The sequence below is a fragment of the Dermacentor andersoni genome, chromosome 1 (assembly GCF_023375885.2).
Source record: "Dermacentor andersoni chromosome 1, qqDerAnde1_hic_scaffold, whole genome shotgun sequence".
NCBI classification, from domain to species: Eukaryota; Metazoa; Arthropoda; class Arachnida; order Ixodida; family Ixodidae; genus Dermacentor; species Dermacentor andersoni.
In genome coordinates, this window is record NC_092814.1 from 38,579,361 (window position 1) to 38,833,182 (window position 253,822).

The 253,822-nt window shown below is 43.9% G+C and overlaps 3 protein-coding genes across 7 annotated transcripts in view; 2 read left to right on the forward strand and 1 right to left on the reverse strand.

Annotated features, from left to right (window-relative positions):
• Positions 1–30,263: 30,263 nt before the first annotated feature.
• Positions 30,264–38,311, forward strand: LOC126545288 (uncharacterized). 2 transcript variants are annotated; one of them, XM_055061330.2, is made up of 3 exons: positions 33,469–34,446; positions 34,697–37,400; positions 37,666–38,311. In XM_055061330.2, exon 3 carries the CDS (start codon positions 37,675–37,677, stop codon positions 38,308–38,310), a length of 636 nt encoding a protein of 211 aa, XP_054917305.1. In that variant the 5' UTR covers positions 33,469–34,446; positions 34,697–37,400; positions 37,666–37,674; the 3' UTR covers position 38,311. The 2 variants fall into 2 exon arrangements, with proteins under 2 accessions (XP_050049047.1, XP_054917305.1); XM_050193090.3 differs by lacking the exons at positions 33,469–34,446; positions 34,697–37,400 and adding an exon at positions 30,264–30,341.
• A 59,064-nt stretch (positions 38,312–97,375) lies between these two features.
• On the forward strand, positions 97,376–239,462 carry LOC126545252 (coiled-coil domain-containing protein 186-like). Of its 4 annotated transcripts, none has more exons than XM_055061332.2 (19): positions 97,376–97,449; positions 100,274–101,127; positions 110,344–110,512; positions 111,930–112,142; positions 126,225–126,344; positions 130,361–130,564; positions 138,853–138,939; positions 146,492–146,634; positions 155,995–156,175; positions 163,328–163,402; positions 167,530–167,614; positions 173,232–173,311; positions 175,491–175,706; positions 178,915–178,980; positions 190,624–190,826; positions 215,687–215,756; positions 215,856–215,876; positions 215,941–216,090; positions 237,873–239,462. In XM_055061332.2, the coding sequence occupies exons 2-19, from the start codon at positions 100,304–100,306 to the stop codon at positions 237,957–237,959; spliced, it is 2,994 nt and encodes a 997-aa protein (XP_054917307.1). In that variant the 5' UTR covers positions 97,376–97,449; positions 100,274–100,303; the 3' UTR covers positions 237,960–239,462. The 4 variants fall into 4 exon arrangements, with proteins under 4 accessions (XP_054917307.1, XP_054917306.1, XP_054917308.1 ...); XM_055061331.2 differs by having other exon boundaries at positions 97,411–97,552; XM_055061333.2 differs by lacking the exon at positions 178,915–178,980 and having other exon boundaries at positions 97,411–97,552.
• An 11,490-nt stretch (positions 239,463–250,952) lies between these two features.
• Positions 250,953–253,822, reverse strand: part of Oseg6 (intraflagellar transport protein Oseg6) — a 13,338-nt gene continuing 10,468 nt past the window's right edge. The window contains exon 2 of the mRNA XM_050193006.3: positions 250,953–253,822. This exon is cut by the window's right edge and continues 985 nt beyond it. The gene's annotated coding sequence lies outside the window, so the exon portion shown is untranslated.

Sequence of the window (253,822 nt, forward strand, 5' to 3'; positions counted from 1 at the left end):
TATAACACACTATTGACGTGTGGGAGACCATTGATTACTCAAGGGGAAATGCAGATGCTGACAGTAAGAAACAGATAACACTGCGTGCATTGTGAACCGAAGTCGGCAAAATGACAAATGAAGGACCATTGAAGGACTTTAAGGCAAGAGGATCGGTCATTTCATTTAAATGCCTGCAGCTCATTTGCAGCTATATTTTTATCTTCACCTATCCTAATCATTATTCAGGTAATCGAGAAATCAGCAGAGTACAATCAGCTTCTCTATATGGCTTTCATAGATTAACAAAAGGCATTTGATTCAGTAGAGATACCAGCAGTCATAGAGGCATTACGTAATTAAAGAGTACAGGCCGCTTACGTAAATATCGTAGAAAATATCTACAGAGATTCCACAGCTACCTTAATTCTATAGAAGAAAAGTAGGAAGATACCTATAAAGAAAGGGATCAGGCAAGGAGACGCAATCTCTCTAATGCTATTCACTGCGGGCTTGGAAGCAGTATTCAAGCTATTAATGGGAAGGCTTAGGAGTAAGGATCAACGGCGAATATCTCAGCAACCTTCGGTTCAGATTACCTTTTCCTGTTCAGCAACACCGGAGACGAGTTAAAACAAATGATTGAGGACCTTAACAGAGAGAGTGTAAGAGTGTGGTTGAAGATTAATATGCAAAGAGACAAAGATAATGATAAAGAGCCGGGCAAGGCGCCAAGAGTTCAGGATCGACAGTCAACCTCTAGAGTCTGTGAAGGAGCACGTTATGGTAATTACTCACTGGGAACCCTGATCATGAGAAGGAAATTCACAGAATAATAAATATGGGTTGGAGCTCATACGCCAGACATTTTCGGCTCCTGACTGGAAGCTTACCATTATCATTGAAAAGGAAGGTATACAATCAGTGCATTTTACCGGTGCTGACATATGGGGCAGAAACCTGGAGACTGACAAAGAAGCTTTAGAACAAGTTAAGGACCGTGCAAAGAGTGATTTGAACGAAGAATGCTAGGCACCACGTTAAGAGAGAGAAAGAGAGCGGTTTGGATCAGAGAGCAAACAGGTATACCCATTATTCTCATTGGCATTAAGAGAAAAAAATGTAGCTGGGCAGGTCATGTAATGCGTAGGTTAGATGACCGGTGGACCATTATGGTTACAGAAGGGATGACAAGAGAAGGGAAGCGCAGTCGAGGACGGCAGAAAACTGGGTGGGCGATGAAATTGGGAAATTTGCGGGCGCTAGTTGGAATCAGTTGGCGCCGGACAGGGGTAATTGGAGATCGTGGGGTGAGGCCTTCCTCCTGCAGTGGACATCAAATAGGATGATGATGATGATATTTTATTGGAGGTGTCACCCTGTTTATATATGTATCGCCGACACACTTTTCGTCGCTCTTTACAAATAAATTTCAAAAAGCTTTTTGCGTAAATGCGAAGGCTTCGGCGCGCATTCGTAATGCCGTATACTCCTTTGGGTTGATACCCAATATAATTTCCTCAAGTTGATTCAAAATTTGTTATGCCCCTCGCAAACGTCGTAACTTCTACGTCCACCTCATTTGGTTCTGTAGTTAAACATAACTGTACTTGTTTTTACGTGTATCCAACCAACAATATGCGACCAATACATATACACGAGAAGATAGGGGGTTAACCGAGGGTCCCGATTTTTATTAAGCATATCATTGGAAGCCAACAAACACTGACACCAAGGACAACATAAGAAAAATTACTTGTGCTGACTAAGTGTATTAAAGAAATGATAAATTAATGGAAATCAAAGTGGATGAAAAAACAACGCTTACGATGCTCTACCAATTGAGCTACCGCGGCGCCGTTTCCCCATCCACTTTCTTGGGTATTTATGTTTCCTACTAGAACCCTGGGAGTGTTAGCCAGCGCAACCACTCACAAACCTTAGCGGCAGATGTTGAACATCCTTTCTGCCGCAGGCGTCACGAGTACGTGATCTTTTTGGGTGAACGCAAACCCGCGCATGCTGCCTGAAGGCACCAGCGTTGCCGGATTCGAGACCCTCGTTATGTAATCAACGGGAAGAAAGCGGGTTAACCGAAGGGCCCAATTTTTTTTATGCGTATCACAGGAAGCCAACAAACAATGACACCAATATATACACAGTATCATGCGTATTATCAGGGTCTATGGCAAATCAGTTCTGCGGAATCCCGCAAGGTGGAGGAAGTATCATGAAAGGAAAAAATTGTCATCCACCCGAACGTAGCATGAGACTACAAAGGAGAGAGAAAGAGAGAGAAAACATTTATTTCTAATAAGGTGGCAAGACTACAAAGGAAACTCACATGGATTTCTCAGAAAGAAGGATTCGCAGTTGAGGAAAAATTCATCCTGGTCCGGGATTCGAACCCGCGACCAACGCCTTTCCGGGTTGGTCGCTCTACCATCTGTAATTGTATTGAAAGGTATTCGAGGCAGATATTTAATGCTACAGGAAAAATACCTTTCGTTGTTGCAGCAAGAAATACATGGGCAATATGGTATTTCTTGTGACGTCATTAATGTAAACAGGAAAACGTACAGTTATCTGCGGGACACCGTTAGGTATTTCCATTTTACCCCATAAGCAGTACTTGCACACAAGTATTTGTAACGATTCGTGTGGCATGATTCCATTAGAGCTAATGACCCTACTGCGCGTGCCACAGGGTAACCATTCCTCAAATATTTACGGTTTTGAGCCTCCTGTGAGCCAAATTGTTTCATATGTATTTAACTATCTTCACATTTACCTTACAGCTCGACGTTACGGACAATAAGCGTCTGATCGTCTCACAGAAGTGGGTACTCTCACACATTTTGTCCGCGATGAGCAACATCATATGCACAAATGAAGCCAATGTTCACAGAAGCGCACAGGTAAATTTGCATAATGAACACGATTGGAGTGACTATAATGCACACTGGGTAAATCACAGTCGGCTTCAGTACCAGTGGCCGTTCAATGTGCGGTTCGGAATTTACGCCGGTGCTATAATCGCTACCATCTTCTTCGATCACACGCTGACTGGACAGCGTTACGTGAACAAAATCTTTGAAGGAGTGGTGGATGTGTTTCTCAGCGAAGTCCCGCTGTCACGTCTTGCACTTCTGTGGCATCAGCAAGATGGAGCACCAGCACACAGCAGCAGACGAGCACGGAACTGGCTAGATGCGACTTTTCATGCGCAACAGATTCGAAGGCACGGGTCTGTAAATTGGTCGGCTAGGTCACCTCACCTCTCTCCATTCGATTTCTTTCTTAATATTTATGTGAAAGATCGTGCTTACATGATCTAGGTGGACGTCAGGTTAGTTCAAGGCCAGGATAACAGCTAGATGTCTGCCGTAGAATTCTGGCGTCGGTCATCAAGAAAGCCACTGAAGATGTGACAAAGCGGACTCAGTACTGCGTAACTGCGGAAGGAGACCTATTCGAACTCGTCCTCTAGGCAGCGGCTGGTGTTCAACGGCGCTTACGAATTCATAGATAGTAAGGGCACACTGAAATCGGACGTTTTTTTTTTTTCTTTTTTGTGCAGGCGTCCCGATTCCCAATTCGGCTGATTTAGAAGTGGTTACTTACTTTCGTGAACGCGTCGGTTCTGCCATCTTCCAACACGTGGGTCGCTTCGCGGTCTGTTAATTTCGCTGTTATTTTATACCACGAACCTGTTTTTGCTGCACATATACACTCTTACGAAAACTAAATCCGTCACATTAATTTGGCTTTGGTCCGAAGCAAGCTTATGGCACGAAATATAGCTGCGCGCGCACTCTGCCTATGCGGTGCGAGCAAAGCCGGGATTTTGAAACATGCTATGCCTATTACATTGATTTTCGTGTTTCGTGCGTATTCAGAGCTGCGCTTCGGCCGCGTTATCAAGGGGCTTTCTGTTATCGATGTGATCAGTCGGCCTTGAGAGATGGATAATAAGTGTGACGTAGAGAGGAAGGAATAGCTGCAAAGCCGTGAAACCTGCTGTTGGTGCTCCTTCCAAACCATTATCAAGGTAATGCGCTGTCTCTTCGGGTTTTCGACAGGCAATGCAGTTGCTTTCAATCAGCTTACTTGAGGGCGCTGCTTTATGATACGGGTAGGAGCGCAGTCAAGTGGTGTTTTTCATTTTTCGTGAGGTTTGTTTGCCAGTCGGAAAAAATTGCACGCAATTAGTACGTCCCTGAAAACACAGCAGTTGTCATTTGCGGGCACGTCAGCGCTATCGCGAGACGGCACTCTCCGTTCTGGTCGTCACATCGGAGACGGCCGTTTCCGGCAGCGCTTGAGGCCATTCAGACATTCAGCGCATCATCCCTCCTAAAAAAAAAAATCGTATTCCTCATAACTCCTATATCCAACAACATCATATGACATATAGGAAAAACGAGTTTTTCTATGGGATAGTATGTGTTTCATATCGGATTATTGTATATGGGAGTTAAGGGGCATGGGGATTTTTCGATATGGATGTGTGTTAAAAGCGAGCCGATGATGGGGCTAATCTGTAAAAAGTGTTCCAGATTGGTAGAATGTGAATGTGTGAATGGGGGTGGGCTGATATGAAACGCAGACGAGGCCTGTAACTGCGGTGTAGACATAGGGCGCACACCAAGTCACCTCAAATGTAACGAAAGAAACGTCAAGTGAAAGTCGACGAGTGTTTTGACCAACGGCAAAAACGACCTGCACTTGGAAAATTAACTTTAATTGAATTCCTTAGTAATGTTCTAATTTCGTGCGCAATAAAGAAAACCACAAAAACAAGATCAAGACTAAAGTAAATTGAAGTGAGATGAGAAATTCAGTACTATATATGTTGAAACACAGATAAATTATACGAAAATATCAGCATTCTCATTTACGGTAATAAATATAAAGTGTAATCGAGTTATATATGGGGCCCGGATTACAATCGTTATCAACTCTAAAGATATTGTTACGGGAGTAAAAAAAGCAAGAAATAAAATAAGTATTAAGAGTACAGAAACTGTCACAATAGGATTCCGCCGAAGTCGGCGTTCTAGAAAACAAATAGAGTGAAGCAATACCAAACATGCTGCCGTTTTATTATTCAACGGAAAAGATTTATAGAAGAACCCTTCCAAAAGCTTGGACTGAATTTGACTCTTTCTGCAATTCTTTCCTTTAGCGTTACTGTACTATATGTTACAGCCACAGGAACGCTTGTGAAGCCCTCTACATATTTCTGCTAGAGACAAAGCGAATCGCATGCTAGAATTCTTGTAAATACTCATTATGCTCACAAAATTCTCAAATTACCTAGATAATTTATTATTCATATCTGTAACAGTATACACTTTCATTCCCATCTGCAAGGTACTTATTTCATTTCACCCTAATTTACATTTTTTTTAATTTCCAAGAGTTCCTTCACCACCCGATTCATGGCTGATCCCCCAGAGTTGGTTGCGCCATTTCACTAGAGAACAAGAAAACCAGACATTCACAACAGTGGAGCTCCTCTACAACGAATGCCTCACAACCTAGTGACTTGTATTGCGAAGGAATATTTCTGTCCCGGTTCTACTGTTAGCTGTGCGGTGCGCACCTTTTATAACGAAGTGATTTGTATACCGAATAATTTCAGAGGCCCCATGGACTTTGTTATAAAGGCTTTGGACTGTATACCTGTGAACACACTTATTCAAGAATGACATGTGCCGCACTTTACGTCGCCAGTTGAACGTTTTCACCTGTTAAGGAGTCGCATGAAACTGTAATACTATGGAGTTCTCACGCACCTATCGAAAAGTATATTGACAAGATGTTTTACAAGGCCAGCTTTGGTTTCTTGGTACATCATGTCGGAACAATAAATCAAGCTTGAGACAGGGACAGAGGAGGCAAGACAACGCAAGCACTTGTGTTGTCTTGTCTCCTCTGTGCGCGTCTCAATTTTTCGCTCTTGTTCCAACGTGATGCTCTTCAAGTCATTCAAAGACTGCAGTCTTTTTAACCGATGACTGCGACCTAAACCAACTTGAAGAGGTGCCGAATACATAGCTGCTGACTATTGAGGCCACCAATGTGGACGTCATACTGTCAAGACGATAACATGAAAAAAAAAACACAGTGGAGGTTCCAAGCATATAATTTGGTAGAGGGAACTATTTGCCAGCTGTTTAAGTACGCTGCTCTTCGTAGATGTAGGCCTTTTGTCTTGGAAACAACTTCTGGATTCTCAAACCATCATGAAGGTCAGTTTTTATTGTGGATTTGGTGTATATAACAAACTCTCACTGGGCTTCTAATTGCTACCATTACATTCTATTAAAAATGCTTGACGCGTATATCTGCTTAGAACATTAAAAAAAGCATATTCTTCATTCTGGGTGTTACAGAATATTACTACACCAGCATCATTATTATTATTAGCATTACGCTTGATATAAATTCTCGAAATTTATTTCTCATTTGAAAATATCATTATTAAATAAGTTAATGGCATGCCTAAAGCACTTATTCGATCTTCGAACACTTATTCGAGTCCCATGATGATGACGATGATGATGATCATGACGACGATGATTTATCAAACTATGCGAGATAAATGGATTGGCCAAGCATAGGGTGGTTCATTTAAAATTAAATAACTTTAATTGAATAACTAAATTTGCTACGAAAGAGTTAAAGAAAAAGAATTCATCCAAAATTGCTCGAACGTGAATCAGAAATAACACAAAATCAGCATGATAATTACCATGGAGATGAAGGATAATGTCTAATTTGCGCAGTAATCACATTGTTATGCAAATGAAATACAACGTTGCAAGAAGAAAATCCCTATGTCTGAGGCCCAGGCTGAAGTCTCCATAGAAAGGATAATTGGGGACGTTAATGCAAGTCTTAAGTTACTCAAACGGAGCCTCGAGAACGTTTTCTTTTTTTATTTCTAGCGAGAATCGACGACAGAACATACGGTGACTGAACGGTCACAAAGCCACGTTTTGTTCTAAAAATCTTAGTCTTACACTTTCTGTATTTAAGAGTCGAGAATGTACACCAAGCTTCCAAAAGTCTGAGTCTGAGAGGGAGAGAGAGAGAGAGATTTATTGAAAAGAGACGGCAACTTAGGGAGTGGGGGAGGGGTGGGCCAGAGGAGTGCCACAGTCTGCAATGATCCAGTAGGAAAGGTTTATCAATAAATGTTAAAGTGGACAACAGTGCATGACCGCCTAAGACGAAATCTCTAAGCCGCGAGTGCACTTCACGTACCGCGAACCAGCACGCCAGTCCTTGCAGTCAGAGCAGACTAATCGGAAGCTCACGAAAATGAGGCTGTCGACGGCAATTGACTTCGCCTGCTCGACGCGGAACATCGCTGCTTGGCCTTTCGTCAAGGCGGCCACGGACCAGACGAGGACGTCGCAGGGAGGCGGCAGGGCGCTTATCTCGTCTTCGCTGCGCCGAGAAGGTAGGTGGGCTTCCTTCCCGCAGCCTGCCTGCAGCTGGCCAGTCCTCCGGACGCCGGGAGCTGCCAAGGAAGACTTCGGCTGTGACTACGCCGCCACAACGACCGCCACATGCGTTCCGGGGGTTCTGACGGCAGAATCCTGGTACCTCCCGTGCGGACCGGCATACGACGCGGCTCCGGGGCCCACCATGGCGTACCAACTATTGCTCGAGAAAGACCGGACTATATATAAAGGGTGTCCCGACTATCATGCACCAAGATTTAAAAATATGCAGATATAATGTAGCTGGACAGAACCGAGGTAATGTTGTTTGCCGTCGCTTGGATATACTTAGACTATTTCTTGCATTCCGCCTAATTACAATACGCCCATGCGTGTACGACGCTTTCTATACATTCAAGTAGTTTTTTTACGCTACAGCATCACGTTATTGACTCTCAGAGTTCAGATATCCCACAAGAACACACAATCTCAACGTTCGTCACACTTCGCTATCCTAGATGTCAGCAGTGACCAGGATAAAAGAACAGCGAAGACGAAGACTCGACGCAGCGGCCGCAATTCACGCGCCGCGAGCCAGTGCGCGGGACCGTGCTCTCAAGCGGCTGAGGAATCGGAACCAGAAGCGAGCCAGCACGGCTACGTCAGGTCAGCGCCCAGGCATGGAGCGGGGCATCAGCGCGTCATCTCGAGTCAAGAGGGCTAGAGACGAGGCAAGCACGTCGTGCGGAGGTGACGGGTGGCCTTGCCGATCGCCGGTTCGCCGAGGAGGGGCGGTGTCTTCCCTGCACCTGGCCTGGGACTGGCCAGTCCTCCGGACGCCGGGAGAGGCCCAGGAAGCTCTCGACTGCGACTACGCCGCCACAACGACCACCGCGTGCGGTACAGGTGTTCTGACGGCTGCATCCTGGGGCTTCCCTCGCGAACCGGCGTGCGATGCGGCCCGGGCACCATGAGGGCACGGGCGGTGCTGCCGCCGCAACCTCGCCGTGGACAACGTGACAAGGCCCGTGCCCACAGACGATGCGATGGCAGCTTTTGGCGGCCCTCAAATCCGCAACCAACCAGACATCCGAAGTCTGGTTGCGGACCGGCCAAAGTCGGCCCCAGTGCCACGCATCACGCAGCGCGACCTCCATAGCCGCGTACGCTATGACGGCATCCAAGTGCCGGCTACACCGACGCTCTTGTAAAATATGTAAATACAGATCGTACATACGTGCCCGGTCGCCTTGTTTCACTCGTCACTCACTGTGGCGATAAGTAGCTGTGATCCTATAGCGTTCCTTTTCTTTCTTTCTTTTTTCCTACCGAACGTGTTGCACCATCGGTCGCGTCAGCAGTCATGAGACATCGCTTCGAGCTCTGTTATATGCGAGCAGCTGGTAGGATCTAACAAAAAAAAGTCGCAGTTTCGCGCGCAACGCGAAGCATCAATTGCCAATACGAAGTAATGATAGTAGTTTTATCTGCCGTATAAGCTTGGAAACATTCGCGTATAAGTGAATTAACAAGCATGGTGTCCGCGCGCATGAGCAAACATGAACAGATCACACTTGATGAGCGCGAACAGCCGCTATCAAAACGCTGGTATCAGCCAGCGTGGTAGCAGCGGCAAAGTGACCTTAGTGCGGTCTATCGCTTCAACGCAAGAGCGGCGAGAACACTGCGCACTCAAAAGTATGAGCCGTCAGCGGACCACTTTTATGATAAGGCAGGCGCGACTGGGCGCGCCCGTGCAAAGTACGCACTTTATTGTGATTACAAGAAGGGGAAAAGACGCTATATTCTGCAGCCCATTAGGGAGCACGGCGCAACGTCGTAGGGGAGGGGAGAGGGGGAGGTAAAGATGGTGGAGAGATGCAGCAGTTGGAGTTCGTCCGCACAAGGAGGGTCCGCAGCTGGCAAGGGCAGGCCGCTGATGCTCAGTTGTTATGCTGTAATCCCGCTGATCTCCACGAACTCCAGCAGGCTGTGTAGTGCGGGAAGGTCGCGGGACGGGAACAGCAGGTCCGTGAGATGGGCCGCAGGGAGGCCCTGGTGTCCATATGCAGCGGTGACACTCGAACGATTCTGTGCAAGGGCTGGGCAGGTGCAGAGGAGATGTTCGAGGGTCTCAGGGTTCCCCGCATCGTCTCCAAGCAGGTGAAGCGATGAGGCATTTGGCGTTGCGTCCATACGCTGTCCATACGCTGCCAGTTCGCAGGCGAAGTAGCATGGCCCGATCCCGCCTCGAGAGGCCGGTTTCCGGCAGCAGCATTGGGGACCTGCCGTTCGCCACCCTTGTATCGGGGTGGATTGCGACGAGGAGCTGCTTCATTCTCGCTCTGATGTAGTCAGATGCCGCTACTGCTTGGGTGTATGGAACGCCCGGTTGGTGAGCGGCTTTAGCAAGAGTGTCCACCTCCTCATTGCCAGCTATGCCCACATGGGAGGGCAGCCAGTGGAAGGAGTCGAAGCCGCCGCACCCCCCTCCCTCCCTCCTTCCTTGCCTCCATATATGACGCGTGAGATTGAGCCGCGATCGTCAGTTCCCCTTGCGCCCGGTCGCGAAATGCGCAGTTGCTGCCGGATGGCTCCCTGGGGGACACATAGCGTGTTCCAATGCGTAATTTCTCTTGGTTTATGCCTACTATGGTCGCTAAACTGAAATTTATCCCACAGGTAGCGATTTGAAGTACTCGAAAACTATTCGAAAAATGTTCGTATTAAACAATTGTGACTATTCAATTCCTCTTTCGCATAGAATACGGCAGCATTTGATTCCTTATTCGAAAACTTGGAGTATTCGCACACCCCTAGATGCTGCCCGCAGATCTGATAGATATGGTGGCCATGTTAATATCTGGAATGTTACGTGCCAAAACCGCGACCTGATTATGAGGCACGCCATAGTGGGGACTCCGAATTAATGGTGACCATCTCAGATTATTTCAAATGCCCCTAATTCACGGGACACCGGGCATTTTTTGCATTTTGCCGCCATCGACAAGTGGTCGCCGCGGCCAGTATTCGATCCCGCGACCTTGTGCTTAGGAGCGAAACGCCATAAGGTTGTTTCACATGGCGCGATTGGGGCGAAAAAAATCGTTCTGCCGCGCACGTCGCAGAGCGATTTTCGCTCACAGCTTTCACATGCGTTTGCGGCATCGCGATATCCGTCGCAGCGATGCGCAAGGTTGCCTCCTGCTCACAAAGTATCCATGCCTGCATCGTTAAATAAAAACTACATGGAAACTAGTCAAATATTCGAATTTTCCTATTTTTATTCGATAATAGAATAGGTACACCATTTTTTAACGTTTAAAAGCGTTGAGACTTTACGACAGCTTGCAGATACGGTGAGTGAGGTGCTGCACAACACAGCAAGTATGAGCGTGCGGCTTACGCGGCGTCGGTGGGGTGGTTCCGTTTAGTACACTCTAGTTTCGTTGTTACTATGGAAGCCGCAACTTTTTTTACTGGATGAGTATTTGCTTTTGCAGAAAAACAAACTACTGTTGAGTGTGCATGCATATAAGCAGCTGGCGCAGTTTGTAGGGATGAAGAGGTTGACGACGGCGGCGATCAAGTGGGTACGTGCCTTATGTTGAAGCGGCGTCCTTCTCCCGACCTGGATAGCGTGCAGCTTCTCCTTTCAAACGAATTGTGTAAGCGAAAGAAAAAAATGTATGAAGCTCCTAAGCCGCAAACGCTGGTGGGTACGCCCTAAACATAGCTAGAACTGACGCGCGACATTGCTCCACAGAGCTACTAGCGCGCGGTGAAACACACGTGTGGAGAGCCCACGACGTCGCGGCGGTCGCTGAGCGACGGAATTCGCTGTGTCGCTGACTGAAAATCGCGCCATGTGAAACAGCCTATAGCCGCTAAGCCACCGCGGCAGGTGTGGTGCTCTGCTCAAGGCTCATTGTGATGAATACGCAGAGAGTGAGAGTCTGCGCTTCTCGGTTGAGCTATGAGTCAGCACGTGGAAAGAGGTTTGAAGGAGTTGGTAAAAGGAATTCGGGACGCTACATGCCACGGTGTCTTGCTGATAAGCACGAGGCGAGGGATTCGACCACTGATCTCTACTTTAGGTGGCAGGTTATAGTGCAGATCAGTGGGTTGGACTCACACCTAAAGCAGCCTCATGCCTATGGCGCCGAATACATAAACGCTCGTCTACTTAAACATACGTGCAGGTCAAAGAACCCTATGTTCTCAAAATTGATCTGCTCGAGCGTTATACAAAAACAGACATTCTCTTACATTGGCAGCGTTCATCCCATTTTGCAATCCTAGATGTCAGCACCGACAAGGGTTGCCAACGGCAGGGCTGGCTTCTTGGCCAATCTCCTGTGGTGGGTAAGCGCCATGGTATAAATAAGGAGCAAGCAGGCAAACACCTCACGGCCTCAGCTCTGGGCTACAACTACAGGGATGTCAGCGTTGTCATATGCAATTTGATCGGTAACAGAAACATATTGGCGCGATAATCTAATGTTATCCTTCTTCCCCTTTCTGAAACTTTCTTATGTAGATTCCGAGTTTCATTTCATTTATTTTCAATCAATCCTGTACGATTCTTCTTCTCTTTTTTATTCTTTAACGCCTATATTTCCTTGTATTTATTCGTTTCGTCTTACTTATGTTATATGTATCGCCCGATCCTTGTCCAGTTCCCTATTTGGAGGATAATGGCATATTAAACATGAAGAAATCATCATCATCATCACCATCGCTTCACGCGCCGCGAGCAAGCGTGCGAAACGTGCGTTCGAAGCCGCTGAGGAATCGTAACCAGAAGAAAGCCAGCATGTCTACGGCAGGTCAGTGTCCAAGCTCGACGCGGAACACCAGTGTGTCACCTCGGCTCAACACAGCCAGCGACCAGGCAAGGCCGTCGTGCGTAGGCGACGGAATGCCTTGCCGATCGCCAGTTAATCAAGGTGGACCGGCGCTTTCCCTGCAGCTGGCCTGGAGCTGGCCAGTGCTCCGCACGCCGGAAGTGGACCAGGAAGCACTCGACTACGACTACGCCGCCACAATCACAACCGCGAGTGGTCCGTTGGTTCCGACGGCTTCATCCTGGGGCCCCCCGTTCTGTCTGTGGGTTCCAACAGCTGCATACTGGGGCCTCCCATGTGATCTGTGGGTTCCGTCGGATGCATCCTGGGGTCTCCCGTGCAGTCCATGGGTTTCCATGGTTGCACCCAGGGGGTTCCCGTGCTGTCCGTGGATTCTGACGGCTGCACCCTGGGACATACCTTGCGTTATGTGGGTTCTGATCGCTGTATCCTGGGGCCTGCCGTGTGGTCCGTGGGATCCGACGACGCAATTTTTGGGATGCCCATGTGGCTCGTGGGTTCCGACGGCTCCATTCTGGGGTCTTCCGTGCGGCTCGTTGGTTCTGGCGGCTGCATCTTGGGGTCCTCCCTGCGGACCGGCCTACGACGGGGCTCCCGTGGCCACGGAGGACACGGCGATCGAAGTTGGCGGAGACTCAAATCCGTAAACAGCCAGACTCCATAAGTCTGATTGCGGATCGGCTAAATTCGACGCCACCGCCACGCATCCCGTTGCATGAGCTACGCAGCCGCAAAACGCCACGGTTTCCAAGTGCCGGCTATATCGACGCTCTTGTAAAATATTCAAATACAAGTTGTACCGCGCACGTGCAAGGTCGCCTTGTTTCACTCCTCACTTGCTGTGTCGACATGTAACTGTGACCCTATAGTGTTCCTTTTTTTTTTCAACGCAACGTAGTACACCATCTGTCGCGACAGCGGCGTCATCGGTTCCAGCTCTCTTACATGAGAGCAGCTGGTAGAATCTAACAAAAAAAAGTTATCGCTGTATGGGCGCTCTTCGTGTTATACCTTTGTGCCAGTCGCGTGACGGCAAAGCTGAACGTTAATACTTAACAGGTAATTCCGAATAGGAAAATGAATAGTCCAGAATATCCTTTAGCCATTTTTGGGTAATAAGCTGCTAATTTCGATGGAGCATCATCTGCTTTGCAAATTTTGATAATTCACCAAATAATAAGTGCAATTAATCCCAGAAAATTCATGAGCAAACATCTTCCTTAATATTTTTTTCATCCGCTTGTATCAATCTGCCTTAAACGTTATCTATGACAGCCGTCTTTCTTATTTACTAGTTATTAAATTACAATAATTTATTATGTGTCGTTTTTGTTTATGTATAAAGTATCAATCTCTAACCACTTGATAGTCTTTCAAAGCGAGATATTTGCCCATACTTCTAAGTTTTCTTGTTTAGTTAGAATAAAGATGTGTCCGGCATGTTGGCGTGAATGTGAAGATACATGTCCCATATTATGTATGTAAACAAGAGAGCGAGCAGAATAATTAAATTGAACTCTGGCCGACAACATAATGTTAGTTTCGTTGTTTTACTGGATGGGGTAATTCTTTTACAAGAGCACTGGTAACTGTTTGTGAGGTACGATAACGTTAATGCTAAAGGCACTCCGCGTATGCCACACATGCATAGTTTCTTATTACGGAGTTGAACCTAATGCGAGCAACGTTCGTTCTTCATTTTCACAAGCGGCCGTGCTCACAAGGAGAAGCCGCGGCTGCCCTTGAAGGCCAGAAGTCGTCTGGTTTTATTTCATTAAAAACAACCACACAGCAAGCAAGCTGTCATGGATAGGGCACTGCATTTTCGGAATAATCCAATAAAGTCTGTAATAGATTCGCCAATTTAAAAAAATCGCGGTTTAAATTTATCCGAAAAACTCCGAATTTCAGAGAACTCAGCTGTGATCACGTGACATTCGCCGTGACACACAAGTTCAAATTAGAACTTGAAGGCGTTTGTCGTGGTAACTAACTCCTCGCAAAACCTGATTATCAAAGTGAAGTTCCCGATCAAAAATTCAATGATTAAAGGACTATAGAAGCTGAGTCTATTTCACGACGTGTACTGTATACTTGCCATGTGCCTGCACGCGCCGGAAGTTTGATGAATTGGCGTGACAACCAGACGTCGCCTTCACGATAGACGCTGTATACTAGGAAAATCGCTATGAAACCATTGGCAGATTCTGAGAGCACTACTTTACTGTTGCAGAACAAGTTGAGCCACGCCGAGCACCGAAACCATTCCTCGCGACTTGCACTATACCGCAGTCGCTCATCCCGCTACCGCTCGTCGATCGTGAACTAAAACGTAAAGGCGGAACTGCCAACAATGTTCCACACTTATGGGAAGTTCTTCTCTTCTGATTCAACACTGAAACAAGACGCTGCTTTGCTGGCAAGGTATTGTCATCAGACGTGCGACGATGAAACCATCGAGTCCCTAGTTATGTGACGGATGCAAGCCCGAGCCTGGCCCTCTTTTAATGAACGGTGATGGATACAGTGGCTTTTATTGTATCCATTGTGAACATTGAAAATGTATTTGCTCCGTAAATCCGAAATCTGAAAGAAAGCGCCTTGATGATCTATTCCTACATTGGTTAAGATACGCGTAGATATTACTGTCAATTCTATAGGGGATAGACGCCTATGCTATTGTAAATAAAAAAACACTCCTCAAGATCGAAAAGCACCGCATTTTATTGCATCGTAAAAAAAACAGAAGGAAAGATAGAAGATCGAAGAAAAACTTCGATAGAACCGGGAAAAATAAAATCCGAAACACCCTTCTATTTTGCTAAAACAACATAAACTTGGAAAACGCAGAAGCCTTTTTTCAAACAAGTTGACGTTTGACGCGCCAGCTGTATATGCCCCATTCTACATATTCAAATACCTTTTGCGCTACAGCATGAAATTATGGACATATCCGTCGATCCCACAAAAACACATATTCTCTCACATTCTCAACCTTCGTCTCACTTCTTTATTCTAGGTGTCACCAGTGACCAGGATTACGAACAGCGAAGACTCGACGTCACGGCCGCACTTGACGCGCCACGAGCCCGCGCGCGGGACCGTGCATTCGAAGCGGCTCGCAAGCAGAAGAAAGCCAGCATGCGGCAACTCGGCGTCCAAGTCGGAACGCCGGTGCATCGCTTCACGTCGAGACCGCCGGATACTATGCCAGGAAGTCGTGCGGAGGTGACGGGAGGCCTTCCCTGGTAGAATCCATCGTTGACAGCTTGACCGACAGTGGGCGTGTGTGTATGCGCGCGTAGATGGGAAGAAATCAGTGCGCATGGAGGGCACTTCAGGAGGGACAGAAACAAATCTCGGAATCGTTTGCTTGCTTAATAACTGCACACCGATGAGAAGGTGAATGTCGATGAGGAGTGCTGGAGGTTCGAAGCAACTGACTAGCTGCTTTCGCTTTTTTAAGGGGAGTACAGATCCACTACTCGATATCAGTATATTGAAGCAGTAGACCTCGGGAGCCAGCTACAACATACTGTCAAGTACTTTTTTCCAGGAGCAATAGCTAGAAATAGATATAAGCGGAGGTTTCCGGAAACGCTTATCGCCACTAAGCTTTCTAGATAGTTTCCGCGTACGTATCCCCAGGCACATGGGAAGTTCTTGCAGCGATAGCTGTTATGAGACTCATGTACTCCCCTGGTAATTTTGATGTCCGCCGGCGTTGTCACTGGAATTGCGAAATTGTTGGCAAAAATATTACAACGAAAGAAAAGAACGAGAATTTATCACTGTGCAGTGAGGATTGTAACTTACTAATAGGCATATTGATTCCCAGGAAATTGCGTTTGATAACATTTTTCCAAACCACACGAAACTATTACCTCACGGCATCCTAAGCGGCTTATTGTAAGATCATCTAAACACACTGGCAACAAACATTGTGATTGCGAATGACGGAATCGCAGTGCGACGAAAGGGCTAGCGTGGGAATATCTTGCCCTGCTCTCGACTGGTCTTTTTCATTAAGGTTGCTTGATTTTGTGCCTATTTTTCCGGCTGAGTTCATGGCAGTGATCCTAACTTTATGTAAATAAAACCATTCAACTACAATAGCTTATATTATTACTGACTCACTATCTGTGTGCTCTTCCCTTACCGAGTCTAGTTCCTGCCCATCTGTATTTGATTTGGGCACCAGGTCACAGAGGTTTGTTTTTAAACGAAACTTCTGATTCAATAGCAAAGACGTTACTTTTCGGCGCTGTCCTTGCTGTTCTACGACCGACAGCACACATCACGCCGGCTAGATTTCGGATGCGTGAAATTATACAGCTTGTCCAGATTATAAGGAGCTGCTATTTTCCTGGCGTAGCGAATGCTGCGACACAAGGATGATTGAGGTCACCTTCGCAAAATTTCATTGCCATATTCCCTCCCTGAAATTCTACTTACACAGGTCTGGTTTGGTGCCCTCCACTCTCTGCTCTCTTTGTTATGAGGACGAAACAATTCACCACATCCTTCTATCTCGACGCAGCTTTCCTGTAGCAAGAAAAATAACGTTGGAACTACCTCTTTGAAGACTTGGCGTAGACTTGACAGAACCTGTTATTCTTTCGTTTGGGGCCTCCATTCTGATATTCAGCCACAGGGATGTTGGTCCCGTGTCCAAGAATTTCTTACGGAATCCAGCTGAATACGACGTTAAAATTGCATACTTTCTACTTTTTCTTTGTGTACCTCTTAATTATTGATTATTCATTCGGCCTGCTGTTGCTGATTTTGTTTGAATAGATAATTTCGCCTTCTACAGCATAATTAGGAATTCTGAAATGTTATTCTTCATTAGGAATTAGAATAATCCACCTATTCATTGGCCAGTAACCCATAGTGGCCAGGAGCCGCATGTTCGACGGGAAACAACATGAACAACTTACGACCAATTGATTGGCAGTCCATCATTCAACTTCTCAGCCACTGCCGATTCTACAGCACTGAAGAATACTGATCCTGGACAGCACAATCACGCTAGCAGCAGCCATGATTGATAGACGCCCGCTCAACATCTGTGCAATGGATAGGGCTTGCATCAGAACCTTTTTTGTGTTCTTACACGTCGCCTTGCCAGTTGCGGAGGTGGCCCTAATTATGTTACCTTCTTCTATATGTAACAAAAATGACTGAGCGCATCTGCGCCGTCTTCATTAGTTAAGTAAATTATTGGGTTTTATGTGCCAAAACTGCGATATAGTTGTGAGGCACGCCGTAGAGGGGGACTCCGGATTAATTTTGACAACCTGGGGTTCTTCAACATGCACCGAAATCTGAGTACACGAGTCTTTTAGGATTTCGCCCCCATCAAAATGCGGCAGCCGTGGCCAGGATTTGATCCCGCCACCTCGTGCTTAGCAGAGCAGCATCAAAGCCACTAATCAATCACGCCGGGTCGTCTTCATTAGTCTTATTCTTCTAGTGATCGGCTTATTCTCATGTTTTCAGAATGGCGCTGACGTCGTGTCTTTTTATGTGCTCCATCACCAGAAGGTGGTTGCACAAGATGAGCATCAGCTTTAGTTAGTATGCGGGCAGGGCTGGGCAAAGATACTTTGCAAATGTATCATGATACGCGACAAGATACTCGGGCAACAAGTATTTGAGATACGGACGCAAGATGCTACCGCAATTATTGTATCCGATACGATACCTTCTATTTGTATGTCAAGATACTTGGATACATTGGCAAATGTCTTATTATAGATCTATATAATGTAGCAGCAAACGCGTATGGACAAAAATGTTTGCTTGGAAATTTCTTAACTCCGACCAACGTTGTTTCCATTTGAATGTAATGCCTGTAAGTACCGCAATTTTTTTTCTATTTTGCTCAAGGTATAATATTTTCATTACGAAACAATTTATTGGAGTTGTTATAGCTGCTGGAAATCCCTTACATGCTGCGCTGTCAGCAGTTCTTGCTTGTCGCTATTGTAATTTATGGGAGTCAGTGCTCTGCTTGTCGACCAGCTAGCGGGCAGCCATCTAATTACAAGAACGTCAATAAGAAGCCTCTATAAAGATGGCGCAAATACCGCTGTGGAGTTTTACCTTGTCAGGAAACGTATTGCCGTTTATGCAATACCGGACCACCGGACAGCTAGCTGTACAGCAGCAACAACGCTAGTAGTGACATTTTTGTGACGCATCGTGTATACAGAGAGCACATAAAACTGAAATGACCTCTCATACTCTACTTAACTGCTGGCGTAAAGCGTTCGTTAGCGACATATTCATTAACGTGCAATCCTTTCACGGTTTTTCTTCTACGAGAAAACTTGCGCAACCCAAAAAACGCTTAATACGCATTCTAGTGTGTTATGATCGACCTGTCAAGTGTGAGAAACGTTCATGCGTGCGTTCCCATGACGAGATTATTTGCCTTGTCCCAGAAAAGGCTATTAGGATAAGTCTGGATATCAACCTGTCAAGTGTGAGAAGCATTCAAGCGTGCGTTCCCATGACGAGATTATTTGCCTTGTCCCAGAAAAGGCTGTTAGGATAAGTCTGGATATCGACCTGTCAAGTGTGAGAAGCATTCAAGCGTGCGTTCCCATGACGAGATTATTTGCCTTGTCCCAGAAAAGGCTGTTAGGATAAGTCTGGACATCGACCTGTCAAGTGTGAGAAGCATTCAAGCGTGCGTTCCCATGACGAGATTATTTGCCTTGTCCCAGAAAAGGCTGTTAGGATAAGTCTGGACATCGACCTGTCAAGTGTGAGAAGCATTCAAGCGTGCGTTCCCATGATAAGATTATTTGCCTTGTCCCAGAAAAGGCAGTTAGGATAAGTCTGGACATCGACCTGTCAAGTGTGAGAAGCATTCAAGCGTGCGTTCCCATGATAAGATTATTTGCCTTGTCCCAGAAAAGGCAGTTAGGATAAGTCTGGACATCGACCTGTCAAGTGTGAGAAGCATTCAAGCGTGCGTTCCCATGACGAGATTATTTGCCTTGTCCCAGAAAAGGCTGTTAGGTTAAGTCTGGACATCGACCTGAGAGCCTGAGGACAACAAAGCGAGCACTTTCAGCAGCCGCATCAACCGGGTGCTTGATAAATTTAGCCTTGACGGTGGCCACAGTGTCAAGCAGCTGCTTCTTGGTCATGGCGGCATGGCACGGGATGGCTGCCTTCCACCATGTCAGCGACGGGATTTCCTCCACGCGACTGGAGTAGTAGGACGCATTGTCCATGAAGGTGTCGTGGTGCACGGCAGCCTATCGACGAGCTGAACCACGTCTGGAAACGGTTGCCGTCCATTTCCTCGTGGTAGTCACATGTTTTCTTTCCCATGAACAGATCCAGGCAACCACCAACAAATCAGTAAAAACAACGTACTGCGCCAAGGACAAGGACTGCGAATGACGACAAACACAGCGCAGTGTTTGTCGTCTCTCGCAGTCCTTGTCCTTCTGAGCGCCCTGCAGAGTGGATTCCCACTGCTGTTTCTCTTGAACAACTGGCTCGGTGTCGTCGGAGTAGCCTGGCACGCCGGAGGCGTACCTGATGACGGCGCAGTGGATGAAGGCGAGCTCGATGAAGCAGAAATGACAGATGCATAATCGTTCTCAGCGAGAAACGCTTTCGCTGGAGAGACGTCCATGTTGGAAACTGGGGTATGTTTAAGCCCCGATTCTTTTTGTGCAGACAATTTTTTATAACACAGTAGATGATAATAGTAATTACTGGGTATAAACGTTTATTGTAAAGCGTTACAGTATTTCTAATCTTGTACCAAAATGTGACAAATCGTGGATTTTGCTTCTTGTGAGTATGTGTGGCGCACGTCCCGTTTTGACGCTGCAAGTGTTTTATTTCAGTTCAATAAAAAATTAAGATTTCACCGTTCCACTGAAATAGACGAGTTAAAACGGGTGAAATTGCGTGATTATGATTTCATTTTTGTTGTTACCGCCTTATTTAGGTAGCAGGAAAAGTTTGAAGTACGACTATTTGCAGCCTCGCGGAGGAACAGTGGCTGGCCGTTGTGAGGGTGTGGGCGGGGCTTCACTTCAAAATTAAGTTGTATCCGACTATAGGTGACTGTTTGCCAGTCCCGTTTTTAAAGAAATGTCATTAAATCATCATCATCACGATAAGCATCGCATCGTGCCATTTGTCACGCGATGTGACATGCACGCCGCGTAGCTTCTACACGTGCAAACTTTGCATTGCAGTTGCGTTATCTTCCATTAGGTGTCCCAACATGTAGCAGCTGCATATCGCAATCGCATGCTGCACCTAGCTGGACCTAGTTAATTCACGCAGGCTAGGTGACTATTTGTCACCACCGCGTTTCGAAGGGGATGCCAACAAACCATCATCATCAACAACAACAGTATCGTATCGTGCCACAAGTCAAGGGAAGTGACATGTGCGCCACGTAGTGTGGATACCTCTCTTTACGCTTCGGTACACGTTATGGTGCCTCCTCACGAGATAAGAACCGCTGCTGTAGAAGCGAATCGTATAGAGCTACACGCGCGGCTGCAACCAGGCAACGTCGGGCTCAACAGACCGCTGTGCAGCGAGCAGCACAAGCCGCGGCCCGCCATCGACGGCGCCGGGCGGACAGCTCAGATCCTTCTCGTGAAAACTACACGAAGAGACTTCGCCGCGAAGTGCGAAGTCTCTAGTGCGTGCTGCCGAAAATGAAGCTCCTATGGAGCCGCTCCTCCAGCTTACGTTGTGACTGTGCTGCGTGTGCCGCGCAGGCCTGTGACTTTTTTTTTTCTAGGGAGCCAGCTGCTTGGCCAACAACCTGCATTCGTTAGAGGAGGAAACAGATGCGATACGTTTATACGGTCCCTATCGTTGACGCATAGATGTGAATAGGGCCCATGGTGGAAGAAGGAAACAAAACAGGGAATAGAACATTGTTAAAAAGTTAAAAAATAAAGATTTTTTCCTGGGCATACTTCGCACCATAAAGAAAATAAACCCGAGCCTGCCATTAGTATACAGACCTCCTCTATTTCGCGTATTTAACGTGAACGCGGCAATGTACAAAAACAGCTGGCGGCCTGCTGCCTCATGAGCAGCAACGAGGAACATCGCGCTTGCAATACACAAGCAAGCCTGAGTCACTCATCGCACAGCACATCGAGCAGAGTGAGTACATGAGCGCAGTTTGACAATACCCGCCGACGGACAGGAGTGCTAAATCCGACGTAATATTTTATCTCTGATCTGTAAAATAATTGAACTGTAGTCTAATTAAGTGCGCTGTCCACAATCTGCTATTTCCACAAAGAAAGCATTCTGTAACGCTGCTTCACACACAGTGTTCTACGATGCATTCATCTATAGAGGCCCAATACGTAATGTGCATAGGGACCATGTGCATAGGGACTGGTATAGGGGTTTTTTGAAAAAGGGGGACCCAAAGTTCGGGCACACTATGGCCTAAGTGTGCAAAAGAACCCCAAGAGAGTACAAAAGAACGCAAAAAGCGCACAAAGGAGTTTGGGTTTTTCAGTACGCAAAGCCGCGTGGGGACGCTACTTCAAAAACTCTCTATTGTGGCGGCTCTTACGAAGACTTGATACCTTAAAGGGACACTAAAGCAAAACAATAAATCAGCTTAGACGGATAAAGCATTCTTATAAAACTCCGTTGCCACGAATTTCAAAATAATACGTTGAATATTTGAAGAGAAAATGAAGTGTACTTAGATTGAGGTGCACGTTAAAGAACCCCAGGTTGTCAAAATTTTCGGAGTCATCCACTACGGCGTGCCTCATAATCAGAAAGTGGTTTTGGCACGTAAAACCCCATATTTAAAAAAAGGAGAAAAAAGAGAAAATGAAGGACAAGGTTTCAGTTTTTGAATTTCACGCCAAATTCCCAAAGCCGGGACGCCACTGTGATGTCATGGATTTCAAAGTATTATTGCCTTTTTAGGCCGCGTTGGCTCAACAAAAGTTTCCGTAACTTGCTACGTTCCATCGTTGGCTCCTATAGAACACAACGCACTCCATTTTTTACAGCTAAAGAATTGCCTAGGCTAGCCTAGAAGACGCTGCCAAAATTCATGACGTTCCATCGAGCTGGACTTCTTGAAGGCGTTGCCACCCGTCAATAGACGGGCGTTGCCACCTGTCTTCTTATATCGCGCTTTTTCTAGCTTACCGAGCGTCTTATCGTGGTAAGAGTGGTGTTTTTTGCAGATATACATCGCAGAAGGGTAATTTACTGATACAGAATAAATAATTCTTCTTTTCAGTGTCCCTTTATGTGCAACCTTTCCGGCCTCTAGATTTTGCGTCTCAGTAGAAAACCACGTACGCGAGAGGCATCTGAGTGGGCGTTCGCCACAGGCAGTTTAGGGGACATGAAACCGGCTTTAGAACGCGGCTGGAACAGCGAGTTACGCGAGTTTGTCGAAGCTTTTCTGCTCCATGGTAGTGATCGCTACGGAATCTAGACGACGCGACGATGTACTGGCGAATACCCTTACGACCAGCCGCAGTGGCTGGATGGCTATGGCGTGGCGCGCTATAGGCAGGAGGTTGCTGGTTCGATTCCTGGCTGCGGCGACCGCATTTCAGTGGGGGCGAGACACAAGAAGCACTCGTGTACCGTGGATTGGGCGCACGCGGAAAAAACTTCGGGTGGCCAAAATTAATTCCTAGTTCCCCACTACGGAGTGCCTCATAGTCAGATCACGGTTTTGGCACGTAACACCCTATAATTTAATCTAATAGCATCGCATGCGCCAGAGCACATTAAATTTTCCGACGCTTGTCGCCGCCGCCAAACGGCTTCCTCGATTCTATGCTACTCGCATCACTCACCGTGGCTTATCCCATTGATAACGCGGCTCTGATTACTGCCGAAGTGCGAGAAACGCGAAAAAGAATAGCATCGAAAAAGGCATCGCTACGAAATTGCGGCCCAGGACCTATGGTTACAGCTTTTTATGAATTAGCTTCCGAGCTTAAGCAGCCCATTCGTGATCCTATTCATTCTCTGCACGAGTATAGTTTTTGCGCGTCGCCTCATCCACAGAATTTCCCACTAAATCCACCAGAGGGCACTCTGGCACTGCGATCGTTCATACCATGGGAATAATTGTTACTACTTGGATTTGTGTAATCTTTCTGCTTGAGGCTTGAGACGTTTTTGTGGCTTTGTTTACGACGTTGTATTTGCTTTCATTAGCCCAAATTAGTAAACAATGTTATCTTTCTAAATGCAGAAAGGCAACAAGACTATGTGAATGTGCATAATAGATGCGAATACTTGCATTTATACACAATATCCTGTTGGAAATGATCAGTTTGCGAAATCGCGAAGCTGTTCAAAGCCGACGAAGTTTAGGCAAATTCATGCGAACTTACAGCCATCATTCCCATGGTCCCTGAACCGCCCTGCTTGCAGCTCCCATAGTCACTAGCACCAGAGTACCATCTAGCAAAGTTTTCTTTTTTTTTGGGGGGGGGGGGGGGGGCGGAGGTAACTTTGGCCTCATCCAAATGCGGCTTATCACACGACCGGAACCGAATGCTATCGACGCCCTGAATGCTATCAGATTACCTCGGCTTCTTAGCAGCGCCTATGGGAAGGGGTTGAAAGGCCGTTTCAGCGGTTGAACAATCAGGTTGAACGCCCGAGTTCAAGCGCTCATCCCAATAGACAAGAAAAATTCAGCAACACAACAGCGCAAACAAGAGGACGATAATCACTTCAGTATCGTGTAATAGCGAAAATGAAACGGTGTTGTGCCGCCTCTGTGGAGGCAGAGGTAGACAGGGGAAACATCGGGCAAACATTTCATCTATGGTCGTGCTCGAGCTCATTAGAGAGCGAGATAAATACACCGATGGATTGTCATTTCCAAAAAATCCTGTACCTGCGCTCTGTGCGCGCGAAAATTGTAGTGCAGCCTGAGCGTAAGAGAGTAAATGGTGACCTTCACCACGGAAGGTATGTCACATCCTCGTCAGGTGCATACTGCAATCGCGAGCATCTGCATACTCAGCCAAGCTTCGCTTCCGAGAGCCATATTAAGAAACCACGTAGTGATTGGGAAAACGAATATCAGAACAAGAAAAATCCCCTCCTTTTCCTTCTCTTATATTTCATATTTCGGTACCTTTATTATTATGTGTGTGTGTGTGTGCGTGTGTGTGTGTGTGTGTGTGCGTGCGTGCGTGTGTGTGTGTGTGTGCGTCTGCGTGTGCGTCTGCGTGTGCGTCTGCGTGTGCGTCTGCGTGTGCGTCTGCGTGTGCGTGTGCGTGTGCGTGTGCGTGTGCGTGTGCGTGTGCGTGTGTGTGTGTGTGTGTGTGTGTGTGTGTGTGTGTGTGTGTGTGTGTGTGTGTGTGTGTGTGTGTGTGTGTGTGTGTGTGTGTGTGTGTGTGTGTGTGTGTGTGTGTGTGTGTGTGTGTGTGAAAATTAGAAGTTTGGCCTGAAGGAAGGCTCAGCTTCTGCTGTGGCCGAAAAAAAAAACAGAGAACAAGCGCGGATGTGATAATTCCAGACCAGCACTTGTAATTTCCTTCTACTTCAAATGCAGCGTGGCTCCTGTTTATCTAGGACAGGTCAATTGTGAATTCTAACGTACAGTGTTGACCGTATACATGGGCACGAGGACAAGGAGTCGGATTCCTGATTAATAAGGATATAGCTGGTAACATACAGGAATTCTATAGCATTAACGAGAGGGTGGCAGTTCTTGCTGTGAAACTTAATAAGAGGTACACATTGAAGGTCCTACAGGTCTACGGTCTATATCCAGTCATGATGACCAGAAAGTCGAATGCTTCTATGAAGACGTGGAATCGGCGATGGGTAAAGTCAAAACACAATACACTGTACTGATGGGCGACTTCAATGCCACGGTAGGCAAGAAGCAGGCTGGAGACAAGTCAGTGGTGGAAGATGGCATAGGCTCTAGGAATAGCAGGGGAGAGTTATTAGTAGAGTTTGCAGAACAGAATAATATGCGGATAATGAATACCTTCTTCCGCAAGCGGGATAGCCGAAAGTGGACCTGGAGGAGCCCGAATGGCGAGGCGAGAAATGAAATAGACCTTATACTCTGCGCTAACCCTGGCATCATACAAGATGTGGATGTGCTCCGCAAGGTGCGCTGCAGTAACCATAGGATGGTAAGAACTCGTATTAGCCTAGACTTGAGGAGGGAACGGAAGAAACTGGTACATAAGAAGCCGATGAATGAGTTAGCGGTAAGAGTGAAAATAGAGGAATTCCGGATCAAGCTACATAACAGGTATTCGGCTTTAACTCAGGAAGAGGACCTTAGTGTTGAAGATATTAACGACAATCTTATAGGCATCATTAAGGAATGTGCAATAGAAGTCGGTGGTAACTACCGTTAGACAGGATGCCCGTAAGCTATCGCAGGAGACGAAAGATCTGATCAAGAAACGCCAATGTATGAAAGCCTCTAACCCTACAGCTAGAATAGAATTGGCAGAACTATCCAAGTTAATCAGCAAGCGTAAGAGAGCAGACATAAGGAAGTATAATATGGATAGAATGGAACATGATCTCAGGAACGGAGGAAGCTTAAAAGCAGTGAAGAAGAAACTAGGAATAGGCAAGAATCAGATGTATGCGTTAAGAGACAAAGCCGGCAATATCGTTACTAATATGGATGAGATAGTTCAAGTGGCTGAGGAGTTCTATAGAGATTTATACAGTACCAGTAGCGCCCACGACGATAATGTGAGAGAGAATAGTCTAGAGGAATTTTAAATCCCACAAGTAACGCCGGAGAAGTAAAGAACGCCTTGGGAGCTATGCAAAGGGGGAAGGCAGCTGGGGAGGATCAGGTAACAGCAGATTTGTTGAAGGATGGTGGGCAGATTGTTATAGAAAAACTGACCACCCTGTATACGCAATGCCTCATCACTTCGAGCGTACCGAATCTTGGAAGAACGCTAACATAATCCTAATCGATAAGAAAGGGGATGCCAAAGACTAGAAAAATTATAGACCGATCAGCTTACTGTCCGTTGCCTACAAAGTATTTACTAAGGTAATCGCAAACAGAATGAGGAACACCTTAGACTTCTGTCAACCAAAGGACCAGGCAGGATTCCGTAAAGGCTACTCAACAATAGACCATATTCACACTATCAATCAGGTTATAGAGAAATGTGCGGAATATAACCAACCCTTATATATAGCTTTCGTTGATTACGAGAAAGCGTTTGATTCAGTGGAAACCTCAGCAGTCATGGAGGCATTACGGTATCAGGGTGTAGACTAGCCGTATATAAAAATACTGAAAGATATCTATAGCGGCTACACAGCCACCGTATTCCTCCATAAAGAAAGCAACAAAACCCCAATAAAGAAAGGCGTCAGGCAGGGAGATACGGTCTCTCCAATGCTATTCACAGCGTGCTTACAGGAGGTATTCAGAGACCTGGATTGGGAAGAATTGGGGGATAGGAGTTAATGGAGAATACCTTAGTAACTTGCGATTAGCTGATGATATTGCCTTGCTTAGTGACTCACGGGACCAGTTGCAATGCATGCTCACTGACCTGGAGAGGCAAAACAGAAGGGTGGGTCTAAAATTAACCTGCAGAAAACTAAATTAATGTTTAACAGTCTCGGGAAGAGAACAGTAGTTTACGATAGTTAGCGAGGCACTGGAAGTGGTAAGGGAATACATCTACTTAGGACAGCTAGTGACCGCGGATCCGGATCATGAGACGGAAATAATCAGAAGAATAATAATGGGATGTGGTGCGTTTGGCAAGCATTCTCAGATTATGCACAGCAGGTTGCCATTATCCCTCAAGAGAAAAGTGTATAACAGCTGTGTCTTACCAGTGCTCACGTACGGGGCAGAAACCTGGAGGCTTACGAAAAGGGTTCTACTTAAATTGAGGACGACGCAACGAGCTATGGAAAGAAGAATGATGGGTGTAACGTTAAGGGATAAGAAAAGAGCAGATTGGGTGAGGGAACAAACTCGAGTTAATGACATCTTAGTTGAAATCAAGAAAAAGAAGTGGGCATGTGCAGGACATGTAATGAGGAGGGAAGATAACCGATGGTCATTAAGGGTTACATACTGGATACCAAGGGAAGGGAAGCGTAGCAGGGGGCGGCAGAAAGTTAGGTGGGCGGATGAGATTAAGAAGTTTGCAGGGACAATATGGCCACAATTAGTACATGACCGGGGTAGTTGGAGAAGTATGGGAGAGGCCTTTGCCTTGCAGTGGGCGTAACCAGGTTGATCATGATGATTTCATGGGCTACGAGTTCCGAGAGACTGCTGGTTTGTACGTGCGCTCGCACACCCTAAAAAAGAAAATTTATTCCACATTCATTCTGCGATGGGATTCGCCGACATTGCTGTCTGTGAAAGTGTATACATACATAACAGACATTCGCTGACATTGCTGTCTGCATAAGTGTACAGTGCTCACGGAATGAAACGCGTCAATTTAGGGCTAAGTAATGCACATACTTTCGTTTCAACTGGCTGCAGTTCGTGTCACATCGACGTAATTGTGGCGCGTACACTTACATCGGAGTCCTCTTCACCTTTGGTGACCAAATTCCTAGCGACATGACATGGTGCTCTCGCGTACTTTGCACATATGTAGGGTTCTACAAAATGCTTCGTGTCCTATTTCATTCCGTGAGCACTGTACATGGTTTGTCCTAAATGTAATGTCAGTGATTATACTGTGAAACGACTATACGTCGCAGTACGCTAGGACCGGTTGGGATTGGTGGCGGAGGAAATTAGCTTATGCATGCGCGGTCGCTCTGTCGTCTGCTACCCTCTGGAGAGTAAGGACAGGCTTTTCCGTAAAACTCGTTTTCATTTCGCGTGCAAGCCGTAATGCAGCGCTCGTTGGAACAAAGGATTGCCATCAAGTTTTGTGGGAAACTCGGCAATTCCGCAGTGGAAACATTTCTCATGATAAGGACGGCCTTTAGTGATAATTGTTTGTCAGAACGTCAAGTCTACAGGTGGCATAATGCTTTTTTAGAAGGTCGTGAAGAGGTAAGCGCTGAACACCGCGCTGGATGGCCGTCAACGACCATCACCAATAAATATGTGACGCCTGTGAGAGATCTTTTGAACTGAGACCATCGTTTGAGTGTCCGTTTAGTGACGCAGACAGTAAACATTCCAAAAAGTACCATTCACGAGATTTTGACGAATAATTTGCCCACGCGAAAAGTGAGCGCCAAGATTGTGCCCAAAGTGTTACCAGACGACCAAAAATCGCGCCGAGTTGAGCTTGTGTGAAAGTGACCCCACTTTTTATACAATGTCACCGCAGGTGACGAGACTTGGGTGTTTGAATACGACGCCAAAACAAAAAGGCAAAGTACCGAGTGGCATGCCTCAGCATCCCGTCGCCCCAAGAAGTCCAGAGTGAGTAAATCAGTGGCCAAGACCATGCTAATTGTGTTCTTTGGCATTAGGAGGCTCGTCCATCATGAGTTTGTACTACATCGTACAACTGTCAACGCTTAATTCTACGTGAAGTGCTCAAGAGACTCAAACGAAGGGTTCGTCACGTCCGACCTGACATCGCGGGAGACTGGAAACTTTACCATGACAACGTGCCAGCCCAGACCACCTTCCTCGTGACCCGCTTCCTAGTCAACTCAAAGGTGCCAACAGTTTCACAGTCGCCTTACAGTCCTGACGTGGCTCCCCCAGACCACTTTTTGTTTGGATGCTTGCAAACTCCCCTGAAAGGACATCGTTTCGGGACAGTTGACAATGTCAAAGAGTCTTGCACCAAGGCTCTAGAGGATAATTCGGAGGAGGCCTACCGTGACGCCTACGATGCATAGAAATTTCGATGGAAGCGATGTATCGATGCAGGATGAGCCTATTTTGAAACGTTTTAACGTATTTAATGATTTGATCAATGTTTTTTTAATCGACTCATTTACATTACTATCGGACATACCGTGTATGCATACCTACCAGATATGCTCAACAATGCGCCATTGCCGAAGTTCCCCCGTTAGTGTAAGCGCGACTTTCACTATTCCACGCATTCCTAAGGCGTGAGCACTTGGCAATGCTTGAGTAGGTGAGAAATGTATGTCGTTAATTAAAATCTCAGGTGCGAAGGGGACGTTAACTGCAGTTATCTCAATTTCAGCAGACGAGGACAAACCGATACTATCGACACAGCCGTATAACCACAGCTATCTCACCTATTACGTACTATAACCACAGCCTATATATAACCACCTGCTTTTATATGCAACTGCCCCAAATGCTTTAGGTCAGACTGTACGCGAACCCACCTTCTACCCACCTTCTTTATAAATAATAAGAAAGGGAGCTGCATGTCTACATGACGGTTAAGCGGTAGAATATCGCAGATAATCAGCAGTTCCGGATGACGACGAAATATTTATTTATTTATTTATTTATTTATTTATTTATTTATTTATTTATTTATTTATTTATGGATACTGGGAAGCCATGATATGATTCCGCCATATATGCTGTATTACAGGGGCATGCAGGATTTCGTTACTTCCTTATATTGTTTTGTGAATAATTGCGAGATATCGGACTCTTGCACTGAATGACTACGCGGCTCTGCAATGACGTCAGAGAAGATATCTGGCTGTATTCTGCCTACATGTATTGATCAAATCGGACAGCCATTCACCACAGTTTTAGTGACATCGTCTGAGATATCTGGTGCTATTTATGCTCTTGTTGGCACCCACAAAATCCCTTCTCACCAGCGCCGTCAGTGACTGCGGGGCTTATCATGCTCGCGGCGAAACGCTGTCTGGCCATTTGTACGCCTACTCTCGCGTCCTTACACCCGTTGTCCCTCAACCGCATTTATCTCCCGTCCACACTGATATGACATGCGTGTAAAGAACGACCTATCTGCATGCCTGCTGCCAAGTTATATGGGGAGTGTGTCGCAGTTGACCAGGTGAGTATGTCGACTCCTGCTTAACGCGGACATCGAGAAGCAGTTTTTCACCAAAGGTAAATACGTGCCACGACGTTGCGCACTCCTTCATTAGTATTATTTATTTATTTATTTATTTATTTATTTATTTATTTACGTTGCGAATGGTGAGTTCACGCTGCTGCCGTCGAGCGGAAATCCTTGGAAAAGAGACTTGCAGGGCATTTGGCGCTAACATTTTGCAATAGAACGTATACCACCGAACAAGGCGTGTTTATGCAGCTTCAGAGGAACATCGATCTAGTTGCTATGCGCGGTCTAGTAGGAACTTGCAAAGGAGTGAAGCTTGTGCTTTCTCACGTTCCCCACTGCCTGGTTCCACACGGCCCGTGAGCCACTCTGTCGCACGGGCCGTGGCGCTTTGCTGTTAAATAAGAGCAATGCCGCGAGTTTCATTCTAGGCTGCGGCGCCATGCACTGCAATGGCGGCGGAATGCAAAGCTGCTTGTGTGCTTATGCACATGTTCACGAAACCTTGGCTGTCGAAATTAAACCTGTGCGCCACACATGCGGTGTCTCCTATAAGCCCAAGTGTAGCTTTGGGTACTCGTTGACCCTCGTGAATCAATCACCATTTCAACCCTGTCATTACCTGCGGTTTCCCATTTCCACGCTTTGCTGTACGAAAATTCAGAATACGTATATATTCGCTGCGTAATCAGCCCAAATTCAGCTCACGACTTCCGAATGCTGCTTGCAGTAGGCCATCAATGTCTCTGGCAATATACCTTGAACAGTCGCTGAACATCTTGTCCGTACATGTACCGTTTTTATGACGAAGCAATTTCGCAAATCGACGCAGCTTAGCGTTCACTCACTATATCGCTGATATTGTGAACGACTGCAAAGTTTACCGGAGTCCCACTCCCAACAGTGATTCAACAGCTGAGGCGTTCCGCTTCTGAATGCATTTTCGCAGGTTCGACTCCGGGCTGCGGAGGCAGAATTTAAAATATATATATATCATGCAGAAGCTTCTGTGGGAGTTGTCTAAGTATGCCTAAGCATTGTGCCACTTGCTCATTCTCCACGTAGCTCGGTGTCATCACAAATGATATGAAACTTGATCTGGCAATTATAAACGACAGCGCTGCGGCGACAAGAACTGCTGCGGACTGGTGACGCAAGGTGGATTGATAACGCAACCAAATGCACCGTAGGTGGCGGCGGCAGGTGCGCTGATGAATTTCCGGCAATTACCGGCCGTTATCGCTCTTTAGCGCCTTTTCCAACCGCGTCGAACCATTATCAAACGTGATCAACCGTACTCCGGCGGCGGCTGCGTACGGCGTGGCCGTGCAAAGCAGGAAAGCGGGGAGGTAGAGCGCGGTCTTTCTCCATCGCGTTCAAGGCTCCGGGGGGGGGGGGGGGAGGGAGGGGGAGGGCGTCCCACTAAGGCGGCGGCTGCGTATGGCCCGGCCGCGCGGGCCTTATCTTGATTTTGATCTGCGATAGGGGCATAGTGCAGCGAGTGCTGATAGCCTCGTGAGCGCTGTGTTCTCGCCGCTTAGTTCGGGTTCAAACAGCGCGAAGGTGAATTCGCTCGCTGCTGCGGGCCATATCTTGAAAGCGGTCGCTTTACGGGACGGACGGTAGGACGGAAGAAATGCATAGAAATGCATTTAAAACTCTTCCATCCGTTGACGCGGAATGCACGCAGGCTGAGCCAAAAATGTTCGCGTTTCATTTCAAGGGGGCGTAATCGTGCTCTGCTATATGCCACTTTGTGCGTGTATACGTGTACGGAGCCCCGACTGCTGCTCTGTACGCCATCGAAGCCCAAAGCACATGATTTACCAATACGCCGGGATTGGGTGGCAGCCATTTGTTGATGTCATCTCCGATTTGAATAATATATACCCTCCGAGATCCGCGAGAAACGACGCGTTGCTGCTGAGAAATATACGGAGCCACATGACCAACATGCTATTGTTATATTATCTCCCAGAAGACGAAATTACTACACTTGAATCAGTGGGACTGAAACATCCTCAAATGTTGGCCCTGTTAACGAACGTGTTTCCTAAGGAACTAAATTTTACTTGAGGCATACAACACGTATTTGGAGAAACTGGAGGGTGCGCGACTGCACCAAGCACAGCATTCGATAATGTGTCCAAGAGCAAAGACTACACGAGAGAAAGGGCCGAGATACAGACAGGCCAACCTGGAAAAAATTAAATTAAGGGTTTTTACGTGCCAAAACTACGATCTGATTATGAAGCACGCTGTATAGTAGGGGACTCCGGAAATTTGGACCACCTGGGGTTCTTTAACGTGCACCTGAATCTAAGTACACGGGTGTTCTCGCACCCATCGAAATGCGGCCGCTGTGGCCGGGATTCGATCCCGCGGCCTCGTGCTTAGCAGCCCAACGACGTAGCCACTAAGCAACAACAGCGGGTACAGACTAACGTGGACTATCTGTGTTATTCATGTACAGCTAGTTCTAAAAGTAACCTGAAGTTTCGGCAAGAACGAGGCCTGCATATAACCACTATTTTTTTTTTTTTTTGGGGGGGGGGGGCTAACCGTGCAAAAGAAGAAAAAGGGAATTAATCATTTTAACTCAACTTATTGAGCGGGCCTTAACGGTATACCATTAAGACTGCATTGCTCCATAAATTACCTGCCACGGCGGCCGCATACCGATGGGTTCGAAATGCAAAAATACACGTGTACTTAGATTTAGGGTCAGGTTTGACCACCTGACCCCAGGTCAGGTGGTCAAAATTATTCCGGAGTCCGCCACTACGGCTTCCCTCATAATCAGATCGTGGTTTTGGAACGTAAATCCCCATAATTTAATTTAATTGCTCTATAAATTCGTTCCAGACAATGAGCTATTCGATATCTTTCATTTTGCGCGCTGTGCATTCTGTGCACCCTCCCGTCGTCTTTGAATGCGCCCATTAGCCGACCGCGTTGAAATCGTTACCGAGTTAGCAGCTGTCCTGCGACATAAGCCCCCGCCGCGGTGGCTCTGCTAAGAACGAGGTCGCGGGATCAACTCCCGGCCGCGTCGGCCGCATTTCGATGGGGACAAAATGCAAAAATGCCTGCATCCCGTGCATTGGGGGCACATTAAAGCTTTCCTGGTGGTCAAAATTATTTAGAAGTTCCCCACTACGGCGCGCCTCATAATCAAATTGTGGTTTTGGCATGTAAAACACCAGAATTCAAGCCTGTGTCATAAGCTTCCCTGTATTTGTTTTCTTGAGAGCACCAAACAGCTATAGCTCAGAAACGCGTAATCTTAAACTATCAGTGCCATGAAGGTTTAAATCAGAAGATCACTTTTTATTATTTCACAAAATGCTTTACAGAAAGAGGTTCACAGAAGGAGGTCCCATAGTAAAAACTGAATTAGGACCTCCTGTTCATGCATGGTTAACATAAAAGTTACAATGGCAAGGACAGCCGTTGAATCAGTATAATTGCAAAAATAATAATTACTGAGATACAGCTAGATGTAAGTAAATCAAGATATTAATAGACAACAATGTATTGGCAGTAAGTAATATAGTGAAACAAGGTAAAACTAACCTAGAAGAGGAGGAAGAAGGGGGAAAAGAGCAAAAGGAAAGAAATAACGTAAGCAACACGTTGAAGTACGTAAGAACAGCAGTCCTTAAACGAAAGTCGGGTTGTACAGTACACTGTCTCTCATACATATCACAACAAAAAAAATTTCCAATTCATGACAAAATCTATGGGCTTTCTGGAGTTTTATGACAAATGGTAATGTAGAAGAGTTGTGATCTGGGTCAGTTAGAACATATTCTTGAGATTTAAACAAGTCAAATGCTAATGTATTCCATGATGATATGGCTGCAAAGTGAACGGTGTGTTTGCCATAATTAGTGCGTATTTTGGCTGGAATGAAGTTATTATGCAGCGTGAAACGTGTTGGGTTAGTATTCTTTAAAGATGATATAGGAATTAGCCACAATAAGATTTTGTCATTTATTAGTTTTAAAAGAAAAGTGACAAGGTTGTACTTGACAAGGGCGGCAACGTCCAGAATGTTGTTTGTAGTAACTGTTTAGCATTGGGGGCGGTGTGTCGACTCGACGTGATTATGCTAATTGCCTCGTTTCGGATAGTTTGTAGTGGTTTGAGGTGAAAAAAAAATTATGGGGTTTTACGTGCCAAAACCACTTTCTGATTATGAGGCACGCCGTAGTGGAGGACTCCGGAAATTTCGACCACCTGGGGTTCTTTAACGTGCACCTAAATATAAGTACACGGGGGTTTTCGCATTTCGCCCCCATCGAAATGCGGCCGCCGTGGCCGGGATTCGATCCCGCGACCTCGTGCTCAGCAGCCTAACACCATAGCCACTGAGCAACCACGGCGGGTAAGGATTGAGGTGAGTAGTGTACGTGTTACCCCAGGATGCTATGCAGTACTTGACGTGAGAGTGTATAAACGCGAAATAGAGCTAAAGCAACACCAGTCGTAAATAGGATGGACGTGCCCTAATGAGAATGAGTATCCCATGTGATAACATCTTTTTGATGTGAGTTATATGGCGTTGAAATTTTAGGTTACCGTCAATAATAACATCCAAGTATGTGCATTCTTCATTTGCTGATAATAAATGGTTTCCCATGGAAATGGGTGGGGTGCATAGTGCTGATTTATTTTGGGATGAGAATAAAAGAAATATAGTTTTAGTGGGATTAAGGGTAAGTCGATTCATTCTGCACCATTCTAACAAGTTATGAAGATCCTGGTTACTACCATTGACAGACATTCACCAGAATTATTAATTGCTGTGCTATCAACATACAGCATACACTTAGAAGATGTGAGGTAGTTAGATAGATCAGTAATATAAAGGAAAAAGAGTAACGAATCGAGAATGGAGCCCAGAATGGTTTAAAATAAACATCTGAAACACTAACAACCTGATATTTGTCTCGTTGGTAGTTGCGTAATAGTACTAAAGGAGGACCTGTTATACCTATTGATGCTTGTTTAACATTGAGAATCTCGTGGTCAATGCTATAAAATTCTTTTGAAATGTCTACAAATAAGGATCCTGCGAATTTACTATCATCGATGGCTTTCTTTAATTGGTCAGTAAGAGATACAAGTGCTAGGTAACCGGATCGAAATCCAAATTGGTCAGGTGAAAGAATATTAAATTTGTTTAAGTATTTATATTTTTATGATTTTTTAGTATTTTATCAATTGTTTTTCGATTATTTTCTCGATTACCTTGCTACAGAAGGGTAAAACACAGATTGGTCTTTAATTAGACATTAATGAGCAATCGCCTTTCTTAAAAACTGGAATAACCCTGCCGCGTTTAAGCTCGCTAGGAAAGGTGACTGTTTTAAACGTGAGCTTGATCATTTAAGACAGAACAAATGATTCAGAAATTAATTTAACATGACCAGGACGAATGCTCACAAGCCCAGCGCTAGCTACATTGAAATTGTTAATTAATGGTACCACCATCAGGAGTGGTTGCAAACATATAAAATGACTGTGGAAGGTGCTTTGGTGCATATAAGTTCTGTTCTGCTTGAGTGGAAATATTAGGAAAGAAAAGATCGCTGAAAGCATCCACAATCATATGGCTCTAAATAATATTACCATCGTGGGATATTTTGGCTATGTTATCAGCTCATTGTTTCCTATCCAAAACTGAATTCACTATTTGCCATATTTTTCTTTACATCAGAACCACATTTAAGTATTTTTATTCGTAATATTTGATTTTAGCTTTATGTGAGTTGCAAGATTTCTTGTACCGCGCACGTGGGTTTATATTGAATGGTTGTTGTTCTTTTTTTTTTATAAAGGTTTCCTCGTGTGCGCATGGCTTTTAGCAAACTATCGGTGACCCATGGGTTTTTAGGTGACGCCACTTTCTTTTTGCATTTGCGCATCTCAGAGTAGGAACGATAGTGTGATAACAACTTCGTTAGAAATAGCGAGAAGGCTACCTGCAAATGATTGTTGTCAAGAACGAAAGACCAGTCAGTATGGGATACAGCTTCTGAGAATACTTTTTTTCTCGAAAACAAGTTTGGTGTAAGAGTTGGAATAAAAATAGCGTGCAGATGTGGTGCGCAGAAAGACGGAGATATGGTGAGTATTGTCAGTTTCAAGTACTCCTGCATCAGGTGGATTCAGAAGATTAGACAATGCATGATCGTTTAGAGTGCTAGAACCCGAAGGACTGAACGAGTAGGGATAAGACTTTCGTAAGCAAAACCATGAAAACAAGACGAATAACTGACGGAGCACGTGGATGACTCCATTAAGTTTATATTCATCTCATAATTATGACATTTTTGTTCTCCGTGGATAACTTTGACATTGCTTTTTCGCGAGAAATACAAAAATCTGGAGCTGAGGAAGAAGGTGAACGGTAAACGCAACTAAAGATGAAATTTCTATTATCGGTGTTGAGAAAATTAGGATTGAATTCCAACCAAACTGATTCGCAGTTTTGAATATTTAACGTGAGGTCGAGTCTCCGTTTCTACGGGATTCCGTAATGCACTTAAGGTTAGAGTCCAAGTAAACCATTACACAGAAGCTTTGTCCACCGGATGGTGCCCGGAAGGATGATTCGCTTGAAGATTAATTCAGTTGCCGTCGATATATGGCTGGCCATTTACTTTTCGTTCGCTGCGAGGCACACCCCCCTACTGAAGGACGTTACCCGACGGTGGCGCCCGTCTTTCACCGTTGTCCGTCGAGCTTCCCCCCGGAGGTGCGAAAAACAAGCGCGCACCCGGTAGTCACTTTCTTGGTAGCCAGCACACCTTCTTCGCTCGCGTGAGCCGCCGTGATTGAAAAGAGGAAGAAGGGAGCACGCTCGTCGGGGGTACGCGGCCACCTAGCACGTCGGCTTGTTTTCCCCCGCCGCTATCTCCCTCGTCATCGTTGTGCGCAAGCGCGTGCGGAGAGGAACGAGTCTGCCGCCGCGCGGTGGACGAGCGGTCCAAACAGGTTGCACTGCAGAAGGCTGACCACGGGGCGCCGTCTTCCGCCCCACGCAGTGGTGACGGAGCGGTCGACAAGTGGCGAAAAGTCGGCGGCGGTAGCGCCAGGTAAGTGCACCTCCGAAGACGCATCGCGCGCGGCGGCGCGACTCGAAGAGCACGCGCTGTGTCCAGTGGCTGCATGCCCAATGATTGCGCGCCGTGTTTCCCCGACTAACAAACGACCTTGGTCGCCGCTTCTCGGGCGGCGAGAGGAGGAGCGTGTCTTGTTTTTTCTACCGGCCAGCCTTCGCCGCAGCTGGCTCGGGCAGTAGCTCGGCGCGCGCGATCGAGTGCGGAGCGCGCTCAGGCAGCGAACGATGCTCCATTCCAGGTGGCGGCGATGAGCGGCACGACCAGGCTGCTCGCACTGTGCCTCCTGTCGAGCGCCGTGCGCGGCGCGCCCAAGCCGCAGCAGACAGCTCTGGAAGGCCTGGTCGCTGCACGGGACGTCCTGTCCACCCTCGAGACGACGACGCTGCAGAATGTGGGACTCCAAGACCGCGCATTCCGTGTCGGCCTCGGCGCGTTCAGTGGCGAAGCCACTCTCTCCAACGGCACTCTGCGCAGTGTCTCCGGTGTGCGGGCCGTCAACCTGACGCCAGCCGATGGTGCCGAGCCTTCGGTCATCCGTGCCGACTTGCCCCTGAGCAAGATGGCCATTCACTACAACGCCAACGTTACGTTCAACTCGCGCAGCGAACTGGCCGGAATGGACGTCGAGGTCGACTCCCTCGAGCTCGTCGTGGAGCTGAGCCACGAGGGCAAGGGCCAGCTGGAGCTGCAGTCCGTCGAGGCCCGCGACATGGCCGAGATGCGTGTGCGGTTCAGCGGACTCCGCGTGTTCCAGGCACAGAGCGACCTGCTTTCGTTGCTCTTCCGCGGTGCGTTTCGCTTCGACATCGAGGACGAGGTGGTGGCCATCTTCGAGGACATTTTGCGCGAGCTCGTCGACACCCATAACGTCAACAACCTGTGATACACGTACATTGCTGCTCTTGGCGAAGGTCAGTTGGGCGGTGAAACCTTCTTCCCAGACAATGTCGCGTTCCTACCGCAATGCTGGTCATGTGCTGATTGCAGCTTCGGTCATAATCGCAACTATTAAGGCGATTCTCATTGGTCTCTTTCATGCGAGACGCCCCGTTCATAAAAGCGGATATACCTGGCTAATCAATGTTGTTTACCTTCACTTCATATTTCGCATATACTAATGAGCATACTATCAGGCAGTTTATGCCTGATAATATGCTGCTAGCGTGAAACTTGTTCTTTGGTTAACAAACGTGACTTCGTACCTGTCATATACCTAGTGCAATCCTTTGCACTTTTGCGTCCTGAAAAGAAACGTCTGTGCGTGTGGTACAAGGCGTACTGTAAGACAAAGCGGGCTCGCTTTCTTCGCTGTTCTCTCATACAGATGCACCCAGCGCACTTTTGGGTCCGCACAGGATCAGTCGCTGTCGTACAGCTGTGATTTACGACTTGTTAGTCGTAATTGCCCCCGTTTCCACTACATGAGCTTACTTTCACGTGTCTGTGCAGCTATCAATAAGTCTTCTGTTGCAATATTTTCAGTCTGACTTTGAGTTAGCATGACAGCACGCTACTGTTAAAGCGGTGATTGCCACAAGGTTAGAGCATTTGTAAAAGGAATGATTTCGTGCAAACTTTTTTTCTTCTGTCAGCGTAACCTTTCCGGCGTTTAACCTGCCCAAACCAAGACATTGCCAGTCCGTCTTCTTGCAGTTCGCGTGACGTTACAGGAATGAGTTAATTTGCACATAGAGTATCGGGCAGTAAAAAATTTGGGTAGTTTCTCCCGATGGATGAAGCATTAAAAGCGGTCGCAACGGTTAGCGTTGCACTGAAGCTCAACAGAATGTGTCCACGGGGCGACATGGCTTCTGCGCTGCAGAAACAGCGCCCTTGCAGCTGTCAGGCGTCTCATTACGTTGGCGCGAAAAATTGAGACGAGGTCTAAGAGACGTGGGCGGTATTGTAAAACGCAATCTTCATATGGCGCCAGCAAACCATTGAAGGTAAAATAACTTAGCCACCATTTTATAGTATAAAGTAATGCCCGTGCCCTGGTTATCCCTGGCAGAATTTATTTAGCCCTGACTCAATAACGAAACTACTAGTTCACTCTAACGTAACATTCAGTGGCATTGCTCGTGCATCCGTCGCTGGTACAAGACGGATGTCGTCGCATGTCCAACATGCGATGTCACTGCCCGGCTCACATGAGTGAGAGATTTACTAGTGTGCTAGCTATTTCTTCGTTCGTTACCCTTTCCTTTCTGCGAGAACCCGTGTAATATTATGTTATGCCCATTCAAGAAACTGTTATGAACAATTTGTTACTGTTACGTGACAGAAATGTTTTTTTAACGAGCGCTTCTAGTCGCTCATTTCGTTCGGTACCTTGCGAATCTTTCGCACGCAACCAATATAAGCTCATGTTGTCGTTGACAATGCAGCACGATTATTCATACGAAAGGTGTATTTCTATTGGAACATAAAGCACCCTCCAGAAAACTATAATCTGTGGTAATGCTGAAACCTGCATAAGAAAACTATAATCTGTGGTAATACTGAAACCTGCATCTTGAGAACGATATGTACAGTTTGTTTCATATTACAAAGGAATTCAAAACAGTGACCCAAAAAATGTGTTTAAAGGTATTTTGGATTGAAAAGTTTCAAAAAGCGAAACTCGTCAGTGCAGCTTTTGTTTTTTCATTCATACTCTGCCATATACCTGCCCTCAGTAGACAGGTATTTAATCTATTTATCGCGTACCAGTCGTTGTTGAGATCTCTGCATTCATTCTAATAAACATTACAAATACATCGACGTTGTTCATTCAAAATTCCGTCGCTTGCAAACATCACAGCATTAGCGCTGGATGCAAATTTGCTTCTTGTCTAAATGGACATTACCTCTTCAAGCCATTCTTTCCTCGTGCACTTTATCCCGTTGTTTTTCCAGCTGCGCAACCTAAGCACCGAATGCGGTTCCTGTACGCGGAAAATGTATATGTAGACTGTGACTGCAGCTCAACAAAGCACAAGGCTTTGGTGTCGGCGGCACGGTCTTCGCATGTCTGAAAAAACGTCCCCAGTGGCAGCGATGCGCGAGGTGGTAGCTGGCTAAGACGTTGCGCATGTCACCAAGTGCTACGCAGTAGAGCAAGGCGCTTTTTGCCAAGCTTCTTTTGAAGCCACTGGCAACAATGATGTCACGTGTTGAGACTTTTTTTGTTGTTGTTGTTGTTGTTGTTGTTGTTTCTCTGTATGTGTGTGTGGTCGCGAAAGTGCCGAATCAACTTTTAGTGATAGAATTTTTTTTAAGTGTGTGCATGGTGATTGGGTGTTTATTTATCAAATGTTAATATAAGGTACGCATACGCTGTTTCTACCCCATATCTCCAAACATTTTTTTTTCTTTGCATATATCAAGCGTATCAAATAAAGACTGCCCTGTGATATTTATATCGAATCGTGAGCTTGTCTTTCTTTTCTTCATTTCTCTATTTAGCTTCTGATGTTGCTGTTTTAGGCCAGTCGGCTGTGCGTCCGGAGCCTAACAAGCGGCAAGACTCGTTTTTCTGCGAGGCTTCTTTCATCCATGCGCGTAAAACCAGATTTCGCTTCTTCGCATGGGGAGAACCCTCCAGAATCCGGTGTCTGGCTAGGCGATCGACATTCATTTACATAAACTCTCTACAAGAAGTTGCAAGGGGGGGAGAAATTTGGAGGACGCTTTAGCTTCGCCTTTAAGAGTGGAACGCGATAGCATTCAAATATCCCTGACTGCTTCTCACGCCTCCCGGCAACTGCAGCTTATGTAACCGTAATGTTTACCGGAAAACACTGGCGGCGAATGCTATATGCACGAGGGCGAGCTTTCTGGTAGAAACGCGGCCTCTTGCGTGGGCAGCGATGGATGGATGGATGCCATGAGCGACCCCTTTGAAATGGAGTGGTGGGTTGCGCCACCAAGCGCTTGTTATTGCCTGATGTCCGACAGCGGAGCCCTGGACTAGGGGAACCGACCCTGAAGAGAAGATGGAAGACTCCATCTGAAGCCGCAAAAACCACTGTAAAATAGAGCAAATAAACGTTTTTCACCACCACCACCTACACTCTTAGGCAAAGTTACACCCTTTGGCTTGCCCCTTCTGCCACACAACAATAATCGTTATCTGCCTTGATGCGTTTCCTTTCTTTAACGCTGCGAGCCCGGTACTTTCCAGTAACGAACTGCACGCCCGTTATCAGCATAGAACAGTTTACACCCTTTGGAGTGCCCCTTCTGATAACGCGCGTGCCGTTCGTTACTGGAAAATTCCGGGCTCACAGCGTTAAAGAAAGGAAACGCATGAAGGCAGATAACGATTATTGTTGTGTGGCAGAAGGGGCAAGCCAAAGGGTGTAACTTTGCCTAAGAGTGTACGTTAAAAAAAACGCGATGAAATCTCATAACCAAACTTTCTGAACCCCCATGTGAACTTTGTTTTGGTACGTGTGCCTCAGTTGTTTGTCGTCACCCTACTTTTCTTCTACCAATCTTCCAATTGCCTCTTACTAATCTCTATTGCGGACATGTTTACTTTCCCCCTGCTCTCGCTGAACCCAGGGGCTTCAAAGAGGTCAGAGTTTCCTAAATCGACCGCTGCGCAGATAGCTTCCCATTCTAATAAAATATGCTCCATCGTTTCCCTAGCTCTGCCGCAGCAAGCACATGCTTCTTCCTTGCTGTATCTCGCTTTATAAGTGCGCGATCCGGTGGAGGCATGCGCCATCTGGAAGTGTTGCAAGGAACCGGACGCATCGCTCCGTGGCCTCCGAGATTTGCGCTCTCTGGCGCACGCAAATCTCGGACGCCGTGGCCGGTCTATGTACGGCAAGTACGCTGGAAAAGGGGTTTGAGTTTCCGCGTAACAGAATTATGTTTCCTCGTATATTCAAATTACAATCCGACTCTATCACGTCTGTAAGTTGTGTGTAAGCGTACTTTACGATTTTTCTGGCGCATTTCACTTTGAGAAGTTCCATTAGTTCAGTGACTTCTTTGCGCTACACGGAGGGCCTGCGTGGTTCGGAATTACCTTTGCCGAAACGACGGCCGACGCGGGACGCCGGCGCAGGATTTTCTGCGACACAGGGCCCTTAATGTTATCGCGTTAAAAGCGCATGCCCTGTCTTTCGTGGTTCATTGGAACAGTAATCAATCTTCGGCTCAAGGCACAGACGAAAAAGACGCACAAAGTTGTAAATGTTTTGAATGGCTCGAGAGCGCGAGAATAATACGGCAAAGAGAGCGCTAAATACCTGTGTCCCTTGTCTGTGTCACGTCTTGCGTGCATGTCGTTCGACGTCTTCCTTTGTGATATATATTCAATGTCATTATTATTATTATTATTATTATTATTATTATTTGTTGTTGTTGTTTGTTTGTTTTGAAAACATATATACATGTGGCAGGAAAGGGAAAGCGAGGAGCAGGCTGGCAACGGCCACCGGAAGAGGCACAACGCCTGCCTACTTTTCAGAAAGGAGGAGGATAGAACCGTAGAAATGGAAGACAAGAAGAAAGGGAGGAAAGAGGTCAGTGTTTTTACCGGTTATTAAAAATAAGACACCTTCATTTCCGTGTTTTCTAGTCATTGTTAATGTGAATGTCAGTGTAATTCTGTGCTATAGATTTTAATGTATGACAGATGCACTATAGGGGAAAGAGCCAGGCAAAACATAAATCTCGTTTCGGGACTTAATCTTCCTTGCAGTTATAGTGAACGCACTTCCGCCCGGTATAGACAGCAGTCGCACTATCTGTCTTCTGCTGCAGTCATCGCATTTCCCAAGAGCGAAACGACTGTATAAGCCAAAGACTGTTGTCCAGGGATTGCTGCCAGTACACTGTGACGGAGCCTTTTGTGAGATAAGTGAACGTCCTCGGTCACGCCTGTCTATTCGTAAAAAGGAATACGGCAATGCGTTCCTCAAACCTGCTCAGGATTTCTGAAACGTTTCGATAGACTCGCGAAATTGTCATAGGTGTTGCACATGACAGTGAAGCATCACGCCTTGGTGATCTGTGCACTAAACTGTTCCCAAGTCAAAGTTTTCACCGACTTGGTCGTGATCCCACATGCGCATTTTACTGGTGATGTAAGCTTTTCTGCATTCGTGGGATTCGAACCGCGTCCGCTGGAAGTCGAAGCCAGAGCGCCTTAGAAATAAACGCTACCACTTTGTCGTATATCGTACACATTTGCGCCGCATTCTGTCGCATCAACTCCACTTTGTGTGAAGCATAATAAACTTCAAATTAGATTATGCGCTTACTGTTTATTGTGGGCGTTGTGTGTAAGGATGGCTTGGTGCGTCGAGGAATTGAACTGTGCACGGCACGCGGCTACGATCGCTGTCCACTATCAAAATTTCGCTCGGCTAAGTGTTGTCCCCCACTCTGAATGTGACTTTCTCGGAACACGGCGCTTTCCCTGTGGCGCGGTACACGTCAACGCGGTGAGGCTGCAGCGTCTTTCGCGCCCGGTGTGCACGCTCAGCGCAAATCTTATTCGTGCCAACTTGCAGCTTCCTCAAACAAGCTCAGTGCCAACTGCTCGCGTCGATATTACTCCCCCCCTTCAGGTACTAAGGGCATCAACGTGCAGCGTTGCGCAACAGGGAACGTTACGCAACAGCACAGCGCGGTAAACAAGGCGGAATCGGAAGCACCCGGGGCGAGTCAATGAAAATAGAGCTTCTCATAGAGACGAGAGATATGCGAAGCCCTTCGACCTGATTCACTTTGGGCGCGTTTGTCAGGTCGCCTGTCAACACCTTTAGGGCATGTCGGCCGTTCCAAGCAGTGATTCGGCGCGTTTCTCAGCGTGGCGGCGACTGTCGGTTCCGCGAGCTCCGCAGGAGTGCACGAATGTCTGAGTTAAGCTTAAAAAATATCTGGAGACCAATTCGAAAAGCTCTTCGTTCTCAAAAACCTCGTCATTGGCGGGTCGCCTTCGCTAGTATCGTGTTGTCCCAATTTGCCGGCGCCTGCTCTTACGAGCCGTATGCACTCCTTTGTGACTGAGGGGCGATCTGTTTTTGGGCTGGTTAGTGAACGAATGCCATAGCACGACCACAAACAGGAGTGGCGGCTCGATCGATAAAGCGGCTCACTGATGCTCTGCCAATTCCAACTTGGCGGAGCAGCACTTATGGAACGCTGACGTCCGAGACACAAGAACTCAAAATCAGTACAAAATAACGCGAGTTAGATTGGGGTCTCTTGGTATAACCGAATCAGCTCGGGGGCGCTATTTCTAAAGCTTCCTAGTACGGCAACCTATCAGCGCAGCAATGGGCTTATATCGCGCCTTCCAGCCGCATACAGATAATGATCGAACGCACTTTGTTGACACGCGATCGCCACCATGTTTGCCGCGTTTCATGGGCTGATTGGTCATCGAATGTCACAATTCGTTCTCGCCCGGCTCGTCTTCTCTACTTGCCCTATACATTTAGCGCGAACAGATATAACGGTGAAAGAAACGGCGCAAAGCATGCACGTCACAAAGGCGCGGAGAGGAGGTGAGGAGAGAGAAAGAGAGATCGCAGGAAAATTAGGGGGGCACTCCAAACGAATTGCGTTACAGGCGAGTCGGGGCTCCTGCCTTCCTTCGTGGCCATGACTCCTGGGACACGCGAACCGAGCAATCAGCCCGGGGAGTGGCAGAAGAGGCGCCATCTGCCGCCCGGCTTTCGCCGGCCAGCAGCGCCGGGAATGAGATGGACTAAAGGTGACGTGACTAAGCAAAATCAGTGTAACGCTGCCACGCAGGAGGTCGTGGGTTTGAATCCTGTGGGTGTCCCATATGTTTTGTAACCCACTGAGATGGCCTTAAGGTAGAGCACCGTCCTCCGTGGGCAAGATGTACTGGATTCAAATCCTAGTATGGAGAGCCCCCCTACTTTTTTCCTAATGTCAATCAATCAATCAATCAAAAAGTGAGCTTTATTTATACAAATCAAGTAATGTGTACAAAATAGTTGGACCAATAGCCTATGTGGCTAGTAGCTGGTCCAATACACAAAAGTACATATCAGCTCAATGAGTAAGAACATTTTTTACATGAACAAGTACTTTTCTCTTTTTTTTAAAGGAAGAGCTGTTACATTTGGCTAGACAAGAAGAAGCGTTTACATACAAGATCAAAATTTCTGGTTACTTTTATTTCCACAGGCACAGTGTTCCAAGTTATAGCGCCAGACTACTCTATTAATCGTTCACCGTATACATTGCTGCAATAAGGAAGGTTTAAGTTAAAGTTAGTTGCTTGCCTGGTGTTTGCACGTGCGAAGTTAAATATGGTGTTGGCTAAGGAAAAGTTGGTGTTGAGTATTTTGTGAACTAAACAAGTGACCTTATAATTTCTTAATGCCGTGAAAGAAAGAATACGAAGGTCAGTAAACAGAACGCTACTTGGGTGATGAACAGAGGAAAATGTTATTATTCTTAGGGCGCGTTTTTGCAACTGCACTATAGGTGTTAAGTAAGTTGTGGAAAGTAAGTTGTGTTAAGTAAGCATGTGGAAGAATGTGGCGCTTGGCTGCTTGTGCGAGTCCCCGTGTTGGAAGGTGGTCCTACAGAGAATTTGTAACTATGGCCTCCTGGCACCCTTTGTCCATGTATGCAACCGCAGACATCGTTGAAAGCATATATATACGCCGCCGCTAGCCGGCTAGAGCTGCCACCGGGAACCGAAAGGTAAAATATGTAGAACCACGCTCCGGGCCATATGCTCGGCAGCTATACGGTACCCTATAAGGCTCGGAAACGGAGCCTTCCCAACTTCCCGGTCATCCCCGACTGTCAGCCACGCAATCAAGCGGCCCCTAACCCCCAGCTTCTTGAATGTTTTTGCAGAGGATTTCTACGGAAGTCTCAATGGTGCAGGCTCCTTTCCCTAACGATCCAACGCAAAAGAAAGTCGAGTCAGAGGTCGTCTTTACCCATTTTTATTAGTGGATGGCCAGCGTTAGCGGGTTTAGATCGAACTCGCCATCACCGTCATCCGAGGTGTGCATGCTCGACCACAGCGCAACGTGCTTGAGTGCGTTTTAAGAACACGCGATGTGAAAAAAAAAAGACACAAGAAGAAATTTGGGGGTTTAGGCGTGAAAAACTACAATTTTATTTTGAGGCGCGCCCTTAGTGGGGGAATCCCAAATAAATTTTACTACCTGCAATTCACTGACCATTTTTGCATTTCACCCATTTCTAAATGCGGCCGCCGTGGCCGGGATTTGATCTCGCGACCTCAAACTTAGAAGCGCCACGGCACAGCCACTAAGCCACCATGGCAGGTACGTAACGGACAAACACCTTGCTTCGCTATGCTGCTTAGGACACAGTATGCGTGAACAGTTTCATGTGGAAAGAATTAACCCGGAGTCGCTTCTTAAACTGACAGTCTGGAGGAGTAACTGGAATAAACTGACGCATTAAACAAAAATGTGAAGTCCCCGAAAGTGTAGAGCATGAAAGTCTGAAAACGTCTGTTTTATATACACGCACGGAGTTACGCCACAGACCATGCGTAATGAAGACGCCGGCAAACTGCCAAAACTCTCATACTTTCGTCGGTGGTGTGGATCTTCCCAGCATCGGCAGTGGTCCTGCGAGTTGCTCAGTAAAGGGGTTTTATTCCTCAGTAGTGCATGTTGATTCCCCAGCGGGAAACTGGTTTTCTCTTTCGGGGTCGAGAACGTCTCATTGGCCTTTGCCTTTTGTCTCCTTCCAGCAGTTCCAGCCGGGTTGGGGTCTCATTGGAACGACACAAGAGGAACGCGCAACAACCGTAGACGACACGCACGTATACGTACGTCAACGGTAGTGCTTCGAACTTTGCACAAACACATACATCAGCACACAGTATACCAAGGTCTTCAACTCTGACTCCTGAGTGACACATTCACTGCAGTAGAGGCGGACGATAAGTTTATACGATTCGACGTCTGTTCTTAGGCGACATTCATTGTTACAGAACTGTAAGCAGAAGCCACATCACATGTCGGAATTATAGCGACTTGTTTTGTGGCAGTAGTACCTTCATGCAGAAGACTGCATGATGAAGACTACTGCAAAGATTTGTTGTTTAGTTTAGTGAGAAATGCTGCACTCTACAATACATAAAGCAATGTGCGTGTCTTGAAGCGTTTTACACGCAGTGTTTGTCACTATGGAAAAAGAAAATAAAACGGCTGGTAGGGGAGCTCGTCGTGCAGTCTTGCTTGTCACAATGATTGAATGCATGGTAGTCTAGTGTGTCTGCGTGCGTGCGTGCGTGCGTGCGTGCGTGCGTGCGCGCATTAAAGCACGCGTGATCAGCGTCATCACGGTACGTCTAAATTCAGCCAGTACGTGCCATATCCAGTTACCCCTTTCCTGTACATATTGTGCGACGGTGCAAAAACACGAGCACGCAGCAGGGTCAACAGAAACTCGACTCATGCTCTTTGCAGCTTCTGCAATCCAAACCTGCATGCGGTGGTGGAAATAGTACTCTGATTGAAATTGAATAGAAAGTTTTCTTCCTTTTCCCTTTAAGGACATATTACATCAGTGGCGTTTTCCTGCGGACACGCATTATGTTGTAGTGAAAACAGAAACGAACTTCCTAATTGCTCATTAAGCTGCAAGGTCATGTCGAAATGATCAGTTACAGTTCTCGGCATGAAGTGGATTCCAGAATCGTCTCGCACCCTATGTCGCTTCTCCAAAAAGCCCTCCCATAGGTGAGCACTTGCTATAATGGTTCGTTGACATCCTGCCGAGCTAAAGTGGAACGTGCTGCCAATCCGGTCCTTTTTTTCTGTTCTTATTTTATAGTAGCTGCGCTGTGGAACGAGTAATAAATGCACGGTATAAGTCCAACGTCTATCTTGTATTATGTTTTGAACGGTGGACATTAATCGGATACGTTTCTTCCCTGGCGCCTCATGTTTCGGGCAGTAAAATCCAACCAAGCAAGCTCGGCCGCCATAAACTGCAATCACAAGTGCTGTTTTTCGGAGCTCACGGCGCCGTTCTTGTCAAGCGCGTTTTTTTTTTTTTTTTTCTGCGATGTCTTTTTTTCCGTCTCCTTTAAAGCGTATTCTGTCGCAACGTAAGGGTTGCGGCCATTACGACCACGTATGTAGTCGGTCTGCAACGGGAGCCCGGTCAGCCCAGCTTTAAAATCAGACGGGCAGGGCGAGCAGGGTTTGTCATCGAAGCCTTCCTGTTCAATGCGTCCGCATTGCGGAGGCTGTCCGCGGGAGATATCTGCGCGGGGATTCCCGGTCAGTGACTTTCACGTCGATTTTGCACGCGCATGTCCTCACATTCACTTCCGCAAGGAAGTGGCGCTGACTCACTTCGCTTTTCTTGCCTCGGGAGCTGCGCTGCAAGCCATGAGCTGCGCGAGCCTGAGCTTTCCACTTTCAGTGTTTGATGCGCGTGAAACCTTGATTGAGGTTGTCGGCGTGTGACTTAGCCTGGACAATGCGCGAGGAGCAAATCTGTGTATACCCAGTCATAAAGGCGATGATGATAATGAGAACGAGCCGAAGAGAGGTCAATGCAAATTATCTGAGCTCGTTTTGATCGGCTGCGTACAGCGTGGCGAAACGCTCGCCCGCCTGTGCGCGCGATGCAACCTTACATCTGCGATCTGCCTCCGTCACATGTGAACTCGACATTTCGAAATCCGCCTTTGTCAAGCGAATCGTATCCACAATCAAAATTCAAACAGCTTCGCAAAAGACCGCGCCAATTGTATGGATATTATTATTTATTTATTTTTCACAGTGAACGAACGTGTTCTCGTTCCTCATCGGCAGCAGATATGATTACTGCAAGGTCGCGCGGCATGGGTGACGTTCTGCACATGTAGGATGATTCGATTCACCTGGACTTGGGTTGCTGCACTTCGCTGCTCGTTTCACCAGCACGACATGTCATCGTCTACACGCCACCATTCGTTTCACAAAAGTGTAGACCTCGTGTGGACCGAGTTCACAGTTCCTTGCACTTACGGGTGCACGAGTTGATGCAGGGCTCGTGCAGGAGGCCTGTTCCGCACGAGCACGGAGCTGGCACTGAACCACAATGAAATGCAGGGCGAATCTAATGGGCCTGTCCGCTCCGTGTCTGCACTTCATTTCGCGCCTGCTTTTTCTCGCTGCAGGGCGACGTCATGGTAACGCCCCTGTGATGAACAACTTCTAACTAAGGGCTTAATGTCACATTTCATTGACATTAGCAGAACAAAAATGCCATCATGTGGTGCTTCCTACAATGCTGGGAAATCGTACCTTCTTTATTATTATTTATTCTGTCGGCATGCATGGATGAGAGGTATGTCTTTTCTCTCGTTCGACCGGAATGCGAACGGGAATAAACGAAGAGCGCCTCTTGTTACTTCAAGATGAGACGCGTAGCCGAGTGCTGAGTGCGGTCTCGCCCCAAAACTAAGCCTCTGCGAATTAATTCCCGCAGTGTCATATATAGCGGCGACGGCGGAAAGAATTCGCCTTCGAGCTCAATTTCTCGCGTTGCCGTTCAATTTCGGTGCGACATGCTCTCGCCCACCGACGGCAGTGGCTAAATTCTTTAAACTGTACACACGCGCTCCGGAATATTTATAAAATAGTGCGCACGCGGTCGCAGCAGCTGGGATCGAACCCGTCAGCTCAGCAGCGCAGTGCCATATAGCCACTGGGCTACCGCGGCGGGTGGGTATACACAGGTCGTTCCGCTGCGGAACACGAAGTCGCCGGTTCGATCCCAGCCGCTGCAACCGCATCTCCTACGGAGGAGTACTGCAAAAGTCCTGCATCGTATACATTTACGTGTACCTAGAGATTTCAAGAGCACCGGGTGGTCACTGCATATACGGAGCCCTTAACACGACAATGTATACAGGTAAACAGGGGGCTCTGCGCGAGTCCTTCGGCGCGGTTTACTTTCCTCGCCCCAATATGTAAGTCTAGCGCAAATGACTCTGCGGTTTAGGTTGTACCGCCTTGTACGCACGAAATAACAAGTTTCATTATCTAATTTGCTAATTTTATTAAAAAAAGAAATGTTGCGCGCACCCGCCGTGGTTGCTCAGTGGTTACGTTTGTTGGGCTGCTCAGCACGAGGTCGCGGCATCGAATCCCAGCCACGGCGGCCGCATTTCGATGGGGGCGAAATGCCGAAAAACACCCGTGTACTTAGATTTAAGCAAACTTTAAAGAACTCCAGGTGGTTCAAATTAATCTGGAGTCTTCACCCACTACGGCGTGCCTCAATCAGCTGGTGGTTTTGACACGTAAAACCTCATAATTTATTTTTTCTTTTTTTATTATTGCGCGCCCATGCGTGCATGGTGGTGAGACGGAGAATATAGTGTTCATCGCGTATTCCAGAAGTTAATGTCAATCGCTCGGTGACGCACATTGAAATGAGTTGGCCCTTCTTTTTCGCCGAATAAGTGGCTACGCTTGATCTTTTCGATGCTATATACACGTCATTTCTATCTACAATTGTGTCGATACATTAAATGAGCAATCTCCTAAGTCAGGGAGAGGACTGGCTCAAGACAAAAAAACCAAGGCTGACTTGTGCGGCCTCCACGGTTACGTGGTAACAAGCCTATACTATAGCGTCTTCTTTGCGCGTATAGGTAAGGTTAAAGATTAAGTGTATTTCTCCTCTCTCTTCTCATATATTCCGGACGCAGATAACAGCTGAGCAGTGAACGGAAGCCTTTATTTTTTTTTTTGGGGGGGGGGGGGGGCGATTCCTTTCATTCTTCAATCTTCTTGTCCTTGCTCGTTTCGCCGGCTCTTGCCAGCATCAGCTGCTCGGCGGAACGTATGATAAAATGAAGTGAATCGAGAGAAAAGAATCCTTACAAGATACGCCCCAAGCATCAACCAGGATATACTCGTAGGCCTGCGGTCCGAAATCAATTGCTGCCTAGAAGCCTCGTAGCCAGGGTACCGAAACGGAACTGTACCAAACCCGAAAAAGGAAACGTTATTTTTGGGCTAGCTGCAACTGAACCGGAACGTTACGAGTCCTTTTCACTCCGGAGTGAAACAGGAAATAATGGTTGTTTTCGGTTCAAGTTGGCCACGTTCTCTAGAGATGTTAATACATGCATTGCCTGCACTTAGGGCTCAGCCATGCTACTTTGTTCGTAAATGCACAAGAGCTTGCTGGCATTTTATGAGTGGCAGCACCGTTATTTCTGTTTTCAACGTGGCGCGTTCGGGGGCGGGCGTATTAGTAAACACACGTGATGCGTTTGAAATTTGTCACCGTCAGATAGTTATCCAGAGGTGGGAGACATAAAGGAAAAGCGGGAGGAACGGGACAGTTTTCACGTTTGAATTTACTGCTTATAGTTCATTCGTCGCATGTATACAAGATAAACTGCCCTAAATTTACACCATATACTTCCCTACATTAACACAGGAGCTGTTCCTTCGAGTACCTTGGGCAAGCTTTAGAGAGAAGAAGTATTGCGAACTAAATGTGTCCCACTCCACATTAAATGTGGTTCTAAGAATTTTTCTGCTCGACATTATACGGGACCAGGTCGACATCTTTTGATGCCCATGCTGCTTTTGCCTCTTGCAGGTTTGATATAATGTCTTTGCTCGACACTGCACATACGTCTGGATGGCTAACGTTAGCCAAAATGTTCAACGAAAAATAAAAGATTTAAAATGAAACACTGCAAGATACAATTATAAAACTAGGGATGGATGATTAATTTTTTTATTCGATTAACGATTAATCATTCATCATTTTAGCCTTTAATCGGTTTCGGTCAAGGCTTTTCATCGATTAATTGATTAATCGAAATTTTTTGCCAGGCACTTTCAGAAAGCTTGAAACACAGTCATCTACTTTTGTAGGACCCTAGTTTAATGTTATAGAGGTAGAACCAAGCTTTAAACACATGTGTAAAGCTTTTGATAAAGGAGAAAACTTGTTTAAAACTAAATATAGTTGGCACTAGTGCCTTTTGAAAAGATAGGGAAAACACGGGGAAGGCGGGAGATGGAAATTGAAGACGATGAGCAAAACGAGACAAGTGGACTCGTCTTTTTCAAGGCGGCATATGCTTTCCTCGGCACAGTAGGCTTCTTCTAAAGGGGAGGAAGGTAAGCCGGGTGGGCGAGGCAACGACCGACGGTGTGTTAGCAGCGAGGGTGTAGAGTTCAAAAGAAAGGTGTCCTATTCAACATCGGTGGAGGACTTTGAAGTAGCGCCCTGTGTCAGCCGGTTGACGTGTCACTGTTCCTTTATTCGTGGAAGGAGCCTGGACAAAGGCCGGGGGGGGGGGGGGGGGGGATTACCCTGCTCCTCTGCTGAAGGTCAGTGAACTATCGTCTCTGTGAAAGGGAGAATAAAAGAAGCGACAGAAAATGGTGCTCGTGGAAAAAAAATGGAATAAATATACAAATAAAGGGGGAAAAACACTAAGCAACCCAATGAAAAATAACTAAGTGCTGTTGCCTACAGCTTGAAACTTAGCATAGCGAATCTAAAGCTCCCTTTGAAACGTTTATGCCTATTGGTTACAATGTCTTGAACTTATGGATGAGGTCTGATTCGCTGTATTTTCTGTCTCGCGCCGAATGGAAATTTGACTTTAGGATGTAGAGATTAAAGTTCATAAAAGTTATGACCTGGTTGGTTGAAATGCTCGGCGACAGCTTTGGGAAGTCTTTTAGCTGTGTAAGCGCGATGTCCGCTTAACCTGACATTCATGGATTGTGCCATTTCACCGATATATTGTTTCTTACAGAAAGAACATTCAAACATACAAATTACATTGAAACTAGTGCAAGTAAAGCTAGTTTTCACTTCGTGTGTATAACTATTTGCGGTGCTTTTAATTTTAACGTCACTTAGAAAGTGCTTGCAGGTTTTGCACCTAGGAAGCGAAAATGCTTTTAATATTGGGGAATGGTGCTGGCTGACTTTCGTATGCACTAACATGTCTTCAAACTTTCTGTTGTGGCGATAGTTAACCCTTGATACATCCGGGAACGCTTTTCTTAGACACTCGTTACTTGATAATATTGAGTGGTATTTTCGGAGGATGTTGTTCATGTTTGGGAGGGCATTAGAAAGGCTCGCGGTCTCTCAGATTCTGGTGTAGGTTGTTTCTTTGCTAATTCCGACTGCCTCTCTAATCTTGATGCGACATCATAAGCTCGGTCGAACATAATTTGTGGATAGTTTCTTTCTATATATGTTTTAAAATGGCACTTAGTGCAGAATTAAATAAGTTACGTGGCACTAGGAAATCCCCGTACCGGACAGTTAAACAAGAAATAAGGAAAATGGCAAAAGTGGCAGGTGAAGTCCAACTGAAATACGCAAGAAAGTGCAATATGCACAGCGAAAAGAAAGTTACTGGTTTAGAACTTTAAACGGCATGCTCTTTTCTGCCTCGCTGTGCGTGTCACTTGACGCGTTTCCACATTTCCTGGACGCGACCCGATGTGATGGTTGGGCGCCAGGAAGATCCTCGAGGGCTTCTTCATCCATTGCCGCAACAAGGGAGCGGCAGCTCCCAGATTTTGGAGATAAACAAAGCGGAACAAGGGTACAAGCGTTCTATAAAAGAAACACTTCGTCGTCGTCTCCACCTTTTCTGCAGAGCGAAGGAATGCCAATTGGCTGGGACGTTTGGGTTACGCGGACACCTTCTTTGAATGGCCACACAACCAGCATGCGAGAATAGATGCTCGGCAGCTATATAGATTTGCTGGACCCGACATGAACTCCATCGCTATGTCAACACACGTGCTTCAAGCCGGCGCGCAAGCTGCGCCACGTCGTTAGCGCACTAGGAGACGATCAACGACTGGGTTCGCTGCAGTATGCCCTGAATTGCGACGGCATGGTGTTAGTGGGGAACAGAGGGCAAGCGCTCGGCTGGGCATTACGCGGGACTCGCAAAAAGAGTCGACAATCGCTCTACCACAGCTGCACAGCCACTGCTCGTGTGCCGCCGTTTCAGTGCGATTTCAAAATTTTCGCGCCTCTACTGTCAAACTTTCGAAAACGATTAATTGATCAGCACTAATCGATTAGGTCGGTTAAAAGAAAGGTGGACATCGAGGGAGATTAATTGTTTTGCGGGATATAATTAATCGATTAATCATTCATTGATGTTACCAAACCTATATGAGACCTAGGGTGTTCGGTCGTCAAAGGTCTAGCGACCGAATACGGTAGCTCTTCAGATTGTATCTTGCACCGTCTTTCTTAAATCATTTTTTCCGTTAAGCAGCTTGGCTAACGTTACCTGGGACCCCCGATAGAGAGTAACTATACTATATATACGCCATTAAAATAACGAGAAAAGCATGCAGTACAGTTAGGGGGGAGTGGAACAACGTCCCACTTCTCCCTCCGTCGTGTCCCACTCCTCCCAGGAGCTCAGAACTGAGCAAAATCACTTTTCAAGTGGAACATTCATTGATTGATTAATCTCAAGGGCACAGTAGCAGAAAACGCTCCATAAATGCATGTCTAGATTTTTTTAGTACATCTGCCCTTCTATTTTGGTTTCACAATGGTAACAACAAAACACCTGGTTACTTACTTTTCGAAGAAAAAAAAAAGAACAGTTAATCTTGCACTTGCAACATCTCCACGACGAATCAGCCACAGATTACAATGAAACTATACAGGGTGTTTCAGCCGCAGCTGAATGAAACCAACGGCATATGGTTTGCCATCATGTGACGCTCCTTGGAGTAATTATCTTATATTCTGTTAATTTGTTAATCAACTAAGACAAATTATGCCAAAGTTTTACTATTCACTGTAAGGCCAAGTGCGTTTCGTTGCGTTGTAGAGGGGGTTCAGAAACGACCGATCCAATTTTTCTGTGACAACGTTCATGCTGCGTGGCGATATTTTTTTTTTTCGGCTTTTAAAGAATGCCTGCGAAATATGCAACAAAACCACGTGTCTGCGCTCGTGCGTTATCGTGCTATCGTATTGCAGTGCTCTCAACCGCGCTTCGTGCGAAAGAACCGTGTGCGCGGATCGCGGCGAAGTGAGCGGCCGCGGCTCTCGGCATCGGCTTCACAGTGCGTCAGCATCTTCGGCGATGGCACACGGAAAGGAAGCACCGTCGTCCCTGATAAGCGATAGGCTCGACGCACAGTTGAGAGCGCTGCACTACGATAGCGCATATGCGCAGTCACGTGGTTGTATTTCTTATTTTGCGGGCTTTTACACGCCGAAAAAAATCGCCACGCACCATGTACACTCGCCCACAACATATTACGGGGAGCGCGAGCGCGCGGCGAAGCGGCCCTCTTCCCCTTCTAGCGGCGCAGCCGGCGCAGCCCTGTTGTCGAGACCGACGCCTGCGCGCATGCGCGTCCCTCCGAGACTGCAAGCGTGCATGTTTCCGCGCTTCCTCCTTGCGCGCCGGCGATATCCGAATGTTGTCGCGAGGTGCCCCTCATGCGATTTGCGCTGTGGCGGCTTCGACGGGCAAAACTTCGTTTATACAACGGAAATCGAGAGTTCATTTTCGTCTTGCCTGTCTCCTTCTGTAGATCGCGTTTTCTGCCACGCTCTTCTGCGGGAGAACGCCCCGTTCGTAAAAAGAAATAAACAACGAATATTGACCACGACAAGGTGTAGCGCAGAAAAAAAAATTGGAGGACGCTTAAGCTTCACCTTCAAGAGTGGAACGCGATAGCGTTATCGCACCTCGTTCGCACCGCCCACTCATTCGCTCGGCATACTTTTGATGAGACGAAAGGAAGAAGCGGGCGAGTGGCGCGCCACCCGTGGGGGCAGCGCCGTACATTGCGAGGAAGGGGTCGTCTGTGTTTGCCACAAGATGGCTCTGCGTGTACGCCAAGCGCAGAAGAAATGTAGCGGAAACGTACTTCGCGACTCGTTTAACTGCGTCTTCTGTAATTTACATGCTCATAATTACCGATATACACCGCAGTATAAGTTTCTACGGCACGTTTCTAAGGCAACACCGCATCCACTAGAGGCGCTTTTGTCTCGCTTTGAACCATCGAACTCATGACTGAGTGGTAGCATCTCCGTCTCACACTCCGGAGACCCTGGCTCGATTCCCACCCAGCCCATCTTGCAAGTTGTTTTTACTTATGAATTGCCTTCAGGAATTTTTCGCTCACGGCCAACGCCGACGACACCGGCTTTTCTGCGACACGAGCTCCTTAACGCGGTCGCGTTAAAAAGTGTCTTGTTGCGTTCGCCACCGGGCCCTATGCGTCAGCGCTCGTGACTCGACAAAAAGCGGCCGCTGCGGCGCGCGCAGGCACACGCTTCACATAGGTTTGCCCGTCGAAGCCGCCACAGCGCAAATCGCAAGAGGGGCACCTCGCGACTACATTCGGATATCGCCGGCGCGCAAGGAGGAAGTGCGGAAACATACACGCTTGCAGTCTCGGAGGGACGCGCATGCGCGCAGGCGTCGGTCTCGACACCAGGGGTGCGCCGCTAGAAGGGGAGGAGGGCCGCTTCACCACGCGCTCCCCGTAATCTTTTGTGGGCGAGTGTACGTTGGCACAAAAAATTGGATCGGTTGTTTCTGAACCCCCTGTACGACGCAACGAAACGCACTTGGCCCTAAAGGGAATATTAATTTTTTTCATAATTCATTTAGTTAACTAATTAAGCGGCATATCAAAAATACTCTAAGGAGCGCCAAATGACGGCCAACCATATGTCATTGGTTTCACCAAGCTGGAGTTACAACTTTTTTTTAAATCCTTGGCACAAGTTAGGCGAAACACCCTGTATATGTACAGCGGCGCTATTTGTGGCGGATTTTGTCAACTGCGTAGCACACGCTCTACGCATGTCCCACTCCTCCAACCTCTCCTCCCATTTTCCCCTGTAATCGCTGGAATGAAAAAAAAAAAAGCAGTGATCGGATCACACTGACACGTAAACTGAAGCAGGTGATAAAGAAATAAACGTGTTGCTTGTATAAGATATGATTTTACAGAGTGATTCTTTTTTGCAACTGTATTTGCTGCATGAAAACAGCACGCGTATAGCACGCCTATCTTTTTCTCAAAAGTCTTCCCGTGCAGCTCTGGAACACCTTCGATGTTTTGTACAAAATAAATGTATGCTATTTTCCTGTAATTATATTCAAGGTTATGCAAACCATGAACCGGGTTAAACAGGTTTGTACCGCTACTTTATCGCTCCGGAGTTGAACCGAATCTAAAAGATGTTTAGCTTCGACACTCCGTTCCCAGTTCGGAGTGTGAATGAAATACATGTAGGATTGCTTGCGTTGTGCGTGGTCAGTGAATGCTCCTGAAAGTTGTCCATGCGGCGTCTATAATGTCCAGCAGTTCTGACGAAGGGGTTCATATTGCGTTATTGGCTAGACCTTGAGTTTTTCGTATATGCTACGAAGCGCCGGAGCTCACTTTCCCTATTTGTTCTCACGCATATTTACGAAAGCGGTACGAAAGATAGAAACATGAATTCAAGAAGCCTTTTTCCCACTATTGAAATATAAAGTAATGTATTGAGAATACGAGAAAGGTTTCTGTTGGGCTAGTTTTTACATGCTATTTATATGGAAACCGTGCAAAAGAGTGGACACAAAAGAGAGACGCACACACGGTGTCTGTCTTTTTTGTGCCCACTCTTCTGCACTGTTCCCGTTGGGAGAGTGCAGCTCGTGCGTACATTACATTTATTATGCAAAAAAGAAAAGCATGGCTCTTCGCATGCGGTATACCGCACCGTGACCCCATTTAGTGAAGAAGAACGAAGCACCAGCGTTGAAAAGGCTCCAGGCGTAGTGTTGGTTTATACCTCTACGGTTTATACGTACATACGTCCACAGCCTCGCTCCAGCATATGCCTAACAGCCTGGTCAATGAATTCTGCCGGGTAAAGACTTGATCAAAATGGCTGCTAGCGGCAGCCAGTCACTTGGGAGAGAATTTCTGTTCTGCGCATGCTATAGGCCTCCCACTGCATCCATGTCGTTTTGTAGTGGATTACAAGACGCACCTAACAGCGTAACCATTCGATTCCCCAGCCTGCCATTGTTCCTCCTGGGCGATTTCAATTACCCTGCCATTATGTGGAGCGATCCATTATGTGTAGTGATTTTAATCTGACCCAACTTGTTCTTCAACCAACTCGAACCACTGTATCAGTCAGTCTCCAACATTCTTGATCTTGTGTTGACCAACACGCCTGACGTAGTTAACCCTCTTACTTGCCTCCCTTGCATAATTAAGTGATCATTCTTTGATTCACTTTACAGTCAGAGCAAGAACCTCATCCGACAAAACGCGTAAAATGGTTCGCAATTACGGTCGGGCAGATGTAACGTCGATAGTGGCCGAAAAGCAAACGTTCCTTCTTGATTTTATGTGCGATTTGTCTAGGCGCACAGTTGTGGAAAACTGGTGCCTCTATAAAAATAAACTGGGTTCTTCAGTCCAGCGCTTCATTAACCCATGGTCAACCTGGTTCACTGCTGCTCTAAAACGGCTTCCGAACAAAAAGAAACGTCTTTTTCGTCGTGCTAAGCGAACCAATCACCCCGATCATTTGGCTGCCTATTTTCAAGTAAACATGCAGTAGAATAACAGCATCGAGCATGGCAAGGATTTGTTTTTCAAAATTACTTTACCTGAAATGTTGCAAACTACCCCGCGCAAGTTCTGGAATATTGTCAGTGGCTCGGAGAATCGTCTTATCCAACTGGCACGCGATGATAACACTTCAGTCCCTCCTCCACAGTGCTGCTCAATGTTTAACGATGCGTTTGTTTCTTTTTTCTGTAAAACCACACCTGTTTCTTTTCCGTGCTTTTACGACCAAGAGAAGGGAAGCGTAGTGGAGGACGGCAGCAGACTAAGTGGTGCCATGAAATTAGGAAATTCGCGGGCGCTAGTTGGAATCGGTTGGCGCAAGACAGGGTTAATTGGAGATCGCCGGGAGAGGCCTTCGTCCTGGCAGTGGACATAAAATAGGATGATGACGATGGTGATGGTGAAGATGATGATGATAAACTTTCCTCCTATGAATCCCATAATTATTGATTCTGTAGGCATTGCAAAATTCATTAGCAATTTTAAGATTTCATCGTCGTATGGCTGATTCAATTACGTCAAAAATATTGAGAAGGACTGAAGTATACTCCTTTGTTATCTTGTCCAACATTTTTGCTTAATCTTTAGTGATCCACAATTCCCGGTGATTGCAAGGTATGGAAGGGGATTCCTGTTCATAAGTCAGGTAATGTACATCTTCACGATAATTACAGACACATACCACTTACAAACATCCCATGTAAGTTTCTTGAGCACGTTATTTATCCTCATTTAATGAAATTTCTAGAAGAAAATTCTTTCTTCACTAACTCCCAGCATGGTTTCAGGAAAATGTTTTCCTGTGAAACACAGCTATTATCTTTTGCTAATGATCTCTTTATAAATAACGACATCAGCTCTGCATTGATTGCATATTTTTGGATTTCGATAAACCTTTCGATGGGATGGCGCATAACTTACTTCTTAAATTAAGCGAACGTAACTTAGACAACAAGGTATTCCACTGGATTAAATATTTTCTTTCTGGCCGCACCCAATTTGTGACGGCTAACAACTGTTCGTCTACTCTTTCGCCTGTCTCAACCGGTGTCCCCCAAGGATCGGCGTTGGGACCCTTACTCTTTCTCATTTACATTAACGACCTCCCTGACTGTATCACGTTTTCATCAACAAAACTTTTCGCCGACGATTGCGTTGTCTATAAAAAATTAGTCCAACCCTCTTATCAGCATGAACTTCAAGAAGATCTTAACCACTTATCCTCATGGCGCAATAAATGGATGATGCGGCTCAACATCAAGAAGTGTAAAAGCATGTGAATATATCGACGAGGCCTCACTGTTAGCAGCGCGTATTTTCTTGACGGCGTCCTACTAGATCCTGTGACTACTAGATCCTGTGATACAAGTACTTCGGCATGCACATCAGTTGTGATCTTTCTTGGGCATACATGTTAACTATGCTACTAACAACGCAAACCGCATGCTGGGATACTTACGACGCAATTTTTCCCGAGCACCTTCGTCAGTAAAACTACAGGTATATAAAATTCTTGTTCGCCCTAAATTAGATTACGCATGCGCTATCTGGGACCTCAAAAACACTACACTTTCAGAAATTATTAAAACCGTCCAGAATCGCGCAGCTCGTTTCATTCTATCAAATTACTGTCAGCATGCCAGCGTATCATCAGTGAAAGCAGCACATGCCTTACCTGAACTGTCTTTGCGCCGTAAATGGTCTCGCCTTTCATTGTTCCACAAAATCTATCATTATAATCCGATTCTAAAAGACATTCGTTTTTCCATCCCCGTCTATATGTCATCGCGTTCAGATCATAACTATAAAGTTGGTGTGCCATCTTGTCGGACCTACAGCGAATCTTTCATTCCTAAGGCTAGCAAAGAATGGAACCACCTTCCCGCTTCCATCGCCGCCATCACCGACATCGACAGCTTCAAGACTGCCATTCATGAAGCCTTTTGCTAACATGTTTTCCTTTACTTGTTATAATTCTATTTTTCTCCCTCTTTTACTGTGCAAATATTTGTTATTTACCCCTCCTTCCTGTAATGCCCTCGGGCCTTGGACGTATGTTAATTAAATAAATAAATAAATAAATAAATAAATAAATAAATAAATAAATGTGCACGCTTGAAGCGGAAGGGTTGAATGGCATTGTTATAGGACGTGAGGAGTGAGTAACAACTTTATTAATCGAAAGGGTTAGGGACAAGGGAGGCTAAGCTACGCAGGCTACCGGGCTGAGCTTCTCCATGACGTCTTCAGCTCGTGTCAGGACCCGTGTCTGGATGTCTCGGTCGGTGCTGGAGAGAAGGGCCTCCCATTGTTCCTCGGTGGGCGGTTGGCGTGACGAGGTCGGCGCGCGGTGGATCCTCCGGGCAGCCCCAGAGAACGCGAGGAGTGCTGAGGCATAAAAGTCACAGTGATCGCAAGGAGGGCCTGCGTGAGAGCCGGTCAGGAGGTGAACACGGGCCGGGGTATGTGCCTGTCTGACGAGGACTCCGTGAGTTCACGCGCAATGGAATGGCGTGCACCGAGACTGTGCAGTCGAGGGTGAATAGAAGACTTCTTGAGGAATACGCTCGCCCCAACAGCCGTTGTCCCCGATTCGAGGCACGCGCGTTCGTCCAGCATCCGGCCCGATATCGCCGGCATGTCGTCGACCACGTTGCCACCGCGCGTCGCAATCGAAGACCCCCTCGGCGGCGGCTGGCACGGCCTCCTCGCTCGGCCTCGTTGTTGTGCTGCTGGCGGCGCAAGCGGCAGAGCGGGGCGCGTCAACGAATTTCCTCCGGCCACCCCACCGCCTGCGGAGTGCACGCCGCGGCTCTTCGGCGGTTTGCTTGGGTTACGAGCGCATGGAGTATATTATTCTAGTATACATACGGGCCATACATTGTCATTTATTTCCCACCCCATCGTTCGCGGGGTGACGGTAGATTCGCAGAGCTATGGAAGTACCAGCTCTTGCGCAGTTATCTTAAAACCATTAGGAGCGAAATGTGTTGTTGCCCTTCGATCGGATGCTGAATATGTACTACGAAGGTGGCGCAGGCGGTGCTTTATTTTCCTGTTTAACGATTGCCTTATTCGTTCATAAGTGATCTAGACACACAGAAGAAAGGATGTTGACCGAGGGACCCGATTTTTATTAGTCATATCATAAGAAGCCAACAGACACTGATGCCAAGGACAACATAGGGGATATTACTTGTGCTTAATAAATGAAATAATGAAACGATAAATTAATGGAAATTAAAGTGGATGAAGAAACAACTTGCCGCAGGTGGGAACCGAACCCACAACCTTCGCATTTCGCGTGCGATGCTCTACCAATTGAGCTACCGCGGTGCTGTTTCCCCATCGACTTTCTTGGGTATTTATGTGTCCTAGTAGAACCCTGGGAGTGTTTAGCCAGCGCCACCACTCACAGACCTTGGCGGCGGACGTGGAACGTCCTTTTTGCCGCAGGCGTCACGAGAACGTGATCTTTTTGGGTGAGAGCAACTGGTCAATAAACCCACATATGCTACCTGAAGGCATCAATGTAGCCGGATTCGAGACCCTCGTTATGTAATAAACGAGAAGAAAGGGGGTTAACCGAGGGGCCCGATTTTTATTAGTCATATCATAAGAAGCCAACAAACACTGACACGAAGGACAACATAGGGGAAATTACTTGTGCTTAATAAATGAAATAATGAAACGATAAATTATTGGAAATTAAAGTGGATGAAGAAACAACTTGCCGCAGGTGGGAACCGAACCCACAACCTTCGCATCCGGCTAAATTGATGCCTTCAGGTAGCATATGTGGGTTTATTGATCAGTTGCTTTCACCCAAAAAGATCACGTTCTCGTGACGCCTGCGGCAAAAAGGACGTTCCACGTCCGCCGCCAAGGTCTGTGAGTGGTGGCGCTGGCTAAACACTCCCAGGGTTCTACTAGGACACATAAATACCCAAGAAAGTCGATGGGGAAACAGCGCCGCGGTAGCTCAATTGGTAGAGCATCGCACGCGAAATGCGAAGGTTGTGGGTTCGGTTCCCACCTGCGGCAAGTTGTTTCTTCATCCACTTTAATTTCCATTAATTTATCGTTTCACTATTTCATTTATTAAGCACAAGTAATTTCCCCTTTGTTGTCGTTGGTGTCAGTGTTTGTTGGCTTCTTATGATATGACTAATAAAAATCGGGCCCCTCGGTTAACCCCCTTTCATCTCGTTTATTACATAACGAGGGTCTCGAATCCGGCTACATTGATGCCTTCAGGTAGCATATGTGGGTTTATTGACCAGTTGCTTTCACCCAAAAAGATCACGTTCTCGTGACGCCTGCGGCAAAAAGGACGTACCACGCCCGTCGCCAAGGTCTGTGAGTGGTGGCGCTGGCTAAACACTCCCAGGGTTCTACTAGGACACATAAATACCCAAGAAAGTGGATGGGGAAACAGCGCCGCGGTAGCTCAATTGGTAGAGCATCGCACGCGAAATGCGAAGGTTTTGGGTTCGGTTCCCACCTCCGGCAAGTTGTTTCTTCATCCACTTTAATTTCCATTAATTTATCGTTTCATTATTTCATTTATTAAGCACAAGTAATTTCCCCTATGTTGTCCTTGGTGGGAAACGGCCACAAGTTCCTTAGTAATTGCAGAGGCTCGTCATCCTCCATTTCTTATTATGAGGATGGTTGAAATCTGTCGACGCTACTTTGCGTTTCAGTGCAGCACAAAAGGCACCTAATAGAAAGTGAAGTAATTGAGAGAGACAGGGCGAACATCCAATCGGTGATTCAGGCGCATAAAGATCTACTATACACATCACGAATTTTGGTTCTCAGATATCTCTTACCTTCCATGGCGACTCGTAGCTCCAAAAATTGAACTTTCGGTTGAGGGAATTATTCCCAAACGAGATATGTTTATGCTAGCAGCACAACAACTGGCTTTATACCAAATATAGTTTCGATACCCTGGCTATATTCAAGCGCGTATAGATGGTTCTTGCCAGAGAAATTCTTCTACAGCTGGCTTTGTCATTCCAGGATGGAACCAAATACAAACGTTTAAACTATCTTACACGACGCCATCAACAACAGCAGAGCTTTTTGCAATATTGTCTTTGTTACGCTACACAAATTCGATGCAAAAAGGGGAACAATGGGTCATCCTGTGTGACTCGCAGGCAGTATTGCCTTCACTTCATAGTGACATCAGCAATTCGCAGAAGATGGTGTTAGTTAACGAGAGGCAACTCACAAAAGCAAGTGAAGAAAATCGCACAGTAATGTTCCAATGGATACTCGGCTACTGCAATTTCCCAGGGAATGTTGCAGCAGATAAGGCAGCTGGACAAGCGCATGTTAATAACGCCACACATGGTCTCCCTCTAACGCAAAGCGAATTGCGCCGCATACTAAGGCAGATATCAGCCCGTGGTTGCAAAGGGACAAGTTTTGATCAGAACTCGAAATCTTCAGATTTATTTCACATTGATGCATCACTTCAATTTAAAATTCCGTGCACATTAAATACAACCAGAGTCTTTGAAACGCTGATTAACCGTCTGCGGCTCGGTGCCGAGTACACAAAAGACTTTCTACATAAAATTTCAAGTGCTGATAGTCCGGAATGCTGTTGTGACCACGCAGATGCGGATGTACGGCATCGCCTGGCGGAATGTCCGCGACACGCCACACACAGACAGCGCTTAGCACGTGATTTAGTGGCATTAATAGATCGCAGGCCTTTCAGCTTCAGGAATATCTTAGGTCCTTGGCCAACATACTCATTGCAAAGACGAGCGTTACTGGCCCTTCAAAGATTTCTACAAGTGAGCAATAATCTAAGAAAGTAATTAGTAGACTATTTAAGTGTGACAGCGCATTCTATATTTTTCTTTTGCCCGAGTTTGGCCAATCCGATGCCTGGTTTTTTGTACATTTATAAGAACTTAATCCGTGATTTATTATGTGCCCTTATTTTATTATCGCTAAGTGACCGAACTTTGTGTTGCTGTGTACCTTAGTTGACTTTCAGTTTTAGTGTAGCATTAGTTTACTTACGTGACTGTACTTTGTGTTTTTATGATTTGGAATTGCCTTTCAGTTACAGTATGACATTAGTGTACTTATGTTACCGGAATTTATATTGTTAGGATTTCATTATTTTTATACTGATTTATTCTTTCTTTAAATCCTTATGTGAAAAGCAGTAGCCGGCGCCAATTAAAGGTGGTGACATCTCATAAATACCATATAATAATAATAACCCACGTCTTCGCATTACGCGTGCGATACTCTAACCAACTGAGCTACCGCGGCGCCGTTTTCCTATCCACTTTCTTGGGTATTTATGTTTTACTACGATAACTAACCTTGGGCTAGAGCATCGCACGCGTAGTGTGAAGATGTGGGATCGTTCCCCACCTGCGGCAAGCAGCTTTTTTCATCTACTTTCATGGCAATTTATTTGTAATCTCGTTAACTCGCACGACGCGAATGGTGTAGAACTTTCTTGAAGACACGCGGGCCCCAACGATTACTCTGGAACGTTCGAAGGCTCATGCATAAAAGCCGACGCGCTTGACCCGCTGATCAGATTTTTGAGGATCGCTGACTGCGTTCGCCGCTGTCGCCATTCTTTGAGTGTAGCCTGTTTTTGAGGGCACAAGTTCGCCCAATAAAACGCTAGTTTCGTCATTCCCAGTTTTGCTGCTTTCTTCAACGTCACTACTACGTGAATATATATATATATATATATATATATATATATATATATATATATATATATATATATATATATATATATATATAGAGAGAGAGAGAGAGAGAGAGAGAGAGAGAGGGGTGAGGGAGAGCAAATATATTGGCAGCTTTCTTGGCACATTACGCACAATGCTGACGCTCTCGCATGGTTGTAATACCCATCAGGAGCTCTTCGAGGCGGAAGGGTTGAATGGCATTGCTAGAGAACGGGAGAACTGAGTGAGTAACAACTTTATTAATCGAAGGGTTAGGTGCAAGGGAGCTGCGTAGGCTGCCAGGCTGTGCGAAGAGTCGAGAAGCAACTAACAACCGACAAAAAAAAATCACACTACCACCTCATCTGTCCATCTCTCTCTCTCTCTCTCTCTCTCTCTCTATATATATATATATATATATATATATATTCATTCATTCATTCATTCGGTACGCTTAGTGTTTTCCTCTGTAGCGTACAGAGTATCGTGTTTAACTAATGTACGTGCTGGTACACTATTGACCTTGAGGACATACCATGGCGCCATCTGCCGAAATCTCTCCGTGGCGTAGAAAACGACATCGCGTGATACCGGCTGCGAAGTGTCAACCTCGGAAACGTTCAGAATTAACCGCGTTAAAGCCGCGGTTAATTCCGAGCGTTTGCATGTTTTCAGCGTTGTATGTGTGGCGTCTTAGGTGCAAAACAACGAAGGGCAGCAACGGTTTTTAGCGAGAGAGCAAGCTGCGGCATCGCCGCATCGCCCACTCTCGCGGGAGCGTGTGCACGCGGTGCCATATGGACGACAAACTGTGTAAGCCAATCATCTCGCTGCCGCACGACCATGCTGTAAAAGTGGGCAACTAAATTGCTGTCTTGGGAATGAAACACATTATCTTCAGTCGTACGATCAAGGCTTCAATCGCCCAACCAACGAGTTGCGTTGGCTACAGCAAAGGCGCGAAGGCGAGTCACGTGATGTCACTTCCTGTGTCATAGCGATAGCAGCGCCGCGGTCTCTTCAGTGGCGGCCCTCGAGGCCAATACCCAGTGTGGGACGTATTTCAGAACATATTTCTATCGGCCATTGACGTTCCTATTTCGTCTAGGCGTCTAACCTTCTCCTAACCAACCCCTTTGTCACCTATGTAGTACATTTGTTCTAGGGCAACAGCTAAATCCTGTCGGACAGAGGAACGCATGCAGACTTAGTGCACGCATGTATGCTGTCCACAGTCACTTAGAGATCGCCACTTTTCCGGAATGTAACGCAGTTCTTTGTTTTCGTAGTCAGAGGAGACCCCATAACAAGTACTGCGGTAATGTCACCTGTGGTAAAGAGAAAGAAGCGTTTCCATAAACCAGGCGTCATTCAGGCGGCTGAGTTCCTCCAGCAGGCGGAGACCGTCGTCAGTGCCGACCATGGAAAACTAACGGAGACCATTTCGAAGCAACTCCGCGCTCTGAGTGTAAAAGAAGTCAGGGTTTTTGTGAAGAAAGATGTTAGGGACCTGACACATTTCCTTCCTCCCGCATGCCTGTGCAACCCAAGAGTGGCTGCATGTTTGTGAACCTTTCCTGTCACTTTCAATGTGACGTCCAAGTTTCCAAGACTTAAACCTGCTACATCCCCCTTGTGACGTATGGGACACTTTCGCAAACAAAAGGCAAAAGAAAAAATCCGTAATATGCGACGCGTAATAGCATTTTTTTTCTCAGCTATTTGTGGCGCCATTTTAATCATGAAGCGTCCTTTATCACTACTGAATTATGTTTGTATTTTTGTAGAATGCGAATCATCATTCACCTGTGCTCGTCGTAATGTTTCTTGGTTGTACGAACACACACAATTTCTAATATAACGCTTTATTGTTACGCACTTTCACTCCGAGCAAAGGTAGTGTAATGAACGCGAGAGTCGACCAATATTAATAAGAAAGCTCGCAGTATACGGTTACGAGAATGTAACGCGAATGTTTAAGCGTTAGCTAGCTGTGGTGTGGGCTAGGCGCTTTCGCTCCCGATCTCGAACTCGCCGAATCGATTGGTGGTCTGCTGGTCCCACTTCTTCCATGACATCTCAGTGTACAGGATGTTTTATGGCGTTCTCGTTTAAACTACTTTGCTCCTCTCCGATGCTCGAGTACTCGCCGGCTTCCTAAGCATACACTGGCGCAGCCGAAGGCGCTGTGTCGTCGACGGCATCACGACAACGGGACGTCCATTTTGAAATCCAGAAGATAGTGTAACGACAACAGGGTGACGACGACGGAGGCGTGATGACAATGGGATGAGTGTATGAAAACGGTGGCGCGACGGACGACTGTATGACGAGAACCGGATGACGAAGCTGGAATGACCACGATGGAATGACCACTATGGAATGACGGCGACAGCATGATGATGATTGAATTGCGACAGCATGATTACGACGGAATGGCGACCAGAGTGTGACGACGATGGCGAGAAGTCGAAGATGTGACCACGATGACACATGCCCACACCCAGTGGCATGACGACATACCCAAGAGCACATACCCAGGGGCACATACCCATGGGAACTGTGGACTTCACTGTCTACGGGATCGGCCCGCCACTGCGGACGAAGCTAACGACGCGAAATTTAGCAACGAGATAAGAAAAGCTAGCAGTTTTTTTTTTTAAATTGCAATGGCAATGGAGGACATCTTCGGCTTGCAAGTCTTCCAAGAGCGTTCGAAACACCTGAAACTTTTCGTAAGGTGCGTGACTATACAACTTCGCAAGTAAGTTCCGCGTACACCGCAAGAACGTTTTCAGCATCTGATAGGTTATGTAAATTTCACACGTGTATACTACAAAACCTTATTTGCTCAAGCTGACTGTCACAAATCAAACAATTGTTGCACCGATGGTAAGCGAGAAGTCCGCCCCTTACTCATGACGTGCCGATTCAGTGAGAGTACTTGGCATCGGGTTTCGAGACAGTGCGTGCTGCGAAGGTGCCCCGAAACGCATTGGCGCTTCATATAACTTTATTCTGGACTTTTTGAAAAGACAATAAGTGAGAGCTGGGCTCTTTCGAATGTACGAATAATTGAAATCAACGCGGAAAATGATGACAATGCCATAAAACGAACACAGGACACGGCGACGTCTAACAGCAGTAATATTTGTGAGAAGCAATACGAATAAAGTAAAAGCCCAGCTGCGCGCATGCCATTAAGCCGCGTCACAGAATAAATCAGCGAGTGTAAGTAAGGCTTGCACCCTCACGTAGAACAATGCGCTGACAGATGGCGAGGTAGGCGTACCCTTTAACGCATTATTATGCTGAAGCAGGCGCTCACTGACGCAGCTGCCATTCTGCCCAATATAGACTTTCACAAGAGAGGTCAATCTGGTAAACGACGCCACAAGGCACGAAAGGGTTGCGACGCTTTATAGCGAAACTGCCTCTTGTCTGCTGCATGCCTTCTTCTCAATCGCGGCGCAAGCATTTCCAAATTTCTGGTTAGCTGAAAAAAAAAAAAAGATATCCAGATTTGCCGCATTCTTTTTGTCGCTTCAATTTTTTTCTTGTTCTTTTTTTTACGATTTGCCATTCATAAACGTATGGTATGACGGTCGGTTACATTAGTAGGGTTGTGCTTAGTGTTGCTTCCACAAGGGGGGCTCTCTCGACGGACAGGACTTGATCTTTTTTTTTACCTTTCCTCGCGTTGCCGTCACTCTCTGCGCTGACTTGATAATACGTGAAACGCCAGCGTGTTTCGCTGCAATACGTCGAAAGCGCAAGGCAGCCATCAACTGGAGCATGTCATCCGGGAGGAGGAGTCTGAGGGCGTCTCGCTGCGCTTACACCGAGGCTGCAGGGGCGTCGTCACAGCTGCCGCGGTGCCACGCGGCGCAAGGCACGCGCCCGACGCGCAAACGTCGCTCCGCGCGAAACCGGCGCTGCGAAAGCCGACCTTCGACCGTGAAAAGAGGCCGCGCGCTGACGCTGCGGTAATTGAGCCGTGGCTGCGCGTTTCACTTTCACGCCCATCTTTTGTGGCACGCCGTGTATTTCCTCGAATGAAGGATAAGTTTACCTCTTATATATTTCTTGAATAATGACTGCGTGGTGGGGGCAAGTGAGGGGGTCTAAGGGCACTAACTTCGGTGCACTCGTACTTTGCCGTTTTCTCGGCGCGGTGGTGTTAACACGGCGACACTGTTACTGCTGTTCGCGATGGCACTGACTTTTTTTTTTTTTCTGCTCATTCGCTCCAGTCAAGATAGCTCCGTACAATGAGGACAAAAAATGGCCATTTCCAAGAGCTGTTGTTCAAACGGTCTGTACGCGGAGTCGGAAAACGACTCTTTTTGTTCTTCTGTTTCTTTTTTCTTTTTTTATAGCAGTACTGCACCTTTCATTTGTCAGCTATCCTGCATGGTAGAAGCTCTGTTAGTTATAGTCTTGCTGCGTGTGACGCTGCGTTGCTATTGTGATGTTGCGTTGTATATACAGGGTGTCCCACGTAAAGTGAGCCATACATTAAAATATGCAAATGCCGCGTAGATGGACAGAACCAAGGTAATGTTGTTTGCCGTCGCTTGCAGATACCCAGAGTATTTTTTTTCATTCTACCTAATTAGATAATTAGTCATAATTACTTAATGAACTTCTCAAATATTATAATTAGATCAAGTGTGTAAATGAGAAAATTTTAGAACGACACGAAAAGCTCCCGATACTGCTTTCGGTTGCTCAATGCGTGCTACATAAAAGTGCTTTTCCGAGGGTGAAAGAAGCCCGCAAATACACGCAAGATTGCCGCGTGTCTGGCCGCTCGAGTCAGATATAGCCGCTAGAATTCACAATAATATCAAGCAGAAATATTTTATCTAGTAACAGCGCGCAAAAGGAGGCACGTGGCACAAATGAGCGCGTTGTACACCTCTTTATGTCACGTCCCTCGCTTTACGCGCTGTTACTATACATGGCGCATGCACATCGTGCAGTGTAGTGCCACATTGTACAGTGCCTGTGCAGGGCACACGCGAATTGCGTATTGAAGCAGCATGCAAAACGGTCACGTGTTTCCTTAGCGTTTCAATACAGTTGAGAAGGGTTCTTCTTCTTACGCTATTCTTAAAAAAAAATGGTAGAAGCTTTCAAAATTTTTAAATGTCACGTTTACAGCTTTTTCAATCAGCAATAGGAAACACATATCACAGTTATTTGTAAACTACGCGTATTGATGCGCCTACGAAGCGCTTCAACCTTATATTTTGCAATCGCTCCGAAATATACACCGTATTTATGAGCAAGATTTCCGTTGAACTCACGTGAACAATGTAACAATTTCACGTGTCCGATAAGCTATTACGCCTTATTAGTCCATTTTAGGTGGTTTAACAGGTGCTGTTTACAGACGTACTTTTATTTAGTTAGAGTTACCGAGTTGTGAACTTCGTGTTTCGATCTGTTTTCTTTCATTCTTCCTTTTTCCTGCAAAAAAAAAATTGAGGCCCTAAATTAATATTCTACGTTTAACATTCGGTGGTATTTAGCTTCCTGTGTGGGATATAGAAAAATTATTTAGACTGGTTCAGCGATTGCCTAACGATAGCGTTTTTGCGTTTGACGTATGTAAAGTTAAATCAGAGTTTTCTCCTTAACCTAAAGCTTCCTCTTATGAATCGCTTAGGTCCAATGACAAGTTTCTACCGTGAATGTAGTCAGAATGGCTCAGCTGCATATAAAGTGAGCCCGATTTGCGCGTAACTCAGCAGAGTGGTAGTCAACTAAGCTAGTTGGTTCATGGCTAAGGCGAGTTTAACGACCCTTTCAATCATATATTGACCCCTTTGCGTGATCGATACGAAGTGCAGATGTGCGATTTTATTTATTGATTTATTTTGATGCGAAAGCATAAAATGGCCCGTTGAGCGAAAAAGCCAACGTCTGTCATCTGGACAAGCCGGAAATAGCACTTAAATTCCCAGTGGCTGCAACGCCACGTCACGAGCAGAGCGGGCGATAGGGAACACCTGCTGCACGATAGCGCACCATTGTGTTGCGGGAGGAGAGAGGGCATCGTCGCGACGCCACGTCATCCTCGTTCTCAGTCTCGGAAGCCCATGTTCCCCGCGCGTCCCTTGGCCGCGCAAGCCTCAGCGCAGAGTAGCTGGCTAGAGGAATGTGCATCAGGCCGACCTCTCTGCATTTCGTATCAATAAACCTTTCTCTGTCTCGGTAAGGCCAAATCAAAACGCGCCAAGCCAAGCGCCTCAACGTGCTCGCTTGGCCGCGTGGAGTTCATAACTCGAAGGACTGCTCAGCGGCGTTCGACTGGACGTTAATGCTTTCACATTCGCAACCCATAAGAAGTGACCAGGTGTCCTCGGTTCTTTTTTATCTGTACTTTATTTTATTTGCCAGTGCTCCGCTATCTTTATAACCACATGGGCGAAATCAAACTCAGTTTGTAGTCAACGACGCGCTTGTCTTGTTTCTCTTTTGTGTTATGTCCTGTAATTGCGTAATCGTAAAGCGTAGCGACCAGTTAAGCTGTTAAATTCGCCTTATATATCTCAGCAGTTTTTAAAGTCACTTATTCCCGCATAGGGTTCGAAGTCATGGTATGCACTCGGCGAAACAAAGGAGTGATGGAAACTCAATATTGCGAGAATAACTGCTAGCCCCATATTTGACTCGATCTTCAAGACTTCTCAGTAAACCGTAATGAATACGTTCACTGCACGATCGAGCGCGAGCGCAGTGGATGTGTTCTATAGAATGGCACGAAAAAACTCTCAAATGGAGTCGAATAGGTACAAAGAAGTAAGCTTCCCAGCCCTTCCTTGTTCTTAAGGTGTAACACTGCAGTTTCCCCGTTCAGGAAAAAAGAGCAAATGAAAGGCATGAATATTAACCGGCTGTTCCTGGTTTGCTATCCTTTACAGGGGGAACGGAAATTGGACACAAAGAAAAGAAAAAGAAATGAACTTGTCAGAAAGTGATGTACGGGCCCACACAACAGCGCTCAGTGTGCGCTGAAACGCGGTCCACAGCTATAGCGCAGCCAGGCTCTGCTAGCTCTATACGAGACTGGCGCTATAGACCAAAGTCCCAACAAAGAGCCTGCCTCGTACAATCTTCCTCGTACATTGCTTGTGGCGGGGGCCCCTCACCAGGTTTGGACATTGCAGACAAGCGTGGTGTGTGGGTCACGCGCCGACGATCCTGTCTGCAAATAATCAAACCGCTGCCATGGCACGAAAACAGCTCCAATTGCAAACAAACGCCGGGCGCACTTGGAATTCTTCAGCCTCCTGACGGAGAATGTAGGTCGCGCGCGTAAACGCCTCTACGTAAGAGGGCCCCTGCGACGTCACCGATTAGGGCACGTGACTTCTGTAAGTTGACCCATGCGGAACGCGCAAAATTGCCACTGGTAGTGCGCTGTGCTGCGTAAGACTAAAAAAAAAAAAAGAAAAAGAGAAGGCAATAGGACTCGTGACGTGATTGTTACGCCGTGCCTCGGCTCCGCTGTGGGAGAAGGAATCGATTTTGATTAACTGAGTGATTATTTTGTATTCATCTTAGCTTTCCCAAATTACAAACAACTTTCCGGACCAATAGCCAAACGCTAGTGATAGGTCCGACAAAAAAGTATACTGCAGGTAACAATAAAAAAGAGTAAAAACATGACAATGAGTGAAACTAAAGAAAATAATTGGTGTGCTTTTCGCTGCACCAAGCAAACTAAACTGACCTGCAACAGCAAAAGAAATAACAGGTATGGCAGCAATGTTTTGTTTTTCTTTTATTACAAACAAGGCGTACAAAAACATCAGTGTCACAGTAAATTTTCTTGCATGTGCGAAAAGTAAACATGGAATGCTGTGGCATGCAGTGTACATGCAAACGAACTAAGTAGTAAGAATTGCAACAAAGACGTATGAATTCAAAATGGTACAAGAAAGGAGAACATCACTTTGCGTTGTATACAAATTGACATCTGGGACGTTGCAGTGAAGGGAAACAGAATTTGTAAGCTTGTAATCTGTAATGTCTGAATGATGAAAAAGAAAATCATGTAAAGTAACTACAGATAATAATCTTTAAGTTCCTTGGAAAAGTTTTGAGAATGGTTTATTTTTGGTGGTATGCTGTTCCATATTTTTACACCAGCAAATTCTCGTACCCTTTGACCATAAACATTGCTACTAGGAGGAAGATTAAAGTTACCTAACGCGACATTTCTAATGGGTTTCAAGTTTCTAATGTCGCTTGGGTACGCTGCTTTAGCAAGTCTTTATTGGCAGTGAAGCTCACCTCCTGGAGGCATGGCGACGCGACATTGCAATTCCATTTATTTATTTATTTATTTATTTATTTATTTATTTATTTATTTATTTATTTATACTGCAGCCAAATATATGGTTATAGCAGGAGTGAGAACGTTATACATAACTATACATGATACACTAAAAATGCACTCATACACAAAAAGATTGATGACTAAAAAGAAGCGCTTTACATGTTAGCGAGGTGCTTAGCAGTGGTAGCTACAAAATCTTTTAGCGATCTCCTCTAATGCAGAGAATATGCGTGAATATCTATTGGTCAAGTAATGCAGTGTGCACGAGGGGTACGTGTTTCTAGAGCTGAAAAAGTCGAGGCGATCCAAATGCTAAAATGGCAAGCATCGCAAGCAAACAATGAACACCATGATGATGTGCAGCACACGTATGCAGGTATAGCACTGCAAAAAAATGCAGAGAAAAAAACGAAACAAAAGAACTAAGCACCTCTACTTTTACTGCTGAATTTATTTTAACGGGAAAAATTATCTTTTTTTCTCTCTCTCTTTCCACAGATGTCTCGCCTCCGACAAACCCGGGCCACGCCACATGGGCGAGCCACGTTCAAACATCTCTAAAAATAGCCCGTGGCAGATCGAATAATTATTCTCCTTGAGCTGTATTATTCGTAGAGGCGGACATTACTAGCACGAGAAATAGAAACAGATATTCACCTAATCAACAAAAATACTAATGAGTTTCTTAATTAATTACTGTACGGCGCATATTGCGATTAACGAATTGTAGCCGGTGAGCTAGCAGTATGCGTTTTCACTTGAATTAAATCTCCAGTATGACACCAGTTTCTAGATATTTCCCAAATTGCGGGACGAAAACATGATCGTTCCAGTTACATTTGTGCCTCAATGCATAAAAGAGCGTTTTGATTTAAAAAAAGGAAGTGGTACAACAGTGCATTTTTACACGTCGAGTTTGATGGTGCTTATCTCCAAACTGGTGGCATTCTAGAAATTTATTTCTTTAATTATTTTGTTTGTTTGTTTGTTTGTTTGTTTGTTTGCTTGTTTGTTTGCTTGTTTGTTTGTTTGTTTGTTTGTTTGTTTGTTTGTTTGTTTGTTTGTTTGTTTGTTTGTTTGTTTGTTTGTTTGTTTGTTTGTTTGTTTGTTTGTTTGTTTGTTTGTTTGTTTGTTTGTTTGTTTGTTTGTTTGTTTGTTTGTTTGTACAGTGTGCATGGAAATCCCCACCCGGTAACGATTACTCGGGTGGGGAATTTTTATCGAGGCCTTGGTAGGGCACCGTTTTCTTTTCAGAGTGAGCAAGCCTGGGCAAGCACGAGGCGAGTAATGCCGATAGCACGGCGTTAAATCTGGCAGGAACCGTTGCCACCTTCCACCACGCATGCCCAGCGTCCGTCGCCACGGAGTTTCCACCGGAAGTGACGGCGACTCCGACTTCGTTGGCGAAAACGAATAAAAATAAATAATATAATTGTACCCACGCAAGCACATCCGGCCCCCGAGACGAACAATTAAGCGAATGCCGGAATCCTATACCCTGCACCCGCGCGCTGCTTGAGAAAGCGGAAGGCTGCAGAACGAGCAAGTCCTGCTGCTGAGATAAAACGACGCTCCAAGTTCCGGCATGGTGGCTGGCTGTTATACAGGGTCGCCTTTGAAGTTAGGCTTTCGGCATGGGCTAGACTGGACACTGAATATGCAGGATGAGGCAGAAAATGCGAGACACCTTGTCTTCTCTCCGCTTTGCAGCGCGTGTGGAAAGCTGTAATACTACACTAGTTCATTTATATTAACATAGCTTGTTCTTTGGCTAGCTGGTTGATATTTTATGAAGCTATTGGAGCACAACTAAAAACGAACACAAAGAGCACAAGACCGGACACCACGGGCACCCGTGATCTGCGCGGTCTTGTATTCGTTTTTATTAGCGCGACGGGGGCTTCGTCAAGCTCATATTAAGCCTCTTTGGAAGCTAGAAATATATTTACTTAACAAAAGCAAAATAAGTTTTGTTGCCGATAAAAGCAGCCGAACCGACTAGGAGGATGGCACGTGCTTAGAGCAGGCGGCTCCGGACTACACCTGCTACCACTGTGCCTGCGACGTTCCTGTGCATCGTTGCGAGATCGCTTGGGGCAACGCTGTGTTTTCATCGAGGCGCAGGTTTTCGCGGGCAGCGAAATGAGCGCGTATCGGGCAGGCCCCGCATGTATGTTCCACGCATTCTTATGGCCGCTCTTGGCCAGCAGAACCGGGGGTCGGGATGAGCCTATTCGCTTCATCAGTGATGCGAGCGACGCTTCGCCTGCGTCATAGCTAAGATCGGCCGGCCGGCAGTGAGCTGATAAGAAAGTAATGACATCAAGCGAAATAAATTGTTACATTATAACTGCTGGTGATGATCTTCGTTGACATCGATTATGAAATGGGCGACGACAAACAGTTACTTAGGCTGACTGATCTAATCAGGTTTTACTATATATCTATCGCAGTCTAGCATTCTGCCTACTTGTTCCTGATCTTTTCTTTCTTCATTAAAACATATATCTCTATATTCTGCAGTTACCTATTGCTTAGCGAATATGGTTCTATCAGTATGTTCCCTGATTTTTTTTCCCTCCAATTATCTTGCTTCTCTCGTCTGCTGACCAGTTGATGCGTCCATCCACTTCGGATCCCAGCGCTTCTTGAAAGCGGGCGCTCCCTACAGTTCCATTAGAATGTGCTCAGTCATCCTGAATTTTTCTGCAGCAGACACATGCCTCATCCTGTTTCGAATATTTGCTCCGATGTGTTTTCGTCCCCACACGGCACGCTCGGGCCTCAAGTAGCAGTACACTGCCATTTATGTTATAATACAATATTCCCTCCTGATTTCTTTCTTATCGTATCTGTAAAACTCCGTGGTACTTTTTGTTTCCATTCTTTGCATCCAATTCGCTGGCTCTTTTTCTCCTGGCTTTCTATTTACACTATCAATCACCCTGTACTTCGCTGCCAACTTTCTTAACCTCTTCCTCCATTCTGTGTCCGCTCTCTTTAGGTACAGATCGATATTTGTGCACTTTAGCAGCCCAGTTATTTTCTTCCATTGTCGAGTCTCCCTTGAAAACTACTTTTGCTCTGCGCTTCGCTAACTTCAAAAGAGCCCCAATTCATGTCACCCTCCACTGCCTCATTTGTGGTTTTACCGTCATCTTTGGTTAACTTTCAACCCCGACAAGATCTCTCATTTTAAGCATAAAATGACAGTTGTCGACAAAGGACACTATCGGCGACAGCGTTTTTTCCTTCGTGTCGGCGCCTCTGTCACACTGTACCGACGCCGACAATCTGTCAGTGTTCAGAGCAGTTATGCATTCTTTACAAGCATACGAAGCCAACAGACCATGAATCTAAGGAAAGCGCATAGAAAATTAATGGTTATTTTTAATTGAAATTTAGCAATGATACATGGGAAAAGGAAACGGAAGCTGACGGAAAGACAGCCCACATCTTCCGCATCTTCTCGGCGGCCATCCTCCCGCATCACTTTCTTGGGTGTTTGCGCATGTGTAGATAGATCCCTGGGCCAGCGCCGCTCACGGCCATGGAGGCATTATTTCACTGAGTGATGACTCGACGACCCGTTGGAAGGCGTTACTGAATCTGACGCGTAGGATCCGTGGTGCCGATGTAAAAGGCGCGGTAACACGCGCACGTTAAGTGCTTCGTGCAGCCCATAGTAAAGAGTCATTCCCCGCTTCTTGTACTTAAGTTTTCACAATTATTAGACTGACCTTTAAAACCTCTGAGCTGCGCAACTAAGCGCGAATTTCTCAAGCCTTCCCCAGTGCCGAGTAGCGTTTTTACAAATGCTAGTAGGTACAGTGTGGCGTGGCGTTTCTCACTGCGCTCGACGTTTCTGCGCAGGCGTGAGTAAGAGCGGGTACCAGAGATAAAATCTGGGGGCCTTTGCTCCTTGAATATGTGAGTCTGCCTAGGCACTACGGAGGAGGTTTCTTAACGCGTGTTGTATGCGTTTGTGCCCTAGGCATGCCGGCATTGCGGAGTGCGGCCCAGTTCCGCTGGCTGCCCGTGCGGTGAGGCAGTGGGCACGGACGCCCCATTTCGTGATCGCTGTGTCTGGAGGGCAAGGGTCTGACTGGTGTTGTATAAGCCGCGGGTCGCTTTTTTAGTCGTGACGATAGATTGCATTTTTTACAAGCACTGCTCCAGGAGGGCACATGAAACCGGCAAACGGAGGCCCCAGGAGAGCACCTGAAGTTATGTTAGATCAGGCGGCGCAGGATCTCCAGGGCATCAAAGCGGTAGCGGGGGGATCAAAGCTGGAACCAGGGCGGCTCGTGGGTTGGGGCCGTGGAGGCCGAAGCGTGCCAGGGGGTGTTCACATAAAAAATCGGCTGTCCGATCTTATACTCCCCTGGCACGTACAGGCCTCAGCGAGCCCCAACCAACGGACCAGTCCGGGTTCTAGCTTTCATGTTCCCGTTGCCGCTTTGGTGTCCTGGAGGCGCCGCCAATAATGCGAAATGATGACAGGTTGTTTCAATTAGTAAAAAACAGGAATGAATAAATATAATTACGTCCAGCCGCCAACTTGCGACGCTAAAATGCGCCCCGCCACTTCTGCCGGCATGCCTAGGGACAAACGCATACAACACGCGCTAAGAAACTCCTCCGTAGTGCCCAGGCAGACTCACATATTCAAGGAGCAAAAGTCCCCACATTTCCTCTCTCGCACCCGCTCTTACTCGCGCATGCGCGCAAACGTCCGTCGTCTCCGCAAGTGTCACGCCCCGCTGTACCTACTAGCAATTGTAAATAAGCTGCCGGGCAGCAAACCAGAATCTTATCTTGTTAACCTCCCTGCCTTTCCCATACCGTTTATCTCTCTCTCTCTCTCTCGAGCATACTGCTTCGTCTGCAATCGCCAATGGCCCCGTGCTGAAGCACGGTTTGGCCAATGGAAGTCGTCACCATGCACCTGATGGACAGGTTACGAGCGTGCGTGCATGGCATCCGAGATCGGGTGGTGTCTCTGCGTGCCGCCCCATCTCGGAGGCCATGGTGCGTGTCATTTCGCGCCGAACCCCCAGCGCCGGTACGTCAACAACCGGTTGCAACGGTGTTTTTTTTTTAATTTAAGTTGTTGTGGAGCTGTGAAAGTTCTTGAAACTGGCTAGGATTGGTAGTTCGGAATGCATTGTAGTCGATGTTCACCAATAAAACATGAACTACGCCAAAGCAGACGCCGTCGAAATCCATGAGGCAAGCTGGTGCAGGAACTCGAAGGCGGCGTCGCCACCGATTTTTCTTTTCTTGTTTCCTCGCTTATCAAGCCTCCTCTCGTGCTAAGAGTGACAGTAAGTTCAGGTTCTTGCTTCCCGAATCTTCACTGGTCTTGGAAAAGTTCGAGGTACGGCCACTATATAAAGTAAATATATAGAACATGGGCAAATGGCATAAAACGAAGGGTGATACAAAGTCTGCTTGGACGCGCCACGTACGCGTACACGACGGCAGAAGAGCCACATTGGAAGCCGCCCCAGTACAGCAAGGTGCTGCATCCGAGGAGTCGCGTAAAACAGATGAGCAAGTGATAGCTCTTCTTTTTTTCTCTCTCTTTTGTTGTTGTTGTTGTCGTTATAAGCTAGACCCTTTCAAGAGCTAAGGAGTAGCCGGCGCTTTAAATAGTGCGTCAACATCTCCTTGCATCATATCAATAAAAAAAAGATAGCTCTTCTTAGGCCTTTAATGAATGCCATTCGCGTGTTGCAAAACAACATGCAAACATGCACACACCGTCTGCCAGAAGTGCGCTTCAAGTACTGGACGCTCTGAGTCCGGTGCTAGCAACCCTTGAGTACACTGCAAAAAAATTTCATTAAAAAAACAAATTTTCTGGCAGCTGCCTTGGCAGAAAATTTCTGTAAAGCTCTGTTTTCCATTTTTCCTTTTTCTGTTATTTAACAAGTTCTTTCTGTTTTACATTAAGATAAATTTTGTGTTTAAATACAGTTATCTGTTTTGTATTACAGAAAAAGTTCTGCTTTCTGCTGAATTCTGTTATTTTAATATTTTCTGTTTCATTTTACACAAAATGTATCTGTAAAACAATTATTCATATTGAGGAACAGGAAAAGTTCTGTTTTCTGTTTACATTTTTCTGTTACCTCACTTTTTTTTTCTGTTCCACTGTACAGAAGTGTGATTTGTAAAGACAATTTTCTATCGTGATGATCGAATAATTGGCAAACCAGGAGTGTCGGTGAAGCCAACGCTTTGAAAGGGTATTTCTCTTCGTGAGGGCAGTTGCGGCCCTCACGAAGAGAATTTTCTTTTTAGAAACGTTGACTGCAGCCGATGTTCCTTCTTCGACCACTGTTTACCACTTCTAGCCTCCATTTTCATGTGAACTTCTCTCATGTTTGAGTTTTCAAATGCGCATCACATAATTATAAAGTAATAAATATAATGTAAATATGCAGCTGGTCTCAAAACGTAAATGAGGCTGTGTGCTCAAAGCTGAGAATGTTCAACTGCAGCGCAAAAAGACAAAAGTCACACATTGCGCTCGTGTGTGTCTCCGTGTTTACTCAGTTTTCTTGCACTGCTGTTAAATATGGTCGACACTTTTTCTCTCAGTGGCTGTAAGAAATAATCTGTAATTTAGGACATTGTAGGAGAAAATGAATTTTTATTTTATTTTACATCAAAACATCACTGGACCGATAAATACGAAAACATGTGTATTAATAGAACTGCTTATGCGCCAGGGTCAGATTAAGAAAAATGGGGGCCCTGATCTAATGCGCATGCAGGCCCCCTTTCCCTATACTGACCCCCCACCCCCACCCCCTGTCGCCTGCTACACTACTGGAAGTATGCCATGCTTCATTTTAATTCCACCAAATTAAGAAGAACGAAGTGCGATCAACGGGATTATTATTATTGTTATTATTACAAGGAAAACAACAAAACTTGCTTGAAACGATTGCTGTTGTAAACACCAACACATATGTTCACCTTGTGATTAATCTGCATTCTGTTTTCAGCAAAAGCTGGGCTTTAAGGAAAAGTTTAGTGCACTCAAGACGAACAAGAACGTAGAAAAGACAACACAGCTCAGATCTCGATCATTCTGAAGCTAGGCTTTGTTTGCATCACTAAGTTTAATCCCGTGAGGAGACGCATGGTTGTATCCAAGACATTCCTTATTAAAATTCAAGCATCAGACTGCAGTAATCGTTATACACGTTACTCTAAAAATATGCAACATATATACACAATACTTAAGGCAATACAAACACCATAAAAATGCACTAGAATACAGATGAAAATTACCAACTGTAATTACAAAACATTATTTGAAAATATTTTCGTTAAAGGTAAGACAATCAAGGACGACACCAAATAAACGTGGCACAATCAAAAACCACAAAAATACAGTTCTTTATAAGCACGCTAAATATCACAAGAACAAACAAGAGACGAACAACGAAGATTTCCATATCTTGAATTACACTGCTCAGCGTTTCATTGGCAACGTTGAGGCTGGGAGGCGACACAACTAACTTATTGGACCTATTCATGTATAGCGCAAACAGTCCTCTTTTAAAATGGCATCTTTCGCGCCTTCGCTTTGGCGAAATCAGATATAGTCTGTTCGAAGGAGAGATCGCGGAGGAGGTCACTTTCAATGGACATGATAGCAAGCGAGTTCACCTTGTCGTCAGGGAGGCTCGAACGAAGGTGATTTTTTATCAGCGACAACTTGGAAAACGATCGTTCGGTCTCACAGTTTGCCACGGGTATGCTTAAGTACATTCGCAAAGCAATAGGAAGGTTCGGAAACACATCAATAAGCTTTTTTTCATGCAGCAACTTCATTATTCCCAGGGGACTCGTGTCCTGGCACACACAGTTGTGCAGAAAGTTCGCAAACTGAATGATTTCAGTGGAAAATGCTGGCTCCAAATCATTTTTGTGGGTTTTCACCAACTTCTCAACCTGCTGTGCCAGAGAGGCCTCACTCCCAACTTCTGTCAGCAATTTTAAGAATCCGAACCTTTTGCAGAGTTCAGTGTAGGCAGTCTTTCGCACTCGCAAAGAAGAGCCTAGACTGTAAAGTACAACATTGTTGGCATCTACGATAAAATGTTTTCTACCTTGTAGCGCACTATCGCTTTTTCCGTTCGGGTGCTTACTCAAAACCATGCGTTTGCCCTCATACTGATAACATTGCTTGGTACCCCCTTAGCGTGCGTGCTCTCTCTTCGAAGTTATCAAAGAGAGGTCGCAAAGAATTAACAAAGCCTTCTAGAGAGCTCAGCAGGTCTACAGCAGTTGAAATGTCAAGGCCTGGTTTCTGAAGTGCTACGCTCGTTCTGTCAAAGCGCTCCAAGATTTCACTCCCGAAAATCGCCATGAATGCAGTCTCTAGTTTTGTCATTTTCTTGAAGAGAGAGTGCGCTTCGTTCCTAGTGTCATCGTTTTCTTCTGTGTTTTTTTTTATATAGCTTCAAGGCAACACAAGACTGCATTGAAATTTTTCAGAATGGCCTTACATGATTCAGCGTGTCTTGACCACCTGGTCTCAGAGAGACTTTTCAAAACAAGCTGCTGGCCAGTTCCGCACACGCTGTCCAAAAGATACCTCCATCGCTTAGGTGAGGCAGCAAAGAACACATACAGTCTATGAATTACAGTGAAAAATTTGACTGCCTCAAGGCAATTGTCAACGCTACACACGCCAACTAAGTTCAGTGAATAACCAGCACACGGGACGTAGACTGCCAATTCGGCCAGGTGTTTTATTTGAGCTTGCAGTCCTTTGTATTTTCGTGACATATTACTCGCATTGTCATAAGCTTGGCCCCTACAATCATCAATTGAGATGCCATTGGTCGTCAAGAGGGACATCACGGTATCGAAAAGATACAAGCCGGTATGCGATTCAATTGGAACAAATCCAAGAAAGCGTTCGTACACTTTCCCATTTAAATATTATCGTAAAACAACTGACAGCTGATCAACGTGAGTAAGGTCTGGAGTCGAATCAACAATTAAAGAGAAGTATTTTGTGCCTTTCACTTCGTCAACGAGACGTTCCTTGACAGCCTTTGCCATATGCTCGATAAATTCATCACAAATGGTTTTTGACAGATACGATGGGTGACATTTTCCTTTGTTCCCGTAGCGTTTGATGTGATCCTCTAGAAAGGGATCAAACTTGGCAATGGCCTCAAGCACTGCCATATAATTGCCATTTCTCGGTGAACCAAAAATCTCCTCACTGCCCCTAAACGCTAGGTTGCACTCAGCTAGAACCTTAACTAAGACGACTACGCGCTTCAACACCTCTGTTCAGTAAGCGGTCTCAATGACAAGATGCTTAACCAGCTCCTTGCCAATTGTACTGCTCGAGTTAGAGCGGGCAAGCCATGCTGCCACGTAGTTCCGGTGCTCGACGTTATTTTCAATGTGCAAAAACCTTTTCTTCTGCTCTTTTCAAATCAGAAAAGCCGTGCGTGGTGAGAGCACTGGGGTTGCTTGAAATCGAAAATAGTTTGCACATGAAACAGTAAACGGAACCTTTGGACTCCGAGTACATTAACCAGTGTCGCTCTTACGCCTCCCCATTTACAGCCTTTCGCACGAAGATGAGGTGACATATAGCGTTTCTGAGTTTTGCATTGCCTTTCGGAAGACGGAAAATTTTCTGCCCGATTTTGAATATACAATGGCCCTTTCTCAAGGCATACACTCTGAAAGCTGTCAGTAATAACGTCCGGCCACTTAGCAGGGTCACTTCGGAGAATCTCGCAACGTACCTCTTGCTGCGGGAGTGTCTGTACTTGTCTGTTGCCGCAACGAGAGGCCGTCTCATTCGTCCTTTCGAGGAACACTTTGTGGGTGGGAACATGATTGTGGGTGGGAACATGAGTATCCCTTCCAGAAGCCAGCCTGTTCCCTTGGTTGACTAAAGTCCAGTGTTGCTCTTATTCTATTGGAGATTATTTTAGTAAATATTTTATGCAATACTGGGAGTAAGCTAATGGCCCTATAATTTTCCAGTTCTTTAACGTCTTCCTTTTGTGGATTAGTATAACATTTGCAGTCTTCCAGTTTTCTGGGACCCTTGCAATCGATAGACACTTCGTATAAAACTCCGCCAGTTTTCCAAGCATTATGTCTCCTCCATCTTTGATTAAATCGACTGTTATTCCATCTTCTCCTGCCGCTCTTCCTCGTTTCATGTCTTACAAGGCCCTTCTGACCTCATCGCTAGTTATAGGAAGAGTTTCTGTGTCCTGCTCGTTACTGTTTCTAATTGAGGTATCCCGACTCCTTTGGGTACTGTACAGGTCAGTGTAGAATTCTTGCGCTGCTTTTACTATATCTTCGAGATTGCTGATGATATTACCCTGCTTATCTTTCAGTGCATACATCTTGGTTTGTCCTATGCCAAGTTTCCTTCTCACTGATTTCAGGCTGCGCCTATTTTTTACGGCTTCTTCAGTCTTTCTCATGTTATAGTTTCGAATATCACTTATTTTCGCCTTGTTGATCAGTTTTGACAATCCCGCGAATTCTTTCTTATCTCTTGAGTTGGACACTTTCTATTCTTTGTCGTTTCTTTATTAGGTCCTTTCTTAGTTGGGAGAGCTTGCCTACTGGTTGCCTTGGTGCCTTGCCTCCCACTTCAATTGCTGCCTCTGAAGCCAACCTAGTTACCGTTTCATTCATTAGCTCTATGTCATCATCTCTCTGTTCTAAAGCTGCATATTTGTTTGCAAGTACCAGTCTGAATTTGTCTGCTTTTACCCTTACTGCCTCTTGGTTGACCTGTTTCTTCTTGACCAATTTTACTCTTTCTCTCTTCAAATTTAGGTGAATGCTAGCCCTCACTAACTTATGATGACTGCACTTTACCCTACCTATCACTTCTACATCCTGCACTATGCTGGGATCAGCAGAAAGTATGAAGTCAGTTTCATTTCGTGTTTCCCCATTAGGGCTTTCCCAGGTCCACTTTCTGTTGCTGCGCTTCCTGAAAAAGGTGTTCATTATTCTCAGCTTATTGCTTTCGGCGAATTCTACCAGCATCTCTCATCTAGCGTTCCTAGAATCGACGCCGTAGATGCCAATTGCTTGTTCCCCAGCCTGCCTTTTCCCCACTTTTGCATTGAGGTCGCCCATTACTATAGTATACTGAGTTTGCACTTTTCTCATCGCTAATTCAACATCTTAATAAAACTGATCTACTTCATCGTCATCGTGACTGGACGTTGGATCGTAGGCTTGTACTAGTTTTAATCTATACCCCTTATTAAGCTCGATTACGACTACAGCTACCCTCTCATTAATGCTGTAGAAGTCGTCAATGTTGCCCGCTATGTCCTTATGGGTTAGGAATCCTACCCTGCATTGCTTCTTATCTAGGAGACCTCTACAGCAGAGGACATGTCCGTTATTCAGCAATGTGTAAGCCTCACCAGTTCTTCTAACCTCACTAAGGCCGATGATATCCCAAACAATGTCTGATAATTCCTCAAAGAGTCCTGCTAAGCTAGCCTCACTCGAGATGGTTCGGGGGTTAAACGTTGCAAGAACAGTTTCCATTGGCGGGTTGTTCGGATCCAGAGATTCTTAGCACCCTTTGCTGCGTTACAGGTCTGACCGCCGCCTTGGTCAGGTGCTCCGCAGCTGCTGGGGACTGAGGACCATTGAGTAATTGAGTGAGCCATGGTGGCCGAATACTGCACCAGGTACACGAATTCCCGTTCTGGTGAGGGAGTGTCTTGTTGAAGCTTAGTGGGCCTTCCTAATTTGGTTGTACCTGGATTAGTATAGTCCCACTGGCTCTCGGCCTCTTTTGCCGGTGACAGGCGTCACTCCAAGCCTGCAGATGGTGATCTATCATAACCAGCCCTTAAACAGCTCACGTTACTACTTTTGTACGAGAACTACCGTGACTCTACGCATATCTACACTGATGGATATGTCCTGCCAAACAGCTCCGCAGCGGCAATCGTGATACCAGCAAAAGTTACAACCATCAAATTTAAGACGGCTCACGCGACATCATCGACGGCAGCAGAGCTCGCAGCGCTCCTTACCGCCCTTCATTACATGGGTGATGAACCGCCACACAAGTGGACGATCTTCTGCGATTCCAAGGCGGCGCTGCAGTCTCTACTGTCACCTGTACGACGCGAACCGCACGAACAGCTAGTATTTCAGATTGCAGAGACGATGCACCATATAAGTGATGCAGGCCATGAAATAACTTTCCAATGGCTTCCAAGTAACTGCGGGATTATCTGCAATGAACGGGCCGATCAAGCTGTCCGCTCAGCCCATACTGAGGACCACCACGTACCAATACCACGTTCTAGAACTGAGGCAGCAAGGAAGCTTTGCCTGCTTGCTCTCCAGGGCACCACGTCGCAATGGAATGAGCCACATTTCAGGAATTTCCGACCTTGATCCCTCATTAAGCCTTCGAGTCCCACCAAAGCTTCGCCGTGGAGACGCCACGCTTTTGTATCGATTGTGGTTGGGCGTTGCTTTACCAAAGCCTATGCGTTCCGCATAGGGAGGACCGACACCACTACCTGTGACCACTGCGGCCATGAAGAATCGATTGACCATATTTTGTGCGACTGCCCGCAATACAGTCCACAGAGGGAATCCCTTCGTCACGAACTCAACCAGCTGGACGACCGACCACTATCGGAAGAAGGAATTCTACACCATCGACAGGACCAAACGTCACAAAAGGCCGTGTAAGCGCTACTGCGCTTGCGATCTACCGGCCGTTGAGAACGTGAATGCCTGAGCGTGCGTGCGCGTGTGTGTGTGTGTGTGTGTGTGTGTGTGTGTGTGTGTGTGTGTGTGTGTGTGTGTGTGTGTGTGTGTGTGTTTCTTTCTTTAACCCTTTTCTTTCTGTCCTTTTTCTATGGTTAAACTTTGTAAACAGGGATAAGGTGCCTCAGAAAGGCTGGACAACGTTTCGATAGGAGGACCTATCTTCGTCAAAGGTGGCCTTGTCATCCTCGGCATGTTAGTTTGAAAGGGTTAGTGCAGTGACGTCACGTGCGGGTGTTGTCGCTGGCGGCCGGTTTTAAAGGGAGAGACTTCAGAGGTAATGAGCGCTCTCTTCCGACGTCTGTGAGCTTCGTTCCCAAGACGAGGGGGCAAGAGCGGGAGAGTGGGAACGCGGGGAGAAAAGAAAATAAAAAAACAGAGAGAAAAAAAACCAGGGTTACACCAAGACAGAAAAAGGAGAGAAAGAACAAGAAAGAAATTAAAGAAAGACGGGGGCATGGGAGGGCGTTGGGGAGGCGAGAGGTTATGGGGCATTCAGGGGTGTCGTTGGCGGCATGTTTTTGTGGCATTAGAAGAGCCGGTCAGGCGGTCAGTGCGCGAGTAACACAAAAGACAAAAAAAACATGAGTTGAAAGAGTGACTGGAGTAGCATAGCAGCAATACGTCGAGTAATTTTGAAGTAGTTAAGATGGCGACGAGGAGTCTGCGGTGCAATATATGGGGGGACTGACAGGCAGCGGCATGGTCTTTCAAGGGGCATTGCCCCCATTCGCTCAACCTAGGTGTCTTTACGGCGACATTCCGGAAATGGCGATACCCTGGGTTGAGGGACTGAAAAAGGCATATTGACTTCGGAATGTGTTGGTGAGGGTGTTTCGAAAAATATATATTAAAAGGGAAAGGAGAGGGGGGACCGAAACCGGAATAACAAACAGGAGGGTGACGTGCGCAGAAGCGGGCGGGGGCAAGTGTACATGGGAGAAGGGGGTCGTACAGTTGATATAAACGTAAAAACCTGAAAGAGTATAATAAATTGAGTAGTAGGAAGGAAAAAATTTTCGAAATGGAAGAGTAGGTGAGGTTAAGAATTAAGGTTAGCTGGTGGCATAATGTGTTTTGTGTCTTGGTTGATGATGTGAGAATTTCATATTTAAGTTACCGCTTTTAAAGATTCTAATTGCCACGTGCCAAATTAATTCCCGTCGGGTGTAGGAAATTAAATTGTGTATGAGGTATGATTCCGTATCTTTCCTTTCGCGAGGGGAACGGAAATTTGTTGGTAGTATATAGAGCCTTGCTTTGTCAAATATATGACCATGTTCATTAAAGTGGCTGGCTACTGCTTTGGGTAAATTATGTTTTGTGTCCGCGCGGTGACCGTTGAGTCTTGTATGAATTTGTTGTCCAGTCTCACCTATGTATTGTTTGCTACAAGCGGCGCATTCTAGACAGTAGACTACGTTGCTTGATTTGCAGGTGAAAGCCGAAGTTACCTTGTGCGCGTAATTCGACGCTGTACTTTTTACTGTAGTATTAGATTGAATATGTTTGCATGTAGAGCACCTGGGGCGGCCACAGGGACTGGTTCCCAACTTCCTCTTTGTCTTTAGTTTGTCGTGCACAAGAACATCTTTAAAATTAGTGTTGCGTCTGTAGGCTACTCTGGGAGGGTCGGGAAAAATCTTATTAAGTTTCTGGTTGCTAGTGAGAATTGGGTAGTATTTGCTGAGGATGTTATTCACGTTTTGGAGTGCGTTTGAGAATTTAGTAGTAAGAAAAGGCGTTGTTGTTCTTGTGATCCTCGGGCGGGGCTTGAGGACCTCGTCTCGATCAAGTTTGGTTGCAGCGGTGTAGGCTGTTTGAAGGTCACTGTTTGGGTGGTTCCTGTTTGATAGGGTTTCTTTAAGGTGATCGAGTCTATCTATGTAGTCTAGGTTTTCAACGCAAATGCGACGTAGTCGTGTGGCTTGGTCTTTAAAGATGCCTTGTTTGCAATGTCTGGGATGGTGGCTGGTATATTCTAGGTACTGATGTTTGTCGAAAGGTTTCCTATACAGCGTTGTATTTAGCTCCCCATTGTCAATGTATATTGTTGTGTCCAGAAAGTTTATGCGCTCAGTTGAGGATTCTGACGTGAATTTTATTGTTGGGTGAAAAGAGTTTAGAAATGCTACATATTTATCTAAACTGTCTTGACAATGTCCCCATATTATGAGTATGTCGTCTATGTATCGTAGGTGTGTGTGGGGCTTGTCAGTGCAGCGTGATAGGAAATCTGTTTCTAGAATCCCCATAAATATGTTCGCGTAGGTTGGTGCAAAAGGCGTACTCATGCTTGTACCATGTATCTGTAGGTAGTAACTCTCATCAAATTCGAGGTAGTTATGTGTTAGAACTAATTCAAGGAGATACAAGTAGACTTCAGTAGAGTGTAGTGCATTGTGTTTAGACAGCGTTTGTTTTACCGAAGATAAACCATCAGGGATTGGAATGTTGGTGTACAGCGCCGTGACGTCTAGTGTTGCGAGAATTGTGTTGTGGGGTAGTGTGCCTTTAGTATTAATGTCCTCTATAATTCTCAGCAGGTGGGGCGTATCTTGTACAAATGACGGAAGTGCTTTTGGCAAGTCACCAAGGTAGTGGTTAAGGAATGTGGAGATGCTCTCTGTCGGGGTGTTGTTGTTTGATAGTATCGGGCGACCTGGAATAATAGCAGTGTATAGTTCAGCGGATGGAATTTTATGAATTTTTGTAAGGAAGTAAAAACGCCCGGCAGTTTTGTTGCTTGGTTTAAGAAATTTGTATTCTGACGGTGTTATCAATTCATCAGCCAAAAGGGATTTCAGCCTGTTGGTAATTGTCACTGTGTAGGATAATGTCGGATCGTTATCTAGCTTGCGGTAATGTTCTGGGTTGTTTAGTTACCTGTAAGCCTCGTGCTTGTATTTTTCTACTGGCCAAATAACTATACTTCCACTCTTATCTGCTTCCTTAATAACAATGTCACTCCGGCAACTAAGATTTGAAATGATGTGACTCTCCGACGCTTTTATGTTTTTAGGTCCCTTAGATGTCTTGGATTCGCCTATAATTTCTTTAGTGACAGTTTTAAGGTATATGTCAAGTTCTATGGCTTGTTCTGGTTCGGCAGTCCAAGTGGATTGGGTTCTAAGTGGTGTCGTCCCGGTGTCTGGTGTGTCTGCGAAAAAGTGTCTGATACGCATTCGTCGGGAGAATTCTGAGAGGTCCTCGTGAAGCTCGAATTCATTTATTGTGTTGTTCGTGGGACAAAAGTTTAGGCCCTTGCTGAGTACGTCTCTTTCTTCTTTTACTTAATGTTTTGGGAGTTAGCGCGTTTACCCTATTGTTATTTCACGATGTTGAATTGAAAAAAATATTGCATGAATAACCACGAGTGTTATTTACTTCGAGCAAAAGTAATTTCCATTGTTCAATAAAATAAAGACGACCTCGACTTTTCTCTCTCTACTGAGGCTTCTTGTTCGATGGTGCTGTAGTCACATTCACCGTTCGCAACGTCTTGCTAGCGGGTACAGATTTTACCGCAGTTGTTGCGAGAAGTTGCGAAATCGGCGGCCGGGGACCCGACGACTCGGCGGTAGGCAAGTGGCTGCTGCCCCCTTTCCATCCCACTTTCGACGAGCTTCTGATAGCCCTCATGTCACCTGACAGAAGTCACCTCCTTTGCCAACAGTTCTTCAGTACATTTACTATACGTGCTTTATCTCACCCATGTTCCTCGTGTGGGATTCTGAAATAAATGACATTACAAGCTACAGCGTACAAGGGTCAATAACGTTTTGGCAGAGAAAAAACTTATCCCAACCTAAAAGATTGTTTTAATAAACTTAAACAAAAAGAAACCTTTTTAAAATTATTACCATGCAAAAAGCTTCCTCCGAATGCCTACGCATCTCATCCGCTTGTATCAAGGTCACTCGCCGCAATGCGGCCGGCTAGGTTATTTCGCCGGCTAGTGGTAATTTTCTATCTCCGTTGGCGGCAACCGCAACGCGTGTCACCTCACTTTTTCACAGCCGTGCACACGCAAATAAATTATAAACTAAATGACTCTTAAACACCTTTCAACATGTTAAAGTCTTCCACTACGTCTTAATGTCCTCGATTCCAAGTTTTTCCGCTAGGAAGGCTCTAAACCGAGCGTTTTAAAGGGTCGTCTTTGACGACAAGCCCGTTCTGTGAGAGCCCGTGGGCGATCTGCATAACTTTGTTAATTTAGTGCAATGAAAAAGCCCCAGTTAGAAATAATGGTGTACTGAGACACGTCTATCTTGTCTTAGAGCAACGGTGAAAACACCCCTTGCGGCCTTGTAATCCTTCGTCTTAGTCTATCCTCTCTCCCTGCCCCACTCAACTCCATCCCAACTGCTGACCTACATTCAGGTGTCAGCAGAACTAGGTGGACGTGTATACAGTGCGGTCAGTAGTACCTTACTTCCTTTCGTTTTCTTAATTTTATCAAAATAAACAACCAATTACTACTACATTTGTGTGGAGCATTATAGTCCACAAGCGCGCCCTTTAGCACAAAGTGTGTCGAGCGGGGTTTCTTGATTCCAACACTCAAGCACGTATAAGTGTAAAGGTGGAATATTTTCAACAAAAGAGTTTTATACGCGCGCTCTCAGTGATACCGCTTCAGCCCACTTGCAGTTGCAAGTCATATTAAAATTGAAGCATCTTTCTATACGGAAGCAAAGTGCGGATTTGGGCTAGTTGGTAATTCATGCTAACAGATTTCCAGCGCGAGCAAATGGTGAAAGAGAAAAAGAAGCACTCGTCCTGTCGTTTCATTTGTCCTTCATCTGTTGCTCCTATTTTTTCTGCGTTAACCATCGATCTTGCGCTTCCTATTCGGCTCTCCGTAATCTGCCGCCCTGTCCTTGCGTTCACCGTGAGTTGGCGGTTACGGTGCTCTCTGCTGACAATGAGATCACAGATTCGATTCCTAGCCATGTTTCGACAAAGGTCGAGGGCAGAAGCGCCCACGTTCAGAGATTTTACTGGGCGTCTGAAGAATCTCAGGAGATTGCAATTAGTGCGAAGCTCTCCACTACAGCGCGTCATGGATCCTCAGGATGTAAAGGTTGAGCAATCTTTATCTGTCCTCCTCTTAGTTTTTATCTCCCACCCAGAAATTAACAGAGCCTCGTAAACCAGCCACAATGTGTTTACTCCACAGACTTAAATACACTGAACACTACACTCGTGATATAATGTAGCAGCGTGTTCCTTAATTCTGACATTTTCTTCATGTTATCTGTACTATTCAGTTGTACGTCATTACGTCACGAGTAAGGTATAGCTAGCGCAATGGTCCACCACTGTAACATGTGCATGATGCAGAGCGTATCCTCGAATTGTCGCGATGAACATCCGCGGTTCCAAAACGCACGATGAATCCCCCGTATATAATAGGAGGCCGATTGTTGACCGATTCACTCGATCAGGCCACTGCCGACCATGCTGTCAGCATCGCAGCTACAGCTCGGCCAACTTGCACTTTTCTCTTGCCGACAAGCTTGACCGCTAGATTTTTATCCCTTGAAGTTCATCCCATTCTGACTGATCACAGTGCTTAAACCAGTCACTTCCTTGAGGTGTCATAAGCATATATATATATATATATATATATATTATACACTATTATGAATACAAAAGGTTTAATTAGGGAGTTTACGGCTAATTAAATCTATCATAACCTAAAGAAGAGAGAGCGTAAGGAAAATAAGAAAGCATACTTTAGCCTGGCGCTTCCACTTATTTCTTTACCGGTTTCCATGAAAGACAGGTCAAAGACTTGAGGTTTAGGCAAGTTCTAATTTGGTTTCAATTGGAGAGTAGAGGTGTGAGAATTTGTTTCTAAAACGCCGGCCTACGTCAAAAGAAAAAGAAGAAGAAAATGTGTTTTGGCAAGAGATAGCGACCCCATCATTTGAGTCGCACACGTGCTGTACGGGGCAATTTAGGTGCTCTTGCCTGTAGATATATGACCCACACTAAAACTGACAAGGATGTTGCTATGACGAGAGTGCTGATAAGCTCTCTTTCACTGACGTCGCTCCTGACTTTTTGTCAGCAGCGGGGCTTTAAGCTATCGAGCCATGTTTGAAATTCGACAGCGAAATTCTTTTCCACATATGCTAACTCCATACAAGTGTAACAAGCACACGATTTCGTGCATAACCATTTATGTCACAAATTATGCAGGGTGTCCCAGCTAACTTTAGCCAGAGTTTAAAAATATGCGACTGCCACGTAGCTGAATAGAACCAAGGTAATGTTGTTTTCCGTCGCTTGGAGATACTCAAACTATTTTTTTTTTCATTCCGCCTAATTAGATGATTAGACTTAATTAATTATTCAACTTCTCAAATATTATAGTTAGATGAAAAGCGTCAATGTGAAAAGTGTAGAGCGACATGAAAAACTCCCGCTACAGCTTTCTGTTTCTCAATACGTGCTACGTAAAAGTGTTTTTCCGAGCGTGAAACAGGCCCGCAAATGCACGCAAAATTGCCGCGCGATTGGCCGCTCGAGGCACTTGGAGGCCACTTCACCTCCACACCGCCTTTTTTTTTTTTTTTTTGGGGGGGGGGGGGGGGGAGAATATCTCACGAAGGTAACAGAAGCGACGGTTATAAATGGCACGTGTCAATAAAAGAGAAAAGAAAATCAAATTCGTAATAATAGTGCGCCCAAATAACTTCAAGTTCCAATCGAATGGTTTAGCATTTTTTATATGAAAAAATTACAGGGAACAGTTAGACAATAGCGTGTTATCGCATTATATATAATGGATGCGGAAAAGAAAGCACGCGGAAAAAATACAAAGGAATGAAGCGAGCAATGAATATATTTGTGATTGACTAGAAATAACATTCTTTGGTTTAACGTGCCAAAGCTGCAATGAGGGACGTTGTAATGGAGGGCTCCGTATCACAGTTTGACCACAGCTGGAGTTCTTTCACGTGCACCCATGCATTACCGCTCGGCATGCACGAGAGTTTTTGCATTACGCCTCCATGGAAACACAACCGCCGCAGCTGGAAATGGAGCCAGTGATTCTGTGCCACACAGCAGCCACTCGGACATTAAAAAGGAAGTTGGTATTTAGTTTCTGAATAAATTCATCGGCACTTGTTGAGTCGCCCGCCGTGGTTGCTTAGCAGCTATGGTGTTGGGCTGCTAAGCACGAGGTCGCGGAATCAAATCCCGGCCACGGCGGAGGCATTTCGAGGGAGAGAAATGCGAAAAAGAGGTGCTACGTTGAAGAACCCCACGTGGTCCAAATTATTCCGGAGACCTCCCACTACGGCCTGCCTTGTAATCAGATAGTTGTTTTGGCACGTAAAACCCCATAATTTAACTTTAATTTGAGCCAGCCAATGACCTCTGAAGATGGTGTTTATAGCCGCCCATTGATTCCATGGATATTAGAAATAGAAATCTTGAAGGCTGGAAAAAAAACATGAAAGGAACTAGTTTCTTCTGGAAATTTTGCAAACACTGGGAAAATATTCTAACCTAAGTTGTAGAATAGCGAAGTAAAAGAAGAACGCCAGGAGGTATACAAGGATCGTTATTAGACGTCCCATATGTGCAAGGAACAAAATAAAATAAAATAGTACTTTACACCGATGACGCTAATGTTGAGTATTTTATTTTAACTTTAGTTTTAGTTTTTTAGTTTATTGTAAAGGTTCTAACCTAACTAGATTGGCTGCAGTGGCAAACAATTAGCTCTCTGAGCTATCGAAATGGTTACACACAAGTAAACTCGCAATAAATATTACGAAGGCGCGACACATAATTTGTATAGCAAGAAATGTTAAAATTATTAGAATTACCTAAAATTCCAAGTATCTAGTGATAATAGTGCTCTCTGGAATGTTAGAAATGTCGCACCTGACAAGTTTAAACGCTTTGTTTATATGGCGCTTATACAATCTCACCTACAGTACTGTTTACTTGTATGGGGCACAACGACGATTACTATTATCAAAAGTATAAACACTTTGCAAGAGAAACACATCATAGCTTTGGAAAATCTCAGATGAAACGAAAGTACCAAGTTGGCAAGAAAGAAATTAAGGCTATATATAGCTAACGCTATAAAATGTATAAATGAAAGCTCGCAACGTAGATGTACAAAAAATTTAGGGAAAATCGCGATACCTTTATGGGACAGCACGGCGTTTCTTGATCAGATCTTTCGTCTCCTGCGATAGCTTACTGGTATCCTGTCTAACGGAGTTACCACCGACTTCTATTGCACACTCCTTAATGATGCCCATAAGATTGTCGTTAATTGCATCAACACTAAGGCCCTCTTCCTGAGTTAAAGCCGAATAACTGTTCTGTAGCTTGATCCGGAATTCCTCTATTTTTCCTCTTACTGCTAACTCATTGATCGACTTCTTATGTACCAGTTTCTTCCGTTGCCTCCTCAGGTCTAGGCTAATTCGAGTTCTTACCATCCTATGGTCACTGCAGCGCACCTTGCCGAGCACGTCCACATCTTGTATGATGCCAGGGTTAGCGCAGAGTATAAAGTCAGTTTCATTTCTAGTATCGCCATTCGGGCTCCTCCACGTCCACTTTCGGCTATCCCGCTTGCGGAAGAAAGTATTCATTATCCGCATATTATTCTGTTCTGCAAAGTCTACTAATAACTCTCCCCTGCTATTCCTAGTGCCTATGCCATATTCTCCTACTGACTTGTCTCCAGCCTGCTTCTTGCCTACTTTGGCATTGAAGTCGCCCATCACTATGGTGTATTTTGTTTTCACTTGACCCATCGCCAATTCCACGTCTTCATAGAAGCTTTCGATTTCCTGGTCATTATGACTTGATGTAGGGGCGTAGACCTGTACGACGTTCAATTTGTACCTCTTATTAAGTTTCACAAGACCAGCCACCCTCTCGTGAATGCTATAGAATTCCTGTATGTTACCAGCTATATTCTTATTAATCAGGAATCCGACTCCTAGTTCTCGTCTCTCCGCTAAGTCCCGGTAGCACAGGACGTGCCCGCTTTTTAGCACTGTATATGCTTCTTTTGTCCTCCTAACTTCACTGAGCCCTATTATATCCCATTTACTGCCCTCTAATTCCTCCAATAGCACTGCTAGACTCGCCTCACTAGATAACGTTCTAGCGTTAAACGTTGCCAGGTTCAGATTCCAATGGCGGCCTGTCCGGATCCAGGGATTCTTAGCACCCTCTGCGACGTCACAGGTCTGAAAGCCGCCGTGGTCAGTTGCTTCGCAGCTGCAGGGGACTGAGGGCCGGGGTTTGATTGTTGTATTGATATGGGAGGTTTTGGCCAAGTACTGCACCAGGGTGGCCAATCCTGCTCTGGTGAGAGAGTGCGTTAACGGTTCCGGTCACCGGGATCAGGCCGCACTCCAGGCCTGTTTCTGCAATTTTATCAACACGCGGATTTTTTTTTTTTTAATCCGGTGGAAAACTGCGCGGCACCGGGATTCAAACTACGGTCCTCTGGCACTCGAGGCGGATGTTCTACCTCTACGCCACCGCTGCGCCTGCAAGCTGGGCAGATGGCGATTATTGTTGTGGGACAAATACACACCCCAAAGGGTGTAACTGTTTTACACTCTAAGAACAGTTTACACCCTTTGGAGTGCCCTTTCTGCCACACAACGATAACCGTCATCTGCCTTGATGCGTTTCCTTTCTTTAACGCTGCGAGCCCGGTACTTTCCAGTAACGAACGGCATGCGCGTTATCAGCATGATAGCATTATTGTTGTGTGGCAGAAGGGGCACTCCAAAGGGTGTAAACTGTTCTTAGAGTGTAAGAGCGAAGTAGCGGGCGCTGCGTTTTCAAGGAAGGAAGCGCAAGCGAGACAGATGACGATTATCGTTGTGGCAGATACACTCTAAGAAAAGTTTACGCCCTTTGGAGTGTATATTTGCCACACAACAATAATCGTCATGTGTCTTGCCCGCATTTTTTTTCTTGAAAACGCTGCGCTCGTTACTTTCCTGTGGGGAATGCTACACTCTAAAAACAGTTGCACCCTTTGGGGTGTATATTTGCCACAAAACGATAATGGTCATCTGTCTTGTCCGCATTGCCTTTCTTTAACGCGGCGAGCCCGGTACTTTCCAGTAACGAACGGCATACGCGTTAGCAAGACATAGCATTCCCTACAGGAAAGTAACGGGCGCAGTGTTTTCAAGAAAGAAAATGCGGGCAAGACAGATGACGATTAGCGTTGTGTGGCAAATATACACTCCAAATGGTGTAAACTTTTCTTAAGTGTTGTGTGGCAAGATACGACCTAAAGGGTGTAATTTTTGCATAAGAGAGTAAAGTGTATACTGCTGCTTGGCCGTCTTAACCAACGTTACTAGAATTTAAGAGCGTTGGTCTTAACTGCCGTATTTCGCCAGATAATGCTGCCGCCATGAAAGCAGATCAGGCAACACTGATGCTGCTGACATCGTTCCATCGCTCTCACGGTTCGTTTTCTGTGCTTCTTGCTTGTTAGCGAAGTTCATATTCGGAATTTATGTGTAATGGTACTGTTTTCCTGCTCTGCTATTCCACCTAAACATTTTCCACGTGAGTGCCCTTACTTTTGTATTTTACCTTGATTTCAGCATTTCAACGTCGTCCTTGTAGAAACCGTTATCAATGTTCTCCGACTGACGTACGCATTGACTGCAAACATTCTATCGCGTTCGAAGCTGCCGGTTATTCCTCTTGAGAACTTCCATTTATGGAAGTCCGTCGCGAAAAGGTTATACGGCATTACGATCGCAAATTTCTTGACAGCAACGCTTTATTTCTGCCTTTTCTCGACTGTTCAAATACCTGTCCTACTTTTATTGTATTGTTATATTTATATATAATGGGTATTTGTGCACTCTCTGCCCAAATTTACCAGTTCAGACTAATTCGTTGTCTAGAAATTAACAGACGCAGAGCATGAATTGATTGTTTCTCCAGTTTTGAAAGCCGTTTTGTCAAGGCATTTCGTAGCTTCATAGCCTCCACACCTGTTGCTGCCTCACGGCTTTCCCTTAACAGCTGCTTCGCCTAAGCGTATCGTTGGTGTCATGCACTGCGCCTAGTTGCATGAGTTGTTGATCTCGGAACTGATTTTGATTGAAGGCGCCTTCTACAACCGATGGTGGTGTGTTCTTGTTGATAGTTGCCATAGAACGAGTGCGTTGTGCTGCCACTGACAGCTGTCAAACGAACGAAATCGCTATCCGATAGGAAAGAGAATAGATGTTGAAACAGAGATGCTAGGCTATCATTGTTGATTGAAGTAGTTCCGAGATTGCACTTGTCACCATACTGATTTGGTCAATACCAATAAGTGCTGACCAAGCTGTGTTCTGCCTTTTGCGCTACTACCCGGTGCTTCAGCCGTTTTGATTTTTCCCCCATTGCTAGTCGATGCGTGTAACTGCAGCAGTTCCTGGACTGGACTTGTGCATGAAGTCTTCGGTAAAGTAGTGAGACGTTTCATGAACATCCCGAGGAACGGACATGCTACACGAGGCTGTGTGGTGGATCATCTCTTGCAGATTTTTTCATGTAACAATTTAGTGTTTAGCACTTGGCGAAATGCACTGTTTCTGAATGAGCCCTTTTGTGCATGGCTGCCTTTGACAAACACACATTATGTTCCTAAATATAACATACATAGTGTGCTGTAGCATTTCTGTTGTCATATTATTTACTTCAAATAATTTTATTGGCGAGAAGGCAGACCGTAGGTTCCAGGTTATTATACCACCTTAAAATTAAAAATATAACCTGCACTGGACCTCAAAACAAATCCGAAACTAGGTACTAGTTTAAGCATTGATATTTAAGAATTAATAAGATGACAATTATATTTCTGACAAATCTGTGTGTTTTGATGACATTCACTGGTCTGGTACATGTTGCTAATTATGTGGATGCGTCTGTAATAAGTGGCATGGAGATAATTGCTTTGGTTGCAATATAGTTATGTTTATAGATCCCATCTTGTCTTTATTGTAAAATTTCTGCTGCTTGCATGTCTTTGACCTTTGAGGTGAAGTAAGACGATGAAAGTGCTATTGGTATTCCATTCAGAGGAGTCATGAACACAGCTGGGCCCTTGAAATGTCCTGTTTCTAGAGCTCAATTACAACAACAAAATCGAATTTTGTTGTTGTTGTTGGTGGTGGTGGTGGTGGTGTTGTTTGTACAAATGAAACTTTGCATCAAAACTGCTGGTTGCAATTTTTTTCAAATTTTGCACAAGGACAATGTTATGTTACATGTGTGAAACAAAAGCTATACAGATACAGAAGAAAATTATGCGAAATAATTTTTATTTCTCTTTCTTTCATTTTGTCACAGTACAGCTAATACTAAGGCACACTTTTTATTTGTTTACAAAACTGCCATTAGCAGCTGGCTGTCCATCGCAGGTCCAGTAGTCTAAGAGGTACTAACACAAGTGCCCATAAAATTTTATAGACATACACGCAGAAGGTATGGAGCTATTGTTTGGAGCTATTGTATGAAGAAAATTTGTTTTGCTGAGAACTCAGCAGTGTCAAACTTGTGCTTGTGTCATTTGCCAGTCCCTTTTAGGTAATTGACATGTTTGAGCAACAGATCTATGGCCACCAGTCTTATGTGTTTGGTTTCGCTGGATATGTCAAAGTGCTGTTAATCCACTATAAGCACTAGTAGATGGAGCTGAATTGTTCTAGAAAGCTGAGCACTTGTACAAGCATGACAGATTCATTGCTATGTGGTGTCAAGGAGAATTGTGCATTATTCCAGGAGAATTTGAAACTTCAATATCTAGAGGAGGTATATAAATTCAAGAAGCAAAAAGCTAATTAAAGTGGCTTCAGCACTTCAACCTATGGAATGAAGCATGTCCTCACTAAGCAGAGCCAATGTTCCCACACAAAATTGGCAATTTTTAAAGTCAAGTACATTGAGGTCTTCTTTTCTTTCTTTCTTTCTTTTTCTGAATTGTATTTTAGCCCTGTCATTTTTTTTTTTACTGTGTTATAAACTTTTGCTGTGAAATTATTTCATAAAAATCTTGGTTCCCCCTGTTCACTTCAAACTGAAGACGTTCATAAACCTACGTTTTTGTTGCAGTTCTGACACTCTAAAAGCTGAAATAACAGTTATAGTCAATCATTTACTTTCTCCTTTTGAGCAGCAGATAGCACCAGTGCTGTTCAGGAAATTGATATTGGCAGTGTTATGTACATGTACAATACTGTCCAAAGCATTTATATTGGTTTGCCACTTCCTCTTTCTTCATCTTCCCAGGGCTAACATGGAAGTGAGAGCCACTAGGCCATGGAGTCTTCCTTTATAGATGGGTCTGCTGAGGCAGACACTGCCAGAGCACAGGCTGGTTCCTGCCCTGAAAACAACACCACCAAAGGTGCTGGTGAGCCACTGCCTCCTAAGGGTGATGTTCAGTCAGCAAAGGAATTGCCCCAGTCTCATGGTGTTGGTTGCAAAGCTGCTACACAACCTGCAGCCACCACTAGCGATGGATCATGTCTAGTCAGCGTAAATGAGCAGGCCAGTGCCTCAGGATGCAAGCAGACCAGCAGCAGTTCCCCACAATCACAGAATTGCCCACTGGTAGATACAAGCCAGGAGGACTCCGTTCCAGCAACCACGTCACCATTGGTCACACTGACAGAAGTTTCTGCTCTGAACAAGAATGAGGTCCAAGCATCAAATTCAATGCAGTCTTACAGCAAGACAAACAACCCTACGAGGGAGAATTCAGCTTCCATGTGCAAGGTCCTTTCTGCACAAAGTGCTGATGTGGGTGGCCCTGCCATTTTGCAGATCTCAAGCTGTCATAGCTCTCCTGAAGTGCGCTTGTTTATGGACCCTGGTGTCAGCTCCGAATCGGACAGTTCTTCGAGGCACTGTGAAAGACAAGATAAGAAAGGCGAGTCGCACAACTTGTGCCGGTACTCCTCAGACTCACACCTGCCACGCTGTGTTCGAACGCCAACAGAGCTTTCATCCTGCAGTCAAGAAAGTGACGACAGCGATGCTTTGCTCTCAGAACTTGAGTCTGAGCTTGAGGGAGTGGAGGGCTCCGACACGTCCAAAAATGCATGGGGGCTCCAGAATGGCTCCCAAACAGGAACACCCAGGTACGGTATTGGTATCTATCACTTGGCCGTTCCTTTTAACTCTTAGTACAAAATTACTTGGTTAAATGTCATATCATCTGAATTAAAGTGTGCAAACAAAGGTGAGCTGAGTCTCTTAAGTTCACTTTTGTTTGCTAATGCTGGCTTTGTCCACCTGCATCCCACTTACAGTGTGTGTAGTGCTTGCGGTTTGTGTTTTTATTCTTTGTCAAAAACTTGATTTTTTTTAACGAGCCATAGATTTTCCTGACTAAATAGTAGAATGTGCTGAGAAATCAGGAGTCTGCAGGCTGCAGTAGTATGATGGCTAGAGCATTGCTACTGCTTTCTTTTTGATACCAGCATGCATCAAGTCCTGGCCTTAGTGGATCCAGAATGCTGATTGATTCTTGCTTTGTATGTTCCACTGTTTTCAATTGCTTGTGTGTGTGCTTTTTTTTTTTTTTCTGAACCTTTATGTGCACATAGTATCATAGTCTTATAGTGCACATAGTCTTATGGCACCCACTAAATTGCTTATGAATTCATGCTCAAGTGCTCATCAGTTTGTGTGTGTGTGTGTGTGTGTGCGTGTGCACACGCGTGCATGATTGCATTCTTATTGACCCATTTCTTCATGCCATTTCTGTATATTCATTAGACAGTCAAATGCAAGGTTCATATACTACTTGAAATTCTTGAAAGCCCTTGAATTTGGAAAAAGATATTTTAAATTGCCATCGTAGCAGTAGACATAGCCAGATGAAGCGGCCAAGCACCACCATTTTTGTTGTGCAAGTTGGTTCACATTGTAGCCATCATGGCACTGTTTTTGAGCCCTGGCCTCTAGGAATGCCTGGAGGAAAATAAGTTTCAGCCATTTGGCTTTAACGTGAAAAGTATCTTTGAGTGAAGCTGGACGCTACTAATCCTCATCGCAAAGTGTGTTGTGCGAGAAGGCTGTTGACATCATTACAATCAGAATGCCGACTTCCAAAAGCCACTTGAAGAGATGGAAGCGTGTTTCCAACTCAGTGCCTGCTTAGCTGTACCCAATTGTACCTAAGAACAAGATTTGAATATTTCTTATTTTATGTGTAGGAATAAAGTTTGTTTTAGCCTCCTTGAATTTTGCCCTTCAACAACCTTGAAATTCTTTCATTGTTCTTGAACTTAGAATCAAATGTTGTGCATGAACTCTGCAAATATTGTGGAAAATCCGATAAAAGTTGCCTACATTTCTAACATCATCAAATAAATTACAGTAAATCCAGAATGCTGATGGGATCCAATAAGTTATTGACATTTAATCCCCTTTGCAAACATTTGCAAATTGCTGAAGCTCTGAATATTTTTTTTTTTTTTTTTAGCCATGACACACATCCTGGAATTGGAAGTGTTTGGTCAGCGTATCAGGTTTTGACTAAAGCTCCTTTGAGCCAAGCTGCGTTATGAGGTTATCTTTAAATTTTATTTTTCAGTGTGAGCTGTTAAGAGCTCATTAATGCTTTGCCACATCCAACCTCCATTCATACAATCTTTAATGTGTGTAGGGGTGATTTTTAGAGAACCTGCACAGGCAGGAAACTAGAGGCAACAAGTTGAAACTTGCAGGCAGTGATTAAAGCATGTCTGGACAATGGTGAGTCCCTTCGATAGTGTCTACTTAAATATGCCACCCCATGGTTAACAAAGTTGCCAGGAACCTTGTAGCATGAGACTTAACCTTTGGTGGACTTATGGGCATAACCTTTGGTGATGCCCCACCTCAGGTGCCACTGCAGGTTATGTTCATGTTACTGAAGGCAGGCGTGCTAGCATGAACAAAAGTAAAAATTAAAAGGACATGTTTTGTCCTTTTTGTTCGTACTTGTGTGTCTATGTACCTGCCTTCAGTATTCCGAAGCCTCACCAACTTGCTCAACTTTCAGTCGTTTCATGTTATGTTCATAAGCATAGAGGCAATATATTTGAAAAGAATGCTCAAATACAGGAGAGTAGAGATATCAAGCTTAAACTCATCGTTTAGCAAGGAGGCCCAGTGTAGAAAGATTATCTGGCAATATGCTAAAGCTCATAATTAACCAAATTGCCTGGAACTCTGGATTGCATTTGGAAAACATTATAGGCCTTTAGAGGTTTAGGGATTCCTGCTAAGAGTTTACAAAGATCTGTTAAATTTTTGCCGTGGCATACGAATCCACACTTTCTGACCACATGTAGATGGCTCTTCTAAAGTTCTTAGGCAATTGTGCTCTGGGCCAGAACTGACTTCAAGCTCTACATGACGCATTGCACCACACTCCTATTGCTCAAAAGCAATGTAGGATGACAGTTCCTAACCACTTTCAATATTTTGTAGTGATGGATTCTGTAAGATACTTTTTATACGCCTTTAGACTTGAGCTTAATGTGTCATTAGTGTGTCACTGCTTTTAGCTAAAAAACTGAATTTATCTTCTGATCAGTGATAACCAAAAAGCACCAATTTTTAGATATTTCTGGCCTGAAATGTTTACCTATAATGAGTATAATACACTGCTACCATTAAGACCATTTTGGATGTCCACGAAGAGCCATGAACTTCCATATTTAATTTATTCCAAACATTTCAATGGTAAGATGCATTACCACTAGTTATTACGGTTAATTATGGTTATAAAATACATGACATAAAAATTGTAACAGAAGAAGTTTTAATAAAATGCATGGTTCATCGTCATGCTTCTCATCATATCATGTGAACCCCTTGCTAGCAGTGGTACATTGAGAAGCCCCTGTCAGTACAAAACCTCACTGTACATAGTGTGATGCCACCAGTAAACTTGGATACTTGTGCAAAAAAAGGGATTTGTGAGACACTACATTTCTTGAACCTTAGTGAAAAATGGACCTGAGAAATTGTGAAAGGGTCTGTATATTATTTAACTACCCCCATTTTGTAGAGAAATAGCTAGACTATCATAGGAAGTGCCCATACCCACAACATTTCTAAAAATGTGTGAAGAAATGCCAGACAGAATTTTTGGACTGGCAAGTTTTCTGAATGCTGACAACTGAGAGAATGGCAACAGCATGCTACAAAAATTGAAAATTGAAATGACGGGAGCTTCAACAGCCAGCAGGGTCTTTTTAACTATTCAGTGAAAGTTTTAAAGAATGTCCTTGTGACCAGCTTTTGCAAAAGGTTACATCTAGTATGCCAGCTTTTTCATTCTTTTCTGTCACACATCATGCTTCACATGCTGTTCAGGCATTGCAGATATCATTTCATTGTCGTACACAAATGCAAACCCCAAGGAACACAAATTATTCCTTAGGGTGTAGTCTCTGTTGAGCTGGCTTCACAGTGTAACTATTCTTACTGTTACCTCTTCTCCACTAACACTTATATTGTTTTTAAATTACAGTGATCACGAAGGTAGAAGAGGCATAGCATACACTACACAACATTTACGAGGCACCTGTCATTTAATTATAGAAACCTTTGTAAAAGAAGGATGGCTGAAAGGTGTGTATAGGGGGAGCAGAGAAAAGAGGAATGCGGGAAAAATTTCAAACAACGGTCAATCCCTCATAAATCAATCTCATTCAGGCACAGCAGCGTGGCATCCAGTTATCGTAGGTCTTTATGTGCACCATGAGGTATTTGTGCTGGATGTAATTGTAGCTGGTACACTCCCATAACATGTGTTTAGCTGTTGGTCGAGCAAGTGACCTGGATTGCAGGAGCTCAGTGACCGTCGTGCTCCTACTAGTCCTCACTTTTGCTACTGACTTCTATTCTAAATATATTTTGATGAAACTTGCTGAGTTTATGTACTAATATAACATATGCATTCACTTTCCTTGCAGAGCAAATAACTTTAAAGTATAAACCCTTGACGCCCACCCAGGACTCGTTATTACGTTTCGAAAATTTCTGTCATAATATTTGTTTAAATTATAGGCCTACTGCACTTTCTAATTGTGTACCTTCTTGACAAAAAATTGTTGCAGTAGGATAAGTAGAGCCAGAGATATCATCACTCCGAAATGGTGACCCCACCAGAAATGCTGCTTTGAAAAAACGAGGAAAAACATTTCACGGCATGCTTATGGTGATTATGGCAAAGACTAAATCAATCAAGAATGATACAGGGATTAAATCAAGCAAAACTAAAATGCTCTACACCAGACTGGAGCAAATGAATGCGAAAATATATTTGGGCCAGTTTTCAGCACCCAAGTGCAGAGTCTGTCCCCTTCATGTAAGCAGTGATGTGCCTTCATTTTTCATTGATCAAGTGACTAGACTCTTGAACAACTTCCCCCAATTTTATTTTTTTCACACTGTCATGAGGAACATTACAAGATACATCGATTTTTGAAAATGAAATAAACACCAGAAAACAGTTCATGAAATCTTGATAAAGCCTGCAAAATCAGTAACCTGTGTTGTACATAGAAATCTAATGTTGCGCACATTACAGGAAATAGTGGCTGATGGCAGTTATAGTTACTTTGTTTGAAAATGTAATTGATTTTGGTTATAAATTTCAGCCTTAGAAAAGTCATTGAGCAATACTAAAATAGTTCATTACTTTTCCTTTGCTTTCTGCATTGTTACAATTATGCAGTCATGCATGAAACAGAATGAGATTGTCCTACATTTATTTTCACGTGCTGTTTGCTGTCATTATGACATTTACTTTCAGTAACGAGGAAATTTGGCTAGTTGGCGTACCTGCTTGTGTTTACAATATTTGATGTATGTGTTGGACTTAGCCAACACCAGCTACTTTGTTTTGTGCTACCTCCCTTAACGTATCAAATTTATGCTCAGAAGTGTGGAGGGAGGCAAAATATACCAGTCAGTAATGTAATGAGGATCAAGCTTTATTTACTAGGGATGTGTCATTGGTCTAAATGGTAGAGGGATATGGGGCTTGCAATGTAATCTAATGTAATCACTGGCCTAATTGAGAAATTTACAGGCAGCATTTGACTTGGTGTACAGTTTGGGTCTAAAAATTAATCTGCAGAAAACTAAAGTAATGTTTAACAGTCTCGGAAGAGAACAGTAATTTACAATAGCTAGCGAGGCACTGGAAGTGGTAAGGGAATACATCTACTTAGGGCAGGTAGTGACGGCGGATCCAGATCATGAGACGGAAATAATCAGAAGAATAATAATGGGCTGGGGTGCGTTTGGCAGGCATTCTCAGATCATGAACAGCAGGTTGCCATTATCCCTCAAGAGAAAAGTGTATAATAACTTTGTCTTACCAGTACTCACCTACGGGGCAGAAACCTGGAGGCTTACGAAAAGGGTTCTACTTAAATTGAGGACGATGCAACGAGCTATGGAAAAAAGACTGATGGGTGTAACGTTAAGGGATAAGAAAAGAGCAGATTGGGTGAGGGAACAAACGCGAGTTAATGACATCTTAGTTGAAATCAAGAAAAAGAAATGGGCATGGGCAGGACATGTAATGAGGAGGGAAGATAACCGATGGTCATTGAGGGTTACGGACTGGATTCCAAGGGAAGGGAAGCATAGCAGGGGGCGGCAGAAAGTTAGGAGGGCGGATGAGATTGTTTGCAGGGATGACATGGTCATAATTAGTACATGAACGGGGTAGTTGGAGAAGTATGGGAGAGGCCTTTGCCCTGCAGTGGGCGTAACCAGGCTTATTATGATGATGATGACAGTTTGTATAAAGATAGACATTTTTCTAGGTATTTTCAAAGAATGGGCAACAGAAAATACCACAGGCACTAGCCCTGCTTGTGTGATATGCTCAGGGAAGTTATTAGTATCACAACAAATTTTTAATGAATTAATGCTTATTCAGAATTCTTTGTTTAAATTGGCTAGTGAATAACAAAGTATGCTAGTTTAAAATGAAATGAAAGCTTTCAGCAGTACTTTAATTAATGTGTCATTATTATACTTGATCACTTTCTCCTAAATTCAGTCATTTGAGCATGGAATATGTGTATTCACATGAGTGCACGTATTGCTAGTTGAGCTTCTGACTCTCTCATCATACACATTTCAACACTACATTGGCTACTTTTAGACGCCAGTTATCTGTAGCCACATTAAATGTTTGAATACTTTTTCACTTTGTTTGCTTTAGTTTCAAGCACAGAAGCACAGACTAGCATAGAGTCCCAATTGAGCTGGTATACAGTTCAAAAGGTCGCACTCAACAGCACTTCTAGATGGCAGCACTTTGTATTTTTTCTGTATAATTCTGACTGCATAAACACACGCTACTATTTCTTCACGCCCACTCCCTGGCCACAGCAGCCCCGCAGCTCTTGTCTGCTGCAACTGCACTAGCCCTTGTTCCATGCAGTGTCCATTTGCCTGGCTTCATTCACGTGTGAGCTAGAATATTCTCAGTCTATGAACAGCTGCATAACAATAGAATATACGATGATCTGCATTGTCATTCTAAATTTACAAAAAGTTCTTGCATTCACTGCTGCTTTATTATTGCTCAAATTTTGCAGTAAGGTCACATGTTTTCAGTCCACATTTTTGAGTATAAGAACTGATATGTTTGCGTGCCCTGCCCGATTTTGTGAGAAAAAGAAAGGAAGAAAAAATTAAGACTAGTATGCACATCTCAAAATCAGAGAAGAAAAATAGTACAGGCAGTGTAGGCTTATTTTGGCACTAGTCAGTAACTGTAAGTATAGACTAACTAGACAAAGATTCCAACTGTTTTACTGTATAGTGCTGATAAACAATGCAATCTTGTTATGAAACTTAATGAAATCAATGCAATGGTAAGTGCACAATTTTCTTTTACAGTTCTTAGAATGAAAGCATGCCACTTTACTAGCGTACCGTGATGCAGGGCTTTGTAATACACATCTATGTAAAATGACAACACCCAAGCCACATTTGCACCCAAGTTGGGCAGGCGAACTGAGATTACGGCACTGCTAGAAGAGTATGCCCAAGTTGCATCCAAGCTAGAAGCTTGTGTTGTTTCTCGTAGACAGTGCAAGAGAAGAAATGTGTATATGTTGCATCAGTGACCCATTCTTCTATTATTGCTCACAGTTAAAGTTCAGGGTACAGTCAGGCAAAAATTTTGCAAGGTGTGTGCTTCAGAGCATAAGTGCTGACTAGATCAGACACTGGCTTCATACAGCAATCCATGTTTGGTTCTGTAGCAGTTGACATGCAAACATGTTTCATTACTACTTTGTTCCTTTTTCTTTGTTCCTAATATTTAAGCTTTACAAAAAGACAGTCTCGAACACCCGGACCACCTAGTCACATTAGCCCACTTCGATGTTGCTAGTGGCCGGGTGTGCGCGACTTAGTGGGTGCCTTCCTCTGCCTCATATATCCTCTTACCCCATCAGCAACCTTCAATACTCCTTTTCTGAATTCATTCATTCATTCATTCATTCATTCATTCATTCATTCATTCATTCTTATTGCTGCACAAGTGCTTTGTGGCAGCATTGATTGGGGACACCACTGACTTTTTAGTAGGCCAAAACTGCCAAAATAAACGACTGCAGGTGGGGGAGATTGCCTGCTCTGTGTCAGCTCCAAGCTTCGTTATTTGCCTTTCTTCATGATGGCACTTCGTAAATGCTCTTGTTCACAGCATCTTGTGTATCCACATGCCCGCATGTGTTCTTTTTAGCCTGTGCTATCATTGTGAAAAAGAAAAAAGTGCCAGCCACTCAGTGTGACATGACTGGATGAGCTTACATGCAAGGTTTCTCCATACCATCAGTTTGGCTTGTCTCCTACTGTGAGGGAGCTTTCGTTGGCCTCACTGTTTGCCACCTAATTCACACGCTCATTGTTTAAATGCTGGTGAAACTTGTTTGCTGATGAATGCAGCTGACTATTAGTAATTGATTACTTCTATTTGTAAGAGCCAAGAGCCATTGAGAGTACTTAAATAAATAATGAACCCATTAGATATGTCTAAAATATGCCATTATAATGAATATATACCAAGTACAGAATGGGGCCACATGAAACCAAGTAAGTCAGAGGAAGCAAGTGGTGATGGAAAACACAACAGCGTTGTATTAGCCATTCTCCTGTTATCTTTTTTCAGCTTCTTTTTAATATTTTCTGGGTCCAGGCACATTGTCAGGACATTGTTACTTTTCAGAAAAGGACAAAGGCTAATAATTATAAAGCTGATGGGATGAATAGGTATGTTCATTAAAATATTATTGCTTGTTTGCTAAAATAGCTCCAGTGTCATTCTGTGAACTGTTTATTTTTCTTCCCCTCTCCCCTTACCACCACCTTTCATGATGCCATTGTTGGCAGCTAGTTCTGGCAGCATTTAAGATAGTTATTTTATGCCTCTCAGTGCCTTTGGGGGCCAGCATGAAATATAAACGCTTCCATTACTGAACTAGCTCTGAAACTAGTCGCCTGGCTTTCTTTTCCCCCTTCAGTTGTCTTTTATTGAAGCCAACATTCAGAGTTTTCAGCTTTGTGTGCTGCACCTTCTTTTTGCATACAGCTTGACTTTCTGAAAGGAATGGTTCGTGGACATATTTGCTGTAGGCCATATAGCATTCGCAGCTGCCAGTGCAAGTGCACACAGTTAAATCGCCCATGCAGCAGTTTGAAGATAAAAACGTGGTATAGGCAGTCAGTCACTGGCCCGCACTTGTGTGCATGCATCCACTCACACTCACCAGTACTAACTCGCCTTTATACTTGAATTTAATTAAATAGAATTCTGGGGTATGACGTGCCAAAACCATAATTTGATTATGAGGCATGCCATAGTGAGGGACTGCGGATTAATTCTGACCACCCGGGGATCTTTAGCGGGCCCCAATGCACAGGACACGGGCGTTTTTGCATTTCGCCTCCATGGAAATGCATCCGCGGCAGCCGGGATTTGATCCTGCGACCTTGTGCTTAGCAGCGTAACACCATAGCTGCTAAGCCACCACAGCGGGTTGCCTTCATGCTCGTGTTCACTCATGTTCACTGACACCCTTTGGACTCTCTCTTATTCAAACTTGCATATACTCACTCACACATGCACTGGTACGTGTATGAGTGTGCATGAGTTAGTATGCCAACCTACGAGCATAAAATGTACTTCCTGGGTGGTGGTGCTTTAAGTTAAGCTTAGTAGGAAGTCCTGGTCCACTGGGTGAAATTCTTCATTAGGCCCTTTGTGTTCTTGAAGCCTCCGATCACTGCGTTTAGTGTTGTTGCCTGTGCCTTGCATGCAGGTGCAAGCGGTGTGCCCTCAACTATGACCTTATGGAACGAGTAGAGCAGACCAACTTTGAGCTTCAGCAGCAACTCAGGTATATCAGCGAGAAGACATCAGCCCGTGAAGCTGAAAATATGCGTATGCTGGCAGAAGCACGGGCTGAACTGCTGTCCAAAAATGAAAAGGTATGGTACCTTGCATCTGTGTGTAGGGTGGGACGTGGCATTAGCTTGCCAGCTCTCTCATCCACCTGAACGCTAGCAGGCAGATTTTTCACATTAAGCTTTTTATATGCTTTATAGTCACTGGTGATCACTGTTTAATATAATAGAAGTGTTGTGAATTTTTGTAACTTTAGAATAGAAAATAAAGTACTCTACTTTTCAAATTTTGAACTGAATAGTTGCCATTTGCAAGTTTATGTATTTTTCTAATATTTCTGTAATGCTTCGCATCGTTAAGTGCGCTGGAGCAAAAATTAAACTTCGGACAGAACTGCAATAACTTTTAGTTCGGACGGAGTGCACTTAAAGCACAAAAAGTTAAGTAGCAGAGTACAATTTGCTGCTCAGGGAGTGAGACTTTTCCACCAAAAGCGCTCAACGTTTGCTATATTGCTGCTCCTTCACACTTCTTGGTCTTTAAAATATCCCCTCTTTGTATTGAATTGAAGTAAATTGATTGACTGTATAATTGAACTGGTGTTAACTATGTGATTATTACTACTAGCCTCTACTTGTTTATTTGTCCTGAAACTGCACTGACCACAGCCTGGAAGTCGGGGAACCAGACTCCCATGCGAACCTTTAAAGTCATTTGCTGATTTCTAGGACAAGTGTATACTGAAATTACCTTCCTGTCTCAATTATTCTCATCACTGATAGAAAGAGCTTCAAGACTGCTGTATGCCATGCCTTTTGCTAATGCCCCTACGACATGTTTGTTTGTTTGTTTGTTTGTTTGTTTGTTTGTTTGTTTGTTCTTACCCCAGTCATTTATGCCTTTGGGCCTTTAATGTACTACATGAAATAAAAATCTGAGATGCAGTTTGGCTGTTGGTATTGTTTTATTTGGCTTGACAATAAGGACCAATATTGTTCCCAGAGAAAATTACAGTGAAGACTGAAATATAGAGAGAAGCCGTAGGACTATCTAATGACAGTGGTGAGAAATTGCATAAGATGCAGGCTGCATATTATGTAAACTCTTACCACTTTTGAGGTATTGAAAATCTGCAAATGTCAATTTGGCAGCTCAGTACATGCCACAAAAATAGCCATTTAGTGCTCCCATCAATCTTCAAAGATTACATGTGACTGCTCCAAAGTGCTCCAAAATTTCTATTTTCATTTGTCAAGAATTGACCTAAACTGCATTTGGTCAGTAGCATCACTCCAGCTGAAATGCCGCAACTAGGTAACAGTTTTCTGCTGAATCCAAGGGGCTTGCTTTTACAACAAGTGGGCCAATATAGCATTTGCACTTGTTGAAAGTCTTCTGCTAGTTGTTTGCATCTTGTGTGTCTTGTCAACTATAATCAACTCTGAACCATGGTTTGGTTTGGTGTTCTTTGTGACTTGTTGGTATGCTCCTCAACCATAGTTGTGCAGGCAGCTGGAGGCTGTGACAAAGGAGAAAGACAGCATGGTAGTAAAGTATGCAACTAGTGAAAAGGAGGTTATCCTGGCACGCAAGGCCTTGGAGGACACGGAGAAGAAGTACAGGGAAGTTGTCAAGGAACGAGACCAGCACTTCAGCCGAGTACGATCACTCAACAATGAGCGTGCTCGTCTCTGCTCCAGCCTTGACACAAAGGTTAGCATCTTTCGTGTTTTGCCTCCATTGCACTCCTTGTAAACCTATCCTGCACAATGACATAGTATTGGAGCTGTTGCCACAACTGCACCAACCAAGGGCTTGGCTAAATACTTCTTGCTCAAAAATAAACTTATGTGAGCAGACCTGTCAGTAGCATTTTTTTTTATGAATGTGTAGTGTAACACCATGAAATGTTAGATGTACCAACCATCCTCTCTGTAAGCTTTGCTTAGTGTCGAGCTAGGAAGCAGAATTCAGTGATTGTGTAAACAGACCATCATCATCATTGGCCTATTTTTATGTTCACTGCAGGACGAAAGCCTTTCCCAGCGAACTTCAATTACCCCTGTCTCGTGCTAATTCCAAATTATGCTTTCAAATTTCTTAATTTCATCACACCATCTAATTCTCTGCCGTCCTCAATTGCGCTTCCCCTCAGACCATAACTGCTTAGAAATGACTGAATTGTTTTATTGCCTAGACACAGAGCCTGGAAATGAGAACTAAAGACTTGCTGTTGTGCAGACCTCAGTGCACTTGTTGCTTTTAGGTTATATACCATATAAACCTGTGTAAGGGCCGCACTCCGAACTTGGCAGCCCAAAATTTGGAAAATATATTTCCAATGCAGAGCAATCACGTTTGGTGTCCCAATGCCATGCCCGCGCATCGGCAAATTTTTGCACGTTGCATACTTCCGCATACCACTACTAGATGGCGAGGGCTGCGTGTTGACCTCTCATGTAATGGCATATCTAGGGATCCGGGGTGTGCACAAGTCAACGCTGTACCGGCACCATTTTGACCAAATGGTTTAGTCCCATGTAAGGACTGCACCTTGTCGAAATTGGAAAAAAAAGTGAAGCCCTTGTACAAGTCTACATGGTATTTTTTCGGCTTTACATTCTTTGTACGTGTGGTCTGCATACTTTTGCTTACAGGTGTTAATGTATATATGTGTGTAAGTGATTGAGTGAAGGAGAGAAATTGCATAAATGAGTGAAACTAGAAACTGCGGTGAATTACTCTCCAATCAGAATTATTAGGAAAGTAGGATAAGATGTGTCATGGCTCTTGTTCAGTCCCCTTTTGTAGTCATAGTAAGTTAATGCACCTTTAGTACCTCTCATTTGTCATTAATTCATTAACAATTATTATTTGACATCTGATTGTGGTTGTGGCTATTATTCAGCATAGGCAGGCCTTGGCAAGTTCCAGCAGTAACAAGAGCTCATTGACCATTGAGAGTGTACATGTGACAGCGGTTTGAAAAAGAGATTAGCAGGTCCATAAATAATCGTCAAAAGAAAAAAACTGCACATTTGCCTGTCGTCTGCTGTGTCCCTAGTGGAACTCCTGTGAAGGTGATTGTGGTGATTGTTGCAAGCTTGTGAAAATTCTAATTTTAACTTAAGGTTAGTTATTAGCACATTCAGTAAAAACTTACAAAGATACGAAGACAAGTACAAGTATACCAAATTAGTTTCTCGAATACTGTAGGTTTTACTGAGAGGTCAATGTGAAAGGGGAAAAAGAAGCACACAGGCAAATGTGGATCCTAATTATGGATTATTAAAGTTTGATCACATGAAAGCCTCAGGTTTAGCATAGAACTTACACATATCAATGATTGAAGCTGTTAAGTGCACTTTTAATGTACCTGGCCCGTCCAATGTAACACTTCCCACAGGAGAGGGACATATTATAAAGATCCCCTATTATGCATGCTTTTTGTGCAGTAAACCCAGTTGATGTCCACCACTTGTTCTGTGCATTTCGTGTAAACTTGTGTTTCGTAGCACTGTACCTGTTTCATAATTCCTTCCTAGTTCTGTACTTGCTAAGGTGGAAACATTGGCAAGTTGGGGGCTTGTGATCTTCTGGATAGAGTTACCCGCCGTGGTGGCTCAGTGGCTATGGTGTTGGGCTGCTGAGCACAAGGTCGCGGGATCGAATCCTGGCCATGGCGGCCGCATTACGATGGGGGCGAAATGCGAAAACACCCGTGTGCTTAGATTTAGGTGCACGTTAAAGAACCCCAGGTGGTCGAAATTTCCAGAATCCTCCACTACGGCGTTCCTCATAATCAGGAAGTGGTTTTGGCACATAAAACCCCATAATTTTTTTTTTTCTGGATAGAGCACACACAAGGGTGAAACAAAAAGAAAGGCTGGCGCAGAGCTTTGTCTGTATGTACTATTCTTTCTTTGTGTCTCATCCTTGTGTGCACTGTACGTAGAAGCTGTGTGCTACTTTCAAGTGGTTGACAACTCTTCTTTCACAAAGAGCGTCCTGTGTATTGTCTGATGGAAAGGGGCCTTGTATGCAACCTTTTGGCCTTTTGGCTCGTTGAACAACACATTGAACTGTATGTGGCAGCTGTGACTAATGATGTTATTGATGTGAGGTCTCTCTTACCATTAGTTTGGGATCCAGCAAGTGAAAACAGTGAACCACACTGTGAACTGAAGTGCAAGAAACAATCTCTGGCCAGACTGCACATTTAAATGAAGCAGACTACGAACCTTATTGATAATTAGTAAAGTTCATCTATGTTGCTATGTGCCATGTGTGCATTTAATAAATGTACTTAGTGCTGTACCAACGCATTGCGACTAGTTCAGGCACAGGCACAAAGAACCTCATAATTTTTTTTTTCTTGCATTGTTGGGGGAGCCTGTAGGCTCTTCATGACTGTTGAATGTACCATGACATATTTCTTGGGGGTCATAGGTGCAGTCACTCATTGGAGATGACTGTGTCAGTGCATATGAGGAGATAGATGGATAGCACGTTTATTCATGTCACTTTGAATACAATAATAATCAGGCCTACCAAAGCCTCAAAGGGCTTGAGTGGCAGCACCTAGCAGACAGTGAATAAGAACAGAAATATACAAAAAAGAAAATACAGACGTTGTAGAGAACCTGGCAAAATGACTTAAATAGCACAGAAAATCAACAACAGGAAACAAAATGTACTGAGACAAAACAGCTACACAATCAAAAGGAATTACAGCATTTTGGAATGAACTCAATAACAGCAGATGAAAACAGTTATGGGGCAGGAAGCGACATAGGAATGGATCACAAGATTTTTTTCAGACCCTATTTATATTTAATGCGGAACACACTAGGTGATAGGCTATTGAAACAAAAAGGTACATAGTATTAATATGTGCGTTTTTTGTAACGGGTTGAGGAGCAAGGAATACTATAGCGATATTTTGGCCTTAAATCACGTGGAGCAACATATGGAATAGTGAACTGACTGCACCAAAAATGTTTTAATATAACAATTTCTATTAACAGAGCGTTAGACCTTAACGGATCGAGTGTAAGAGTGGGGTTGAAGATTAATATGCAGAAAACAAAGATAATGATCAATAGGCTGGCAAGGGAACAAGAATTCAGATCTCCAGTCAGCCTCTAGAGTCTGTGAAGGGATACCTTTACCTAGGTCAATTACGCACAGGGGACCCTGATCATGAGAAGGAAACTTACAGAAGAATAAAAATGGGTTGGAGTGCATACGGTACACATTATCAGGTCCTGACTAGAACCTTACCATTAACACTAAAAAGAAAGGTGTACTGACAAAGAAGCTGACAAAGAAGCTCGAGAGCAAGTTAAGGAAATGGAATGAATAATGTTAGGCGTAACCTTAAGAGACAGGAAGAGAGCGGTGTGGATCAGCGAGGAAACGAGGATAGCCAATATTCCAATTGACATTAAGAGAAAGAAATGGAGCTGGGCAGGTCATGTAATGCATAGGTTAGATAACCGGTAGACCATTAGGGTTACAGAATGGTCGCCAAGAGAAGGGAAATGCAGTCGAGGACGGCAGTAGACTAGGTGGGCTGATGACATTAAGAAATTCAAAGGCGCAAGTTGGAATCAGTTGGTGCAGCACAGGGTTAATTGTAAATCGCAGGGAGAGGCCTTCGTCCTGCAGTGGACATAAAATAGGCTGATGAAGAAGATGATGAAAGTTAAGCATTGGTTTTCTAAAAAAAATCAGTGTCATTGCCAATAGACAGGTCGTAGGCAATATTCTTTAGAATGGAACGCAGAAGTGAATTCACCCTTTGTTGCCAACGAATCATACAGTGACCATAAAACAGTGATACCATATCTAAGCACACTATGTATGACACATTCACAGACAGAAAAAGACAAAATATCTAATGTTATATAGCACACAAGATACGGCACAAAGTCTTTGGCATACAAAAGAAAGGTGCGAGTTCCAAGAAAGCTCACAATCAAAGGTCAGGCCAAGATATTTAATGAAGTTGGTATTATACCAGTAGAGATTATACTGTTCAAAATAGCTAGTAGGACACCTTTAATCGATTCAAAGTTTCTGCACAAGTCTAAAACTGTGATGCCCTCATGACTGGTAGATTTGCTATGTTTAAGACTAAAAATAATAAACCTCAAATCACTTTCGGTTACATCAGAGAGGAAAGCAGATTCCATCGCACTGGGAGGCATGGGACAGTCAGAAGGCAGAGTCCGAGGTACATCAGACACAAGAGAAAACAGATTCTTAAAATTGTTTGCTATGCTCTGTCCATCTTTATGAAAATGTGAGATAAAATAGGTATTATAAATGGCAGCACTCATTCCTTTCAGATTATTAACCAACGACCATGTTTTCTTGCTGTTAAAACGCGCATTATTAAATTCAGCCCAAAAATGGTTGCGCTTAGCCAGACAAATCATGGCATTCACACGATTTCGTTCGTGTTTAAATTTCACTCCTAGTGCAGTGCAGTTTGGGGCATGTCTTGATCAAGCCCAAAGCAGATCTTCCTTTTTAATGGCCTCTAGTGATACGGGTGACATCCACTTATTGTCTAAATTTCGTTGCTTAACTAATACCATATGTGAAGGCTCAGTTTTGTGCGAACGAAAAACATTGACAAAGCTATCATATAAGTCATCAGGAGACACATTCTCAACTAAAGAATTCCAATCATGCTTTTGCTATTCGCTCATCAAGATGCTTATGATCCAGTACTGGTATCTTTTGTTGGCTATGCGTAGATGCCAAGTGACTAGATCCATCCGTTATCGAGCAGCAAACGAAAAATTGATCTGCAAGCTTAACCTCAGCCACAGCAGGCCGCATAGGCAGGTTTTGTGAACGCACGTTTATGTGATCAATGCATGACGTGACCAGTTGCCCAAATAAGAGTTACTCACATGTTGGGCTGTGGGTTTTGGTTTCTAATCCCCATTTTGATAAAGTATCCAGATAATCTGCGACCATGGCCACTGCAGGGTGTAGAATATAATATTCATGTCGCCGATTATGCATACATGTTCTTCGTGGGAGAATGATGATATTTCGGAGTCAAGCTCAGATAAAAAGATTTGTTTATTATAACATGGAGGGTGGTAAATTGTGAGAACTAACAACAACCGAGGTGAGCTCAGGTGCACCGCTGCTAATTCAGCTTGAGACCCCACCCCCACCCGAAAGTGTCATTACCAGAGTTCTGTTATCCACATCATTCAAGGTTTCTTTTGAGTTGCCTCTACCTTTTAACATAAAATTTTATTCTGGCTAAAAGCTTACTGCATAATTGTTGGCGCAGACATGCACTGCCTTTAATTCATACTTTCGCTTTATTTCTGCAAATCCTGACAACAGGACAAGCGCATTAGAAGCATCAGCAGCAGCTACCTCATCCATATTCTTTCACTTCAGCATTTTTTTTTTTTTTTCATTTCCACTGTGAGCACCATGCACAGACAATATATTTAAATATATACACATTACAAAGTTTGTTTTTTAAGGAGGAGGAGGAGGTAGCCAACTAACAATTATTTCTAATGGTATGGGTAGCCTATACCTAGAGAATGAATATGTTGCTGTATGCTCACCTCGCTTCAAATTGCTTTGCGTGCTTTTTTGACCTTTAAAAAACCTGCAGACTTCAGTGACCCCTTCGTCATAGTCATTTATCAACTGAGTGTGAAATGCATGTGGATGATATGTGCCTTAGTATTGTTTATGTTTCCAGTAGGCAATGGTAATGACTCATGAAAATAAAATCTCTTCTAATAATTTACAACATTTAGTAGGGGTGGAAACATCACCACTTTCATGCAGAGATCATATATGTATACAGTCTACGCTTGTTACAACGAACCTGCATACAACAGACTTTTGGATATAACGGTCCATATTTTAATCTTAGTTTGGTCTGCCTATTTTATTAGTGCAGTGAAGTTCGCTTTTAACGAACCGCGCTGCAATGGACTATCTGCTACAGCGGACGAAATTGGCAGCAATATTTGTCAAAATCGGGCGTATGAAACTTCGCCGTGTCGGCACGGGCTGGCAACTGACTTGCGAGGGTCAGCCAACGATCGCGGCTCAATGTTGCGCGTGCAAGGGAGGAAGGAAAGCGGGGCAGAAGTGTGCCGGCTTTCGAGCGTGAGGCACGGGATGAGGGAGGAGGTGAGGGACGGGGGGTTCTACTCCGGTGGCTACTGTTAACAGCACAGCCACGGGGACGCTGTATCTTGAAAGTGATCTGTGATGCGAACAAAGTGCATGTCTGCGCGGGCGCCGTATCTTAAAAGTGATCTGCAATGGGAACAAAATATGCGCCTGCGCAGGCGCCATATCTAAAAGCAACCTGCAATGTAGACAAAGTGCGCCCAGTGCCGGTAGTTTCGTATGTGCTGTGCTTTCGACATTTAGTTCGCATTGAAGCAAGCGATAGCACGAAGGTCAATTCACTCGCTGTTGTATCTGCGCTTCCTCACTCCAATGTTTTGACAGCAACTTTCTGCGGTCATCGAGCGAGATGTGTTCATGTTTACCTATCCACGCGTGACACAGTGCTTGTTAATTTAGTTGGTAAGGGAATGTTTACAACTTTATACGGCCGATAAAACTACTATCCATACTTCGCATAGTTGTCTACTAATTTGCTATCGCAATCTATTCTTCACCTTTCGGGTGAAACTGCAACTTCTTTTTTGCTTGTTTGTTTTTTACTTTGGACATTTGTCACTCACTCCTTGCAGTAACATTGTTACACATCGTGACTAAAGTTTCGGAAGCGAAGTGTTTTGGATATTACGGTTTTCGGATAAAATGGACAATTTTTGTTGGGATTATCAGGGTCCGTTGTAATGAGAGTCGACTGTATAATTCACTCAGTAACCGAAATGAGATCAAGCCAGAGTCCCTCAAAATTCAATAGCAGTCATGCGCAGCAGCACTTATACTGGGACTCACAGCAAAAACAAAACAAAAAAAGGCTGCAGTTTCACCTAAAAGGCAAAGCCGTGTTAGTGATAGCGGAGTTACATGAAGGAAGATCCTAACCATATAAATCTGTGTAAGGATCGCATCTCCAACTTCATAGCCAATATTTGATGAAATCCAACCGAGAAGCAATCGAGCTCAGTGTGTGGAAAAGATTTCTTGTTTGTACCTTTGTGTATTAAAGCTTTCACAATGCATTACATGGCTTTTTTCATTGATGTGCATTTGTGCGACTTAACATGCACAAAATACATATATCTCCCTGACTTGTTTAACTGAATCTGCTTGTCACAGGGCTCATCTGAGAGGCACCAGTCTTTTGGTTATACAGGGGTACTCAGGCTGTGAAATTGAACTGTCTCCTACTATGAGGTCTTGTCAATACTGATATAAAGCCGTCACTTCAAGGAACAATTCTTCGAGGTCACATGAAGTTCGTTCAAGTGCAACTGTTACTAAGGTTATATACCGGGTGCGCGAGGTATTTGAGAATGCTGTTCCTTATTGCCATAGACACTAGCAAGCTTATCATATCTATCTAGGCGTGTGGCTTCTTGTTGGTTGACGCCTTATCATTCATGCGGCACTACTGCACAGTTTGTTCAAAGATGGAAGCGTACAGGTTGACGCAGACAATGAAATGCCATACAGTCCTCGTCGCCCTGGCCGCACACCGCAGTGACTTGGAAATTGCCACCTTTCCGAACGTAGCAAAGTCTTCCGTTTACAAGGTGCGGACAGAACTGATGCGTTCTGGCAGTGGCGTGGCATTTGTGGTGAAAAGGAAAAGCACAGTCAGCGGTCAGATATCGTCAGAACCCCTGATTTTCTCCGGCGGCTGCAAGTCATCATGAGTTACGACCCAGGGAAGTCAATGCAGGCCATTGCAAAGGAGCTCCAAGTCACAGAGTCGACTGTCAGGCTCGGTGTGCACGAAGACTTGACGTGCCATTCTTATGTCATGAAGAGCGGGCAATTCATGTCCAATAAAACTCGAGAATCGTCTGCTCCAGTCCAAGCACTTGCTAAGCAAACTGAAGAGACCTGAGGAGCCTGGAATGCTCTTTTTTTTTTCCCCCAGATGGAAAGAACTTTGACCAAGACCAAAAAGTTAACCGCCGTAACGACAGGTAACTTTGTGCAAGCGCTAATGAGGTGCCTGCAGTGATTCACCCAAAATTTCTGTCGTCTGTGATGGTTTTAGCTATCATTAGCAAATAGGGTGACTTCATGCCACCACACTTTTTTGCAGAAGGACTCTGCGTTAATGCTGCCGCGTACATGGAGGTGCTTGCCACCGTTGTAAAGCCCTGGGTAGAGACTCATGACGGTGATGTTCGTGTAGCGCACTTTCATGTGCTACGGATAGAGACAGCTTTCCGAACTATGTATGTATATATGTATGTATGTATGTATGTATGTATGTATGTATGTATGTATGTATGTATGTATGTATCTTGCACTTGAAGGAACTTCGTTTGACCCCGAAGAAATGTTCACTGAAGTGATGGTCTTATATGAGAACTTACAAGACCATATAGTAAGAGACAGTTCAATTTCACAGCCTGAGTCCTGTCGCACCACCAAGAATCTAGCATCTCTTTGTGTGTAATCTTCCTTCGTGTAATTGTTGTCTACTTCGCTATCACTGCAGCCTCTCTCTCTCTCTCTCTCTCTCTCTCTCTCTCTCTGTATTTTTTTTTTTTCTTTTGCTGTGAGTCCGAGTATAAGCGCTGCTGCACATGACTGCTGTTGATGCTGATTTCGAGTGAATCCGGCTTGGCCTCATTTCGGTTATTGAGTAAATTATACAGTGTTCCCCAACTATCACGTACCAAGTCTTAAAAAAAGAGCAGTTGCGTTACTTAAAAAAAAACTAGTGCATATTGTTTTCAGTACAGTGGAGTAGCCATCAGTAATTGTTTCATTACTGAGATTTAATTCGGTAAATGCAAGTAATTATCTAACTTGAGAAACTTGCCAAGGTTGACGACTGGGCGTGTTGGTATAGCATATTAGAGGTTGGATTGCGCAACGTTTTGACGAGACACACAGAAGAGAAACACACACCACAGAGCGCTACCAAAACGTCGATGACTTCGGACAAACAGCCGTCAGTTTCACTTTCCGGAGCCAACTTGGAGACGCGCTTGACGATACCCAGAAGAGCTGGCGGTGAGAGCTCAGGTTGAACGGCAAACTTTGGTCCCTTCGAGAGAACGTCCTTGATGGGTTCCGGTAGCACCACGTCGCCTCGTAGGTGGATGGGACCTATTGAAGAGGCGGTCTTTCGCTTCATCGACGCTCGTAGCTGCGAAAGCGTCTGCATCCACATGAATTCAGCTGTCGCATCGGCCAGGTTCCTAAAACAACGCCAGTCACGGTAGCCTCTTTGTGAACCTGCCTCATGCAATGTAAGAAGAGGCAGTCCCTGAAGAAACGTACTTGCTTGTGGCATTCGGAGTACAGAAGCTTGCGTACCCGCATTCCCCTTGACTGCGACGGTGCAAAGCCCCCGAAGAGAAGTAGTACTTCTGGAGGTAGCTGGTTCATCTGTATGTGGAAGGCCAGGCTTCGTGCTCGGCAGATGGCGACGGCAATGAATCAATCTCACGAGAAGGGTAGCGTGAACAGAAAGGCAATTAAAAGGGCCCATTGAAGTGGAGATGAAACTTGCCAAGGTTGACGACTGAGCATGTTGGTATAGCATATTAGAGGTTGGATTGCGCAACATTTTCATGAGACACACAGAAGAGAGAAACACACCACAGAGCGCTACCAAACCATTGATGCCTTCGGACAAACAGCGGTCAGTTTCACTTTCCGGAGCCAACTTGGAGACGCGCTTGACGATACCCAGAAGAGCTGGCGGGGAGAGCTTAGGTTGAACGGCAAACTTTGGGCCCTTTGAGAGAACGTCCTTGATGGGTTCCGGTAGCACCACGTCGCCTCGCAGGTGGATGGGACCCATTGAAGAGGCGGACAAACAACTGACCGCTGTTTGTGGTGATTGTGGTGATTGGTTTTATGGCAAGAAAAGGAAGAAAAATACCATCTATGCACTTTATCTATGCTGTCAACAGCTATCACAGCTTGTTTCCAACTAAATGTTCCTTATGTCGGGGTGCGGTAGATAAGGAACTAGCTCGATCGCGATGTTTTTCTTTATTTCCTTTATTTTGTTCTGGCTAACTCATCATTGTTGGCGCAGATGAGCATGCTTTTTAATTCATACTTTCTCTTTATTTCTGCAAATCCTGACAATAGGAGGACACACGCATTAGAAGCTCCAGCAGCACCTGCCTCATCCATATTTTCTCACTTCAACATTGTTTTAAATTTCCACTGTAAACACCATGCACGTACACAATATATTTAAATATACACACAGGACAAAGTTTATTATATTTTTGAAAGAGGTGGAGGCAGCCAATTAAAAATTATTTCTAAAGGTATGGATAGCCTATGCCTAGGAATGAATATGTTGCTGTATGTTCACCACACTTCAAATTGCTTTGCATGCTTTTTTGACCGTGAAAGAAACCTATAGACTTCAATGACGCCTTCGGCAGAGTCTTTTATCAATGGTGTGTGAAATGAACGTGAATGTTGTTTGTCTCATAACTCATGAAAAAAAAACATTAATAATTTACAACATTTATTAGAGATGGAAACATTGTCACTTGCATGCAAAGCCCATTAATATGTACAGGGTGCCCTATGATGCACCTAGATTTAAAGAAAGAGCAGTTGCGTTACTCGAAGAAAACCTAGTGCATATTGTTTACAGTACGGTGGAGTAGCTGCCAGTATTTTTTTTAGTTACTGAGATGTAATTAGGTAACAGTAATTATTTATATAACTCGAGACATACTATCCTAATTATCAGTGTCAATGAAGCATTTGAAGGCACAGCCAAGGGACATCTAACGGCAGTATGTTCAGCGAAGTACTAATTGCGTACTCATTTTTTTTTTCCGACTGATAAATAAACCCCGCGAAATATGGAGAATACCACGTGACTGCGGGGATCGGATTCTGGCCATGGCGGCCGCATTTCGATGGGGGCGAAATGGGAAAAAACCCATCTACTTAGACTTAGGTGCACGTTAAAGAACCCCAGGTGGTTTAAATTTTCGGAGTCCCCCACTACGGCGTGCCTCATAATCACAAAGTGGTTTTGGCATGTAAAACTCTATAATTTAATTAATTAACCACGTGACTGCGCTCCCACCCAGATAATAAAGCAGCACCCTTGAACAAGCTCCCTCTGACTTATCCACCTTGGTGTTAGTTAGAAACAAGCTGTGATAACAGTTGGCTTAGCGTAGATAAAGTGCACAGATGTTCTCTTTTCCTTTTTTTTTTCCAAGAAGCCTATCACCACAAAAGCGAATTGGCAACGTCGGCGCAAATGTTTAAAGGTGTGTTTTGTTTCATCCCAGTCGCCATGTCTTTCTCTAATCAGCAGAAGGTAAAAATTCTTGCATTAGGAGCTGCAAATGACAAGAGGAAGGCCGCAAATATGTATATGAGTCATGGAGTTGTGGCGGTAGACCAAACGCATCGACTATCATCAGAAATTATGAAAACCTGAGACAAACCGGCAGCTTCAAGAAACAGCGGCGGAGTACTCCATCTTTGAGTCCTAGCGTATACACACAAATGTTCTACCATTTATGGCCTCAAACCCTCATGCTAGCATGTGGGACGTGGCCGCCCAAGTACCAATTTCCAAGTCATCAGTTTGGAGGATTCTAAATGACGGCCTTTCACACGTACCAACTTAACCAGCACCAATGCTTAGAAGAGAGAGGGACCTGTAGAATCGTGTAGATTTCTCGAATTGGGTCCTCACAAAAGCCGACGAGTCACCAGACATATTGAGCAACATCATGTCTACAGATGAAGCCAATTTTCATGGAAAAGGCCAGGTAAATTTGCATAATGCACACTATTGGAGTGACTATAATGCACACTGGGTAAATCACAGTCGGCACCAGTACCAGTGGTCGTTCAATGTGTGGTTAGGAATTTATGCCGGTGCTATAATCGGTCCCATCTTCTTCGATCACACGCTGACTGGACAGCGTTACGTGAACAAAATCCTTGAAGGAGTGGTGGATGTGTTTCTCAGCAAAGTCCCGCTGTCACGTCTTCCACTTCTGTGGTATCAGCAAGAGGGAACACCCGCACACAGCAGCAGCCGAGTACAACCCTGGCTGGATGAGACTTTTCATGCACAATAGATTGGAAGGCATGGGCCTGTAAGCTGGCCGGTTAGGTTACCTGACCTCCCTCCAATCAATTTCTTTCTTTGGGGTTATGTGAAAGATTGTGCTTACCTGATCGAGACGGACATCAGATTATTTCGAGGCAAGGATAATGGATGTCTGCCGTATAATTCAGGCGTCGGTCATCAAGAATGCCACTGAAGATGTGTTAAAATGGACACAGTACTGCGTAGATGCAAAACGAGACCTATTCGAACACGTCCTCGGGGCAGCAGCTGGCATTCAACAGAGCTTACGAATTCATAGATAATAAGGGCACACTGAAACCTTCTGGTTGTTGTTGTTCTTCGTCTTCCTTTTTTTTTCCCAGACATCCTGATTGCCAATTCAGCTCATTTAGAAGTGGTGTAGTTACTTTCTGGAACGCATCGGTTTTGCCTTTTCTCTACATGTTAGTCGCTTCCCAATCTGTTTATTTCACTTTTATTTTTTTACACGAACCTGTTTTTGCAGCACCTATATGCCGTCATGAAAAATAAAACAGTCACTTTAATTTGGTTCTGGTCCAAAGCAAGTTTCTGGCGCAAAATATAGCTTCGCACGCACTCTTTGGATGCAGTGCGAGCAAAGCCGGGATCCTGAAACATTCAATGTCTATTACATTCATTGCTTTTCGCATTTCATGCGTGGTCAGAGGTGTGCTTCGGCCCCATTATCAAGGGGCTTTGGTTATCAATTCAATTTGATCAGTCGGCCTTGAGAGACGGATAATTAGTGTGATGTAGAAATGAGAGGAAGGAATAGCTGCAAAGCCACGAAACCTGCTGTTGGTGCTCTTTCTGTACCATTATCAAGGTGATGTGCTGTCTCTTCAGGTTTGCGACAGGCAATGCAGTTACTTTCAATCATCTTATTTGAGGGCGCTGCTTTATGATGCAGGTAGGAGCGTACTCACGTGATATTTTTTATACTAAATGAGATTTCTTTGCCAGTCAGAAAAAATTGTACGCAATTAGTACGTAGCTGAAAACACCGCTGTTAGATGTCATTTTGGGTGCCTGCAAATGCCTCATTGACACATTGAAAATTAGGACAGTACTTCTCGAGTTAGATAATTACTTGCATTTACCGAATTAAATCTCAGTAACGAAACAATTACTGATGGCTACTCCACTGTACTGAAAACAATATGCACTAGGTTTTCTTCAAGTAACGCGACTTCTCTTTTTTTAAGTCTTGGTACGTGATAGTTGGGGAACACTGTATAATTCACTCAATAACCGAAATGAGGCCAAGCCAGATTCACTCGAAATCAGAATCAACATCAGTCTTGCTCAACTGCGGTTATACTCAGACTCACAGAAAAAGAAAAACAAAAGAGAGAGAGAGAAAGGCTGCAGTTTCGCCGGAAAGGTGAAGTAGTATTAATGATAGCCAAGTATGCGAGAATTACACAGTGCCGGTTGAGTATGCATGGTATTCACACAACATACCAAGGGATGTTTGAGAATTTCTGTATGGGAGGAAGCTGATGGGAATTACGTTCTTTTAGCTAGCAGACATGGCAAAGCTTCAGAAAGAGCAGGAGAGGCTCAAGGAGGAATTGTCTTCCCGAGACATCAAGATCAAATGGGCTCAAAATAAACTCAAGACTGAGGTGGATGCCCACAAGGTGAGTGTGTGCTTTGTGCAGTACCTTTGTATGAAAAATAATTTGGGTCTCTATACTTAAGTTTGCCTGAACTAACAGAGTTTTTTGGGGGAACAGCGCGCCTTTTGGTTTCCTCAATGGAGCTCATTGCTTAGCAGCTCATTATTTATCTTCGCGTGTCTGATTTGATGCAACAAGTGCAGTGGGAATTGTACTTTTGCCTGAGCCCTGATTAGTGGCCACGGTGTTGGGCTGCTAAGCATGAGATCACAGGATTGAATCCCGGCTACAGTGGCCGCATTTCAATGGGGGCAAAATGTGAAAAACCTGTGTACTTAGATTTAAGTGGTCTTTAAAGAACCCCTGGTAGTCCAAATTATTTTGGAGTCCCCCACTACGGCACGCCTCATAATCAAATTGTGGTTTTGGCAGGTAAAATGCCATAATTTATTCACTATTAGATAGTCAAACTATGTAGCCAAGGAACATACCAAGATTAGTAAGGAGGGTGGAAGTTTTTTAGTAGCTCTGTGAATTAGCCTGGGGATTTGCTCACAGTTACTTTCCTTTGATCACATCCATGGGTCACATTCATAGGAAGATGGCATGCTGTTATTGTCGGAACCTGTGCCACTTTATTTTGTACCTTGCAGAAAAAGTACCTGTTATTGTATTAAAGTGGAAAGTTGGGCCAGTTGGTATAGATTCATAATGGTAGCAGGGCAAACGAAACGATGACGGAGTGAAAGGACAGGACGAGCGCTCACCCACAACAAAGTTTACTGGAGCACACACAAGTTGATGTGTGTGTGTTTCAGTAAACTTAGTTGTCAGTCAACGCTCGTCCTGTATCCTTTCACTCTGTCATTGTTTTTGTTCATGCTGTTACCATTATGAATACCTCTGATTTTACAAAGTCAACTTTAGAAAAAATGGTGTAGGTGTTCTACAAAACCAGCTGTTAGTTTTTCTTCTGTCCAATTTTAGCCTCATCTCATCCTTTCGAGGTGGCCTTTGCCATCAACAATAAATTTTGCAAGCATATTTTGAGTCTTCAATTCGTGCATATGAATAAGAATTCTATGCAATAAACAGATACAAAAAACTTTGCTAGTCAGAATTTGGAAGTAGATTGGAAGATGTTGAGGCTAAATTTATGAAAATTGTTTCAGTCTGCATTGGTTGTGCATGGTGAAAGGACATTAACTACATGTACTTTCAAATGAGAGGCTGTTATATCCTATCTTTTGTGAATATGTTTCAATTTTTTGATGTATGAAAGCAACTTTTATATATGTGTTGTCTTCAGTGGTAGCCTTACTATACACACAAGCTTGAAAAAGAGGCTGTTTGAGGTACCATACAACAGATATCAAATGTAATGCAGATTGTAATGCCACCATTATGCGAGTTTCAGTGAACAAGATCTTTGCGGCGACCCATTTTCTACAGCTATAATCTCTGTCCAGAACATGCAAGCTTTTTGCATCTGAGATCCTCTTCATAGCTTCTCAGATATATTTCTACAAGTGTAAGCCACTGTGGAATTTAAAGAAGTGGCTGTAGTGAGCAGGAAAGCCTGCTTTCTTTAATGCATGGTGAGTTAGACAGCCTGCAAAGATTACAATGCATTTGGGTATCTTTCTTTTACACTTTATTTATTGGAGCTCAGTGAAATTCAATAAGCCATCATTGCTTCCTTGGGGGTAACAAAGTGCCATGGGTGTGAGACCACCCTATTTTGCCCATCGAAACTGTTACTACGAGTAAAAGTTCGCACTGCAATTTAAAGAAGTCCCCCTGCTTGCTCAATCAATTTAGACAAATTTATGCAAACAAGTCAGCTTTCATGAAAACACCACCATGTGTGTTGGGATGCATGAATCACACCCATGGATGTGCCTCATGTCTGATTTACTTTTAAGTGCAGTTTATTTCTTCCTATGAAAGCTGGGCACTAGAGTAAAATGCTTGTGCCAGATTCTTCTGTTGGAGCATAGTCACCATTACATTGGTCATAGGAGTTGGTGTTTAACCCAATTGGGTGTTTTAACCCTTTCAGTGTCCAGTTTTCTTGCAGGGGATGCACCCCCAGTGTCGGGTTTTTTTCTCAAGTGTTATAAAAATGAGCACAACAGTTTATTTTTGGCTTTTCAGAAGGAAAAAAAATGACTCAGATAATGGCAAATGCACTATTAATATGATGCTCACTAGAGAGTAGAGAACGTGTAAGTACAGTCGGCGTCACCCTCTTGTACAGCGTGGGAACGACGGCCGCTGAAACACCCCGTCGCCAGCCAGCGACGTCTAATGGGAGTGGCTGGGCCCGAGACTAGATGCGACGGCTGTGTGTGCCCAGACACTTATCTCGAGCCCAGCAGCTGCCATTAGATGTTGCTGGCTGCCTCCGGAGCAGCCCGGTGACTGCCATTCCCGCGCTCTACACAAAGGTTATGCCGACTGTTAATCAGTGACATGGTGGGACAGAAACAAAAAAGCATCCAGGTACGTCAGTGACACTGAAAGGGTTTTCGCGATAGATGCGTTTTGCTCATCGCTATGGGTAACTCAATATAGAACGATTTATAAACGGTTCTGGGCTCGTAGTTTCGAAATCGCACGTGCACAGGCGTCCGTAAACTCGGCTTCTGGGGAAAAACATTTTTGTTGTTTACTCTAGAACCTGAAATTTTCAACAAATATTCATCTTGTGAGCCAATTGCAAACATGCAATTAGGTTTTCTATAAGTCAGTCCCGCAAAAAGTGAAGCATATTTGGAACTATAAATTTGAGCGGTAAATTGCAACACATGTACTGCAGCAAGAAAGCTAAAATTAAGCAGTTATGTCTCTGAATGTCCAAAGATGCAACTTGTCATCTTAATGTTAGTATATATATTTTAGATGAAGTTATAAAATTCTAAAGTTGCAACATTGCAGATATTAATTTTTGTTTATTTCTACAAGATTTTGAAATGTTGCCTTCTCCTAGAACACTACATAATAGTGGTTCTGCACTCTTAAGACTCTCTAGCATTCAAGAAACAAAAAAGTTAGGAGAATTGAATAAGTAGCAAAGAGATAGTGCTGTTCCCAAAAGTTTTTGACTTTCAAAAATAATTGTTTTAGAAAAATACAAAAAACTAATAAAAGTGCAGAAATATACCTTTTAAGCTACAAAACCAGGTAGCTTTCTTCTGAAGCAGCATTGAAGGATTGCCTTTGATAGGAAAGCAAGCCAGGAAGATGCTCTTTCGAATGAGACCAAGATAGCCTGGCTCTCATAAATCATTTTGGAATCGTAAATACCACAATGAGCGTCATTTTCAGTGCTTTCGGGGGTGAAGCTGAGCATTTTGAATCTTAAATACAGTGTTTTGTTCCTCAACAAGATGTCATTTTGAGCTAGTTTATTGCCAGCAGGTTAGCCATGATATTTAGATAAAGAAATCACAGAAATTAAAGACAGATTTCTTGTTACTTTTTTGGTTTTCAAGACCCATGTACCCCTACCACCTCCTCTTAAGCAGCAATCGAACCTTGCAAAAGTGCTGACAGTGTGCCAGGTCAATAAATGACACAGTAGCACAATTTGCTTTGTTGCTTCCAGGTGGCTCCTGTTGAAAATTGCTGTAGGGCATATACAATGTGTGAAAACATCGAGTTAGAGTGCACTGCAAAATTATGTTGCCAAATTAAGAGCAACAATGCAGTGTCTCACATGAGAGCATATTAGAGCACTCAAGAAAATTTTTGTTAATAGAAAACTTAGTTAAATAGAAGTTCTTAAATTGAAGTTTGAATTAATCTTTAAACATAAAGCAAAGCAAGAATAATTGGTATCAATTAAGAAGGATGGCACTACTTTTCCTGGCTGTTTACACTTTTCAACAGTAGTTTATTGTGGAAAAAGTAAAGGAGAGTAATGCAAGGTTAGTTCAAAACAACCATCACTGTTGCATATAGGTGCTAAGATATGAACAGACCTCAACATGTTGCAGCTACTTTTGCTGGTATTCCTCTGCCATTACACACAGGAGACACAGGCAAAGCTGGAGCAAGCACAACTGCGGCTGCGTGACCTGCGTGAGGAAGCAGAGCAAGTGCGGCGTGACTGCCAGGAGATGATCAGGCGCTACCAGGAGTCAGAGGAGATTAAGTCAGTTTCCTTGGATCATCAGCTCAAGGAGAAGTTGTCTGAACTTGAGGAGCAGAAGATGGAGAAGGAGAGCCAGGAGGAGGCAAGTGTGACTCTACAAATTCAGTTTCCTCTTGTAACATGTCAGAGCTAAGCTGCTTGGTAAAAGGCTGCCGTTTACGACTTCTTTTCCGAGAGCTGCCTTTGGAGAGCCCTTTTACAATGGAAATGAAGGAAACAAGTAGACTTAATCATCTTCAACGTGCATATGTACTGTCTGAACAGATTAATATTTTTCTATGTGAAGCAAGGCTACTATGAGTCACTTTATTATGTTTTGAATTTCTCGCCCACATTTTCTCATGGCTAGCGGTACAAACCCCATGATCTTGCCACCCACCAAAATCGCTAATTTGCTGTAGCATCTTGCTCCATTCAAGCTGTTGGGCACAACTGCCATGTCTTGCCGTGCAGCAAAAACAGAACAAAAAAAAAAGAAGAGCACTACCATTACTCGTGTAGAATATACATCACATTGTTGCATTTCTATGAGTGCTTGTGCAGGTTATTACCATAGTTTCATGGCCATGCTAAACGCATTTAAGCTGAACCTTGGCTGCAGCCTGCCGCTGTCAAGTTCAGTTCAAGAAGGCCTTTACTGCATTTATATGTGCTACCACGGTTAACAAAGTCGTTGTGGTTAGGTCTTTCATGTGGTATTTTAGTATATCATATCATTCTTTCACAATGTATCCTTCGTGTCCATAGTGCACCCCATTAGTCCTTGCCATAATCTTATTACATATAGATTTTACGCGCTTTACAGTGACTGTTTCTTAGGCCCCTTTACATCTATGTTGCACCTCCCTCCCAAAATTCATTGCTCCACTGTGAATTCATTAGCACTGGCCTGGTGCTCTTTGGCCATACTTGACCTTTGTGCTACAAAATGCCACAGTCATCATCATCATCAAGTCTTTCATGTGGTGAATATAGTAACTGCAGTAGGTCCTGAGTGAGCATGTTCATATAACTGGGTTATAGGCCTTTCCAAGAGCCCCTTTAGTGTCGCCATAACGCCCTCTAGACTGTTGTGAACATGTGGGAATCCCCCTCGAAAGCACTGCAAAAGCTAGGGAAAGATAGGGAAAACATGACTGTGATATGCTTACAAGCTCATTAGGATATAAGAACTAAACCACAGATAACACTGCCTTTTGTGCCAGCTCTAAAAATTCATCCGTTGTGTTACAAGCTGGGTGAAATCATTCCGCTCTAGTATGGATCTCGGAAAAAAAAAAAAACAATAGAATGTGTTCATGTTGCGCAAACATACATGAAGCATAAAATTAGATGTGTGATGTGTGGCAAATTCATTATTGATCAGACTGGAAGGTGCCTAAATGATAGACTGAGTGAACATCACGCACATTTAGAAGCAATAGCTGGGCCAGGGCATCTTGCTGATCATTGTCTAAGATGTCAATGCAACCCGCTTTTTGGTGTCACGCACATGTCTGAAGATTGGTCTTTGAAGCATTTAGCATCAAAAAAAGTGCTAGCTGCATTAGCATCATGTCTTTTGGCATCACACAGAAAGAAATGGAGTATACCTCAGTCACAGGATGAGTGGCATGCATGCACAGTAAAAATTCTATGCCTTTAAGGGTTCTTGCATGTGTGCAGTCAACCAAAAAATTTTACGGAACACAAGGTTTGAAACAAAGCTGAATATCTGCGCAGCCTCACAACGCAGCCTAGTATTCAGATTTACAGCCTGTGCCTGTATATGTGAACAACATTGTCATGTTCGGCTTTACAGGCTGCTTGGAAATTGAACATTTTCAGAGATTCCGTGGACTGTAAACTTTCGTGGTTGACTGTACCTTGGTGTTGAGTAAATTTCAGTTGTAGTCCAGCATTTGTGGTGTCTGTGTCTCCCCTTTGTACTCTGTTTCTATCGCACTGCTAACATGAATCAAGCATATCAAAGTTTGTAACATTTTCAAGTCAACTTCTGCAGATTTGAATAGTCTCTGCAAAGAGCATACACTAAATATAGCACTTGGAAATACTTGGAGGCCTTTTCAGGTCTGCTCTTAGCTGATGCTCTTTTCGGTGTATGCCTACTAAGAGTTTGCTTATGTAGGCTTAGTCTTTTTGAAAAGTAAAATAGCTGCTTCAATTCGGAGTTATAGTTGGCAGCCCGTCGCTTATATTTCTTTCTCCTTCAGTGCATCATAGGTTAGTGTGGGCCTGCAAAATATGGTCTGAAAAATTGGTGTGTCAGTTTGTTTCATGTTCATTCCTGCAAGCCTGTTGTGGGAGCAAAGACATGTCCAAACTTGCACAGCTTTGAACTCTATGTCATCTGATTACCAGTATGTTGAACCAAATATTTTTTTGTTCTGGTTCAGAGAGAATAAACCACATAAGTTCATTTGATGAAGTCAAATACATAATAAAAGGGAAGGTGAAGCCTTGTTTAAGCTGCAAAAAAAGAGACCAATGAAATTCACCATCCTTCAGGGCTTATTCGAAAGTCTTAACAGACGCAGAGTGGCAACACAAGAAGCTCTAACATAACTGAACAAAGTGGATATTTCATTGAAGGATCATCCTACACTTTCTATTGTGGAAGCTTGTTGCATACAGGGTGGAGCTCCCTGCCTTATCACTTCATAACACTAGTATTTTTCATATCTATCACTTTATTGTTCAACAACTCACCCAGCGTGATGTGACTACCCCTTCAGTCATAAATCATGATAGACTGTTGAAAAATCTGTTCACACTTGTAATTTTATTCCAAAGCATTGTAGACTCAGTTGAAAGAAAGTCTGGGTGAAAGAATGATTCTTTGTGCTTTTTTTGGTGAGTCCTCGTAATTGCAGAGTAAATAGTGTACAGAGGGTTCAATTTACTCAAAGCTTGGTGTATGTGAGTGAGTGCATGTGTGTGTGTGTGTGCCTGTGCGTGTATGTGTGTGTGTGTGTGTGCGTGCGTGGATGCGTGCATATGTTATCGTCCTTTTTTTCTTGTTTGATTAAGCAGATCTGGCAAAATCAAATCGGTTATATACACAAATGTGTACAAAGTGCGAGCTGTAATGCTAGATGCTAGCCTTAATAAAGAGCCGGTGATGTGCCACTGTGGCACACACACACACATGGTAATGTGATGCCATGAGGTCTCCCACTACATCACCAGCATAACTAAAGTAACTATGCAGAATGCCTGTCCATTAGGCAGCTGCATTTCTTTCTTTGTCTTGCTGATTGCATTGTCACACACCAGCTTCTATACTTCACAAGGCCACTGCATTAAAATGCCTGCCTCCTGCTGCTATCTTAAGAGAGCTGAGTGTCTCATTCCATATCTTCATTTCGTGATCACTTTGTCGGCCAGTCCTGGTGCCCTCCGCTTTACCATAGTCATTTGACCTTGTAACAGTACACACTAAAAACCACAGGAATGAAGCAACTACATGTTATGACATCATGTTGAAAATACAGATTCCTTTCTGCAGATCAATTGGCATGACTGAACTGATAGCTATATGGTTGAGTGTGCTGTTATGCTTAATGAGTTCAGTTATCATTCTGCCTGGTGCTAATTCTGCACATGTTATGCCGTAGTGACCATGCGCACACCTAATTGAGATGGTAATGGCACCTAGCAACAAGGCTGTGGCATGATGCCTAAGGCAGAAATAAAAAGTGGCATAGAAGATGAGTTACTTGAACTTAAAACCTGAATGTTTCTTTCTTGTTGTCACAATTCTACTTCTTGACTGGATTACTCAAAGACACGGACATCACTTGCATGAGAAATTGAAATGCATAAATGGCTAATTTCACTAATTAACTTCTTAACTGATCACTTTGAAGAGCCCATCTCCTGGTTTAGACATTGCAAACAAATAAGCGTGGCGCATAGATCACATTGTGGCGATCGTGTCTGCGGAGTATGAAACGACTGCATGGCACAAAAACAGTTGAAGTTTCAAACACAAGGCCGCACGTTCTTCCTCTCAACGGAGCCGCACTTTGAGAAAGTCAAGGTCACATGCACAAACGCCTCTACACAAATACACTACTTGAAACGTCAGCAACCATGGCATGCAACCTCGGTTATTCATCCAACGTGGAGTGCACTGGAAGCATGCTGAGCAGCAAAACAGAAAGAGAAGAGAATGAAAAAAAAAAGACGAAAAAGGTGAAAAAAAGAAAAAAAAAGCACATGGACATGAGGGTGAGGTGGTCCCTCCGCTCCAGTGTGGGAGAAAGCCGGGAAGGAATGCTGCTTGTGGACACCAGTCGAGGCAAAGGGGGAGAATACCTCTGTTGGTAGCCGCACTCGCTTCCAGGTGGTATGATGACAGGACAATTCAATTTCTTTTATCTCCTACGATAATTAGCCAATTTGAAAACATTCTTTCAGTTAAGCACTGCCTTGATGGTGTTTTACACCTTCCAGTGTACTATATCCAACGTTTGGAATGGGGTCTGGTGAGGGGCCCTTTAAGGCATGTACTGCAATTCTCAAATTCAAGCCAGGGAGTTGTCAAGGGTTGTCCACATGAAATGGTTTTTAAACTAGCACTAGTATTGAGATAAGCGCTGTCAAAGTTTTCGCAAAATGCACTGCTGTACCACTTACTTTCTTAAAGGGCCCCTCACCAGGTCTGGCCATTTTGAGCTGGCAAGCGCAAAGCATACCTTGCGCAATAACGATCGTGTCTGGAAAGTATTAATTGCTATGCGCCGCGGAAAGATCTGAAATTTGAAACCGAACACTGTTCTCCCTTCTCCTCGCGACCGCCACGCTCCAAGCTGGAGGATGACGTACACGTGCTAGTGCGCCTACGTACATGTGTTTGCACTGTGACGTCACGCATGGTGACACGTGACTTCGAGAATTATTCAAGGCGACCTCTGCTATTTGTGTGATCTGTTGCTTGAATTGACAAATTGAAGTTTAGAGAAATAATAAAACACATAAACGGAATGTCTGCGTGTTTTTTGTTTTACTTCGCACCGAAGCAAGAGAGATGTGCTCCCGCTTCGTCTGCTTGTTCCCACGGTCGTGCAGTCACATGCGCAGGTATCAAAACTATGCCATTTTCTACCATGTTCCAGCACGTGATCATGCTCTGTGATCCGCTTATTCTGCCTCAGTATTCGCTTAGCACTGAATTATACCATTAGTCGGGTGTCTTCGTGCACAGCGCGCAAAATCGTGCGCTGTGCAAAACAAGACAATCACAACAGCTCGCATGTGACGCCGTCAGCGGAAGTGTGCCGCGCCACAAAAAAAAACGAGGAGGCAAAAAAAATGAAGGCGGGGCCCGTAACGTATTTGTCACGCGATCCTCGAAGTCCGGTTTGAAAGAACACAGGGAAGGAATTTCACTTGCAGAGGCTAGATGGGGCAAGTGGAGAGAGTGTCTCGCTTGGCAGCAGAGCTCGCCTCCTGAAATCATGGGTTCACGGCACTGAAATATTTATATCTCGACTATTACTGAGCCGATTTGAAAAATTATTGTGGCAGAATGCTCCCTAGAGAACACATAACTTCCAGCGTATAACCAAAATTTGCTATGGGGCCTGGTGAGGGGCCCTTTAAAAGAGAACACCTTCTTAAGCAGCACAGGACATCTAACTGGTATACCATGACATTTCATTGTACAATTTGAGAATGCATATCTTGAAACTGGTGCCAGCCTCTGAACTCCGGCTGAGTAGACATGCCTTAAAAGCTTGCTGGCCCCAATTTGTAAATTTCAGTGTGTGCTAAATTGATTCATTAAAAAGTTAAATAGGGAAACTTTATTGATTATTCAATTGTGGACTTTGATTGATCGAACATGTAATGTAATCTTCAAGTAATCCAGCTCAAGGAGTAGATTTGTGCAAATGCCACAAGCAGTCTTTTGTAAAGTTTTGTTAAAATAGAACACGCAATATATACCTTTCTTGTTTATGGGAAAATAATGTTTGCTTGTTTGCCTGTTTGGAAGCTAAACATTTTGGCAGGATTGCTTGTCCTGTAGGGTGTAATGCATCACAGGTTTTGCATGGAGACATTATGCACTTTATAATTGCTTGCTTGCTTTGTTTGTTTGTTTGAACATTTTCTTTTCAGTTCTGGTTCAGAACCCTGCTGATAGCACGTGATGCACATTATAAGTCATGTGCATGTCATGCAAAGTATCATTTTCTCTATATTTATTGTTTCAGTGTTTTGGTGCGTCCCTCAAGCAGTGATGTTCCCATCGCAATAAACTTAGTTGTGTGTCCAATACCACATATGTTGTTTGTCCATGTTCTTGTGTTTTCACGCTGTTAAAAACCAATTTATATACTTAGCTCAGCAAAACACTTATATGAGAATATGTCTGAATAGTGTAGTAGATATAAAATTTCGTTTTAACAGTACATGTAAGAATTTTACAAATTAACTGCGAAAGCCTATCATTTGATGCTGAAGAAAAACAGCTACAGTAAAACACTAAAAATAGTCCAGTGCATGTTCAGGTTGGATCAAACAATCCAGGTCATTGCGTTTGTTAAAAGTGTGTTGCACGCATGCTCGGTGCCCTTGCAAATTTGAACTGCTACAAATAATGTAACATACCTAAGGCTACTGCTGTGTTTGCATTAAACTTTTACTAAGATTATCATTGCTGTCAATGTATATGCTGTGAGCACATCAGGTAATCAGATGAGGGAACAGAGTATCTTCAAAGAAGGTGCTATGTTTCATGCAGTTAATAGCTTGTTTGGCTTTATTGTGACCATACATGTTGTCTGTGCTATGTTCTAGCAGGCTACAAGGAACACTAAAGGCAAACGCTAAGTCAAGCTAAAGTGATAGCTTAGTACTCGAGAATCTCTAAGGCTTCAATATTATCAGGAAAAGAGCCTTAATAATTGAGAAATTGAGGTAAATGCAGGACATGATTAGAGACTCCCCCGGGACATTCAAGCACTTGCCTGATGACAAAAGCACTCCTCAGTTAAATTCTGTCACTAGTACTCAACTACTCATTGCAGAAAACATGCTTGTATTGTAAGATGAAATAAATACTACTTGTCCAGTTCTATTTCATTTTCAGAAAAAAAGAATTTATTGCAATTACCCTTGACAACGATGCGGACATTCGAAATGTTTCGTTTTCGCTCGACTTCGCGCTGCCCATGCTTTCGCGTTTCAGTAGTTTCATTATCGTGTAGTGCTGCGCTGGTTTTGCTGGCTCGCGACACTCGCACAAACTGCAAGTAGCAAATAATTCAACTTGCATGCGATGTCACGGGATGCCCAAGCGATCTACACCACTTGACCAAAACGCACCTGCTGCGGAAATCCACTGCCCTGTCTTGGTTGGTACCACCTTCTGTCGGGCACCATTTTACTCACCGACGGCAGCAAAGGGTGGTGATGGCATATGCAATGTCACCACTACCCCGGTTGGGTGATGGGAGATTTGAATTTCGAAAAAGGTATTCGGACCCTTCAGATGCAATTTTCTCGTAGACTAAGTCTTTTCATGGCACGAAACAAGTGTTGTGAGGTTTCTGGAATGGTATTTAAACAGTCCACGTCGACTAAGTATTTGCCTTTAGTGTCCCTTTCAAAGATGAGTATTTGCACTGTACAAGCAAATGTGTGATTGACACAGTGTCATCATACCAGTTATATCAACGAAAGGAGAAAGAAATAAAGCTCACTGAACTGTCTAAGATGCCTATAAATAATTTCTAGTTTGCTTCCATTCAGCCTCTGTTGTAATGAATAACCATGTCAAGCTCAACATAAAAAAAAAACACAAGGACTTGCAGTTTACACTGATGTTGTCTTTACTTCATTATATGCATAGATTTAACAAAAATATAGGCTTCTTTATCTACATGCATATCCAAAGAACTATGTTGGAGCTTTCTCATTGTACATAATCTAGTCACAAATTCTGCATAGATTTTTTCATACATTTAAAAAAGATATGCAGATATATGATACTAGGCACCATCTTCTGCCTTGAAATATGCCTTTGAAGAGGTGTGATAAAAAGTGTTCCTGGCAGAATATGCTAGGCCCTATGTGCTCATGCTCTGTACCCGCCTATCATCATCATCATCGTCACCTCCACTGATCAGTTTTTGTGGCTGACTGCATTTGGAAAGTGCATGTAGGCTTGTCGAACATGTTCGGAACGCTCGGAATGAGTGACTGAAATTTTTGTTTCATTTGGCCGTTAAGGCTAATTTTGCACTTTGCAACTGCAATGTTTCCTTTGTTGCCAGCAAGGCAACTGTTGGTCAACCATGCAGAACAATATTGCAGCTGGGCCACCACCTGCTCTTAATGAAATACAGTATTTATTTCCAGGTGTACCATGTAATGAAGCAGGAACTGGAATTGCTCAAGAAGAAACACAAGATGAGCATTGATGAGAACAACAGCCTCACTATGAAAGTAAGGGCAGTTTGCTTTCTTTTCCTTTTTTTTTTTTTTTGCAGCATTTTATTTGTATGTAGCTGTATCAAGCTATGCAGAAAAACCTCGAGTGTCTCGTGGAGTAAGGGTCCGTGTGTCTCTACGAGAGCATCTACTGAAACTTGCACCATCTGACCCCGTGCACACAGGCTTCAGTGGCAGAAATGCCAAGTAAAAGTGTCTGTTTTCTTTTCCTTTCTTTCTGGATATATCTGCCCAAAAATTTTCAGAATACAGCGCCGAACCACATATAAAGTGCAGCTTTGTCAATCTTAATATGCCATGCGCATGAAAGCGCATTGGCAGACCAGCACACTTGGCCTGAGCCAACATCGCGTCGCTGCAGCGTTGTGCTACTTTCATAGCACAGAAATGCATTCTCAGTGAATCGATATAGCTTCAGTGATGTTGCCGTCAGCAGACACTGATTGGCTGAAAGCCAGTAGGCAGAACCAACAGCAGGACGCCTATTGCACCAGATGCCCTGAAACGCTGTCTTGCAAAAGTGATAGTATTCCCTAAGTAACGCGACCTAGAAAAAAATCCGAGGACACCTAAGCACTTCTTATAAGTTGTGAACGCGAAAGCATTCATGTCTAATCTGCCTCTTTCATTTTCCTGTGCTGCCCTCTGCCGCACGCCACTGAAAACGTTTTGGAAGGGTCCCGAGGCTTTCGCCGGTTTATTTGTGTACCTGCGCCCACGTTGAGTGCGCATCGGTTGTGCGTTTTGTGGATCGCGAGTCATTATTAATGGCTTCTTCGGCACGTGGCACTCAATGACTGCTGGGTGAGCATGCCTGAGTGCGCTGATCTGCGAACAGTGCAGCCGATAAAGGCACGCTGAGTTCCGTTTGGCGGCACAGCTGCCTTGGAATTTGTCACTGATTTCTGCACTTGGACATCACTTTTTATATTCTTTTTACACATTATTTAGGCGTTTCACATATTCAAAAAATCTTCAAGCGCAGTCTTCTGCGTCGAATTTATTAAAGCGGTGCACTTGTTTACGTCGACATCTATAGCCGCAGGTCGTTGTTATCGTCAAATATCGTCAAAAAGGTCCATCGCGGATATGAAATAGTGTCAAAATGTAGCAAAACATGCATATCTGCACATATGTGCCATGTTGTTACACCCTGAAACGAGTCAATATGAGCGGCCGAACCACTTAAACAACGGCAACTGTGATCCAGATACATATATTACGGGCTGCTAACTCATTCTCGCTTTTCTTTAACTCCATCATGCTTACAGTTTTAGCGTGCCATAGAGCATCATTAGAGAAAACTGTGCTCGCATAAGTGCTCATTTGTAGGCCTTGTTGTTCTCTCACGAAAACGCACGGATGCCATCGCTCACACGGCGTTGGTATAAATGAGCGAGGCGGTTCTTTATGATGCTGTACACCGAATACACGGGCTCTAGTTTGCCGCTCGACGCAGAAGCAAACAGTGCATATCTGAAATTGAGAAATGTGTCCGCAAAGCAACACGTACAGGCCCAACCATACACGTAGCGAATGCGGCCGACAGCCTACAGGTATAACTGCGAGTCGGCCTAGTTGGAACAGATTCATCTTAAAACTTTTTGTGCACAAACAAACAGGGACGAAGTTCTTGTGTTGCCCCTATTCTTCGTCCCTGTTTGTTTGCGCACAAAAAATTTTAAGATGAGCCTACAGGTACGGTGACGTACAGATGTTGGCACAGTGCTGTGTCGCCGCTTACCGCTTATTGTGTACGTGCCATGCAAAGTGAAGTGTAGCTGATTTCAAATCGCTAAGGCCAGAATTGAACTATAAAAGCAATTTCGTTCGACCTAACTGCCTACATTTCAGTTCAGGTCTGCCCGTAGCGAGTGTACGAACTCGGCAGCGCCAGGTTAACCTTCGCTGAACAGGATCAACATTGGCTCAAACTTTGTGGGCATGGCTTGAGAGGGTTAAAGTTTGTGCATTTCAACTTGGTAGGTGTGCTTTACTCATTTTGAGCACGATTAATTATATATACAGACGAAGACGCTGTCGCTGTTGTGTTGTCGGTTCGACGGCCGATTGCACGGGGTTCGGTCGAACGATAGTTGGCACGCTGATTTTGCCAGTGCCTTCGACAAGAAAGCCTGTCGCAGGACAACTCGCGCTCGTCGGTTGCGTCGTTGTTAACCTGGTATGATAAAAAGGTTTCGGTGACACACAATAGTCAGTCAATCATTGGAGTGAGCGTCTTGTCAGTCTCGTATGGACCCAGTGTGGCCGCGCCTTACGAGTATGTGCAGTCAGGAACGCGCTGCCACCACCAGCAAGTGAGGACCGACGCTCCAAAAGACTTCGTCAGCAACGTGATGTACTTAAGTGTCGCCCAAGTGTAACGCATGGGTTTTTCGCTAAATTGGTTAGCCATTCATGAAAGGCGGCAACTACCTGGCTCACTGTGCAGTCTGGAGAACTCGGACGATGCCCTGGCCGCTTTCTCTCTTAAAGTGAAGTTGCAGTCTTACGCTACGCACATTTTCGGCGCCGCACCAACGTCGAGCTACCAGTAGAGTTTCAACGCGATGCACAGCACGAGTGTTTGCAGCTGCGTGCGTCCGAGCGCTTTTTTTTTTTTCTCAGGGGTCTTTCCGGCAAGCAACCACGCGCGCGACCCTTCCAAAACGTTTCGCGACTAATCCGCTAGGGCAGGGCACATGCGCCGTCGCGCCATGAAAGAGGCGGATTGTACGCCGCAGAGCGGTCCATCAAGTTATGAACTTCTGACAGCTAAGCAAGCGCGTTGAGATACTTGGCATGTTTTGATTTGGCTTTACCGAGGTGCAGTTAAAATGCAGGCGAGTGCTTGGTCGAGCAAGGAACACACCGATAACACAGGCTTTCGAGATCGACGGTGATGTCGCGTTGCAGTGACACCGTTTCACCTAGTGTGCCTTGATGTCCTCCTCGCCCGCTGCTCCCTACAGGAGTGGCGGGTGAGGAGGACATTGAGGCACCCTAATTTCGTCTACTCTGCTTCGACGGGGTGCGCTCGTGATGTGGCGTCCCAGCTAGTTGGAATCTAGGTGCTGTTTTGCTGCTATAGATGCCACCGGCTTTTTTACTTAATGGGCCATTTGGCACTTTGGCATGAATAAAGTCAATGGGGACAAAAACAAGCACCGACTTCCAACTGACTGATACTATGTGTTGCCAGCTAGCCCAGTCCCATATCTTTCAGCATCGCAGTTCTATGCCGCAGTTGATCACAGTGCGTGTCGTCTGCTCCTTTGTGTCACCCGCAGAGGCGTGTAAGGGTGGTCGTGGCCTATGAGATAGCGCTGGCGTGAAAGGTACGTCAAGGTGCAATCTCGTGAGCCATGGAGAGGTATTCTTGGACGCTCACTTTCGGGGATACAATCACTTTCACAAGATTTCACGTAGCTCAGTACCAAATGTGTCGGTGGTATTCTTGAGACTGCTGGTACCTTCAGCTGAACCACTGTGGCACCATGGCTGTGCAGTGGAAAAAATATCAAATGCCATCTGAGTTTCACATTCCACTACATGCCAGACGAACGTAAGAATCGAATGCAAGTTTACGAGTGTAGCGCCTTCTGCAAAAGACACGTCAAATTCGAAGTTCAGCAGACAATAATTTACAGCATCTAATTGTCATTTGAGGTCATTTGCACCCACCATGATTCACAGCAACATGAGCAACACATGCCAAGTTTTTATGGATTGCCACTGTTCGGAATGAGAACTGACGAATGATACTTGTCATGCGAATGATCCTCGAGGTACTGGGATGAGGCTGCGAATTGAAAAGCATTTGATCTTGTAAACCATGAATTACTTGTGGAAAAACTATGGTACTATGGAATTCGAGGACAGGCTGCAAAACTAATACAATCTTACTTGTCTAAAAGGAAACAAACAGTTGACATACATAATGCATACTCAGAAATAAAACCTGTTTATTCTGGTGTCCCACGAGGCAGTATATTAGGACCACTACTTTTCAATATTTACTTTAATGACATTGTAAACATTATCCCAAATGCCAGATTCATAATATATGCAAATGATACAGGCATTTTTTTCTCCCAAAATGACATTCACGAACTGATACAATCATGCAACATGATGATTATCTCCCTGGAAAAATGATCCCAATCTAATATTAGGCGTGTTAATGAGAGAAAGACAAAAGCGGTAAACTTCAGGCCGAAAAATAAACCAGTTTCTCCACACAAAAGTATCATATTTAACTCCAAACAAATAGAAACAGTTGATCATTTTAATTGTATTGGTGTAGTAGTTTCTTCAACTATGTCATGGACAGCACATGGGGACCAAGTTGTCAAGCAATTAGCAAGAATAACTGGCGCCATTGGCTGCATTAGATAAATTCTTCCTAAGCCAATTAAACTGCTTCTTTACAACTCATTATTTTATTCTCACATTAACTATTGCGAGCTGGTATGGGGCACTGCAACACCGTCCTGTCTACAGAAAATTTATATTTTGCAAAAACAGTCTCTTTGCAATGTCTTTAATGCAAATTATGGGACCACCACCAAACGCTTTTTCTTGAAAGTGGTATAATCAAAATCTTTGATTTGTATCAGTATTGGCTCAACGTTCATTTTAAAATAGAAACAAAAAATAATATAAGTCACATTTGGCATCTAGCAAACTTACAAGAAAATAAAAAGAGTTACCCTTTCAGACACCCCGAAAACTGGTTGGTGCCAACAGCTCGCATCAATACGGGGAAAGAGCGCCTCCAACACACACTTTCTTCCCTTCCTAACGTGTACGAATCTGCTAACATCAACTTGTTTACCTGTACCCAACGAGATATACATTCCATATGCAATTCATATGTAAAAGAATATACCACTGCGTAATCTTTAGGTATAGTTAAGCGTAATATAGGATGTCTTCCTTGTTCTATTTTTTCTTTTGTCCATTATTCTGTGTCATTCGTGCTGTTATTTGATGCATGTTATTTGACGATTGTCTTAAATAAGTGTAATCACGCTTCTGACGAAGTAATTTGGTTTGTGCACATGTAAGTGCAGATAAGATTTTGTTTGGTTCTTTTGTGTTCTTGCTATATCGTTATATTTTTTTTTTACCATGAAGCTGTCATGTCTGCAATGAGATTGCCTGTCTCTGCTGCTTTGTATTTCGGGGCTGCGGCCGAGTTAAGCTGTTTAGGACAGCTTTTTCTGCAGATCCCCTGTCTGTATTTTTTGAGGCAGAAATAAAATTATTATTACTAATTGTGCCATGAGCACTTTGCATGTGCTCTTACTATAGCCTGAAGTGCCTTTGAAACTGTAAAAAAGACAACAGAAACAAAAATTTTTAAAAAAATTATGGGGTTTTATGTGCCAAAACCACTTTCTGATTATGAGGCACGCCGTAGTGGAGGACTCCGAAAATTTTGACCACCTGGGGTTCTTTAAAGTGCACCTAAATCTAAGTATGCGTGTGTTTTCGCATTTCACCCCCATCGAAATGTGAAATGTGATGGTGCATCAGCACACTGAATGCGATTGCTTCTCGGTTGGATTTCCTTTTTCCGAATTTCGGGCTGCCAAGTCGGGGTTGCATGACATACATGGGTGCAGCCCTTACTGAAGATTATACGTATATCTGCATTCTTCTTTCTCCTCTGCACTGCTAATTTTGTTTTATCATTCGTTCTTTATGTGCATGAGCTAGCTAGGTGGCCTGCTTGTTTGCCTCACAAATTGAACAGTGAAGTAGAGCTGCCATTGGGGCCAGTTGGTTATACATAATCTTGGAAAAACACATTACTCTCGAACCTCATTACAACGAAACTGGATATAATGAAATCATGGATTAACAAAGTAAATGAAATTCCCCTTGAAATCCCCATAGAGATTCATCTATTTAAAAACTCATTTTAACGAGGTGAAATTGTCCTGCCAATGGATATGGGAATGGTTGGCGAGCAGTGTCCTGCTGCCAAGTCACTTCGGCGAAGGTACGAACATTTTGGTCTGTCTCTGTAGTGTTTTGGGCAGCCAGTTCAGTTGCAACATGCTCAGCTTCAGGGATGCGAGTGGCAGAGTTTGTAGAGTTTACATAGTGTAGCAGTTTTCTTAGTTGGTGCCACCGCAAACAAAGCAGTAGGCGGCGTGTAAGCACTGCTGATGCATGTTGAAGCTGCACTCCGTAGGTGACAATGCGTCGCAGGCTAATCAGACGTGAAAGACAAACCATGTGCGGAAATTACATCATCACCTCAGCAGAAGGCCTACACCACCTACACCTAGGGGCTTTACCTACACTACCTACACCAGGCTACACTTGTTGGCACCATCCCTGTCAAGAATTCATATTTTACGTGTCCGCCTCCAACATCACGTCCGCCACAGGAAGTTGATTGTGGACTCTGGCATAAAACACTTTCGTGTTAAAAGAAGTCTGTAAACAAAATTTGTGGCAGTGAAAGAAAGAAGGGGAAAAAAACGAAACGTAATGCAGGCACGAGAAAAAGATAGAAAAGAAAGCAAGAAGCAAAACACATGTGATTCTTAGAGGTTAGAGAGGCTAACGAGGAACACCACACTGACAGACTGACCACTATAGTGGCGCCCACAGTATAGCAATGGTTGCCAGTTGCGGCCATATGAAAAATAATGAATCGACAAAATTGGCTTGCGTTACTCCGCTTCATTATGCACTTTCTAAAGACTCCAGCATTTAGTTTTGATGTTGTGCCGAGGTTGCGATCATTTGTTTGTGCTTCAATTTGCAATCGAAGATTTAAAACTTTTCTAGCCTCGTTCTCATGACTCTATTCAGAAAAGTGATACTTTCATAAGCAGGCCTTAAATGGAGTATTTGAAATTTTGCTCTAACTTTCCTCAAACTTGTACTTTTTGCATACTTTTAAAAGTTGCTTTCTTGTGAAACTAAAGTTCTATTCTTCAATATGCTAGCTAGCACTCATATTCTTCTTTTGAGATATTAGGGAGTAGAGAGTTTTAAGTTTTGCACATCTAAAGTTAGGGGATACAAATGCCTGGCATGCAAAAGAATGCAAAAAGGTATACAAAAGAATGCAAGCTGGGCTTGGGGCTTTGCAGATGCAAATACACTTGGTTGTGCGTCTTTTAATTCCTTATGAAATTACCCAGTGTTGGACACATTGTTTCAAATGAGACTTTTTGCCTCCATATTAAAGTATGGGTACTGGTTGGGGCATGTGAAGCCTACAGCTAATGTCACATTACGCATTGTTGTCTCTAGTTATAAACCGTGCAATTTCTTTTTCAGAAGTTGTCAAAGGTCACGGTATGCATTAGTATGTCCATATTTGCATTGGCTATTGCTATCACTGTTCTTCGCTTTCAACAAAACTGTTCTTTTTTTCTCTTCTTGATTTTTCATTATAAGTCAAACATTTGCTGATATGCACATTTTTTTATTGCCCCACTAACTACAATGTTGTCTGCATAAAAGTGGACAAGGTGGACAAGCATGAAAGCCGTACTTTGTACACATTTGCATGCAGATACACAACCTAGAGAAGGAACGGCTCGAATACGAGCAGACGTTGAGCAAGCTCAAGGAAAAACTCAACTCCTTAAAGCAGGAGATTGTTGACCTGAATGGGAAACTTGATGAAAAGAGGAATGTAGAGCTTCAGCTAGAGAGGTAAGCCTTTTTGCTCATTTTCATATTTGTTGTGGTGCCCTAAGGTGTCTTTTACTAGACCAGGTTCATTAACTCCCTGTAGTAAATGGAAGTTTGGCACCTTTGAGCTATGCAGATATCTGGAATAAATTATGATAATAAATTCTTTTGAACATTGAAAATGCATTATTAAGATTAAGACACGCTGATACTTGCTTGCATAATGTACCATTGATAAAAAAATAAGGTTGAGTAGGCAAAAAAAAATGGGGACATTTATGCATAATTACCTGAAAATAAAATTTTTTTACAAATAAGTATCATGGCCCTTTGAACTTAACAGCAAATCTACAATGCATGTAGCAAGATCTACCAGGCTGAATTTTTGTGCTTTCTGAAGCTATATCTGTGCCCACAATGTTGTTCCAACTGCCTTAGTGCTCATCAACGCAGGCTTCTTATTGGCTCCTGTATAGTACATGCTGCTACAGCATAAATAAGTTGCACCAACTTGTGCACTGTGCTCCTGCCATGTAAAGATCCAGTACCACTCATTTTGTTAACTTACACCCATGCTGACATACTTTTTTGATGGAAAGGGGCCAAGTATTATTTGTGTAATGCATCTGTTTTAAATGTTGTGTAATCTAACTGAGCTGAGATTTTAGTATCCACGCCAAGAGAGTAAATCATGTTATGCAACTAGGTTGGCCTGGTAATGCGGAGGTTGTGGATTTGGCTCGCACCATAGGCTTTTTTTTTTTTTTTTGTCACTTTCATTTATCTTTACCTTATCAGTTCTACATTTCAATTAAAACGACAACAAATTTCTCCTATGGTTTCCTTGGCTTCATTCTCTGTTGGCTTAATAATGTTGTGACTAACAAAAATCAGGCCCCTCGGTTCCCTACATTCTTCTAGGTTCACATAGAGTTGCGCAAGCATTGGAGAGGTTGTTGGCAGTCGCTGTCCACTTATTAAGTGAAAGACAACAACCATCATTATATATAGTGTGTTGTGACATCTTCAGACCATCTAATGTAGGCAAGAACCATTCAGAGGGATTCTTCCACTGCTTCTTGGTTCCCAAAACTCCATTTGAAGGAAGTATTTCACAGGAGTCAACATCTTGCTGTTTGGCCCACTTGTTAGAAGCCAGAAAGAACTTTGAAGTAGATCCCATTTGCAACAACGCAGCTTTTCTTTACGCTAATGGATTGCATTCATTCCTGGTCAAGTGGTGCATTTAGTAAAGGCGGACTGTGGCTGTGATGATAGTGTGTGTGATAGCACGTGAGAGGTTTTTGTCAATTTATCTCCTGCACTGTGTTACATGAAAGCCTGTGCACCCTATTTTTTTGTCAAAGGACTAATAATAGCAGAAGTTATCTTCCTTAACATACTTATTTAGCAGTTGACTGGAAACCTTCCATTTGGGCAACACTCCGATGCTTTTTCTCTCAAGCAGCTGCTTAAAGGGACTCTGAAGGGAATTTCATTTTTGTGCTTATGTTTTATGGCACATCATACAAGTTTCTATATGCACCATTCTGCCAAAGTTTAAAGCTGTAAGTTATTTATGCAACTTTATTGTCATTGATATGAACTGCAGCCAGCCACTAGTCAATAGCATGCATGGGTTCGGTTGACACTCATATTATCGGTGACCGTGCCAACGTTCAGTGCAGTTATTGTTCATTCCATTTTCATAGATAGCGTACTCACACTGTATTTATATCTGTGATGTTAAAAAGAAGAACGCTGGAATAAACTAGTTCCAGCAACAGCTTGCTGATCAGTAGTTTTATATGAAACTTGGTATTGCGTCTTATCAGTGCTGTGCTGTATGGCATAGACTCTGTAGTGCCTTGACTCTGCACCATGAAGTCAGTTTGAAACCATGTGACAAGATCTGTTGTGGAGGAACATGTACATGCAGGAGCCTGAATTTGTATGCATTAAGATAGTTTGTGAGAATGCAGAAACAACAGTCCACCCATCGCCTTCTGTGTGCACTCAGGAAAGACATTGCGCGAGGAAAAGCTGTGTGGCCAGGTACTTTTTGTGCAGATGTCTTCTCATCTACTTCTATTTTCTGTGATGCTAGTTAGCTTAGCCAATGTAATGAAGCAAGCCAAACGCACCCTGCAGCTTCAGCAGCACCTACTGTAACATATATATATTGCAAGCTCCTTGCTCACGATTGGCTGTTATCCTTGTCATTGAGAGTGTGGGAGGTACAAACTAAAAACACCAGACCACACTTATGCTTGTCAGCATGTGCTAGTTCACTCCTAGGTGCCGCTGTGCCTGCTGCGTCTCGTGAGGAATGGCAATTAGCATCTACAACAGATGTGCACCAGCGCATACTCACAACTGCCAAGACGCCTTGGCACACATAACTTCGTGCTTCAAAATGCACAGTCTGGATTTGGCTACTATCCATCAGGTGCAGGAGAAAGCTGGACTGGAAAACATGTGCGCTTCGAGAGAGCATGCACGCATAGTCCACCCCAGCCATGCGTGTAGCTGCGTAGCTTCCGCGGCTGCCGCAGGTTGCCATGACACTCAGACAACCGTGCTCTCTGACCTCTGGGTGACATGGCTCCAGGCACATAGCAATGCGAGCCAGCCTGAGTGCCCATATCTGACTGGTGCAGATGTCTGCGCTCGCACATGCTTTGATGCGCACAAGCTGTCGCACGCCGTCCACCAACACACATAGACACGTAGACGCAAGCTTGTACACGTTGGCGAGCGAACATGTGGTCTGGGCGTAACCCTGAAATGATTTTGACAATTTTGTACAAACATACACTGAAACCTCATTGATTCGCCCCTCGTTAATTTGGAAAATCGGATAATTCGGTCTCGTCCTCTGGTCCCAGGAGGCTTATGCATTATTTATTGCAATGAAGCTCTTTAATTCGGACGTATTTGGCCACACATTGATTCGGACAACTCTCGGAGCTCAGCGAGTGTAGAGCGCCGCAAATGTGTGATGCAAAAGAGCAAAAACGGTGTTAGCGTTCACCAAAATGAAGTGGCGGAGTTTGCATCACCATAGTCATCAGTGGAAATCGTACATCAATAACAGCAGCACCAGAATGCGTCATGCTTATTTGTGCCTTTAAAGCCTTTCGTCTTGCATTTACCGCATCACTAGCACTGCAAAAAGAAGACGAAGACAGTTGGTTACATGAGTGTTTAAATGGCACCTGTATATACAATATTAGCTAAGGCTTCACGGAACTGTTCATAATTAATAAGGCCTACAACTTCGGCGGGAAGATGGTTCCAGTCACGCGAGGTTCGCAGCTGGAATGATTGTGAAAAACTTTTAGTGTTGCATGACAAAATACCAACTTTGTACTGATGATCAATGTGACTGGAAGCTTACCATTAACGGTAAGCTTCCAGTCAGGAGCTGGCAATGTCTGCCCTATATGATCCAACCCATTTTTATTCTTCTGTGAATTTCCTTCTCATGATCAGGGTTCCCTGTGATTAATTGACCTAGGTAAACATACTCCTTCACAGACTCTAGAGGCCGACTGGCGATCCTGAACTCTTCTTCCTTTGACCGGCTATTTATCATTATCTTTGTCTTCTGCATATTCAACCTCACTCTTACGCTCTCTCTGTTAAGGTCCTCAATCATTTGTTGTAGCTCATCTGCATTGTTGCTGAATAGAGCAATGTCATTGGCAAACCGAAGGTTGCTGAGATATTCGCCATCGATCTTTACTCCTAAGCCTTCCCAGTTTAATAGCTTGAGTACTTCTTCCAAGCACACAGTGAATAGCATTGGAGAAATTGTGTCTCCCTGTCTGACCCCTTTCTTTATAGGTATCTTCCTGCTTTTCTTGTGCAGAATTAAGGTAGCTGTAGAACCTCCGTAGATATTTTCCGCGGTATTTACGTAAGCATTCTGTATGCCTTGATTATGTAATGCCGCTATGACTGTTGGTATCTCTGCTGAATCAAATGCCTTTTCGTAATCTATGAAAGCCATATAGAGAGACTTATTATACTCTGCGGATTTCTCGATAACCTGATTAATGACATGGATGTGATCCATTGTAGAGTGTCCCTTCCTGAAGCCAGCCTGTTCCCTTGGTTGACTGAAGTGTTGCCCTTATTCTATTGGAAATTATCTCAGTGAATATTTTATATTATACTGGAAGTAAGCTAATGGGCTTTTAATATTTCAATTCTTTAACGTCTCCCTTTTTGTGGATTAGTATAATATTTGCATTCTTCCAGTTTTCTGGGACCCTTGCAGTCGATAGACATTTCGTATAAAGAGCCGCCAGTTTTCCAAGCATTGTGTTTCCTCCATCTTTGATTAAGTCGACTGTTATTCCATCTTCTCCTGCCGCTCTTCCTCGTTTCATGTCTTGCAAGGCCCTTCTGACCTCATCGCTAGTTATAGGAGGAGTTTCTGTGTCCTGCTCGTTACTGTTTCTAATTGAGGTATCCCGACTCCTCTGGGTACTGTACAGGTCAGTGTAGAATTCTTGCGCTGCTTTTACTATATCTTCGAGATTGCTGATGATATTACCCTGCTTATCTTTCAGTGCATACATCTTGGTTTGTCCTATGCCAAGTTTCCTTCATCATCATCATTTATTGACCCTTAAGGACCCTTTTCAGGGTATTACATAAGGGGGGGGCAAAAGCATCAAGAAACACTATGGTCATTATTATACAATGGTTAACTCATTAGTATAATGGTAAACAAAACTTAGTATACATGCTAGTAGACGTCGGGCAAGAAAAATTTTTAAAAATACAAAAATAAAGTAAGGTACGAGCCAGAAGTAGAAATGGCAACACAACCGGCAATATAACAGAAAAGTGAAAAAAAAAGAACTTAGACATTAGAGTAACAGCATAGTACTGGTAGGTTCTCACTGATTTCAGGCTGCTAGCTTCTCACTGATTTCAGGCTACGCCCATTTTTTACGGCTTCTTCAGTTTTTCTCACGTTATAGTTTCGAATATCACTTATTTTCGCCTTGTTGATCAGTTTTGACAGTTCCGCAAATTCTATCTTATCTCTTGAGTTGGACACTTTCATTTTTTGTCGCTTCTTTATTAGGTCCTTTGTTACTTGGGAGAGCTTGCCTACTGATTGCCTTGGGGCCTTGCCTCCCACTTCAGTTGCTGCCTCTGAAGCCAACCTAGTTACCGTTTCATTCATTAGCTCTATGTCATCGTCATCTCTCTGTTCTAAGGCTGCATACTTGTTTGCAAGTACCAGCCTGAATTTGTCTGCTTTTACCCTTCCTGCCTCTAGTTTGATCTGTTTCTTCTTGACCAATTTTGCTCTTTCTCTCTTGAAATTGAGGTGAATCCTAGCCCTTACTAACCTATGATCACTGCACTTTACCCTACCTATCACTTAGTAGTATGCAGTAGTGTAGTATGCATTTGCTTATTGTTTCCTTGATGCCCTCGATAATTTGACATTCAGCTAATTTTGTCATTATTTTTATTTCGGTTTCATGAAATTCAAATTAACGAGGTTTTACTGTACAGAGTCACTAGGACAGGTCCTTCTGATCATTAGGGGATGCATTTAAGCTCTCTGCATAAAGCATGTAATTTATTATAAAGTTTCAAAAATGTACATCAATACCGATTGCAGCGGCACTGCTCCCCTAAGTTTCCACCTGCCCCTTTATTCAATTTATTAATTTATTAATTTATTCAAGATACCTTACAGGCCCTAAGAATGGGCAATGGGTAAGGGGAGCTTCAAAATTTTACATACTATAAGGAGCGTACAATTATACAAATCATAAGAACACTTTGTTAATAATGATACAATGAAGGATCCAGTTTACAGAAAGTCTAAAATCCTCAGAGCAAAAAAGACTGGAAATGCAGACAAGAAGTTAATTAAAGTAAAAAATGCATGTTTATGTCGTGATGGAATCTTTCTTAGTTAGCTTCTGCTACCATGATATCGGGAAGGTCGTTCCACAAGTGAATGACACGTGGAAGCGCAGATGAGTTAAAATTGTCTGTTTTACCATAGATGCACGTGAAAGAAAGATGATTATGAAATCGTCGTTAGGTGAAGGAGAGACTTGCAGAGTTATTGGTGATGGCCTTGGTCCGTGAACGTACTTGTGAAACAGCGATAAACGTGCTACATCATTGCAAGTGTTCAAAAAAGGAATTGATAAATAGTTTTTAATTTGCGTTATGCTTGTGTTGTAGTTGTAATATTGTGAGATGAATTGAACTGATTCTAGCATAGTGATTAAATAAATGTAGTGAGGGGACCATACTGAAGAAACAAATTCTAGTTATGGCACACAAATATTAAATATGCTAATGTGCATACATTAGTCGGTGTCTTACACAGGTTTCGGCGTGAATAGCCAAAAGACAGGGAGGCGTTTCTGCAGACGTTGATATACATAGTCCAGGAAAAGTTTGATGTCACGGTTGCATCTAGATATTTGAACGAAGTAACTATAGACATAGCTTTGTTATTATATAGTATGAAAAGTTTGAATGGAAATGTTTGCAAGGGAAAGACACTACATTTATTTGGATTAAGCGATAGCCACGTGCTACACCAACTGCTAATAAGGTCAAGAGCATTTTGAATTTTTACGTAGTCATCAGTACTAGTAATCACCCGGTAAATTATACAGTAGTCAACAAAAATTATATGTTCGCTGGGATATGTGAATAACGTAAGATGTGTTATTCGGTAAGTCGTTAATATAGATAAAGAAATGTAGTGGACCGAGGACATTGCTCTGTGGCACACCAGAGAAAACGTAAAAGAGTGGGGAGAAAAAAAGTTTTAGCAACAGTAAACTGCTGCTGATTGGTAAGAAAGTTACAGATCCAAGATAGCATTAGTGAATCTATGCACAAGGAAGATAGTTTAGAAATTAGTCAGCAGTGAGCTGCGTGATCAAAGACTTTTAAAAAATATAAAAATATGCAGTCAGTCTGCAGGTTTTTGTCCAGGTTGAAATGCAATTCAGTCGTGAACTCAAATAGTTGCATTTCACACGATAAACCTTTCCTAACTAGCTAATATAGCAGTATCCAAGTGTATTCTACTTTGCTGCCTGTGTTAATTTTCAGCAGTAGCATAATCACAAACATGTTGTCATTTTTAAATGTTTAAACTGGTAGAGCGCAGCTCTTAGGTACCTGTTCCTGCGTTAAGCGTTGGCCTCCATCGGCGTCGGCCCTCAGCTTAACCGAGCGAACCATCATAGCAAAGCAAATGCAGAGTGCAGCAGTGGATGAAATACAGTGATAGCAAAAAGAGTGCGAGGAGGAAAGCGGAGCAGGAGGGTGCAACTGAACCATGAGGTAGAAAGCAGAGGAGAAGGGTATGGCGAAAGCGTAAAAAGAAAGGCGTAGTGCCGCGCAAGATGGGCTCTGCGGCAGCGATGGCTACGAGATGGCGCCAGAGTAGCACGTGGCGTCTGTTCACCGATGACACCACCGATACCATATATGGAAACAAAGCACTCCGTGAGCGGAGATCTGTCTGCAGCAATGGCTGTGAATCGCGCTCACATGTCAACCATGCACCACACTTAGCTCTATTTACAATGTGCCGCATGAGACACATCGCCCACGCCAGTTAATATATTGGGAAATGAAAACACATCGCATTATAGAGTATCGTAAACATTGGTGAATTTTTTTTTACACTTGGCTACAGCAAGTTTGACTGGTTAAACTCTGCACCACCAGGTGTCTGCAATGTGCAGTCCTCTCACGTTTACACGAAAGCCCCATCATCACAGTGGTAGTAGTATGAATGGGCTTTAGTTAACGCCGCTGACTATCCATCAAAACACCCAGCACACCTTTGTTTATCGAAATGCCAGACACGCACGGCACTGCAACAAAACGCCCTTAACGCAGGCTACTTAGATAGCTTTCACTGGGGATCAACGATCAGGCGAATAACGGAGAGGTTGGAGTGGCTTCGCATGCTGACACCGGAAGTAGACGACACGATGTCAGATCATGATGCAGAGCCAGTGAGGGCAGAGCTTAGCCCGAGTCGCTTGGCGAACAAGTTGAGGAGAAAAAGCATGGCTAGGGAGGAGGGTAACTTGTAATCATTTGTAGCTCTCTTAATATGATATGCTTAATTTGTGACATTAATGTTTTACTGTACCTGTACCTTACGTGTCTGTCAAATTTGTCCAAACCATTTCAGGGACCCTTTAAGAGTGACAAACTGTTCTGCTACCTCAAATGCTGACTGAAAGTTAAAAAAAAATACATTTCCTGGATGTGCTGCTTTTTTTTGTAACCAAGGCTGTTATTGGGTATGGGCTAAACTAAAAGGTAAATAATGCTAAAGGCCAAAATTTCCTTATTTCATTGCATCATAAGAAAAAAACCTCTTATAAAATCCTATTTTATAAAATCGCAAAAGAACACCCTCTAATTTGGCCCCAAGATAAGCTTTTGAAATGCAGAACCCTAATCACAGCCATTGATGAGCTCAACTCATTGAAGATTAAAGCATAAAAGGAGCTGCGGACCTCACAAAATCTTTATGTTCTTTTATCAGATGGCAAAAAAGTTCAATATGGTGAACTTTTGTTGCTTTGAATTTTTTTATGAGGGAACGAGAGGTCGCAATGATAAGATTCAAAGTAAAAAGTGGTTGACAGTATATTGTGTCATTCCTTGTAGTCTTTAAGTTGAGCAGAGTGCGAAAGACGAGGAACAGAAACATAGAAGACAAAACACCGCTCTCTTTCCGTCCTTTATCTCCTGTATACTGCTCCAAGTCAAGGATGAGTTGTTACCAACAAGCTCGAATGTCGAGGCTGCAAAATTCCTTAGGCGTCATTGGGGTGCTTTGGCAGAGGAGGTGGTTGATGGTTTTTTCAGGGTTGCAGGGGTCGCATTGGGGGAGCCAATCATTCTAATGAGGAAGGAGTACGAATCTGTAAAGGCTAACTCCAACTGAGGTGTAATTAAAAAAAAAAAAAAATTATTCCTGTGTTTTATGTCCCAAAACCACAATATGGATATGAGGCATGCCATAGTGGGGACTCCAGATTAATTTTGACCACATGGGGTTCTGCACCCAGTGCACAATGCACGAGCATTTTTTGCATTTTTCCCGCATGAAAATGTGGCCACCGCAGCTGGGAATCAAACCCACAAACTCATGCTCAGCAGGGCACACCATAGGTATTAAGCCACCACGGCGGGTGTAGGTGTCTGTTTCTTTGTTAAATTCTTTGCTGAAGTCGGAGGCACTTATTGAATTTCTCATGCATTACTTGCTCACCTGTCTTACTGATTGTGTGTTTTAGTGCTGAACTGTCTCTTTGAGCACACTGTGGGTGGGCTTCTGTGCAGGGAGCGAGAGAAAGTGGTCACTTCGCAGCAGGAAGTAGAGCGACTGCGGCAGTCAGCTGCCGAGATGCAGGCTGACATGGAGGCCTGCCATCTTAAAGAGGGAGAGCTGCTGGAGTTCACAGAGCGCCTCACCACCAAGAGCGTCCAGCTGCAGTCGGAGCACAGCCTCCTGGAGCTCAAGGTGACCAGTGGGCCCACTGTCTGCTCAGCAACACATGCATTTGCCAGCTTGCCTGTTGCGGAAGTCTTTGCTGTTTGTTGGCTTTGACTTTTTTGTCTCTTAACTGTGTATCACAAACTCATGCGAGGAAAGGGTTAAAAAATCAAATAATCCTTTTATGGCAGATGTCTTGGTACACAGGGCATGCTTCTAGCGCTGTACTTGTTATCAGTGTTGCTGGATTATTCTTACCTGCTGCATAAAGTGATAAATCCTTCAAAAAATTGTGTTCAATTTCAAGGGTGGGGATAGAGGAAAAAAGTATATCCAACAGTCTGAGTAAAACCACTGATGCACCAGACATTCAGTTAAGCCAGTGGCTTTTCTGCTGCCGCAAAAGTTCAGAGGAACTAGAACTAGAATTTGGCAAATCAATTCTGTGGAAGCCCGCAGGGTGCAGGAGGATTCATGAATGATTGTCATCCGCCCGAGTGTAGCAAGAAGCTACAAAGGAAAGCTACAAGGTTAAAGCTACAAGGGTAATACCCCTGCCACACGGGCACAGAAAATGACATTAACTGGCTAATGCCTTAAACTTTAATGTCATTCGCGGGGTGCCACACGGACATGCTTAATGGCATTAACGCTTAATGCCATTCGCAACGTAGTGCGTTCTCGTAATTCACTTTGCCGTCAAATGCGTACTCTCGTTCACAATGTCTCCATATTCTGACGTGACTAAACTAATTATTAGTGAAGAACAATTAATATATTCTTCACTTTCTTTATAAAGTTGCTCTTTCTCGCGGCGTAGTGCGTTCTTACAATTATTACAACTCACTTGGCCGTCGAATGCGTACTCTCGTTTACAATGTCCCCGCCGTGGCCGTAGTGACCATATTGTCATGATATTAAGCAAACTTGTAGATAAAAACAACTAATATATTCTTCACTTTTTTAAACGGAGCTCTTTATTTTTGTAGAGATCAGCAGGCGATCTTGCCACTGCTCACGGCTACAGCACTAATTGTGAGTGCGTTAGCCAGGAGAAGCTGTTCGATTGCACGGCGGCGGCTCCTTGCCTTGTTAGCCTCATACTGAAGCCTTCAAATTTCACGCCGATGAAAATTGGAGCACACGGTCAAATTCTTCAGGATCGCTGCTGGAGAGCTTTGAAGCTGTGAGTGTTATTTTTCCCAATTTCAATGCTTTGGCTACGCTATAAATTGGCCTTCGAGCTAGCTTTGGCTTCAAACAGTTCACGGCTGGGTGCAACAATGACATTCATGAAGTAAACTACATACAATACGCCGATTAATGTTTCTCATGCCATTTCTTAAACATCTGCTCCCTAGATAACTGTTTGTTATTGTATTACGATTGGCAAGCAAACTTAACCTTTTCACTGCAGCCATCGCAACGATTAATGTCATTAAGTATGCGCGTGTAGCAGCGATCGAAATATAATGGCATTAAGGAACTTAAGGTCTTAAACTTGTAATGGCATTACCCTCCCCCGTGTGGCACAGGTATAAGCCACGAGGGAAACCCATGCAGGTTTCTCAGAAAGAAAGCTTCGCAACTGGAGAAAAGTTCATCCTGATCCAGGGATCAAACCCAGAACCCAACGTCTTTCCAGGGCAATTGCTCTACCAGTAGGCTAGCCAGTAGTAGTAGACTGCAGAGCAAGGTTGAATTATTGTACACATCAGGTGGATGACAATGGACCTTTTCACTAGGGTGCCTGAATGGTCTCCCTCTTGCCGCCGTTCTGTACAGGGTGGGGACAACCGAGTCGTCTGCTCCCTACGGAATGCACTGCCGATGCGCGCATATAGCATTAGTTTTTTGCAACCAAAGGCATTTTGCACAATATAGAGTGGTCAGAATACGTATGTGTGTGTTCGTAGACTGTTTGCACACTCAAACTACATTAATTTAGTTATTGCACGCTGTCTCCTATGACCGCAACTTATCACGCTCCTCGGTGGCCGTGTGGCTTGTCAGCCGCTCGGTATAGTTTTTCTCTTTGTGTGCTTGGGACCAATTTTACATGGTTTAAACCTGCCTTCTTTCACCACCTATGGTGTGTACCCTTGTAGCTCTAACAGATCTGATGGAGGGAGAATCAAGGTTTATTATCAGATCGCTTTTTTCTCTTAAATTTAAGCTGACAGTGAGTGTGAAACTGCGTCCACATAAATGAATCTTGTGTTCTTTATTTTGCACGACCATTGAGAGGAAAGAAAGAACTTCTTATAGATCTCTAGGAGGGTAGGAAGTGAGAGTAATTACCATGTTGCTACTGTTGTAGACCTCTTGCATTTTTGAACTTCCTTTTTATATAAAAGCGTCCAATAAAATTAGCAGTGGAGGATCGCAGACCCATTCCACATCAGTGACACCATGTCTCGTATCGCTCTGACAATCATCATTTTCACTGAGAATAACTCCTTTGCAAAAATCAGAACCTTAATCAGCTCAAAGATCACAATACTTCTTTTATTTGCACATGTGGTATTTTATCATGAATAAAGGCAATCTCTATGAGCACAAAAAAAAATATAATAAAATAATAAAGTGTTCTGAAAGAAAAAAGCTACCAATGCACACAATAAAAAGCCAGACCAGTTTTTTCGGTCACTGGAGGCTCGCCCCACCACGTTTTGCTTCCATGTTTGTTGATGCCGTTCGCACCACCATGGCGCAAATGTATGTGAAGCCTCAGCCTTGCAGAACTCGAGATCACGCGCTTCTTTACAGACTTGCTGTGCTCATGGAAGGTCTTCATGCAAGGGCGCACCATTTTCCTCATTACTCAGTCACAGCCTTCAAAGGGAACTTCAAGTGAAGCAAGCTCTCAGTCCAACTTATGATGCTCCTGAAATGCTCTTCACATGATTTCAGCTTCAGCAGAACATTCTCACTTGGATATGTAAGGTTGCCACCTTCGTGTCTGTATTCTTTAAGAAGAGTCAGGTGTGCGTGCTCACTGTCACCTGAGCATAACAGGGCAGTGTTGCACTGCTCACATCCTGCCAACAGCTGGCAGCATCCCTTTTAAAAGAAATCTGCCACTGTAGAATAGGATGTGGCATTCATTTGTTTCAAGTTCTTTGATGAAAAAAATTTCAGTCATCGATGACATTGGCCGCCACTTCTCCGCACTCTTGTTTACTTTTTGTCAGCATGACAGCAAGGTTCCGCCTAATCTTCACAATCCATAGCAGCTTTCTCTTTGGTTTTGTCGGAAAATGGTAAAGTTTCCAAACCATTTCTGGAATTGTTCGTGCACATGGGCATGCAGCAGCCAATCATTTCACCTAAAAAGGGAGCCACCAAGCAGCCGCAGCTGCTTCCTCGCATCTGTCACCTTGCAAAGTGAGATCCACAATGGTGGCGACGGTCAGGAAAGACCGGTCGAGGCGGCGAGTACCCCTTCAAAGAATGTCCCCACCCTGCATGGAGCGGCGGCGAGGGAGAAAAGGCGCCAACCAGTGTCTCTCTTGGAGAAACCATTCAGACACCCTCTTTTCAAAAACATGCAGTGCCGCACTTTTCCCTGGTGGCACCTTTTGGCAAGAGGGTGCGCCGGGCAGCTCTTGCCAATACAAATGTAAATGCGTTGTGCAAAATGTTTTCCTTTTTTATTTTTTTATTTTTTTTTTTCTCGAAGTTTTCAGTTGTCTTTCATGGTTGTCAGTTGCGAGCTGCTATTGTCAAGCATTTGTCAAGCCTCTGTCAACCTTTGTCAAGCATTTTGTGATTATTTTACTTCCTTAAAGGACAATCCCGGTGTTTTTAACCAAATTAGGATATTGGCATTTTCAAATGGCATTGACAGTCCTGTCACTGGTAGGGTGGTTCAATTTGCTTAAAAATTCATCAATAATTTTAAATAACCAATAAATGAGATACCAAACTGAAACTGGTAGCTGCTTCGTGTGACGTCATGATAAGTCGATGACATCAGATCTTACGCTACCGTAATGTAAACACTCAGAACGCATGCTAAACACGCAGTACACGTGGCGCTAATGCCAAGGAAGCGAAGCTGATGATGTCTGCTGACAACACAGGGATCTTTTACAGATTTTCTGAAGTAGACAGTGGCAATTTCAGCAACGATTTCAGCAACAGTGGTGGTGTAGTCTGTCATGTCACAAGCACAGGGTGGCCAGTAAAAAATCGAGTCGAGAATGCGACCAATCTTTAAAATTGATTTCCAAGAAAACTAAATTACTTGCAACCATATTGCTTGGCATAGATAATCAGAGTGCAAAAGAGAACATATATTCAAAATTTTATTAAGATCAGTGGAAATCGAAAAATTGCCAGAGTTGCCCTTTAAGCATGCCACAGAAAAAGAAGAAAGGTGGCAGGCGAATGTGCTGTGTACCCGGTGAAATGTTCGACAGGCAACAACAACAGTTGAATAAAGGAGGTGTTGTGGTGAGGTCACTTTGCCGCATCATCGTTCTGCAGTGTGGTGTAGTGCACACAGTGTGTTGTTTGGAAAAGTGAGAATCACAGTCAGCCGATCTTGTGCGTGAACACCTCCCAGCATGCCCTGGCAACCCCAATCCATGGACAGCACCTGAGATTCTGTACTGCGCAACCCACTTTATCATAGTCTCAGGTCCTAAGGCCGGTATTACTTTTATTTTCATGTGCTGTATGATCTCACAATACATGTCTGTATCGCAGTGAAGCTTACATCAGCCGTTATGGAACACATACAGTCGTAGAAAAACGAATATTGCGCTTACTGTAGCTCCGTTCTTGCTAAAATTCTTTGCAAACATCAAAGGATGCTTCGTCAGACATAAGATGCAAGATTATAGATTAGTGGGGACATCTTTAAATTTCCCGCACCAGCTCATGACATCATGGAATTCAAAAGCATTGAATTTGGTCAAGATAACTTTCTTTAAGGGGTCCCTCACCAAGTCTGGCCATTTTGAGCTGACAAGCACCGTGCATACAATGCGCACTAACGATCATGTCTGCTAAGTATTACATCGCTACACGCTGTAGAAAGGGCTGCAATTTCATACCGGATGCCGTTTGCCCTTCTCATCTCGGGTGCCGTGCTCCCAGCCGGAGAGTCTACGTACATTGCACAAGTGCGCCTACCTACATCGCACTGCTATGACGTCGCTCATAGTGACACGTGACTTCGAGAATTATTCAAAGCAACATCTGTTATTTGTGTAATCTGTTGCTTCAGTAGACGAATTAAAGTTAAGAGAAATAATGTGTTCTTGCGTGTTCTTGTTTGCGTGTTCTTGTTTGCATGTTCATGCGTGTTCTTGTTTTGTCTACTTATCCCCACGTCATGCAGTCACGCACGCAGACAACTAAAGTATGTCATTTTCTACAATGTTTGAGCGTGCGATCATGCTCTGTGACCCGCTTGTGTCTGCCTCAGTATTCACGTAGCACTGACTTATACCGCTAGTCAGGTACCGCTCGTGGACAGCGTGCAAAATCATCTGCTATGCGAAACAAGACCAACGCAACAGCTCATGTGCGATGCCGTCAGTGGAAGTGCGCCGCACAGTAAAAAAAGCGAGGGGAAAAAAAATTGTGGCAGGGCCTGTTACATATGCATCATGCAATCCTTGAGCCCGTGTATGAGAGAATACAGGGAAGGAATTTCGCTTGCGGAGGCTAGACGGGGCAAGTGGAGACAGTGTCTCTCTTGGCAGTGGCCCTCACCTCCTGAAATCATGGGTTTGCGGCACCGAAATAATTCTATCTTGGCTATTCATGAACCATTTTGAAAAATTCTTGTGGCAGGACGCTCTTTAGAGGGCATGTAACAACTTCCATCACATAACCGAAACTTTCTATGTGGTCTGGTGAGGGTCCCTTTAAATAATGAAGGGCTACATTGCACTTCACATAAACTAGGCTCAACCCAGCAAGTTTTGCAAAAATTTCCTGCACCAAAATGGCACAAATATGAGAAAATACTTCGAAATCTGCGATCTAACACTTATATGCTGGCACTTTGGCTTCAACAAGAATTTTAGGGAAGAAAAAGGATTGGTCTTCGTTTTCCTGCAGAATCCATGAAACTTTCATATGCTGAACTGGTATTAAGCAGGTGGCAGAACAGAATCTACATATGGCTGCACCTTTCCACTATTCTGTGTTTCTAAAGGCACCCCCACATTTGACCTAACTTTTGCCATGGTGAGAGCGCAACATCTAATTCACAATGTATACACAAAAACTGTCCTATAAACTCAGGTTCTACAAGCATTCAGGCATTGCACCCCCCTCCTCTTCCTAACAGAGTTAAAGAGCAGCTTTTGTTGTTGGTAGATGAGTTCCAAATTTTACCAAGAGTCTCCAAGTAAATAAAATAAAAAGGTGTGGTTGTATGGTATAGGATGTTATCATCTTGGCATAAGTTTCGGAAGCATCTTCTTGCATATAGACCCTCTTATGCAATTCTTTTTACTTCAATATGATAAGGTAGTTCAATCAGGATACTTTTTTCAATCTTTCCAAATTTTCTAGAAAAATACTTTTTTATTCGCATTTTCTTTTATGCCTTCAAAAGTTTTGTAAATTTCACATCTCCTTGTGCTTTTATAGAACATACCAGAGCTACATAGCATTAACATATCAATAAGGCCAGTGTTTAGTCCACATAAATGTATATGCACAGCATAGCACAACTGCTGTGCTGCCTTACTTTAGCAAGAATGCCAAGTTAACCAGAGTCATGCTCATAGGAAAGCTGATGAGCATGTTGCATAATTCGCAGGATGCATTTGTGTATAAAAGTTGACTTAATGCAGCATTATTGAGGACTCTGTTGTTACAGCAGCCTATTTCTATGCACTTATTTTATTTATAGTCAATTTGCATAGGTTGCTGCATGGTATATGAGTAGCTAATTGAAGGGTGCCGGCATTTTTCGTATGAGAATTGTGTAAGAGCATTATAGACATTGTGCTCCATTAGTCAACATTTACACAACTGTCACTGTAGTAAGACCATGGCCTGGCTTTCTACACATAGTCCTTGCCGTGTCTTTTACTGTAAATCACGTTACTTGAAATGTAAAATGCTTCAATGTAGGGTGTTTGCCGTGTAATGGTTATTTTTCTGTATTGTTTTTTTTTCTCTCTCTCTTTTCATATGGTGAATGTGTAGGCCCAGAACCTGGAAGAGCAGAATGGCAAGCTGACACAGGAAATTGCGCAGCTGAAGAAGCAGAATCGAGACCTGGTGAGCCCTGTGCCCACTCTTGTCTTCTCATGCTCTTTTTGAAGTCCTACATTATGCATTATGCAGACAATTACAAGTAAACATTGCATTTATTTTATTTATCTCCTTAATGGTTCCATTTCAATCATAAATATTATATTATATTGTGTGATGATCACGTAATGACATTATTTTCACCCTTTAGCTCTCCAGTTTATGTCTGGGGTACTGTAAAAAAAAGTTAAGCCTGGCTTGGCCCTATGGTGCACATCTACTCTCTCAATCAGCCCAGCTCGATAATGGCCATACATAAAACTAAGTGTCTGCTAGCCAAAAAATAGGTAGCTTATCTACTGAATAGCATAGGCGCCATCTGTTGTACTGCCGTAAGAAATGGCAGTATAGAAAATATTATCCAAAACAAAAAGCTGACTATCGTTTCATTCTTGACACAAGGTTATCACTCCTTCGTAACCTCGTGTACACAACGGCATTACTAACCTGGTTGAGCAAGAAACAAAACATAACTCTTATCTTTGCAGACGTTTCTTGCAAGAGCTACAGCCAAAAGGTTTTATCACCGAGTAAAATTTGCTTAAAAGCACAAAGCTAACATATTTCTTGTGTTCATTTACAGGCATTCGTTGTAGCAAAGTGTTGTATGCAAAATTCTATCACTGAGAATGCAGAGCCCTGTATTGCCAACACTGTACTGTAGCATGGTGGGAGGGAATTTATGGCTTGGTTTGCACACATGCAGCCGTACGAGTGGTATTCGCATTTTTCTTCGCTTGGAGTCAGGCCCACGTCCAGCCCAAGGGCAAAGCAGTGCAAGAAGGTGGTCCAATTCTGGTGCGCATGCATCTAGTTTAAAAAACTGGGCACTCATGTGCTGAACTGGTGGGCCTGAGCCTGACTCCAACCCATGGCCCTACTATGCTTTCCTACTTGCGTATTCAACTATATTGTTATGGGGATGTTGCGAGTATAGAAAGACTATATTTACAATATATATACAGGCTGAGTCAGAGTAGTTAAGGTGGCTGACCACCAACAACATGCAGCAGCCAGCGTCTCCGATCTTCTTCGTTCTCTCTCTTGTTTCATCCTTCCGTAACAATATTTTGAATTTCTTTGGCAGAAAAATAGCTGGAAATAACAATCCTACTGATAGTGAGCACTGCATTTAAATACCATTGTCAGGTTTAAATATAGGCCAAGCTTATAAATATGATCTTTGTTTGCCTCCTGAGTGAAGAACCTGCTGTTAAGCCTGGTTCATTATGTCAAGCAAAACAAGCAAACTACTTTTGACGATATGCTACAACCTGATAGGATGAGTACAGCTTGGGCTTGTGTGTTAATTAATGCAGCCGCACCACAATGCCTGCTTGTTCTGAACCTTAATAGACAAATGGTGTTCTGTTTTTCTTGACTTTAGTTATGCCTCTGATAACTGCATAGTATTTACATGCATAGAGCTGGTTGTATAGGTTCTTGTTATGGCTGGCTTACAAAAGCTTTTTTTCAATATTTGTGCACATTGTTCTGTCGAAGTTCAACCATGTGTTTACGTGAACAGCTTTAACTCTTTCTCTACTACTGACAAGTACAGTGGGACCCCGATTATACGACTTTCTCGGGAGTGCGAAAAAGTGTCGTAAAATGCGGCCGTCGTAAAATCCGAACATAAATTATGCCTATAAAAATACTACTTATATCGCGCGACGGATTTACGAGAAACTTCAATGCAAACTACTAACATACTCTGCAGGGCTTGGAAACCTGAATTACCAAAAAAGTAAATGCGACAAGAATTAATGCTGCAGCACAGGTACCAATCATGCTTTATTCAAACAAACCTTTACGGAACTCCACTGCCCACTGGCGCAATTCCCGCCAGCTGGCGCGTACTTTAAAAAAAGTCTGTAAGTTTCTTTTGGACCTTGTTTGATCCGTGAACCAAGTACTCTCGCTTGAGTTGGGCAACGTCCAAAAGGAGGACCTCTGCGGCGTCGCGTGAACAGATGAGGTTCCAGATGCCGTCTATGTGCTGTTGCACCTTGGCGAACGTGGTAGGCACAGGCACAGAATTTGTGGCATCGTCGTTGTCCTCGTCCGATGTCGCAGTGGTGTCGGCACTAGGCAAAGCCTCCTCGATGGCGTCATCCAGCGACACCTTGCCGTAGATCGCAACATTGTCGTTGGCCTCCACGTACTCGGCGAAGGTCGTAGTGAGGTTTAAACCATCGAAATCATCGTTGGCGAATCCTGCATCGGCCTCGAGCGGCATCGAGGTTGTTGCATCCCCAGCAGAGGAGACAGTCTCTCGCTTAAGCGATTGTGCTTCACAACATTGTGTTCCACGAACTGGCAATAAAATGCATAGCGTCGAGCACAGTGATCTTTTTTTTTTTTTTTTTTTTTTTCCGACTCGCTGCGCTCCATAGCCGCCAGCCGACGCTGCACTGACCTCTTCCGGTACGCTTGCTTGACGCACTTAATGATGCCGGCATCCAGTGGCTGCAGCCGGCTTGTGCGGTTGAACGGAAAAAAAAACAACCTTTGTGTTCCTCAGGCTGGACATATCGGGTGGGTGGCACGGTGCATTGTCCACGAAAAGCAATATTTTCCTCGCCTTAGCACCCATTTTGTTATCCAGCTGCTGCAAAAAAATTGCTGAATAGAGAAGACGTCATCCACGCATTTTTGTTGAAATTGTAGCTGCACGGCAGCGTCTTCAAGTTCTTAAAGCACCGTGGTGTTGCAAACTTTCTAACAACGAGCATGGGCAGCCTCTCGGAACCGTCCTTGTTAGGACAGAATAGTGCCGTCACACACTCTTTACTACGCTTGCCACCATGGCAGCTGTAACCCTTAAATGCAAGGATTTGCTCGGGCTGCATATAGCAAAAAATACCGCCCTCATCGGTGTTGGAAATGCGCAGGGCTTGTATGCAGTAATCATCTGCGGCCGTGACTCCATCCACTCGTTCACCATCGAAACGTCCACGGAAGTGCTTTCTCCACAGGAGCGGCTGTACACAATCCTTTTTCGTTTTTTAAAGCGATCCAGCCACCTGTTCAATGCCTGAAAGTCGTCAATGCCCAGAGGCAATGCCACAAGGTCCACCTTTTCTTTTAGAATGGCGCCGTCAACGTTGATTGCAGAGCTCCGTGCTGGATGCAGCCACTTGACGAGAACTTTTCTAACTTCTCATGCTGCCCTTCTTTGCCACTTTCCGCTTGAGCCTGAACTTGATGGCATTCTGCAATATCACTGCTTTGTTTGCCAGGATCGTCTTAAGCGAAGATTCGGGTATCTTAAGGTCCCGGGCAATGCTGGCTTTCGTGGCTTCATGCCGCTTTTCCGCTTCCTTGATAATATTCAGCTTATCGCCGAGCGACAGAACTGTCGGCTTTCGGGACATCACGCTTCGCGTTCCTCCACACAACTCAAAACCTCCACTGAACGCTGGTTGCTAGGATTACAATTAAGAACACATGCAATAAACCTAGGCCTCTCCACGCTAACTTGTCTGCGACCTGCTGCTGGGAAACCCAACACGAAGAGAGGCGACGCCGCCGAGAAGAGAGGGAGAAAGGGATTGTGGAGAAGAAAAGGCACTATTTCAGCACAGCGGGCGTCGCGGGCGGCTGCTCGTGGGGGGGGAGAGAAACGCTTCCCCAATGCGACGAGAGGCAACGCCACCGAGAAGAGAGGGAGAAAGTGATTGGAGCAAGGAAAGAGACCCGCGGCACTTTTCTTTCGTCCGCCGTTCCATCCCGCGCTTCGCGAGGCTCGTCGTATAACACGGGTCAGGCGTAAAATTGCGTCGGATAACCGGGGTTTTTAATGCATTGCTTCTATGGGGACTTCGCCGGAACTGCGCTAATCTGTCGTAAAACCCGGGTCGTCACAAAACCGGGGGACGTATAACCAAGGTTCCACTGTATAAGTAGTCGTCACCAAAATTTGCATCAACGTATAGATCATAAGGAGTATAGTCATCATGCAGCGGAAATCTCTGGGAAATTTGGTACACTTTTTGTCATTTCTTGTGGTACAGAAAGTATTAATGAAAAAGCTGCTAAATTGATTTTTGTATGTTTGCATATCCTGAAATCTGGGACGTAATCTTATGCAGGCATCTAGCCTTGAGGCTGAGCAGAAGCAGCGTCAGCAAGAAACACAGCTGCTAGCACGCAAGCTAGCTGAAAAGACCAAAACAAGTAAGATTCCCGGGCAGTCCACATTTTTGTCAGATGAAATTCTACAGGTGAATGATCACTAGAATTTCATCTAATGCAGGATCGAGGCTAACTAGACACGAGTGCCTTTGCCAGTCAAGTGGGTTTTATTTGCTTACATGCCCTTATGGGTTCAGCAGAGTACTGTGTTGGGTGAGTTGGTGCATAGCTAAACTGACATACTGTGGTGTAAAGTAAAAGATCTGAGGAAAAAATTATTCAGAAAGAGTGCCAAATCTAAAAGGCTGCTCAGGTTATGGGTCCTCACTTTAAAAACACATCTAAGTATTTAGCTTTGCAATCACTAACAGATTTTTGCAAGTTTCGACAAATCTAGTTTTTTTACAATGAGCTGCAACAATACATTAGTCAGCAGATGCATTAGCCTTAGCAGGTGAAGAAACTAAGTTCTCAAATGCGAAGGAGGCCTTCTCCAGAAAAAGGGATTGAGACGTGACAACAAAGACACCTTCTTTGTTGACCTGAAAACCATATGATGGTCTTTGAAAAAAGTAATGACTTTTTCGATTGAAAGTATCAGGTTGAACAGTGTTCTGATTCCTCATGAGTGAGTCAGCACCCTCAAGAAGGCAACGCTTGCAGTCTTCATCTTGAGCTCTCAGAGAGACGCTGCAGTTCAGAGCTGAGCCGGAAGTTTACGAGGTACCTTGGGGTCAAAGTAGTATTTTGGCTCTTTCTGTCCCTACCTTTTTTTTTCTCTTGTTTTTTTTTTTTTTTTCCACGCTTTGTGCTACAGTATGTAGCGTTAGCTGTGTGCTTCTTGATCTACAATTTACTACTCAACTGAAGAAAAAACTAAATTAGGGCAGGTAGGCATGGTCTGCATTCCTCTGCCATGTGCAGTGGGGTGCTGATATATCAAGAGCTACCAGACATGAGAAAGGTTTGTTTTCATTTGTTAAGGCTACGAAGGCCGTGGTAAACACACACCATGTTAGAAGAGTAACTCTCCTCCGCACAAAATTTTATTTGCTTCTAACTGCTGTTACTAAACCTGTTTCAGAAATTACTGTGCTAGAATGCTCTACGCTTGGTACTTTACAAGATCCAGTGTATAATTAAATTTTGTTATGGGGCTTGGCCCCATAATGACACATTCTGAACGACACATTTGTTGGGCGTACTGCCCGCGCTCATGCAAAGAGCTTTTACCGTTCGACTCTGTGCATACTAAACTTGATACTAAACTTGTTAAAAGGGCAATAACCTCCATGTGCGTTGAGGCGGCATTGGTGAGGTCTTGTTCTCACAAAATGCAACAAAGCTTCAACTGTCAGGTTGCACAGCTATGAGCAGCCAGATATCCTTGTTCTATCATGATTTCAGTAGCGGAAACTCTCCTTCAAAAATTGAAGGGTAAGTGGAAAGCCAAACCACTAATAGAAAAAAGGCCGCAGGTTGTTCTGTACATGCCTAAAGTGGCCCACAATTTAACGAAAGTGGCCAGCAGGTACAAAGTACCTATTGTTTTTTCAACTCCATGAAAGCTTGCTGGCATGTGCCCATGCATCTCAGGCCTACAGAAGGGGACCCTTTGCGGTAAAAATCATACAAGGTCGTGTGTGACTTGTGTGGTTGGTGTGGTGTACGAAATTCCACTTAATTGCAGCAGGGTGTATATTAGCCAGACAGGCCGTTGCATCGACGATAGGGCAGGGGAACACGGGCTGTCTGTCAAAAATAAGATTAATGCACATTTGCCTGTGCACTGTGATTCCTGCACTTGTGAGCCAGATCTTTTCCATATCCGCATTCTTGCTAAAAGCAAGAATGCACAGCTACTCACAGCTACTCACAGCACAGCGCAGCTACTCCTAGCCAAGCCATACCAGCAGCTCCCAAGACCGTTTCCCAGCGGTACCCCCAACGATCCAGGCAACGACCTAGGCACCTGGAAGACAGTGTTGTTTAAGCAAAACTGATTTTTCCTTCCCTATGGGGATGATGTAGTGTCCATGTGTAGCACTCTTTGGAATGTAGGAAGGCAACCCTGGGGTTCAAGGGGGCTTCCAAGATGGCTGCAGTGTGATTGAAATAAACGTGTGTGCGTTCCTGGCAGAATCGGCCGTAATCAGTCTTAATGCTCAAACTACCATACGTTACAGCCACCTTCTATAAATGTGATCCTGGCTGCTTTCAATAAACTAGTTGCAGTTGATACCCCTTCCTGTCCTAAAGCTTTTTTCTGCCCTTGGTTGTGCCTTAACTTCGGGGAATACCATGGTTTGATTTAGGCACTTCAGTACAGTGAAATCCTGATAATTCGAAATCTTTTAATTGAAATTGATGGATAATTCGAATTACTCTGTTTGGTCCCAGCAAAGTCCTATGTATTTAAATAGAGAAAAACTCCTGCACATTCAAACTCCAGGAGCCACGTAGTGGTTATTTCTAAAAAAATAAATTCTCACCTACATGGACCGCTTCTCGAAAAAACACAAGCCAAAGGTCAAGGTTCTATGCCTCACTAGCTGCTGTAATTTAGCTGCCGTAAAAAATGACGAGGTAAGATGTGTGAGAAGGAAGCCAAGATCAAACCGGTTCGCGCCCTCCTTTCTCATCTGGCTTAAAAGGAACAGAAAGGAGCCTCCAGTGTGCACTTGATCACTTTTACCAAGCACTCACCTGCCTGCCCCCCCCCCCCCCCTCCTTCTCGCTCTCTCTCCTATCACGTGCTTGATCACATTACCGCGCGCTCTGTCACGTCATCTCTAATATTAGGCACGCAGGCACATGGTGTGCATCAAGCCACCACCGTTCTCTGCTCACCCTTGCACGCTTTCTCTCACACCCACAGCAAACAGTGCGCGAGGTGCGATCTTATCACACTTAGACTTTATACAGAACCTAGGCTTCTTGTGGCACATGTCATGCACTAATGGAAGAAAGATTTTCAATGTGAGCCCAGTGACGATTTTGGCATTGCGTGCAGTCCCACACAATTTATCAGATGCTGTAATTAAAGGGGCTTTCCTTAGTTCGAACTTTATTTTAGTCGAATAAATTTGCGGTCCCCCTTGGAGTTTGAATTAATGATATTCCACTGTACTGGCCTGGAAGCATTACCTTACAAAACAAAACCACAGAAAAGTGTGCTTTCCATGAAGAAAGCATCTATACAATATATATATATATATATATATATATATATATATATATATATATATATATATATATTGTAACTGACGTTGATCTGGTCTGGACCACCGTCAGTTGCACTTTACTCCTCAAAGAGGCAGGACATGTGTCTAGTGAGCTCCTGAACAACACTTTGCAATGTGGTGAACACGGTTTAAATAATGGATCTGAGACCTCAAAGAGGTGCAATGTAATGCTCACACATTTCTCTTGCATTGACGACTAAATCGCCACTGAATTTTTTTTAAGCAACAACAGGCTGAAACCAGAAAGCTTGGAGGCTTTGGCCATTTTTAACATGCTCACAACAGGAGGTATTGTGCAGCATGATGCAACAGTGGCCACATTCCATTTGCCTCAGCTATGCCATGGCCCACCATTGCATCACTGGTCATCTAAGGCATTCCTATGCACCTAGAGGGTTCTTCATGCTCTGTTAAAACTGGATTCAGCAAATTTCTTTTTTTGCCTGCTTGCTGTCACATGCTAGAAGTACTTTACATGACCCACCAGTGACTGAGGGCACACTGAATGTGTTATGAGGGTGGCAATATGGGATATCTTTATCCTGTACAACAAAGAAAATTATATAGAATAAAAACAGGAACAGCGCAGCACAGAACGAGCGCTCGTCCTGTGTTGCGCTGTTCCTGTTTTTATTCTAAAGATGAACCAACCAGCCCCATTGAACACACAGCAAAGGAAATTATGTCTGTTTCTAGGGTGCAGTAACCTTTCACATATCAATCTACAGTGTATGCATGACACAGGAACGTAAAGGCTGTGCCTCTCTCTCTCTGCTCTTCCCTTCCTCCCCTTCTTCTAGTAGTACGCAACATATTTTTTATGCAATCCTCGTTAACTCAGAAACTAGGATGATTTGGACTGGCTATCTGCTCCAACCAAATGTATGCATTATTCTTTGACATCAAATGCCCATTCATTCGGAGGTATTTGACCACGCATTGGTCAGTTCAGACAAGCCCCAGTGTGCAGGAACCACAGAGTATGCATTGTTATTATCAGTTGTTGAAGAGAAAGAGCAGAGAACACTGGTTTCTCATTTGTGTTCATGCTTTGCACCGGGCACCTGTAGTACTTCTCAGAACGGTAGGTGCAGCAAGCAATTCTTTTGTTGCAATTTAGTGCGAGGCATACAGTGTGACAGTTGTCGCAGAAGCCGTCAGGAAATAGGATAAAAATAATTTGGATTGAGCCTGTGTGCTTGTGGCAAACTTGCAGACTACATTTCGATGGAAAATTAGCTGCTATATGACTTGCTGACAAAAAAGAAAAAGAAAAAAAATCACCACCCAAGCACTCGGTACGGATGGTTAACCAGCGAAGCTGAAACGTGTGGCTCCGGTGTTTATCACTGGGTTAATCCCGACGGTTCACTAAACGACGGCTTGGTAGGTTGCCGGATCCTCGGTACGCAGTTGCTTCTTGCGCTCGGCTGCACAAGCCTATTCTTGTGCCTGGGCTGCAGCATCAGCATGGCGTAACCGAGCTCGTTTCCAGTACTACTCTCGGCGTTGCTGATCAAAAGCTGCTTGCTCCTTGGGAGTATGTATGACGCGTGGCCTACCCATTTCGGAGCCGGAGAGAAACTGCTGCATGCGCTTGGCTGCAACGGAGAGCAAACGACACTACTATTGCAGCCAATCCCGTGCCTTTCTCCCCCTTTTTTTTTTTTTCTCTCTCTCTCTTGCCCCCCACCCCGCGCATGCACATGGGGTTGTGCTGGAGCAGTTTTCGAAGTACAAACGACAGACAGATGGACAGACGAATCGGGTAGCCATATAAATGGTAAATTATATGTATATGGCTAGCGCAATGGTAAAAATTATGTGCTCACATGGGAAAAGTCAATCCCTTAAAAATGCATGTGTCATGCTACCACCACCGTCATGCTGCAAAGGAGGTCACGAGGCCTTTGTCATTCTATAAAAGTTTCATGTGAGCTCTCCCAACATGCTTCAAGCACTTATTCGTTCTACAAGCTCGAGTAAAATTGCTGTCTCTGCACTGATTTCATTTAAAATACAAATGAGCCTAGCAGATTAAGGCATGATACAACAAACACATTTTTTTTTATAGTTTCTTTATTGATTAAGTAATGCAACATACCGGTAGTTTGGATATTTTATTCCAGTCACATAGAATCTTAACAAAGTTTACTGTATAAGTGAGTTCATGTATACCAATAAAACCCAGTTAGTAGTGGAATGTTTCCCCTTTCATCCTCTGCCATGTGTTTTAGCTGTAATTCCATGAGTCATGAACCAGCTCGCATATTTAAATGCCATTTATTTTTGTCTGCATTTATTGTGTTATATCTTGTCATGAACAAACTAACCTTCATTTAAGAAATATCCTTGTTTTCCTGAGCTTATCTTGGGTTATTGTGCTGGCGCTCTCATTTTTGTTTCCTGCACAGTTGAAAAATTGACAACACAAGTTGAAGATGCTGAAAATGAACAAAGAGTGATGAAGAGGCGGCATATTTCAAGCATCAAGGTATGGCCTCAGCATGCTGATTGCATATGCTCTTCCTGTTGTCATGTGCCACTTATATTTTATATGTGGGCTTCTACTAGAAGAAGGAAAAAATATTCATCTCTAGGTTTTAATACATTAAGTAAAGAAATATTTCAACTGTGAATGGCATAAATATATCTGCAAGCTAGTTATGGCATTATGCTTGCCACTAATGCCCTCTTCTTTCTTAAATGTGAGAAAATCAACAAGTTGGGCACCTAAACATACATAGAAACAAACGGCACATCTTTCCATTGTAGAGCACAATTTTATTGTGAGGAGTGTGAAAAGCGTATTACTTATGTCCAATTCAGTAATTCGTATATGCAGCATAAAAATGCTTATATTAGAAGGATCTCATTCTAATGACAGCTTTTGGTCTTGCTCTCATTAAATTAAGCTTCCGCTGTTACGCAGCGCCTTGCTAGACAGCTTGATTTTCCCACCTGTGTTTTCCGTCTCACCCACCATAGCCGTGGCTCAGCAGCTATGGCATTCTGCTGCTGAAAGCGATCCCCAGCTGCAGTGGGAGTAGAATCCTAGACCCTCTTTTGTGGCACAGATCCTTGGTCTTGCTGTCCGCTAATATCTCAATGTCTTCTTGTCCATTCATAGCACATGTTCTTGGTGGCAAAAGAAAGCTTGTGTGAGATGGTGCATGAGGACACCTTGGTTTGGGTAACTTGCCACAGAGGAAAAGTGAAAAAGAGCACTGCATGGTACTGTGACTCTCTAGCATTTCTGATGTAGGCTTTCAGCAGCTAGCAAGCAAGGATAAATGCAAGCAAGGATAAATGCAGAGCGCAGAGACAAGTAAATGTGGGGAGGAAGGTTGTGCCTACGCTGGGTTTTTCAGTCATGTAGATGCTCGCATTTTAATTGCTTGTAGTACAAACTGTTTCAATTCCACGTTTCTGGTCAGTCATTTTTTATTTGTAACTGCTGAAAGGGATGTGTATTATTTACTTTTTTGGGACAGAAAAAAAAAATTGCCTTAATAACTCAAGTTATGAGAACGTGAGGTAATGCCCCGGGATTTCTTTTTCCCCCCTTTTTTCTTTTCTTTCTTTAACGCCTCTCCTCTCTTGTTCTATAATATGTCTCTTCCTCACCACGGCGGCCACATTTCAATGGGGGCGAAATGCGAAAACACCCGTGTACTTAGATTTAGGTGCACGTTAAAGAACCCCAGGTGGTTGAAATTTAGAGTCCTTCACTACGGCGTGCCTCATAATCAGGAAGTGGTTTTGGCACGTAAAACCCCATAATTTTTTCTCTTCCTCCCACGGTGACACAACCCCTCCACCATTGTTAGTGTGGAAGAGCATGCATTCTGTTATGGTTGGTCATGTTGATTAAGTGAAAATCTCACACAGAGCTGTGTTTTGTTATTGCAATCTTGGCAGTCGCACATGCAGTTGAGCTAAAAAATAAACAAAAATGAAACAAGATTGAGGTTGAACTACTGTAACTAAAGCAGCAGCACATTAAGGGGTGGTTGAGCTGTAGCCGCCATTTCTGTAGCCTGATTGCCTGGCAAGCACAAGAACATTCCTGCTGATGATTTCCTTACTACAAAAGGACTTTGACCCAACACTAGTGCTGTTGCTGTCTCTACAGCTCAACCTGTGACTACGTGTAAGTAAAAGTAATTGTAAGCCAACAGGGACTGACCAGAGGTTATTTCACCATATTGCAACATGAACTTGTCCAAGTCCATGCCTTGTTTTGACTATAAGGTATACAGTTTTCATGTAAAGTTTGAGCTCTATGTGCTAGGTAAAAGATATCAAGAAATGTTTCCACAGGAAGCTACAAAATATGTGATTCAACCATGTACCAGTAAGTTAAAACAAACCATATGATAAGGAATTTCACTTTTGCCAAAACATAACAATAAGGAAACATCACCATGCTGAAATTCTTTGCAGTGGCAGTCTTTTCATGTCGCTACACAACGGCTCATTCATATTACACATGCTAGGTCTTGATTGAAGTTCCGCTGTTGTAAAAGCCAAAATTTCTGCAGTTTACTTTGTGGGACCAAAATAAATATTGTCTTTGCAACACCAAGAGTAAGTCAGCTTCCCCCCAAATTTGCTGTCGTATAGCCAGAATAGCTGCCACCTCCATGCCTGTGTTTTGCCCTGTGGGACAGGAGCTGTCACGAGAGCTGCAGCTGACTAAGAAGCGACTTGAGCAGCAGCAGGATGCCCAAGGTAGCCCCCATCAGGGCTCAGCAGCTGAGCCCCTAGGCTTGGGCTCACGCACCAGCTCCACAGCTTCACTGGAGACCCTAGGATCAGGACCCAGCCAGGTGGCCAGCAATCACCCCACAGTCACTTTTGTCAATGCAGGCAGACCCACTGTGCCGGTGAGCAGCATATAGTCAACTGTGTCTTCGCAACATTGTGTGTGCACCAGAAGCAAACAAGACATGGCTATGCGATGAAAATGCATTCTGGAATTTAGGAAGCATGTCACTCTCATTAATGATCATGTCAGTGCCACATTCATGCATTAGTGTACTGTGCAATTGGATAATGCAACCGTGTTCCATTCACTTTTAATTCACATAGTATGAGTAAGTAGCAAGAAGCCAATAGAATTCAGTTTGATCATAAAATGGGTTTAGATGTGGGAGGAATGCCAATTGCACTGTTCGCCTTTCTGTTATTCCTCTTCCATTTTCTTTACCATTAATTCGGCTGCTTCTGCTTATCCTCACCCCCTGCCCTATCCCTCATGAAGTAACAGTAGGTTGTGAGCCATGTACGTTCTACGTTCTATGACCAACCAAGTTATTTGAACCCATATTCCAGTAAGCTACATTCCAATGCGAGAATTTCTTTGAGCCATAGGGGAGAAAAGTAAGAGGAACGAAGGGGGCTCGATCTTTAGTAGCAGCCACATGAAGCCCAACAGACTACGACACCAAGGAAAGTACAGGGGAAATTAACACTTTCTTTATTGAACCATTTACCTAATTAAATGGTTTAATAAAGACAGTAAATTTAACCCTCATCTGTTTTAATTACACATAATGATTAAGTTTACAATAAACTTAATATTCCTAATGAAGGAAAGGGAAATGAAATGTGCAAAACAAGACAATTTTGCTACTAATGAACCCAACAACAGTGGACCCGCTTGCCACTTCCTTGGGTATTTCCATATATATATTTATACTACCATTGCCCTGGAAGTGTTGACCACTTACAGCCAAGGCTGTGCATGTGATCATGTAGCATGTGATCATAGGAGCTGACAGCTGGCCAATAAATCCTTATACAGGGTGTTTCACTTAACTTGAGCCAAGCTTTAAAGATAAGCAAATGCCACGCAGCTGGACCAAACCGAGGTAAGGTTGTTTGCTGTCACTTGGAGATGCTCAGATTACTTTTTTTGCATTCTGCCTAACTACATAATCAGTTTTAATTAGTTAATCAACTTCTATGTTGTTATAATTAGATGAAACGTGTAAATGAGAGAATTGTAGAGCAACATGAAAACTCCCAATACAGCTTTCTGTTGCCCAAAACGTGCTACATAAAAGTGTTTATCCGAGTGTGAAAGAAGCCTGCGAATACATGCAAAGTGCCTCGTGCGGCCAGTTTCACAGCAATTTTGCATGTATTCTCTTGCAAAAATGAAAAATAAAAGAAAAGACGACTTTGCTGTGCTGCCCTTATAGTGCAATACATAGTGAGAGTAGCACTTGCATAGCAACGTTGTAGGTTTGACTCTCAAGGGCAGCACAGCAAAGTTGTCTTTTCTTTTACTTTTTATTTTTCCTTTCCTTCACTAAGAACACCAAGCTTATTGTAAATTTAGCTCTCCTATGTAATTAACTATACATTTCAATAAAAATAGTCAATTTCTCTCATACTTCCCTTGACTTTACATGATTTATATCATAGAGATCTGCTGTTGCATGACTATTGCCTTGCAAACTCTATACACCATGCCATTGTCATGAGTGAAGCATGGTGCAGGTGGGCTGTGCCTTTGAGAACAAATAAAATCATACTGCTCACACAAAAGGCATCTTTTACACTTGTGAGTAAACGGCTGGCTAGCAAAAAACATGGAGTATAATATACTTTCTTGAAGTTAACGCACACTTTTTCTCTAAGTAAGTAGACTAAAATTGCATGCACGTTCGAGTCAAATATGAGAACAATGCCTTAGTACCACATCCTAATGCCATTGTGATCAAGTCTGCCCCTACATGCGCTTCTGCGCTCAAAGAGGTGCTGCATGTGCTGTGCATGCTGCACTATTGCCACATGCAAATCCCCCCTCCCCCCCCTCGAGGCATGCATTAAGTGCAGGTTCACAGCCATGTGACAGAAAGAGCTATTGCTTGTGTAGTGCCATTGCAGCTACAGCAGGGTGCTCGCTGCTCACCACAAAGGGCTTGTTAACAAAAGCAATGTGCCCCATATCAATACAAATTTGTGGTGTGCACAAACACAATGATTGGCTATTATTTGAGCAGCAGTTAAAAGCAATAATTACTCGCCACATGACTCCCTGCAACAATAGTGCCTTTCAGGGTACTCGGCCATGGCAGGTGCTGCATTGGATTTGTGGTGCTATATTATGCTATAGTATTACCTGCGCACAGCTGCTTTATGAAGTTTATTGGCAGGCGAGTTTTAAAACGAGCACATGTTGATTCCTTCTTTCTTTGCTGGAAGCCAATGCTGAGACACGCAAGCCCACAAGAAATACTTTGCATGACCAATGCTGTCATGTGGGATTTGTTTATGAAAGCCCATCATGCTTGCAGCTGACTCCCACAAGCACAAGGAAATGTAGCACATATTTACAGATGCTATTTACAAAGAGTGCATGTTGCAGTCAAGAAAGACACTTCTTTTTGTCTGACCATGAAAAATTGGGTGCATGTTGCAGTTAGGGCACGTTAGAAACTGAGCAATTGTAGTAGTCATCACATAAGATTGTACTAACACAGAACTGAAGGTGTTCAACTCGCAACCTAGTTTGCCTAGCTGGCATGATGCTCCGAGGCCTAATGGAAACCACTGCCATATTATCTCGCCAAACTAATCAGCGGCTGTACTCTTCGTTGATCGCTTTCAGGGATATCTCAGTGAACACTGATCAGCTGAGCAAGCAGGCAAGATGCCTGTTGCTCTAGTGCGCCATCATTCCGGATGCCACGTCACTCAAAAGGGAAAGTATCCCCAAAAGTGATAAACCGAGAATGCCCAGTCAACCCCCAATCAGCTGCCAACCTTACACCCTTACCTAGACTCTTGAGGCCACTAGATTGTATTTCACACCCATACACATTAAGGCATTCAGATTACATAGATATTTACTGTCATCCTCCCCTTATTTATTTGTTCATTGGGCTACTCTCTCAGTTACTGATATGTTAATATTTCAGTTACATAGTTACACAGGATGTGTGGAAAGTTTCAAGTAGAATCAACCAGCCCATTGGCAAGTTTATCTGAAGCTAACATGTGCATGGCTTTCATTGTTGTGACAGCTTGTTGAACTGATATGCTTTGTGCCTGCCTTCTCCTCCTGATCCTGTTTTCTGTTAGCCCAAGGAATCACGCTTGCATGCTGCTGCTGTGACTGTGCTGAATGGTTCCAGTCGAAGCTGTGTTGTGAGTGAAACCCTTTGGTGTGTTTTAAGTACTAGGAAAATGCAGATGCTTTTCATGTAACAAAAATCCTCATTTCTGTGTGGAATGTCAGGTGGAAATAGAGGAAAATTGTGCGCAGTAGACTTGCTCTCTTTTGTGTTGCTATTCCCTTTTCTGGCTTTGTTTTGTTCTATGCTATCTACTTGTTTTATTTTTTCAGTTCAGCTAAAGAGTTGGGACAAAGGTTAAATTGCAGCTAAGTGAAGCGAAGGTACAAATGCTATGAATTTTCAACACTGACTATAAGCGCTTATGGTGTTTAATACTTGTGAGAATCCCAGGAGACTTTCAGTTTACCTCTGTGAAGCAAGATGCTAAATTTAGTGGCCAAGAAACAGAAGACCCTGTTCAGAGGCTTTTCGACCACTTTGCACCACAATTTATGAGCTTGAGGCATGTGTCATGTTCCTTATATTTGAGCACATGAAAAGCATATTTGCATAATTGAATGCAGAAAAAAGTGGTATTTGTCTTTGCAATGTTAGCTGCAAATGACATGCTACCGCAAGTTTTGTGGATTTGAAGGCACACTATTGATGTAATGTTGACTAACTCGCCTATACTGCTCTTGCCTGTTGTCAATTTGATTTGCATTGCCATGGTTCATGGTGCTTAGACAGTGAGACTAGATGTTGGTTGAAAGAACACCACAGGACAGATGCTGTCTTACTGCTTTGTTTATTCTTGAAGAGTTGTGATTTTGCTGGCTATTTGAGGAGAGGCAAGGAGACATTGGGGAGGGGACAGCAGCCAGAAAGCAGCCACTATTGTATATTTAGGGCTTGCTAGTGATCCTGTTAGGCACATTTATTTCTTTATTCCTGGGCCATTATGCAAATATGTAGATTAAAGGAAAGCTGAATTTACAGGCACCCAGTGTCTGATTAAGCGTGAATGAATTGGAAGTTCTTCAATGTGGTATATCTCCTGTGTCACTGCATAAAAGCTGTTCATATTCAGGTCATATGTAAATGTTTTAACTATTCAGTGACCATGAGAGATATTCACATACTGTTAGCATCAAAAAGTTTTGAGGATTCAGAATGTGTAAGTTAATTGAATACCTCCACAGCATGGGCATGTAGCCTGGAAACAAGATGTTCAGCCTTCACTAGTATATATATGTGACCATTATGCTCGCACAAACTGAGCAGAAAATCTGCTTTTTCAAGGAACCCAAGCCCCATGAACTTTCAACACTGACTGGATACTTTATTCTGCAATACCTTCATAACCCCATGTATGACATACATGGCTAGGTCTTTCACATAGCACAGCAAGGCAGTGAGTGTGGTTGCCGCTGCTGAAATTATTCAGTCAACCAAACTAAGTTCCATCAAACTTGTGCAGTATGCTGTGTTTGCCCTGTACATCACTTATCACTGTTGTTCTTAACAGCATCATGAAAGCATTATAATCAGGCATGTATTACTATACAAGGCATTTTATAAAATGCTTATCATAACAGTGTACTTGGCACACATACAGAGTTGTACTACCAGTGCCATGCCCATACACTAGTGTCATGAAGGTTGGTTGCTATGTCCCAATCAGCACCATGTGCTGGCATGTGGCACCTTTATACAAGGGATAGAATTACTGCTTTTGCCAGCTGCTGAATTGCAGCCAAGGCAGTCACACCAGTTAGCAATAGGCACCACATGCCAGGCAGTGGCACTACCATGTGGTTCACACCTTTGCATTAAGTCCTCTGGTAGTAGCAGTCATATTGTGCTAGAAGGAGCTGCTATGCTTAAACAGCTAATGATTAAGGAAACTGGTAATGCTTAATTGCAGCAGCAGACCCTAAGTGGTCCTCAAGCACTGCCCCAGAGCACCAGTCTCCCATGAAGAGCACTTACTCCACATCTGTGTTTGCAACACTTGTGCTTCAGCCAGAGCAAGCAAGGGTGCACTTTCACAACCAGATATGAAAGTTATCATTTTTCAACACAGTGGCACTTGTCATCTGCTTTTTGAAATGACAGTGGTTTCAAATGTGCAGCAAACCTGGTTATGAACTGGTCCACCACATCTGCGCATACATACAGCTGAATTGCACATAGCGGTTTAGTTATTTCAGTGGATGCTCAAATGTGAACAATGTGAAAAGACAATCGGATCAACAAGCAACTTCACCAATAACTTTGTCCTCTTGGTTGTCAAATGCGCCTCTGCAAGTCATCATCTAATTCCTCACTGCATAAAGAGTTGCTCTTGAGTTACCACCCTTTAAGAAGGCAGCATAGCTCAAGGGGATACTTCAGACAGACTTCTGGTCAAACCTGCAGGATTTAGCAGAACTACCTTGATGCTTCATGGAATGATGTTGCGATATGTACTCAACCTGCCTTTGGAGCACGCAGTTCATGTTCCAAGAATGCCTTTGGTACAGACATTTTACGTTACATCTTCTATTACATACATGATACATTTTCTGCTCCAAATAGAGCAGAAAATTTTCTTTTAGACATCCTTTAGATTTACCATTTAAGTTCAACCTAAGTTACAATGATTCCTTCTCTTATGTTCTGAATTTTACTGCAGTTTATGCTGCAATTTTGAATCTTGTCTGCTTTTAGGGGAGTCTTCATTTTCAATATGTATCTGAAACACACATGCACTGTGACATTTTCAGTTTGTTGAAGGATAACAAAGTGCTCAAGGAGTGCCAAAAGCAAAACCCCTTGTGATGTTGTAGATCAGTGCCATGTAATGAAAGCCATATCATCATTTTGAATATTGGTGCATCACAGCCAATTGCAGTTAGACCTTACTGCTCTGGCATGTACTGGACAGATGACTTGTTTTATCTTGCCAGCAGTGGAGTGCTAGCCACAGTGACCAGCAATATCCCAATATTCAATATGATGTCTCCATTTTTATAACAAGGTGTTACCCTTCAATGAAAAGGAATGTTTGGTGATCCTTTCAGTACATCTTGAGTGGTTCATTTCAACATCCACTGGTTTCTGGTTTGCACTGCAAGATTACTCCGGGGTAGCCTGTCACAGTACATGTCTGCTGAAACTTAAAAAAAATTAAAAATAATGTAAAGTAAGGGAAGGGGGAAGAGAGAGGGAGACTAGCCTTATATAATGGCAGTGTTTTAACTGTCAATGTAAACAGGTGCCATGCAACCACTAAGTTCTAGCTGCTTCTTTAGTAAAACACTCTTCTAGGAAAAATATATGTTGCTCTAAAAACAAAGTTGAAGGTCCTTTCTGCTCAGGCAAATGATGCAGATGCAGTATGGATTGCTGCAAATCACCTCTTTATCTTCAAAAGGGCAATAGTCAACACAGAAGCATAGTGACATGAAAAATGTTACCAAGTATAAAACACCAAAGTATGCTACCGTACACCATAGAACAGTTCTGACTAGTAAGTGGTGACAACACAGATGAACATGGAGGAAGAACACATTGCACACAACAGTTGACCTGTTTCTCAGAATTCCACTCGGTTAAGGAATTCCCATGGACATCCAGACCTTGTAGTACATGAACATGCACTGGTGTTGACCATGTGCTAGGTGGTGGTGTAGATAGCTGGGACGGTGCACTTAAAATAATGTCCAGACTGCTTTTGCAGCAAGCTACAGTTGAGTTTTATAACAACCAAGTGAACTAATTCCTCAGTGTAAGTGGGCTTCTGGCTTTCTAGCTGTAACAAAAAAAAATACAGTTAAAACTGGAGGTCATCAGTATCAGGACAGTTTTAATCTACTATACTTCCTCATCATGAAGTAACACTACCACTGTCTATGTCTACCACTGTATCACTAGTGGCACTACTGCTATTGCAAATACAGGTCCCCTTGTCAAAACTTGTGCCCCAGCAACATCCTGTGTTCAATCACTACAAGCCTCCATCTCTCTGTGAACCTCTCTCTTGTTTGGGTTACCACTATAATTGCCACACGCATCAACGAAGAAAAGCAACATACTGCTGTTGCCTTTTTTCATGATGATTGCTGCACTGAGTCATGCAAATGTATGGTGGCTATGAAGTGCACTACATGACCGGATTGTTGGAAGGGTGGTGTTTTATTAGTTAGGCCAGTATATTCTAGCTGAAGATTGCCAGCATCCGCTATATTGTTTCAACAGGTGAAATATTGCATAAGCACGACTCTTTCTTTACCTGAACTTTTTCCTGCAAGAAATGCCACTTTGAAAACAATACATCCGTATAAAGTCTTGTTATAAACTGTAGCTGTAAACTTAAATTGGCCAGAAGTGATGCTTAAGAAACTTAAATTTCACCCTTCTCTTGAAATTCGCTGAATTTCTCACCTGAACAGTCAGAAGATAGAAATTTTGAACAGGACATTATTGCCTGCATTTGTTTTTACCTACCAAATGTGCTTTTCTGGCACCTGCATTATTGTGCAAGCCTCAAGCTTTGCTGTAAGAGCAGTAACTGCAGTTGTGGGCCACAGTTTTTGTCGCAATAATAAAAAAAATACTCAAAAATTTATTGCTGGACATTTCAAACTTTTTAGTTGAACGTGTCAAACGCTTTTGTGTGAATGTTCTATAGGATAGGATAGGAAAAACTTTTTTAAAATGCCGGCAACCGACAGTTTAACGCGTCGTGACGCTGGCCAAGTGTCGACGCTTTCTATAGTGGTAATTACCTCGTTGTTCTGCTGTGGAAACATGTATTTACATGGCAGATGTAAAGATGTGTCAATGTGGGTTGGGGAAACAGAACCAAATGTTTGTGGAGACAGTTTCTTCTCTCTCAATATTCGGGAACACCAGTGTTCTCTTCGAGCTCTGTTATATATGGCCCATGATTAGGCAAGGAGGATAGCAGAGCTTTACTGGGATCCTTCGATATCTTTCTTCTGATCACAAAACTTCCGCGAAACGCTGTGGGAACGTTACGCGGAAGTTTTCCTGGAGTTTTACTTTAACGCTTCATATAGCCCCCACAGTGGACGCACCACAGCGCTGGCACAAGTAGAAGGGCATCAGAACAGACACCGGACAAATGCCACAGACATTCTGTGCGCCAGCTTGTGCGCAAGACTCGTTTGCCATTATTGGCATGTGAACATTGTCGGGGGGGGAGGGGGGGGCCACGTCAGTCACCACCGCGCTGCCATGTATAATTTGTTCACAAACTCACCACATGCTGAATTATTTTGCTAAAAGATTCCATTGCATGGCGAACATATAAGGGGTTCCAGCAAGTACGGATGCGAGCACAAGTAAAAGGAACAGACAGGACAATGCCGTTGTCCTGTCTGTTCCTTTTACTTGTACTTGCCGGAATCCCTTATATGTTCACCATGCACCAACTGGCCCAGCAAATCACACTACTAAATTCTATTGCATGTTCACTCTGCAAACAAGCTGAAATAAATGTGGGAGAGGCACCTATCTTGGTGAAAGATTTGCAATATCACACAGCCCAGCCATCTAGCACAGCAGATTGATCCCCTTCTACTTGAGCCAGTGCCTCAGGTGCCACCTTCTGTCCCTGCATGAAACTTTTGGAGAAGTTTTGTGACCAGAAGGAAACGTATAGAAGGGCCTTGGTTGTACTATATAAATGAAGAAATCTGTACAGCTATGTTTGCATTTATAAACACCCGCCGTGGTTGCTTTGTGGTTACGGTGTTGGGATGCTAAGCACGAGGTCGCAGGACCAGATCCCAGTCACGGCAGCCACATTTTGATGGGGGCAAAATGTGAAAACACACGTGTACTTATGTTTAGGGCCTCGTTAAATAGCCCCAGATGGTCCAAATTTTCAGAGTCCCTCACTATGGCGTGCCTCATAATCAGATCGTGGTTTTGGCACGTAAAACCCCATTTAACAAAAAGAATAAAAAACATGTATAAACAGCAGTAGTAGATATGCATTATCAAGAATTCTGCACAAAGGGGACAGACAACTTTATGATTAAATTATTATGGGGGGGGGTATTTATTTATTTATTTATTTATTTATTTATTTATTTATTTATTTATTTATTGCTGCAGCTGTAAAAATGTTGGACCAAAATTATGTGCCCGCTCCCTCCCCCCACTCCTCCACCTTTTTTATTAACTACTTGAAAGTGATCTTTTAAGTAATTCTCTACTAGTTTTAATGCCCGCCCCCCTTATACCATACCTTGACAATTTATTAAGCAATATTTCATGATGAATGCAGTCAAAAGCCTTTTTAAAGTCCAAGAACAAACCAAGCATATGTTTTCTGTTTTCAATAGTTGTTATTATTTTATCTTTAATGAACGTCAAAGCTTGCTCCGTTGATTTACTCCTCTGAAAGCCGTACTGACTCTTGGTTAGTATGTTGTGCTTATTCATGAATGATATTAGTCTACTGTGTATGATGCTTTTGGGTAGGACTGACGCTGGTCGATAATTTGTAAGCGTATCCCTTCTACCGCTTTTATAGATGGGTGTCACTCTTGCCATCTTTAAAGCTTGTGGAAGGATACCTGTGCTCAGGGTAAGGTTAATAATGTGGACAAGAACATTACATATTAATTGTGATATACACTTAATTTCTATGGGACCTACGCCATCAATACCAGCTGCCACATTTCTCTTTAATTTCTTAATACTCTGTGCAATTTTTGCGTAGCCAGTCCGTTTTAAGAAAAGAGAAGATTTTATCGGAACAATATCAACTGCAGAATTGATACACGTATCTTCATTGTCAACTGGATACGCGCCCGAGCTCACAAAGAAGTCATTCATACCATCCGCCAAAGCCTGACCACTTAGAATTGAACCATCTGAAGCGGCTATGGTGAATTCATTACATTTTTGTTTGCCGTTGCTGTTCAGGGTGTTAACAACCTCCCAGACCTTTTTACGATTGTCTAGTATTTTTGCAAAGATGTTTTGGAAATATTCTCGTTTTGCTCTCTTCAGATCGGAATTCAGAGTGTTTCTGTAGTTTTTATATTTGACAAATAGTCTGGATTTGGTGACTGAACCAATGTATGATACGAGTTCTTTTTTTCAATTGACTTACGAAGTGTGGAATTCATCCAAGGCTTTCGGTACTTTTTGGTCTTGCGGTTATGTATCTGCTGTAATGGGAAACCTTCTTCATATTTTTCCTTTAATAACTGGAAGAATAACTCATAAGCTTTATCTGCATTTTTTTCCTTATAAACATTTTTCCAATCAATTTTATTTAAAATTTCAAAGAATGTTTTTCTTGCGGCGTCATCCATACGTCATTTAAAACGTATTTGTTTGTTGAGTGGACCGGTATTCGAACAGGTGATGCAAAATATTGGTAAATGGTCACTTATTTCGTGTGTGAAAATCCCTCTTTAAATCCTTTTCATTTTGATTGGAAATGCAGATGTCGAATTGTAGTTATTCTAGTGAGCGAATTGATGTGATTTGTGCAACCATAAGCAGACAATAATGTCACCATTTCTCTGGTGCATGAATCACTGGACATCATGTCTATGCTGATATCCCCCATAATTAGAAGCGTATTGCTCGGCGAAAAACTCAAGAGTAGATTCTCCAAGAAACATATAAAATGACTTTTTCTTCCCATAGGCAGTCTCTATATGACTACAGTAATTGTTTTTTCAATTCGCAGTGCTAAGCATTCAACATCATCATTAATAACATAGTAATCTTTTAGTACCTCATGAAAAACATATTTTTTTAAATAAGTTGCAACTCCGTCTCCTTTCTCATTAACACGATATAAATCTTTTGAATTATATCCTGATAGGTGAGGCAGTTCATCATTTTGGTGATTCATGTCTCGGAGAATAACAACACATCAAAGTTAACAGATGATAGGATAGAAAGTAGTTATGTCATCTACCTTGCTTCTTGTGCTTCTTGTGTTCATGTACGAGAAGAAAGGGGGTTAATCGAGGGGGCCCGATATTTATTAATCACAGCATAAGAAGCCAACAAACAAAGACACCAAGGACAACACAGGGGAAATTACTTGTACTTAATAGCTGAATTAAAGAAATGATAAATTAAGGAAAATGAAAGTGGATGCTGCAGGTAGGTAACGATCCCATGTCTTTGCATTATACGTGCAATGCTCTACCCATTGAGCTACCGCAGCTCCGTTCTCCCATCCACTTTCTGGGTTATGTGTTACTGCTAGAACTAGCCCTGGGAGTGTTAGCCAGCACCACCACTCACAAACCTTGGCGGCGGATGTGGAACATCCTTTCTTCTTATGTTGTGTTCATGTGTAATGCAGCAAATGTTTTATCAGCAGTAGAACATTTTGAATTGAAGTCAGTGGTGGTAAAGTAATCGGTACTGTTGTTTGAAATGTGATCCATTCTGAATAAAGCTCTATCTCTCAATATTCTACTGTGATATGGTTAAGATCTCTTTCACCTGTAATGCGAACTACAGGCGAATCCTCATTTCTGCGGGCCAACACCCGTCCACTGGAAGTCCAAACATACTTCCACCTGGCTTCCCACCTAGCTTCCTTCTTTTTTTTTTATCGTGGCTAAGAGCAATGCCTTATTGCGCCGTGTAAAGTGTTCGTTTACATAGATTGGCCTTCCTTCCCACTGACCGAGGACAGTGGTATCTAGCCTCTTTTTCCTGCATTTCGTGAACAAGGCATGGCGCATGTCTCTTCTTACAAAACGAGCGATAATGTTTTGGATGCCAGGCTTCGGGGTGTGGATCCAATGACATGTGTCGATGTCTGTAGTGCCAATCTTTTCACCAAAACTTTCGCCTATCTTCTGTATGACCATTACCGGGTTGGCTGCGAAAGGTGCTCCTTTAACTTCCAAGTTATTTAGGCACATGTATTGCTCAATATCTTCGCATCATTACAATAGCTGTCTATTTTTTTCCTTTAATTCCATGATCATTCTTGTGAGTTCCTTTGTTTCCATTCTCAGTTGCTTGATTTCATCTGCCAAATCATTTACGTCTTTGCAGACGTAAGTGCGAAAAGACACACTTTCCCTCAGTTCACGAATTTCCACTCGAAAGTCATGTTTAAAGTTTTAAAAGGCCCTTATCAACTTGCACATGTCTTTCGCATCGGTCGATTCCTTCCCATGGCTTTTACTGCTATCTTTACAAGCTGCCTCTTTCCCCATTTCCAAAAAAGAGAACAGAAAAATAAACACTCTGCTGTGTTCGGCAGCCGTGCACCACAAAGAAGCACCGTTTCAATTTCAAATGATTAACAGCAATATTTCTTACCTGGAAAAGTGCAGTATGTTAGGTGCTTGTCGGTAGTGCACCGCCTATGAACTGAACCTAAGTTCGATTGCAGTTTGTTTTTATATTCCGCCACAGGCCGTCTTGGCAGTCATCATCCCATTGCGCAGGCACCCAGCTGTCCCACGCAGACAGAGATGTGTTGGAAAAGCACAGTTTCAGCTCTCCACCCTGCCCCGTTGTTGAAGTGCCGCAAGGTTCCAGCGCAGAATGCCTGTTCCCCCGTAGATGTCTGCAAAAATGCAGTATGTTAGGTGCTTGTAGGTAGTGCACCGCCACCGAACGTCCACTCTGCCCCTGCGGCTAATAGCGTCACCTGAGTGGGACGACGCTATCATGAAAAGTGTCGGCAGCAGAAAGCAAATGCTTTGTCTGCCTCTCGCTTCAATGGGTCTCTGCCTCTCGCTTCAATGGGTCTCCGAAATGCGAAATTATGCACCCTCCAGCTCTAAACTCTAAATGTGCGGGAAGACAGCGTACGATGCCACACCATCTCAACTCGCCTAGTCTTTGCATACCTGGCAGATTAACTCTGAAACAGGGCACACAGGCTGTGTATGCACTCAGCCACGCTGACAGGCATGCGCAGCCATGGCCGCGTTAGGAAAGATGTGTGCCCCCCCCCCGCCACTTTAAATGGAACATGATGCTGCTGCACTTTGGCGGTCGCTCTTGATCATGCGGTGCATGATTTTAGAGGTGCATTCGCAAGCAGTCGCTTTTAGTTAACCCTTTGAGGGTCGATTTTTTTATTGCAGATTCCAATTCTTCATAGGAACTTATTTAGAAAAAAATTTACCGTAATTTTTCTAGGGTGACCGTAAAGTGAGAAAGAAATCTTTTGTGTTGGTATATATGCACTCTTCATTCATGAATAACAACAATAAAAAAGGAAATAAACTTATCAGAATTAAAAATTTGATGCATATTTATGCACATAGTTCAAGGCTTTGAAAATCCGCACACGAGAATATTTCCCAAGTCTCAAATGTTCCTACTCTTACACTAATATGTACGTCCATAGCGTAATCGAACTGTGTTGGTGCACGCACTCAAGAAAACTGTTTGGTTGTGTGTGCATTAAAAAAAGCCACACGTGTGACAAACTTCCGCTAATCTTCATCTTATCGCCAACCAGCTAGGGCAATTAGTTCTCGCGAGTCTTAAAAAAAAAAAGAAAAAAAAACGGAAACGCATGCATGGCGGCATCCTTCCTATGCGCACCTCTGTGAGCACTAAACGAGCGAGAAACAAGCAGTCGCCCTTTGAGCGATTAGTAACGAGATAGGCATCACTTTTGCAAGCGCAAAAAACCGAAACCACCCGCAAAACAAAATCCAAACAGCCGCCCGCACGCGCATACGCCAATGCACGAGCACGCGCCAATGCACGAGCGCGCACCAATGCTCGAGCGGTAGTATATAGACACGCGGGAGCAAACTAGCGCTAAAACAAACCATGCGACGAAAACCGCGAGAGCGAGGCGTGTGAAAAAAATTCTCTGTATCCCCGCATAGTGGCAGCACATGACAAAAAAGAAAAAGTTAGGAAATTGGCACGCTTTTTAAACGTACAGACTGCGCCGTAAATATACGGCATCGACCATTTTCGGACTTGTTCGCGGCGCCGTATATTTACGTCATTGACCGTCAAAGGGTTAAACCATTTGACCATCTGCATCCGCAGAAGTTTGCATTTATTGTCTCGGTATTCCTTCACAGCGACAATGAAATTTCATTATATTGAAATTGTACATAAACACACTTCGTTATATTGAAAATTTCGTTTTTGAAGCCCGTTATATCGAGGTTTAGCTGTATGACCAACATGGCAACGTGACAAAAGACATGCTGTAGGATGTTTTGCAACCAGCAAGGCAACGTTAGTTTGTCTTGCTTAATGTGCGTACTCTCTACAACTATATATGCAGAAACAATGTTCCTTTACTGTTTTAGACCTAACATATATTACTGTAGTATCCACCTGAACTGGTGAACTTCTGCTCAAGAAATAGCAGTACTTAATATAGTATAAAGCTTCATGACTATGGTAGCTTTTGCCTTTGCTTGGTTTTGCTTGGTATTGCCTGCTATCTGAGTACTGAAGAAGTAAGGTGTGATGCCCATGTGTAAATATATAATTGAGTCATTTTTCCCATTGTGTAGACAAATCTATTTGGCAGAATGCCTTTATAGCACATTTTTCCACATATTATGCCAGTAAAATGCATTTGTTATGGCTTATAATTCATCCACCTCAACTTTAAAAGTGTCACGTATGCTGCATTTATTTTAATGGTGCTGTGGCTGGCACTATGCACATAATCTCATGTTTGCAATACCACTGTTGTGTGCGCACATGTTTGAAAGCGTGGTGTGCCTTACAGGGAAGTCCTGGGGCATCTGGTGCAAGCAGCAGTGGATCACCTGAACATGCACCAACAGCACCTGTGCACCTTGAACTGGACAAGCAAATGCTGGTGGAGCGCATTGTACGACTACAGAAGACCCTTGCACGACGCAATGACAAAATTGACTTTCTTGAGGAACACATCAAGCAGCTGCTACTTGAAATGAAAAAGAAATCCAAGTAGGTGGTTTGGAAGAAAAGTACTGAGGAGAAATTTATGTTAGTGCTTAATGTATATACTCCTGTACATGTATATACTCCTGTACATGTATAAGCTGCACTTTTTTTCATCAAATTTTCTCTGGTGTGGGTTATACACAAATCAGGTCTATAGCTACACATTAACACACTGTAGTGCCACTGCGACTACTGTGTCAAATAACTAAAAAACTGGTAACAGATATCAACATTTTATTTCACTATTTATCGCCACTTTCAAGCTAATCACTCTCGGACAAGCTCAGCTCATCGGCACTCTCACCACTGTCGGACGAGCTCACCTCATCGGCGTGCTCCCAAAGCTGGTCGTCCTCTGTGTTGTCTGTGTCATTTGATATCCCCGTCACTCTAATGCTCTTTGCAATAGTGTCCACTGACACTGAACACCATGCGTCCAGAATCCAACCGCACATTGCTGAAGAGACGCTCACTTCAGTCGCCCTGTCGGAGTTGTTTCGTGGTTTCCCGCGGCCATCCACTCGTAGTAGCACCGCCAAAATTCCATCTTGAATGGCCAGTTTACCGCAAACATTGAGCGGTTTATCACACTGGTCAAGCTACCAGGAATCACGGCCAAGTCCGTTCCGCAGTCAGCCAGCTGAGCCTTCACTCAGTCTGTTACGTCGACACGCAACGATGATGATAATGGTATGCTGTGAGTGGAAAATGTTTGTGTCCAAAAGTGGAGGGTTCAAGCTATACACGAGTATATACGGTACGTGCATAATTACTGCATTACTTTTGTCATCACTTATTTATGAATGAGCAATGTTTTCTTAACGAAACCTATGTGCAAAATAAGCAGCTTGAAATAAAAAAGCGCAGCATTCATGGCTTAGTGGATGCCACACGTACAGCCAGTCAGTCAGCCATGTTACCTTATTCAACATGAGAGAACAATCTAGAAAGAATTGATGTGTGTTGTAAAAAAAAAAATTCTTTAGACTTAATCTAATAGTACTACCACTTCATGTCAGTGAAGTAGTCTCAAGCTGAGCAGAAGATTCTGTTACTGGATCAACCACCTTACTCGTCACATCTAGGCGGAGGCTTGGGCAAATTGGTTAAGAATAACAATTGAGGTTCGCAATCTCAAAGTTACACTGTTAGCTGTAGGGGACACTGTAGTGAGGGGCTATGTATTAATATTGACTTTCTTGGATTGTTTAATGAACAAGTGAGTTAACCCTTTAAGGGTCAATTTTTTATGCCAAATGCGACCCCCGAAGGTATTTCTTTTTTTATTGCAGATTTAGAACTTTCAGAGTGACCTGTTGTGAAAAAAATGCGACAAAATTTTTTTAACTGACCATAAGGTGACAAAAAAATATATTTCCTTGGGTAAACATGCATTGTTTATTCATTAATATGGATGAACTTCCAAAATACTTAGAATAAAAATGTAGATACACTGGAATAGATATATTGATTCGACACTTTAGCAGTAGTCTGCATAGAAGGAATCACCGCCTGACTCATTTGCAGAAGAGCAACCAGCACGCATGTCTATAGCGTAATCGAACCGTTTATGTGAGCGCATGTAAGAAAACCCGATGGTTGTACACCCGTCAGAAAAACCAAACGAGTCAGAAACTTTCAGTAATCCTTTGTCCCATTTCCAAAGAGGGGCACTCAGTTCTCGCAAGTCTCAAGAAAATAAAAGCAAGCATGATAGCAACGTTTGTAATACCAGCGCACGCCTGTGAACGGATGTGATCGCATGTAATCACGCCCCTGTAAACAATAAATGAGCGAGCATCTAGCGGTGACCCTTTGAGAGATTAAAAATTCACCGATGATTACGGTGGTCCCTAATGAGAAATTTGAGCGCAGCTCTATATACATTTTCTTTCCGCAATGTAGTGGCTGGCACAGACAATCAGTCTCGTCCAGCATGTTGCAAACAGAGCGAAGTGTGGCGCGATTACTTCGCTAATCGGCAGATCACGAGAGGCAGCGCGTGTTTGACGCACGGGCACAATTCACAGCAGCAGCCACAGACAGACCTCCGCTCATGCAGCGCTTTGTTTCTATATATGATATCGGTGATGTCATTGGTATACAGACAATGCATCTTACTCCGGTGACATCTCGTAGCCATTGTCGCTGCAGAGCCCGCCTGGTGCGGCACTACGCTTTTCTTCTCGTACTTTCACCATACCCTCCTCCGCTTTCCTCCCCCGTTACGCTCCGCATTCGCTCTTTCATCCTTCGCGGTGCTCGCTCGCTCGGTTACCCCGAGGGGCACAGACGCTCAACGCAGGAACAGGCGCCTAAGAGCTGCACTCTAAAACCAGATATCATTATGCAAAAAAGGTGAGGCGTGCAGACAGGACACAAGAGAAGTGGACAATACAAACGCCGACTATCAACTGAAGGGAGCATTGAGGCAAAAAAAGAAAGAAGACACAAAACTCATCTGCACAAGCTCTGGAATGGTACACCACGTGTCAGTCGGGTACATGTGCCGGTCTACGTGAGAGATAGCTGTTAAGGCACTTAATCTCTTCCTTATGTAAAGTAATCGAAGGTTGACTCACGCACGCACTTCCACCATTATAGATATGCCATGCCTGTAGAATATAGCACATTCATCTAACTCTGGCGTGCAGTTACAATGTTGGAAATGTAGGGAAAGATTAGAAGGCAATCCACCGGTTAACAACCTTTTATGTTCCATTAGCCTCTGATTTATACACCGCCCCGTTTGCCCTACGTAGAACTGGCCACAGCTAAAGGGAACATTATAAACCACACCCATACGACAGTCAGTAAAACTGTTGTTCTTATTGTGCTTCACTGGACAAATAGCTGTTCTTTTTCTGCCTTTTACCTGCTCCTTTTTCCTCTGCTCGGCAGTGCATATCTTACCTAGCTTATTGGGAGCAGTGAAAGCAACATTAACATCATATCTACTTGCCACTTTTTTAAGCCTGTGCGATACTGAATGAATGTACGGAATAGCCACTACTCTTTTTTTGCTATTACTGCTTTCTGTAATCATGTCCGTCCCCATCGAAACCGACTTCTTTAGGCATTCAGCCACAGTGGCCACTGTTACGCTAGGATAACCTGCTTCTAATAGGCGCCGGACCTGTGCATTAAAACTGGCGCTCATTTTGTGCGTGCAGTATTTGGTGAGAGAATATTTAAGGCACGACATGGCAATTCCGCTTTTTACTACTTTGGAATGGTTGGATTGAAAGTTTAACAACGGCTTCGAAGATCTTGGGGAGTACTGCCAACAAACGTGATTTTGTTCGAAAACCAAGGAAATGTCTAGAAACTGAATTACGCGTGGTCGTATCAATGGTCGTATCATCCAGCCAGTCGAATTACAGAAGATGCAGAAAAGATGCCAGAACACACTGCTTATCCATTTGGCAGTATTTTGCCGATTCTAACACGTCTCCGAATCAAATATGCGCCTGCTTTCTATGTATCCAAAGCAGCGAACTAACGTAGAAATGACATTAAAGCTCCTAAACGTTAAAGTAGAAATATAATGCGCACTTGATTTTTAAAGGAACACTAAAGGGAAATACTAAGTCAACGTGGACTGTTTAAATACCATTCCAGAAACCTCGAAACGTTTGTTTTGTGCCAAGAAAAGACTTAGTTTGGAGAAAATTGCATCTGAAGGGTCCGAATACCTTTTTTCGAAATTCAAATCTCCCGCCACCCAACCGTGGGGAGTGGTGATGTTGCATACGCCATCAACACCCTTTGCTGCTGTCGGTGAGTAAAACGGCGCCGGACAGATGGTGGTACTGAGCCAAGACAGAGCGGTTGATTCGCCGCCGCAGCTGCTTTTTGGTCAAGGGGCGTAGACCGTTCGGGCATCCCGCGACATCACATGGAAATTGAATTCTCTGCTACTTGTAGTTTGTGCGAATTTCGTGAGCCAGCAAAACCTGCGCAGCACTACGTGATAACGAAACTACTGAAACGCGAAAGCGTGGGCGGCGCAGAGTCGAGCGATAACGAAACCTTTCGACTGCCCGTGTCGTTGTCAGGGTAATTTCAATGAGTTCTTTTTTCTAGAAATGAAATAAAACTGGACAAGTAGCATTTTAGTGCGCTCAATAATACAAGGATGTTTTTTTGCAACGAGTGGTTGAGCACTAGTGACAAAATTTAACTGAGGAGTGCTTTCGTCGTCGGGCAAGTACTTGGATGTTCCGGGGGAGTCTCTAATCATGACCTGCACTTACCTCAATTTCTCGATTATAAAGGCTCTGTTCTCGATAATATTGACGCCTTAGAGATTCTCGAGCACTAATCTATCACTTTAACATGACTGAATATTTGCCTTTAGTGTCCCTTTAATGAGAAAAATCGGCAGTTGTCCAATACGTGTTCCACAATGGCGGCCGGTTTCCTAAAGTCGTCTTCGCCGCAGAACATCTTTGTTACGCGGTAAAGCATATGAACGCCGCGAAGGCGGTTTACCAGCTCCGCCGTGTAGGAATTACGGCCCAATTTTTGCGAAAAAAGAAAGCGTGTGCTATAATCGGATAAATACCGTGATCATACATTGTGAGCTACTATTATTGCTTGAAAATCTTTTTTAAGCAGGCTAAAAATAGGTGTTTTCGATGGGAGATGAAGTGTTCAACATATTCACTGTCCCCTAAGCTTGACCGAGACAGACGTGGCTACTAAAGGGGTCGCTGTTGGGGTCATCATAGGGGTCAGGCGCGTGCATGCTGACTGGTAAGTTCGAGTTATCCAGCAAAGGCCAATTTTAGGATCGAAATAATGAAAGTTTGTGCTCATAGAAATGTATGGGCGTCGGCCAGGACCTTTGGCCAGGATTGAATTAACTGAGCCATCAAATTAACAGAAGTCTACTGTATTTACGTCTTTGACCCTCAAAGGGTTAATTATGCTGAAGCTTCAATACTGAATTACAACATGAGATGCATGAAGCATTACAAATAGTCAGTATTTTATTCTGAAAAACAAGCAAACTTATGAAAGGTGTCACAGCCAACACGCACAGTTTAAAGTTTTAAATAAAGAAAAACAGGGCCCTGTGCAGATTAACTCTTTCCCTACCATGGGGAAAATGGGTGTTTTTTGTAGGTTACACCAGATTTCTTTTTCTGAAGAAACTACTCTACTCAAATATTTTATGTAATACATAAAAAAAGGATGAATGCTTTTTTGCTGCATAAAAGTTTTATTAGTGAGATTATGTCATAAAAAGATATAAATTACAAAAAGGCAGCATCCGCAGACTCGCTGCTGCTCGATCCATCGATAAAATCAGGCACAGAAGCAGCGGAATTGTGAGATCTGCTATCTTTTAAAACGCACGTGCCACTTTCAGACTCAGCCATTCTTGCTTTCTACTTTGATGATCGCGAAACTTCAAAGTGCGTTTAAAAATTAACACCTAGCGGGGGGAAATCGAACAGCTTAGAAAAAAATAATATAGTACTCCTCCTTTACATCCTATGGTGCAGAGTGTCCGTGAGCGACGCAGAAGGTCTCAAAAGCGGCGCTTCAAACCATTAGTAGCAGGCGGCCATTTTTGCTTTTTACTTTGACGATTGTGAAAACTTCGGTGTGCGTTCAAAAGTCACCACCTGGGGGAAAAAGAAAAGAAAAATATAGTTCTCCTCCTTCACTTCCGATAGCGCAGTGTATTCGTGAACGGCTTGGAAGGTCTCGATAGCGGCGTTTCAAAACATCTCTAGTGGGCTAACGATGCCGAATGGGTGCGGTACATAAAGAGGTAAACTAACCGGGCATTGTTAGCAGCCATTTGGAGAAATTGACCTTGTCATATTGTGTTCTGCTTTATTAGCAAATACAGAAAAAAAATTTAACTTACCCTGGTTGATTTGAAAAATTATTTTGTTTAAACTCACTGTCCAATTGCTGCAAACATTTATTTATTTATTTATTTATTTATTTATTTATTTGTTTATTTATTTATTTATGAGGCCCAAAGAATGGGCATTAGCTAAGGGGAGCTTCAAAATTTTACATAATATAAGGAACATACAATTATACAAATCATAAGAACAGTTTGTTAATAATGATGCAATGAAGAATCAAGTTAACACAAAGTCAAAAATCCTCTGAGCAAAAGAGACAGAAAATGATGACAAGAAGCAAAGCACACCAGAAGTTAAAGTAAAAAATACACGTTTATATCATGATAGAATCTTTCTTTGTTAGCTTCAGCTGCCATGATATCGGGAAGGTCATTCCACAAGTGGATGACACATGGAAGTGCAGATTAACTAAAAAAGCCTCTGTTTTACCATAGATGTGCGTGAAAGAAAGATGATTATAATATCTTCAAGACATGAATGGAGATACTTGCAGAGTTATTGGTGATGGCCTTGTTCCGGGAACGTACTTGTGAAACAGCGATAAAAGTGCTAGATCACGACGACCGTTACGTGTGTGTTACTTAACCGTGATGAAGGTCAGGTGCATGCAGGGCAAGCTTCGCTTACCCCCATTTTCCGGTAGGGGAAGGGCAGGTCATTTTTTTTCGTTGACCACAACTTTCGGGATGAGGCTTTTACATGTGTAACACAAGGAAAAAGGGGGGAAAAACATACCAAATAGCAAAGCTGCTTACTGGGCAAGTACATTCCAACTAGGACAGAGGTACTGCACAATGCTGCCACCACCTTGAGGTGTCTAGAGCCTCTGCTTGGATAAATAAAGGTGTCTAAAGCCATTTACATACATGGCAGCCTCTTGCATAGTAACTTTTGTGCTGGTGCATCTTGCATGCATATATGTGTTAGTGTGTGTGGTGCATGCACACACTTTCTCTCGCTCCCTTCCTTTCATTTCTCACCTGGAGTAGCATGCCAAGTCTTTCACTAGGCTTGCCCCTCTAGATACCGTTACTTTCTCTCTCTCTTTCTTTGTTACTCTTGCACACGAAACCAACAAATTCGTCAAGTGACCTCTGTCACACATGCTAGTCACTTGCTTATCTCTGAAACTATTTGCCAGCTGTATCAGATCCTTACCAAGACCAGAAAAGAAGGTAGACAGGACTCGGTGTCATATGTGGTATCAAGCAAACATGCATGAACCCAAACATTTCCAACTGAATGCATATGAACAAATACAGTAAAGACAATGTGCTCATTATCAGCCAACAGTCTTCTTATCCCATGATTGATATAGTATTTGTGGAAAGCAAGGTGTGCTGCTGGCATCTTGCCTCTTGCAGTTGGGCCTTGAGTAGCCCATCCTTGCCTTTAAAGGGCCCCTCACCAGGCCCCATAACAAATTTTGGTTATACACTGGAAGTTGTTACATGCCCTCTAGGGAGCGTTCTGCCGCAAAAATTTTTCAAATCGGCTCATTAATAGTCAAGATAGAAATATTTCAGTGCCGTGAACCCATGATTTCAGAGGTGGGCTCCACTGCCAAGCAAGACACTCTCTCCACTCACCCCGTCTAGTTTTCGCAAGCGAACTTCCTTCCCTGCATTCTCCCATACCAGACTTCGAGAATCGCATGACGCATACGTCACGGGCCCCGCCTTCATTTTTTTTTTTTCCCCTCGCTTTTTTTTTTTTCCCCTGATCGCGCCGTGCGTGAGCTGTTGTCTCATTCTCGCAGCGCACGATTTTGTGCGCTGTGCACAAGGAAACATGACTAGTGGTATTATTCAATGCTGCACGAATACTAAGGCAGAACAAGTGGATCGCAGAGCATGATCATACGCTGGAACACGGTAGAAAATGGCATAGTTTCGGTACCTGCGCACGTGACCGCACAACCGTGGGAACAAGCAGACGAAGCGGAAGTACATCTCTCTTGCTTCGGTGCAAAGTAAAACAAAAAACACGCAGACATTCCGTTTGTGTGTTTTATTATTTCTCTAAACTTCAATTCGTCAATTCAAGCAACAGATCGCACAGATAACAGATGTTGTCTTGAATAATTCTCGAAGTCACGTGTCACACAGTGACGTCTCCACCACTTACACCAGTGGCTTACACCATGAGTGACGTCACACTGCGGACACGATTATGTAGGCGCAGGAGCCCGATTACGTAGGCGCAGGAGCCCGACTACGTCACCGTCCATCTCTGGGCAGATTTGCCCCGATTGAAGAGGGAAACGGCGTTCGGATTGAAATTTCAGGCCTTTCCGCGGCGCATAGCGATGTAATTCTTTGCAAACATGATCGTTGGCATGCATTGTATGCTCTGCGTTTGTCAACTCAAAATGGCCAGACCTGGTGAGGGGCCCTTTAAGTGCAACTTATTGCCAGTCATTTACGGTAGTTTAGTCACCTTCAGTCTGTAACTGCAAACCAAATGCAACAGCAAGAGTTTCCATTTGTTGTTCACTTCAGATGTTCCCTTTTTCAAGCTGTTTGTTACTGTCCTGGTATGCATTCCTTCTTTACGTGCGAACCTAGAATGTTTATAACTGTGCACATCTCGGCCTGATTTTAGCTTTTTGGTTGAATGACATTCATTCTTTTGGCAGCATTGTACTGCTTCCTAGGAGGCACTGTGCTCGTCTAAGTGGATCCCCACTTCCCCCTTACAACTGCATCTTACTTTCTGACAGCATGTTTCTGGTGCAGGCACTTCATTGATTTACGAGTTTCTGCAGTCATTTTTTTTATTATTGTTATTATTAAATTTCCATCCTTCCCATCAAATTAGGGGTGGTGTCTGAGTCACCTAACGTAGCAACTAAGTCACGAAACTCAACATCAGTGGTGCTTCTTGGGAGACTCTCAAACAACATTTGGTTGCTGAGAACAACTGGCATGGCCAACTTCAGGACAGCAGGGTGTCTTGACCGAGGTGCCTAGTTTTTGGTGTATGCCCAGTATATGACCTGACTTACCCATACAACCTGTCTTAACAGTCATTCTCACCATGAGTGATTACCCGCCGTGGTTGCTCAGTGGCTATGGTGTTGGGCTGCTGACCACGAGGTCGCGGGATCGAATCCCGGCCACGGCGGCCGCATTTCGATGGGGGCGAAATGCGAAAACACCCGTGTACTTAGATTTAGGTGCACGTTAAAGATCCCCAGGTGGTCGAAATTTCCGGAGTTCTCCACTACGGCGTGCCTCATAATCAGAAAGTGGTTTTGGCACGTAAAACCCCATAATTTAATTTTTTTTAACCATGAGTGATTCTACAATTATGGAAGGTCACTTGATGTAAGAGACATTGATGATGTTGCTTCACTTCTGTGTTGTTCTATATGATTGAATCATGTTGTTCTGAGGTTGTATAACTGGAACTATTCAGTGTGCATGTGCTTGTGTTGTGTGTGCATGAATGTTCAGGTTTAGCTCAGGTCCAGGTACATTAAAAAAATGCTGGTTTGTGTGGAAGCATCCTCACTTACGTTTGGAGTCCTTGAGCAGTACCTTGCGAGCTGTAAGCTCCCATAACAAAAGTCCATGCCCCAGCAAAAATATATTTAATCATGACTGAAAGTGTCCAAAATTTTGGAAGAAAAAAGGGGGCAACAGGACAGAGCACTGAATTCTACCATGTCTCTTCACCAACTAGCCAAGCAAGGAATTCGGCTAGAAATTTAATCAGTAAGCTTTGAAATAAAATTAACTTGAAGTAAAATTCAAGCAATCATTCAAACACATAGGCAGCTAGCGTCCATTTCATTTGGTGTGACACATGCCTCACGCATATGCACTTGCTGCACTTGCCCGCCACAGTCTCCCCACTTACTGATGCCACTGCTCCAACGAGCTCTTCACTGCGCATGCATGATGATGTGCCGACTCTTGAATGAGGGATCAGGCCCTATTGTAACTGCATAACAATTGCAGCACATGCAGTCCGTGACGTGCTGACGTGCCATCACTGATCCCAACACTTTGCATGCATTTCTTGCATGGAAAAGCAGTAGGAGAAGATGGAATAACAGTCGATTTAATCAAAGATGGAGGAGACATAATGCTTGAAAAACTGGCGGCTCTGTATACCAAGTCTTCCAACGACTTCAAGGGTCCCAGAAAACTGGAAGAATGCAAACATTATACTAATCCACAAAAAGGGAAATGTTAAAGAATTGAAAAATTATAAACCTATTAGCCTACTACCAGTATTATATAAAATATTCAAGATAACTTCCAATAGGATAAGGGCAACCCTGGAATTCAGTCAACCAAGAGAACAGGCTGACTTCAGGAAGGGATACTCTACAATTGGTCACATCCATGTCATCAACCAGGTAATCAAAAAATCTGCAGAGTACAATCAGCCTCTCTATATGGATATCATAGTTTACAAAAAGGCATTTGATTCAGTAGAGATGCCAGCAGTCATAGAGGCATTACGTAATCAAGGAGCACAGGAGGTTTATGTAAATATCTTGGAAAATATCTGCATAGATTTCACAGGTACCTTAATTCTCCACAAGAAAAGTGGAAAGGTACCTATAAAGAAAGGAGTCAAACGAGGAGATGCAATCTCTCCAATGCTATTCACTGCATGCTTGGAAGAAGTATTCAAGGGAAAGCTTGTATTGACTTGTAAGGGAAGTATTGGGAAGGTTTAGGAGTAAGGATCAACGACAAATATGTCAGGGTGTCTACCAACCGGGAAAACCGGTCTGGAAATACTCAGGGAAAACTCGGGGAGTTTGTGCTTCTGTCAGGGAAAATTAGCTGTAATTTTGTTGAAAAGGGACGAAAGTCGCGGTAATGCTGGCTCGAGTCACACAGAGGAATCGTAACGAAATGTCTTTGACGCCGTGTCGTCTGCTGGGGGAGTTTGCAGTGTATACAGTCGACGCCCGATTTTTGGGACATGCCCGATAATTTGGATGGCTTCGCTGCACCACCACGTACACCATAGAGTCAATGTATAAGAACATCAGAAATTTCGGACGCAAGAACCCTTCGCCGTCCAAATTTCCGAACTTTTTGCCGTGACCGCAGGTCCGAAATGGCATTAACCGGAGCCACCACCGCCGCCATTTTGATTACCTCGCCGCCTCGAACCAGCGCTCTCGCATGCACATCCGCTGGCAGCTGTAACCACTAACGCGGCAACACTAGGCCTAGCTGCTTCGACGTTCGCTGTTAAGCTTCTCGTCGTTCTGTGCCGTGTTTTTCATTGAAAGAATTCGACGCTGTCAGCAATGGCACCGACTCTGCCTTTGTGGTCCCCGCGATTAGCTTCGAAGTTTGGAAAGCACGGCGTGTTGCAAAAGCCGGTTCCCGAAAGTCATCTTCGCCTCAGTACATTAATGTTACGCGGTGAAGCACATGCGAAAGTATTGCGGTGAAGCATAAGCGTGTGAACGCGTGCACCCGCATCTCCTGTCACAGTACGAACACCGATATGCCTAATAAGTGTACTGGCAGGCTTTCAGAGCTGTTTTGGATGTGCCTGGGGCGTCTTGAGCTCTTAAGGGAAGTAAAAGACATGCATTCATTTTTTTCGAACTGCCTGGTTTTTCAGACGTTTTCCCAGCCCTAAAGGCCTGTTCACACTACTGTAAAAATTTGGCAAGCGAAGCGGATTCGCTCGCCGGAAAAAAGAGAGCGTGTTCTCATCTGTTCACGCGCGCATCGGCGGATCCGCCGCCGCTTCTCGCTTTTCCGCGACGACAGCGAGATCTCGCGGCAGTTTTTTTCTTGGTTTCGCGACTTCGCAAACAAGACGAGAGTTCACGTGAGTGCCTCTCGTTCGCGGGCTTTTGTTGCGTCTGCTTGTATTGCGCCTTTGCTGGGCTTCCAGCTGCGAGATACTGAGCACAGCACGATGGCAAGCTTTTCAGAAAACGAGGAAATGTCGGAAGAAGAAGAAATTGTCACGATTCTCCTCTGCAACTCAAAGATGGCTATGCTTCAAGAGCTGCGACGGGCTGAGCAACCAAGATCGCGGCGGCGACGACGACGGTGGTGGGTCCGCCCGTCCTTGCAGGAGCAGGATAGGTTGGGACAAGCCAACGATCTCTTGCCACTGCATGAATCGTTAGAAAACTTTACGCTCACCGTTGTAGCTCAGAAAAGTGCCATCAGTGTCGCGCGTGCATGCCTGCGCAGGCATTCGAACGGCGCACGAGCTCAGCATGCACGGCATAGGAGCAAACAGTGGCGCGGTAAAAATGTTTGCTGACGTTTGACGGAGAATATGCATAAAAGCAAGGTACTGGCAATGAGAAAGTCTTGTCGCTCTGGCATCGGCGCGAGAAAGCGTGAATAGCAGTTGTACTTACCACTCACTCCCATTTCTTTCCCGATCCTGTCCCATAGCTGCTCTTTGTAGGCAATGTCCTTGAAATTCAAGTGCCTTTTGTCGTACGGTATGGGGTGCTGCTTAATTGCATCGATGAGCATTTCCACGGAGAAGGCCGGTTACTCAAACAAGCTGGCTGCCATGTTGAGATTAGACGGGTTGTGACGTCAAAAACGCAACTTCCAGCAGCGGCGAAAGTGGAAAAAATCGGTCCTGGACCGATTGCCTTCACCGCGCCGCTTTCCGCTCTCCCCGGCGTCAAAAGCGGCCGAATCCGCTTCGCTCGCCGGATATTTCGTGTAGTGTGAACGGGCCTTTAGGGAGTCCGAAAAACCAGACGTTGACTGTACAACTGACAAAGAGGATGCTTCAAATGGTCGTGGGGCGAACGCGCGGTGCAAGGAGGATGAGAACAGAAAGGGCCTACACATTGAGGAATGAACTGGAAAGGAAGCATGTCGCTGCTTCTTTGAAGCAGCTTGAGCTCAAAATACAAAATATTGGCTGAAGCTGAGATGCAAGTGTCCCTCTATCCAAACTAAAGCAGTGAAACGCAACACTGAGGCATTGTGCACTGACTGAGAGTATGTCAGGACACGTGCTTTTGGTAACAGCGCAAAGGGACATGGATAAAAGGAAGAAACACGGCAACATGGACGTTCGTTTTGTCATGTTTCTTCCCTTTGTCCGTGTCCCTTTGTGCTGTTACCAAAAGTATGATGTGTCCTAACCAACTCGCCCACCTTACTATCTTGTTTCATCATATGTCAGGACAGTTGAGGTTGATGACTTACCAGATGTTGAGAGAGAATCTCACTTGTGACAAAGTTTGTGCCTTATGCCATTGAGCTTGTTATTAGTTGTTAGAAATAGCTCAGGTCCAAAATATTTGCTTCTGCATTCATATCTTTTTGATTCGTATTCGAGAATGTTCGACTCAATTTGCAATGGTATTTACCATATTTTTTTTTTCGAAGATGTTTTACTGCTGTGCATGTTACTAACCCCTCCTTTCTGTTTTCTTTTTAAATAAAGTAAGCACTACTCCTTACTATTCAAACTGGAATAAGTCATTCTTTTTTTTTTTTAACATGCGTATTAGAGAGTGAAAGCAAGGCGACATGGTGTTGGCCTGTCTTGATATAAAACAAAGCTCTGTGTCACTCAGGAAATTTTGCAAAGGCACTCAGGGAAAACCTGGAAAACTCAGGCAATTTAGAAATGTCACCTTGGTAGACACTGATATCTCAGCAACCTTCGGTTTGCAGATGACCTGTCCTGTTCAGCAACACTGGGGACGAGTTACAACAAAGGATTGAGGACTTTAACAGAGAGAGTGTAAGAGTGGAGTTGAAGATTAGTATGCAGAAAAGAAAGATAATGATCAATAGCCTGGCAAGGGAACAAGAGTTCAGGATCACCAGTCAGCCTCTACAGTATGTGGAGGAGTATGTTTACCTAGGCCAATTACTCGCAGGGGACCCTGATCTTGAGAAGGAAATTTACAAAAGAATAAAAATAGGTTGAAACACATACGGCAGACATTGTCATATCCTGACTCGAAGCTTACCATTATCATTAAAAAGAAAGGTGTACAATCGGTGCATTCTACCAGTGCTAACATATAGGGTAGAAACTTGGTGACTGACAAAGAAGCTCTAGAACAAGTTGAGAACCACGCAAAGAGTGATGGAACGAAGAATATAAGGCGTAATGTTAAGAGACAGGAAGAGAGCGGTGTGGATCAGAGCGCAAATGGGGATAGCCGATATTCTAATTGACATTAAGACAAAAAAATGGAGCTGGGCAGGTCATGTAATGCGTAGGTTAGATAACTGGTGGACCATTAGGGTTACAGAATGGGTGCCAAGAGATGGAAGCGCAGTCGAGGACGGCAGAAAACTAGGTGGGGTAATGAAATTAAAAAATTCTCAGGCACTAGTTGGAATCAGTTGGTGCAGGACAAGGGTAATTAGAGATCGCCTTCGTCTTGCAGTGGACATAAAATAGGCTGATGATGATGATGATCTACTTACCACTTGGCAGCACAACTTCTACCAATAGCATGTACTTGGCTTTTAAAGCCTTTGGAAGCAGTTTCATACAACACACTTGTGCAACTTTGGTCAAGCCATGGCGGTCAGCTGCATCCTTTTCTCTCAAGTGTGGCTGGTACGACTGCACATTAAAGCGTAATGCACACTTTAAGTGCGATGTTCAGACTGTAGTGTCTGCCAGACTCCAAATCAACAATGTTTAACTTATTTTTCATGATGGTGTCCCAACCAATATCCTCCATGGTGTGTTTGGGGACTGCGATTTTGCATCCATACCAGGAAAGTGTCAAGAACCATACTCCTTCCTCGACATAAAGCCTTGGAGCACTAGCTTTGATGTGCTCACTGTTATCATCATCCATTGGGTTACTCTGTGAATCCAAGCTCATATGCCTGCTGGAAATAATTTAAAAATGGCGTGTCACTTTGTGAAGTGATGTTTGTCTGCTTTCCTGCTATGGTGATGCAATGGCCATGGCATTTTCCTCCTGAGCATGAGCTCATTTCCCAGCTGCAGTGAATCTGTTTTGACAGGGCAGAATGTAAAGTGTTATTCATGTATTAAGATCTTTGTTCATTGTAAAGTACGCTGGGTGGTCAATATTGACTTGGGGCGCTCTGAAATTGTGTCTCAAGGCCCTGATATTGGAGTTTGAGATTAAAACCCTATAGATCACCATAATTTCTGGTATCTTGTCTTACATACACTATCCCCTGGATCCTTTTTTCCCCTCATTCATCAGTGTACTAACAACAATGTTTAAACCTGCTGATACATCAGAAAATGCTTTTACATTAGAAAATTTCATGATAACAGTCATGGAACAACTGCATCAATTGTGCCAAATTGTGCCAAGAGCAGTCCTTTGTGCCATTCTGCTTCGAAACGGCATTGTAGTAAAAATTGTTTCACGTATGCACCAAATGAAAAACAATACTGAAAGCCTCCTTCCGTTGATGCTGCTTTGGTAATCAAACAAACCAAAATCTAAAGCACACTGTCATCATCATCATCATTCAGAAATTCATTGGCGCAGCCATAGCCGTAGATATAGGCTATGCCGTCGGTTCTCCATTCAAAGTTTTCACAATTTTGTTGAATTTCTCTCTGATGGATGTTCCAATGTACTGCTGCTGTTCGGTCTTTTTTATTTGCGCTGCTTGTGCTTCAGTTTAGTATTCCTTATACCAGTGTGGTTCAGAGCTTGCTCAACAAGCATGTCAGGTCAAAAAGAAGTCTCGGATAACGTCTGTTCATCCACTGTTTAGCATAGTTGGTGATGCCACTTATAAATATCTTATACATGTGTACTTATATATCTTACATATGTTAGCACATACTCATCTGCTGACATATAATTTGCTTGGGACCTACCTTGCATTCCTGCGCAATTGGAAGAGCAGATTCTGCAGTTCTAATTTAATCAGCTTTCACATGTTTCACATGTATGCAGAGGCTGTGCACTTTAAATGAAATCTGTGGACATATTCAATGTAACTCCAGTTTAGTCTTGCACGCCATAGGGCATGGTCTTGTTGACATGCCTTCAGTGGTGTACCAACTATTTCTCTATCCAACCCTCTCTCTCTCTCTCTCTCTCTCTATATATATATATATATATATATATATATATATATATATATATATATATATATATATATATATATATATATATATATATATATATATTGAAAATTGCTATTGCATTATGAGAAAGAGCCAGTAAATGCGTCTGTCAGTTAATTTTATATTTACCCACCATACACGTGATTATCATTGACACATAGTGAACCATGGTGGACCAAAAGCTATTTTACTTTATTCCCCAAAATTATATAAAATCTCTAGATGATGCAGTCACAAAAGGCAAATAGGGCCTGACAGAAGGCCCTGACCCCACGCAGTAGTAGCAGTACCACGCTTATAAAAATAGTAATTTGCTACAATTTTAGTAAGTCAACAAATAAAACTATTGGTATATAAGGCTACAGTATACAAGCTTATTGCTAGTTAAGGCAATAGTATTGTCGAGGTTATACACATCAAAGTATGGGCAACATAAAAGACTTACAATATCCATAATAATAAAAAAAAAGCACATGTTTGCGACCTTGCAAAATAACAAACTAATTTCCACTGAAGCTGTTTATTTCAAGCTGCTGAAATAGGCGTTTTAGTCTTTTGCAATTACACCTTAAAAGGTTGTTAGGTTCCATTTGAAACCTTTCCCGCATGTAACGCTTTCGAGGGCTTATTGTTAGGTATTTTCGAAAGCCAGTAATTCATCAAGACACATTTTACTTTGCCAGAACATTAACCATAGCTGACGGCACAGCATCCTCCCCCCACTATTTTTGCTAGATTTTATCTCGATTTCATTCTCAGGTCTCCCAGAACAGCAAAGTAAATTCTGCTTTGTTTGAAAACACATTGATAAAGCTCTGGATCACTTGCATGCATGCGTAATTTAATGCAAATGTCATTATAGGTCCACTCACTTTGAACTTAGCCTACATGTTACCCATAATGAGCCCCTTTTTTTCACCAAATATAACCAACGTACCTTGATTAGTTCACCGAAAATCTCACAGAAACCAACTACAAACGTGTTATGATGCATGAAAATAGGGAAAAAAAAACTAGGCTTCAGTAACCATTTTCAAGGCTTCAAGCTTGGACCAGGAACATAAAAATTTTGTCAGACATGGCACTTATAATACCATGACCAACCCTCCCATTTCCATGAAATATAAACTTGCTTGAGTAGACAGCTATTTTGGGACAATATGAAGCATAGTTAATAGCAGCCATATCACACTTTCTAAAACTTTGATTAACACAATTTTTTTTTTACAAGCGCTGTGTTTGATCCAACTGGTTTACCTTCACATAGAGTTTTTCATAGCATTCCGTCAATTTTCGCTAAAATTGATCTCAGTATCATCTGTAGTTCTACCAGGGCAATGGGCTAAATTCTGCCCCCTTCAACATCACACACAAACTTGGGTAGCGTTTCCCCTATGTTCACAAAAATTTGACCTCAGTTGTAATTGTAATTATGCCAGGGCAGCGGTGTAAGTTTTACGCCGGTCGTCACTGATAATGTTTTGGACTATTTGCATACATAATCTATTGTAAAAAAGCACATTTTACCAACCTATTTAAAACATTGCCTACACATTACCTATACCGTGCTCCTAATTTTCCCCAAATATGAACACAGTACCATGTTTAGTTATCCGAAGACACCGGAGAAACAAACTGCGAGCCTCGTGTGATGAACAAAAATTGGGATAAAAATGAGGGTTCAGTAATTATTTACAACATTACGTTTAAAACGTGAAAGTTTTGCAATGCATTACAGTAAAAGTTATCCTTATTTTCATGGAATTTGATGTTTGTACCTCGTGCAGTTGTCTTAGGAGCCTGGGAAACGTTTGGAGTAACGGCAGTATAACACCTTGGAATGCTTGAATAAGTCATCATCATCAGTCTGGTTACGCCCACTGCAGGGCAAAGGCCTCTCCCATACTTCTCCAACTACCCTGGTCATGTACTAATTGTGGCCATGTTGTCCCTGCGAACTTCTTAATCTCATCCGCCCACCTACCTTTCTGCCGCCCCCTGCTACACTTCCCTTCCCTTGGAATCCAGTCCGTAACCCTTAATGACCATCGGTTATCTTCCCTCCTCATTACATGTCCTGCACATGCCCATTTCTTTTTCTTGATTTCAACTAAGATGTCATTAACTCGCATTTGTTCCCTCACCCAATCTGCTCTTTTCTTATCCCTTAACGTTACACTCATCATTCTTCTTTCCATAGCTCGTTGCGTCGTCCTCAATTTGAGTAGAACCCTTTTCGTAAGCCTCCAGGTTTCTGCCACCATACATGAGTACTGGTAAGACACAGCTGTTATACACTTTTCTCTTGAGGGATAATGGCAACCTGCTGTTCATGATCTGAGAATGCCTGCCAAATGCACCCCAGCCCATTCTTATTCTTCTGATTATTTCAGTCTATTGATCCGGATCCGCGGTCACTACCTGCCCTAAGTAGATGTATTCCCTTGCCACTTCCAGTGCCTCGCTACCTATCGTAAACTGCTGCTCTCTTCCGAGACTGTTAAACATTACTTTAGTTTTCTGCAGATTAATTTTTAGACCCACCCTTCTGCTTTGTCTCTCCAGGTCAGTGAGCATGCATTGCAGTTGGTCCCCTGAGTTACTAAGCAAGGCAATATCATCAGCGAATCGCAAGTTACTAAGGTATTCTCCATTAACTCTTATCCCCAATTCTTCCCAATCCAGGTCTCTGAATACCTCCTGTAGACGCGCTGTGAATAGCATCGGAGAGATCGTATGTCCCTGCCTGACGCCTTTCTTTATTGGGATTTTGTTGCTTTCTTTGCGGAGGATTACGGTGGCTGTGGAGCCGCTACAGATATCTTTCAGTATTTTTACATATGGCTCGTCCACACCCTGATTCCGTAATGCCTCCATGACTGCTGAGGTTTCGACAGAATCAAACGCTTTCTCATAATCAATGAAAGCTATATATAAGGGTTGGTTATATTCCGCACATTTCTCTATCACCTGATTGATAGTGTGAATATGGTCTATTGTTGAGTAGCCTTTACGTAATCCTGCCTGGTCCTTTGTTTGACAGAAGTCTAAGGTGTTCCTGATTCTATTTGCGGAAGTAAATACTTTGTAGGCAACGGATAGTAAGCTGATCGGTCTATAGTTTTTCATGTCTTTGGTGTCCCCTTTCTTATGGATTAGGATTATGTTAGCGTTCTTCCAAGATTCCAGTACGCTATCGTTTTTAATATCTGGCACATTGAATCCACATACAAATATTTTTATGGCAGAAGCATACACAATACTCTCTGCAGTTAAACACGTAAAGCAAATGAGTCTCACTAGGGCTATTGTGTGCAGTACGAGCCCTAATAAGGTTATGAAAACATAAAAACACTGTCTTTAAAGAACTATATGCATTGCTGTGCTCAGCTTATATGGCTAAGAAAGTCATTGTCCTTTGCTTGGTACCTGGCCACAGTGGCATAAAAGGCACTGAAGCTGCTGACGAGAACACTACCTTAGTAGCTTTTAGTGACACCGACACAAACATACCCATTCCATCCACAGACTTCAAGCAATACTTACGGCATAAGTTGAAGAAGCACTTGCAGAAACAGTGGGATACCCAGGTATCCAATAAACTACACATGATCAAACCTAAATTAGGGTACTGGATATCGGAGAAAACAGCATGATGCAAGGAAGTGCCCCTTTGTCGATTAAGAATAGGTCATACCTCGGCACCCACTTTTACCTACTTACTGGTAGTGATTCCCTGTCATGTTGAAGGTGTAGCAACAGCCCTACGCTTCTCCATGTCCTCGTCCAGTGCAGGGAAATAGAAACTAGGTGTAAAAAGTACTTTCATTCGTCATATTGTCAGCATATTCCACTTCACCCAGCATTTTTTCATAATTACAATTCGCTTTTTAACTTGAAAACAGTTTTTAGCTTTTTAGATGAAGTTATAACACCTTAGAAATAATTTGGCCAGGTCAAATAATTTGGCCTGGTCAGCACAGCTTCGCCTTTGAGGCTGTATCCACAGTGACATAAGGTTTACAGCACGTGCTTCTCCGGCCTTAACTTTAAGAGCCCTGTGGAGGCAGTAGTGTTTGTGTACATTTTATTATATCACTCCTTCGTAGCGAAACTTTTATGCTCATAGCTCACATCATGAGGCATTGTCATTATTTTGATACTTATATAGTTTATGCAGTTTATAGCGACCCATTTTTAGACCTCTTTGGAGTCCAAAATGGTCGATGCCGTATATTTACAGCGCCGTCTGTACGTTTAAAAAGCGCGCCTATTTCCTAACTTTTCCTTTTCTGACATGTGCTGCTGCTATGTGGGATGCAGGGATTCTTTTTCTCGCGCCTCCCTCTCTCAGTTTTCAGTGCATGGTTTGTTTTAGAGCTAGTTTGCTCCGGCGCATCTATATACTACCGTTCGTGCGTTGGGGGACGCACGGGCAGGCGGTGGTTTGAGTTTTGTTCCGCGGGCGGTTTCGGCTTCTTGTGCTCGCAAAACTTATAGCTATGTTGTTACTAATTGCTCAAAGGGCGACCGCCTGTTTCTCTCCCGTTTAGTGCTCACAGGGGTACGCATAGGAAGGATGCCGCCGTGCATGCGTTTCCTTTTCTTTTCTTGTTTCTTTTTTGGAAACGCGCAAAAACTGATTGCCTCTGGTTGGCAATAAGAGGAAGATTAGCAGAAGTTTGCCATATTTTGCTTTTTTGACGGGCACACAACCACACAGTTTTCTTGAATGCACTTACCTACGCAGTTCGGTTACGCTATGGACGTAAATATTAATGTAAGAGCAGGAACATTTCAGACTTGCGAAATATTCTCGTGTGCGCATTTTCTAAGCCTTGAACTATGTGTGTAACAATGCATCAAATTTTTAATTCTTATAAGTTCACTTTCCTTTTTTATTGTTGTTATTCATGAATACACAGTACATATATACCAATGCAAAATATTTTTTTCTCACTTTACGGTCACCCTAGAAAAATTATGGTAAAATTTTTTTCTAAATAGGTCCCTCAGGAGAATTGGAATGGGCAATAAAAAAAATCGACCCTGGACAGTCGCATATGGCGCAAAAAATCGACCTTGAAAGGGTTAAGCACCACACATAATCCTCTCGCCCAACTGTCGGCATTCCTGAAGGTCGTTTTCACGAAAATATCGAGGATTAGTGGTGATTACACAATGAAATGCGACACCCTCTGGAAGCACACACACGCATAGATTTAATAGTTCCGGTATTTGATAATCCAAAAATGTAATGCCATAGGGCACGCCATCGTTAGGCGCATCTGATTACGATAATTAATAATCCCTCACCCTTAGGTTAAATATAGCAAGCTAACTTTATGTTTTGAAATATGATTGGGCAGTCCCAAAATATTGGGCATGATAGAAAAAAGCACAGCTTGAAATTTGTTCTGGCAGGAACTGCGCAGCGCCAGCCTTCTCTACAATGCCAGCATATATGGCGCACCCCATTCGTCATCTGCTGCAGCTTTTCGTGGCAAGCCATGAAAGACAATCGTCACAGCCCAAACATGGGATATGTAATAGAGAAAAGCATTAATTACGTGGCTAATGCATTCACAAAGAAAATTTGGACTCGGCTGTTGTTTTGTTGGATTTTCTAGCGTACAACCAAAAGTGCCCGCTTTCAAAAGGGAGGGGACAAATGGTACACTTTGCCCCTCCACTTCTGACAGTGAAGGGGACAAGTGCCCCCACCCCTCACCTGGTAAATTCGCCTATGCGTGCCCTAGTCCAGCAAACTTGCCAAGCACGCAACACCTGTTGCATGCTTCGTGGTAAGTGGTTGAAGCGAATTTATACCGCAATATACACACAAGGAAAGCCCTTTTTTTTTTCTTTTTTAATGACACTCTTTCGGTAATATTTAGCAAAAATTTCAGCAAAACGGCACACTTTTGCAATGCATTCTTATTATATTCAGTGGACGGCATTTATTTATTTTTTTCTCTCTCTTTTTTTTATCTATTGCAAGCTCGCTAATACATGGTTGCGCAGCTCTCCACTGGTGGAAGCAGTGGCACTGGTGGCAAACTTTAGCCTGGGAGCCCTACACACTTCGTGAATTGATATAGCTCATTGCAAGGTTTGTGTCAGCCAAATGGCCCATTGATGCACAGAAAGCCAGCTCCACAATATTTATTGAATGTTTCAGTTCAAGTTGATACCATATCTGGTATATAGATGTATGATGAAAGCTGCACCAAAACTGCTTATCTCTGTGCCAAATAAGACTTTTGTCTGTGCAAAGACCTGTGCCAGAAGGTCAAACGATAGGGGACTGAAGCTTTAGGACCAGCAACAGCATTGCGGGTGCTAGTTTTGGGTGATGTAGCAAATACCAGCAGTTTTGGAACAGACTAAACGGATGTGTCTTCATGTGCACTGCTTACACTGCCATGCAACTGAAAAACATTCTTTAGCAATATAAAATTGTTACGTTAATTGTTTATGTACTCTGTTGCAACAAGTAAATCAAGAAAGGGGGTGAGGAGGATAGGCACGCAACAAAAAGCACGTTACTACATGACACCATCATAGTTACATCTGGCTGTATTGAGCAATTAATTTAGACACTTGGGTATTCTGCTTGCTCTAATGTATTTTCACAACCGTGCTAGGTTTTGCAATGCTCAGAAGTCTTGCACATTGCATATTAAGGGCCTCGACTTCAGCAGCTTTGACGTCATAAGGTAGCATATGAGGCTTCATTGGCTAGTTGCCTGCTCCTAAAATTCACGTTCTATGTTACTGGATGTTCTACATCCATTGCCATGCCCGTGAGTGGTGCTAGCTAGCACTCCCAAGGCTGATCTTGTAGGCATGCACAAATACACAAGAAAGTTTACAGAAGGACAGCCGTCAACAGCAGCTTAATAGTAAAGCATTGTATGTGTAACATAGAAGATGAGGATTCTGCTCCCACCTGCAGCAAATTCCCTTTGTCTGCTTTCATTTTTCTTTTCTTTGCTAAAACTACATTTAAATTAACCTTGGCAGTTAATTTCCTCTATGATTTCCCTGGCTTCATTATCTGTTTGCTTCATATGGTTGTAACAGTTAAAAACACCGTGTCTGTACTCCACCACCAGCTCAGCATGAATCTTTTTGGCATTGTCCCTTGAAATGCAGAAAGCGGATCACTGCTCATGCTTCAACCAACTTTCCTTGTGGACACTGCCATCTTGTTTTGATACCCTAGCGTTGTTCCACGGTACTATATAGAACACAATCTTATATTCCGATAAAACTAGAGCGATGTGCGCTCATTTTGATGCCTGTCATGTACGCCTGTTCCAAATTGACACCACCGATAAACGTATTATTATTAGTATATGTTATATTGGTATATCATCTTTATATTCCAGTAAAACTAGAGAGACGTGCACTCATTTTGATGCCTGTTCTAAATTGACTGCACCAATAATACGAACTTTATAGAACGCCCCTCGTATACCTTCAAGACTAAACTGAAATACGTGTTGGCTGCAGCAGTGGCAGAGTGAAAAAATAACTTATTCTCTAGTTACAGTTGTGACTGCAGATGGTTCCAATATTATATACCAAATAATCTTGCAGCTGAGCATATCCAGAGTTATTCCCAAGAGAACACACAGTTTCAGCAAGGACACATAGTACCAAACAGTACCCATTGCAAGATGTCATGTCTGAGCAAAGTTTGAGTGCAAATGATTGTGGTTTAGCTGGGAAAGTCTGGCTCACAGAGCAACACAGTATGCTCACGTAACTTCCTGTTATTTATGTCCACAGGGGCAAGGGTAAAATTTGCTTCAATTTTGCTCCAGTTTCGTGATTGATTGTGCGCAGCTGGCAACTTGAATTATATGAAAACTATTGACATTTGCAAATAGCGACTGTTCAAATTGAATAGGATAATATTCTATTCATTATTCAAAAGTTTCATGTATTAGTACACCCCTAAGCTGGATATCTTGCATCATTGGGGATTTTCAAAGCATTACCAGATTGACCAGTGTTTTTGTGTTAGGCAAGCAACTGTATGTGTGACTCAAGCGTATGTGTGATGACAGCAGCAAGAAGACGGCAATGACAACAGTATGATGACTATGAGTGGGATCTTTTGTACTCTGAACCAAGAAATGTTACAATGCATTTGTAACTGGCACGCTCTCGCTTTTATAAGCAACTTGTTGCTATGCAAATAATGCTCACGAAAGCCACTGGTAAGATTGACTGAAGCCCTTCCATCCTCATGTCTCCACCAGGCAACAGAACCATTTATGAAGGGGTTTTAAGATTAAGCGACTCAAGCGTTCCATTCCCAAGTATGTGGCTGAATGGAAATTGGTGCATGCACTTGTACACATCTTCTAAAAGAGCTAGATTGCATTGGCACAAGAGAAATATGCATGTGATCGTGGCCTAATTGTTAGAGCATCGAGCTTTTGTTTCAGGAGTCAGATGTTCGATCCCACCATCAAACATTTGATATTTATTTTTATTGAAGATGCCCGAAACTATGCAAGACCTGCCTACTTACCTACCACAAAGTACTTGGTGTGAGCCAAAGAATGCTTTGCATTAAAAAACAATATCAACGCAGTTCTTTGCTGTGCTGAGCGCATGAAATGTGAGAAAAGTGGTCTGTAAGTGATGCTCAACTAAAACTGTCTATTGAAAATCGAAGTTCAAGGACAAAGTAACTTGAGTGCCTACCTCCTCTCTCTTTCATTTTAAAAGATTGCTCACAATTTGGTGCAGCTGCCATGAAACATGCACCCCTGACAACACTTAACATCAAGCATTTTTTTGAGCATCTGTTCCTGTCATCTGCATCTGTGCTAAAATATGTCACTAATTCTATAACTCTGTATTTATTTTCTTTTGTTTTTGTAGGATAATCCAGAATTACATAACCAGAGAGGAGGCTGGTGCATTGGTTCCCACCAGCATGGACTGCAACAAGGTAAGTTTATGTTCCTATGCCGCAAGGCGCTGGACCCGCTGAATTCTGCTTGTCATAGGATGTAATGAATTTCCCCTATTGGTCCTTATTTGCAAGCAGCCGTTAGGAAAAAAGCAAAAGGTAACTGCAGCTGTCATTGAAGCACTGTGCAAATAGTATAGCCGTTCATTTTTTACACTTGCAGGCTGAGATCTCTAAGAAGGGAGGCATCATGGCATCTGTGTACAACAGCCATGCCGTGGACACAACCATGACTCTGGAGCTGTCCCTTGAAATCAACCAAAAGCTCCAGGCAGTCCTTGAAGACACATTACTGAAAAACATCACCCTTAAGGTGAGTTAGGTTTTCTAAAACGTATATCACATATTAACAATATTCATGTATATCATATAATTTTCAGCAAGCACAAGTACTTGCTACTATGGAGCACCATTAGCACGTGACCACTCAAGCTGCAGTGATGCTTTGTACGTAGTTTCAGGAAATTCACAACCAAAGCTGTGCCCAGTTATTGTGTACTGAGCAATTGAGACACGCTGGTTTTGCTATGCAGTACATACTAAGAGCTTAGCATTTTCCATAGCGTAACAATTGGGCTGCTAGTGCGAGAGTTCACAGTCCTTTCTGCAGAAAGCCAAGGCAACAAATGATCCACAATTTGTCCTCTTGTTCTTCCTTCTATTCACATTCCTTCCATGGCATGTGCCAGCTAGGCATATACCATATTTTCCAGTCTATAATTTGCAGCTCTGTATAGGTCACAGCCCCCTCAAAACGACAGTTTTCCTATAAAAAAATTTGTATAGGTTGCACCGGTGCATAAGATGCACCTGTACTGGATTTTAAAAAAAATACAGGGACGTTTCACTTCATGAGTGCAGGGGCGCTATAATGTAAAACTATCCCAAACTTTTCTATTCCAATCCTGCAATCAGCCTTCCGCAATTGGTCAAAAACTTTTTTGGGCCACCCTCACTTCAACTGTATGTCACGCGACGTCACAAGAACCGCGATAGCTCCCCATCTGATATGACGTGTACACACTGATTATGCATGATTTGACCAAACAAAAGAAAAATAGTTATTTCTGATTCGACGCCTTTTTGACACTAGCCCTCGGCTATTGGTCAAAAGTTTTCGGGCTCCACCCGCTTCACCTGCCTGTCACGATACCTCATAAAACTGTAAAAACTCACCGCGTCAAAGTGACGCGTATGCGTTAAAGATGCATTAATATGCCAAACAAAACTGCATTTTCTTCTGAATAACCGCTGGCTGCCCCGTTTCGAAAGGAACAAAAGATGGCTGCCGCTGATCGTTCAGGCACTGGCTAATAAACCTTTCTGCGTGGCCGTGTAACGTTTTTGAGCACTTTCGGAACGTTTACGACCGCGTTCTGCCAACTCTTCTTTGGTGAGGATCCCTTTTATCATCATTCCTAAGCTTCCGTTGCATGTCGCCACGATTGTCGACCCGCCACCGTAAGCTAACTAAGAGAAAGTGGACCAATCGCAGACGCCGGCACCGCCCTCTTCATCCAGTTATCGATATTCAGTGCAGTGGCTTGGCCCCATCGAATCCCTCTCCACTTGAGCGTGCTCCTCGCCTCTTGTCAGCCAATTACATAAGACAAGCTGCTCAGTGTAGGCAATGTTATTTGTTTTTCAAGCAAACAAAAGTGACCTCCTATGAACGAGGAGAGTGTTTGATTGGTTTGCTTAGACAACCCTATGGGTGACCACCCGATGCTTGCGTCAGCGATTACGCAAACTTGAATTCTGGAAATTGGAATAAAAACATATTGGAATAGTTTTACGTTATAGGGCCCCAGGTGCAATAGGGCCCCATGCGCAATCGCATCGGTGCCATTCCTATAGAATTGCAATAGCAATGATATGGACACTCCAGGCACATTTCTGCTGTCGTTGTCGCCGCTATGTTTCGTATAAAGTCCAAGGGCAATAACATCGTCCCCGTCTGCCGCATGCTGTATGTGCGAGTGAAAGCGTGCGACGATGAGCTGAATCGTGCAGGTGGGAGGGGGGTTGGCTTGTACTGTGGTAGCAAATGCGTGGTTTGCACAGCGGTGCATGCTGTATCTTGAAAGCAATCTGTAGATGCGACGACTTCAGAGTAAGTTGACTCACGGTTGGCCTGCTGCCGCTTGCGTTGCTACTCTGTTCTTCTCGCATGGCATTCGGCAACTCAATCGCGAGAAGAACTCGATATCTCCGTGGCGCCCACACAACCTGTAGCAACTGCCAGAGGAGGTCAACCCAGCACGCTTCGCATGGCCATAGCATCGAATCCAATTTTGACAGCAGCTTTTTCGAAAAAAAGATGCATATAAGTCACACCATTCTATAAGATACACCGACGAAAAATTCAGAAAAAGAAACGAAACTTATACACCGGAATATGCGGTAGTGTCTATTTCCTTGGAACATTTACATTTAATCTCCTGTGTGTTCACAAAACATGCTGTCTCACAGAAACTGCTCTGATTTCTAGCTCACAGTCACTAGAGGCTTTGGTTGTTGATGTCTTGGTCAACTTCTGTTGTTGACTAATTTTGAACAAATGAATAATTGAGTTTAAAAAATTGTGTGCATGGAAAAGTTGTGCCACAGGTGTCCTGGTTTTCTGTCAGTGTTGTTAATTATCTAATATGTGTGGAACCCTCAAGTTAAATTGGACGTAATGTGAAAGATTGAATATTTGTAACCACTGATATGTTTTAGGGAAATGTTTATTTAGGTGGTATATGAGAACGGCTTCAACGGTGTGAGTTATACACATGACCTTACGCTTGTTATTGTCTGGTTCCGTTATCTATTCATTGCACCAACTAGCTATAGCAGTTGAGTCAAAACATACTGAAGGGGCTAGTTGGTTTTTTCTGGCTTACAAATTGCACCAGAGGACATTAGAGACAGAGGAGACAAAGAAGACAGAAGAAATATGTTGTAATCATTTAGCTGTTTCCTCTGTTCTGCATGTTCTCTGGCTCTGTTTCCAAGCCATATAACAGTTAATTCATTTGGAGAGTGTGCCTCATAAAACAAAAACTGAAGACACTGCATAAATACTGACTGAATTTTTGTAAAGAACAAGCAAAATTGTTTCCAGTATGTAAGTTTTGTGATCCTAGCTTTAATAATGAGATAAATAAGTTGCGGAGGCTGATGTCCATGTGCAGACACAAAATGTAAGTTTAAATGTTGCAGAATGCATTGATACCCCCCCTGCAGGGGCGTCTGCGTCAGCAGGCATTTGGTGTGTTATGACACCACAGACCTGAGCACATGGGGGTTGGACCCTCCCACGTGTAGCCATGCATGGCTGAGCCATGCCTGGGGAAAGGGGGATCCTGGTGGTTGAGCTGATGCCAGGTGTTGGGACCTTTAAGGCTCCCTGGCGGAGGCAACAACTTTGGCCTCTGCTTCGCATAGATGGCATCTACAGACCGACCAACCTGGAGGAAATCGGCAGTCGCCTTTTCGTGTTCCCCTCTCAACACATTTTCTTTCTCTTTCACTGTGGCTTCTTTCCTATCTTGTATTCTCTTCTGGGGGATAAGATTTAATGGAGAATACCTTAGTAACTTGCGATTCGCTGATGATATTGCCTTGCTTAGTAACTCAGGGGACAAATTGCAATGCATGCTCACTGACATGGACAGGCAAAGCAGAAGGGTGGGTCTAAAAATTAATCTGCAGAAAACTAATGTTTAACAGTCTCTGAAGAGAACAGCAGTTTACAATAGGTAGCGAGGCCCTGGAAGTGGTAAGGGAATACATCTACTTAGGGCAGGTAGTGACCGCGGATCCGGATCATGAGACTGAAATAATCAGAAGAATAAGAATGGGCTGGGGTGCGTTTGACAGGCATTCTCAGATCATGAGCAGTAGGTTGCCATTATCCCTCAAGAGAAAAGTGTATAACAGCTGTGTCTTACCAGTACTCACCTACAGGGCAGAAACCTGGAGGCTTACGAAAAGGGTTCAACCTAAATTGAGGACGACGCAACAAGCTATGGAAAGAAGAATGATGGGTGTAACATTAAGGGGGGGGATGAGAAGAGAGCAGATTGGGTGAGGGAACAAACGCAAGTAAATTACGTCTTAGTTGAAATCAAGAAAAAGAAATAGGCATGGGCAGGGCATGTAATGAGGAGGGAAGATAACTGATGGTCATTAAGGGTTACGGACTGGATTCCAAGAGAAGGGAAGCGTAGCAGGAGGCGGCAGAAAGTTAGGTGGGCGGATGAGATTAAGAAGTTTGCAGGAACAACATGGCCACAATTAGCACATGACCGGGGTAGTTGGAGAAGTATGGGAGAGGCCTTTGCCCTGTAGTGGGCATAACCAGGCTCATGATGATGGTGGTGGTGGTGATGATGATGATGATTCGATGATTCTCTTCTCCTCACTCCAAAATTTTCGGGTGAAAAGGGTTAACCTTGTGTGGCTCACTTGGTTATGCTGTATTTGGTTATAGCAGCAATGTACAGTTGGCATTGGCAGGGCTTCCCTTACAGGGGCTTCTGTCACATCTCCGCGTTGGGCTCATTGGTGAGTGGTTGGCATCGCTGCCGAAAACCCCATCTAAGCTTATGGACCACGCTTTCCCTAAACTCCCTGATTGCCCTCAAAAACGAGGGTGCATTGAAGACGTCTTCCAGTTTTTTGGACGCCAAATCCAAAACTTCCTCGGATTTCACATCATTCATTCTGAAAAACCAGAAAAACCAGTACGAACAATTTCACCTTTCCTTGTCTCAAAGCCTCTCACTGAAGTTTTTGGTCCAGGTTATAAGGCGACGACGATGGCAAGCGGTGATCTCCTCTTGGAGCTTCGCAATCAGAAACAATATGACAAACTGCCCAAACTAGTGTCATTTGGGGACGCCCAAGTAACTGTAACCCTGTATCGTACTAGGAATGCCACATGCGGCGTCATCTCAGATGATGATCTGCTGGAGCTGACAGAGGCTGAACTCTTGGAGGGCTTCAGTAAGCAGAATGTCGTCAATGTGAAACAAATTAAGATAAGGCATGACGGCAAAGAAATCCAGACCAAGCACCTAATACGTTCGGTTCAAGTGTTCTGCCCGATTCCATCAAGTATGGGTACATCAAGCTTCGTGTTAGGCCCTAGGTGCCAAATCATCTCAGGTGCTTTTAAGTGTCAGAGGTTCGGCCACAGTTCGCAGAAATTTTGAGGCCACCTGATTTGCGTTAAGTGTAGTAACAATGAACATGCCTCCAAGCATGCAACAATCCTCCACAATCACAGTGTGTCAACTGTGATGCTCAGCACGCCGCATACTCGCGCATACTCGCGGTTGTACCAATCCTGGAAAAAGGAAAAAGAAATACAGTTAAGCCTCGATATAGCGAATTAGGTAAAATTTGCAATTTGCTTCATTATATACAAATTTCGTTGTATTGAATTTCGAACTTACATGCAAATAAGTACAGTCATCAATTGATCTTTCTTACATAGGAAGGTGCTGCAGAATTTTCCAAATTATCGGGCAGTAAAAAAAATAGAGTTGAATGAAAAAACAAATCCTTTTGATACGGTTTCATGCCACATCGACGACATCTCCAAGTAGGCGGAACAAATTAAGCAAATCCAGTTATGCTTTCGCGTGTACTCCGTCCCTGCCGCTGATAGCATCACCTGCACTGGGATGATGCTATCACGAAAAGCGCCAGCAGCGGGGAGTGAATGCTTCGTCTGCCTCTCGCTCCATTGGGTCGCCGTAACTCAAGATTACGCAACCTTCAGTACTAAATGCACAGGAAGACCGCTTACATGATGCCACGCCGCCTCGGCATGCCCACTCTTTGCACACGCGGCAGATTACCTCTAAAGCAGGGTGCGCAGCTATGTATGCACTCAGCCGCACTTACAGCCATGTGCAGCCACGGCTGAGACGCGCCAACTTGGCGCACGTCTCGGCCATGGCTGCGCATGGCTGTAAGCATGGCTGAGGCCTCTGGTCGTGCTGCGTGTGACTTTAGAGGTGAATTTGCAAGCAGCTGCTTGTAATTCAATCATTTGACCATCTGCGTCTGCGGAAGTTTTCATTTATTGTCTCGGCATTCCTTTGCTGCAGAAGCGAAACTTAGTTATGTTGAAATCATATACAAACACACATTCAGGCACGTACCCATCGTTATTTTTTTCGGTGGCGGAGGGGGACAGCCAAATGTAACGTATCTGTGCAAATGAGGGGGGGTTACCTTTACTAGTACCAGGCACATACCCAAGGAGGGGCCCGGGGAGGCCCCTCCTTGGGTATGTGCCCCCCCTCCTTGGGTATGTGCGCCCCCTCTCCCCCAAAGTTAAGCCGCATACCCCCTTCCCCTCCCTGCCCAAGCCACCACTCCTCACACACATTCTGAATCAATGTTGAGACTTGACAGCTATTCGGCTGTCAACGTTTTGCTGCCTTTTTCACTCCTTTTGGATGGCGGTAGTTATCAGCATCTCCTGGGGTGCGAGGGCCAGTTTTCTCATAGATTTGGTGCCTGCGCAATTCACTCAAGATGCATTCAGTTGTCACCACCTATTCAAGGGTAACGCGCATGGCTGATGCTTCGTTAGTTGAACCTTCTTTGTTTAGACTGATCCAGGGACCAGGAAAGGGATTCCGTTAGTAGTCAGCTGGTCTGTATGCACGAGAAACGAGTTGCAGCCTGACAAAACGCCAGTTGCGTTTAACTTATCCTTTTGCTTCATTATTTCCTCGAGTTACTACTCGCCGCGACGGTGGCAGATCCTTCGAACCATATACCCGCGATATGGGTTAGATAAGATGGAAAATAAAATAATGCGAAACAGTGTCCATCATCAAACCCTGCTACAACCCTTAAGAGAAAGCTTTAGCTTGGGCTAAACTCCGATGCGGCCTATTCAAGTTCATGTAAAACACAAAACGCTTTTCTAAGATAACCCCTGGACCGATTTTAATGAAATTTGTTGTTTTTGAGAGAGGAAGTTAAATTCTAGTGGCTGTTGGAAGCGAAATTTCGATTTATGGCTTGAATTTTGTGAAAAAGATTTTCAAAAATTCTAAAGTATGAAAAATTATAGATGCACCAAGCTTATAAATTAATAGCTCTGCATCAAAAACAGATACCGCGGTTCTGTAAATGGCATCCATTAGATCATTCAAAGTGGACAAATTTGATGTGTCAATTTATATCTTACGTTAATTTGTTACATTGTGTACAAGGGTACTGCAAAAGCTGTATTTCCATATTACTGAATTTTTTAGATTCATGTGTAACATATCAATGTTGTCGCCTTTAGACATAACATCAGATGACTAGTACTAGACTAGTACAAATGTTAATAACGTTCGCTATTTGCCATAAAGACGCGTAAACCCGCAAAAAAGAAATGAAATAAGGTGTACCTGTGAGATACACCTCTCCTTTACTAGGCAAACAAGGAACCACATCAAATGGACTCACGCAGGAAAGAAGCGCAGGAAGAACACTGCCAAGAACAATTAAAAAAAGCGAAAGTGTAAAATAAAGATTTCTATGGTAGCATACAACTTAAGAAAAAAAGCAATTAACAACCAAGGCACACAGCCCACACAGGGTTGTGTTACTCTGCCTGCCAATCACAGAAGCAAACAAAATTGTCATCATGCTGCCTTTTCAAAATGGCGTCGTACTTGATACCTCCAGAGCGTTTGCTGTTTTTGAAGAGTCTTTTCATCAACGGTAGCAATGAGGTGTGCAACAGACATGGACAAAGTGTATGGAGTCTGAGATTTTCACTCTTCAAAAGTCTACCTGCCATGGTTGCTTAGTGGCTATGGTGTGGGGCTGCGAAGCATGAGGTCGCAGGATCGAATCCTAATCCCGGCCATGGCAGCTGCATTTTCGATTTGGGCGTAATGCGAAAACACCCGTGTACTTAGATTTAGGTGCTCGTTAAAAAACCCCAGGTGGCCTGAATTCCCGGAGCCTCCCACTACGGCATGCCTCACGGTGTCGGCACGTAAAAATCCATAATTAATTAATTAAATCTTCAAAAGTCTGCGGTACAGTTCATTTCACTGCCAACTGAAGTGCAACTTAACAATATACTGCATAGTTGCAGCAAAGCAAGCATTTTATTTCAGTTCAGTAAAGAATTAGGCATTCGCCATTCCACTATAATAGGCAAGGGAAAACGTATAAATTTACGCACTAATGATTTTATTTTTGTGCTTACCACCTGATTTGGGTAACAGGAAATGTTTGAAGTACAAATTATTCGCAGCCTCGCAGAGGAACAGTGGCTGGCGGTTATGAGGGAGTGTGCAGGGCTTCACTGCAGACTTGAGTTGTATCTGATTATAGCAGCGTTTTTTTTAATTAGCTCTGGAAGAATTATAGAGGAATATACATCTGTGGTACAATTGCAGTTCTTTTGGATCCCTCGTTTACTGCTCTACCAAGTTGAGTGCCACAACCGACCCATATTGTTATTTGGGAAGTTGCATAACGATGTGTGGCCGCCAGTTCCGTACAATCGTGTTGAGCACAGGACGCTGCAGTTATAGACATACTTAGCCCACCACGGAAGGTTAGAAAAACTATCCATAAGCGCAGCAGAAGTGGCTACGTCAGGCGGCTCGACTGATAACTGTAGAGGCGTCATTCAAAACACACAGAATTGTTCTCCACTTCCGGTGGCGTTTTGTCTACTTCCTTTTTAAATAAAAAGATTTTGATCCATAAAGATTTTTATAAACAACAGGTAAATTTGTTAATATTCGCTTTTTCTTCCTGTTTGGCTGTTGCCTTGGCTCTCTCCCTTAGTAGATCGCTTAACTTCTCAACTCCTTGCGACTCTTCTTTCCAGATGCCAGTTTTGCACGAAAAGTGCTGTACAATTAGGCAAAAACCAGACGAGGTAACAGGTGACAGTCATATTGCTTATGGGCTTAAGAGGAAGCTTTAGCTCGGTTGCTCTTATCTAAACACATGTAAAAGGAGAATTCGTTTTTCTCGGCAACCACTGCACCAAATTTGACGAGGTTTGTTGCATTTAAAAGAGAAACTTAAAATTTGAAGACTGTTACATTCCAATTTCTGATTTATATCGTCAATTTTTTATTGAAAAATTGGCAAAAAATTTAAACTTTTCAGAAGATGATACTATCAAGTTTACAACTCTCTAACTCAGCAAGGAAAAATAATATCACAATTCTGTGAATTTCATCTGATGTTACATCTAAAGGGGACAACATTAATATGTTATACATGAATCTTAAAAATTCAGTAATATGGAAATACAGCTTTTGCTGCCCTACAGCCCTTGTACACAATGTACCAAATTAACGTAAGTTATAAATTGACATATCAAATTTGTCCGCTTTGAGTGATCTAATGGATGCCATTTACAGAACCACGGTATCTGTTTTTGATGCAGAGTTATTAATTTATAAACTTGGTGCGTCTATTCTTCTAGAACTTTCGAATTTTTGAAAATCTTTTTTTACAAAATTCAAGCCATAAATCGAAATTCTGCTTCCAGAAGCCACTAGAATTGAACTTTCTCTCTTAAATGCAACAAATTTCATTAAAATCGGTCCAGGAGTTATCTCAGAAAGCGTTTTTTCGTTTGACATATATATGAATCGTCCGCATCGGAGTTGGGCCCGAGCTAAAGCTTCCTCTTAAAGGGACACTAAAGGTTACTAATATGTCAACGTGGACTGTTGAAATACCATCCCAGAAACCTCGAAACGCTTGTTTCGTGCCAAGGAGAGACTTATTTTAAGAGAAAATGCGTTCTGAAGCGTCCGCGTACCTCTAGCACAGTTCAAATCGCCCGCCCTCCGATCGAGGAGTACTGACATCATGGTTTCATAGTGACATTGCGCCATCGGCGAGTAGAATGGCGTCCGCAGACGGCGCTACGGCTTTTCTTAGCAAAACGCAAACGCACGGCCAGAAACAGAGCCAAAACAGAGCCGACAGCAGAGCGAAAGCGGGAGTATGGTGGCTAGCGGAAGGAGAAACACGCGACCATGGGGCTCTTGCATTGCCCAGGGGGCGCTGCGAGAAAGGTACTAAAAAGCGCCCTCTGTCCTAAAAAGGGTCGTACCAAGCTCGGTCGTCTTCTTCGGAAAGCACGTTTGCAATATGGACCCGCCACTTTCGGTTGTAGCACGGCCTGCTGCGTATATCGGGCGCCGAAGATTTTTTCAGGGGTGGCACGCTGCGTAAAGGCAAGAAATTATGCAGTGCCGAATACGTGTACGCCGTTCAAGAATTAGGCGGCAAAGTTTTAGCACGGTGTCAATCGCAAGTGAAGCGAGTCGCGTACGAAGTGGAACTACAGGTAAGGTTTGCACGCTAGCTGCTAGATTCAGGCGCACAAACGCGAAGAAATGCGTGCTATAAATGAATCCACAGCAGCGATAAGCAGACATCATGTGTACGGAACTGCTCGAGCGCACGATCATACGCGCCGCGACGGCAGCGGTCTTTCGACATGCCGCCAAACGGCGGGCCTCCTGCAATCTTTGTTGACTGCATGCCGCTAAACTGATGCAATGGATATGAGCTCGCACGTACGTGCGAATCGCGCTTTAGCGCGAGCTTGTGCGCTGCTCGCTTGATGTAGCTTTTAATGACAGCGCTCGAACATCGATGTGCTGCAATCAATACTGCCTTGCTGCGCTGCCTCAACGTGCTGGCTTGAGATCAAGGATGACCGCATTTAACTCTCTTAACCTGTGCTGCTCGTAGTGGAGTAGTGAATTGTCATCGAATGAGCCCGACCATTTGTGCTCATTTGCACACACTTCACCACTTCGCATCGGTCGAATTGTTAATTGTCGCTGTGGCCGGGTCTCGAATCGTGAATTACCAGCCATGCCTGCTGCTGTGTCGGTCTGCTGTCGGGACTGTAGGTGCAAAAGACCGAAATTTCGAACGCAGATAATCAAGCAAGCTTCAAGACAGGCGAAGCAGTCAGCATGGCACGAAGTTTCGCTTACTCAGCGCGACGAACTGCAGCTATGCAGCGCGCCCGACACTCCACTTCGTGAGGCCTTGAAGGAAAACGGTAGAATCTGATGTTGGGATTCAGGCCTTCTTGTTCATGGCAGCCCACGACGCAGAAGTAATGACGGTGACGCCTTTTCGAGGCTAGGCTAGGTCTCTCCGGATCGGCATCATCGATTCCTTCTGCTCCCAGCATTACGTCCCACGGCACACGGAGAGTCCGTTTTCGTTAAACTATAGGCTGCGGTGAGCTCGCAGCGTGGTCGGCGTGGTCTGTGAGAAGTGACGAGCCTTTTCACACTCGCAACAGGGCATAAAAAAGTGCGAATCGACGCAAAACTCGGCCTAGAAACGTGCTTCGCCACAGCCAGGGCTCAATACAACCCAAGCTGGTACGACCCAGATGTCGTTTCCCGCACCGCCACCACGCGCCGCTACTATACCTCAAACTCCAGCGCAAGACGCCCATAAGCTGGTACTTCATTCTATGACGCAAACTTCGACGCTCGTCGCAATGCACCCTGACACCGACAGATTGGCTCGCGATGGTGGGCTCAACTTCAGCGATTTGAGCACTGACGAGCGTGACCTGCTGCTGAGGGCTCGCGCTGCCGGCGTCGTTGCGTACTACGACGGCGGCCTCGACACCGGCTCTGCGGAGCGGGAAAGCAACGAGGGCTTCCCATGACATCACATGGACGTGGCATTCTCACTGCTTGTTCCAAATGAAAGTTTCGCGAGCCAGCAGAACCCTCACAGCACGACGCGGTAACGAAACTACTGAAACTCCAAAGCGTGCGCGGCGCAGAGTCGAGCGCGCAGAGTCGAGCGAAAACGAAACCTTTCGAACACCCATATTACTGAAGGGTAACGTCAAAATGTTATTTTTTCTTAGAATCGAATAGACGTAGACAAATAGCATTTTTTTTTTCGTCTTATAATCGAATGAAATGATATTTTTAATACGAGTAGTTGAGTATTAGTAACACAAATTATGAGGAGTGCTTTCGTCATCGGGCTAGTACCGGAATGTCGCTGGGGGGTCTCAAATCGTGTCATGCATTTACCTCAATTTCTCAGTTACTAAAGCTCTGTTCGCGATTATATTGACGCCTTAGACGCTCTAGAACATTGCTCTACCACTTTAACTTGAGTTTCTGGTAACCTTTAGTGTCCCTTTAAGGGTTATTGCAGGATTTGATGATGGATGCTGTTTCGCATTATTTTATTTTTCACCTTATCTAAACAATATCGCGGGTATATGGTTCCGAGTATCTGCTACTGTCGCGGCGAGTCGTAACTCGAGGAAATAATGAAGCAAAAGGACAAGTTAAACGCAACTGGCGTTTTGTCAGGCCACAACTCGTTTCTCATGCATATAGACCAGCTGAATACTAACGGAATCCCTTTCCTGGTCCCTGGATCAGTCTAAACAAAGAAGGTTGAACTTACGAAGCAACAGCAATGCGCGTGACCATTGAATAGGTGGTTACAACTGAATGCATCTCGAGTTAATCGTGGGGGCACCGAATCTATGAGAAAACTGTCCTTCACACCCCAGGAGATGCTGATAACTACCGCCATCCAAAAGGAGTGAAAAAGGCAGCAAAACGTTGACAGCCGAATAGCTGTCAAGTCTCAACATTGATTTGACGGCCCTATAGGAATGTGTGTGAGGAGTGGTGGCGGGGAGGGGGGGAGGGGTTATGCCGCTTAATTTCGTGGGACGGGGGAGGCGGGCCCCCCCTTGGGTACGTGCCTGCACACTTTGTTATATTGAGGTTATAATTACATGGTGTTCTATAGACAAGAGGTTATGAAATGTTAAATACTGCGGTGTATCGAGAATTTTGTTATATTGAAGTTCGTTATATCAAGGTTTAACGGTAGGTACAATCAAAGTTAAGGGAAACATAACCTCCAAGGAGGCATATAGGCGGGTACCGTACCTGCCAAAGAAGTTTTGCCAAAGTGGCATCTCGGGGGGCAGTGCCACAACAGCCCCCGGCGGCTGTCGATCTCACACAGTGAGCTGACAGTGACGCCATCCGCCCCCTTGGTGGCTGCAGCCAGCGCTGCTCGGCCGTCCCAGAAGACGGGGCCATCGACTCCCGGGTTGGTGGCTTCCAGGGTCTCGTCTACCGAGGCGAGGCCTCCAAGGGGAACAAACCACCTGAAAGAGCGGATGTCCAGCGCCCCTGAAGAGGCGATGGACCCCTCTTTTAGCCAGATGGCACAGTGTAGAAGCTGGGCGTCGCAGCCCCAGAGTCTGGCATCACACAGAGAGTCGCTCTCTAGTCTACGCCTCCTGTACGTCTCGTAATGGATAGCTGGCCCACACTACCAGGGCATCACACGCAGGCTAAGCGGGCCCATGCCGTTGTCCGAGCTTACTTGACGAGGGTTGCTTCTTTAGCAAAGAGTACGAGGTCAAGAGGATGAGAAACAGAACAGGGGGTTTATTTACATAGGAAAAGCAAACTTATTTACATAGAACAAAGGGTACTCGTACTGGCTGGAGCGCGGAGCACAGTACTTCGTTCTCGTAGCGTGAGCTACAGGTCAGACGGCTACATCCTTTTGGCGAGCACACATCAGAGCACGTCAGCACACCAAAGCATACTAGCACACTCTAGCTGCATCAAAGGTATCCGCTTTTTAGCCCTCTGTCCTCCCTAGATCCCTAATCCATGGAAATCCGCAGTCACACCATCTTTCAGTCGGAGCACTTATAGTCGACTGCATATCTGCATATGACCAGTTCGCATCGCCTTACCGCCTCGCTCTTCTGTGTCATGCCTAGTACATGAAAAGAACCCAAGGAGGGTGAACATGATTGCCCCCTCGCTTTTGTCCACCTTTGTGCCTAATGACCCTTTCTTTTCTTCTCCGTCGAGCAGCTCGGAAGCGGTCTGATTAGAAACATTCCAAATGACAAATGCACCTTTCTAACTCTTTGACCACACTCGCCTTAGAGTTTAGCACCTTTATTCAGCCTTGTTGCTTTCTCTTCCATATTCCTGATTCTGCTACACCTCTTTTTTTAGCCCGTTTTCTGGTGCTCATTTCTAAGCCTTCCGCTCGCATCTCGGGCTGACCCGTACTCATATCGTCAGTCACAATTGCCATCTCAACCGCACAGTCTGGATGATTTCAGGCTAAGTTATTCCTATCATTGCTACCTCGATTGGTGGAGAGCTTCAAACACTTCGAGAAACTGCACCTATTTTCATTTGCGCAACATTGCTCACATACCAGGGAGCTGTCCACAACTGCACTGCCCTGCCTACATTGTGCTTTAGCAGACTTTTCTGACCGATTGAGCTTTACACTGGTGCTTTTGTCTAATAAGTCAGGGTCCCTTAGGACTTCTGCAAGAGCTACTTTTGCAACGTACTCCCTTGATAACTGTGCCAAATCGTGCACAACTGGCCTAGCTGCTTCTCTAGCATTCCATTGGCACAGTATCTCGTCGTGCTCAATCTGGTCCTCATCAATGGGCATCTCAGCAACACACGCCACAGTCTACAGATAGGGCATCACCTATCAATGTACTGCTAATCTCACAGGTGCTACTCCTTTCTTCGACTTTCGACAAAAACCTTCTATTGACTACCTCCCACTTTCGCTGCATCCTACCTACAGATTTCTCGAGCTGCCGTCGTCTTTGTTCGATTGCCTGCTCTAAACCTTAAATCTCATTGTCCAATGCTGCAACTAATTGCCTCGTTACTTCCCTTACTTCGGGCCTATCACTTTCATGCGAAATTCTTTTCCATTTCTGCATCATTTCTTCCTGTTTTTGCCTGATCATTGTCACTTTTGGAGAATGGGTTTATGAATTTTTGCTTCTGTTAAGTCCTCTTCTACGTTTACATCAACCTCTTCACACAACCATAACAGGTTAGCTCTCGTCAAACACAATAGGATCATGGTCGCTACTTTAAGCTTTGGATCTGCTGTGACACAATACTTGCTGCGAAATCAGAATACAAGTAAACGATCCCCAGCAAGTCAAATCTACAAACCCAGAGAAATTGAAACCTGGTAAATCTTATAGCCAAAACCAAACGCTTACCCACAGAAGCAGCACCATATCACCATTTCTTCTCCGCCGTATCCAGTCAGTTGTAAGAGGTGGTCAATCCTAAGTCGCCTCCAACTTGATCGGAATACCGGTCAGTCACCATGTCCCAAGGTCTGTGAGGTTAATCTCACCACTGGCAACCAGTTGTAGGAGCCAGGGTTCGCGGCTTCGGAGTCTGGCATCATACAGGGGGTCGCTCTAGCCTACACCATCGGTACGTCTCATAATGGATAGCTGACCTATGCTACCAGGTCACACAGAGGCTAAGCAGGCCCGTGCCGTCATCCGAGCTTACTTGACGAGGGTTGCTTCATTAGTGAAGAGTATGAGGTCGAGAGGATGAGGAACAGAACAGAGGGTTTATTTACATTGTGAAGGGAAACTTATATACATAGAACAAGGGGTACTCGTACTGGCCGGAGCACGGAGCACAGTATATCATTCTCGTAGCATGAGCAGTCAGAAGGCTAGATATTTTTGCCGGGCACACATCAGAGCCCGTCAGCACACCAGAGCATACTAGCACACTCCAGCTACATCAAAGGTGTCTGCTTTTTAGCCCTCTGTCCTCTCTAGATCCCTAATCCAGGGAAATCCACAGTCACACCATCTTCTAATCAGAGTACTCGTAGTTGCCTTGAGGGCGAGAGTGCACACAATCACTCCAGCACCTTTGTTCACGGAACGCCATCAGAGAAATACCCCCGGGCACACACAGCTCACTGTCCGAGAGAAAGAAGGGGAAGCTCGAAGACAGGGGTGTCACACTTCACTCCGTTTGTACATCTTGGCTCCTGATATGACCCAGCAGCGACTGTAACAAAGCAGCGTATAATGCACTTTCAGAGGAGTTCCTTGGTCTCAGCATAGTAGTCGGCGACCAAGTGCCATCCATCAACCCCGTAGCTGTGAAACGTGTCTCGTTTTGGTGTCACCGTTGGTCTGTCCGAGGCAACGTATTGTGAGCCTCACGAAGCAATTCGTCGCAGTAGGGCAGGAGAAGCTAGAAGGTCGCTTTCCCTTCTGGCCGATTGTAACAGCAGCAGGCGCCTAAGGAGCGACAGCGATCTCTCGAGCGCTCTAAAAAAAGAAAGCATGCATCACAGGGCCCGAAATGGGCTCTGTAGGTTAAGTCAGCTTTCATACATTAAACACACAGAATGATCCTCTTCTGCAAAATGGACTTACAAATGTTGCAGTGGTGGTGGTGGTGGTACAAACTTTATTTAGTGAAGGCCAAAAAAAGAAAAGAAAAAATTATGATGCCGCCGTTCCATAGGTGACCTTCAGGCTGCCAATCGTGGCCTCCAGATTATGCCTGGCGGCGACATCCGCTGCCCAGATTGTTAGTTGTAGCTGGACATCCGCCTCCCACAGCTGCGGACTAGATACATGCCGAGAGTCAGGGGGAGAATGTTTCGGGCATGAATAGAGAATATGAGCATAGTCTGCTCGTGGATGTCTGCAGAGCATGCATTCGGTTGAGAAGGCACCGGGGTGAACAAGGGCAAGTCAGACAGGAGAGAGGAAAGTGTGGGCCTGTAAATGGCGCCATGTGCTCTGTTGGAGCTTAGACAGGGATTTGTGAGGGGGAGGGAGGGTCAGGCGAGAGTTGCGGTAGGGTGATGTCATGGAAGGTGCAGAGGGAGTCATGCGTGTCCATTCCGGAGTGGAGGGGGCCAGCTAGGTCTGTCACCTTGCGAGCGATGGAATTTGCTGCCTCGTTGCCAGGGTGCCCCGCATGAGCCGGAACCCAGAGGAGTTTGATACAACAAGAAGGGGGAGGGGAGTGCTCGAGGATGCTGAGTGCAGAGGAGGAGATGCGACCCTTTGCAAAGTTGTGGACTGCAGCTTTGGAATCGCTGAATATGGAATGGGCCGGGGTAGTGGCAATGGCGAGCACAATAGCTACTTCCTCTGCAGCAGTGGAGGTGGGGGCAGGTATAGTGGCAATGGTGAGAGGAGAAAGTGTATGGGAAGTGGTGGCAAGGGCGTAGGTGGGGTGGGAATTGTATGGCGCCGCATCGACATACACAGCGTTGGACTGCGTGCCATACTGGTGCCAGAGGGTGGAGGCGCGGGTAGAGCGGCGGGCGGCGTGATGCTCAGGGTGCATGTTCTTGGGAAGAGGGTTGACAGTGAGCATGGAAGATACAGAGGAGGGTAAGGGGTGGGTTACACAGGCAGGGGACAGAGGGGTCAAGCAGAAGGAAGAGAGAAGGGCTCTGCCAGAGGGGGGTGCGAGAAAGGCGGTCGAGTTGGGCCATGCGATGGGCTTCCACAAGCTCTGTAAGAGTATTGTGGACGCCCATCACCAGCAGACGAGAATTGGGGGTGTACGTGGGGAGCGCAAGGGCTGACTTGTAGGCTTGGCGGATGAGACAGTTCACCTTGTCTTCCTCGGTGCGAGAGAGAAAGATAGGGGAGAGAGTAGACGAAACTGAGGACGAAGGCCTGGACAAGACGACAGAGGTTGTGCTTGTGCATGCTGTGGTGCCGGTTAGCAACACGCCGAATAAGTCGGACGGTCTTTTGGACGGTGGTAGTTAGGCGGGAAAGGACGGCAGTGTGTTTGCCATTGGATTGGAGAAGGAGACCCAGAATGCGGAAGCAGGAGACAGAAAGAAGTCTGCGAATACACGTAAAGTGCCTCAAGCAGCCAGTCGTGCAGCAATTTTGCGTGCATTTGCAGGCTTCTTTCACGCTCGAAAAAACACATTTATGTAGCGCATATTCAGCAACAGAAAGCTGTATCGAGAGCTTTTCTTGTCGCTCCAGAATTTTCTAATTGTTACTTTTCATATAATTATAATATTTGAGAAGTTGCTTAATTAATTAAGACTAATTATCTAATTAGGCAGAATGAAAAAAATAATTTGAGTATCTCCAAGTAACGGCAAACAACATTCCCTTTGTTTTGTCCAGCTATGTGGCATTCGCATATTTTTAAACTCTAGCTATCCCAACCCAACTATCAGAAAAACAGATTACTATAACCTCACAGATCAACTGCCGGAACCCTACATACTCATGAGTGATTTTAACGCTCACAACACTTCGTGGGGAGACCCTGCTGTGACACGAGGGGTCGAACCATTGAAAATTTTCTAAAAAAAAAGAGCCCACTAAAAAGGAGCCCACTAAAGGAGCCCACTAAAGGAGCCCACCTATTACAACCTCCAACACAACTCGTATTTAAGGATAGCTCTAGCAGTTGGCTCTGCCTCTCTTTTGCCTGACATGGAATGGAATGTCATCAACAATCCTTTGGAAGTGACCACTTCCCTGTAACTTTAAGCTTAATGACACAGCAGGACAACTCTCCCCATATTCCTCAGTGGACGTTACCATCAGCTGACTGGAAGCATTTTAAAGAATGAGCTTATTTACCACGAGATTTTATAAATGATTTTAGTATAAACGCTGCTGTCACATATTTTACCGCTTTTATTATTGGTGCAGCTGAAAAGTCTATCCCACAAGCAAATGGTATTTCCCATAAAAGGCATGTTCTCTGGTGGAACGAAAAATGTAGAGAAGCACAAAAGAGACAGAATAAAGCATGGGGCATGCTGTGTAGATCACCAAATTCAGAAAATCTCATAGCATTTAAGCACATTAAATCACAGAGAAGGCGGACGCATCGTCAGGCAAGGAGAGAAAGCTGGGTTAGGTTCCTCTCAGGTATAAAGTCATACACACAGGAGTCGAAAGTGTGGAATCGCTTAAGCTAAATGGGCAAGAAATCCATCTGTTGCCTCTGGTGAATGACCCAGGGAATACTTTAGAAGAGAAGGCAGACTCTCTTGGGGAGCACTTGGAGCGTGTTTCAAGCTCAATCCACTACTCACAATCCTTCCTGAAGTAGAAATAGAAGAATGTGAGGGATTTGTCCGTAAATCCCAACGAAATGAGCCATATAACTGTTCTTTTAGTATTGCCGAGTTGAGGGCTGCCTTGGTTGCTTGCAAGAGCTCTGCACTGGAACCTGACAGAGTCATCTATGACATGATTAAAAACTTACACACTGACACGCAACTGACACTACTCGCACTTTTCAACATAACTTGGGCTATCGGATACCTTCCATCCGCATGGAAAGCGATTCTGGTCCCTGTTTTGAAGCAGGGTAAAGACCTTTCCTCAGCGGCAAGTTAGTGCCAGATAGCTCTCACAAGTTGCCTTTGTAAGCTATTTGAAAAAATGATTAGTCAGCGACTCATACATTTCCTTGAACTGAACATAATGCTTGATCCTTATCAGTGTGGCTTCAGAAAAGGGTGGTCCACCGCTGATCATCTTGTGCGCATTGAAATAAATATCCGTGACGCATTTGTACATAAACAGTTTTTCTTATCTATATTCCTTGATATGGAGAAGGCGTACAACACAATGTGGCATTACGGAATCTTGAGGGATTTGTCGAGAATGGGCATCCATGGCAATATGCTAAACCTAATAGAAAACTATTTGTCTGATTGTACCTTCCGCATCAAAATTGGCAATGTATTGTCACGTCCATTTATACAAGAAACTGGACTACCTCAGGGAGGTGTGCTGGGCAGCACACTCTTTATCGTTAAGATGAACAAGCAGCGGGCTTCATTACCACCAGCTATATTTTATTCTGTCTACATAGGCGAGCGTTCCGAAGGACCAGTATAAAGTTTTACCATACCATACGTATATGACATACAAATAGGTTTCAAATCCTGTAACTTTGCAGTGTGCGAGAGACAAGTACAACACGGCTTAAACAAGGTGTCTAAGTGGGCAGACAAAAACGGATTTAAAGTTTACCCCCACAAAAGTTCTTGTGTTCTTTTTACAAGAAAGAGAGGCCTAGTTCCCAATCCTGGTGTGAAACTACATGGACAACAAATACCTGTGAACAAAGCACACGTGTTTTTAGGCATCATATTTGACTCTAAGCTTATTTTCATTCCACACATAAAATATATCCACGCGAAATGCCTAAAAACAATGAACCTAATGAAAATTCTATCTCGCACAACATAGGGCAACAGGAAGTGTTTAATGAACCTTTACAAGAGCCTCATTCGATCACGACTGGATTATGGTGCTGTAGTATATCACTCTGCCGCCCCGAGCACACTAAAGATGCTAGATCCCGTTCACCATCTTATCCACCTGGGCACCGGCCCTTTCAGAACAAGCCCTATTAAAAGCTTATACGTAGAATCGAATGAGTGGTCACTCCATCTGCAGAGATCACACATCAGCTTCACATATTTGCTCAAAGTGCACTCTAGTCATGAACATCCGTGTTCTAAAACTGCTAACAATTTGACCTGTACTACACCTTTCCATAATCGACCCTCTGTGAGACAGCCTTTTTCACTGCGTGTGAGGGAGCTTATCGTTGAAATGGATATCCCACTCATCAAACATTGCTTAATGCCTCCAGCTAAGCTGCTACCACCTTGGGATTGGCAGCTGATAAGATGTTATATATATTTTGTAAAATTGTAAAAGTTAGAAAGTATGCACTAGAGCTCGAAATTCTAATGCATTTCCATGAGTCCCAATCAAAAGTATTCTTGCTCTTAATTCTACACCAATGCATTAAAGTTGCATACTGGCGTATTTTACACGACTGTTGGTCCCTCTTTCTCTGAAGCAGACGTATTGAACCTTCATACAAAATACTGCAGAAGACTATGCTGTACTGTCTGCAGTTAAACACAAAGAAATTAAAACTAGAGAAGGCAATAATATTCACAGACTCCTTAAGTGTCGTAAAAGCACTAGTGTCCTTAAGAAAACACAAAAATCCTTTTTTTATTGAGTTTTACTCATACTTGTACAATATTCATCTCGTAGAGACGTGACAGTATGCTGGGTTCCTGGCCATAGATGCATTGAAGGAAATAAGCTAGCAGACCAAATGGCCACATCAATTACATTGCAAGCTATTAATCCTACCGCTGCTATTCCTGCCACAGATCTCAAGCCTTTTTGCGAAAGAAACTGCGAAGCCACTGGCAATGCTTGTGGGACGCTGTAACAAATAATAAGCTTCAATTGATTAAGCCACAGTTAGGTTTCTGGCCCTCTGCTACGAAAAGACGACGAACTGATGCCCTGTTCTGTTGTTTCAGAATAGGACACACATATGGTACTCACAATTTTCTATTGACTGGTAATGAACCTCCAACCTGTGGTAGATGTGGTGAGAGGCTCACCATCCTCCACATCCTCCTGTAGTGTAGGCAAGCCGAAAAAGACAAAGAAACATTTTCCTCTAGCATATGGCTATTGCATCCCTTTCCATCCCGCTATGTTTCTTGGTGAAGAACCGCTTTTTAACACCAAGGCTGTCCTAGGTTTCTTGAACGATGTGGTCTTTCATGTTACTAGCCCAATAATTTCATAGGACATCTTCTCTCCAGAGGATGCCACTGTGATAGTAGTTTTGTATAGCACATACCTCCAGGTCCTTGCATTTCAAGGGCTCTGAAAGGCAGTAGTGCTTTTTGAAAATTTTTACCTCTGACATACCTTAGTATATTGTCATTCTTTCACAATGTATCTTTTGTGTCCATAGCACACTCCATTATTACTGCCATAGTTTTATTACATATAGGTTTTATGCACTTTACAGCCACTGTCTTTTAGGCCCCTTTACCGCCCCGTCACACCTGCTGCTTATAATTCATCACTTCATTTCGAACTCATTAACACTGGCCTGGTGTTCTTTGGCCATCCTTGGCCCTTGTGCCACAAAACACCACATTCATCATCATCATTGGTACACGCTCAGTGTAGGTGCTTGCAACATGTTGCTACTTACATGGTCTTTTTCTTGAAACGTGAGGGTAAAAATGTCACTATGGGCTCTCACACTTGAACTGCAGCATTCTCCATGATGATCTCAGCAAACGTACCGCTTTATTTAAACTTTGTTCATTTTAAGCTTTCAATCTGCTGCTTTTAATCAGAAGCATTTATGTACCATTTTTCTGTTGCCACAACAGGAGAATATCAACACCCTTGGGGAGGAGATCGCACGGCTGAGCAAGGACCATCGCCTTGTTGATGCAACACAGTGCCGGCGGAAGTAAAGGGAATAATTGCATGTTACACCCACTGGCTCCCTTGAGTCAAGGCTACGGAGACTGGCTCTTTTGTACATAGTCTAGTTTGACGGCGTTCGTCTCCACTCTGCCACCATGCAACATTGAGGCTATGAATCCAAACTAGGCCTCTAGGCTTTAGTGCACAGTAGCATGTGAATGCTCGGGTATTAAGTTCAAGCAATGGCAATATTGCCATTCTATTTCGTTGTCAACTTTCACTGTACATTTTCACATCTTTGTGCCACGTGCCTTGTAGAATGTGTCTGCAATGAGGCACAAACTGGCCAGCTTGTGCAGAATTGCACTACCGTGCTTATAACACTCATTGTTTTTGCACTAAGCAACTTCATTTAAGACTTGCTCCTGTGCTGAGCTTTATCAGCCGAATGACATATTGACGTTCTTGACATTATCTTGTATTGTGCATGCTGACGGGTCATTTGTGCTTTTCTCTACAGGAGAAGGAACATGTTTATGTGTCCACTGTTGCATTGCAACTGTTATGAACACTCGCAAATGTTCAGAACACCTTTGCAGTTGTGATGCTAAGGGGAGTGTGTGCACATGCCTTTGAACAGGGCTGTTCCTTATATTTGGTTTGGTTGGAATGACACCTACTCTCTTCATTCAGTGCAAATTAGATACAGCTTGCTAGACTTCCATTCAGCATCTTCACATCTTTTCAAGAGTTTGTTTTTTGATGCATCTGTACCTCTGTGGGCAGTGTTAGCTCTATACTGCACACCTGTATCGTAGCCTAACCGCTCATTAAAAGTTTATATATATATATATATACTAAAGGAATACTATATACGTGTGTGTATATATATGTATAGAACATATACATACTTTATTAAGCAAATTATTGAAATCAATTTATTGAGAGTGGATGACTAAGAAGGGACTAATATGAGCTCTGTAAATGGTATGTGTTGTGCCATCTAGTAAATATAGACTTGATACAAGCTTAAAAATGCAGCCTGTCATGCTTAAATTGTGTTACCAGTCATTGACAAGCTTAAATACAAGCACTCTGGATGCTCATTTGGAATTTCTCTCTCATGTACTTCCGAACAATAAAGTTGTGAAAGTTTATATGAAGTATAGATGCTTATCAAGCATCCTCTCTGCAACACTATCCAAGCACAGTTTTATTGTAGAACAATGCGCCTGATTTTACTGCATTTCTTCATTCTGTAACTTTCCTGCTAATGGCGGTTTTCTTATTTAATACCACTGGTCAGAATAGCAAAGATGATGTGTTATGCTTCCTTTGCCACTGGGGTTATCATATTTGTGTATTTTGTTATGCGGAAGCCTGTGTGATGGGCCTGGTAGCTTTGTGCTGAATTTGAAATGCTGTTCACTGATTTGCTGTCATGCTTTCTTTAGGTACTTGTAAGCTATCAGATTTGCTGTGTTCGCACCTAGTTTAGCTGGTCGCTTTCTGTACTTTGCATGACAGGAATAAATGAAGTTCTGAAGGTACTGAGTATAGTATTGAACAATGGCTGAAGCAAATATTTTTAAACAAACACAGGCCTTGTTATGAGTGCTTGTAGTCAGCAATCCACTACAGCCATATGAACACTAGCTGTGCTATCAGATAAGCTTCAAAGGAGCTCATTTGTGTAGCATGGTTGCAGATTTCATTAATGAGGTCTGGATGCATGTTGTCTGCTAAACTATTGAGTCAAATGCTCATGCGGCAGATGCTATAATGCACATAGTACTGGATGTGCAAGGTATTAGAGGACATAATGATGACTTCTCAAATAACAGATATTTCAGACCAGAATCGAAATGTTAATTCCAAATTTTTAGTGTTTCTATAAGTGGGCAAATATAAACTTTTTCAAATACAAATCGAATATAAAATAGTCAAATGTAGACACTTATATTTACAGCAGGAATATTTATTTCGGTATAGTTGGGCACCACGCCTGTACTGACTAGTGCAGAAAAGACTAGGTAACCATCCAGGAACAAAGGATCAGGTTAAAACATGATATCACCAATTGACATTAAAAGAACTGCAGAAGTAGCCTCACATCTTCAGAGCCTAGTTTCAAACAAGCTTTCCATGATAAAAACGACGTACAGCACGAAGGACAAGGTCTGCGAGAGATGACATACACTGCGCTGACTTCCAACGATATTTTATTGCGTTGCCACATCATGTGTATATTTACAAGAGGAGCATGCGCAGAAAATGATAGGAAGTCACAAGGGGTGTTCTAACAGCAAGTCATTGTGCTAAGAACATGGTCACTTGAAAAAATGAACATTACTATTTCTATCTGTTGAGATACATGACTTCACTAGGGGTCAGCATAATAGAGGGGGCAGTAACGCACATACTACCCAATTTTCTGATGAAATCCGCTTCTATAATTTCCTGCGTGAGCTCTGTCTCGCCAAAACTTCCAAGCTTTCCATGCATGAATGGCTTCAGTTCACTTCACTTTATTACCTTAAAAACCCCATTGGAGGGGTATTACATAAGGGGTGGTTAGTAAAATAAACATTAGAAAGAGGCGTTTATTTTGAGATATGGGTGACAACAGCTTCGGTAAAGGCAGATGGACTTGTGATGGCTGCGATGGCGTGTGGAAGGCCGTTCTGGAAGGTCGTGCTGCATAACAAGCTTTCCAAAAGCTCTAAATAAAATGTTGCCGGAAAAAATGACGGAAGTTGTAAAAAAAAAAAAAAAAAAAATACCATCCCGGCCCTGCAAAAATGTATGTGTCCAGTGAAGCTGTTGAAACCACCACTACAGCTGCTGAGGGTGGTAGGCAATGCTTTATGGCTTTAGAGTAAAGGTAGTAGCGCTATGTTAGAGTTATGTTAAGAATGGGAGTAATCGTAATTTTGACAGCATTCCACCGCCAATAGCGGTGCTGCAACAACATTGAAATCAGTTGCTAGCCTGATTATTTTATACCTGAATGGCTAGGGACGTCACACCGTATGTCACTAGCTCTAGTGTCACTAGCTCTAGAGGCTGCATGCTTCGCATTGCTATCACGAGCGCTTTATCATCAATTATATGGTTCGAATGCTTCTTTTTAGCTTGCTCTTTATTGAAACATATGCTTTTCTATATGTTGTATGCATCATTCCGAAGTATGCATGCACTGTTCACTGCACTTTGCCAAGTGCTTGTAGCCTGTGCCTTATGTGTGCGTGATTCCAAAGAACGTAGGTAAGCACTGTTTGTTTCACATTGCGTGCTTGTAGCCTCTGCCTTACGGGGCTATTAGCTATTGCCGTTTTGCTTGCTTACGGTGTATGAGTGCTTGCATGGGTATGAGCCACTAATGTTTATAGTTTTCTGCCGACGGGCGCAAAAGAATCCTGGGATCCCAGCCGGGCCCTGTCAAGCTGCTTCAAGGCAGCTTTTTGTTCCGGGCCTTTTTCTCTCGGAGAAATAAATGAATCTTCAAACATACAGGTCTGTTGTTAAAAAAAAAAAAGCTGCTGAATGATTTGTATACCATAAACACAAGTAAAAAGTTCCATTGCAAGGAAAACATCACTGGTTGTAGCATAAAAGATAAAACTGCTACATGACTAGGCTGCTAAAAACACTAAACGACAGACTACAATAAAAAAATTGCAGGTTGTCATATTGGCTTCCACCACAAAACAGAAAACAAACCTTTCATTACCCATTTTGTTTGTGCATTGCTTCGAAAGCTTTTGTTGTCTCACTTTTGATAATTTGCAATACTTTTTTTAGCGGACAAAGAACAGTAACAAGGCTTTAACAGTTGGTTGCTGCAGCATGTTTAGTTAGTTTCAATATTTAAAAATCCTGAATATGGATGGATGGATGGAATAACATTACTGAAAGGTCCTGCAAGCTACAGGGCGGGGCGCAAGGCCCCGTAGAGCGGGCTACTCCCACGTTGGGACCGGGAGTTTTAACTCCCTCGTGGGCTCGCTGGACGGCCCAGAGCTGCTCCGCCAGGTCCGTGCTGCATAATGCTTCTCGTAGCCTGGCGGAGTCTTGATTCTTGTTTGCGTGGCTTCGACCACATGGCCAGAGCAAGTGATGTACGTCTAGTGTGCTAAGGTAATTTTCGCAATATGATGTGTATAGCTCAGGCATGTAGTGATGTAGTCTGTTCTGTGTGGGGTACATGTTGGTTTGAAGCATTCTGAATGTGAGGGGTTGAGGCCTGGTGAGCTTATTGTGAGGTGTGCTATATATTCTGCGGTCTAGATAAAAGTACTTTGTGATCTCGTTGTATGTGGAGGGAGGGTCCCGATTCTCGCTGGGATGGTCACGACCAGAATAGGTGGCGTTGCGGAGGGTTAGGTCTCACGCGCTCCTGTGAGCCATCTCATTGAGATTGGGAGGGGAGGGCATCCTCAATCTCTCCAAGGTGTGCCAGGAACCAGCAGGTGGTGTGACGCTGCAGACTATTTGTAGTGCTTGTCTCGCAACGGCTCCTTTCTGAAGGGCTTTAACGGCCAAGCGTGAATCTCTGTAGACGTGGTGGTGGTCGGGTCTGTGAGCGCGAGTGCGATGGCAACCTGTTCTGCTATCTCGGACATGTGGGTCTTGACTGTGAGAGCGTTTGTGAATTGACCTTGCTTATTGACTGTGGTGGCAATGAAGGCCTTCCTGTATTTCACGTATTTCGCGCAGGATGAACGATCCACATGCCAGCCTTCTGGGTTGATGGTGCGCGAGGTTCATGTTCCGCGGGAGTGGGCAAACCATGTAGGAGTTGCGTGTGTCCGTCGGAACGCTTTGGTATAGATTCTCAATTGCTGTGGTGTCATGACCTAGTTTGGCTAAAATTTCTCTACCCGGTTTGGTGTCGGAGAGTCTTGTCAATTGAGCCCGTTCTTGAGCTTCGGCGATTTCTTCAAGTGTATTGTGTACCCCCAGTTGCAGCAGGAGCTCTGTCTCGGTGCTCTTGGGGATTCCCAGCGCTAGTTTGACTAGCGTTCTCAGTTGCGCATTGAGTTTGTCCTTCTTTGCTACCTTTCATCTGTGCATGGCCGCCTCGTACGTGAAGTGGCATAGCGCGAAGGCGTGTGTTAGCGTGAGGAGATTTTCTTCCCTAAGGCTGTGTTGTCTATTTGCTACGCGTCATACAAGATTCATGGCATTATTCGACTTTGCCACAATCTTCTCCACTGTCATGGCGTTAGAGCCATTGCTCTCAATGAGCATGCCGAGGACTCTGATTTTGCGCTGCTGAAAATGCAGCGCACACCACCCTGAATGAGCGGTGCGACCGTCTGTCTATACCTGACGTTGCCGCAGCATTGGCTGCCATTTCCATCAGCTCATTGCCGAATATGCCCCAATGTTCCTCTTCGAATATGAATAGTTAGTGCGTAATATTCTCTTCATATTCAAAACTTCAAACAGTCGCCATCCCTAATTTTTCTCTTTTACAGCTAATTTCGAAGAGTATTGAATAAAACCATCTTCAGCCTCAATTATTGATTGAATTCGGCTTCTGTAACTGGCTGCATCCTCTATCAGATAGTGTGTGTTGATGCTGGGTAGTGCTTCCGCAATGGCAGCCTTTAACGAGTTATGGTGTGGCTGTTTGTTAATCTCCCTCTCAATGACAGCCCCCTTTAATAGCAGTGTAGCAAGTGTATATGGGAACTAGGACACCACATTACAGGTGACATCACCGCAGAAGTTGACAGCCAGCCACTCTTGGAGTGTGCAGGCCCTGTGGGAGCAAGCTAATCAATCACTTAGAAGTAGCACACTATGACACTGGGCACAGAAAGCTTGGCTGTTGACTCTCCCCAATGGCCATAATTGGCTTTTCAGTGTTCTTACTCATGATATTGAAGCAGCGTATTTACATCTGACATGTACACGCTCACATAGAAAGGACACACACAGGCGCTGGACTTCAACTACTGGTTTATTGCTTAAAGACCTGCCTTTTGTAGTGTCCCTTGAGAAGCGCACGTGCTCTTATGACTACAAAACAAAGATGATCGTCTTTGTTTTTGTGTACGTGTGTGTGTTTTACTCTAGGTCTTGTTGATGCCTCACTGCCATCAGAGCATGTGCGCTTCTCAAGGGGACACTACAGAAGGTGGGTCTTTGAGCAAAAAGCAGTAGTTGCAGTCCAGCGCCTGTGTATGACCTTTCTATGTGTGCGTGTGCGTGTCATATGTAAGTGCGCTGCTTCAATATTATGGCTCACCAACTAGCCTGTCAGTATCTTTTAAGCAAATACCGAGGGCACCGCAAACCTACAACTACATCAGAAACGCTAAAGGCAGAGGTTGCCGAGGCCTGCAGCGAGATACCGTCTTGCGTCATCAAAAAAGCTACATCGGACGTGCTGAAAAGGTGCCAATACTGCATTATGGCAGAGGGCGACTTGTTTGAACACATTCGTTAGGCAGACATCACAGCGAATAAATCTCTACAACCATTATCCATGAAAAGGGCCATCTCTGTGAAACTTTTGTACAATGTGGAAAAGGCACGTAAGTAATATGAAATTACAAATTCTCTGCCGACAAGGAATGGACAGGAAGCTAAAAATCAACCTTCCATGTCAGTTTACAATTCCTTTTGTGACAACCAGCGTAATTCACACGACGTTATCAAGCTTGTTATAATGCATGTTTGCTTGTTGGGGTCTTTCTCCCAAATTCGAACTCGTGGGCTTGTCATTTTTCCTCCGCATGCATTCTGCTAGCATGAGAGTGCAATTATCATTTTCATTTTCATTCATTTTCATTTTTATTTCCTTAAAGAGCCCCGAGGGGGTATTACATAAGGGGTGGGTTTTTTTTTTGTTAGACAGAATATTGTTGACAACGATCAGTGCGATGTTATATTTGATATGCTATGCATATCGCCGCAGAAACCGGAGCTGCGCTGTATTTCAACTGCCGCCCGAACCCGCTGGCGTTTATCTTGGAACAAAGCACAGTGCAAAGCTCCGTCGTGGGCAGCACGAAAGGTGCGAAGCGAGCGATGTTCTTTACAAAGCACTGTTGAGAGCACTGTAATCGTGGCGCATTCGGGCGCACGGAGTGCGCTGTCACATGGTATTTTTTAAACTCCGCGGGCTTTCGTGTTTCCCAAATAAAAATGGCCATGCTAAGTCTATCTCGTTGGAAGTGCCCGAGTTGGCCAATATTTGTGAAGCTCCACAACTTTGCTATTGACGCCTGAACGTTTCAAGCTATATTTAAAAAGTTAATTTATCTTGGCTAATTACTCAAAAAAAGACAAGCAAAAAAATAGTATTGGAAGTTTAGATAAACGCTAACAACATCCACGCGATTTCTGTTCTGAAGAATGCATAGGTTTTTTTCAAAATCTTGCTCCAGGTTAGCTGGGACACAGTGTGTGTGTGCGTGTGTGTGTGTGTGTGTGTGTCTATATATATATATATATATATATATAAAATCATGAGAAATCAACAAACAAAAGCACCAAGGACAACTTAGAGGGTTTGCTTGTACTTACTAATTGAATTAAAGAAATTATAAATTAATGGCAATGAAAGTGAATGAAAAAACAACTTTCCACAGGTGGGGAACGATCCCACATCTTCACATTACGTGTGCGATGCTCTAACCAATTGAGCTACAGCGGCGCCATTTTCCCATCTACTTTCATGGGTATTCATGTTTTACTACTAGAACTAACCTTTCATTCATTCATTCATTCATTCTTTATTTACATCATATTTTACAAAATACAAAAGCCTTACTGGACCCATAGCCATTGGCTAGTCCCGGGTCCATAGTGAACTTAGGCTATAAAACGCAACAGGCGAGCACACAAAAGCAGTAGACATATTACATAATAGTAATATAAAACATAGATAACTCAGACACGAAAGTAAATATAACTCAGCGTTCTTTTATCCTCAATGCGCGCGAGCAACAAAACAGACATAATACTTAACAATGACATTGACATTCACAACTTGAACAATTGACATGTACAACTTAGACAGGAATCTAAATTTAAAGTAGTTTCTTTTTATCGACTGTATTTTTCAAAAAAGTATTTTCTCACAGCAGACCTAAAGTTACGGGCTTCTTTTATATGTATTGGCAAAGAATTCCAAATAAGTACGCCGTTAAATTCCACGAGTCTTTTCCCGTACAGATTTTGACATGGGGGCAAATTAAAGCACTGATTACTTGCAGCTCTTGTATTTCGTAACGGGATTTTAAACAAGGTAATCGGAAGTGGATTATTGTTTTCGATAATACTATGAATTACCTCAGCAATTTTCAATTCATACAATGCCTGCACTGGCAACACATGCAATGAGCTATACAAGTACGTACTGGATTGTGTACACCTAGATGAGGTAATAATTCTTAATGCGCGTTTTTGCAGACGGAATACAGGCTCAAGGTAAGTTAGAAAGGTGTTTCCCCATGAGTCAATACAATACGATATGTGGCTCTGAATGAAGGAGAAGTACAGAATGCGTAGGACAGGATATCCGAAACATTCACGAGCCTTAAGAAGAATATAACATCCGTAAGCAAGCTTAGAACAAAGGTGTTTAATGTGAGTTTTCCAGTGCATGTCTGAATCAAAGAAAATACCTAAATATTTGTAGGAGACAACTTGTTGTAGTTTAATGCCACGTAATGATATGTCCAGTATTTCAGTATTGAGCTTTTTCTTCCTGGAATGAAAAACTGTATACTTAGTCTTAGTAAGATTAAGGGTCAGTTCATTAGACGTGAACCACTTAAAAACATTATCTAATTCTGCATTTATTTTATCCTGTATATCGGGCAGACTGTCTCCAGTAAATAGAAGAGCGGTGTCGTCGGCATACATCAAAGCCTGTGAATGCCTAAGCGTTGCAGGGAAATCATTTATGTAAAGTGAGAAAAGCATGGGCCCATGAACGGAACCCTGTGGCACACCAGTTAGTACAGTTTGTAAAGTAGACGTATAATTTTTAAGTATTACTTGCTGTTTGCGGTTACTAAGGTAGCTTCGAAGCAGGTTCAGGATTTTGCCCCTAAACCCTAGATTGTTAATCTTGTTCAGTAATATCTGATGGTCAACTGTATCGAAGGCCTTTTTTATGTCTAGATAGACAACGACCGCAATTTTATTCTGCTGAAGAGCCGTATTAAGTAGGTGCGTTAGGGTGCAGATTAGGGTGGCACTGGCTAACCTTGGGAGTGTTAGCCAGTGCCACCACTTACAAACCTTGGCGGCGGATGTGGAACATCCTTTCTGCCACAGGCGTCACGAGTATGTGGCGCCTGTGGCAGAAAGGATGTTCCACATCCACCACCAAAGTTTGTTCAACTACTGAATCCTAGCAGACTGTCACTTATATATATATATAATAAGTGATGCTGAGGCTTACCTACCATTTACCTTCACTTTCATTGTGGGACATTTCTCCACTCAGCGCCACCTTGGCTGTATGGATGGACTTTCTGAGCATCTCCATTTTTAAATAGTATGGTGGCTTGTACCACCAAGCTCATTCTTTTTACCTTTCTGCTGCATATGTCCTCTACCCTTAAGATATGTGTTTCTTACTAACAAACCCTCGATAAAGTACTTTTATACCATAACTCATTTTTCTTTCATTCCTACCTTTACACCACTTCCAGCCATCTTTTACTGGTTTCTATCGCTATTCATTCTCGCTCTTATTTAACAGCCAAGGTCTTGCGCAGGGTAATTATGCCCACATTTTTACCTCTGGTTGGATACTACGACCTGCTAACGACACACTCAATGGTTTGTGTGCTATTTCTGCATGCTCCACATGAACAGTCATCATCGGCAAATCTTCTCCTATAGCTCTGATGTTCTGGAGTGGAAGGCAGTGCTACCCTTTGGGAAAGTGGCCACTGTATTTTAGTAATGCTTCTCACTTATTTTTGACCTATTATTTCATAAACATGTGCATTCAGCATCTGCTGAAAGGCAATGTGATAGAGGGGCATTGCACAAACAAATCCTCATGGCATGGGTTCCAAGCAATGCTGTTTAAGTGCAGTGGAGCGTGTAAAAGTGCAGGTAATTCGAGGGGCAACACTGCCTTCTACTCACTGGTGTCGAGGAGAAGCTTTGATATGTGAATGCAGGTATTATATTTAGTAGCACCAACTTCAAGGTGCAGCATCATCAGTGACAGTCAATTAAAAAACTTACTGTTGTTGTAGAGGACAACGGACTCCATGCAAAAGTTTTGATCACATGTGCATTGGCTTGGGCATAAAGAATTCACTGTTCATGAAACTTTGCCATAATCCTTAATTACAGACGTGGCCATACAGAATGTAAACTCTAACAATTGTTTGTGCTCCCACTATTGCTGTTCTTATGGTATTCCATAAATTTATGATACTCAGCAATTGGGACACCTGCTCACCTGCATTCAGTCCCAACAAATTATGGCCACCATGCACTCCTATGGTGCAGGCAGGCTTCATTAAGGTCAAATGGGCATTGATTGTCTGGTGTGTATTATGGAAGTTTCAATGTACAAATGTATACAATAGGCACATACCCACAGGGAGGTCCCCCCCCCATCCCCCCCCCAAAATTATGCGGCATACCCCTCCCCACCCAAGCCACCACTCCTCTCACACATTCTGAATCAATGTTGAGACTTGGCAGCTATTCAGCGGTCAACATTTTGCTGCCTTTTTCACTCCTTTTGGATGGCTGTAGTTATCGGCATCTCCTGGGGTGTGAAGGCCAGTTTTCTCATCGATTCGGTGCTCGCGCGATTAACTCGAGATGCATTCAGTTGTCAGCATCTATTCAGGTCACGCACATTGCTGTTGCTTCGTTAGTTCAACCTTCTTTGTTTAGACTGATCCAGGGACCAGGAAAGGGATTCCGTTAGTATTCAGCTGATCCATATGCTCGTGGAACGAGTTGCGGCCGGAGAAAACACCAGTACATTTAACTTTTCCTTTTGTTTCAAACCTCGAGTGACAGCTCACCACGATGCTGGCAGATCCTCGAAACCATATACTTGCAATATGGGTTAGATAAGGTGGAAAATAAAATAATGTGAGATAGCGTCCATCATCAAACCCTGCAATAACCCTTAAACTCATGAGCAAAATATGACTGTCTCCTGTTACCTCATCTGGTTTTTCCCTAGTTGTGCAACACTTTTCATGCAAAATTGGCAACTGGAAACAAGAGTTGCAAGGAGTTGAGAAATTAAGCAATCTACTGAGGGAGGATGCCGAGGCAACAGCTAGACAGGAAGAAAAAGCGAAAATTAACAAATTTAAGCATTGTTTGTGAAAATATTTATGGATCAACATCTTTTTATATAAAAAGGAAGAGAAAACGCCGCCGGAAGTGGAGAACAATTCCGTGTGTTTTGAATGACACTTCTACGGTTATCGGTCGAGCTGCCTGACGCAGCCACTTCTGTGATGTGCTTATGTGGGTGTTTTTCTAACCATCCACATTGGGCACAGTAGGTCTAGAACTGCACCGTCCTGTGCTCTACGCGGTTGTACAGGACTGGTGGCCCCGCATCTTTACGCAACTTCCCAAATAACAATACGAGTCGATTTTGGCACTTGGTAGAGCAGAAAACGAGGGATCCAAAAGAAATGTGATTGTTCCACAAATATATATTTATCTATAATTCTTCCAGAGCTAATTCAAAAAACGCTTCTATAGTCTGATACAACTTAAGTCTGCAGTGAAGCCCCGCCCATGCCCTCATAACCGCCAGCCACTGCTCCTCTGCAAGGCTGCAAATAATTCGTACTTCAAATTTTTCCTGTTACCCAAATGAGGCGGTAGCAACAAAAACAAAAATGGTTAGCGTGTAATTTTATGTTTTCCCTCGCCTATTATAGTGTAATGGCAAAAGCCTAATTCTTTATTGAACTGAAATAAAATGCTTGCTTCGCTGCAACTATATATTGTCAAGTTTCATTTCAGTTGGCAGTGAAGTTTCATGAGTAAAATGGGTTCAGTAGTGAAATGAACTGTACCGCAGACTTTTGAAGAGTTAAATGCTCAGACTCCATACACTTTGTCCGTGTCTGTTGCACACCTCGTTGCTTCCGCCGATGAAAAGACTCTTCAAGAACAGCAGACGCTCCGGAGGTATCAAGTGTGATGCCATTTTGAAAAGGCCTCATGACGACGATTTTGTTTGCTTTTGTGGTTGGCTGGTGAAGTAACGCAACCCCGCATGGTCCGTGTGCCTTGGCTGCCAACTGCTGTTTTTTTTTCATTTGTATTATACTATAGTAATCTTTATTTTACACTTTCGCTTGTTTACTTGTTCTTTGCAGTGTTCTTCCTGTGCTTCTTTCCTATGCTTTCCTAAAAGGCCATTTTACGTGGTTCCTTATTTGCCAAGTAAAGGAGAGGTTTACGTTGAGGCAAAGCGTAAAAAAAGCACGACGACGACAGAAAGGAACGAAGACACAGCGGTTCATTCCTTTCTGTTGTCGTCGTGCTTTTTGCAGTTTGCCTAAAGTTATGCACTACCAAGGAGAGGTGTATCTCACAGGCGTACCTGTGAGATACACCTTATTTCATTTCTTTTTTGCGGGTTTACATGTCTTTGTGGCAAATGGTGGGCATTATTCACAGTCGTACTAATAGAGGTACCCCCCCGAAAGAAAATCCTGGGTACGTGCTTGGTATACGACACATGTATATGTATGTCTGTGTACAGCTGAAGACAAAATATTGCTTGGCCAGGTGTGTCGCATGAAAAGTAGAGCTTATCAACAGCTATGCATGCAGCCTAGAATCATCGGTGCGCTATGATGCTTACAGCCCCAAGTTCAGCTATTTATTTATTTTATTTATATATTTACTTATACAGAATACCCTTAAAGGCCCTCACAGCTGAGGGTATTACATAGGGGGGTGGAAGGGGGGGGGTACAGGCAATGATAAAAAATACAATACACCACAAACCCATTGAAAAAAAAAAAGTTTAGCACTGATCATGAGACATTAGAATATAAGTACCAAATACTGTTAATTCCGATAAGCACAACGAAAAAGAAAAGAAGCAATAACATGAACAAGGCAGTAGTCAAAAATTATACCAATTATACATCTTCCAAACAGCATAAAATGAAATAAAACAACAAGGTCTACATTATAAGAAATATAAAGTAAAAAGAAACAGTTCAAACATGAGATAATATATGCATGATGTTAAGCTGTAGTTAAGGCAGACAGCAGATTGCAAAACTTATCGGGATCAGTGGCTGTAGCAACACGTGGAGGCAGAGCATTCCAGTCAGTTATGGTGCGTCGTGCGAAAGAATGTGCGTAGTTAAATGTACGATGTGAAAGTACTGAACCTTAATTGGATGGTTTTGTCAGTCACAGATGGAAGAAGGCACACGAAAAAAGTCATTATGAAGTGTTGAGTGATGATACAGCTTATGAAAAAGTTATAAACGTACAGCTTTTTGGCGCTTACATAGTTCTTGCAGGTCTGCGCGTTTCTTTAATGCTGTTTATGCTGGTATGATGTGAGTAATTGGAGTAAATAAAACGGACTGCGCAGTTCTGCAATGATTCAATGTTATTTATTAATATGCTTGATGAGGGTCCCAAATAACCAAAGCATATTCAATTTTAGGTCTAATTAGTGTACAGAAGGCCCGTAGTCGGAGGTGAGAAGGAGCATGCTTCAAGCTATATTTTAGGAGACCTAATGACCGATTAGCGGATGCAAAAATAAGGTTAATATGATAGTTCCATGTTAGGTCTGAATGAACGTGAAGACCCCAGGTACTTATATGTATTTACCAATTCGACTGTAGCATTAAGGTATACGTGGTTTCGGTTCGAGACTGACGGTTAGTAAAGATATAAATTTTGTTTTCGATAGGTTAAGTTGTATGAGCCAGGCAGAGCACCATGCTGTTACTGAATAGAGGTCAGATTGTAGGGCTAAGCGATCATCGTTAGAATGAATTTGGCAGTAAATTACACAATCGTCAGCAAAAAGTCTGATTTGGGAAGAAATGGAGTTAGGTAAATCGTTAATAAATATTTGAAAAAGCAAAGGGCCCACCATGCTCCCTTGTGGGATGCCAGAGTGTACTTGGCTGAAGGAGGAATTATGGTTGCATATTAGCAGTGGTGAAGTGATACCTGGAAGAGAGAAAATCTTTAACCCATGCAATAACAAGAGGGTGACTATTTAGTAGTGTTAATTTGCCTAATAACCGATTATGAGGTATCCTATCGAAAACTTCAGAAAAATCTAGAAACATGGAGTCGAATACCAGCATCAACAGATGAATGCAGATCGTGAATGAATCCAGCAAGTTGCGTTTCGCACGAGTAGCCTTTGCGAAAGCAATGTTGGTATTTAAAAATGATGTTGTGTTGTTCTAAATAGTTAATTATTTGTGAATGAATCATGTGTTCAAGGAGTTGACAAACTGGTCTAGTTAGTGAAATCGGTCAATAATTGAGTGGTGATGAACGATCGCCAGAATTGAATATTGGTACAACCTTGGCCAACCTCCAATCACGTGGAATCCGCCTCTTTCATGTTCCTGTGCTGCCCTCTGACGCACTCCTCTGGAAACGTTTTGGAAGGGTGCCGGGGATTTCGCCGGTTGATTTGTGTACCTGCACCCATGTTGAGTGTGCGTCGGTTGTGCGTTTCACGTATCCCGATTAATTATTAACGGTTTCTCCGGGGCAGCATGTCGTTCACCCATTGACTGTGCTGGGTGAATAGGCCCGAGTGCGCTGTTGTGCTAACAGCGCGGCCAATAAAGGCACGCTGAGTTCCGTCTGCCGACGCGGCTGCGTTGGAGTTCATTGTCGCTGATGTCTGTGTTTGCACATCACTTTTTGTATTCCTTTTAGACATTCACTAAACATATTGCTTATTCAAAAAGCCTTTGAGCGCAGCCTTCCACGTCGGATTTGCCAAAGCGCTGCATGTGTTTACATCTACATCTGCAGCTTCAGATCGCTGTTAGCTTCGGATATTGTAGAAATGGCCCATCGCTGATGTAAAATAATCTCAAAACGTAGTGAAACATACACATCTTCACATATGAGCCGCGTTGTTCCTCCCTGAGAAGACTCAACATGAGCAGCCGAGCCACTTAAACTACTACAACTGTGATCCAGACACATATATATTATGGGCTGTTACTACTGATTCTCGCTTTTCTTTAACTTCATCATACTTACAGTTTGCGCATGCCATAAAGTATTATTAGAGAAAACTGCGCGCGGCATGAGCCCCCACTTATAGGCCGTGTAGTTCCCTCGCGAAAACGCGGATGCCATCGCTGACACCGTTGGTTGGTTACTGAGCGAGCTTATGCTGCTGTACCGAATGCACTGTCTCTTCTTTCCCGTTTAACGCAGAGGTAAACAGTACTGCTGTACAATTAAGAAATGTGTCAGCATATGAACACACACAGACCCACCATGTACGGGAATGCGACCGGCAGCATTCGGGAACGGTGACGAAAGTACAAGATGTTGGCACACTGCAGTGCTTTTTCGCCACTTGCCGCTTATTGTGTACGTGCCGTGTGAAGTGAAGACTAGTTATCAAATCACTATAGGGCCACAACTGAACTATAAGAGCAGTTTCCTTCGTCCTGACTGCTTAATTTTTAAGTTCAGGTCCATCAGTAGCAGGTGCACGAACTCGACGGGGTCAGACGTAACCCAACCTTCGCTAAACAGGATCAACATTGGCTCAAACTTCAAGTGCACGGCTTGAGAGGACTGAAGTTGGTGCATTTCAACTTCGAAGGCATGTCGACGCATTTTGAGCGCGAATAATTATATTTACAAGTGAATGAACTGCAGCTATCGCGTTGTCGATTGGACGGCC

Coding starts and splice junctions, on each gene's coding strand:
- LOC126545288 (XM_050193090.3), top strand. CDS start 37,675: ATGAGCGGCACGACCAGGCTGCTCGCACTGTGCCTCCTGTCGAGCGCC.
- LOC126545252 (XM_055061332.2), top strand. CDS start 100,304: ATGGAGTCTTCCTTTATAGATGGGTCTGCTGAGGCAGACACTGCCAGA. Junction 163,403..167,529: donor AGAAGCAGAATCGAGACCTG/GTGAGCCCTGTG, acceptor AATCTTATGCAG/GCATCTAGCCTTGAGGCTGA. Junction 215,757..215,855: donor CCAGCATGGACTGCAACAAG/GTAAGTTTATGT, acceptor ATTTGCAAGCAG/CCGTTAGGAAAAAAGCAAAA.